The sequence below is a fragment of the Ictalurus furcatus genome, chromosome 17 (genome assembly GCF_023375685.1).
Source record: "Ictalurus furcatus strain D&B chromosome 17, Billie_1.0, whole genome shotgun sequence".
Classification (NCBI taxonomy): domain Eukaryota; kingdom Metazoa; phylum Chordata; class Actinopteri; order Siluriformes; family Ictaluridae; genus Ictalurus; species Ictalurus furcatus.
In genome coordinates, this window is record NC_071271.1 from 9,295,358 (window position 1) to 9,574,835 (window position 279,478).

The 279,478-nt window shown below is 38.4% G+C and overlaps 16 protein-coding genes, 1 long non-coding RNA gene and 1 pseudogene across 39 annotated transcripts; 7 read left to right on the top strand and 11 right to left on the bottom strand.

Moving 5' to 3' along the window:
* Nucleotides 1–4,480: 4,480 nt before the first annotated feature.
* drd2a (dopamine receptor D2a) lies at nt 4,481–29,464 on the bottom strand. The gene is made up of 8 exons (XM_053647310.1): nt 28,536–29,464; nt 23,425–23,735; nt 17,023–17,132; nt 11,644–11,780; nt 11,307–11,503; nt 9,872–9,952; nt 7,263–7,602; nt 4,481–5,910 (listed from the first exon to the last, which is right to left on the bottom strand). The coding sequence occupies exons 2-8, from the start codon at nt 23,701–23,703 to the stop codon at nt 5,723–5,725; spliced, it is 1,332 nt and encodes a 443-aa protein (XP_053503285.1). The 5' UTR covers nt 23,704–23,735; nt 28,536–29,464; the 3' UTR covers nt 4,481–5,722.
* Nucleotides 29,465–32,500: 3,036 nt separating this feature from the next.
* Nucleotides 32,501–32,669, bottom strand: LOC128621900 (uncharacterized; annotated as a pseudogene).
* A 23,042-nt stretch (nt 32,670–55,711) lies between these two features.
* scn3b (sodium channel, voltage-gated, type III, beta) lies at nt 55,712–82,408 on the bottom strand. 3 transcript variants are annotated; one of them, XM_053647182.1, is made up of 7 exons: nt 82,302–82,408; nt 73,426–73,505; nt 71,751–71,917; nt 62,993–63,218; nt 59,779–59,917; nt 57,884–57,975; nt 55,712–57,025 (listed from the first exon to the last, which is right to left on the bottom strand). In XM_053647182.1, the coding sequence occupies exons 2-6, from the start codon at nt 73,478–73,480 to the stop codon at nt 57,909–57,911; spliced, it is 654 nt and encodes a 217-aa protein (XP_053503157.1). In that variant the 5' UTR covers nt 73,481–73,505; nt 82,302–82,408; the 3' UTR covers nt 55,712–57,025; nt 57,884–57,908. The 3 variants fall into 3 exon arrangements, with proteins under 3 accessions (XP_053503157.1, XP_053503156.1, XP_053503155.1); XM_053647181.1 differs by lacking the exon at nt 82,302–82,408 and adding an exon at nt 73,879–74,681; XM_053647180.1 differs by lacking the exon at nt 82,302–82,408 and having other exon boundaries at nt 73,426–74,681.
* Nucleotides 78,024–81,794, top strand: LOC128621427 (uncharacterized protein CXorf65-like). 2 transcript variants are annotated; one of them, XM_053647185.1, is made up of 6 exons: nt 78,024–78,189; nt 78,282–78,368; nt 78,615–78,668; nt 79,752–79,826; nt 79,907–80,002; nt 80,138–81,794. In XM_053647185.1, exons 1-6 carry the CDS (start codon nt 78,165–78,167, stop codon nt 80,203–80,205), a joined length of 405 nt encoding a protein of 134 aa, XP_053503160.1. In that variant the 5' UTR covers nt 78,024–78,164; the 3' UTR covers nt 80,206–81,794. The 2 variants fall into 2 exon arrangements, with proteins under 2 accessions (XP_053503160.1, XP_053503159.1); XM_053647184.1 differs by having other exon boundaries at nt 78,039–78,189; nt 78,552–78,668.
* A 1,957-nt stretch (nt 82,409–84,365) lies between the features above and the next one.
* On the bottom strand, nt 84,366–87,743 carry LOC128621370 (uncharacterized). Its single transcript, XM_053647090.1, has 7 exons — nt 87,613–87,743; nt 87,329–87,440; nt 86,232–86,335; nt 86,048–86,154; nt 85,876–85,955; nt 85,752–85,786; nt 84,366–85,245 (listed from the first exon to the last, which is right to left on the bottom strand). Exons 2-7 carry the CDS (start codon nt 87,396–87,398, stop codon nt 84,973–84,975), a joined length of 669 nt encoding a protein of 222 aa, XP_053503065.1. The 5' UTR covers nt 87,399–87,440; nt 87,613–87,743; the 3' UTR covers nt 84,366–84,972.
* A 485-nt stretch (nt 87,744–88,228) lies between these two features.
* LOC128621708 (uncharacterized) lies at nt 88,229–96,712 on the bottom strand. Its single transcript, XM_053647664.1, has 20 exons — nt 96,655–96,712; nt 96,449–96,574; nt 96,158–96,337; nt 95,162–95,386; nt 94,943–95,069; nt 94,668–94,867; nt 94,316–94,528; nt 94,046–94,191; nt 92,205–92,332; nt 91,844–91,991; nt 91,583–91,715; nt 91,237–91,392; nt 91,015–91,141; nt 90,346–90,557; nt 89,473–89,635; nt 89,309–89,382; nt 89,032–89,192; nt 88,838–88,928; nt 88,614–88,753; nt 88,229–88,522 (listed from the first exon to the last, which is right to left on the bottom strand). Exons 1-20 carry the CDS (start codon nt 96,710–96,712, stop codon nt 88,277–88,279), a joined length of 3,054 nt encoding a protein of 1,017 aa, XP_053503639.1. The 3' UTR covers nt 88,229–88,276.
* Nucleotides 96,713–99,861: 3,149 nt separating this feature from the next.
* LOC128621368 (uncharacterized) lies at nt 99,862–101,662 on the bottom strand. Its single transcript, XM_053647088.1, has 5 exons — nt 101,569–101,662; nt 101,339–101,488; nt 101,142–101,245; nt 100,731–100,933; nt 99,862–100,241 (listed from the first exon to the last, which is right to left on the bottom strand). Exons 1-5 carry the CDS (start codon nt 101,624–101,626, stop codon nt 99,980–99,982), a joined length of 777 nt encoding a protein of 258 aa, XP_053503063.1. The 5' UTR covers nt 101,627–101,662; the 3' UTR covers nt 99,862–99,979.
* Nucleotides 101,663–101,708: 46 nt separating this feature from the next.
* LOC128621371 (signal peptide, CUB and EGF-like domain-containing protein 1) lies at nt 101,709–105,774 on the bottom strand. Of its 2 annotated transcripts, XM_053647091.1 has the most exons (4): nt 105,696–105,774; nt 103,679–104,045; nt 103,315–103,518; nt 101,709–102,069 (listed from the first exon to the last, which is right to left on the bottom strand). In XM_053647091.1, exons 2-4 carry the CDS (start codon nt 103,878–103,880, stop codon nt 101,822–101,824), a joined length of 654 nt encoding a protein of 217 aa, XP_053503066.1. In that variant the 5' UTR covers nt 103,881–104,045; nt 105,696–105,774; the 3' UTR covers nt 101,709–101,821. The 2 variants fall into 2 exon arrangements, with proteins under 2 accessions (XP_053503066.1, XP_053503067.1); XM_053647092.1 differs by lacking the exon at nt 105,696–105,774 and having other exon boundaries at nt 103,679–104,185.
* Nucleotides 105,555–109,337, bottom strand: LOC128621709 (signal peptide, CUB and EGF-like domain-containing protein 3). The gene is made up of 6 exons (XM_053647665.1): nt 108,976–109,337; nt 108,371–108,549; nt 108,187–108,289; nt 105,948–106,106; nt 105,696–105,858; nt 105,555–105,621 (listed from the first exon to the last, which is right to left on the bottom strand). Exons 1-6 carry the CDS (start codon nt 109,202–109,204, stop codon nt 105,555–105,557), a joined length of 900 nt encoding a protein of 299 aa, XP_053503640.1. The 5' UTR covers nt 109,205–109,337.
* A 6,863-nt stretch (nt 109,338–116,200) lies between these two features.
* On the bottom strand, nt 116,201–116,926 carry LOC128621372 (uncharacterized). The gene is made up of 3 exons (XR_008388266.1): nt 116,845–116,926; nt 116,364–116,484; nt 116,201–116,287 (listed from the first exon to the last, which is right to left on the bottom strand). It is a non-coding gene; the product is annotated as an uncharacterized LOC128621372 (long non-coding RNA).
* A 2,328-nt stretch (nt 116,927–119,254) lies between these two features.
* LOC128621369 (signal peptide, CUB and EGF-like domain-containing protein 1) lies at nt 119,255–122,262 on the bottom strand. Its single transcript, XM_053647089.1, has 5 exons — nt 122,035–122,262; nt 121,558–121,664; nt 121,132–121,285; nt 120,934–121,033; nt 119,255–119,442 (listed from the first exon to the last, which is right to left on the bottom strand). Exons 1-5 carry the CDS (start codon nt 122,156–122,158, stop codon nt 119,256–119,258), a joined length of 672 nt encoding a protein of 223 aa, XP_053503064.1. The 5' UTR covers nt 122,159–122,262; the 3' UTR covers nt 119,255.
* A 399-nt stretch (nt 122,263–122,661) lies between these two features.
* On the bottom strand, nt 122,662–133,771 carry LOC128621710 (sushi, von Willebrand factor type A, EGF and pentraxin domain-containing protein 1-like). The gene is made up of 13 exons (XM_053647666.1): nt 133,706–133,771; nt 133,437–133,563; nt 133,232–133,365; nt 132,918–133,121; nt 132,650–132,799; nt 130,306–130,485; nt 128,584–128,700; nt 128,351–128,500; nt 127,757–127,909; nt 127,426–127,641; nt 127,224–127,328; nt 123,008–123,152; nt 122,662–122,878 (listed from the first exon to the last, which is right to left on the bottom strand). The coding sequence occupies exons 4-13, from the start codon at nt 133,060–133,062 to the stop codon at nt 122,662–122,664; spliced, it is 1,578 nt and encodes a 525-aa protein (XP_053503641.1). The 5' UTR covers nt 133,063–133,121; nt 133,232–133,365; nt 133,437–133,563; nt 133,706–133,771.
* A 17,283-nt stretch (nt 133,772–151,054) lies between these two features.
* LOC128621458 (uncharacterized) lies at nt 151,055–154,167 on the top strand. The gene is made up of 8 exons (XM_053647244.1): nt 151,055–151,220; nt 151,326–151,646; nt 151,748–151,789; nt 151,880–152,182; nt 152,268–152,412; nt 153,555–153,601; nt 153,730–153,842; nt 153,947–154,167. The coding sequence occupies exons 1-8, from the start codon at nt 151,169–151,171 to the stop codon at nt 154,094–154,096; spliced, it is 1,173 nt and encodes a 390-aa protein (XP_053503219.1). The 5' UTR covers nt 151,055–151,168; the 3' UTR covers nt 154,097–154,167.
* A 1,594-nt stretch (nt 154,168–155,761) lies between these two features.
* spa17 (sperm autoantigenic protein 17) lies at nt 155,762–172,658 on the top strand. Of its 17 annotated transcripts, none has more exons than XR_008388270.1 (8): nt 156,796–157,059; nt 157,167–157,269; nt 159,353–159,423; nt 159,523–159,581; nt 160,011–161,517; nt 167,602–167,754; nt 171,734–171,849; nt 172,005–172,658. XR_008388270.1 is itself a non-coding variant. In XM_053647146.1 (7 exons), the coding sequence occupies exons 2-7, from the start codon at nt 156,589–156,591 to the stop codon at nt 171,784–171,786; spliced, it is 2,043 nt and encodes a 680-aa protein (XP_053503121.1). In that variant the 5' UTR covers nt 155,762–155,932; nt 156,574–156,588; the 3' UTR covers nt 171,787–172,658. The 17 variants fall into 17 exon arrangements, 12 of the variants coding, with proteins under 12 accessions (XP_053503121.1, XP_053503124.1, XP_053503122.1 ...); XR_008388272.1 differs by lacking the exons at nt 167,602–167,754; nt 171,734–171,849; nt 172,005–172,658 and adding exons at nt 161,678–161,871; nt 162,168–162,221; nt 162,336–162,830; XR_008388269.1 differs by having other exon boundaries at nt 156,798–157,059; nt 167,602–167,800.
* A 3,775-nt stretch (nt 172,659–176,433) lies between these two features.
* hepacama (hepatic and glial cell adhesion molecule a) lies at nt 176,434–191,003 on the top strand. The gene is made up of 7 exons (XM_053647156.1): nt 176,434–177,187; nt 180,469–180,807; nt 182,388–182,669; nt 184,896–184,989; nt 185,147–185,211; nt 187,553–187,629; nt 187,753–191,003. Exons 1-7 carry the CDS (start codon nt 177,100–177,102, stop codon nt 188,053–188,055), a joined length of 1,248 nt encoding a protein of 415 aa, XP_053503131.1. The 5' UTR covers nt 176,434–177,099; the 3' UTR covers nt 188,056–191,003.
* Nucleotides 191,004–198,084: 7,081 nt separating this feature from the next.
* pde9ac (phosphodiesterase 9ac) lies at nt 198,085–211,112 on the top strand. Its single transcript, XM_053647592.1, has 19 exons — nt 198,085–198,153; nt 201,084–201,154; nt 202,552–202,629; nt 203,449–203,492; nt 203,651–203,705; nt 203,823–203,893; nt 203,997–204,084; nt 204,209–204,290; nt 204,373–204,447; nt 204,565–204,651; nt 204,775–204,879; nt 205,010–205,092; nt 205,191–205,347; nt 205,751–205,864; nt 207,658–207,762; nt 207,855–207,983; nt 208,188–208,283; nt 209,516–209,593; nt 210,080–211,112. The coding sequence occupies exons 1-18, from the start codon at nt 198,085–198,087 to the stop codon at nt 209,564–209,566; spliced, it is 1,560 nt and encodes a 519-aa protein (XP_053503567.1). The 3' UTR covers nt 209,567–209,593; nt 210,080–211,112.
* Nucleotides 211,113–228,779: 17,667 nt separating this feature from the next.
* On the top strand, nt 228,780–255,848 carry oafa (OAF homolog a (Drosophila)). 2 transcript variants are annotated; one of them, XM_053646870.1, is made up of 4 exons: nt 228,780–229,644; nt 247,728–247,862; nt 251,092–251,239; nt 253,495–255,848. In XM_053646870.1, the coding sequence occupies exons 1-4, from the start codon at nt 229,420–229,422 to the stop codon at nt 253,767–253,769; spliced, it is 783 nt and encodes a 260-aa protein (XP_053502845.1). In that variant the 5' UTR covers nt 228,780–229,419; the 3' UTR covers nt 253,770–255,848. The 2 variants fall into 2 exon arrangements, with proteins under 2 accessions (XP_053502845.1, XP_053502844.1); XM_053646869.1 differs by having other exon boundaries at nt 228,784–229,644; nt 251,092–251,272.
* Nucleotides 255,849–257,155: 1,307 nt separating this feature from the next.
* tlcd5a (TLC domain containing 5a) lies at nt 257,156–261,481 on the top strand. Of its 2 annotated transcripts, XM_053646872.1 has the most exons (4): nt 257,157–258,087; nt 258,574–258,824; nt 258,903–259,112; nt 259,814–261,480. In XM_053646872.1, the coding sequence occupies exons 3-4, from the start codon at nt 258,917–258,919 to the stop codon at nt 260,347–260,349; spliced, it is 732 nt and encodes a 243-aa protein (XP_053502847.1). In that variant the 5' UTR covers nt 257,157–258,087; nt 258,574–258,824; nt 258,903–258,916; the 3' UTR covers nt 260,350–261,480. The 2 variants fall into 2 exon arrangements, with proteins under 2 accessions (XP_053502848.1, XP_053502847.1); XM_053646873.1 differs by lacking the exon at nt 258,574–258,824 and having other exon boundaries at nt 257,156–258,087; nt 259,814–261,481.
* Nucleotides 261,482–279,478: the final 17,997 nt, after the last annotated feature.

Below are 279,478 nucleotides of genomic sequence, written 5' to 3' on the forward strand. Positions count from 1 at the left end.
CTTTAGACTTTGTAATACATGACTGTGTGTTCCACAGGAAAGTTTCAAACAGCCATTCAGTATTCAGTAAAAAGAAAATCATGATAAAAGAAACTCATGGTGTGTTTTATTATAGGACTCCCTAACGTGCTATATTTGAGAAATATCTCAATCATTCTGTCATATCACAGGTTGTTAGATGTTATTTTATTTAACACGGTTATATTATATGATGATGTTTCATGGTGTTTAAAAGTACTCTGAAATTTAGCCCACTGCTATCAAGCTCCCTGAGAATATCAGACAGCTTGATATTTTATTTCTGCACAGTAAAACTTTGTAACAGTTCTTTGGTGTTTATACACTACTACAACAACCCCAATTCCGAAAATGTTGGGACAGTATGGAAAATGCTAATATAAACAAAGAGGAGTGATTTGTAAATGTAGTTTGACTTGTACTTAAACAAAAAGAAACGTATAAAGATAGGGTATTTGATGTTTTACCTAATCAACTGCATAGTTTTTTGAAGGTAAACGTTTATTTGGAAATTGATGCATGCAACACGTTCCAGAAAAGGTGGGACGGGGCAATTTAGGACTAATAGCGATGTGAGAAGTCAGATACCAACGCCGCTGCATTCTCAGATATAGGTTAAGACTTTACTATGCAAAGCATCAACACTGTCCAGAAGTGCCACTGACTTCTCTGGGCTTGGTCTCATCTGAGATGGACAGTAGCACAGTGGAATCATGTTTTGTGGTCCGCGAGTTAACATTTCAAATAGTTTTTGGACAAAACAGCCATCGTGTTCTCCGGGTCAAAGAGGAAAAGGACCATGCAAGCTGTTATCAGCATCAGGTCCAAAAGCCAGCGTCTGTCATGGTATGTGGGTGTGTCTGTACCTATGGCATGGGTAACTTGCACATCTGGGAGGGTACCTTTAATGCAGAAAGATATGTACACATTTTGGAGCAACATATGCTGCCATTCAGAGCAGGACAAGGTTGTGTAAGTGCATGGTTGCGTAAGCAGAGAATGTGGGTGCTAGCATGGCCTGTCTGCAGTCCTGACTTGTCTCCGATTGAGAATGTGTGGTGCATTATGAAGCGCAAAATAAGGCAACGAAGACCTGTACAGTTGCACAGGTGAAAAAATGCATAATGGATGAATGGGAGAAAATTCCACTTGCTCAACTTAACCAACTGGTTTCTTCAGTGTGCAAACACTTAAGTGTTATTATAAGAAAAAGTGATGTTACACAGTGGTAAACAGTCAAATTTGCAAAACAGCTGGAGTGTGTTGCAGTCGTCAGATTTGAAATGAGTGTATATTTTCAAAAATAAATGAAATTCAAATTAAGTAAAACAACAAATAATGTTTTAATAATGTTGTGACAAACTTTAAAAGTCGGGCAAGCAGAAGGAAGAAGGAGGCAGGCTTGATGCAACTCAACTGTTTTATTTAGCTTTTTTTCCCCTTTCTGCTTTTCAGCGTTCGCTTTACTTTTATTTTGCTTAAGACACTTATGCACAGGGCCGTCGCTAGTGGGTGAAAGGTGGTGACAATTATAGGGGTTGGTTTGTATAACACACAGGAAATACTGGATATGCGTGTCACAAGGATTACAGACCTGCCGGCTGCTGATGTGAAATGTTTTATGATAACTGTGCTGTCAAGAAAACGTGAATACAACTAATTTCTCTATTATTTAATAATATATTGTGCAATAGCATATTATCTTCATCAAAAATGAACAAAACGAGTAAGTTAAGTGGTTTTATTGTGCATTTGACTGCATTCCTTTCAATTTCTGAATGTTAAATTAAGCTGTTAGACACCAAACTACTTACTGGTACTTTTATTTTATTATTTTATTCATTTCTTGTCTTTTGTTTTCATTTTATTATGACTTTAAACAATGTTTCATAAGAAGTTATTAATGGATTAACGCCATAGTTTTGATGTAATATTTATATAAACGTAAAATAAAAATGTTCACAAGTACATTACCAAACTGATACAATATTAAACTTTTAAAATAATATGTGGGCCTCCATGCCCATATCTTATACCGTATATGATATGGGTGGAGGGCGGTGGGGCCCCACATCAATATTTTTTCAGGGGGCCCAAAACTCCCTAGCTACAGCCCTGAGAATTCTGCTCCGCACCCCATTCACAAACCGGCGCTCATCCACGCCTCCGCCTACACAAATGTGTTTTCAGTATAGTACAGGTTGAATTGAGATTTCAAATGACTCTTTTTGTTTCTTTTTTTGTATTTTCCATACTGTCCCAACTTTTTCGGATTTGGGGTTGTACTACTACTCCTACTCCTACTCCTACTACAACTGTTTCTATGAAAGCATCAGTTTCTTCAAGGTGTCCAAACTAAGTTTGCTTAAACATAGTATTTGAGTGATGGTTTGGGAAAACCCACTGGCAGTCACTGTGGGTGAAGAAAAAAAAAAACAACCTGAAAATGTATTTTTCCATTCCTGGTTTTCTGCAGTGATCATGCTTGGTAAGGAGCCAGTTACGCTGGTAAAAAAACAGCCAGTCTGCCTAAAGATGTCTAAAACCTTGCTAGCTAAGTATGCTTTTCTCCCATACAGTGAATATCACAGTTTTACCAAGGTGTGAAAATGACATGCGCCTAATCCATTCCATTTGTAATCAGATACAGTCCTGTACCATCACATCATCAAAAGAGAGAAAAGTGATTACACACTCTCTACTGATAACAGTGGACAAAATTTTTAAAAATTTAACTGACGATAAAAATATGGGAAATTTAGAAGACAGAAGTTACTGAAGTGATTATTTCAGCAGCGATGTGAGAATGAACAGTGAACAATTTATATTCTGAGTGACTTTTACCTCAGGTGATGAGACAGAGACTGATGTGGATGATGCTGATGAATCTCATTTCCTATCATAAACTTTTATTCTTTGATAAAATTTCAACATACAGTATAAAATATAATAGTTTGGATATCTTATTTATTACATATTACAGGGAATGCACTCTGGATAGAACACCAGTCCATTGCAGAGCAGTGAAATGGTAATAAAATCAAATATACATTTCTGTATTATAAATTCTTTATTCTAATATTTTGAGAGATTGGATTTGTGATTTCCATGAGCTGTAAGCTATAAAGATGAAAAAAAAAAAAAAGAGGCTTGGAATATTTCACTTTTTGTGTAATGAATCTAGAGTATAGGAAAGATCCACTTTTTGAATTAAATTACGGGAAAAAATGAACTTTTCAACGATATTCTAATATTTTGAGATGCAGCTGTGTATTTAACAAATATATATTTTTTTATAAACTTGTGTTTTGTTTGCAATTGTTTGATATCCATGAGAGCAGAGTATTTTTGTAATTTTTGTGATTTTTTTAAACAAAAGATCGAAAGGTTAAACAATAAAGACAAATTTTCACAGCCTTCTTTGCTCATATTTACCAAGGGTGCCAATATTAGTGGATTGCACTGTATTTCTCCTCATTTTGTGAGCAGAACTCTGCCTCTCAAATTGTAATTGATTTGTGTCTTAGCTGCATGAGCAACTTTTGTTGAAAGTATGTTCCAACTAACTACGCACAACATACTGGATTCCCTTTCTTTGTGAAGAATGTTCCCCCATTGCAGTTTGGAGTGGTAAACTTCTTTGCAGAATTTATTCGGCTCATCTCCTGGTAGTGGATCAGAGACTGAATACAGTTTTTATCCTTGCTCTTACCTGTCTGTGGTTCATGCACAAAATCCTGTCTGTCATGTCGTTCTGACAAAACAACAACAACAACAACAACATAAGCCTCAAAACAAACAAACAACTAAAAAGATTTGTAATATCAAATTTCCTTTCTTTTCTCAAGGCCTCAGAAGGAAAAATGGATGGCTCTGGATTTGTTTTACAGCACAACAGAACTTCTTGCAGATGAGGAGAGGTCAGAAGTAAATGACCAAACTGGTTTGAACTGACAGGAAGGCTTTGGTAACCCAAATAACAACTTTTTACCACCATAGTGAGTAGAAAAGCATCTTAGAACACACATCAAACCTTGTGGTGGATGAGCTACAATAGCAGAAGACCACATTGGGTTCCACTCCAGGAATCTGAGGCTATAAAGGGTATAGGCTTTCCAAAACTAGACAGTTGTAGATTGGAAAAAGACCAGGCGATGTTTTTCCAATCTTCAACTGTTAGTTTTCCACAGCATTTCACGTAAAAGCTGGAGACTGTTGTATTTCCCTAGAGAAATTTCCTCGGAGATCAGCAGTTTCTGAAATATTCACCAGGCTCCCTGTAACAACAACCTTGCCATGGACAAAGTCACTGAGATCACTTTTTTCACCTTTATTCTGAAGTTGCTGTGAATATTAACTAAAACTCTGACTTGTATCTGCATGATTTTATGCATTGCGCTGCCGACACATGATTGCATGAGTGAGCAGGGGTAGAGGCCTTCCTAATAAAGTGGCTGGTAAGTGTGTAATGTGTGGGGAACTTTTTACAGTGCCAGTCTGACTGGTAGACCTTATATCTAGCTCTCAGCTGGTGTGTGCTAGTGCTGTAAGAAGGGTGCATTGCCTCAGGTCCCTAGCCGTCTCACTCCACAGATGGTTGCCATGAGGCTAATGACACTGTGGTATCCAAAGTGCACACATGCACGTCAAGCTGCTTCATGCCATGTTATTTAGAGAGTGCTCTCAGGCACCAGTCTAACTCAAGTAATCACTGTATATCGCTGACTCAAGAAACAGCTCATGTAAAGTTCATTTTTACCATATTTTATTATATTATTACATAGTATTGATTGATGCAATTTTTTGCAGACCGTAATTGTATCTGCTTTTGTCATAGTACAACATGTGAACATAACATGCTCGATTTTTTCAAAACAGGCTTTTCACATTGAATGGATGTTATTGAAAGCATAAACAGCTTACAGTAGATTTATATGTATGTGTGTATAAAAACAACACCTTACATTATTAATAATTGCACAGTCATTTTGTGACACAATTTTTGGGTTCACTGGCTTGAGTGGTATTTTCCTCTCACACTCCATACACCAAAGTTAGCTTTATGGTTACCATTTTCTTATAATTTCATTCATATGAAACTTAAACTCCAACCAAACTGCACTTAGTACAAATTTCTCATGAGATCAGTTTGACCCTAAAGACCAAATCATGAATCATCAAGATAAAGTGATTGCATCTTGATAGTGATAGCTGAGACCAAATGCACAGCATTAACATGTATATGAGGATTAATATTTCCTTAATATTATTTTTAAAAAAAATCACTTTTTTGTCCTTGTGCATATTCCTTTTATATGCACATGTATATATGTCATTTGTAGTCAGTTAAGCATCAACACTTGCATTAGTGTATTAAATTTTTCTTCCCCACTATGAAGACTGCAATATTATAACCTAAATGATGTTTAATTTACCGTCATTGTGTAATTATTAAACAAAAGTAATACTGTCAAGCTTATACTGAAAGACACCTCTGTTCTATAGCAATTATTCAGAAATGTCTTATTGTTGCATGAGATGACACTGGAAAAATTGCTTGCTTTTCTAATACATCCTTAACATCATATATACATTTATATCATTCCCAGTAATCTTCATGTTCAGTTTCCTTTTAAAACAGTCTTTAGGAACGAGTTTTATGCAGGCTGCATGTGTTTTTCTTCACTTATGGAGAAGTCTGCTCTCAACAGTGCAGGATCTTAATGAAAGCCTTGCGGAATTCAATATTGAAGGTGGTGTATATGATGGGGTTCACGGCGCTGTTGACGTAACCGAGCCAGGTAAAAGCTGTGTAGAGTTCTGCTGGGACATGGCAGTATGTGTTCACTATGTGTGTAATAAAGAATGGCAGCCAACATATAATGAACACACCTACAAACAAAAAGGAAGAGAAACAATAAAAAGGTGCACTTTATTGGATTTTTAGTTGCTTATCAAATTAGAAGCCTTTAACGTGATGCACTTTCTCAGGTTTGCGTGATAATGTTGAGAAAGAACTATACACAGTCAAGTCCATAAATATTTGGACAAGTTGTTATAATAATAATAATAATAATAATAATAATAATAATAATAATAATTATTATTATTATTATTAATTTATTTATTTATTTATTTTTTAGGTGTTTGCCACGGTATATTGAAGTGCTGACTCATCTTTCATTTGGAGAAAGCAGGCTTCTCAGCTATTCCGTGGACAGGTGTGTGTTATTCTCCTATTATTTTACTTACAATTAAGCAGATACAAGGTCTAAAGGCAGTTTCAGTTGTGGCATTTACTTTTGGAATGTGTTGCTGTTAACTCTCAATATGAATTCCAAAGAGCTGTTATTGTCAGTAAAGCAAGTCATAATTGGGCAAAAAAAAAAATCAAAACAAACCTATCAGAGTAATAGCAAAAACATTAGGTGTGGCCAAATCAACTATTTGGTACATGCTGGGCTCAGGAACCACAAAAGGCCTAGAAGACCATGGAAAACAATTGTGGTAGAGGACAGAGGAAGTCTTATCCTGGTGAAGAAAAGCCCCTTTACAACAGTTGGCCAGACCAAGAACGCCCTCCAAGAGGTAGTCGTATCTGTGTCAGCATCAACAATCAAGAGAAGATTTCACCAGAGTAAATACAGAGGGTTTACCATTGGTTAGTCTCAAAAGAGTAAGACCCATGCAGTTCTGGAACAACATTCTATGGACAGATGGGACAAAGATCAACTTGTACAATAATATCGGGAAGAGAAGAGTATGGAGAATGGAAGTAACTGCTCGTGATCTGAAGCAGACCACCTCATCTTATGGCATGAAAATGTATGACCCATGAATCCAATTGAGCATGGATTTCACTTGCTAAAGGCAACACTGAAGACAAAATGCCCCAAGAACAAGCACGAACTGCTGCAGTAAAGGCCTGGAAGAGCATCACATCAGCCAGTCATTGACTGCAAAGGATTTGCAACCAAGTATTAAAAATGACAATTTAATTTATTATTGTTAGTTTGTCCAATCATAATTCCTACACCATTGGATGTAAGTGCCCTCTGATTAAAGCTGAAAGTCTGCACTTTGAGTACATATTTAATTTCAACTCCAATATACTGTGGTAGACAGCTAAAATAACAATAACTTTGTCAGTGCCCAACTAGTTATGGAGCTGACTGCATGTTATTGCTAACTTTGTAGGTTGTTTTATTCTAAACATTGGCTGTGCAGATAAAACATTCACTTACCGAGCACAATAGCCAACATCTGAGTAGCTTTCTTCTCTTTCTGCTGAGAGATTTTGCGCTTGCTGATGGACTTCACTGACGTCTGCATTTTGCCACTGGGAGACACCTGAGTCTCAAATGCTTTAGCCATTTTGGAGGCTTCGTAGGTCTTTCCGTTCCTTGCAGGCTTGAGCTCGAGAGCAGAGGGTGCTATATCTATTTCAGTGTGTTTTGAACCAAGCAGAAGTCCATGCTGACTCTCACCTGTCTGCTCAAGTGTCCTCTTGTCTGGAGGATTAAGGTTTGTGATTTCATCCATTTGGCTTTCATTGTCATTGTTGGCCACCTCTTTTATGAAAATCTGTAGGAAAAAGAGAAGACTTGTGTTGGTGAAATGCTCTAACAATGTGCTGATATTCACTTTTTAAAGTAATTTGTCAAATCATACATGATCAATTAATATTCTGAAAGGTACTCAGTACTTTAATCAGTGTGGGGAGTCCATGAGTAAGAAGTAAATCTGTTAAATACTATTCCCAGTAGCTCTTAGAAGGTTAGATGTATATTGGTGTAAAATGGGTAACAAGCGAGCCTGCTCAAAACTGCTCTGTCTGGTTTAAATCAGGTGGCTCTTTAAATCTATTATTAAACAGGATCACAAGCATCCATCAGGATCACAAGCTTCAAAGCATGAACTTCCAAATTGCAGTTTACTATAAGGACCCTAAGCCTTAGAAGAAAGTGATAACACAGTTAATGATGCAATCATCGATAATTAATCCAATTACTTTACAAAAGTAGAGTGCAGTCTGTGAATAACTGGGCAATTTTCTTATTTAGTCTCTGAACTTCCAGCACATTGTTTTAAATCCATTAACGATTTAGTTAAAGTACAGAATGTTAACTTTAGTATCACCCTCCATGTTTGATGAACCATGTAGGAATCACAACCCTTTTTACACACTGTCCATTTTATGTGGCCATTTTAATTAAAAATGGTTTAAATATTTTTTCTTACACAGCTATTATTCAGTGCCAAAAAAAATCTCTAGAGTTGGCACTAGATACGGCACTGCTAGTAAAGAAAAAAGAAATATTTTTGATGTTATATTCAACTGTATTAATAAGCAAGAATGCACCACTGAGTTTAGTTACAGCAAACTGACATCCACAAAACATCACAGTAAAAGGTAGACAGAAGAAATTCCCACTTGATTAAAAAAAGCATGAATTGCGTTTTGGAACAAAGGAAATGAAGCGATGAGACAAATATTAACCCACAAGACAATGATGAAAGTCTGGAAGCAAAAGGAAATTGCTAATGAGCCTAAACACAATCACTGACAGCATGAGCATGTATGACTGCCAGAGAAACTATGTTCATCAATAAGAAATGGACGGAAGAATCCTAACTCTAAACCCAGTCCTTAAAGTGGGTCAGAACACACCGGTATGCAACACTTTAATGTTTTGCTTGTTTGAGCACTGGCACTTTTCATCAGCTTCCATTACTGTGGGAATACGAAAATTGTGTAATTGTATGATTTCAATGGCTTTCTATGGAGTTTACGCTTAACTTAAGCACACAAGTGAAGGGAAAAAAAATAGATCCAGCTTAAAAAGCAATGCAATTCAAAGGCTTGCATTTTACATGTGGATTATAATGGTTGTTAAAATGGAACCATCTGGTGTGAAATTTCCTGAATGAAACCCACTCACTCAGACACAGACAAACCAGATGAAAGAATGGAGCTCTCAGCTACACAGATGGCACATTAAACTAAATATTATGATTTAGAATCTTTTTTTAAATGATTTTAAAAATTCTGAATGATCCAATACAGTAATTTCTGTATTCTTAATTCTTTCTTCTTTATTGAAGTCATTTACTTGTGTGTTGCAAACACTGGTATTTCATTGTAGTATTATTTACTGCTGAGCTTCAATCTTACTTAATGGTTTATTAAAACCAGCGACACAAACACTAACATGGCAAAAAGGTGGCGTACCAGGACTTGTTTTTTTGCACTTTAAGCACTACTTATACCTCAGTGACTAAAGCCTTTCAGCAGGGAGGTGACATGGAGCATGCTAATAAAAAGTTCTTTTTCAGATTTAAAAAGTGACCCTGCATTTCACACTCTCTAGATGTAACAAAAAAAAAAAAGCAAAAGTAAGAGTATTAAGAATGAACTGAAAGTAGCTGCATCATGAGTGAAAAACATTCTGTGAAATGGGGGACATTTTACATCATTTTGCATGCACAGAGTGCCAATAATTCTGGAGCTGGCTGTATAAAATGAGTTATGATTTCAAATACAGTTCACCCAAAACAGATGCAAATAGTTTTGCATTAAAGCTGATATTCTCCTCTTGAGTTTTCAAAAAAATATTCTAATTACACTGTACTACACTACACTTTTAGTAGAGCATAGCTTCCCCTACACTTACTTTTTCACAAAGCAACATAATACACATATTACCCAAAACAACACAAAAAGGTTAATGACTTTACAATCTCAACTTCAAAAAAGCTAAAGTGATAGTGTCAGCTTCCTGATTAAAAAAAAAAAAACAAAGTCCCTTGGGGCATTTTTTTTTTTAAAGAAAATAAAAACCTGATATATCACATTTTTGTTATTAACAGGGAAATTCCCATTGGACTTCACAGCGACAGTGCACAGCTTCACATCATCAGGGTGAGTGCATTTCTGAAACAGAACACAGAAGAGCATTCAGTCACTAGGCACTGACTGATGTGTTCAAAAAAGTGGACAATGTCAAATACTTTCTCATGTAATACTTTCTTCATTACACAACTTAAAATCATGAATATTAAAGCTTATTATAAATATACTTTTATAGGAGGCACAGGAAGATTAGACATCAGTGATAATGATAAAAAAAAAATTGGTTTGCTAATGCTGGAAAAAAAGGAGAAACTTTGTTGCTTGCTCCTGGATTAATATGAAAACTGGGAATACAGGTACCAAAAGGTCAAAGTACATAAAAAGTAAATGGTAAATGTACTTTTACAAGGGCAGAATATTCCCCATAAAAAAAAAGATGTGTGAAAGCTGTAATGTTAAAAACAAACCACAGAATAAGCAGGTGTCCAGCTAATAGAGGTATGGGTCAGCTTTCATTTTCTGTAGTGCTTGTATTGATTTGTTTTATGCCCCTATAGGCCAGGTAAAAGAAATGGTCTAAAAGGCATCACCCAGGATTACCTGCTCATAGTGGTATATACACTGATCAGCCATAACCTTAACACCACTGAGAAGTGAAGTGAATATTATTGATTATCTCATTACACTGGCACCTGTCAAGGGGTGGGAAATATTAGGTAGCAAGTGAACAGTCAGTTCTTGAAGTTGAGGTGTTGGAAGCAGGAGAAAAATGGGCAAGCGTAAGGATCTGAATGACTTTGACGGGGGCTAGACGACTGGGTCAGTGCATCTAAAAAAAAAAAACGGCAGGTGTTGTGGGGTGTTCCCGATATGCAGTGGTTAGTACCTACCAAAAGTGGTCCAAGGATAATCGGTGAACCAGCGACAGGGTCATGGGTGCCCGAGGCTCATTGATGTGTGTGGGGAACGAAGGCTGGTACACTACAAAAAATATTCAGGAATGATTTGAGGAACCAGACAAAGTGTTCAATGTGTTGACTTGACCTCAGAGTTTGCCAAATCGTGATCCGATTGAGCATCAGTGGTATGTGCCGGACTAAAAAGTCTGATCCATGGAGGCCCCACCTCACAAGTGACAGGACTTAAAAGGATCTGCTGCTAACGTCTTGGTGCCAGATACCACAGCACACCATAAGAGGTCTTGTGGAGCTGTTCTGGTGGCACAGTGGGGACCTACACAATATTAGGCATGTGGTTTCAATGTTATGGCTGATCTGTGCATACATAGCACTTAGACGACAGTATATTTTGAAGTGCCTCTGAAGTGCTTCCTAATAAAATATACTGTAAATCATTTCTTTATTGTCATATCATCAGAGTGCAAGTCATCAGATGTGCGAGATACCTCTGTGTTTGTTTAAAATGATAGCATTACCTTCAATGTGCCCATGTCCATGTTGCTGCTTGGGTACGTGCGCTTTGTGCTGACGCGTTTCCGCCGTCTACGCAGCACTACATAGATCTGCACGTACACAAGCAGGGTGATGATGAAGGGTACATAGAAGGACACAACAGAAGAGTAGACTACAAAGGCAGGGTTCGTGATTACACACAGGGCTTCATCATGGCTCTCTGCAAATTTGGAGCAGAATTGAAATTCAGTAAAGAGCTGCTAGGAAGGAGTTTCTCTTCCTTTCCTTTTGTTTTGGAATCACAAAATAAACAAAGTGACATAGAATTTGAGATTTCAGTCTCTTGCAGCATAAATTTACCTGTGTTATTGAGTCCAAACAGCAGGGGGCATGAAATGGCAAAGGACAGGATCCACACTACTGAGATCATGACTGTGACTCTCCTCTTTGAGCTGTAGCGTGTATTATACAACATTGGCATAGCAACCGCTGTATACCTGGAGGAGGAATAGTTTGATCAAGCACAAAATTCCCACAAGGCCTTTACATTTTCCAAAATTCAATTTATATCATCATTTTATATATATATAAATTATATATATATATATATATATATATATATATATATATATATATATATATATATATATATATATATATAAATTATATATATATATATATATATATATATATATATATATATATGAGTCAAACTTCCTTTTTAAATGTTTTCTTTTCTGGGGACACATTTCATTGAGAATATTGATCTAACTATTAAGCAAAATAGTAAACAGATTAGAAAGAACACCAAGGCACACACTGTTTCCTACAGACCTGAAATTCTTTGAACGCTGTTTTAATAACATCAATATTGCAGTCAAGGCCATTTCTAGCTATAGACAGTATAAGCAATAAAGAATAACAAAATAAAGTTCAGAAACAGCTGTGATTGCAGTCATACGCTGTCTCTCATCACCTGCATCAGCTTGACTGTAATGGTGTCTGCTACATGTCACACTCTCACTCTAAGTCGGTTAGGCTTCTGGAACATTCATTCATTCATCCATTTGTCTTCAGTAATTTTTTTTTAATCTAGGTCAGGGTTGCAGTGGATCCTAAGTCTATCCAGAAAACAATGGGCATAAGGCAGGAATACAGCCTCAATGGAACACCAAGTAGGCACACATTCACACACTCATTCATACATTGGGGCAATTTTTCTTAGCAAATCCACCTGAAGATGGGAGGAAAACAAAGAACCTAGAAGAAACCCAAACATATATGGAGTGAACATAATGGAACTAATAATACCACTTAAATAGGTTTCCTTCTACATAACAATTCCTATTTATTTGCATTGTTGACTTAATTGTTGACTTAATTGTTGACTTGATAATTACTATCACATGGAACAAAATTCTAGTTTGATACAATATGATATGCTACATTTTCGATACATCACTAAGAAGCTTTGCCTGAATATGTGCCTGATAGGTTTCCAGTTTCAACTGATTAAAACAATGGGTTTGATCAAAGTAAAATAACTGAAACTTAATGACACTGTTTGTGTGATCCTTTCGGACTTGTAGCAGCATTATAATGAAAAAATCTGTACATTCTAATGTAAAAAAACAAAACAAAAAACACAACATTCACAGTTGCCATGTCTCCAAAAATTTTACACCCAAATTATATCTCAAATAACACATAAAAAGACCTGAAATACCAAAGGATTCAGTAGCAGAGGTTGAGCTGCTTTCCATTGTATGAGTGAATTCATTCAGGCCTTCCAAATTTGGAACATATGATGAATCAGTGTTACTATTTTATAAGCAATATGACCATATTCCAGCAGAACATCCTCTTTGGTGGTGATGGCAGGTCATGGTCATTTGCAGTAGGCTCAAAGTGTACTGAAAATTAGAGTGTGCTAATATTAGCTGCTCTGACAGATTGCATTGTTAACTTGCACAATATAACTACTAATGCAGCACAGCTCATTACAATTGGAAGTTAGTGGCTAACAACCAAACTCAAATAATAATGCTGTAGGAAGGGAAAATGTTTTACCAGCTCTGGCTCTTCTGTCTTATTAGTTGGTCATTGCATTTATTGCTCTCTGCTCTCTCTCTCTCTCTCTCTCTCGCTCATGTGCACGCATTCAAGCTGCGTTCATAATTGGAGGCAATTCATGCTGTTTTCACAGAGTGGATACATAAATAAAATGCATTTTTAATAGAAAGGAATATGCTTTGATGCTCATCAACATTATCTGGTCACAGCACCAAAGTATAACCTACGTGGGGAAAATGTTGGCACTTAAATAGCTAATAGTATGGATTTAAAGATGGACCCGAAGAAATCATAAATATATGGACACGCAGCAATTGAGGTGGTCAAATAATCGAATTTTTTCGATTTTGTCTTTCTAGATATACACTGCAAGTCAAAAGCTTTTAAACACGTATAATAAATTATCATTTGAAAAGCAAGGAATAAGGATAAGTGAATCAGGAAGTTGTTTCGTATTAATGTTAAATGAATTGAGAAATGTTAAAAATTTGTTTTGCATTGGAACAATTTAAATATAATCTAATCAAAAAATGCCCAATGGGTTTACCTTCTCAGCACTCCTGTCTTTAATTAAAAAACTAATTTAGAGTCCCATTAGGCAACCAGTTAATAAATCCCACTAAGTTGGGGCTTTCGTTATTTAATTGCTGTTCATTTTGTTTAGTTTGTGGCAAACTAAACAACTAAAACTGAACTAAAACTGAAAAAAAAAAAGAAAGAAACTCCAGGTGTTGAAAAACTTGACTCGCTGTCTATTAACAGAAGTCATGCTAGTAATTTAATATGTTCAAAATAAAAGGTATTGATTCCTTTTTGAGCTATTTTACAAAATGTAAATCATAGCAGTACATGTTCAAGTAGGATGTGGAACATTAATTCGAACCAAAATACTCTAAGGCCAAAAGTATGTGGACCCCTGAGCATCACACCCATATGTAGGTCTTCTCCGAACTGTTACCACAAAGTTGGAAACACAATTGTACAGAATGTCTGTGCGCTGTAGGATTACAATCTTCCTTCACTGGAACTAAGAGGCCCAAACCTCTTTCAGCATGACAATTCCCTTTTCACAACGTGAGCTCCATGAAAACATGGTTTGCCGATGGTGTGGAAGAACTCGAGTGTCCTGCACAGAGCCCCACTGAAGACCTTTGGGATGAACTGGAACACTGACTGCACCCCAGGCCTCCTCACCCAACATCAGTACCTTCCCTCACTAATGCTCTTGTTGCTGAATGAGGACAAATCCCGACAGCCACGCTCCAAAATCTAGTGGAAAGCCTTCCCAGAAGACTGGAGATTATTATAACAGAAAAGGGAGGACTAACTCTGGAATGGGATGTTCAACAACACATATGCGTGACAGTAAGGTGTCCAAAAACCTTTGGCCATATAGTGTATAAAGCATACTGAATTCTTCTGGGATTTATGAACCTACAGCAGGAAGATTTAATCCCTTATTGGTGAGTAAAAGTATGTTGCGCTAATAAATAGACAAAAAATGGACATACAGTATCTCACAAAAGTGAGTACACCCTCACATTTTTGTAAATATTTGATTAGCTGGTGGATGTTAGAGACCTTGTAGCTCCTCTATCCTTCCATTTGAGGATACCCCACAGATGCTCAATAGGGTTTAGGTCTGGAGACATGCTTGGCCAGTCCATCACCTTCACTCTCAGCTTCTTTAGCAAGGCAGTGGTCGTTATGCTGGAATACTGCCCTGCAGCCCAGTCTCCGAATGGAGGGGATCATGCTCTGCTTCAGTATGTCACAGTACATGTTGGCATTCATGGTTCCCTCAAGGAACTGTAGCTCCCCAGTGCCGGCAGCGCTCATGCAGCCCCAGACCATGACACTCCCACCACCATGCTTGACTGTAGGCAAGACACACTTGTCTTTGTACTCCTCACCTGGTCGCCGCCAAACACGCTTGACACCATCTGAACCAAATAAGTTTATCTTGGTCTCATCAGACCACAGGACGTGGCTCCAGTAATCCATGTCCTTAGTCTGCTTGTCTTCAGCAAACTGTTTGCGGGCTTTCTTGTGCATCATCTTTAGAAGAGGCTTCTTTCTGGGACGACAGCCATGCAGACAAATTTGATGCAGTGTGCAGCGTATGGTCTGAGCACTGACAGGCTGACCCCCCACCCCATCAACCTCTGCAGCAATGCTGGCAGCACTCATACATCTATTTCCCAAAGACAACCTCTGGATATGACGCTGAGCACGTGCACTCAACTTCTTTGGTCGACCATGGTGAGGCCTGCTCTGAGTGGAACCTGTCCTGTTAAACCGCTGTATGGTCTTGGCCACTGTGCTGCAGCTCAGGGTCAGGGTCTTGGCAATCTTCTTATAGCCTAGGCCATCTTTATGTAGAGCAACAATTCTTTTTTTCAGATCCTCAGAGAGTTCTTTGCCATGAGGTGCCATGTTGAACTTCCAGTGACCAGTATGAGGGAGTATGAGAGTGATGACACCAAATTTAACACACCTGCTCCCCATTCACACCTGAGACCTTGTAACACCAACAAGTCACATGACACCGTGGAGGGAAAACGGCTAACTGGGCCCAATTTGGACATTTTCACTTAGGGGTGTACTCACTTTTGTTGCCAGCGGTTTAGACATTAATGGCTGTGTGTTGAGTTATTTTGAGGGGACAGCAAATTTATACTGTTACACAAGCTGTACACTCACTACTTTACATTGCAGCAAAGTGTAATTTCTTCTGTGTTGTTAAAAGATGTAATCAAATATTTACAAAAATGTGAGGGGTGTACTCACTTTTGTGAGATACTGTATATCATGATTAATGATGGCAATCAAAGCAAAATAGACTGCAAACTGAAATCTATGAATTTTTTTTTTTTTTTTTTTTTTTTTTACACAATCAACCACTACACTATAGGTCCTTGATAATGAAGGATTATGATAAAATGAAGACAATGAAACGCGGTTAACTTGCAGCTGTACAGAAGTGCTTTTCCAAAATTCAAAGTGGAAAAAAAAACCCTTGCTCTCGTACTAGATGCAAAGTGAAGCTAGCTAATGCAATGGAGCTAGTTAATGCACTTCTTTTAAAATCAACTCGCTAATGTCATGAAGAATGAACCTAGAAGTATGTATGTATGCATGCACACGACAGTGTGTGCTTTTCATGGTTGCTATTTAAACAGAGGAAACATAATCAGAGCCAGTTTCATGATGCCCATGACTGATAAATATGCAAAGTACTGCATGAATTTAATGATACAAGTTGCAAACTGCAAGTACCAAACAATGGTATTGAGGCATCCCTAGTATTTATTGTTTCTTGATCAATTCAGTTTAATTGGTAAGTATTTACTACACTTAATGAGCTCATGACTATATACGGTTTATACAGTGTTAGACTGGATCTACAGTATCGGTATTAACAGTATAATAGTAATAGCAATGGTAATTTGCTATATATTTTCAGTTCCTTCATTCTTCTTAGATCTATACAAATATGTGCCAGCCAGCAAATCTGTGTCCTGCAAACGATATCTTACTTTACATCTCATGCTTGCATAAAATCCAGCAGTGTCTCCTGAAGCTTACTTGCATATCATTAAGACCTCCTGCCTTACAGAAGCTATGCTGGTAATGATAATGAGGTATATTATTAGATATACTTACCTATCAATGCTAATGGCACAAAGATTGAGGATGCTTGCTGTGCACATCATAACATCAAGAGTGACAAAGATGTCACAGTGGATTGTGCTAAATCTCCATTCTCCCACCACCTGAAAAAACAACAACTAAATCAGCTCTCTTAAACATTCAGTTACAGCTATGAGATTTATTTTTCTTGAAATTTCTGTCATTTCTATAATAAAACTCTGTGATTAAACCAGTTTAATGCTTAAAATGTGTTTTACAGTTAGATGGCAGCCTGACAGATAACCCATATAGCTTTCTTTACTTCTCTTTTTTATGCGATTTTATATATATTACACATATAGGCACACACATATATAGGTATGGTAGCTATGTAGATATATATACACATACATATATTCAGGACTAGGACCCACTGTTACTGTTCACATTGTATAACCTTTTATTTCAGAGGTTACTTGTAATTTAACAGCCTTTAATAATATTAGCAGTAAAATTATTTGTTTGTTTGTTTTAAAGATTCTTTTGCTAGGATTTTGGCCTCTTGGAAAGGTATTTAAGATGTATGTTCGGCAGTAAAAGTGTTAAGAGAGTAACTGTAAAATTTAAGTGGTCATTTTAATAATCATATACAAATAGTCATGGGTGTAGGAGCCAGTATACACGCCCCCCCCATTTCAAAATCTAGGTTTGCCCCCCCACTTTTTCCTAATCTCAAATTTTATTTCGCATTTCCTGCCTGTCTCCAAGGATTTCTACAGTGAGGGAAAGAAGTATTTGATCCCCTGCTGATTTTGTACGTTTGCACACTGACAAAGAAATGATCAGTCTATAATTTTAATGGTAGGTTTATTTGAACAGTGAGAGACAGAATAACAAGAAAATCCAGAAAAACGCATGTCAAAAATGTTATAAATTGATTTGCATTTTAATGAGGGAAATAAGTATTTGACCCCCTCTCTATCAGAAACATTTCTGGCTCCGAGGTGTCTTTTATACAGGTAACAAGCTGAGATTAGGAGCACACTCTTAAAGGGAGTGCTCCTAATCTCAGCTTGTTACCTGTATAAAAGCCACCTGTCCACAGAAGCAATCAATCAATCAGATTCCAAACTCTCCACCATGGCCAAGACCAAAGAGCTCTCCAAGGATGTCAGGGACAAGATTATAGACCTACACAAGTCTGGAATGGGCTACAAGACCATTGCCAAGCAGCTTGGTGAGAAGGTGACAACAGTTGGTGCGATTATTCACAAATGGAAGAAACACAAAAGAACTGTCAATCTCCCTCGGCCTGGGGCTCCATGCAAGATCTCACATCGTGGAGTTGCAATAATCATGAGAACAGTGAGGAATCAGCCCAGAACTACACGGGAGGATCTTGTCAATGATCTCAAGGCAGCTGGGACCATAGTCACCAAGAAAACAATTGGTAACACACTACACCGTGAAGGACTGAAATCCTGCAGCGCCCGCAAGGTCCCCCTGCTCAAGAAAGCACATATACATGCCCTTCTGAAGTTTGCCAATGAACATCTGAATGATTCAGAGGACAACTGGGTGAAAGTGTTGTGGTCAGATGAGACCAAAATAGAGCTCTTTGGCATCAACTCAACTCGCCGTGTTTGGAGGAGGAGGAATGCTGCCTATGACCCCAAGAACACCATCCCCACCGTCAAACATGGAGGTGGAAACATTATGCTTTGGGGGTGTTTTTCTGCTAAGGGGACAGGACAACTTCACCGCATCAAAGGGACGATGGACGGGGCCATGTACCGTCAAATCTTGGGTGAGAACTTCCTTCCCTCAGCCAGGGCATTGAAAATGGGTCGTGGTTGGGTAATCCAGCATGACAATGACCCAAAACACACGGCCAAGGCAACAAAGGAGTGGCTCAAGAAGAAGCACATTAAGGTCCTGGAGTGGCCTAGCCAGTCTCCAGACCTTAATCCCATAGAAAATCTGTGGAGGGAGCTGAAGGTTCGAGTTGCCAAACGTCAGCCTCGAAACCTTAATGACTTGGAGAAGATCTGCAAAGAGGAGTGGGACAAAATCCCTCCTGAGATGTGTGCAAACCTGGTGGCCAACTACAAGAAACGTCTGACCTCTGTGATTGCCAGCAAGGGTTTTGCCACCAAGTACTAAATCATGTTTTGCAGAGGGATCAAATACATTTTTCCCCTCATTAAAATGCAAATCAATTTATAACATTTTTGACATGTGTTTTTCTGGATTTTTTTGTTGTTATTCTTTCTCTCACTGTTCAAATAAATCTACCATTAAAATTATAGACTGATCATTTCTTTGTCAGTGGGCAAATGTACAAAATCAGCAGGGGATCAAATACTTTTTTCCCCCTCACTGTAAGTTGGACAGTCTCCAAATGAATCAATTCTGCAACTTTTAGAAACATAATTCAATAATAATAAAAAAGAACTTTCGCTATAATAAGCACAGGGGTCAGACTCGAGTAGCTAGGGATCGCTGAACCGTTTGCCTGTTGCCAAACTTAACAAAAGCAAAGTGTCTGTCACTGCAAGGAAGCAAGCAAAACCTCTTACTCTTACACAATGAAAGTGGGATGGACTCATTTGGAGATGACTCGAATATACAGTGACCATCCGTGGAAAAAAAAAACAAAAAAACTTGCGCCCTGAGGTGAGGGCGGATACGACACAGCATTCAGACACTCTTGAGCACACAAACGTATAGATGAAAGATTTACCACTTTGTATTTGAGGTAGGATATCGTAGCTATTTCAGCCCATGAAATAGCTGATTGTTTGCTGGTTTGATGGACAGTTTTGTCAAAATAATTATTTAGCCTATGAAATGTTGAGATGTATGAAAATATATGAAAGTTTTCTGTCCTGATTCTGGAAAGCGTCACCATGGTAGGGCAGTTACTGCTGCATCCAGAACTGCCATAGTCACACTGTCGTCCAGCGAGAAAACTGGACAATGGAGTGTTTTTTCTATAGCAAAATAGCCTCCATCTCATACTCATAGCTTCAACTCACCAACAGAAACAGCGATCCTCACAGGATGGCACTCACTTCTCAACATGGACTGTGGCTAGCTACATTCACTAGCAGCTGTTCTTAATGATTATAGTAGCTAGCATTTTAAATGAACAATTCTCTGTTTGGAGTAATATTAATGAATAAACTGAGCCTCATTCAGTGACATACATCAGAACTCGTATCTCCATATTTTGTCATTTTTATTTTAAATATAGTATATTACACAGTTTATGGTATGTGGTAGTTTTTTGTTCTAGTTATATTATAGTCTGTCTCTCTGACCATGCACCCAAGTCTTTATGATCTCCCTGCCCCCGTCTGAGTATTCTCAATCTTCCGTCACTGCAAATACAATCTTACAACCACACTAATTAGTACATTCTGTTCCCAAAGGTCATTAGAAATGAGCATTTAAGTGCTTAAAAATCTTTTCGGGGGAGCATGCCCCAGAACCCCCCTAGCTTTTCAGTGCCCCCCCCCGGTTCAAAATCGCCCCTACGCCCCTGCAAATAGTCCTGTAATAATATACTTTTGCAAACTATTTAAAATACCTTAAGCACACATTAGGGTAAGAATGCTATAAATTAATTACAGTAATGACCTGCCAACTCTGTGCCAGTAAGATATTGTACTGTATATTCACAGCTATTGTGACTGATACTGCAAACTGTCCCTTGGTGATTAACTAACTCAGAGTTTGGCTTTTTACATTGCTCAGATTATAAACCATGTGTATAAAATTCAGTGTATATGCATTATCATATAGTACTTGCCAAATGAATAAAAAAAAGACTATCATGTATTTTTTTTATCCACTGAAAATGTGAAAATAAACTGAGACACTGGATGTGGCAGGTTTAGTGAATTTGCACACAGTAAGTAGAAGAGAGTTTGGCTCCATTTCTGTAATGTGCCATATAAAAACCTGACAGAGAACTAATCTAACTCAGGTCAATCTCAGTTTCTGCTGAGCAGCCTGGCAGTGCTCTTCCCTCTTCCTGGCAGCTTCTGATTAATGTGTGTCTTCAGGCATGCTGCGGTGCTCACAACCTGCTTGATCGGCTTGCCTCTGGAGTTTGCATCTCTCCCATTGATTAAAGGATTATTTACCTCTAATGAAAGCCGCTGTGGGTAGTCTGGATCAGTTCATTAACAGTTTTTTCCCCCCAAATCTGTCTAATGATGGCCACTACTACGCAAGCATGACTGAAGAATACTGCACGTCCGACTGCACTTCAATCAAAAGACAAAAACTATGGTTAATGACTAAGTTCAGGAATCATAATGTAATTCAAAGTAATTTCAAACTCTTTGTATATTAATGAAATATACAGCATGTGAACAAAATGGATAAAAAAAATATTCATCCATCCAACCATTTTCCATACCGCTTATCCTACACAGGGTCATAGGGAGCAACTCCACACACACAGGGTGCACAGTGCGCGCACACACACACACACACACACACACATACACAGGGTGGAGGTGGGATTTGAACCCCCAACCCCAAAAGTGCGAGACAAACCTGCTAACCACTAAGTCACCGTGCCCCTGTTTAGCTAAATCATACTTGAAAAAATAAATAAATAAATTAAAAGCATTTCACAATCAAGTTGTGAATCTTAGTTGTGGAAGTTGTGATCATTTCACAATCACTCACATCTCAGTGACCCCCCCCACCCTGTTTTTTTTACTATTCATTTTGTTCATACTCATGCACAGATGTTTCTATCATACAAATTGGGTGCATGTCTTTGCAAATGAAGCGAACTACCTGTGACGGCAGTCTGTAATGTAATGGGTGATCCATGTGTGGATGAGGGACAGAAAGGTGTGGAAACTGTAACGGTCTGTTTATCCACCTGGGACATTTTCTTGTTTTAATGTTAAGTCTGACATTTTCTATATAATTAACAACTGGCAAAAGTGAGGTACAGTAATAAGAGTTTTCACCCAGGGTGGGAGGCCAGTCCATTGAAGGGCACCCTGCACACTTAGGAGCAATTTAGTTCAGCCAATCCACATACCTGCATGTGCTTGGACAGTAGGAGGAAGCCAACAAAATAACATTGATTATCTCGATACAATGACACTGGTCAACCGGTGGGATATATTAGGCAGCAAGTGAACAGTCAGTTCTCGAAGCGTAAGGATCTGAGCAACTTCGGCAAGGGCCAAATCGGGATGGCTAGACAACTGGGTCAGAGCATCTCCAAAATGGAAGGTCTTGTGGGGTGTTCCCGGTATGCAGTGGTTAGTACCTACCAAAAGTGGTCCAAGGAAGGACAACCGCTGAACCGGCGACAGGGTCATGGGTGCCCAAGGCTCACTGATGTGCGTGGGGAGCAAAGGCTAGCTCGTCTGTTCCAATCCTACAGGAGAGCTACTTGATCACAAATTTCTGAAAGAATGCTGGCTATGGTAGAGAGGTGTCAGAACGCAAAGTGCATCGCAAATTGCTGTATGTGTGGGGCTGAGTAGCTGCAGAGTGCCCATGCTCACCCTTGTCCACCACCAAAAGAACCTATAATGGGCAGACGAGCATCAGAACTGGACCATGGAGCAATGAAGAAGGTGGCCTGGTCTGATGAATCACATTTTCTTTTACCTCATGTGGAAGGCTCGGTACATGTGCATTGCTTACTTGGGGGAGATATGACACCAGGTTCACTATGACAAGATGGCATGCCGGCAGAGGCAGTGTGATGCTCTGGTCAATGTTCTGCTGTAAAACCTTGGGTCCTGGCATTCATGTGAATGTTACTTGACACATACTGTACCACCTACCTAATCGTTGCAGCCCAAGTATAACGATATTCCCTAATGGCAGTGGCCGCTTTCAGCAGGATAATAAACACTTCAAAAATTGCTCAGTAATGGTTTGAGGAACATGACAAGGTGTTCAATGTGTTGAATTGGCCTCCAAATTCCCCAGATCTCAGTACAATCAAGCATCTATAGGATGTGCCGGACAAACAAGGCCGATCCACGGAGGCCCCACCTCACAACTTACAGGACTTTAAAGGATCTGCTGCTAATGTCTTGGTGCCAGATACCACCGTCAGAGCTGTTTTGGTGGCACAAGGGGAACCTACACAATTTTAGGTTTTTAAATGCAGGTGGTTTTAATGTTATGGTTGATTGCTCTATACGCAATTAACACTTTTTCCACCACACAATATAGTTTGTTAACAGTAAGCCTTGGTCACTAAATAACACTGGCTTAACTGTAAGCATTTTATCGGTTTAAACTCTGGCACATTAATACAGAATTCAATTACTGTGATGCGGTCACAGAACGAGAACGTGGCTCAGCCAATCAGATTTTAGAACGATTTGTTTTAAATAGTTGCTGTAATTATTGTGAAATCAATTGTATTTCTTAACCTACCTCAAGATATACTACCCAAGGCATAACTAGGGTTGCCACCAGCAGGTCAGCAACAGCCAAGCTCACAATCAGGTAGTTGGTAGTGGTCTGTAGAGCTTTCTCTCTGGACACGGCCATGCACACGAGTACGTTTCCAAAGACGATGACGAAAATGAGCAGTGTGAGTAGCATGGCGTAATAATTGTACTGATGCCTTCTGCCGCCATCCGTAGTGTTGAGGCCATTGAAGCCATTTTTGAGGAAGCTTTCATTGTAAGCATACTCCTCCAAGACTTCCATCAGCTGTGAGGGTTCGAGGCCAAGAAGAGGCCCTACAAAACACAAACAGAAGAGAACCAGTTATAGTCAGATAGACAAAACATGGTCCATTTCATCCAGAATAGTTTAGCCAGGCACTTAATCTAATCGTTATCTTAATCGTCTGGTTGTCTTGAGTAGATTTTTACTCGCCATCAGAAAATCATTTCATGAGCCTGTACATATTGTTCTCATCATTGTCAATGGTCTCACATATTGTGTCTCATTCTTGAAAGCCATATATCTTTCCCCTACCTACTGTGCATTCTGGACAATGCAGGCAGAAACAAGACTTTCATGCATCAGCTAAATAATAGCACCAAGCATTGCAAGCTATGAGACAGCTCCATTAACCATCTCAACAAAGCACAAACATTCCCTATTGTTTTTTTTTTCCTAAACCACCTCATGTAATTGTTATTTAATACTGTGCAGTCAAGCAAAACCGTGTACCATTTGCAAGCTCTCCATGTACTATATTCATAATGAGAAAGCAGTAGAACAAGATGGATATTGGCCACAATAATATAAGCTTGTGCCAACTGAAAGATTTGTGCACATTTAAAATGTCAAATGAAGCATCCATCATTAAATCATTGCACCATCTGGAATCTCAAAGTGAGGAATTACAGTGATAGCTGCTTGTGATATTAGGCAAGAGAGCTAAAGTCTAATATCTATCCGTAGCTTGACAATTAAATTAACAGGGTTGAGCAATGAATTATCACAACGTCTCAATGACCGCATAATAAGGATGATATGAAAAATGCATTCAGCTGCAAACAGAAAAGTTGTACCCTTTTTGTTCAAACCAAAAACCTTTTGTGTCCGTCATCTGCCCTTTTGTGTAATTTCTTCTATGATTGGACAATGTGTGCTTAAGTCTAGCAAATTTCAATTTCTCCTCCAAATGCATTTTATGGAAAAAAAAGAAAAAAAAAAGAAGGATGCTAGTGTCCACCTCGTTCACGTTCATTACACCCACGACTGTATTTTACATGCCCCTTCTTAATCATGAGCCTTCTCAATGTTATGAATGTGTCAGTGAAGTGGGCTGAAAAATATCAAATGAAGATCAAATCTAGTGGGAGTTTCGCTCGTTTAATCGCTTAACACAACTTTCACTGAAAGCATCTACAGTATGGTATAGAAAGAAATCAGCCCCAGCCTCGCTTCTTCAGATCATATCTCTGGCTGCAACTAACGATTATTTTCATAATTGATTAGTTGGTCGACTAATTAATTTGTGTTCGATTAGTCGATTAATCGGGGGGGGGGCCTTTCGGTACCATTTTTTCATTTATTTTAAATAAAATCCACAAACTGAGTGTTACAAATATAAACTTCAGACTAAAACTTTACACAACTGTTTGTCCAATTATATAAGACTGAAAAGAACCCAATACACACAGACACACACAACAGAATACATTTTATTCATTTAGGACTGTAGTTTAATTCAGTGCTTTTTGTGCATCCATAAAAAAAAAATATATAAGTAAGTACACTGTAAACTGAAGTCATTCTCTGTGGGTACCTGTTAAAACTAGCGGTGTGACATTACGTGCGTATGACGTCATGCGCCGTCAACTAGGAAGCAGCTTATACTTCCGGGTAGTAAAAATTGATATATCGCTAGTGATATATTTGAGCCGATATTATCTTTCTAAAATTCATACACTAGATGGTAGAGTACACAGTGCCCAGTGTAAGTGTATAGTACGTCATTTGGGACACAACTTTAGTATTTACTCTCCGAAGTGGGTTTCGGAACAGAAGTAACACAGTGAGTAAACACACCTGGTGCTGCGCACAGACCTACTAATCGATAATGAGATTCGTTGACAACGATTTTCATAATCGATGATTATCGATTAGTTGTTGCAGCTTTAATCATGTCATTCTGAATTCATTCCTTTTGGCCATTGGCGGTGCTGTTGTGCTTTTTCCCCACATAAGTCCATAATAATTTACTTTTGTGGTCATAAGACAAGTTCTACCATGTGGAAACTGACTGGTTTAATTCACTTCCAGCTTATCACCAAAGATAAGAAATGGAAGCCCGGATTAGAATCAAATCTTTTGAAACAGAAACAATAGATGCAAATGGGTTTTGAAAGCATTATACTCATCAGATTTTTTCTTTCTTGCATGAGAGACATTTTATGGTCTGTAGACTCAATTATATGAATTTACTATAATACAAGTTGAAAAATAATGCATTCAGTCGCTCATATGATAAACACCCTGTGACCCATACTGTACATCATCCTGTCACAACGTCACAAATTTCTGCAAAACTTCTAAATTAAAAGTGTATACTCTGCTTGGAATGGTGTCTCCAAGTTAATGGAATATCTCTTGCCTCTAGGCAACATAATCTATAAATCATGAATTTATTTATTTGAACATGTCAACAACAATATTTATAAAAACTTGTTTTCTGCCTTTCTGTCACTGGGTTTATCCAGCTTCTTCTTCAGACTTCTTTTCAGACACAACTTCGATTTTGTGTTTGTAATGAAATCAAATAATATTGAAGCTGAGCAGAAATTTAATGATTAGGTTTGAGATTTTGATTAGGTTTGATTAGGTTTTGAGATGCCTTTTACAGACTCACGTCTATGAATGTACAAGTCTTTGAATGAAATATAAAATATGTATGTCTATTTAAATCATATATGAAATATAAAACCCTTTTATTAAACAAACATGCTTACACAACGATGTGTTAACACACTGCACACAGCATCAACCTTTAACTACAACTTCCCATTAAGATAAAAGTAAACGTAGATGCGCTTCCCAGAAAATACTAAGACAGAGCAAGCCGTGAAAACAAAGGTCAGCATAATCGAACATCATTTTCTATAGTGCTCTGTGTGACTGACATTGGGCTATTCAGTAATGAGTAGTAATATTAAGTGGTTATTGTAATGGGAGGAAGTAGAACAGAAGAAAACATGCCAACACTCATGCTCAAGAAAATTTCCACTAGTCAAATAAGATCAGCAATGTTTCAAATTTAATGAGGGTTAAAAAGCACAAGATGTAGATGTATAATTGATACCAAATCTTGTGAATTAATTATGACACTCCAGTCAATTAAAGGCCATGATGATAGCAAACCGAAGTATAATTTCGAGACTATTTTACATTGTGCTTTAAAAAGCTGGACTATGATGAGCAACTTTCTATCTGTCTTTGTACAAAAGAGATCTGTACAACAAGGTATTTAAAAATCCTTTGAAATCAAACGAAAATGAAAACAGAACACAGGCATGAATGAAATGAATTTAAATCACATTGTGTATTATTTACGGAAAGTGTCCCATGATGCACACACATCATTTAGACATCGAGATAGTGTTTCAGTAAACAATGTGGAGAGTCACGTACATGGTTTGTACTAATTGAGCAATTTTGCAATATTACACTTTTCATAACTGGCCTACAGTGAAAGATTTAGCTTTAAAATTACATTTACATTGGATCACAAAACAATGCACACAGCACACATTGTCTGGGCTGTATTGATCACATTATTACTCAATCGATATTTTTGCACAGCTCTAAACATCTTCCTCATGCAGGAGCGGTAGAATCATAACTGCAGCTGCAATGTACACCAGTGTAATAGAAACCCCATAGATACCTCTCTCTTTTTCTCTTCCCCCCCCCTGTTTGACAATTCAGCCCTTTTAGAGGCAGCTTTGCTCCTTGAAAGCCTGAATCACTGTCAGGTTACAGAGTTGTCACAAATCACTAATAGCCAGCATAAAAATTCTTGACACAGGTGCATTCAAATGATTTTCTAAATAATATATTCTAACACTCATGGCAATTCTATGCGCTTCAGAAAATAAAACCCATCTCCATGGATCAGCCATTTGAAAGCATTCTTTCAAACACAGGCATTTGGACCTTATTCTTTTGACACATATTGCAGTCAACAGCCTCTCAATGGCTGCATCTGTGTGTGTGTGTGTGGGTGGGTGTGTGTGTGTGTGTTTAGGGGAGGGAAGCGTGTTTTTATATCTTGGTCCCGATGATATCAAGATAATGATAGATACTATCTGAAAGTTTTGACCTTGTGAGGACATTTGCCTGGTCCACATAAGGAAAACTGCTTTTAATAAAAACAAACAAACAAACAAACAAACAAACAAAACTAATAGAATTAAAAGGGGTTCCTTTTTGTTACTGAGGTTAAGATTAGATTTAGGTATAGGCATAGCATTAATTAGCTGCATTAATAATTATGTTCTCAGAAGGATTGTGAAACAAACGTGTGTGTGTGTGTGTGTGTGTGTGTGTGTGTGTGTGCGCGTGCTATTATGCTTTATGGAAAAATCATCCACAGGGGTATTCATGATATCCTTCCGCCTTATGATGCCTTCTTAATCAGGATCATGGTTCATAATCACAGAACCTGCAACACAGTACTTGGTTTAGTGACAAACTGAACACTGCACGCAATCTCATTCATGAGCAAAACAGCAAGTGTTCAGAAGAAACTAAAACTGAATATATAGATTAAGATACAGGGTTGAAGCACGTGGTCTATCCTTGTCACTCTTGTTTTTTTTTCTTCTTCTCCATTTCTCTCTGAGTCTCTTTACCTGCACCATCTCCATCACATGCACAGTGCACGCGCACATACCGTGGTGCATGGGAGAGTAACCGGCTACTCTTTTTTAACTTACCGAACTCTCTGCCTGCATTCATGTCCAGATAGATGTGTTAAATAAATAAATAAATAAATAAATAAATAAATAAACACCCTGAGAGGCGGAAGAAAGACACTCGCTTACCTTCACGGCGTAAGTTTCATGAACAGAGAAGTGCAGAGCCGAAGGTGTTTTAACTCCACTTTTCTCCAGCGCATGCGCCTGTCCATGAGGAGAAGTCGGATAAATAACTCGCTTCGTTCAACAGGAAAACAAAACAAAACCAATAACCCGACTTCTTCCAACTTATTCTGATCCACAAATGTCCTGTGTTTCTGGTCTGTTTCTTCTCTGGAGATTTTGAGGGAAAGTGTGACGCTCACAGCGCCAAAGTCCTCGTGCGTAGCGTGCGGCAGGTGGAGTGAGTGAGAGCGCGCGCCTTTACGCCTTTTTTTTACGCACGCGCCAAGCTTCCGCGAACCTCTAACCACCACACAGTGGAGAGGCGGAACAAGAAGAGTAAGAGTGAGGGGCGTGCCGAGTGAAAAAAGAACATCGAAGAAAAAAAAACCCCACAAACAAACAAAAAAAACACAAAACAAAACAACAAAAACTCACTGTAAATGGTTTTACTCAAAAAATGGGATATTCTAAGTCACTGATTAATGTATAAAATGTAAAAGAAGTCGTGTTTCCTGTGTATAACCCCAGCTTTACACACACTGTAAACACTCAACACTGGACATTTAATAATATCTATCAACATTATACAATAAACAGACCCTATAGGCAGGAGGGGACACCAGCTGTTGGAGGGGCAGGGGTGACAATCTTAAAAAAATAATAATAATAATAAAGCATGGTGGCTTAGTGGTTAGCACCTCCAGGCTTGAGGGTTTGATTCTCTGTGTATAGAGTTTGCATGTTTTCCCAGTGCTGCAGGGGTTTCACCCGGGTACTCCGGTTTCCTCCCCCAGTCTAAAAACATGCATCGTAGGCTGATTGGCATTTCCAAAGTGTCCATAGTGTATGAATGGTGTGTGAATGTGTATGTGATTGTGCCGTGCGATGGATTGGCACCCCGTCCAGGGTGTACGCCTTGTGTTCCATGCTCCCTGGGATAGACTCCAGGTTCCCTGTGACCCTGTAGGATATGCAGTATAGAAGATGTATGGAAGGATGGAGCACTTGGAGGGCATTAATTCATGTTTTTTCTACTATTGAGGCATCCTACAGGGCACAGATTCTTGAAGGCACTTCACCCTATTTTTGCCTCATATGTAAGAAAGCCTATAGGGTACTTCATTGTATTTTCTCCACTGGAAGGGAACTTTATAGGACACATCATAATTTTTTGTATACATGGAGAACCCTAGAGGGAACTCCTTCACATTTTCTTGCATGTAAGGAAGCCTATAGGGTACTGCATCTTGTTTTCTCCACTGGAAAGGAACTCTATCGGGCACGTCATCATGTTTCCTCGCGGGATTTGGAACCCTATAGGGCACTTCATCATGTTTTTTTTTTGTTTTTTTTTGTAAACAGGGGAACCCTGTGGGGCATTTCTTCACATTTTATTGCATGTAGGGAAGCCAGAAGGGCAGTGCATCTCATTTTCTCCATTGGAAGGGCACTCCAGAGGGCAAGTCATCATGTTTTATCACATGTAAGGGCACCCTGTGAGGGCACTGCATCATATTGTCTCGCACATAGCAGCACCCTAGAGGACATTTCCTCTAGGGCACCTTTTCCCATTTGAAGGGCACATTAAAGGGCACTTTATAGTGTTTTGTCTACTGTAGGGGTTCCCTAGAGGGCATTTATCCTGCATTTTTTTGACCATGGGAATTCCTCAAAGGTTTTTTTTGGATGATAAAAGCCTCTTCTTGGAAACCTGGTTCTACCACACCTATATTTTGATCAACCATCCAGCCATTGGACCTGCATTATTCAATATTAGTACTGTACTATCAAGGGACAGAAGTAGTCCTACCAGGTAGTATCTCAGGCAGAGCAGGAAGAGAGGCAGGTCACAGATGAGGCCTAGGCTTGTAACAATGTGATTATAAGAGTAAAGGTAGGTATTTGTTTTGTATTATATTGAGGTTGCTACCAGGATCAGCTTCCAGGGGGGTGGATCTGCAGACTGCTTTTACGTCCCCACCAATGTCAAAATCAAATCTACGCCCTTGCTTATTTGAACGAATGGCTGAATATCCATTTCTTTCTGAGGTTAATTAATTAAAATATGTCATTTTTAGCTCAATCATGATCATAAAAGTACATGTTTAATTTCAAGATTCAGTACACAAAGAGCGATATCTAAAATGAAGGCCAGGCAAGAAAGTGAAAAAAAAGAGAAGCCATCAGAATTTTGATAAAACCTTTGGAGCAAAGATGGAGTTGGAGCAACCAAAATCTCCATGCCTCATTCATAAGATTTTTTTTTTCCCCATGCAGAATCCTTTAATGTAAATGCTGAAGGGGAATCTTTCAAGAGTTCAGTATGCAAAGTACTTCTTGTCTGTGAGCTGCCAGAATAGGACCATGGAAAAACATGGTTATATCAGGCTATCTTTATAGACACACAACATATATAATGTGAAAATGTGGGCCCTCTGTAAGACTTGCTGTTCAGAGGAACTGTTGTGTGTCTGTCTTGTGGACATGGCTATGCTGCAGTCTTGCAGTAAATAGGAAAATATGCTTAATCCCAGAATTGATGCTTTATTCATCATGATGAATCTCATAATGTAAAAGTATAAAACATTTTACGATGGAGTAACCTTAAGAGTCAAAAATGTGCAGCGTTATAGAACCACTATAACCCTATAACACCACCATGGGGATGAATTTCAGAAAAAAAATACCTTCTTTTACATTATAACAGTGATGCCTCCTATTTCATATCACTGGTCCTGGACATATGCTCAGTGAAAAACTGCCATGTAATGGCAGCACACTATTATAGCAAAATCCCAGTACATTGGCCTCTATTAACTCCAGATGATGAGGAAGCTTGTGTGGAATGCCAAACAAATCACAATTCTGAACTCAATTTCTTTTAGTAGCAATTGGTGAATGCTATCAAAAGTCTATCAGAATGGATATCAGGGAAGTGATGATGAATTCTATAATGAAATGATAGTACTCAATTAAAATAATATCATTATATTATAATTATTATTCATGTTAAACTATTAGCATTTGGGGTGTATTAATATAATACAGTGAGGTTATTTTTGTTTTTTTGTTTTTTTTTAAATACTAGTTTACTGAAGGAGAGGAGACTGAAAAGCCAGGGATCCATTAGGAGTACAGATGGAGAAGGGAGTTGCTTTTTCAAATCCAGAACAGGATGTAGAGAGTATAATAAAAATCTATGGTGCATAGGTGCAGACTAGCGGACAAAGCAACATGAAAGCTTTCAAATCAAGCTCTTCAAATTAAGCTTTCTAAACTTTTTTTTAACTTTAAACTCCACCTGCTGCTCTCCATATCCCAAAGGAGAAAATTTCTGCCCACCTTATCTGTGCTGTGGAGTTAAATAAACCGAGAGGTTCAGTCTCATAACAGATTGCTATTAATAACAGTAAACAATTCCTTTGATGTGCTCTGAGTTTGTAGGTTTTTTCTCCATTTATTTTGTTTTACCCTAATAACTAGGTTTTTTTTGTGTGACTTTTGACATTTTTTAATAAACCAATGAAAAAGTATATCACTTTGCTTTATATATATATATATATATATATATATATATATATATATATATATATATATATATATATATATTTTTTTTTTTTTTTTTTTTTTTAAAGAAAAAAAAAGGATATCGGGGTAGAGCTGGGGGGCTCAAGCCACCTTACACTGAGTCAGATTACTAGTTTCTAATCACTTATAGACATATAGCCTTTCCTTCCCCAGTCACTCCCTGTTCAAGTCGTCTTTGTATTGTCTGTGGGGCTTTGGTTACATCACTTAGGGGGTTACATCACTTACATCACATCATCTTTCTAGCCAATCCTATCCATTTGGTCTTTGTGATTTCATTTTGCTTCTGGAGGGAAAACATATTTATTTATTTATTTTCGTTTTTAGTTTACCTTTTGAAAAGGTGCACCAAGCCACTGCAATACTAGGTCGATGCGTGGAGTGGACAGAGCAAGCCCCTCTTCCAGCTCCCTTCTCTAAAAATCCACTTAATATAAAGTCCTTGATTGTAGGATGTATCAGATATTAAACGAATAAAAACAGATACTACTATCTTGATAAAACAATGAGCCAAATCTTTAGATTTAGTTTCAGATTTAGGATAATGTTATAACTTCCAAACCTAGACTTGCCAGACAGCCATAGACTGCACAGCATTTTGATGTCAATGGGATGCAAAGGACCTTCAGTTTAAGAAAATATCTGTGGTGTTGGTAGAATTGGTTGGTCTCATCTTTCTCCTAAGAACAGGCAAAACAGGTGTGTTTCAACAATGGGGAGTCAGTCAGTCAGCGAGAATGCCTTTTCAAGCCTGCTTGCTTGGTGTTTGGCAAAAACAGACATGAGAAAAGAATTTTTAAAAAAGTGGCTGTACAAATTATGTGGTGCTTAATATGAAAGCAGACGCAATATGAAACAGTTGCCCTTCACTGTTTTTTAATATTAGCATTATTAGATGTTTGATGGTTATAAGTGATGATCCAAGGTGCATATAATCAAAGAAGAAGTGCAGGACTATCAGAGCTTGTTGTCGTTGTGGACAACCAACTATCATTCTTTGCTCATGTTGCTGGGCCATGTAGGTTTTTCATTTACAACACTGAGGACAATTGTGTGCTTGTTCAGTTGCTTGTCATATTGAATCTGGACTGCAAGTCAGTCCTAGCAGTTCTTTCCATATCTGTCAAGAGATCCCTACAACTGATACAGACTCAAAGGCCCAAAGTATTCACACATCACCTAGTTGCTGTGTACTTTCCTAAACTTCAACGGTCATTTAGTTTAATGGTATTATTGGAGTCTGGCCTATTTGTACTAGAGTGAGGAAATATTTTCCATTTAGAGTACAAAGCACTTCTGTAAGTTGATCTGGATAAAAGCATCTGCCCAATGCAGTAAAAGTAAAAGCATATGTAAAATAATAAATTCACAGACAACATTATAGTATACGCCTGTAGGTTGTGGGATATGAGAGTATTTGACCTCAGAAAAGATAGTTTGCAGTCAGCAATTTGTGATTCTCTCTGTTATAAATCTGTGGTGTTGTAACACACACCTGCTAATGTGTCAGGTCTTATTTGTGAATTCTAATGATGTCATTCTCACCTCAAATATCAGTCAATATTACTGATTAGATTAATTTGGGACTACATGTTCTAAAGTGTATTCAGTGGTATCATGTGGTCACTCTGTTGCTCTGGGTAACTACAAAAACTCAGAGCAACAAAGTGACCACATGATTTGTGAAAATGTTCATAGTCCTGTTTTATCTGTAAGTGTTTGACAAAATAATAAAATAAAATCATTTGGAAAGTAAAATACTGGAAAGTAGGCTTTAAAAAACCTCTTTAAATGAACTTAATTTAATCAAGGACAATGGTTGAACACAACTAGAATATTGCTGTTAAACATTAAAATATATTTTTAAAACTACAGAAAAACATCATTTGTTGTAATGACACTATATATATATATATATATATATATATATATATATATATATATATATATATATATATATATATATATATATATAAACTTAGGAAAAGTACAAATGTTAAGTTAAACCAATGTATTTTAACTTAAATGAATTATGAATGTTTTATACAAAAAGAAATTGTGGACACAATCTAAATTGTGGTTCCATCCAATGTAATTAAGACTAAGCAAGATTTTGGTTCAGCCACATTCTAGTGACAATTCTAGTCAATAAAATCTGTTGTGTGATGGGGTTGTGCAATTTAAAAAAATGCAGACAAAGCATTTAACAAATAAACAGTAGCTGAACTTGAGCAATTGTAGAACAAGTGCAATATTTTCAAAGCCTGAAAACTCAGATTAATTAGCACTCTATACAAACACAGTCAAATCTGTGTATGCAAAACAAGTACAATAAAGTAGAGAGGGGATAACTTATGTAATAGTTGTAATTAAATAGTTCAGTTCAGATCAGGACTGACTAAGTATTGCTACCATGAATGTAGGACAGGTAAGAAAATAATTGTGAAACACTACACAAATCAGGGTGGTTGGTTTGAGCTTGCTTTTGTATGTGAAAATAGTGAACAATTTACATTAAATGCTTTAAAACTTCAGTATTTGGTCCCCTAACAGAATTGCTCCATTCATTCACATGGCAGTTGGGTGGAGCTGTCTTGAGCAATCAAACAAACACACTTCACAAACTCCTAACTCAAAGTAAAATTGCAATGTTATTAACATTATTGTATTGAAAGGCACACTCTGAAGTGTTATGCAAAAAAGTGCATTGCTTGGCATCTTTGGTAGCTGGCAAGGGTGTTCTTGATGGAACAGTGGCTTTCCAGTGAATAAAGGACAACTAATAAGGGAAAGAGAACTCTGGTGTCTTGATAAGGGTCTACCTTGATACAGGGTCAGGAATTTGAATATATACTGTATATGCTGGTGTGTCATTGCTTCTTTCCTAGATCATGTCAGTGGAGTAGATCTGTACAACCAAACAATCAGATGTGCCATACACAAGCAGTGAGCCATCATATATGCCAACGTTTTCACTAATCGAGCTCCATAAAGTTTTCTCATATTGGTGGTGTTTTCATGCCAATTGTTTTTACATTTGAAAAAAACAAAAACAAAAACATGGTCACGTTTTGGAGCTGCTGTCTATGCTTTAGAAAATGTAGACAGATAGAACAATAGAACAACATCAGTTGCAAGTACAGCAAAGTGTCTGAACTTTATATAGTTATTGAATGAGCTTACAAGGTCAGTCACTTTGCTGTGATCGCTGCCATGTTGAATCTCAAATGGCTGTTTAGATTAGTGCCATATTTCTCCCTAATGTATTAGTAGTTATTTCAGATATCAATAACTGTACTCATGTATGGAGAGTATAATGGAAAAAAAATGCAATTTCTATTTTGAAATATGTTCCATACATCATTTAAATGCTATTGAAAATAGATTCATGCTAAAAGGAATAAACATAATCCATCCATTTGTATGCAATCTAAGACATGCTGTGTAGTGTCATATCAATGATCAGTGCGATTTCCATTTGTTTCACAGGCACCAAGGTCATACTGCATTAGAGTAGGTTTGTGGTTTGAAAAATGACAGCTAGGTATATGTAAATCATATGCAATACCCTCAATATACAATACATAATAGCAGACAGAATGTCTTACCATATTTTCAAAACATATGATATTTTATATGCCTGTGGAAATTGTTAGGATGTTGTACAAACCTGCTGTTAGCACTATAGCCTGCAGTTTATTCATTGATTCAGAGATCTTCAGTAAATGCTTCATCCTGGACAGGACACCATGGATTCGAAGCCTATCCCGGGAACACAGGGTGCACCAAGTTGGGAATACACCCTTGGTGGGACAGATGAAAACCTTATACCAGGCCTTAATGCTATTTTTTATAGTGCAGTCTGCCTACACCTTGAGCAGATGAAGCAAACATTTTTCACATATAAAATTAAAGTTTTATATGGTTTTTTTTAATCCACAAGTTATTACTATGCCATAAAACAGAACCTTGAGAAAGCTGCTTAAAGCAGGACCTTGGGCAAAACTCTAATAAAAGTGAAGCTCATGTGGCAATGAACTATTTGCTTCAAAATGAAAAGTGAGAAATCTAGTAGAGGTAGATGTGAACTTGTGAAGCAGTTTTGGTTCTTACAGGGCGAACCACCAGATAATTAATGAACATAATGTAAATGGAGCCCAGCTGGCAAAAAGTATATATTTTTCATACATCTTAGTTGAAATGAGATCATCTATCATGATGGATTGTGCTGAACAGGGTTATTTGTGTATGGATATGTACAGCTTGTAAACACACAGAGCAAGTGCTGAAAAAGAGGGATCTCAGCAATTGATGTATATTTTATTCTTATGTTTTCTTATTTGCCCAGAATGTACATGCAGAAGCTATGACTTTGACTCTTAACTCAAATACTGAATTCTCTCTGGTTCACATCCTTATGAAATCCTACAACTTCCAGCCCACATGTATTCGCAAGGTCAGCCATGTATGACAGACAGGTGTGATCTCCTACCTACATGTCTAATTGACCTTGTAAGTTTGACTGACTGTTCATACAATCTGTCTAATGACAACCAGCAGAGCATTAAATGGTTTTTGGGTTCATAAGGAGCAGCAATGATACATCTATTAAGTCTGCTTTAAAGGTATAAAATGCACAGAGCAAACCTTTTAGTAAATTTTTCTCTGAACAAAACACGAGTATTCAGTTAATGAAGTCTGAGGAATAATCCATTAACAGTAATTTAGAAGAATGTCTCCAGTCCCAGGCTAATATAAATTATGCATATATGTATGTGATGGTATTGCTCGGCTGATTAACCTTTTATACATGATAGTTATATTATACATAAAGCAATAATCATTCAGGCAAATGGAGAGAAAGGGAAACATGACACTTAGCAGTAGTACAGCTGCAGCAGTGTTGCACTGGCCCTTTAATTTGGAGTCCGATGAAGAACTCCATGCTGGGATGTTGTGATCATTCAGTGACGCTGGAGGTGAATTGAAATTTAATGTGAACCCAGTAAGTAATGAATGCTTAGTAAGGGTGAGGTAAAGGAGGGCTATAAGCGTGATAGAGAGGGATGTACCAGTGAGAATATGCACAAAGGTTAAAAGTTAAAAGACTGAATTCAAACCAAAAACAGAGATACAGTACTTTGCAATGTCTTAAGTATCCTAATTATGTATATAAATGTATGTATTATTAAAAGATAGATTTTTATGAATTTTAATTTCATTTCAATTCCCCAACATTTAAAAAAAAAAAACCTTCCGTATACTGTAAACAAAAAAGGTTTTACATAACAGACCATCAAACAGATGAAAACATCATCAAGGCTGTCTGAAAAAGCCAGTGTCAACTGAATAACAGAAGCAAGCTGACTGATGCAGTCTTAAAGGAAAAGCACAGCTGCTTTTAAAGTTTTTCTTTAAAAATTTTTCTAAAAGCAGTTTTACATTTTCGTCTTTTTATTTGCCAGCACTTGTCATTGAAATGGACTTTGTTTCAATGTGCTTGATGAAGACACACACACATGCAGTGACAGACATACAATAAACCAGTTCTCAAGGACTCTGAGGCTATTAATCAAAATTCTCTATCAGTCTGAGGAAAATTATCAAATCAATTTAGCATTCAAAAAAGATTCACCCTCAGTTAATGTGTTCTCGATGCAAATGGTGGAATGGGCTAGCTGTTACAAGTATCTTGGGCTTGTCATTGATAATAAGATGCATTTCGATAGTCATGTTGTAACAGTATGCAAAAAAGGGCAACAATGGTTACACTGTCTTCAGAGGCTCTCTACTTCTAATATCAGTAGGACTCTTATGACCGGGTACTATAAATCTTATATTGAATCTGTACTTTCCTTCTCTATATGCTGTTCATATAGTAATGTAAATGTTAAACATCGAAACTCATCGAAATGGCACTGTCAATCAAGGTAGTAAGATTATTGGCATTAAGCAGACTGGTTTATCAAATAGCTTTGAACGGTTTGTCTTACAGAAAGCTAGAGCGATTCTTGCAGATTGTACTCGTCCACTGTTCCATGAATTTTAAATGCTTCCTTCTGGTATATGTTATAGTATGCCTAAACTTAAAAGCAATCGGTATGGACATTCTTTTGACTGCTTTTAAATTTGTCAGAATGTTGTGTTTGCTGTTTGTGTTTTGTTTATGTGTTTTGTATGATATGGTTACAAATTTTATGCTGCATCAAAAATTGCCCTTTGGGTTTATAATAAACTTTTAACTTGAACTTGAACTTAGTTTAGTTCTGCAAGATTTCTCCACGTAAAAGAGTACCAGCTTTTAATATTCGATATGAAAGAAAATACTGTTTTCTGTTGATATAACCAACCAAATAATTTATTCATATATAGACCAAATTGTCCTGAGAATCAAATTTCAGATAGAATCATGATGCTAATTTCAAATGTTACTGTGTAGTCCTATTAAGAGTGATTTCAATTTTAAAATGAAAGACACAGTATAATATCCCATTTATAATGTATAATGTATAATTATGTACACTCTGGAGACAGCCTTGGGGTAATCATTAGAGGTCAAGAACAAAGGGTCCAACCCTTAGAGATGACAGTGTTTTTTCTTAAACATAAAGAGAAATAAAGAAAAGATCAAATGTACCTTTTACGCCCAAGCAACTCAAGCCTCAGGCTCTCCAACCACGTTCCTCTCCAACTCAAGAGCCAGAGAGCCTGTTTTTATGGAGGCTGTTGGCTCTCCATTAACAAACCGCACTTGGCTCTCTATCAAGGAGGAGGGATAATTGGATTGTAGGAGGTGTGACAACAGATCTGTCTCTCTATTGCGCACAACATTTCTGTAGTTTGTAAGCACTGAAAGCCAGCTTGGAATCCCAAATACAGAGATGGAGGTATTCCTGGATCAAAGCCATCTTATTCAAAGCACTAGTTGTGTTAAACAGTACTTTGACCCTCTGGTACTGGAATTGGGCACCCAGGTAAATCAATCCTGGTTCATACAGTACATGTGATCCAATAGGCACAGAAATTATGACAGATTTTGATTTGGTCTGCCTGTAGCTTGTTATGAGTTGCATGGTAACATGAACAATATGTGATCACGTGTAAATAAATGAATCCTGTGTAAAATAAAAAATTTAATTAATTGGGTGAAAAAAAAATCACATGAACATAAATGATTTGAACATGGAATATAAATGAATTGTTTGTAAAAACAACAACAACAACAACAACAAAAAACCCAAAAGGTTACATGTGAAAAGAAATTAATATTGTGAAAAAGAACACATGAAAATATACACTTGAAGATAAATTAATCATGTGTGAAAAAAAATCAACAGGAAAAAAATAATTCATGGTAAAAAAAAAAAAGAAACATGATTCACATAATGAATCATGCCCATCCCTCCATTTCCTGTACCACTTATCCTACACAGGGTCACAGGGGAGCCTGTAGTCTATCCTAGGGGACTCTGGGCACAAGGCGGGGCACAATCACACACACACTATGGACAATTTAGAGATGCCATGTCTGCCAAGCCTACAATGCTTGTCTTTGGTCTGGGGAAGGAAAGTGGAGCACCTGGAGGAAACCCCAGAAGCACAGGGAGAACATGAAAGCTTCGCGCACACAGGGCGAAGGCAGGAATCAAACGCCCAACCATGGAGGTGTGAGGCAAATGTGCTAACCACTAAGGCACCACTGTTTTTCCCCCTGGAGAAGGGACATGAACTGATGCAATCTGACTGCAATCTGAGTACAGAATTGATGTTCTCTTCTGAGGTTCTATTTAAATGAAACCTAAGTCACTGACTATGATGTTCACTTTGCAGAGGCTTCTCCTGCCATAAATACCAAAGCAAATGATACAAGACCCCTTACCTGGATTTAATGAGACAGGCTTTGTACAAAACTTTGCTCTAATTACAGGTAACTGATTGCAGCGTGATTTTAAATATTGGGAGGAAGTAAAGATCTAATCTTCTAGCAGAATTTGATAATACCTTAGCACAGCAATTACAGGAGGTAGGTTTCATAACAAGCATAACCTTTTCTATAGAGAGCACTTTTTTGAGTTCTGCTGTAAAATAAGAAAACTTAAAGGCACACGTCTCGATGCAAATAGCAGAATTACACTTCGCTGAAGCATGAAAGTTATAATTTGATGAATTATATGAGCTACAAGTCAATTATATGGTTAACAAACAATGTCATCATGGTTATATTGAAGAGAAACATTGTGAGGTGCTGGAAAACTACTTTTTCTCCTAGTTTTCAAACCTGCCGTTAGATTGTCTCTTTCTTCGGGTTTAAAATAATATCTTTTTCAAAGATGATAATTTTAACAGAAGTTGAATCAGGTGAAGTCATTTACTTTGTATTTTTTATATATTTGTATCCATCCCATTTCAACCATGCACATTAGTTACCACAAGCATGTGCTCTAGGATGTTTTGTGACCCTTCCAGAAAAATCGTACCCTATATGACCAAAAGTTTTTGGACACCTGACCATAAAATTCATATTTGGTTTTTTGTAAATCCCATTCAAGATTTAGTATCCACTTTGCTGTTATAATAACATCCACTCTTCACGTTTCTTGTAAGGGTTTCCACTAGATTGTGGAGCATGGCTGTAGGGATTTGTCCAGTCAATCACAAGAGCATTAGTGAGGTCAGGTACTGATGTCGGGCGAGGAGGCCTGAGGTGCAGTTGGCATTCCAATTCAAACCAAATGGTGTTCAGTGGGGTTGAGGTCAGGGCTCTGTGCATGTTACTCATATTCTTCCACTTCAGCCTTTACAACTCATGTCTTTGTGGAGCTTGCTTTGTGCACAGGAGCATTGTCATGTTGTAACAGGTTTGAGTGAAGTTAATCTGTAATGGTCCGGCATACAAAGACGTCCCATACAATTGTGTGCAAACGTCCACAAGATTTTGGCCAAATAGTGTAAGCTCTTTGTATGTGATTATGCATGTAATATTTATTGGGTGGAAAACTGTGAAATTGCATTTCAACATGCTATGTCCTGAAATGCCATTCACATTTTTATTTTGAAATTGTTGTGACACAAACTCGGCGCAGGATACAAGTACAGGTACAGTGGCAGTTTATTAGGAACACAGACAAATCCAAAAACAAAAGGCAAAAATTAGCATGAATAAACAGTCCAGGGTCGAGCGATCAGCAAACAGATTCTGAGGCAAAGACAATAATCAGAAAAAAGGGCAAAGGCAAAGATGAATACTGATTCCTGGTTAACAATAACAACGGCTTGGTAATCACAGAACACCAGGGAAACTATGCAATTACTTCACAATGAATGAGTGCCAGTGTATGTGTGTAGTGGGAAGTGGAGTCTGTGGCGGCCATGTTTGTAGGCCGCTGTGTATGCTGGCAAATGGAGTCCAAATTGTGCTTTAACCTGACAGAGCCACCCACCTCAAAGGAGTTCAGGATGTTTTTTACAATGTAGGACGGTTGGCCTTCAATTTCGGGGAGGGGGGGGGGGGGGATCAGGGTTGTATGGTCTGTGGTGAGGGGACCTGTCACTACTTGAGGAGGGACACATGAAATGTGGGGACTATACACCTGTGTTGGGGAAGGTCCACCTTGTATGTGATGTCGTTGACTTGTTTTAGTAACTTGAAGGGACCAGTGTATCAGGGACTTAGTTTAATACAAGCTTGGGGTTGTCCCTGGTGGAAAGCCACACCCTGTCTCCTGGCTGATAGCGATCAGCTTGTTCTTTGGAGGTTTGAGCCGCTCGCTGCAGTCTTTGGTGGGTGTTTGCCCACATCTGCTCCCGACGCTGGAACCGCTGGTAAGTCAGTGAGAGTGGTGTTGCAGGGAAACAGGAGTGGCTGATAACCCAGGGTGCACTGAAAGGGAGTCAACTGTGTTGCTGAGTGACACAGGGAGTTCTGCACATACTTTGCTCCGGGTAGGGACTGTGACCAATCTGTTGGATTTTGGCTACAGAAAATGCGGAGCATGCAGTATTTCTAGGTTGGCCCTTTCTATCTGCCCATTGGACTACGGGTGGTACCCAGAGGTGAGGCTAACTGTTACTCCTAGTTTTTCAATGAAGCCGGCCCCCATCCTGGAGGAAAACTGGGGACCCGTTCACTCACAATATCTTCAGGAATGACAAAGTACTGGAATACATAGGTGAACATTAGTTCTGCAGTGGTAAAAGGCTGAGGGTAGGCTGGGAAGGTGGATGAAGCGCAGTGACTTGGAGAACTGATCTATGACTACTAGGATGGTGCTGTTACCAGAGGAGATAGGTAGGTCTGTGATGAATTCTAATGAAATGTGTGATCAGGGTCGCTGGGGTGTGGGCAACGGCATAAGTTTGCCTGCTGTCAGGGTTCTGGGAACTTTGTCCTGGGCACAGGTGTTGCATGAGGTCACCGCTTGGTGGATATCATGGAACATACGGGGCCACCAGTACTTGCCCCTCATCAGGTGGTAGTTGTGATGGACCCCTGGGTGCCCCGTGCCTGTGGAAGTGTGACACCACGTGATTAGCTGGGTCTGTCCTGAGCTTGGGACAAAGAGTTTGTCTGGCTGCAAGGAACCCGAGCCAGAACCTGGTCCAACTGCCACTGGCCATGGTGAAGGCTGCTTTCAGCTGGGACATGGCTTGTGCTGCATCAGGAATCCATTTCAGGCTTCTGGGACCTCCTTGTAGGAGGGACATGAGGAGGAGAGCAATGGAGCTGAAGCCACAAATGAAGCACCAATAGAAATTGGTGAAACCAAGGAAACGTTGTAACTCCTTGACAAAAGAAGGAGTGGGCCATTATGCCACTGCTGCTACCTTGGTCTCATCCATAGACACCCCTTCAGGACTGATAATGTATCCCAGAAATGAGATGGTTCACTGGTGGAACTCACACTTCTCCCCCTTGAGGTAGAGCTGGTGGTCCAGAAGCCTTTTCAGAACTTGAAAAACGTGGTCAACATGGGTCTCAGAGGTAGGAGAGTAAATGAGAATGCCATCAATGTATGCAATCACGGAATATCCCAGCATGTCTCTCAGCACATCATTTATGAGACACTGGAAGACTGAGGGGGCATTAGAGAGCCCATATGGCATGACAAGATACTCATAGTCGCCGGTAGCAGTACTGAACGCGGTACTCATCTCCTTCCTGTGTCCTCACCAAGTTGTATGTACTACGAAGATCCAACTTATTTGGTGAAGTATTTGGCGTTTCTTAGCTGTTCCAGGGCTGAGGGGACTAGTGGAAGGGGATATGGGTACTTGACAGAAGCCTGGTTGAGGCCCCGATAGTCAATACATGGTCTGAGGTCCTCGCCTTCTTGGGCACAAAGAAAAATCTTGCTGCTGCAGGTGACCCGCAGTGGAGTGGAGTTCGGGGCGGCCATGTTTGTAGGCTGCTATGTATCCTGGGAAATGGAGTCCGAGTTGAAGTTTAACCTAACATAAATATTAGCACTCTTGGAACGTCCCTCGACCAATCAAATTAGAAGACCAGAACTAACTGTTGTACATGTTTAATAAAGTTTAAGAGAGCTTCTACTTTAAAGAGTGTTGTTGTTACTCTGCACTTCATCATTTTCAGAGAAAATGATAGCACTCTCTCGCTGTCACCTGGTTGTCAAAATAAATTATTGTCAGTCTTCCTATTTCCACATCATTATAAGAAACCATTTCTAGGGTGTGGATTATGATGAATAATTCAACCAAATCTACTGTAGAAAAGTATTCGATACACTCTTATCTGTTTTCGCTGCTTTACACAGTATATGCAGATGAGCACAGACTGAGAGTCTTGGGACAGTGCTGCTAGACAGTGACTGCATTAAACCATTAATAGGCTTAATGTTTTCATTTGATGTAAAAAGTTGCTTAGGTTGCACAAGTGTAATAATTAAATATGTAAATATCCCTGCGAGAAGGCAGAAGCAACGAAAGGTGAACAAATTTTGTGGTTTTCTATAGGTGAACTTTTTTATTTGTCAGGTACACACCCACCTACACACACACACACACACACACACACACACACAATAAATAACCCACAAACCTGACACACAACCGTTATATAACATTAACAGTTTGCAGAAGTCCCTCAAACTATCACATCTCAAGCCTCTCCTTCATGAAATTATATTGGTAAATGCAAGTCTATGGCATAAGAATCCTTGGTTGTTATTGATTTAAGGTTATTCACAACTTCTTCAAATGTTGCATCGCTCCTTTGATACTGACCTCACTTCAAAGGATTCATTCAGGTAGAGCTTTTGCCTCCCTGAGGTCCCTTGGCTGCCTCATTTAGGAAATATTTAAGAATGCAGGGAGGCAGAGTAACCAAGTCCCTTCTATGCTTATATACTGTAGAGAGCACTTGAAACTGAAATTGAATACAAGCCCTCCGACAGTGCAGCAGTATATAGATCTTTCAATACCATCAGACATTGACATGCCATCCCCCAGAACCTTTCTCCCTTTTTTAGGACTCATGGCAAAACTTACTTTATCTCCCAAGATTTTCAACTTCCTTAGTGTAAAACCTATTTTTACCCAATTGTAATTTGAAAGTGCCATTGTTTTTTTTTGTTGTTGTTTTTTTGTTTAAAAAATAAATAAATAAAAGCACTATACAGAGCCCTCCACTAATATTGGTACCCTTGGTAAATATGAACAAAGAAGGCTGTGAACAATTGTCTTTATTGTTTAACCCTTTGATATTTTGTTTAAAAAAAAAATCACAAAAATTCTCTGCTTTCATGGATATCAAACAATTGCAAACACAACACATGTTTATAAAAAATATATCTTTGTTAAATATAGGTGTGCAACAATTATTGGACCCCTATGAATTCATATTAGAAAAACATATTTGAAGTATATTCCCACTGCTATTTCACTTTTTTTGTTGTACACCTGTGTGACTAGGAACAGGTATTTGTTCAACCATGACTTCCCGTTTCACAGGGTACACGTAAGCCAAAAATCCCATAGTCATTCATAAAAATGGGTAAGACCAAGGAATATAGCTGTGATGTGCAGCAAAAGGTTGTGGAGTTTCACAAACTGGGAAGTGGCTATAAGAAAATAGCACAAGCATTGAAAATACCCATTTCCACCATCAGGGCATTACACGGGTCAGTGTGGGTGCAGGTTTTCATTCGGATCAAGCAGGAGCCACACATCTATTGAGTGGTGGTTATCAACTTTTCACTGATGGAGACTTAAGTGCAAAAGTGTTTGTGGCAATTGCAGTCCTAAAGCTATCATAGCAACTGTAGTCCTAAGCCATAGTAGCAAAACTGTTCATATCAATTGCAGTCCAAAGGCATCTTCATGGTTTTTAAGTGGTACCATCCTCAGTAATCTCATGTATCTTTAGGCTGTACGTGTGATTGATTTCCAACTGATGAGAACTCCAACCAGATGTAGGGCATCAGGATGGATCAGGCAGGTCCAAAGGGCAGAAGGGGTCATGATCACTGGTATCTCAGGAGTAGCATGTGTAGCTCAACAGAGAGAGCGCGAATGAGTGAGAGAGAGAGAGAGATATTGTTAAGTATGCTAATTTGATCATGATGATGATGAATATTATCCATCCTTCCATCCATCCATCCATCCATCCATCTTCTATACCGCTTATCCCTCCTTCAGGGTCATGGGAAACCTGGAGCCTATCCCAGGGAGCATCGGGCACAAGGCGGGGTACACCCTGGACAGGGTGCCAATCCATCGCAGGGCACACTCACATACACATTCACACACCCATTCATACACTACGGACACTTTGGACATAGCAATCAACCTACCATGCATGTCTTTGGACTGGAGGAGGAAACCGAAGTATTATCATTATTATTATTATTTTTATTACTACTACTACTACTACAATTAGTATTTTCTTCTTCTTCTTCTTCTTCCTCTTCTTCTTCTTATTATTTCATCATCTTCTGTAAGTTCTTTTTCCTGGTTAGGGTTGTGGTGGTTCCAGCGACTATCCCAGAAACATTGATATGAGTCAGGAACACACATAGGGGGCAATTTAAAGCTAGATACAAACATGTTTTTGGAGGAAACTGGAACATCCATGTGGACACAAGGAGAAAACCAGCGGAAAGCCACATGTGCATGAAGAAGAATTACTGTACCAATACTACTTCTGCTACTACTATTACAACTACTACTACTACTACTACTACTACTGCTACTACTACTACTATTAATAATAATAATAATAATAATAATAATAATAATTATTATTATTATTATTATTATTATTATTATTATTATTATTGTTATTTTATTGTCTCCTATAAGTCTCCTTTTCAAAGGTTTCCGCATTCATCAAATAAAATTTTGCTTTAAATCTTCCTGTCTTCCCAAAGAAACAGCTGTAGGTGTGTTGGATGTGTCAACGCTGCAGTCCTGACCTGTTGCAGCAGTACCGTGACTGATTTAGCACTGTACTGATGACCAGGTGTTCATTACACTAATAATAGAGCAAAGACGTCAGTGCGTGCTTCAGTCCGCGCTGCTCCTTCAACATTCATTACCAATGCTGCTGACAAGCCTGTTGTGTTAATGTTCTTTTTGTTTAAAGCATACTCTAATCAGAGCTAGCCTGGATTTTAAATACACATGAATGAGATTATCGATATGAGTAAATGAGCTTGAGTGGGAAACTCAGGGGTTTGAATTGTTACGCTTGTCAGTGGCATGCATGTGTATGTATGAGTGCTTTTCCTAATATATGTTGATATTACATGTCTTATTGTTTGTACAACACAAGCATTGCTACTTTAATACTACTAAAATGTTACCTAGGCAACTGTGAGAGATGTTACTGTGGTTGTAATATTTTTACACTTGCAATGAGCCAAAGATTACAAAATGGCACACATGCACCAGGAGATCAAAGTGCTTAGACATAGCTCTCATACTGGAAAATATAAATATATATTTTTTTAATAATTAATAATCACATCTGCCAAATGGCACATGAAGGGAATTACAGAACATTCTTTAAGCCAATTCAGCCACTGACACTTGTGAAAGAAGCTGAAATAATGGAAATATTGCTGTGTCCCTTAATTTCAATCATCTGAGCAGTCATCCATCATGCTTAATGACTACCTGATAGTGAGAGGTAAAGAACAAAAAAACACCCTGTGCTGCTATACATCTGTCCTTCTAAAACTTTAACACAGCAGTTTAATGGGAAAAACAGTTTTCCACAGCAAGGTGGCAGGAACAGCAGGAGATTGTGGATCTCTGTTAGACTGCGTTCACATATCAGATATCACACACACACCCTCCAGCCCCAACCCCAGCCTTCGCAGTTTAAAAATATTGAGTCAAGGATACTGGAATTCAGGGGACGTTCACCAGTTAAGGCCTGTACTCTTCAGATGACAGCTAACTCATCTGGATTCATCCCTTGTCTCGTAACTCCAATGCTGTCACTAAGGCTGTGCTGCTTTCTTTATTTTTACTGAGGGTTTGACTGAGAGGTTTGAAGAGAATTGTTCTGACACTCAAAAATACTTGGACTCATGGGAGCACAGAAAACACAGCTGAAAATAAAATTCAATTTACTCTGTCTATAGCTCATCATCATCATCATCATCATCACACACACACACACACACACACACACACACAAACACACACAGAATGCACCTGGGATTGGTTACAAAATGCGTGAGGTGTAAATCGTGGTTTAAAAGCCGGTGTGAAGTTGTGGATATGGTCAACCAAAAAACGTCAAAGAGCTCAGAACTAAAGAGGAAAAGCTCAGGAGAAGTTCAATAACAAAGAACATCTGTTAGGAAATGAAACCCTGAATAAAGCCTCTTATGTAAGAACAAGAAACAGCGTGGTGGGTATTAAAAAATGAATATGCTTTGATTACTAATTGGTGTTAATGAATATACTAATTTGTACTAAGTGCTTAAATTAAACAGAATGGCATAAAAGTCCTGTTTAATGTCTTATGTGAGAAAAGCCACTATGTTCATGATGTACCTGTACAGTATAGCCTAAGACCAGGGTTGCCACTTCTGTTTTTCACCTAGGGGAACTTTAGCATAGCTAATCCATTCACTAGCATGTTTTTAAGGGGTGGGATGAAACTGGAGTACCTGGAGGAAACCCATGCAGAACATGTGAAAAACGAGTGGCATTACTGACTCTTTCAAATATCAACAGATATCAAATGAAAACCTGACTTCCTCTGCCAGAAAGCTTGAAATGGGCAGTGGTTGGATCTTCCAGCAGGACAATGAAAAACTATTGAAGTTTCAACATACACACAAAAACTGCTATCACATGTCTGTTATCCTGGATTACTGTTATCAGACTCCACAAAATGAAGGGTGAGTAAAAACGCAGCTGTTTTCACCGTATGGTTCCTCAGCTTAGATTTCAGACCAATTATAGGACGCACTGTTTTCAATTATTGCCGTTTAAAGTTGCCAGTTCCTATAATTCCTCCTTTGCTGAAAAAGTATTAGCAATAAGTCAATATTTCCATCTGATACGGCCATAAAAAATGCTATTAAAGATGAGTGAGCAAACAGTGTAATAAACACATCATTTCTGCCTTTGAATGATTCTATTTGCATTTTTTACTCTTTCTTCGTTTTACCACCTCCTATCCACACTTATATCACTTGTCAGGTCTAGTTTTTGACATTTGCACTTTTTTTAACAGTGTCGTACATTCTCATTTGCATCGATCCCAATTTTCCTCTATGTTTCAGCCATGTTTCTGATTCTACTTCTCCTGCAATGTTGCCTGGTTTATTATCCTCAGCCCTGCAGTGTAATTACTGGCTTTGACCATTTCCTGCATAGTGAGTTTAGAATTGCCTGCGTTAACTTCAGGATATTGAGTTAGATTTTTTGGAAAACGCAAAATAAAACACTTTATAATGATAATTACCTCCTGGTAATGGTAATTCACATGAATAAAGCAAGTCTCCTCCAGCAGCAGAATGACTCAGAGTCTAAAACAACTGAATCCATTGTATCCCTCACCCTCTCTTTCAGCTTCAGTGGACTCTTCAAAATCCCAAAGATATCCCGTGTTTAAACTTGCTATCCATGGCTTTCTGGAAACCCAGGTTTGTCTATGTTCTGAGCCATAAAGCCATCTTAGCATCCAACAATGTGGAGTGACAAGTCTTAAAGTCCCTGATTTTGTCACTACTTTAGCCTGTACACTGTTATTAACCCTACTGAAGTCTCTTTGTCTATCAGCTACTTTATTTGAGCTGATGTCCTTGCTTCCTTATCCAGCTCTAACAGATTAACAAGAGACCATCAGCACAATGATCTAAATGGATATAATGTTTTTCATAACTGTTTGCATGGGTCTTAAACTCATATTTATGTATTTCAAATCCCTGTCTGAGTTGTATGTTGATTTAGATAAACGCATCAGCAAAAATGAGCAAAATGCAAATGTGTAACTCTGCATAATACACTAAACAATCATCTTCTTTCGCTAGGTCTCTTGCTGCAGTTAGCCATCAACAGTTACTTTTTGAAGGCTTAGGAAAAGCTATTTATCACAATTAGACAATAATAACACTTTTCTATTGGTGATTTTGAAGAAAAAAAGATTATTCAGGTTTAATATTTAGAGCAATATTTTAATTAATAGTATAACAGAAAGAAAAACAACAAAATAAAGCCCTCACTCAAGCACACCCCTTACAGAAAGCTCACAAGAACTTCACATAGGACAAATGGGACATAGACACATTTTTATGCACGATTCACTTAATTTTTCACATGTAGGTTTTTTTTTTAAATCACAGATTATTCACATGATCTCACAGGCATTTACTTTTCGGAAAATTTCACTCCAAGTCATCCTTTTAAAAAATATATTTTTGTAAATAAAATGCTAGTTTTCGAATGAAAGAAATGAATATGTTGGCATGATTATATTTTTTGTCTACAACACCGATTTCAAACATTTAATCATACACCTTCAGATCAAAAGCTTTTTAAGATCATGAGAGACATTTCAGTCAAGTGTCTCCAAACTTTTGACCGGTAGTGTACACTCACTGCCAACTTTATTAGGAACACCTGTACACCCGCATATTTATGCAGTTATCTAATCAGCCAATCATGTGGCAGCAGCGCAATGCAAAATCATACAGATACAGGTCAAGAGCGTCAGTTAATGTTCACATCGAACATCAGAATGAAGAAAAAGTGTGAGTTAAGTGACTTTAACTGTGGCATGGTTGTTGTACATCATGTATGGTGAGGGTCTGTGGGCTGAAACACCTTGTTGATGAAAAAGATCAGAGTAGAATGACTATAGTGGTTTGAGCTGCAGGAAGTCTATAGTAACTCAAATAATCACGCTTTACAACCGCGGTGAACAGAAAGGCATCTCAGACCGCACAACACATCAAACCTTGATTTGGATGGGATACAACAGTAGAAGACCCCATCAGGTTCAACTCCTGTCAGCAAAGAACAAGAGTCTGAGGCTGTCATGTGCACAGACTCACCGAAACTGGACAGTTGAAGATTAGAAAAACATCAGATCTTTTTCCAATCATATTTTTCAATTATAAAAATAATAATTAATAATAGTACAAGTCTTCTCAGAGGTGCGTACTGCAATATTTTGATCCTCACAGACAAATATAGAACATCCTCCTGAGACAAAAAGCGTAATTTGACCAAATACTTTGAGCATAATCACTTTAGTTCCCTGGTAGGTGAAAACCACAGGGTTGCCAGACACGTGCTGTTAAAAATGACCTGATATGAAAAAATGCTTTAAAATCAATATTATGCTTAACTTCCATGCACTGTAACATTCATATTTGCACACTTTCCCATGATTAATTCACTTCAGACTTTCACAAATCCCTTGCACAGAGCATTGACCACATACATCAAGCCTCACGGAATGTCATGCATACACAGTTTTCAGCTCTTTTTTTTGACAGTGGATTGGCTACTGGTAATGTCTGATAATTGGAGATTTTCAGCCAGCACGCTGTGCAACGGATATGAAAGCATCCATTTCCCTTCTCTTATCGGCCACAAACACTACAGATTATTTACTTTGGCTGCTATTCACCGGAGGGGAATGATTGTGTGTATAATTATTATATGTGTGCCACCCAAACAAATGAAGGTAATAGTGCGGCTAGAACCACCAAGCCTTTATTTCAGGCAAATGGTGCAACGAATTCAATTATAGAATTTTTAAGTAAGTTTCATTCTTACATGAAAAAGGTCTCAAGGATCCTTAATATAATAATCTGCATTCATCATTTTTTGTGTAGACTATAAAATCAAACTATATGTGTGCTTCTATTTTTTCCACGGTCAAAAAAACTCATTAATTTTAAGCAAAAGGGGCAGCAGCATGTAGTTATGATTCTGCAATGCCTGATTTATGGTTAGGTTTTTGGATTCAGCTCATTATTAGTATTATATTTGAGTAAGCTATTTGAATTCTTTTAGGCTATATTAGTTTCCACAACCTGCATGTGTACCGCATGTGTATGTGTGTGTAATTAATTAATTACAGACATATTTTGTAAATTAAGCAATATCACACGAGGAAGAGTGCTGTTAAACTGAATATCAGCACAGCTGTGATTTGGCCATAGGCACGAGCCCACAGACCACCATAGCTAATCACATCCCTGCCAATATTCAGTATAACCGCACAATTGTGAGCGTGATATTGCTTTTATAGAACAGTTCTACAAACAAGAAATTAATATAGAGTATGGCCAAAAGTTCTGTTTATTTTTGCTCCGGAAGTGGAAATAGATCCCGAAGAAGCCACACTCACTTTACAGCACGTCAGCTTGCTAGTTAACTAGCTCACAGTGATTTGTGCATTTGCGTTAAAGGCGCCCTTGGTAAAATTGGTCTCCCTTCTTCCTTTTCATTTTCATCTGACATGCTTTCATATTTGAACTTTTCAGGAAAAATTCTTTTCCTGAAAAGTATCACTTGCCATGTGCACTGATGACGTCACTAACACTACTGTAGTAACGGTTTCAAACTAGGAAGTGCAATTTTATGTGGTATTGCACAGAGGAGCGGAGTGATACAAATGGTGAAATGTCCCAGTGCAGTTATACTAAATATAAACACTCTTGGAAAGCCTCTCATCCAATCAAATTAGTGGACCGAAACTAACTGTTGTGTTATATCTAATATCTATGAACAGTTTGACAGTGAAACTATTCAGGGTTGAGCCATGCAGTATATCACAAGGTCCTGGTTGTGTAATAAGAATGATGTGAGGCGCACACACACACACACACACACACACACACACACACACACACACACACACACAGATAAGCAGCTGTGTTTGTGATTTCTAATTTCTTTTAAGTCTTTCAAGTCTGTAATGTCCTTCTGGGTTCATGCTGTGTTTCCTCTGAAAGCAAAAAAACAAACAAACAAAAAAAAAACACTTAACCTACGGTTCAGTTATCTGTCCTTAAATGTGTAATTTGTACTTGGACAATGTGTGCTTCGTCTGTCTACTTTCAGTTTCTCCTCCAAATGGATTTTTAGGGGTAAAAAGGATGATTGAGTAAACAATCCACCACATTCATGTTCATTACACCTGCGACTGTACTTCACATGCAACTTCTCAATCACTACTAATGATGTGTTAGTGAATAAAACAATAAAACAGCCCAAATGGTGTTCAAATCTAGGGGGAGTTTCACTCTATGTAATCACCACACACAACAGTCACGAATAGGCTTCATGAATCTACAGTGTGGGCTGGAAAGAAATCAGTCTCAGCCTTGCTTCATCATATCGCTCTGTGTATTTTCCTTATGATCATCGGTGGTGTTGCACTTTGTTCCGTTAAAGTCCAAAGTAATCCACCTGTGTTAACAACAAAACCTTTTAAAAAAAACAAAACAAAATATTTTAACCTGTTTATGTAAGCATCTTATACTGCTCTCATTATAACACCGTTACGATGTATTCAAACCAAGTCCTTGAGTTCCTCAGGTTTCAGTTGCTCTGAAAATGTCTCTAGCGGATTGTCAGCAGAGAGATGAAAAGCTGTTAATGAATGGAACACTGTCCCTATCGTGCTGTTTTCATTATCACTTGGACATGTGATAAAGTGAGCTGACTGAGACTGTCTAAGGATTAAAAAAAAGTTTTGAAGAGAGTGCACTATGCACCTTGAAGATTAGTACCAACATTCCCCCTAAGCAGTAGCTAATCTTTGTTTAGCTTCTCCACCTGCATTTATTTCCACCCTTGAGCTGGCAATGTGTCAATGCAGGAAACGTCACCACAGTCATGCTGTCTTATCAGAAAACTGCAACATTGCATTCATGTGTTTTGTATTTACTGTTATGATCCCATTATTCCTCAGTAGGCTATGCTCTTCAGGGCTGAAGCATTATTTAGTGGTCTACTTTGATATACTGTAATTGACATAACTATGCAGCATTTATTCAAAAGAGACAATGGTTTCTGAGGAAATTAATTAAGTACTCTTTCTACAAAAAGATCTTATGAGAAAAAAAAAAAAAAAAACAGCCACCAAATAGATCACTTCTGTCTGAAAGGGACTACTGCCATCTAGTGGTTTGCAGTAATGTTCTGATACAGGAGGTACCAGAATCATTTAAAATATGTCCTAAAGGATGCCACAAGCCCTGCAGCCCTACAACTGGAGTTTCTTATCAATTCAATACTAAGAATATGATCCTGATACCAATGTGGACACTTTTAACAGTTTTTTTTTTTTTTTTTGCGTAAAAGAGTCAATTTATATCATTTATACAATGAGATATTGCAAACATATCTCATCCCACAGATCATCATTAAATCCATTACTGAAACATATGCACAACTGCGACTCTGGCTAGTGGACGTTAGTCAGAGAAGCAATTAAGCTGCCAAGAGCAACATTCAACACAAAGCTCCACCACCATGCTTCACTTTAGAGATGGTGTTCTTACATCGATTAGCTGTTTTGAGTTTCCACTAATTGTAGACAAATATTTTGTTTCCACTTTGTGCCGAGGTAAAAAAGTTACATTTTGCCTTCATCAGACTAGAGAGCCTTGTTCCATCTGTTCGTGGAGTTTCCAACATGCCTTTTGGCACACACACTTTAAACAGGATTTTATATGACTTGTCACTCTATTGTAAAGCCCAGAATTGTGAAGTGACTGTGCCCTGTGAATAGCTTTAATGCTGCAATACACTGCCTTTCTATATTTCTATCCTTGCCAGCATGAACCTTTTTCAGCAATTTGTGCTACAGTAGCTCTTCTATGTGATCAGACCAGCCATCGCTCCCCATGTGCATCAATGAGCCTTGGGGTTCCTTGAACCTGTCGCGATTCATGAGCGGTCCTTCCTTGGGCCTCTTTTGGTAGGTAATAACCACTGCATACTGGGAACACTCCACAAGACCTGCTGTTTTGGAGATGCTTTCACACATCACAATTTGACCCTGGTCAAAGTCCCTCAGATCCTTACTCTTGCCCATTTTTCCTGCTTCCAACACATCAACTCTGAGAACTGACTGTTCACTTGCTGCCGAATATACTGTATCCCACCCCTTGACAGGCACCATTGTAATAAGATAATCAATGTTATTCACTTCACCTGTCAGTTGTTTTAATGTTATAGCTAATTGGTGTGTGTGTGTGTGTGTGTGTGTGTGTGTGTGTATTCCTTCCATGTTATGCACTTGCAATAAACTAGCAATTAAACCTATAAAAAATATATCGAACTTTAATTCCACTCAAGTGGAATTCTAATTTTGCTAACTAAGTTGATGGTTTTCATCTACTTTCATTCATGATATATAATCCCAAATAAATACATTTCGTTTCCAGACTTTAATAATATAAACTATGGAAATGTTCAAGGGGTGTAAAGTCTACAATATGTAGCTTGCAGTAGCATTTTTCTACACAAATCTTACAGCCAGAGGGTTTAAATAACTTGTGACGGTTACTTCATTGTATTTATTTCTGAAGTTCCCAGGAATCTATCTTTAAATAAGAATCACTTCCATAATGATTATATTGGCACATACCTGTTGCATAGGTTCTTCACTAATGTAAAACAAACAAACAAACAAACAAGCAAAAAAAAAAAGAAAAAAAAGGCTTGCGATTGACTTTAAATTCCTCCAGAGAATTAGTCTGTGTGTATTATGAGCAGTAGATGGCACATCTACACAGCACTATGAACTGAGCAGGCGAGTATGTCAATTCTGTTTACAAACTGAGCATGTGGATTGATTAGACATTATGGGATTATGGGATAGAGTAAAATTTATGGGATTCTGAATAGGCTCAAACATTAATATAAGTGTAATATGACTGGTTACATCACACACTAGATGAGTTCAATTATCAAATGTGAGTGATTTATTGGCCGTGTCAGGTATTTGACCTACTGTTCTGAACTTCTCTGATGTAACCTTAATGGCTTTAACTTTAATATTTTACTTCTCTGTTTACATTTTTAAAATACATAATCATCAAAGTAATCACACTGGAGGGCCAAGATCTTTCAGAATACACAGTTTCGCTTTAATAATAAATGGCAAGCTTTCACAAGAGATATACAGCTCTTCCTGGAAAGGGCAAGAAAACATGTCACATTTGTCTTCTTGTACTGACAGTGTATTAATATAAAAGACAGTAAAAAGCATTAACAGTTCCAGAGGAGATAAAGTGCAGATACACAGTCATTTTCACATTGCCATAATTGTAAAATTAGTCTATAGGAACCAGTGTTGCATTCACTAGTTAATTACAGCATGTTATGTTCGGACAGCCACACTGATTGGTATTCATGTCTAGAGAGATTGTTAATAGTTTATGCGAATAGTTCGTGAGTCCTCTTGTAAACATTTGATTGAAAAAAACCCAAACTGCTCATAATCTAGAGAGAAACACAGTACAACACACAACTTGTCCACAGTAACTGTAAGATTAGCAGTGATTACAGAGTAAAGGTTCCTGAAGTCACTACAGTGTTTTACTGAGCAATAATCACTAAAAGTGACTTCAACATGCTTACAGTAAACATTACCATTGTTGATATAAAGGCTCTAAAGGGACTTATGCAGTTTGTCACATACGTCACGTTATATGTACACAATCTCAATTTCAGAATCTCATGACCAGAAAAATAATTCTTTGAGAGGCATGATCCACATGTAGGGTGTAAACACAGGTCAGTTAATTCGCACACAAAAGCATAATGTTATGTATAAGCTATCATATGAGCTGAGATGACTACAACAATTATCTCAGACACTCTCAGAGACTCAGTTTTGAACCTGACAGAGCAAAAATAGCCTGCTCTAACGCAACCCTGAAAGCTAAGATGTAATGCAATCCTTTTTTAAAAGAACAGATTAAAAGATGTTGGAGTACATTTTCAAAAATCGATTTTGTTCTATCAAAACGGTAAGAACACGACTCTATCAAATAACATGAAAGGTTTTCTGAGTATGTTGAACATCAAGCAAATACATTTGTAAATAGGCAGTGTACTAGCTTTTTATTTCTGGTTGCTGCTCAGAATGTTGAATCTTCTCTAAGGCAAAAATAGTGAAAACACGAACATGACCCCGTTTTGCTCTAGTGTTACTCTCTAGTGTAATTGTCAAGTTCACTGAGAGAAAGACAGGGGCGATAATTAAGCAGTGGAGAATTTGCTTCTTGTTACTAGAGCAAGATGACAGGGATTTGTTTCGTCAGGTTTCGTGTAATGTCAGTGCTTCTCGCACGCTGGCAATGTCCCTGCAAAGATCAGCCTCTTTTTAAGCCATAAGGATTCGTCAGAACCTGAAAGAGAAAAACATTAGGATTACTGTGCATTAATAATTCATTTGATATAATGCACTAGAGAATATATTATCCATGTAACTAAAAGCCATCAGAGGAAAGGATAACTCCAGAGTTACAATCAATAATGTTATGTTCCACTGAGTTAAATGAATTCCCCACAGAGCAAAATGGACACTGTTCAGGGACCCATTCCATGTTTCTAGACTGTTCCAGGGTAGGCATATCTAATCACTCGGCTACAAATCTGATTAACAAATCTCATGTCACTAACACAACTAAGCCAGACCACCATGTGTCACTATTGAGTCTCTCAGTTTGAAACGGTCAAATATCCTGTTTGGCTCCTCCAGCTCCTCCAAATGTCCAGGGCATGGAGACAACTCAGTGTGTTTTAGATTGGATAAGTGTGTTTGTTCTGTGTAGTACACCATCTTTTGGGTTACGGGTTAGGCTTATAGGAGGAGTTGGATCATTTCCAGCTTCACCCCCTGGATGATTCTGCAGCAAGGACTATCTCATTCCCACATAGCAACTGATAGCAACATTCCATACACAAACATCTGGCATCCTATGGTCTCTACAATCTTGAGTGCTGTTATTGGACAGTGCTTCACCTAACATCTAGTGCCTGAAAGAAATGATTAGTATGTAGTTTAAAGGAATAGGTTTTAGAGAGAAAGTAGAAATCCTTTGAGTGGACAGATATGAGAAGATACGGATGGTTTTCAGGACAAGAACTTGTCAGAACAGATCAGACTGATAGAGGGACAAGAAAGAGCTGGGGAGGGTGAGCCACACACGATGAGTAGATGAGGGTTAGATGACATGACTGAGCGAGAGGTAAATTTAAAATACCGTATTGTGTGTGAGACAACCAGTTTTATTCCGTTACTGCAGGACCCGGCGGGTTCTCTTTATTTTCAGAGGGAATGGCTAGGTAGTCTGTCCTGTAGACAAATGGGTACAAAAAAAGAAGCAAAATCTAAGAGGGTGCAGCTTTACTGCACCGTCAAATGTAGGATTTTCTAAAGAGCTACACATCAGTGCAAATATTCAATCAAAAAATGGTGGACATTTTTAGGATCCTGTTTCTCCTTTCTTTCACCTCCAGCATCCATGGATAGAAAAGAGGAATAGAAAACAGTTATAGAAACACAAACATCAGGCAATGACAGTTGAAACCTCTCAATAATGGAACGAAAAGTGTTATAAGGGTTTACAATGGTCTTGGACTGTGTCAAATGGCAATAGGGGAGGGATAAATATCACAATCTGATTATAAGAGATCAGCCTGGAGAGGGTCCAGCAATTTCCTGCCTGCACTACAAAGCTGATTTGATTAGGGTTCACTAATGCACCTATAGACCACCGTGGATGGATGCATTAGCTCTGTGTGTGTGTGGGTTTGTTTATGTGCGTCCATTAAGCGGTTGTCCATGGATTGAAACAGCTCATTACAGAGAATACACTAGAAAGCCATCACTAATGTCTGAATATAATAACTAGTTGATTATTAAGGCCATTTGCTTTGGTCTTTACTGCTGATTGTATATATTCCATCCATGTTGTGCACTTGCAATAAACTAACAATTAAACCTATATTTCTGATAACATGTCCACTATATGGGTTGCATGACTATTCATTTGCATGACCAGAATTTAAAAAAAAAGTAGTTGACTAGTCAACTAGTTGTCTTTTACATAGTTGAAGCAAAAAGTATATTACACTATATAAGGATGTACACAATTCTTTAAAAAATGTTTAACCTGGTGGTTCAGATGAATTTGCTGATTCTGGAACGGAGACTGTGCAGCATGGAAGCTCCTGTCCATCAACAAAGCCCTATTTAAAGGATGGAGGATGCTATGTCTCCAGACGCATCTGGGACTTTTTTTTTTCTTTAAAATGTCCAACTCCAGCCTCAGTAGCATCCAAAAATAAGTCTGGATTGACTGTCAGCTAGCATACATCACTCTAAAATATCTGAGTGGATAGTGTCATGCAACCTGCGGCACTGAATGTACTCTTTTGCTTAAGGCTGGTCATGACATAATTCCTTCGGTAATCATTATTTAAATTATTTTTAGCTTAAAAGGGCAAGAGAAATAACTGGGGTGGAATTTTTCCAGGAGTGGGTGGGAATGAGATTAAAAAAAAGCCCTGTACAATCCTCTCTTTAAAAAAAAAAAATCTTGCACAATCCTCTATACTCTAAACTTGATCAAATAATATCAAAGTGATGATGTTCAATTGAATCAAAAGAAGAAGAAGAAGAAGAAAAACCCAGACCATTCCCAGCATAGTCTTGTACAATGTGCAGTTTACTATAAAACTGGTTTCATTGACTGTGAAACATATGGTCTGCTTTCTTTAATATCTCTCTGCATTTCTGTATCATCTGCCACCGCCCAACTAGTCTACAGCTTCCCACAGCAGCAACTAGTGATGAATGAGCCAATTAAACTATGCAATCATTAGTCTACAGTGTGGTATAAGTGAGCCACTTGTACTCAGCCTATTGGTGACTGGTAGAAAGTTACCTGAAAATGGTATTCAAATGGGTAAGATGTGACAGTAAAAACTTAACGACACACACCCAACGTGAAATGTAGCATAAATATCTGTACTTTACTATCTTACCATGTGATCCTGATTTAAAATCAGGGTTAGGATCTGAATGTACTAGCTAATGTTTTCCGATACACATACAGAAATTTGGAAAGAAATCCTGCCTTCTTTGGATACTCACACACTGTCCTGCACTTGCTCGTCTGATTTGGAGATCTTTCTGTAGCAGTATATCATCTCAACCAGCAGCCAGAAGGTGAGGAACACCAGCAAAACGTACATCATGATCTCTGAGTACAGTGCTGTGGGATCGTCACTTGCTAACATGCACACAACATAAATTAATACCAGATTAGTGACTTAATAATACAGTGATTGGATAGCTGATTATAAGCTATAGGGTTCAATTAAAGAGTGGCATGTTTGCCATCAATTCTTTACCGAAGCCCTAAATGGCCATGCATTACAAATTTTTTTCTTTGTTGTTTTCTCGAGATCACGGCTTAATTTTCTCATGATCTCGATATGAGAAAAGTTGTTTTCTTGTGAACTTATTTTTTTCATGGTCTTGACATAACCAAAAGTTTTCTCATGACGTAATTTTATCCAGAGAAAATCTTGCGCCTTGTGAATAGAACATGTACATTGGCATCTTTGCCATCATAAATTTAATAACTCCCTGCTGTACAGATGCACTTTATCTCCACATTGAGAGAGGGGTGCCCCCTCTCAAGTGTCGGACACTAATGTGGAAGTCGTCAATCCTGCAGGGATGGCATATTTTTGTAGGCCACCCCAGAAGTTTGCATCACCCTGGTTCTGTTGACAAAAAGCCAATAGGATTTTTCCATTGGCATTTGGATTATTGCAGAAAATAAGCTTTGTGACCAACAAATGTTTATGATTCTTACATGTGATGCTAATCAAGATAATCTTCACAAAAGAACAAAACTTTATGAATTTTGAGGCCTAAATACTATCAAAGAAGTAAAAAGTTAATGTTGCATGACTTCAACGTCACCACCACTACGCTTCCGACAACTCTTTCAATCTTTACTTTTAAAAACACTACAATTGCAAAATACTATAAACTGATAAATCTACAAGTTTGAGTTGGAATAGTTTGCAAGAGTGTGAGTACAAACACAACAATGCTGTAGCAGATGACATTTCCTGTTGTCATGATGTTTAATGTCCCCGACAACCTCTGTAGTCCCATTTACCCACTTGGAAGCAACTGTCTTTTTCAAGACATGTAAAAGCTTAACAAAATCACAAGTGGAGTATTAATGATATATTTTATGTCGTAGTATAAAACATGAACATTTCATGAGATTGTGTTAACCACAGACCTTATTTCAGGCATTTAACCAAAAACCCATTCAAAAACCCCACTGACTTCGGGACGATGTCGAGGACACAGAAAAAAAAAAGTCGAGATCACAAGAAAACAACTTTTGTTATCTCGAGATCACGAGAAAATTAAGTCGAGATCATGAGAAAACAAGAAAGAAAGAAATAATAATGCATGGCCACTTAGGGTTCCATACTTCCTTTAGGTAGTGTGTTGCATGAATTTTTGTCTTCAACTTTAAAAAGAGGAAAGGAAGTGAGGGAACGACTATTTAAATGATAACAAGAACTAAATTGTTTCGTGGACAAGCCACAACATTAAATGTACGGTAACTATTTATGTATAAAATGTATGATGAGGAAACTGCTTTAGTATAAGAAGAATTAAACACTTTGTAATATGCTGTCATTCGAAAATAATCAACTTCAGGGTGGTAACAGCAACTCTGCTTTACATCTGGCCACATCATACCACCCGATCATTGATTATTTACCTATAACTGCACACTCTGTCATGTTGTATTCCTCATTTAATGCCTTGAAGAAAGACAAATAAGCCTGTAAGAGCTACTTTAATACTTAAGGCAGATGGTTGAATACCAATTTGAGTAAACAGAAATGATCAGAAGTTATTCATTTTATATGAGGAACTAACTTTAATTGAATTTAATTGAACTTATTTGATAAATTTCATTGAACTGAACATTTTCTTTTATACTACATGTCCACAGTAATTTGAACAAAATGTATTAATTAAATGGCATGCAAGATATAATGTTAAAGACTTATACATATCTATGTATGGTATATGTAGAAGTGAGCAAATATTGTCAAGGAATCATACTATTGCAAATTTTTTTCTGTCAATTGATTTTAAGCGATAGCAGTTGTTTAGTTGGGAAGATGCAATCACAGGTAACATTACTTGTTTCTATATTGTGTTGGCTTTAACTCAGGATGTACACTAATACATATTGTGATTCACATGCACACAATCCATGCTCAAATATGCTGTAGAAAATCTCTTTGAAACACAGAGATCAATGATATGACAAATTCATCTCAGTCAGAATGAGCAAGAATTAGGTGCAGAGAGTGGAATAATATGACACCAGACTTCTCAGCTTTATCGTCTTCAGCAGAACAGCAAAGATGTGCAACAGACATCAAACACAATTTATATATATCGAATTACATTAATCAGACAGTAGAAGTTTAGCTTGGAGACAAAAAGTTGAGAACTGTTGGTTTAATGATGCATCACAAGCAGTGCAGTGCATCTGGAAAAGAAAACACTTGCGATATTGACCAATAGCTAATCAATATTTATATATTTAATATTTAATATGCTGTCATCCTTTTTAAGACTTATATGTGATGGCCATCTTGGCTTGTGCACTGCATGAAATGACATGGCATGCATGAAATGTGAAAGCTTCGTAGAGTTGTACAGTGTGTATGTTATGTTATTAACTAGTGTACAAAATACAAACAATCCACCACTTAAATACAACATTGTGGATTTCTATCTGTGTTTAAAAACCTGTGATCAAGACACAGATAGAGATAATGCAACTGTGGTGGCATGAGTCAATAGAAACAAATATACATTGTGTAAAGTATATTCGAAGTGTCAGATGTTGTGCATTTAGCAATCTCAAGGCAGGCATCCACAGAATAGTATACAAGGCAGAGTCTGTACATTACCCCTTAAAATAGAAAGAGTAGTAACAGCTTGGTTAGATAAAACTCATCCTCTGAAAATAACTGCCTTCCAATAAGCAGTAGGCAGTAAGTAGTAACAAAAACAGAACAAAAACATACTATTATTTGAACAAACACAAAGACACAAAAGGGCAAAAGTGAAGCCATATTTAATGAAATATCTAATCTTACATGGTGACATTAAAATCTGAAATATTATTTTGGGGACAAAAACTAAATAATCAGATTGTTATCATCAGATGGTCAACACCACAGTGGTCAAAAAATGGTCATTCTACTCATAAAACTAGACTACAATAGTGCGTGCTCTTCCTTACCTTTCTCCCGCACCACCAGTTCAATCTCAAAGGTCTTCTCCGTGGAAGGGCTGTATGAGTTGAAGGAAAATTGGCGGTGCACCTCACACTCGTACAGGCCACTGTCATTCAGTGAGACATTGGAAATGCTGATGGAGACGTCCTGCAGGTCTTTGCTGCCATTCCACAACAGACGACCCTTCCACGGCCCCTCTACCTCCTGTGGCTTACCATCATATAGGTAGATCTAATGGATGGAGAAAAGTCATGCAAAGACAATGAATTAATTATTGCAAATTTTGTGAAGGTCCAGCTACATAAAAATTCTTATTTAAAAAGGTCTGTTTAAGCAACTAATGTTGCTGAATGGCAACAGCTAGGCTTGTGTGATATAAGGATTTAATCATCTCTACATGATATTACACTGCCACGATTCTGAGTGATGCTTACTCTGATTATGCTATATTACCAGACCTGTCAACCTCTACATAAATTTGTGTTATTACTAAAAATATGCCAAATGAGCAGTCTTTTTCTCCCCAATAAAATGGAAGGTGAGCCAATCAACATACTATGAATCGTCTGGGTTAAGCATGTAACCCTGTTCCCTAAGATGTTGCGTTAGCTTCATGCTGTGGGAAGCATTCTCACGCATGGCCGGTATCTGAAGTCTGTGTAAAAATCATGCTTATTTATAGCCCTGCCGTGTTCAGGTGACGTGGCATAATGCGCGTTATGTGACTATAAAACGGTGCCTGTAAACCACGTCCTCAGCTTCTCTTTGTCTGAAGCGCAAACGCAATTTACAGGCATACCCCAGTATGACAAAGCTACGCAACGTCTCATTCCCTTCTCAGGGAACAGGGTTACAGACGTTCCCTTTCAAAGGAACTCAACGTTGAGTGAGCTTCACGCTGTGGGAATGAGTATACCCACTCCATCATACTAAGGGTATGGCCTGTCACAGAGGCTCCATAAATAGGGTCGTGGCTAGCCGAAATGGCCACGTAGACCCTAATTGTAGATGAAGCCAATCTTGCCAAGAAACATTCCTGTAAGATCTGCAGAGCTGCAGCCATTGCGCAGTTTACTGGGTCTCACTGATGTTCCTAGCATTTAACATGGTCTCTTCAACCTTGAGCCGGTGCCCCTCAGGGGCTAGACCCACAGTTTCCAAAGTTCCGGCCGAAGGTAAAAAATCAACCCTCTGGCTTGAGACAATATATCCATGTGAACAGCAATCTTCGAGGGAATGCTGTCCCGCAGAGATACAATCTCTGAGAACCATATACGAGCTGGCCAATAAGGCCAAACTATACATCACTCCCCTGGCCTCAAGAGACGCACTAGCGACCTATGGTATGCTGTACACTTTCAAAAATAAGATAATTCATTTATCATAAGAGCTAACAATATTCGTTCAATGTTCTGAATATGTTCCAATTAAAACAGATGATGATATTTATGATAATTAATTATAGCCACATAAGAGAGGGAGCAATCCTTACATGAGATTCAGTTTGGCACTGAGGTCCATATGCGGGAGCACTTGAGTCCATGTGCCACCTGGTGGATATTCTGGGAAGTGTAACAAATGTATTTAATTCTAAGAAACTGGCCTTGCGGCATTCTGTGTGATAGGCTTCCTGATCCTGCATGAAGAATGCACATTTTTAAGGACAAATCTGTGATACATAATGAATGTGTGCGGTGTAGACCACCCTGCTGCAGCACACACATCCAGTAAGTGTACCAGTTAGATAAAGCCTTTGAGGAGGCAACCCCCCTAGTGGAATGAGCCCCTATGCCCAGAGGCGAAGCGAGACAGCATGACTCATAAGCAATAGAGACTGCTTCCACTCTTCAAATAGAGATGCGCTGCTTTGATGCAACATCACCTCTACTGTCACTGCCAAGTAGACCAGCAACTGCTCCAGCTTACGCCACTGGCTGGAACACTGGACGTAAGTAAAAGGAGCCCTCACTGGACACAGTAGGTGCAATCTTCCCGGTTCCGGTGTGAGGAATGGAGGAGGAGAGAAAACCTGCAAGACTACCAGCTGGGCAGCAGACATAGGCACTTAGGAATTATCCAGCCTAGGATATTAAGGAGGCCTTGGCTAATCCAGGGGCAAAATCAAGGCAGGAAGTGGCAACAGAGATGTCAGGGTCAGTCAAAAGTGCAACATTTAGGGTCAAAGCTTCACTGAAGCTGACTCTAAGCACTGAAATGGGGCACCTGACAGACCTTACAAGACCACAGAAGGTCCTAGGAAGGTATGCATGGTCTGCAGATGGACCTCAGCCATCTGACACCATGCATAAGCCTCGAAGTTAGAGGATGTTGCCCCACAGAGGCTTCATCAATAGGGGTGTGGCTGGCCGAAATGGCAGCCACATAGACCTTAATTGTAGAAGGAGCCAATCATTCCTGTAAGAACTCCAGGACTGAAGCTATTGCGCAGTTACTGGGTCTCATTGATGTTCCTCACACCACAATAAAAGCACCATCCTCGTGGATGGTGCTCTAGCGTTTAACATGGTCTCTACAACCTCAGTTGAGAGATCAGAATCTATGAGCTGGTGCCCCTCAGGGGCCAGACTCACAGTTTCCATAGTTCCAACCGAGGGTGATAAATCAACCTTCTGGCTTGAGACAATAGATCCCTGTGAATGGGAATCTCCCAGGGAGTGCCATCCAGAAGAGATATTACCTCCAAGTACCAAATTCAAGCAGGCCAATTCGTGCTGTGTCTGCTACTAGCAGCAAACATAGCACGATCTTCGCAAACTCTCGCTAGAACCTGTGGGATCAGAACAATCAGGGAAAAGGCATGCAGACATGACCTCTGCCATGTGTGTACCATGGTATCCAGCCCTGACCCTTTTTTTGGTGCGGGAGGAGTGAGGGAAAATCATAGCGGGCAGCATGTTGTCTCCTTGGAGGCGAACATGTCCACTTCCGCTTGGCCGAACCTCCACCATATGGACTCACCCACTTGTGGATGGAGCCTCCAATCACCGGGCCTCATCCCCTGCCTCCAGTTGCCCGGAATGTACATTGCATTCACTGACAAAACTTCTTCCTCATCAGAGAAGAATTAGTTGAACCTGCTTAAACCAGGGGCACCAACATAATCCTCCCTGGTGGTTGATATATGAGACCACCGCTGTATTGTCCAACACATGATGACCTCTCAACTGAGGAGAAGAATTCCAGTGCTAAGAGTATGGCCCACATTCTAGGTGATTTTTATACCCCACTCGATGAGGGCCACTCCAGAGACCGTGAGGGAGGCATCTGATGATAAGAGATGCCCCTACTGTGTGACCCGAGGCTAGAAAATATGGCTTGGATGGCAAAGCGAGCCCCCCTGATTTTGTCATGTGGTCCTGAAATCCATCTCACTTCAGCTGAGAAGTGAGAGAGCCGGAAGTGAAGTCACGACACAGCAAGCTTTTTTTCCTCACTCCCATACCAAACAAAGTACTCTGTAATACTTCACACAAAAAATGTCTCTCCCCCTTTGTAATAACATGAGAGCAGGGAGTAACCCACTTTTTGAACTCTCTAAAGCTCATTCTGTTTGCACAGGATAGCCACAGAAGAAAAAACAAATATATATATATATATATATACATATATATATATATATATATATATATATATATATATATATATATATATATATATATATATTTTATTTATTTTTTTTTCTTTTGAAAATTGAGAGCATTGAAGAGTTTTAGGCATGTCCACACAGACAATCACTACGCTGCAGACAAAAGAACTGAGGACGTGGTTTACAGGCACTGTTTTTAGTCACGTGGCACACGTAATGCCACGTCATCTGACCACAGCAGGCCTATAAATAGGCATGATTTTACACAGAATTCAGATACTGGCCAAGCGCGAGGTTGCTTCCCACAGCATGAAGCTCATGCAATGTTGAGTTTCCTTTGAAAGGGAAGTGGAATGATGTGTGCATGCGTTTTGAACTCTGCAATATTAGCTGATGCCAGCTGGAAGCCCTGTTGCCTTTCTCCCATCGCAAATGATCTTAGCTCTCTTCCCAGACTCTTAAAGCTTGTGTTCATTAACATGATATGATGAAAATCAATGTATATACAACCTAGATAACTTTAGACAAGTATACAGCTAAATATTATTATTAGATATGTCACTGAAATATTTCAAGCAAAAACTGTCAAAAACTTTCAACCAAAAGAGAAAAAAACATTTTGACCTAAAAAGATTACCACAATGCTAAATTTAACACTTTACACATTAACTACAAAATAATCTTAATGTTGATGATATTTACAAAATATACCAACAGAGAAAACTGTTGGTCATATGAACATTAGACATAAGGATAAGGATTTAACCAAAAATTTTTTTTTACATTAAAAAAAAAAAAAGTGTTTCTTTAATTGTTTCTGGTATGGCAAAGTATGGGTTCTTGATGATTAAATAGTTTATTGCCATTTTTGTAATGGTTAATGGCGAGCAGGGAAAAATCACCATGTCACACAAGCCAAGCAACGACAGATATTTTTTAATGCTCAACCATTAATGACTAGTTCATGGCTATAAATAAGACACATCAACTGGAAGTGGTTGTTTTGTTCCACACTGGTGCTTTACATTACCACTTTTAACTACAGCCATGGACTTTAACAGCTGAACTAACAGCAGAGAATAAACACATATTTTTCTGTCCAATCATCTTTCAACATTGTAAAAAGATGATTGGACAGAACATCTCTGACTATTTTTTTAATAGGGGGTATGGTGGCTTAGTGGTTAGCATGTTTGCTTTGCACCTCCAGGGTTGGGGGTTCAATTCTCGCCCTGCTCTGTGCATGGAGTTTGCAAGTTCTCCCCAGGGGTGCTTCAGGAGTTTCATCTAGGTACTCCAGTTTCCTCCCCCAGTCCAAAAAACATGTCCTGTAGGCTGATTGGCATTTCCAAATTGTCCACTGTGTGTGAATGTGTGTGCAATTGTGCCCTGCAATAGGTGGGCACCCCATCCAGGGTGTCTCGTGCCCCGAGTGCCTTGGGATATGATCCAGGCTCCCAGCAACACTGTGTAGGATAAGTGGTACAGAAAATGGATGAATGATGTTACTTCATTAATAAGAACAGCATGGGTAAATGAGATTTAAAAATATCTATGAAAGTCTGAAAGCTCTTCCTTTTCTCAATAAGCTCCCTTCAGGTAAATAATTTACATAAATGCTTGTGACTTGTTTTAGAAACAAAGGATCTGATACAGAAGTCACAGTGGTTCATGTCAAAAAAAATGTGATGGCTAGTTGACAGGATCAGAGCATCTCCAAAACGGCAGGGCTCATCTCTGAATTTCTTTGCCAATTCCAATCTGCCTTTCTGTAACCCAGTTCCATTGTCCTACACCATGGCACTGCCTCCACAGGTTTGACAGAAGATGTGGTATGCTTAGAAACATGAGCCCTTCCTTTCCTTCTCCATACTCTTCTCTTCCCAACATTCTGGTACAAGTTAATCTTGCATCAGAACTGGTCAGGCTTTTTTAAAGCAAAGTCTTATCTGGCCTTTCTGTTCCTGAGTGTTACCAGTGGTTTCCATCTTGAGGTAAAGCGTCTGTATTTACATTCATGAAGGTGTCTCTTGATTGTAGACTTTGACAATCATAAGTCTACCTTTTCCAGTGTTCTTGACATGGCTAGTTGTTGTGAAGGGGTTTTTCTTTAACAATGAATTCTGCATTCATCCACGTCAGTTGTATTTGTGATCTTCCAGGACTTTGGGTGTTGCTGGTTGACTTTGGGTGTTGGGTGTTGTTTTTTTGTTTTTTTTAAAGAATGTACCAAATTGTTGATTTGGCCACACCTAAAGGTTCTGCTGTCTCTCTGGTAGGTCTGTTTTGTTTTTTCAGCCTAATGATGGCCTTCTTCACTTGCATCAACTCCTCTTTGGACTGCATATTGAGAGTTCCCATGAATAGCTACCTAATGTAAATTCACTTGGGATCAACTTCAGACCTTTTATCTCCTTAACTTGTCGTGAAACAGTGAGGAAACAGGCTACAAATGGCCATGAAACTGCTTATCAGTCAATTGTCCAATTACTTTTCAGCAAGTGAAAATAGAGGTACTCTATAAAAAATAAATAAATGGCTGTAATTCCTAAACGGTTAATGCAATATTTTTGTTTAAGCCCTTGAATTAAAGCTGAAAGTGTACACTTCAGTCACGTCTTGATTGCTTCATTTCAAATCCATTGTGGTGGTGACAAAAATTGTGTTACAGCCCAGTGGAATTATTTCATATTCTGTCTGGATCTGGTACAGTATTGTCTAGTTTAAGCTGCTAAACTACTTTGCTAGGTCCACATCTGGACTGTAGTCCTCCAGTTGATGACCCCTGCTATAGGGTGTCTATGTAACCATCTTCAATTACCACACTAAAAATCACTGTATATTTCTGTGCAACAGAATGTGAAAATCTTTTCACTGTGAATTTTTTATGGAAATCTTAAGTCCTTTGAATCACACGTGAGGCTTGAAATTAACAAATGCAGGTCAATTCTGGCACCAGCAGGAATCTCTATTACTTTACTAGCCATTTTGCTGAGTAACCTTTCAAAACTGCACATAAAAAGGAACTTGTTACATAGTCTATTTTAGTACTGCTTTTTTTTTTTTTTATCTGTCCTTATCTCACAGTAGCTTATCAAGGCCAAACGTAGAGTTGTATAGTTGGTGTGAAAAGATGGGACAAATAAGAATGGAACAGGTAGCACTGCAATATGAAAAGAGTAAAATTATGAAAGGAAAGGAGGAAAATTGATTCTTTAATGAGAACAGGCTTGAGTATAATGATTGGTTTACAAGCGAACATTTGTTTTTGGCAAGACAAAGTTGAGGTCAAAAACACATAATTTATAACTGCAGGCAGTCATCTGTTTTATGCATTTAGTATACCTTTAGTTATGTTAACATCTGGTTAACATAAAATCAAGCAGGATTAAAAAAAAATGCACCCACTGTTTTACAGTGAATTGTGAAACACAATTAATCACACAAAGTAGAAGACAAAATTATACATTTGTATTTATAATTGTAAGATGTATATAGTTACATTTGTATGAAAGCTCATTTCTGCCACGTATGAGAAGATATTACACAGATTTATGTAATCGAGTTAACATGGCTCAGTTGTGACTTGTTTTAATCTCGTAATTGTGAGTTCAAATGTCACATAATCACAGCTTAGTGCTTCCAATAATCAAATCACAACAAAACCAAGCTTATGTAGCAGTGTGGTTTTGGTGTGACTTGGATAGGGGTAGAGTAGAGGTTAGCCAATTAAGCGGAAGCACAAACTGAGAATTGCAAGATAAAAAGTAGCAACTGTAAGATATTAACTTACAATTTTGAGATGAAACACGTATTGAAAATATAGAATATTATATATTTATATTTACATATTGAAACTCCATGTTTTGGAAATACCCTCTGTACAGCGTTAGCAAGTGACTCGCAAGTCTAATTGTGTACACAAACTCTATCCATGGAGTGGGATACGCTCAATATGTTAAAAAAAAAAAGAGGTCAATTTTTACTGTCAAAATTATTCAACTCCCATTGCAAATCAGGTTTATTGTCAAAATTTACAGACTTTCAGCTGTTTACGATGAACAAATCAAACAAAAGCAATTGAAATAGTTTAACACAATGAATGCTTCAAGTGGTTTTCCCAAATTCAACAGAAAATGCAACTTATAATGACTTCTCCGGTTTTAAAATTATTCAACCCCTTCATGGCAAGCATCTTTAGTACTTAGTAGTTCTTTCTTCATTCTTCTTCCTCCAGACAGACCGCTGATCCATCGTGCTGAAAAGTTCCAGTTTTGTTTCGTCGCTCCACAGAACAGAATCCCAAAACTTCTGTGGCTTATTTATATGAATTTGAGCCGACTTTTCTTGTGCTTTTGGGTCAGGATTGGTGTACATCTTGGAGTTCTGGCATGGAAACCTTATGCATTTAGTACGCGCCATACTGTACTCTCTGAAACCTCAGTGCCTGTCACCAGCAAGTCTCGCTGCAGGTCTTTTGCAGTCACTCGAGGGTTTTTCACAACCTGCCTTCTCAGAAATCTGGTTGCAGCCATTGACAGCTTCCTTTTTCTGCCCTGTCCAGGTATTTCATGAATTTTCTGCCCCTAGCCAGTTCAGGTATTTCATGTGTTCCAGCTCAAGTACATCTGGTGCAATGAATGAAGCAATTGATTCTGCATATCAAGCATGGTTTTGCATATTTGTGCTGTTGTGAGGGATTCTATTCAGGGGGTTGAATAATTTTGTGAAAGTCATTATAAGTTGCATTTTCAATTGAATTTGGGGAAACCACTTAAAGCATTCGTTGTGTTGAACTATTTTGATTGCTTTTGTTTGATTTGTTCATTGCAAACTTTTGACAATAGATTTTATTTATTTATTTATTTATAAATTAATAATTTTTGACAATAAACCTGATTTGCAATGGGAGTTCAATCCTTTTGGTTGCAACTGTATATTGATCAAATTCAAATAGCATAGTGGTAAAGGTGGGCTTGGTTAATACGTGACATACAGAGCATTCGAATGAATGTTTGATACGTTGATATATAATGTATGCTCGTGACAGAACGTTGATATTCAACATATAGAAGGTGCTGCAGATAAGTGTCTGTAAATGTTGTTGTTTTTTTCTGTGAGACTGGGTTGCCCCTAAACATGCATGTTGTTCTTACCGTCTGACGGACGGCATCTTTGTCAGGTCTGTAATACCAGTAAACCTTAGTCTGAGCACTGATTTCCTCTCTCTTCATACATAAGATGCAGGTGAGCTTCATGGGGCTCCCCAGCACTGCTTCTGTGTCTGAGATTGCGTCCACGCACACTGGTCTGCATTCTTCTACTGTATGCAAGAACACAGAGTATTAGAAATGACTGGACTGCATTATCAGTGCAAGCTTTCTATCTATATTGTTAGACCACAGACTCGTGTTGTAAATTGTGCAATCCCAGATCATCATGCTGACACTACTGAGTATACCATGGCACACGTTTATTACATTTCTTCTCAGACAGTTTAACGTCACAGCACTAATGCAACTTATAACCATAATAAACTAGCCACTTAAGAATAGTTCATATTATTAGGCATGCTTTATTTCATTTCTAGAAAATGAATACATTTGTCTCTAGTTTCATCGAACAGATCAGATCTCATCTTGAGACCTAATTTTATTCTTTCCTTTGTCAAACTTCTAGCCTTGATCTGCTCATCTGAAAAGCAGGCCAATTAATTCAGATTCAGAGAGCTGCTAAGGGAGAACAGGGGCGTTCATTATTATTTTAAGTCTGTATCCCAGAAATAGTGAAACGTAATTGAGCTCATCGGCCTTCACAGTGTCTGACCCAAGTCAGACATGCATTTTACACTTGTACAGGACAGTGCACGCCCACATACATTAAAGCACGGCAGAGTACTGTACAAGTCACAGTGATGAGGAAATTAAAGCACTCTTTAGAGCACTGTGAACACAGTCTCTTGGTTCACTCTTTGAAATAGCAGCCATCTTACATAACCTACAGCCCCGAGCCCATGCTACCAACACAGATATTCTTGTTTGAGAAGTGTTAGACAGATGGAAAAAAAACAACAACAAAGTGGTCCAAGAGCTGAAGCATCACTATATTGCCCAAGAATTTGAAGCTGATAATGGCATTATGGATGGGTATTGGATCAGATTTAACATATTTTCCAATCGGATCCTCCATGACAGCTTTCCTAAATAGAAATTCATTAAAAATTTCAAGTAGTTTAGATGAAACAATTTCCATCTTAAGAACATTTAACAGATTTTAACCCCTTGAACTCTCAGGATCTTGTTGCAAGATCTGGATTTACAGTTTTCACTCTCTAACAACATATGTTTCTTATTAGTTTCACTCTAGTTACTGAATCCTGAGTTTTAAGATGTATAACTGAATAATAATACAATAGTTTGAGGGGTTCAACGCTTTAGGAATTATTTATGGTGGGAAAAAAAAGTATGCATCAAATCAGTATCAGGTAATACTCAAAGCTCTATTAGTGATATCTTATTAAAGATAGAGAAAATAAGGATGGAGTTAAAGCAGATGTCCGGTAATGAGATAAGTGTTTAAGCCTATGCACAATATGCCTCGCTGTATCACAATACATTTACTCTTTGCAAAGGCTTTAATAATGTACTTTTAATGTTTCTTTATGAACAGTTAATGTGCATTTGAAGCTTAGTTTTCTAAGAAGCCATGGAAATGCAATATTTCATTACATGTTTCATAATGAAATGTTTATCCTAATTACAATTCACACTTAATACAATGTACTACAAAGATTACACGTGCTTTCATCTTAAATGCTCAAAAATGACTTACCAGCAAATATGAGGAGCAAGAGAAATTGCCAAAGAAGCTTCTTTTGAGTTGTCATGATGCTAATGGCAGGGCGGTGTCCCCTGTTCACCAGAAACACATCAATAAACATCAAACTGTTGCAACAAAAAAAATAAAAAAATAAAAAGGGGGCCAGATGACACATGAATCGAACTGGAATCAGGAAATCTGAGATTTGAAACCGAGTCAGTTTTACAGAAGACTCTAAAGCATAAATAAGGAGTTGGTCAGGACCATGGACAGCGACTTTCCACCCTCATGTTATTATAATGATAATAATAATAATGAGAGGCAAGGGCGCGTGCGTCACAAAAGCCTACACGAGCTAACAGGTTTTATTAGAATGTTAATGAATGTTACTAACTCATCTAACAGGTGTTAACTACTGAAGTAACGTTTAGCCTAACTGTTTTAAGGAGAAAGTTTAAATCGTACCGCGAGAGATACACATTACATCCACACTCTCTAAGACAAGCCCCTGAATTCGCTAGAACTGACGCTCCGTTTTTCCGCCAGGGTTTTTCATCATAATAATGTTCAGAAGCAAAGCAACATAGCCAAAAGACTGGTATTCGAAATTATTCTTCAAAGATAATCCCTCCTCCTCGGAAATAAAGCGCTCTAACGTTTCAGGAAGAGAGAGCAAGGACTTCTCTTTCCATTCAGTCGAGTATCACAAATTATCCGCTGCCACACTGACGCGCTACACCCTCTCTTTGTGGAAGAACCACCTGGCTTTGTGTTTTCCCTGCTGGTCATGATTCGCTTTTATCTCAACTGCGCATGCGCGACAGTCTCACACTCGAACAAGGCTGACTCTGTTCCCCGACAGAGGAGGATGCAGAGAGAGCTAAACATGTTAGTCAGTCGCTACAAGTGGATTGGCATCCATTTTGCCTCCATGAACACTTTTATATCGGACATTCCTGCTGAAAAAAAAGGAAAAGCAAACACTAGAAACCCTCACAGAATTTGTAATGGTTTTAATGGTTATAATGGGAATTGTATTGGTTTGAATGGAAGCTTGAATGGTTTGAATGGAGTCCCTATGGGTCTCTACTGGTAATTTGTTGCCTTCTCTTGGTGTCTTATTATGTCTAGTGGATGGTAATGGTAATGGTTTTAATGGTTAGCTGATGGTTTGAAATGGTATCTGTAGTTGAAAACATTAGAATTTCTGTGATGGTTTCTATTGTTTGGGTTTGTTTGGTTTTTTTTTTTAGCAGGAATGGAAATATTCAATTCAATTCAATTCAGTTTTATTTGTATACCGCTTTTAACAATGGGCATTGTCCCAAAGCAAGTTTACAGAAATACAGTATTCAGGATATAGATTTTAAATGTATGAATTTGTCCCTAATGAGCAAGCCAGAAGCGATGGTGGTAAAGAAAAACTCCCTGAGATGATATGAGGATGAAATATGACCTGATATGAACTGTGGGCTAAAATTGGAAATTTCCCCATCGCAGTGCCTAGTTTGTTTATATTTTGGTACATAGCACAAACTAAATCCATTAGTAAATATAAGTATATAAGTATATAAAAGTATATACTCAAATAATACTTAAGGAATAAAACTGGAAAGTTGCTATAGGACAATAATCAACGACGAGAGTGACTGTTATTTTCATATAACAGTGCATCCCAAATTGTTTTATTTATCATATACAATACCACAGCAATTTCCAACAATAATAATAATGTGTTAAAATTAGTGCATTAAGAGGTGCTGTTATCCCAAATTAATCAAATGTTTGACCAACCAGTTCTGCGCAAAAATATCAAAAATAACTGCAGGAGTGGGGTAAAAAAAAAAAAAAAAACAACAACAATGGATGCACTGATACTTTTTTTTTTCAGGCTGGATATGAATACATATATTTGGTACTCATCAGTACTGATACTGATACGGACATGAGCAACCTATTTAGTATTAAGCAAAACAGGGTCATCGTGGAACATTTTCTTGAAATTGTTTTTTGTTGATGTTAAAAATGAGTGCAAGGTGAGGTGAGCCAATTGTAAACCCTGGCAAGAGATGGGAAAGTAAGCATGTATGTCTTATTAGTAAGCAAGTCTTAGTGCTTAGTGCTCATGGAAGTGAAGTGCTCTCACATGCACACTTGCATTACTACTCCATGCTTGCAAATACCTTTCATGGGACTTTGTGCTCATTTGTAAGGACCATGTTCACTGATACTGCTGTTTGTGGGCAGGTCATCTGCTCTCATGCTCTCCAGTAAAGGTATTGTTTAAATGAAATGAAGATGTTTTATTAGGTTACTTGTATTGTAGGAGGTTGCTGTAATACCTATTGGTAACATGAACGTACACTTGGTTTACGTCATATAACAGCATGTTGGATCAAATGTTGGTATCAGAGCATTTTTTTACGAGTACTAGTAAATGAGCAATAGATGTACTACAATCAGTAAATGGATACCTAGAATGTGGCGTGTAAGATAAAACGAGGTGTTATCTGACTATGCTTTTCATTATAATGTCTAGATTCTCACAAAACACTCTTATATTAGATCTGAAATGTGTAGTCTTGGCTCCCTGGTTTCATAGGGATTACGCAACAGGGTAAATAGAGCATGCTGAGTCAGAGCACACACGTTAACCACAGATCAGTGAAGCACTCATGGGCATCTATAACTTTGCATGACAGTTTGCATACACTGGTGTAGAGATCAGTGAAGCACTCATGGGCATCTTTTGGTTTTGCATATCAGTTTGCATATTCGGCATCCACATCATCCATGCGCAGAATTTATGGCCAGGCTTCATTTTGTTTGTTCTAGAACAGAGGTTCATTTTTCCAGTGCTCAAAACCCACGCACACCTTTTAACCCAGGAGAGGGTGGAAAATCAGCTTCACTGCAATTACAGCAATTATTTTATGAGTCACACTGAGTGCAAACAGTATGTGCCTTGAAATAGTACCCAGACTGAGATTAGAGGATAAAAGAAGGGGGAAATGAATGAATTCTCAAATCTGATTGGGTAGAAGGTGTTGTTTTATTTTCTATAACAGCAGCTCTGACTGTAGTGCCTGCTGTAAGGCAAATATGAAGTTTATATTATATTAATTCCCTCTTTTTTTTTTTAATACATTAGCATTATCATAACGGCTAATTCATAAGGAATCGTATGGCGAATGTTCAACATAATTTAATAATAAGTCTAATAACAAATGGATTAAAAAAAACATGTTATTTAAAGTAAGGCCTATAACCTATAATTTTGATATGGTGAAGATGTTTGCTTAGCATTTAAAGAAAATTCTTTTATGTTTTCCATGACAGGTAAAGACAGAAGACGTGCTTAAGGTTTCTCAGTAACAAGCTGCAATTTTATATGAAATGTAATTATAATGGATAAAAAGTATGTCAATCTTCAATAAATGAAAAACTGTAATCATTGGGAAATTACTTTGGTATAAGATGAATTAAACACTTTGGGACATGCTGTTATTGGAAAATAATTAATTTCAGGGTGGTAACAGAAACTTTCATTCAGATCAGTCCAGATTGCTCTTCTTTCAATAGATAGATTTATCTTTATTTATTCTTATGGTGGTCTGGGTGATTGGACAGATCACTTTCCTCACAGGGATTACTTTTACAGTTAAAAGATATTTTGCTTGGTACTAACCTCATATGAATAAATAAATAGGTTCTGAGCTTAGACAAAGGTTTTATTGTTAATTTTACTACATATACAGCAAAACATATATTTTAACCAATGCTCATACCAGAATGTCGTAGTTTATTGCAGTATAAAATTGTTGTATTGAGAGATTGTATGTTGTCTAATGTAAAGTTTCCTGGTATAGCCATGGTTAATGTAGCATAATAGCATTAGGACTGGTGTGCTGCTGAGGGAGCAAATTGCTGGCAGCCTCCTGAGACTCAGCTCAGGCTAAAAATGGCAGTCCTGGTGGTTGCCATATCCACAAGATAGGGGAACCATGGTAACAGTGATGCAAAATGACAGCATGCTCTGAGCAGCCCAGAGTAGTGCACTCACATAGGAGTAAAGCATGGAACTCTGCTATTCTGGTTATTACCCTAAATGCTGTACAGGACAAAAAAAAAAAAAAAAACAACTACTTACAAGCAAACACTTTGATCAATGCAGGGAATGTGAATTTTCCATTATTATTAATATATCTACGCTTTTACTATCATAATATAAAAGCATATCATATATCATGTCAGTAATGCTTGTTGTATATACTGAAATTAAATAATATAACAATATGTATACATGTATATATTTAAATAAAATGTCCACATTTGCTAATAAATATAACCAGCCTTTATTTAATTTATTTTTTTCCCTACGTGAGTAGTCATGCATTCTGTTAGTTCCCTTAGGTCTATTGCTCAGCACACAAGAGCACAGCTCAGCTGTGTGTTTCAGCTGTCTGGCTAGTACTGACAAGCTCTCCCAATGAACCTAGGGTTATTTATTTGCAGTTAAAGCACACTGTCTCTCATTGAGTTGTGTGTAATCCTATTAAATTTTCATTATCCATATAACTTGAAATTACTCACGTGCTAAGATTCGGAATTGCCTTGTTTCCCCATTGGATAGCGGTCATGTGACTATAATAAACAATCACCTTGGCTCTCCATGCTTCCTTGCCTAACCTGCACTTTGGTCTTTTACTCATTAAATAGGTTGGCAAGGCAGCTTCTTTTGGGAGTCTGCAATGTTTATTACAGTGCTTCATGGTGGTAAGTGCTCTTCCATAAGCTCTAGGAAAAACATTTCATTTAGATTAAACGCAATATATGAATTGATTTATGATTTGATGCACAATTTACAGATGACCAAAGGAGTTTGTTCAACACTCAGTGTAAAACAGTGGTCCTTTTGGACTGGATCAAAGTGAAGTGTGGATGTAAAAATGAAGGTAGGTGTCATTGGCATGTTAAAGTTCTCTTAATGGTGTTAGAATAAACCTATTTCCCCCTAACAGTGTGTTTATCCTTATTTACCTGTTATTGGTCTGTATTGGCTATGTAGGCTAATGACATGCTGTATATGAGATTTGTATTTTATCACACTGTCTTGATATTGTTGTTATCTATGCCAGCTGAGATTGATTTGGCAAATTTGAATGGTCAGCTGATGAATCTGCCTCATCACCAATTTGCAGTTGCTTCAGATGTTCTAGCCCAGAGGGAGGAATACATTCTCATCAGCATAAGCCGTAAGGAAATGGAAAATCTTTACTATAAGACATGACCATGTACTTCATTCACACTCACGTCTGTTCTCTGTTAGTCTTGCGGAGCCAGACGTAATCTATACAGAGAAAGCATGTCTGGAGACACAATTCCTAGTGAAGGTGGAGGTCAAAGTAGGGACAGCAGTTTAAAAAAGCACCCTTGTCAACATTGTCTAACCAGCAGCAAGTATACCGTATGGATATAAACCAGGATATCTGAAAAGATGCCACCATTTAAACATGCATCAGTGTGCTGTGTGTGTGGAGAACGAATTACATGTAATGCAACAGTGCTGGGGAAGCTACACTGCAGTTGTACAAGTGACTCATGATTTAAAATAACAACAATACAGCCAGACTATTGATAAAGTAGCTAGCTACACTACAAGCTACTAAAGAAAAACTAACTAACTACACTGAAGCTACTTTGTCATACAGAAAAATCAACTGACATTTTCGTTTTATTGTGAAGTTAATTTATTACCCCAAAAAAATCATGCTTCTTATAGAATCTGCCATAAAGAGATTTTGTTGCTATTTATAAACTACTCTTAGTAAAAACAAGCATTACATAAATCGCTTAAAATAACAACCAGAGAGGATCCACTCCATTAATTGAGGTTCAGGTTATGTCAGGAAATGTCTAGCTAGCTAGTTTTGTCCTGCCATGCTGCAACCAAGGGAAGATAGTACCTTGTTACTGGAAAAGCACCAATATTTAGAAAACATTTCTATTACTGCTATGCAACTAAAATATTCAGCTAAGCTAGTAGCATCATTACTTGGAGCTAGCTACTCCCCAACACTGTACTGCAGACACATATTAGCTTTTTCATGGCAAAAATGGTACAATTAAACATAATTTTTGAAGATTTCACTTGCACTAGATGATATTAAATTTGCATGAACTACAGGAAAAGCCTGTGGGTGCAGCTTTGTTTTCACCACAAATCACTTTTGTGTCCAGAAGTTTATTCTTCGTAGAGATCACATGTGGCCCCACAAGACATGGTCTTTGTTAATAAGTATGGGTAGTTAATATATTAATTTGCTCTCTCTCTCAAGGGACCAGTGATCCATCAAATCCAGTACACACTTCATTGCTTCATAACTATGACCTGCATGATCCTCAGTGCCTAGGTAAGTTATACAGTGGATTTAATGATTCAGTATTGTCTCAGGACATCGATTCCTATTTTGACTGTGTTTTGTACCTATAGCTAAATTACGAGAGGAAAAAACTGAAAAGAAACCATGTGCATCTGAGGAAGCAAACGGCTTGAGCAGAAGGTTGCCCTCATCACTATCCACTGAGAGTAAGTCTTCACTCTAATGCTCGTAGTTCCACCAATTCAAATGAAACTTCTACAAACATTACTTACACTCAGCTTGTGTACATACTGTTATCATAGGCTGTACTATAAAATGTGCTATATTTTTCTCTGTTTTAGGCCAATCAAGACCCTACAAACAAATACGCTTCTCAAGTTCACCAACTTTTCAGACATACTCTGAGTAATAAACATTTTGTACTATTCTTGCTAGAATTGTTTCTTAGGCCAGTACATGAGCCGCAGAATGTAAATTCATATTTCTTATTCATATTCATATTTATAGTTAATACTAATAATTTTCTAGTTAATACCAGCCAGTTAGGAAGAAAGAAAGAAATACAGAAAACAGAGTTGCTGTTCATGCCAATCACAAAAACAGGAATAATAAAGAATCTAGTGCTTGGATGTGCTTCACATGATTTGTTTTTGAAGTGCAACGAATGTACACTCACCATCCACTTTATTAGGAACACCTGTACACCTGCACATTCATGCAGTTATCTAATCAGCCAACACATTGGCCGCACATTGGCTGATTAGTTCATAATGTTGCAGTAGCGCAAAGCAAAAAATCATGTAGATACAGGTCAAGAGCAGCAGTCCATGTTCACATCAAACTTCAAAACAAAGAAAAAATGTGAATTCTGTGTGACTTTAACCAAATGGGCTGGTTTGAGCTTTTCAGAAACTGATCTCCTGGGATTTTTTACACACAACAGTCTCTAGAGTTTACACAGAATGGTGTGCAAAACCAAAAAAATATCCTGTGAGCAGAGGGTGTTGATGAGAGAGATCAAAGGACAATCACCAGACTGGTTTGAGCTGACAGGAAGTCTATAGTAATTTAAATAAGCACACTTTACAGCCGTGGTGAGCAGAAAAGTATCTCAAAATGCAAAACACATTAAATCTTGAGGTGGATGGTCTGAAACAGCGAAGAAGAGCAGTTTCTGAAATACTCGAACCAGCCCATCTGGTATCAACATCCATGCCTCGATCAAAGTCCCAGAGGACAGACGTTTTCTTTCTTCTGATGTTTGATGTGTACATATGTACCTGAAGCTCTTGACCTGCATCTGCATAATTCTTTGCATTGTGCTGCTGCCAACACATGATTGGCTGATTAGATAATTGCATGAATGTACAGATGTTCCTAATAAAGTGGATGGTGAGTGTAGTTTATTGCAAAAATTTGGCACAGGACTAGTAGTGTGTTTCATTTTAAGCAGTGAAAGCAAGCATGTAGTGCAAAGCAAGTGATTTCAAGGGATTTGGTATGATTTCAAGATTGCTACATGATTACAATAAGACACCTCAGCCAAGCCTCTTTAATTCATGATCCTCCATAACTTTATCTTTATCTCACTATGTCATATCACAGCAAACCAGTGTCTACCTTACCCATCCTGCACTGCGGCCTACAAACATGGCCACCATTGACTACAATTCCCAGAGCACTCATTCATTCTAATCACGCACACCTGCATCCAATCTCACACACAATCACACCACAGTTTAAAAGGATTTTCGAGGCATTCACTCTTTGCAAAGTATTGTGTGTTATCACCATACCATACCATAAGCTTTTGTACCCTGTTCCTCGTTTTGATTCATGTTCTTTGATCTTGTTTCTGGTTTCTCGTTCTCGATTCTTTCCTTGCCCAGTTTATGCCTGTTTGCCGATCACCTGACCCATTGCCAGTTTCTTGACCTCGCTATTGTCTCATGTTTTGGATTTGTCTGCCTGTCTCTCTCTAATAAACTCTTATCTGCATTTGTATCCTAATCTTCATTACATGAACACACTAGGTTTAGAGCAAGGGTTTATCTTTATCTCTTTATCTTAAAAGAAAGGGTTCTCAAACTTTGTACAGCCAGTGACACTCTAAAAAATTCCATCTCACTCAGCACAGATTTAAAATATTTAAAATGATCTGAAAAGCCTAATATTCAAATATTAGGTTTATTATTTAAAAATGATGCACAATAATATTTTGGCTATTTGTTAGAATCAGAGAGATTTTTGTTCCTGAAATGATACATTCACAGAAAATGGATTCACTTCAGTTTGACTTTACTTTGAGAACCAGGGCTATTAAAATTATTGGCGCAAGAACAAATACATAAGAATTACAGTCGTAAGATTTATCTTTTAAGGAACTTTGACATCACATTCACTGTATTTTCTTTTTGCATTTCGATTCAGGTATTACTTGTACACTCAATGCCTCAAAGTCAATGCAATTCATGTACATTATGAATAATAAATTATCACACTTACGGGAAAATGGCTCCTCCTAACTGAGATATTACTCTTCCATCTCGTCTACTAGTTTAAAATTCATGCAGCAGAACACTAGACTTTAATAAACCATTAACTTCCACAGCAAACACAGTTCCCTGGCAGAACGGGATCAGCGTGTTTAAGGTTATTCAAACCCCCTCTGTCAGGTATTGCAGCTGTCCATGTGTAATAGAGAGAGCCAGGACAGAAATAGGTATAATAACAAGAGGCCCTCCACCCCTGCTCTAGAAATACAGCCTGACAACCTGATGACAAAATTGTAAACAACTCCATATCAATAAAGCGAGAACAAAGGCACAACACCAGGCATGACATCCGCTGCTGCCGCAGTAAGAGCGGTTGAAAGGTACGCCAAGTGTCACAGTCACACTTCTCTGAATTAATCTAAGCGATAGGAATGAGACAGAATGCAGCCAGGACAACTTAGCAGTGTATCAGCACTGATGGGGAACGAGAGAATACTCCAGCTGGCCCTTCCCAATCTGTTCACAGTCTGTCGTTGAGGAATACTTGCATTGCTGTGCCAGGCTCCGGGGATGAGCTTAGTGAGTGCATTGATGACATGACACAGATAAAGCATCAATCTGCAGTCTGTGTCCTGTCAATCCTAAACTTTTAAAATAAACCTTATCATTCTGAACTAATACACTGTTGGTTTGAATACTAGGTCGTTAGATATAAGACAAACATCATCTGTTCTCTTATTTCACATGAGCGTGTTGATTAAATGCAACACAAGAACCACAGGGGATTGGACGCTGACCCACAAACAAAATCAGAAGCATGTTTTGATTTGTCAGGCCTCGTTTTCCCCGAGAGACAGCCCCAAGTTTTCATTATTAATAATGAGACCTAATTAAATAAATAAAACATTTTGATTGTGGGCAATTTTGGATCAGGTCATCTGTGGAATTAAAAGGAATTAAACATAAAGCCAGGAAATCAGTAAATATGTTCTCTATTCATAGAAGTTCTGTTCATATAAGTAGAAAAGCTACATTTACACTAAAATCCAGTTAACTACAGTTTTTTCCCCCAAGTACTTTAATGTGGATTAATCATTATTCAATTGTGCATTTCTATATAGTGAAGCTTTGATATTATATGTAAATATTAAATATTACAACTTATAAAAATACCCAAATGTATTAATTTCCAGAAATCACAAACAAATAACAGAAACACATCTTCAGTCTGAGAAACACTCAAATGCATAAATATTTATTTAAGTACCAGTTATTACTACATTTATTCAATGACCTAAATGTCAGTTTGAAGCTTGCATTCCTCACTCTTATAACTACATATCTGTTCCTATGGGTTCGTTTTTTCTGCCAGTAACAAACTTTGTCACCTCAACTTTAATCATTATTTAATATACAGTATTCCACCAACATTATGTGGAAATATTTTTATTTATTTATAATCATGCTTTGGCTTATTGTCTGCAAAGATCATGTTGGGTAAAAGTAGTCAGTCTACTCAAAGATCTTTTCCTCACACAGTGATTGTCACACTTTGATCAAGATGCTGGAGAGTTTAAGCTTAAGTTCACTTTATTTTCAAATGTTTCCAGAATACAGAGTACAGAAGAAATAATACAATGCTTGTGCTACAGTGGCAGCAACCGTACAGTTAAAATAAAGTGCATAAACAAATGAACAGAGACATCATGCATAACCACAACATAGGGAGAGAGTTCACGGAGTTGGGAGAAAAGGAAATACACAAGTCAAACTGCATGTGGAATGAAATGTGCAAATTGAGTAATACAGTACAAAAAAACAATGTAGTGCTAGTGATGACAACAGTGTGAGGATTATTGTGAAAACACTGAACTGTGCAAAAAAGATGCACAATTATATACTCTAGTGAAATCAGATTTCAGCTGTGGAAGATGTCCTTAATGCACCTGCACTCACTCAAATGCAATCTTTAAAAGTTATTTTCTCCCTTTTCAGTTTTGAAGGTAACCAGATGGTAAAAAACCTTGACAACGTGCAAAAGAGAAACATAGTTCAGGAAACGCTATAGTTTTTAGAATTATATGTAGTAGAAAATGTCCAAAATTCACCAGGTCAAGATTTTTCCAATGCCACCACATACACAGTACAGTGGGGTCCAAAAGTCTGAGACCAAAGTTGAAACCCTGAGATTTATTTATTTATTTATTTTAATTTAAAACTGGAAATTTAGAATTTGGGGGAAAAAATTTCAAACAAAGGAAATGTTCAATTTCTAAATTTGTGATATTGATCATGTTAACTCCCCTCTGAGTTTAAATTCTTTACATTAAAGTACATCATCCGGATCATCTGGTTTTACACAAACTTGTGGAGTCTATGACAGCTTGAGTGCATAAGAGCTTGAGAAGCAATAGGGAACATACCAAATACTAGAGAATTCTGAAATTCATGTCAATATTCTAATATTCTACTATTCACTCAAGTTGTTTCTGATAAACTGTATGACTGAGTGTTTATGGGATTACAGTAAAAATGTATTTACAGCTAATAGTTTTGAAATTTCAGAATAGAGATAGAAAGTAATATAGAAAATTAAGTCAACATAACAATCTAGAATATGTAACACTGTAGTACTGTAGTTACTGGGGTTTTTAAAAAAAATACAAAACCACTTTAAGCCATCATGTCCTTTTCCCAGAAGCTTCATCCATGTGTTTGCTGTGTTGTTTATTTCTGGGGAACTGCTCAGTGACCTCTCCCTGGTTGTCACCTGGCTTGATTGTGTGTTCGCTCATGGACTGGCTGTCTGGATGTGTTTGTTCTGTAGTTTGGGATGGGCTTTCTTCCTGACACACAGTTCTCTGTGCTGCACTAGAGTTAGACAGCCTGTCTCTCATCTCCTTCAATCTCTGCTCTACTGTGTCCTGCTGACACTTTAACATCAATGCTTGCTCCTGCAATGAGAGACAACGACTCACTAAGACAGAGTGAGCAAAGGGCAGACTTTGGATGGATGCCAAGAGAAAGGGTGAAGCTGAATGACAAAACAGATGCAAGTCAGAAGAAAGTAAAAGAGAGAACAAATGCGAATACAAAGACTGTGAGAGACAGTAGCTTGCCAATCATCAAAGCCCACTAGACGTTGGAGCCAAAAATAGCAAAGCACAGCTGAAAGCCTGTAAAGAACTTGAACATTAACTGGGTGACTCAGCGTAGGGTCACACACAATGCACATGAACTCAAGGTGAATCTGAATCATTCTGGAAAGAGGCAGACTGTATATTTTGCTTTTGTGAACTGAGTTGCCCAGAAATTTCACTAAGCTGTTCTATAAAACCAATAAACAGCCGTATCTGGAAGGAGGAGCTCAATGAGGAGATCATATCATTATAAAAGTACCTGTATATCCAGTACATCAAGTATTAATCAACAACAACAACAACAACAACAAATACCTCACCTTCTCTAGACCTTTACAGCTCATTTGACCAGCATCTGGAACAAAAAAGAACTAATATTAAACCTGATTTTGATTTAATTTGGTATCTGATTTGAGCTTTAATCAGAGCTTTAATCAGATTTACGTTCTGCGGATCTGTTTGCTGGAGGGGGGTTTTGTTCACAAAGGAAATGCTCCAGTTTGAAGTACTTATACTTCTGCAATCTATGTTTGGATAGAAAACATGAATATACAGTATATAGACACACGTTCATTTTAATTTAGTAGATATTATAGAAATAAATTTGAGAACAAACCTTTCTGCCAATAGATTCTGGGAGAACTGAGTTTCTGGTGGAACTTTAACACTGAGGAAGTCCTCCACTATTGTTCCAAAGGCAACATGTGGAATCTCCTCCTTAATCTGTAAGCATGCCCAGAATCATTATAAAGGTGTAGAGGTGAGTTTACAGTGTTGACAAATGTGTCAGGTGAAGTTACCTTGCATTCCAGCTGCTCCTGAGTGAAGGTGAGCTGGAATAACTGCATACTTAGGGCAGATATCGCTGAGTGGAGAGCACCCATGAAGTCTCGAGATGCAGAGCCTGGAAGTAAAAAGTGCTTAAACCTCCAGTGTGGTCATTTAAATTATTATTATTATTATTATTATTATTTTACTGAAATTGGAACAATACTAAAAATATATTTTCCAACATGAAACTGTTTAGAAAAAATATTTTATTAAATTGTAATGTCTCATATTTTGTAATATTTTGTCACTGTCACATGGCCTCTGTCTCTTATTAGCATCTCTGTATCTTATATGTCTTAATTGCATACATTTTAATTATATTGTTAATAACTGAGATTTTAAAATACATTCATATGTGTACCAAAAAAATACCATGCAAATGATTTATCAGATTTTGGAGAAATAAAGAATGAATTTGATCCAATTCTGTAACAAAATGGAAAATTGGATTTAGAAAAGATTTTTTTTTTTTTTTTTTTGGAACCAGAAATGTTTACATTGTGTGTAATGCGATTTTTATTATATGAATTATTTATACTTTATTTTATTATTATTTTTGCAGTGTAAGTTATTTTTGTGTGAAACAGATTAACTTAATAAAAAAGCTGTGGTGTAGTGTAAGTCTTATGCAAGTGTAAGTTTTTTTTACATGTATTTTCCACTGTATTTCTTTAGAAATAAATAATTTTAAAGATAAGTAGTTTTATTGGATGGGTATCGATATCAGCTGATTCAGTATAAGTATTGCTATTGGTAGAGAAAAAGTGCCAATGTGCCATCTCTAATTTGTATATTTATATAGTAAAAAATGATGACCGGGGTCAGTGAGACATCTGGTAACATTTATACTACATGGTTCAAGTGACCCAATTCCGATTTTTTTCCTCCTATATGGCACAGATCAGATATGCCTCATGAACGTGTAAGCAGGAAAAAAAGCGTATGGATTCCAATATTCTCAGATCAGTTTCAGGCCTCACAGCAGTGATCACTGCTGCATTCGCCCAGGCTGCAACAAGGGCTCTATTGTTTTTTCTCCACCTTAAGAGGCCGGTGTTTTGCTTACCTTTAAATATGGTGCGGAAAGCAAAAGTTTCTATTATATTTTCTTCTGTGTCCATTACAAATTGAGCCATTTTTACTTCCTTTTTGGCTTAAGCTTTTCCGGTGACATCTACCTGGGGTTGTTTCACAAAGTGTATAGTGTAAATGCAGATATCAGATATGAGCCACTTTTAAAAGAAGATGTAAGCTTGTCATTAAAAAAAAAATCTGATATAGTCAATGAATCGGAATTGGACATCAAGACCTGCAGTGTAAATGCCGCCTTAGTGACCTCTATGTACACACCTGAGCTAATGTAGGCCATGGAGTGTAAGAGAACTGAGACAAATTGGCCAGCATTTTGAAGCTTGCTCTCAAGGATATACAGGATCTGGTTGGATGTGTCGTAGTAAAACTCTTTGTAGCAGTAAACCAACAGAGTATCAGTGCACGTGACTGGAAGAGTCTTAGCCAGTAGCAGCATGACAGGAGGGAACGAGCAGACTCGGCTCAGCAGCTGTACAACATGGCAGCCAAACAGGAACACTGCAAAGCACCTTGGAGAGAGGTTATCAAGGGCAACAGGGATCAACTTTGCTGATGCCCATTCTACTGGGTCGTTGGGAATTGCCAAAGGAGTGCCTGGAAGATATGGATTAACTGCAAGTTTTACACTCTCCAGAACATGTCAACAGTGCAATAATATTTTGTTTGTTTTAGTTCCAGTTTTGTTGTTAAATAAGTGTCTAAATAAACTGTTACCCACTTATCCTTGTCCATATGTAATGTTCTAAAATAGCAGAAAACTTTAAGAATAAAAAAAACTCTTCTCCGAGTAGATGTGACCAAACCTTTTTTTTTTTTTTTTTTTTTACCTATGAAACAAAATTTTACTAATTAATTAGAATATAGGATCTTTTTAAGAGTTTAACAATCTAATATGTAATTAAGTGATGAGTTTGAAGAAAAACTAAAAAGTCTTACTCTTATCTTCCTGTGCTCTGGGCCTGTGGCTGAGTTCCTGCAGAGACTGCTGTATGTCCTGCAGAGTTCTGGTGAGAGGTGTGAGCGCCACCAGCTTGGCCAGATCCTCTTCACTGACACAGGGTGCTGTGCTCAAAGGGGGCACTGAGAGATATTTCCTCCCACCCTGGCCAGAAGAAGCTGCTTCTGTATCCGGCCGTGCTTTCAGTTCACTCGTGTCAGTTGAAGAAATCTGCAATGTGTCACAGACAGCCTGATCAGAATTTGAAGCAAATCATATTGAATGGAAAATATGCTACGGTCCATGTTTCACTGTGACTGACCTGGGTGTTTCTGATGTGGATTTCACTCTCTCTGCTGTCTCTGTGCTGCTGCTGTTGCTGCCAGGCCTCTCCATTCAATCTAAACAACACGGCCTCTAAAGACTTCAGCACAGCCTCCATCAAGCCCATCGATGACTCCACTGTGACATGCACATGGACACATATACTGACTACTGACCTCTTACCAGCTCACACATATCAGTCATTAATCTTCAAAGTCATACCATAAATTGATTCCTTCTTGGCTTGTGCCTTACTATCTATAATCTTCTTCCACTGGATCAGTTTTGAGGGCTCCATGTTTTCCAAAACATCCTAAAAAATAAAAGCACAATGCCATTAAAAAGCCATTGCACTGAGAAAGAGAATGTTGCAAATACTTTCATGTGGTTTAACAGAATGAACCCATGTCTCTCACCCGCAGCATATCAGTCTGCTGACAGATATTCCTGTAGAACTCCTGTGTATCTTTGCGGTGCTTAGCCAGCTGTGATGCCAGATGCAAATTCTGGTCCTCTAATTTGTCGTACAGTGTTTTGACATTGAATCCTTCCAGCTCCATGAATATATTCTTGAATCCTTGAGGTGTTGTTTTAATACAGGTTTTGAATAACATATTTTAAAAAGTCATAAGACTTATATCTTATTTGGATAATGGACGGTGGTTAATTAATTGAGTGGTGTAAGTATGTCACCTTTGCACACAGCAGGTTCTTCTTCTTCCGCACCCTCACCGACTCCCCTGAGTCCCAGTAGAGCGCTATCCATACTGTTGGACAAGAACAACAACAAAAAAAATGCATCATCTAGTGTTCACAAATCAGTCAGGGCCATAGAGTTACCTTAACTGCTGACTCACCACTCTTCATTGTAAACATATGCTACAGGAACAGTAGGTTCTCCCAAGCTGCGCCATTTAGGCTTTGGTCTGCCTTTAGCAATGAGGTTGGCATGATTTGGTCTCAGAAGCAGGGCAGTCAGAGTCAACACGACTATTAGTAACACCATCAGCACCAAGACCCCTGTAGATAATAATACCCAACAAAGTCCATTCAGGATTATGTCACTATGTTGATAATACATACATTAGGAGGTTTTGATCCACACTTGATCAATTTTTCATGTTGATGGTGAAGCTAGTTTTTTGGGAAAATATTTTGGGTTGGGGCAAAATACACCATGTAGCCAAAAATGTGGCAGTGGAAGGTCAGTGGATAAGATGTTAGGCTGCTTTAAATGCCATGAGTTCAAACCCCCACAATGTCAAGCTACCACTGCTGGGCATTTGAGCAAGGCCCTTAACCCTCGACTGTGCAATTGTATAAATGAGATAAATGTAAGTCACGCTGGATAAGGGCATCTGTTTAATCAGTTTATCCTGCTTGTTTGCCCTGTTGTTTGCCCTTTATGGATAAGATTGGACACCCCTGTTCTAGACAATTGTGTGCTTCAATCTTTGTGGAAACAGTCTGTGGAAGGCCCACATATGGTTGTGAAGGTCAGGTATACACATACTTTTGGCCATATAGTGTACCAGTGGAGAAGTTTGGTCTTGCCCATTCAAAACCTCAACATCAAAACCTCAACTGGCCTGAAGAAACACTCATTAAGGAACATATGAAGCAGGACTGCAAAGTTGAAGCCATTGCTGACCATATAACAAGCTAAATTTGGAGTCTTCATATACCATGGCTATGACTCTAAATGTAATTGTAATGAACTATGCACACACCTCCAATGGTGCCCCAGTCAGGCAACAGGTTGAGTCGCTGTTGTTTGACAATCCCGTGTCGCACCAGCTGTGTTGGAGAGGTGGGCTGGAAGGCAGCTGCAGTAGGATCACACTCAGTGCCTTCCTCTTTCACCACAACTATCAGGCTCCAATCCGGCACTGCATTGTCCAGGAACACATACTTCCCTGGCTCCATGAATACATGTGCAAATCTGGAAAAAAAAAAAAAAAAAAGATTGTGTGTTATTTAAAACTGTTTAGGTCTAGATGACCTGTTTTAAACTTGGAAGGAAAGTTGACTCTTTATGATTACAGCAGAAGTTGTTAGAACGTGTAAATCTACAATATCCAGGTGAGATTATCCACTAAATCAAAGATTGAGATTTGGGAGTTTTGAGAAGTGCACATTTTTAGGCTATCCATGTGGGACTATCTACAGCATAAGAAGGTTTAAATGCAGAAATATCCAATAGACATAGACCAGGATCCTTAAGCATGTGAAACGATTCTGTATTCGTAAATCTATTTCAATAAATATTGTTTATCTTGTGAATAATTGACATGAAGGTGTTATAAAATCAAAAGAGGTGCCCTTGATCGTTGGGACAGCAACTAAGCCATGAATAAAACAAGACAGTTAAATGTATGCATATAAATTAGTGATCATACCTGGTGGAATTAAATCGGGAATGTTTGACAAGGCCTTCCAGTTGTCTGAATGCACCAAAGTCCCAGGTAGGGTTACTGCTGAACAAATGGTTCTTTTGATAGACTGGAAAGTGGCTGAGGAGACGGTCTGGATTCACAATCAATAGAGTGATTTTACATACTGTACTATAAACAGTCCTTCATAAATACTTAAGAAGAAATTGTTTGTAAAAAATAATTTACCTGTGTAGTTGATGGTAAGCTGAAAGATGAGCATGTCATTGGTGGAAAGGCAGGCTATGGGGTTGGGAATGCGAGGGAGAGGCCCTGAGATCAGTAATCCTAGCTCATGGGTGTGTCTTCGCTTCCTTGGATGTCCATCCAGAATTTCAAATGGCTCTGTGGAGATATGATTAAATATCAGACTATGGATATCACTTAAGCCTCCAAATAGATGAATGCATTTTTACTAGTCCACAGTACTATATTTCCCTCTTTTACATTCAAGAAAACAAAGAATAAATGTTTAAGATGCAAATATGTTACTAGGAAATAATAAACTGGGCCATGCAATGTCTATTTGAGGTACCAGACAAAAAGATGTCAATAAGCACAGGGTCCTTTAAAATCCAACCAAACACTCCATCTGGAGAAAACTGGACAAAGTGGATCTTTCCGAAGCTGCTGATATGACTGTCAGGCCCCAGGACATTCATCATATTCTAAAAAGACAAACGAGTTGCTCAGTACATCTCACAAAGTGGACAGAAACAATTTTGCCTATCAATATCTATTAGTAAGAAAAAAAGAACATACACAAAAAATATACACACATACACACAGTACTCACCCTGCTCCAGATCCTGCTTTCATCCATCACTTTGATCCTGAGCACCAGCTGTCCATTTGGAGCCAGTCTGGCAGATAGCACAGGCAGTGCAGACAAGCATGAGGAGTTACACAACTCCTCCACAGAGACATACATCTCACAGTGACAACTGCAAGGAAGCAGACAACTCTCTCTCTTATAATCCTCCACATAAACTAGAGTTAATTATCAAATACTATAAAATCATAAACCCCACAGCTCTTGCAAATCCTGCAAGCTGAATCACTTGTTCTGTAAAGATGATCATGTAAGGTTTGTTTGCTGTATTGTATTGTGCTGTATTTACTCTAACATGAATCTAGATCCTCTTGAGTGAACTCACATGCCCAAGCTTACATCCAGACTCCCACCATGAGGTCCACAAGTAATGGTGCATGAGTGTTTAGAGGGACTGACACAGTCTTGTGATGAAGCCAGTCTCACTTGTCCAGTTCCACAGCGTTTGCTCACCTTAAAGGACCACAAATGTTCATCATGCCTTTTATTATTGATTTATAAGATAATGCAGACATTCAGATGAATATTTTATAGCTCCACGCCAATCTACATTGCATTTCTATAGCTCTGTTCTGTAGGCAAGTCACATGGTATATATGGACTTACACTTTAACCAGCATTGCAATCCACAACAACCACACCATAGAGATGCAACTTATGTACAGTGTATAAATGTGAGATCATATTATTTCCTGCTCACATACAGTATCTCACAAAAGTGAGTACACCCCTCACATTTTTGTAAATATTTGATTATATCTTTTCATGTGACAACACTGAAGAAATGACACTTTGCTACAACGTAAAGTAGTGAGTATACAGCTTGTGTAACAGTATAAATTTGCTGTCCCCTCAAAATAACTCAACACACAGCCATTAATGTCTAAACCGCTGGCAACAAAAGTGAGTACACCCCTAAGTGAAAATGTCCAAACTGAGCCCAATTAGCCATTTTCCCTCCCCAGTGTCATGTGACTTGTTAGTGTTACAAGGTCTCAGGTGTGTATGGGGAGCAGATGTGTTAAATTTGGTGTCATCGCTCTCACACTCCCTCATACTGGTCACTGGAAGTTCAACATGGAATCTCATGGCAAAGAACTCTCTGAGGATCTGAAAAAAAGAATTGCTGCTCTACATAAAGATGGCCTAGGCTATAAGAAGATTGCCAAGACCCTGACACTGAGCTGCAGCAAGGTGGCCAAGACCATACAGCAGTTTAACAGGACAGGTTCCACTCAGAACAGGCCTCGCCATGGTCGACCAAAGAAGTTGAGTGCACATGCTCAGCGTCATATCCAGAGGTTGTCTTTGGGAAATACACATATGAGTGCTGCCAGCACTGCTGCAGAGGTTGAAGGGGTGGGGGTCAGCCTGTCAGTGCTCAGACCATACGCCGCACACTGCATCAAATTGGTCTGCATGGCTGTCGTCCCAGAAGGAAGCCTCTTCTAAAGATGATGCACAAGAAAGCCCGCAAATAGTTTGCTGAAGACAAGCAGACTAAGGACATGGATTACTTGAACCATGTCCTGTGGTCTGATGAGACCAAGATAAACTTATTTGGTTCAGATGGTGTCAAGCGTGTGTGGCGGCAACCAGGTGAGGAGTACAAAGACAAGTGTGTCTTGCCTACAGTCAAGCATGGTGGTGGGAGTGTCATGGTCTGGGGCTGCATGAGTGCTGCCGGCACTGGGGAGCTACAGTTCATTGAGGGAACCATGAATGCCAACATGTACTGTGACATACTGAAACAGAGCATGATCCCCTCCCTTCAGAGACTGGGCCGCAGGGCAGTATTCCAGCATGATAACGACCCCAAACACACCTCCAAGACGACCACTGCCTTGCTAAAGAAGCTGAGGGTGAAGGTGATGGTCTAAACCCTATTGACCATCTGTGGGGCATCCTCAAATGGAAGGTTCTTATGGGCATTTGTTTTCTTGTTAAAATTGAATTGTTTCAGTAGTACACACACAAGGTATCCGGTGTGTATTAGAGGGAAAGTGGCTAAGCAATCCTTACTGAACACATCCAGTCTGAATTCTAGGTAAGTGAGTCAGTTCTCCTACCTCAAGGTATCCGGTGTGTATTAGAGGGAAAGTGGCTAAGCAATGCTTACTGAACACATCCAGTCTGAATTCTAGGTAAGTGAGTCAGTTCTCCTACCTCAGGTTGACAGTCTAGATCACTATCACCACTGGAACTTTTGAAGTCCAATTCATTGTAGAAGACATAACCAGCTTTACACACACAGGAGCCATCAGAGTGCTGGAATGCCCGGTTTTTGCCTATGCACATGCATGAGGATGCCCCTAGACATAAAGACCATAGTAAGTCACCATATAATGTTGTGGATTTCACTTAACGGGACTCGCTGTATGCAGTAGAGTCGGTGTTGATGACACTGTTCTAGTATGTTAATGTTAATGAGGAGACCTTGTGATGAAATGGAAGAGCTGCCACAGGGGAAACAGGCTCTCTGGGCGTACAGGTGGTTGAATGTGCCTGGAGGGCAAGGGTGGCATTCCTCAAGTAACTCAGCCTTGGTGCTGTTGCCATAGCTGCCAGGTGGGCATGCAACTGGATTGGCTGAGCCCCGTGGACAAAAATATCCAACTGGACAAGGCTGACTACTGTGGTCATCAGTGCCTGACGGACAGGTCATTATTATTTATGATGCTTGCTGTCTTTTTGGTTTCATCATAGTTTTTTAAAAAAATCTTTAATAGAATTGTCAAAAATGCAATTCACACCTGTAGACTACTGGTTTCCCAATTAGAAGACTTACCTGGAGGGCAGTGGTAGCCTGGGGGGCATGCAAGGCAGCGTAGGTGAGGAGACCCACTGGGTCGGTAAGTCCCTGCCTCACACCTTAAGCAGCTGCTCTCCTGAGACACTCTTAGGCCACTGGCATTACGGGGCATAAAGCCACCACCACATGACAGCATGGTTGAGGTGTTAGCTGGGCAGTAATATGGGTATGGACACCTGTCAAAGGAAATTAATACAAAATGTGAACTTAATAATTTTTCCATTTTCTTAAAGCATATTAAGTTTACATACATTTGCTGTGGTGTGTTGTAGGTGTGTGAGCCTTCAGGGCAGTGATATCCTGCAGGGCATGGAGTGGGTTCTCCAGTTTGTGGCCTACAATATGAGCCTGCTCTACACAAGTCCTCCACAACTGATCCTATTAGAAGACTTAGTGTAAACCATTACTATATACAAATTGTATATAAAGATTTTATATACAAATATAAAATAAAGCATCTCTGTACCCACCTATGGGGCACTGGTAAGAGGCTCTGCAAGGAATTCCCACAGTGTTAGGCTGACCTGTGAGACGAGGGTCAGGGCAATAGGTACCAGCACCACAGAGTTGGCACTGGCTAGAAGCATTTGCCCCTGGTTGAGTTCTGAAGGTGCCTGCAGGGCAAAGAACTGGCAAACCTGTACCACTACACCAATACCCAGGGGGGCAGGGGAAACTGGAGAAATCAGTCAGACCTGAAAAACAATGGTCCATTGAGTTCTGAGCAAGAAATTAGAATTTAATTCCAAATTTGAGCAAATTGTTACTCAGGTCTCAGATTTAACCAATCTTAACACATGTTTTTTTTTTTTATTATATTAATTCAAAATAGACAATGTAATGCATAATAAAATAGCCCAGACCCCATGCAGACATTATGATTTCATGACCTTAATTTCAAGGTTTCATGCACAACTAACTGTAAGAGCACAGTATAAAAATATATATTGCAAAATAGGATATGCTGGATCAAGTGCTATTTTATGAGCTACTGAATACTACTAATAGAAGCCATATTGTTAAATTGAATTTGGACCCATTTGCAGCAATTAAAGTGATGATTACAGTGTGAATTTAAGAGACAGAAATATAGTGGAAAGTGAAACTTCTAATTGTATTTCAATTGTGCATAAATCAGACTTTAATCTTCTATACAGTGTGTGGAATGAGTTATACAGAACTAATTGTACAGTGGATATAAAAAATCTACACACCCCTTTTTAATTGGCAAGTTTATAAAAAGGTGTGAACATTTATGCAACCAGGTTATTGTTAGTTTTTAATGTTTATTTTTTCCCTTTAAATGTATAAATGATTGTTTTTCACTTATTTTTTATACGTTGTAATTTCATATTGAGGGTGGAAAAGGTTCTGACACTTTATCTTAGGTTCACTGTTTTTACTTCACAAAAACTTGCCATTTTAACAGGGGTGTGTAGACTTTTTATATCCACTGTATATCTGACCTATAGCATTGCAGAAAGTTCCAGCCGGACACTGAAGACAGTCTCCTTTGCTTCCTGCACCAGAAGTAGGTCTATAAGTAAACCGAGGACACTTTCTTGGTCCAGGTCTTCCCTCAGACTCATAATCAATTATACCATCACAGTAATGACCCTCAGGACACATGTAGAGCTCAGGATCACCTGCATGTTGGGTTGAGGTAAAGTGATTGAGGATTTATTCATATACAAAATATATATCGCTCATGTTTAACTAACTAGAGAATGTTAAACATTTTGAGGTGTTCTTTTTACCCTCTTTGCACCAGTGTCTGGGTGGGCAGGGGAGACAGTCATGTATGCTGCTTCCTCCAGGGATTTCCTTTATGGAATTAACAGGGCAGGCTTGAGGTTTCTCTGTGCCCTTTGGACAGTAGAAACCTGCCAATACAATTATGGTTACATGGTGACATATACTGAGTGCTTTTACTTTAATTTGCACTGTGTCCTGAATGACCTACCAGCAGGACAGGGTCCGGCACACTGCACTCCCCATTCACAGTGAGTTGTGTTAGTCATAACTGGGCCACGTGGGGTGAAATCTGAGCTGCCTGAGATACAAACATACCCAGCTGCACACAGGCCTCTTATCTGACCACCCCTAAAAACAAAAGGCTTTAACCTTATATTCACCTAAAAAACGCTGCACGAAAAGACACATTTTAATATGTGAACAGACTGCTGTTAGGTGAATTAGATAACCTGCAAAATTTTCCTGGGGGGCAGGCCAAGCACTCTCTCTCATTCTGTAGACCTTCGACACCAGGAAGAGTGTAGGTGCCATTGGGGCATGGCTGAGGAACCATAGTGCCTGCATATATACATAATATTAAAGCAAAAATGTAACCATTACTATATCACATTCATATAATCTGATTATGTAATCTGATCCAGTAGCTATACATTTGAGAGTCTTTTAACGGATATGTGCCAAATCATTTTTTAAGATAATCTGGTATAAGACTTGTCCAATGTCTAATAAAGGCGGTATAAAAGTAAGGCTACTTTCTGTGTTTACTCTCCAAAGTGGTGAAAGTCTGTGGCACTGGACATTCATCGGGTAATCTCTACTAAAGTGCTAAAGTTTGTATTCAAAATAGAGTCTGGCTGAAAAAGTAAAATATACTTCTATTTTTCTATTTATCTCTAAAAATAGAATTCAAAGCTAAAGTTAAAAATGAAATTTAGCCATAATCTGAAACAATGCCAGAAATCTACAACATAAAACAAACAACAACAACAAAAAACCTTGTAATGACCCTCTGAGTCTCCAGATCTGAAGTAAAGAAAGCAATGCCCAACATTTAGAGCATTATAACAGATGTCAATAACAATAAACAAAGGCTGGTAAAGCAAAGTAGCAGAGTTCAAACAGACTTATTTGGATATTTGGAAAATGACTACAATTGAGAGGAACCAAAAGCTGTTCAGTGGATATGCTATAAGGTTGGATGTAGTATTAAATAAAGGGTGAGTAAACAAGTTTTTAAAAAATACTTAAATCACATTCAGAAAGGTAAATGCTAACATTTGAACTGATACCGTATATAAGGTTTTCCCTATTTGACTATTTTTGTTTCTTGCAATAATGAAAGAATGTCAGTGAAACATAATACTCTAAATATTTTGTTGTTGCTACTATAAATAAAATACTCTCCTTTTTCTCCTATACTATTGTAAATCAAATTGAGCTGAACACCATGTATGGAAGGTATTAGTATTATTTATATTGTCTGTGTCTCTACTGCATACCTGCTGGGCAATAAGAGTGAGAGGGACATGGGGAGGGGTCTCCTGCAATGGACTCCTCACAGTAGAAGCCTGGGCGGCACGGGATGCAGTTCTCTGAGCCTGGGTTGGGCTGATATTGTCCTGTGGGACATGGCAAGGCCACAGGAGAGCCCAGGGGACAGTAGTGACCCTGAAATGATGCAGCTTGTCAGTCTATTTATTAAGCTCTGATTGATATGAGAGAGGAACAGGATGAAAACGCAGGTATAACCTTGGGGCAGAGGAAGGCATGGGGAGTAGTAGAGGAGAAATCAGCAGGGCAGTAGAAGCCTGCGGAACAGGGGCCACTGGGAGCATTAAGGCCCTCACTGGCACAGTAGTACCCTGCTGGACAGGGTAGACAGCTGTCTATGGAATAACCACCTGTTGAAGGAAATATTTTCTTTAATTGTTTTGTTTTTGACTATTTGCATAGTTACTCCAATTGTTCATTTATGTTTATCATGGACTTTCTAACTTTATAGTAAGGGTGAATTGTGTTCTTCACATTCCTCCTTTTACACACATTTATGGTATAGATTGATTAAAACTCGTGAATTTTTTTTTTTTTTTTACATTTTTTCCTCTTACATATACTAGATCTGTTTAAACTATAGACTTATCTATAGTCTATAGGAGCTGGTGAAACCTTCTGAAGTTATGCCTCTGATGGTAAAAAGCAGATCTGAATATTCTTTAAATCATGTGCATAAACATCAAGAGTCTGAAATTCAACACCGGTCTCTGGTTTCTTTCTGGTGTTACACCACTGTTTACAAACCTAACAAAAAGTTGGTTGAGTTCTTTCCCAGATGGAGCCAGTATTTTTTTTGTTGCATTTTTGCAGCTTGTAGCCAGGTTTGTTCATCAATGCAAATCCTCAGTTGTTGACTTTAACCTTTACTGAATTTTGAGGTAAAAATGATCTAGTGCTATTTTTTTCTGGCAAACTATATGTGTTGCATGACAGTTTCTCTAATAAACGTGAATAATAAAGATTATATTCTGGACTACAGCACAGCTGAATTAGGATAATCTTAAGCGGAAGAGGGAGTGTGCAATGTGACATTCATTGTATCATTTAAAGATGAGCTTTGTGTTTATGCTTTTGGAAATCTCACCCTGATCACTGTAAACTGTAAATATGGCAAAATAGCTGATCTTAGTCCATCATATGGCCTCTATCTCTTATTAGTCTATTTCTGTAAAAGTTCATATTGCTCATAATAGAGATGAATATGAACAGTTCTGCAATTTGTAGAATAAAACTGCTATAAAAATCAAATGAGAATTTGGTCAATGGAGAAAGGAGAAAAATTCACTAATGACTTGCTGGCTAGTGATGTGCATTTACACACCAGTGAGATTGCGAATGCTGCCTGCAGGGCAAGGCAGAGGTGTGAGGGTTCCTGAGGGGCAGAAGTGGCCTTGTGGGCAGGGACCATTCCTCATGAAACTGGAGGTGTTATGGGGGGCAGGGTATGCAGAACCACTCTGGCAAAAATATCCTGCCTGGCATTGGCCTAATACAAACAGAAACAAATATCTTAAAATAACATTTGGGTAATTTAATTCATTATACTATACTATATTATACTAATATTGTCTGAATACAGCATACTAAGATGTCTTTGGCAACAAGTGGTGAGAAATCTGGAAGTGTATGAGCGTAAGCAGACCTTGTGGCTGAGAGGCTCCAGGTTTGTTGCAGTAGAGGCCAGGTGGACAGGGTACACAGGCAGACTCTGATTGAGCCCTGGTAAACTGGCCCAGAGTGCCTAAAGGGCATGGCAGTGCCAAAGCAGTGCCAGAAGGACAGAAATGTCCTGATGTAAAAATAAATTAATTAATTAATAATAATTAAGAAGAAAACAAAAAATGATGAAACAGTATGAACATGCTCAATAATAACACATAGAATGTTTTGCCCGAATAACAAATACAGAGTTTGATTTTTGTAGGTTTGGTTAATTTTGTCCTTGGATATTTACGAACATAATACAATAATAACAATAGTCAAGTTGATGTTTCACAATACAGGAGAGAACTCAAGATACCTTTAGGACATGGGGAGGGCTCTTGAGTGGCTGAGGAAGGGCACATGGTACCTGATGGACAGGAAAGACAATGAGCAGCTCCACGGGCACTGCTATAAGTGCCAGGCTCACATGGCATTTCCACTGGGGTACCAATGGGGCAACTGTAGCCACTGGGACAAATATAACCCTCCAGTCCATCAACTGGGCGAGAACTGCGACTACCTCCAAGGCATACATACCTGAGCAAGAAAAAGCATCTCTTACAGAATGCCCCTGGCAATATGGTGCATGACTTGACAATTAATTATAAGGACACAATTCTATCAAATACACTAGGAAAATGCAATGACTTTTGCTCTGCTCTACAATTTTAGAAAAATGTCCCCCTTTAGAATTCATAAATTTATGTCAAGTTTCATACCATCTATCATCAAGCAAAAATGCAGAGCCTGTTTTGCTACAAAATGCACTGCATTATGAAACAAAATGCATTATCGCTTGGCATATGTATGTCTCTCTCAATTATTTGCATTGCTGTTCATCTTTAAACTCTATAGACAGCTTCCATTTCAAACTATAGTATCAAAGCAAAATAATGGCTGGAGCACTAAAGCGTAACCCCCATCCATTAGTAGCAGAAAAGTGCATAGGGAATGTCAAACTCAAATGGATTTGGGTGTATTTTGGTCAGACATCCATTCACAGCTCATAGTATACTTGAATATTACCCAGCATCACAGAGCAAAGCATCAGAGGCGCTGACCATTGCAGGCTGCTCACAGAAGTAGCCTGGTGGGCAGGACTGGCACTTCTCTACAATGCTTAACCCTGGAGAGCTTGAGAATGATCCAGGTGGGCATGGTAGAGGGTAGCTAGTGCCAGCGGGGCAGTAGTGACCAGGAGGGCACATGTTATTTCCAGTAGAGTTCATCTGGCAATGAGAGAAACATGGAGTGAGTGAGAAAACTAATTAAAACTGACTATCTATTTTGTATGCTTAGTACTATTCACAACCCTAACATGGTCACATTTAGTATCTCTTATTATTACTCATTTTCTCTTAAATGAGAAATTAAGACATAACCTATTACACAACCATAAGCTTAATTTAATGTGCATATACATCATATAAAATCTACCTTGTATCCAGTAGCATTAGGGTTGATAGCTCCCAGAGGACAATAATAGCCCTCCTGGCAGTGCCCCGTAGGCTCAGAAAGCCCAGGCAGGGCACAGAACATACCTATATATGCATAATAAGAGAGCCTTGTTTACACACTTATCTCTAAAATACATGTTACATGAGCTACTAGAATAGATGTGGTAGACATGTAACCTGAAGGGCATGGTAAGCAATCCCCTTCAGTAGAGGCTCCAATTTGTGGTTGCACTGTCCCTTGAGGGCAGGGGAACTCTGTGCCCATCACAGTTCCAAGGGGGCAATAAAACCCCTGGGGACAAGCAACCGGTACCACCACTCCATCCCCTACATTGTAAATACATATTTACTGATGCTATAAAAGTACTACTGTAACATTAATATTACATAGAAAATGGAAAACTCACCCTGACAGAAGTAGCCTGCTGGGCATGGTTCACAGTTTTCTCTGTCACTGTTCCCCATGACTGAGCTGAATGTCCCTGGGCCACAGCCAATGGGTTTGTCTGTGCCAGCTAGGCAATAAAAACCTGCTGGGCAGAGTCTCTCTTCTGGGCTACTAGATCCCCAGTCACAGTAGTAGCCTGGAGAACAGTCACCTGGAAGGCACAACAATGAAATTAGTGTATGTTCAAGTCATTCTGCCATTACAAAATCTCTTCAGAATGTTGATTTCTGTACAGTGTTATCATTGTTATGTAGAATGTTTTGGAAGCTCTGTCCAGTACCAGTTCTGACTCCCAGCTGGCAGTATGCCCCTGGTGGACAAAGAGCTCCTGTTTTGTTGTCATTGGGGTTGGGAACTGTGGCACGCAAAAAGCAGAGGAATCCAGGGTCACACGGCCCAGATGGCTGGACAAGTGCATGTGCACCACAGAAATAGCCCACTGGACAGACCACGCACTCATCTAATCACAAAAACAGACAAATGCCAAAGCCAATGCCAAACCTGAATGTCATGATTTTTCAAAATAAAGGATCCATTTTCTTCTATGCACAAGCATAATCTGCTCATAAAGCAGTGGCATTTTGCTAATTTGTTTAGACATTTTTTGTTAGAAATAAGAAGAGTTCAAATTGAAACTCAAGTACAACTTTGATTAAGACATAAAAAAGCTGCTCAAAATATGATATTAATGTAAAACAAGAGTCCACATGTGCATTGTGATAAGGTATAAGGCTTTTCACAGGCTCTCAGTGGGAATGTATGGTGAATGTAAAATAAAGCCAACTTTACTGCAGTAACAATAAGTCATCTGTGAATATTTTATATAGCGTCATTTTTCATTATTAAGGATTTGTAAATGGTTTTATTTTGACTTAAACTAACAGAAATGGGCTTTCACAAATTTAATACCTAACCTTTGGTCGTGTTCGTTTGAGCATGCACTCTCTGTTCCCAAGGTCACTTTAAGACTGCAGTAAGAAACATTTTACATGTAAAATAATTATAATAATCTACATTGACACCATCATGCATTTTGCACTTTTAGGTAGAAATGGCCCAACTGCAAAACCTTATTAAATAAATCATTGTTTGAGGTACAGCCTCAACCTTCTACAGGCACAAACCCAAAATAGTATTTTCCTGAATTCAAGTGCAGATTTAAAGTCCTATCCCAACCCAAGTTTATGAATTTAGACTATTTCTGTCACACTGTTTCAACATGAATAGGCATCTTCACCCAAATTATTAACTAAATACAACAGACATAATTATTTTATCTGTAAAAAAAAAAAAAAAAAAGAAAAGAAAAGAAAAGAAAAGAATGACATGTAGGGACTGAATGTCAGTTAGGCAGCCAATGGACTATTATATCGAGCATTCTATAATTATTATAATCAAAAATGTCCTCACAGAGACATGAAATTAAAGTGTATGTCCTCGCTCATGTAAGTGAGCCCCCATATGCACTGTCCTAAATTATATCAGCCAGGTGTTTTTTTTTTCTACCATTAAAATGTCAAACCAGTTAAATGAAATCTTTACCAAAAAAGTCAGTGCAATTAACTGCTCTTGTTTAAGGGGAATATTATAAATATATAATAGCAATATAATATATTCCTTTTATTTACACTTGTGTCATAAGCACAAAAATAGGGGTCTAATAATCACCCTTATTCTATATATATTACTTTAAATAATGTATTACCTGCTGAAAGGCCTCGGGTATTACTGTATGTGCCTCTGGGGCAAGGGACAGGCCTGCCTAGCCGTGTTTCATTAGGACAATAATAGCCCTCTGGACAGATCAATGGAGTGCTGCTGACATTAGATTTCTGGGTGGATGTGGGGCAGTAGAATCCAGGAGGACAAGGTTTACACTCTCTTTGGCCTTTCAGATCCTGGAACATCCCTGTGGATGAATCACATGCAGAAATGAAGAAAGTCTGCACACAAAAAAATAGGAAGTGTGAGAATAATTAATGCCTGTGACCCTTTTTACAACTCCATTAGATGATTTATATAGCAGTGAGGTCTTGAGGTCAGCCTGCAAAGTTCTAATAAGGCATTACCATCAGGGCAAGGCATGCAGTCCTCTGCACCCTTTCCACCACTCTCAGAAAGGTGAGTGCCCACCGGGCAGGGCGTGGGCACAGCGCTGCCACTCTCACAGTAATAACCTGGAGGACAAACATCACCAAACACAGCAGACACAGGGGCTGCGCTAGGCGATCCCTCACTGCAGTAAAAACCTGCCAGAATCAACAGGGTCATATTTAAAGACTGCAGTATAATAAAAGTTAGAAAAATAAAGGATATGTTTCACAAATCTAACCTGGCAGGCAAGGTCCGCTAACTGCAGTCAGGCCTACTACTGAACAATAAAACCCTGGGGAGCAACTCTGGCACTGCCCTAGTTCTGTCAATCCACGTTGCACGCTACAGGAAAAATCACATAATTATGGTTACAGAATCAAAACTGTTTCTGCATTTAACATACTTAAGCATAAAGCAGGAGGTTTTTATTTTTTGTTAACATGAGTGAGTGGTCAGATTAGAAGCTCATGGGACAAACTAAGACCCCGTTTTTTAACAATAAGCCGATAGTAAACCGATTAAGACAATAGTCTGATTAAGAATGTAAACAGTGATTATTGATTACCTTAATCCTGCTAAAGTCATACTCGAATTGAATTAAGACGTGTCGAGTATTGCTATTTTAGTCACATTATCGAAGTGCATTACAGAACTTAATCACACTATTAACGTCATGTGGGAGTTTTCACCGCATTTTGCGACAGGACAAGTACACACATGGCAGTGCTCAACCGTTTGACAACAAAAAAGAGAGCACGGCTGCGTCCGAAATCGCGTACTTACCTGCTATATAGTAGGTTAAATACATGTATTTCAGCTACTATATAGTAGGTAAGTATGCAGTTTCGGATGCAGCCCACAGCTTCAAGCAGTCGTCTGTTTGCACGTATAGCATGACAAATAATTAACTGCACTTGAAGCTTTCATAAAATTAAAAATAAAACACCCAAAACTGTATACGGTACCATAACGAAACCAACTGTATGTTGATACGTGAAATTCTGAAGGGAACGTCGGACGGCGTGGTGTGGGGACGTAATGACGTGTGTCGTTAATCAATCTATGTTCTATAACATGTAAAACAGGAACATGAAAGGAATATTCTAAAAGCGACTCATGTAAACAACTTTATCACAATATTGTCTTATTCAGAATAAGGTCAATAATTAGAGTATTGCTGTCCATGTAAACGTAATCACTGCAATGGCCTGATCAGGGTCATGATGTTTTAAATTAGGCTAAACGTTTGTTTATATTTTGGGAAATAGAACCATCTTCATTTGAACATACTGAGGGCAAACAAAAATAAGAACTATTTACATTTCTACTTGAGACCATTTATGAACTTGAGTGATGTAGCTGAGGTTGAGGGAGAATTCAAAATGTCCAGGTTTTTCCCAGTGCTTTCCAATGTTTCAAGATTGGTAGGGTTAAATAAATAAATATCTGATTATTAAACAAAAAACAATCATGCAAACAAACAGAAACCTTCAAGTTTAGGCCACACCCACTTTAAAATCCGAATACAGATACAGATATGGATATTTGGAGCAATAAACAGATACAGATATTAATAAAAAAAAATTATGTCACTACAGTTGAGTGCAAAAGTTTCAACACCCTTAGGACAAAATGAAGAAAACAAAGAATATTTCACTTATTAAGCTTCAAAGATGTTCCTTAATTAAGTAAAAGAAATAGCCAAATGCTAGTATAATACTATTAATAATAATAGTAAAGTACTTTTCTTATCTAAATGTGTGAATTTACCTTTATAACTTATCCTAACCTTTTTAAATATCCTCTAAGGAGCTTTAGGATCATCTCATGTGTTATATTTTCTTCCAATGTTTATCTGTATTCTCTGTCAAATTGTTTGGCCAGTCTTTGTCCATTCAAAATCTTTAACTTTAAACTTCTAAAAAGGGATGAAAACATTTACACACAACTGTGTATATAATTTTCTGTCATTTTATACAAAGCCATGTGTACCTGAAAGTGCCTTTGGGGCAGGGTGTTGCAGTAAAGCTCCCAGTGAGACAGTAGAATCCAGGTGGACATTGCATTCCTGTCACATTGTCTACAGGAGATGGCAGAGAAGCTCCTCCAACACACAAGAAGCCGGCCATACACAGACCAGTGGGTGAAACGTTACCTAAGCAGACACAAATGTGTAAAATCCTCTAACAGAGGACTCTGATGACCTTTACATGCTTGCCTTAGAGAACATACAGTATTCTCTACCTGCTCCTGCACAGTATGAGCCTGGATCACACAAAGTGCACTCGGATAGTTCAGTTAACCCAGACTGGTTTCCATAAGTCCCCGCTGGACATGGCTTGTCAATAGCAGACCATGCTGGACAATAAAACCCCGGCTTGCATGGGACTGTGTGTGTCATACCTACGGTAAAAATAATATCTAAGCAAAAGGACTAGAAAAATGGAACATTAAATAGTTACAGTAAATCTAAACACACAATCTGACCACACAATCTGACCACTAGACATTATGTTATATCTGATAACAGCTCTTTTTCCCCACACAGTCTGTATTATTCTGCTGATCACACTTTTAACAAAACTAATTCTATAATGTTTGGATCAGAGATGTCAAATGATGAATGTCTGGATCAGAGATTGACAAACTACTGTATAGTCTATAGCAGTTTTAACCATCAGCTGAGAAGAAAAAACAAAATACAAGCTAATATAAATGCTGCATTTAATTTTCACTATTTTGCTCATATGGTGGACAAACATACAGTCATGTGAAAAAACAAGTACACCATTGTGTTATTTATTAATTTATTAATTTATTTATTAATATTTGGACAAGCAAGCATTTGATCCTCTTTGAAACAGTACCTATTAATAAAGGTGATACACTATCAAATGACACATATAAAATTGACATTTTAAATCAATTTTGACCATTTAAACTAAAACAAAACAACCAGATCAGTCACATGGAAAAAGTAAGTACACCACTACATTTATCACACCTTCAAATCCATAAAATTTGAATCAGGTGTTCAAGATTGGGTGCCAGTGATTAGAAGCTGCTTAGGGAGTGCAGGTGGGACCTGTCTTATTTATACCCCTCTCATATCTAGTGTCTGGTGTTCCCTTTGCTATTGAGGTGTGTGGTGTCATCATGCCAAAACCTAAAGAGTTCTGTAAGGCCTTCAGAAAAAAGGTTGTGGATGCCTATGAGTCTGGCAAGGGACTTAAAAAAGATCTCCAAATTATTTGAAATACATCATTCCACTGTAAGGAAAATAATTTACAAATGGCGCAGATTTCAAACGGCTGCCAATTTGTCCAGGACTGGTCGTCCCAACAAATTCAGCCCAGCAAATTCATACCAGCAAATTCAGCCCATGACGCAAAAACAAATCTCCAAGAACCCCAGAATTTCATCACAGGATCTGCTAATAAGTCTGTTTGTGTCAAAGTGCATGCTTCTACAATCAGAAAGAGATTGCACAAATTTGACCTGCATGGGAGGCGTGCCAGGAAAAAGCCTTTGCAAGACTACAGTTTGCCAATGAGCATATACACAAAGATTTTGGAATAAAGTGCTCTGGACAGACGAATCAAAGATAGACTTGTTTGGCCACAGTAACAGCAGACATGTCTGGCACAGACCAAAGACAACTTTTCAGGAGATGCACCTCATACCAACTGTGAAGTACGGTGGTGGAAATGTTATGGTTTGGGGTTGCTTTACTGCCTCAGGGACTGGACAGCTTGCATTCATTGATTCAATTATGAATTCTGCATCATATCAAAGAGCTTTAAGTTGATGTGAGATCATCTGCTTGAAAGTTGAAGTTAAACTGAAAGTGGACCTTTCAACAGGATAATGATCCTAAGCACACTAGCATATCCATCAAGGAATAGCTCAAACAGAAGAAATGGAGGGTTATGGAATGGCCTAGTCAAAGCCTGGATATGAATCCCAGTAAATGGCTGTACATGCAAGAAAACCATCAAACATCCAAAAATCAAAAATTCCAGCAAGCCTGATGGACAATTGTGAAAAACGTCTAAAAGAAGTTATTTCTGCTAAAGGGGGCAATACTAACTCACTATTTCCACAGTAGAATACCACATCTATTGATATTTCTGTTGAATAAATGATCGGAAAATCTTTTTTGATAAGTTTCCTTATCGTTTTGTTCAAGTATATCAACTTCATTAACAGGCAGTTTAAAAGATGATCAAATGTTTGCTTGTCCAAACATGTCAAAAAAGCAAACAATTTCCATGAAGTGTACAGTACTTATTTTTTTTACATGACTGTATGGCAAGTTTATACTGAAGGATGAGTAAAAGATTGGTCTGCAATATTTTTTTTTCCACAGACACAGGAACAACAACTATATTAAAATAACAGCTGTGGTGTTATTTGAGAGAACACACTCCCTCTTGTGTTATATTGCCTGAAAATGTTCTTCTGTTAAAGGAACACCGCTTACCTTCATGAGGGCAGGAGAAACCAGCAGGGCACATCTCGCATCTCTGTTGTCCTTTCCTGGGCTGGTAGCTGCCCAAAGGGCATGCTCTGCCACTCATACTTCCCTATAAAATTGGTAACTTACTAATGGTAACAAATACATTTTTTAATGTGCTGTACCAATTTAGACAGTGTAATGTTTTCACCTCTTCGCAGTAGTGACCTGCTCTACATTTATGCTCTGGAGGCTGAGATGAGTTCTGCCCTACAGGACAGTAATATCCCTCAGAGCACAGGCCACTGGGCTCTGTTAGACCTTTCTGGTCACAAAAATATCCAGATGGGCAGAACAAACAGTCCTCTATGCTCACTGCTCCAGCAGAGCCTAAGATACATATAGAAACAGAATTTATGAAGCACAAACCACAAAGAGGTCTGTTAAATAACACAAGACTACATCAACTGTTTTAGGAGATATTACATCTTTAATTTGCCACCAAAATAATATAATAAGGAATCACTTTGTCTTACAGTCTATCAATATGATAACATTAAGCATACTTTTTTTTCCAGTTTCATTTTTATTGAACATTTCTGCTGTACATTTCTGCTGAATTCTTCTGCTGAACTAAACATTTCTGCTGAACATTTCTGCTGAACTAAACATTTCTGCTGAACATTTCTCATTAAGCGTTCTTTAAATTAAGTGATTATATTTCAGTGACTACACTTACTATATACTTTGAGTGTTTATAAATATTGATTTGGAATATCCCTAAAGATCACAGCTAGAATCACAGCTTTATCTTACTTCTCAATGTGCCTGGCAGGCAGGGCAGGGGTAAGACCGTGCCTCTGGGACAGTAATGTCCAGGAGGACAGGGTGTAGCATAAGGATCCGAGGAGCCTTTAGGGCAGTAGAAACCATCAGGGCAAAAACCAACAGGTGCATGAAGGCCAGTCTGATTACAGTGAGAGCCTGCATTACAGAGCTGAGGCAAAGATGAGCCCACAGGGCAGTAAAAACCTGCACAGGACATTTACTACAATTTACCAGAGGTAATAAAATCAGTGATGTCATACATGAATCCATTCACATCTAGTGCAGTGTTACACAGAGCCATAACCACACACACTAAGTCACTTTCCAATTACTTATAGACTTCACTGCATATACAGTAATTCATGATCACCAGCTATATAAAGGATACACAGTACATTGCATAAATACATATATAAAAAGGCAGATTATTTACCTACAGGGCAAATGTCTCCTGTGAAGTCATTGCATAGAGCTTGCGTGACTTCCAGAGCTATTTTTGAATTAGGTGTAGTCAGTGCTAAATCTGAGGAAAGCCTGGAGTTCTCACTCATGCTGTTTCTTATTCCACTTTCTGTATAATGAAACAAATAAATTGGTTGAACTTGAACTACCACACATGCTTTTGATTGTTTCAGGCACAATAATACAGTATACCTGTGCTATGAGCTGTGCAGGTGGTACTGTATCTCTGAGCACACAGATAATACTCTCTGTGTCTGGACTCTGGCAAGAGGTCACAGAAGCATGTCAACTGAACAGCTTTGGCTTTTGGTGCTGCAGTATCTGCACCGCCTGTGCAGTAGTGTCCAGGAGAGCAAAAACCTGGAAGCAAAAAGTAATTTGATTCTTATCTTATTCTTATTTGGTAAGATGGATGTAATTCACCTCCAGGGTTGGGTGTTCGATTCTGTGTGTGCGGAGTTTGCATGTCCTCCCCGTGCTGCGGGGTTTCCTCCGGGTACTCCGGTTTCCTCCCCCAGTCCAAAACCATGCATGGTAGGCTGATTGGCGTGTCAAAAGTGTCTGTAGTGTATGAATGGGTGTGTGAATGTGAATATGTATGTGATTGTGCCTTGCAATGGATTGGCACCCCGTCCAGGGTGTACCCCGCCTTGTGCCCCATGCTCCCTGGGTTAGGCTCCAGGTTCCCCGCGACCCAGTAGGATAAGCGGTATAGAAAATAGATGTATAGATGGATGGATGTAATTCAAGCAATAGAACTCTTTCCATATGTTTAAATTTTCAATAGACATTCTATAGGGTGTCAATAATTTGCGCTGCATATATTTCTGAGAAAAAAATACTGTTATTAAAATAAAAATGGCCAATATTAAATTTTGTTAGAAGAAACGTTTATTGGTTTCTCCAATAGTTTGAGTGGGAATTTGTAATTATTGTATGCAATGTTTATTTTATACAAATATATTTGCCTCTTTTCATGAAGGGTGCTGTTAAATCTTAAACGGACAGTATAAAGATCCCAATTCCAAAAAATTTTCAAAACTTCGAGGAAAACCTGCAATTCATAATAATGCCAGAAAAATTTTAGGCTAGTTTCTTTATTTCAGCCTTCTGTCTCTTTTTTTCAGCCCTGAAATTAGCTCTACTCCCAGCTGTAATAGAGCTGTTCCTTTTCCTTACAGAGCTAAATCTAAAAAGCATACATAGTTTCAATAAATGTAGAGGTCTGGGATTGGTTGAAATCTGCCTACCCGATGGTTGGGAGGAGCCAAATGCAAGGCAGTACCTGCCCGGAGGGCATGTGGAGCATGCAGTATAAGAAGAGGCTCCCTTATTTTGCAGGAAGTGGCCAACAGGACAGGGTAAAGGAGCACTGCTCTGTTTGGGGCAGTAATACCCTGCTGGGCAGATGTCTCCATATGTCTGAGAGACTGGTCTAGGTTCTGTGGCTCCAGATGAACAGAAGTGGCCTTTGGGAAAATGGATCAGAATGCAATTTGTGACAACAAGCCCTGACAGAGAAAAACAATAAAACTAACACCAAGAGACACTGACCAGCAGAACAAGGTCCTGAGGGAGAGGTGAGAGCACTAATATTGCAGTAAAAGCCTGGGGGGCAGGGGGGGCAGTCCAACAAGGACTGCAATCCTTCAACTTGACTCACTGTTCCAGCTGGGCAGGGCGTAGGAGAAGATGCACCTTCCAGACAGTAAAAACCTGGAGCAGGACAGGACAGATCTTTAGAATGCTATCTATGGGTGTATAGATGTTTCTAATATATCTTAACATTGAGTCACCTGTTGGACATGTCTGGCAGGATGGCTGAGCTGGTTGAGACTGATAGGTACCAGGGGGACAGATGGCAGGCTCAGTACTACCATATGGACATGAATGACCTAGTGGGCACTGTTGACCTGACCACACAACATAGTAAATAGCAGGCCTAAGCCTTCCCTCTCTTTTAGGAAGAAAGACATTAAAATAAGGGTCAGATCTGACATCCACATTTTTGCACTGTTGACAATGGCTTAAAGCGACTTAATATTTCCCTTTTGTGCAACCAAGAACAACAGCACCAGAGTACAAATACACAGAATGGTATTAATTAGAGGCTGAGGCTAATTTCTTTCCAGCTCAGACTACAGATTTAGTCTTCAGCGATAGTCCTGTTTCATGTGACTTGTTGAAAAAACCCTGCAGATTTAGTGCATTTATTTAAACCCACATGAATCACATATCATCAGCAGTGATTGAGAAGGTTTCACGAGAAATACAAAAATAGATGCAGTAAACATGAACAACGTGGATTACTTTCTCAATCAATGATTTTTTTTTTTTAAAAAAAGCATTTGGTGTAAATAGACTGTGTTGTCTATCTTTCTAGGATGTCACAAAAATTTCCCAGACATTTTACCCATTTTCTCATTTCCCAGAGGTCTTTTCTATGACTGGAAAACTAGCCTACGCGTTTTCATAACCATGTGAGACTAATATTCTATATATCATTGCCACTACAGCCTACCAGGCTCATGTTCAGTCGCAGAGCCTGCAGGGCAGAACCAACCCTCTGGGCAGAGGAGCTCTACAGCGCTCTGGCCCCAATCGGGACAGACAAATCCAGGCACACATGGGTTACAGTCAGACTCGGACACAGCACCATATCGGCCCAGGAATGTTCCTATAAAGAAGCATTTGCAAAATTAATGCCATCACAGTCAAAAAGAAAATCAGCAAAAACATTCTGTATTTAAGCATCATAATGTATAAGCAACATTCAGTCATGTGACTGTGTGAAACTGTGTATATGACTGTGTATATAGTATGTGTGTTTGACTGCTTATTATTTCCTGTCCATTTTGTTTAATCCCATTTTATTTTTCATCCTAGGGTACTGTTAATGTATGTAATATATTCCCTAGACAGGTTAGGCACATTAGGAAACAATGAAACAAACAACTACAGTGAGAGGAAATAAGTATTTGAACACTTTGGTTTTTGTTATTTAAAATACTTCCAGTGCATATGTCCACTTCAAATTTACAAACACTACAAAAATGAGTTTTGACTGATAAATATGAAACAAAATGTATGCATTCATAACACACACACACACACACACACACACACACATATATATATATATATATATATATATATATATATATATATATATATATATATATATATATATATATATTCAGTCAGTGCAAAATAACAACATTAGTACTTTTGTTGCAAAGCTGTTGTTAGCCTTTAGAGCTTTAAGACATCTACATAATTAGCTTTTTGCAGCATTGTGGTTACGTTTATGCCCATTCCTTCTGGCAAATCGTCTTCAATTCCCCAAAAGTCCTTCTGATGGACTCACAAAATCCTCCATAAATTCTCAGTGGGATTCAAGTCCAGGCCATGCAAGAACTTCTTAAGATATTTTGGCCATATGTTGCTGTCTTGTTAAAACATCCATCTTCTCCTCACATTCATTTTTTGGCCTATGAGTTTAAATTCTCCTCTAACATGTCCCAGTACATTGCTCCATTCATATTTCCTTCGATGACATGTAATGCCCCAGTACCATTTGCAGAGAAGCAACTCCATATCATTATATTCCCACCTTCATACTTCACTGTGGGTATGGTGTTCTTGGGATCATACGCGGAACCCTTTTTTCTGCAGACATGATGAGCTTAATTATGTTTGAATGGGGTGTAGGAACAGAGATGATTGTGGTGCAGTTCATTGCTTATTGTTCTCTGTGTAACTGTTGTTTCTGCTGCTTTCGGGTCTTAGAGCGTGTCATGAAATGTTGCGTGCTGCACCTGTCCAGGGATCAGTTTCAATTTTCATCTGCATTTCTTGATATTTCCCTAAAGGGGATCAATAAAGGTACATCTTATCTTATCTTATTAAAGCTCCATCTTATTAAATCAATTGTCATGACAGGAATGTTTAAGGTCTTTGTTATGGATCTGTAGCTTTTTCCTTTCGAATGTTATTTAATATTGTTGTCCCTGAGAAATTTAAGAAGCTCCTTCACCTTCACCATGACTGCTACTTGTTGCAAGAAATCTTCCCAACCAATAGCAACATCTGTTTTTATATCACCAGGTGCAATTTTTTGTAGCATTTATCTAGAACTTTTTCCCCTACCAACTTTGTTCATTTTTGAACATATTATTTATTTATGCTTATGAATGCTTACCTTATTGCTCATATTTTTGTGTACAAAATAAAAAAAAACTTGCATGTATGTAAGTAAATTTGTGGTGGATATTCACAATATTGTCACGCAAAACTGATTGAGACGGATGCAAATGCAGGCAGGCAAAGCCAAAACATTAGACATAGTCGTGGTTAAACAGGCAAATGTCCAAGCGATTGGTAAACGGGCATAAACGAGGCAAGCCAGAATCGGAAAACAAGGACGAGAACAGGATCAAAACTATGGCATGTAAACGAGGAACAAAGGCTTGGTACGTTGATAACACTCACGCAATACTTCGCTACGTACAACGAGACACAGGGGGTTTAAATGACAAACGTAATCATGTGTGAACACAAAACATCTCAGACTAATGATGACACATACAGGAAACAACCAATGACAATACAGGGGCGGAGACAAGGCATAAACCATAACAAAACACTTGTCATGTCACTGAAACCCGGAAGCACGTGCTCGCACTTCAAGCTTGGGGAGCACTGCGTACTCCAGCGCTTAACACGAGGGAAAATCGCGACAAATAGAAGTATATTAAATAATAAAAACACATATTCCTGTGTTTATATGTTTCTCTAAAGCTGCTTTGAGACAATGTCCATTGTTAAAAGCGCTATACAAATAACATTGTATTGAATTGAATTGAATACACACAAAAGTGTTTGAATACTTATTTCTCCTCACTTTAATCTAATGCCTGTTTGTGATTTTAATTATCATCCAAAAATAGCCTAAGTATATGTTCTGCTCCACATGCTGCTTAAGAAGTGGGCTTGTTAAAGTTGTATCTATGTTTTAAAACAAATTAAACAAAAATTTATTCAGATTAATTTACTTTCATGGCAGCATATGGACCAGGTGTAAGTGTTAAGTGTGGGCCAGGAATAATTGATCATTTATTATCTTTTTTGTGTGGTTACATCACTACCTGGTGGGCATTTTAATGGCTGGACACTTCCAATGGGGCAGTAGTGCCCCTGAGGACAGATATTCCCAGTGATCTGATCCAAATCAAAGAGTTTATCTTCTGCATTTGTCCCATGCACCTTATCCTCTGAAAGGAAGAAAATAAAATGCTAATGTTATATTGTTATATAATATTTCATGTACTGTAAAAAGAATACTCCAGTTAACTTAAACTTAATATCTATCTACGGCATTTGAGCATGTACGATTGATTAGAATTTCTTTATATTGAGGGGGAAAATGCAAACTCATTATCTGAAACTCACTTATAATGATAGTCCAATGGCAGTTGTTTGGGCAGTCAATAAACAATACAGTATATTTAGCTAAATGAGTTTTTTGTAGAAAAATCTTTCATCTTTTCAGAGATGGAACTACTTTTTCCAGAGGGAAGAATATGTGCTTATGTGGTACCACTGTGCCCCAGTTTCAGCCTGAATGTGCTTGGAGACCAGAAAACCTTAGAGAAATAGTTTGAAACTAGATAAAACTCCACTTTTTAAGACACTCTATGATTTTTGTCTCATCCTAAGACATTTATTATTAGAGTGTAGTTGTTGTAAAGTTGTATAGTAGTTTTGAACTCACGTTAGGGAAACATGTTGAAATTCTTGATGTGAGCAACTGCACATCTACTACAGATGCAGTAGATAGTGTTTAGGTTTTTTTTTTAAATGCTAAAGGGTTCCTGAGTGGCACTGAAAAGCATTTGGGAGATTGCGATTTCAAATCCTGAGCTACAGCAGTCTGTTGCTGGGAGCCAAGGGAGCTAAACTGGCCATACCCTCTGGGTGGGAGGGATGACATACCCCCAGTGAGCTGTCAATCACAGTGAAACTAGCCAATTGCTGGCTTTTGTATGCAGAAGAGGGCAGATAGCACTTTCTTCCTAGTGTGTTATGCTGCCCTGTGGGGTAGGCAAAAAAAGAAAAATACTAGAGTATTCCTTCAACCATTCATTACATTTGAGAGCACAATTGTTTACCATGACTTCTGTTATGATGCGGTGTAGAGGACACTGATCGGAGACTGCAGTAATATCCTGGCTTGCAGAGGCCAGAGGGTGAACTCAACCCATAGTCTGCACAGTACTGACCAGGTGGACATGGCTGGCAATCCAAAATAGATGTTGCCCCTATTGGAACATATATTTCAGTGCAATATGAAGTACACATTGCATGTCTAAGTAAACTCAGAAACATACATTATTTTTCAATTGCTATAATACGAATAGAGAATGAGCTTTATGTAAAAATGGATGTGACCTTTTAATGAACTGAATGTTCCTGGAGGGCAGGAATGCATATGACTGGTGCCTGCTGGGCAATAGAAGCCTGCTGGGCATTTACTTCCTGTGGCATCTCCAGGTGGCTGTGATTGAGAAGCACCCTGGATACACACATACCTACCAAAAAAAAGGTTAGTAGACAGTCATTTATGCAACGTGTTATAGTGCTGTGATGAAATGATGTGTGTTATGGAATGTGGATGTGGTCACTCACCCTGGAGAGCAGTCTCCAGTGGGTGTGGACAGGCCAGAGGAGCCACAGTACAGTCCACTGGGGCAGAGAATACAATGTCCCACAATGGACATACCTAACTCATTGCTGTAAGTACCAGCTGGACAGGGGAACTCACGCCCAGATTTTGTACCTGATGGAAATAGAACTTCTATAATGTGAAAAAACTGCAAATTTCTTTGTTAGCATATTCCAAGAAGTGTGTTTACCTGCTGGACAGTAATGCCCCACAGGACACGGGACAGGTGTGGTGGTCCCTCTCATAATCCCTGTTTCAGCATCCACTGAGCCTGCACAGAAAAAACCAGGCAGACAGAGCAAACACTCTGCCTGCAGAACAAATCAATCACTGTATCGTCAGTTCAACCAGACATGGTCTTATTATGTGTATAATAATGCTAAAGGTTGATGTATATAGATTTCCTGAAAGTTGCTAGAAATAACTTATAAAAAATGAACACAATAAAATCATTTTATTAAATCATCCCGAAATGAAAGCATCAACTCCACCTAGGGAACACACTTAAATATCTTTTTAGGGAAAGGCATAATCAATATTAACAATATTAAGTAATTAATATAATTAATATTGATTATGTAGACTGGTGAGCTTGAGCAGGGGAAACTTGAAACTTGAGCCAGAGTTGAGAGTTCCTGCTGTAGCGTTAACCCATAAATCTCTATGCTAACCTGTGTGTGTAGGCTTTGATAGCTCCCAGGAGCACAGGAAATCTGTGTAGCACTGCCTGGGGGGCACATATGGCCAGGGGAACACATATATTGAGCAGGCTGACTGGAGTTCTGGCCTTGGGGGCAGTAATAGCCAGCATGGCAAACATGAGAAGGAGCAGAGAGCCCCCTGCTGGAGCAAGCAAATCCTACAAGAGAGAAAATATCCAGCAAATATAAAGAAACAGTGCAAGTAATGGTCTATAAAAATGTCACAAAATCAGATTTAGACAACATTCACTGCAATATATTTTTAAGAGCTGATTTGTTCTACATCTTGGGCGGATCTGCGCTCTCACCAGCAGGGCAGGCCAGACAGGCAGAGAGCTCTGTGTTCTTGCTGCTGTTGCTATAGTGGCCAGGTGGACAGGGCAGTGGAAATGAGGAGCCCACAGGACAATAATGACCAGGAGGACATTGGTCCCCAGTCACACCATCCTCAGGTTTTGGGGACACAGCCCCAGAGAGGCAGAAGTGTCCTGCTACACATGGTCCAAATGGGGCACTCTGACCAGGAGCCTTGCAGAAAAACCCTGCAAAAGAGGGAGTGTTTCAAGTAGTTCAAATTTTTATTACAGTTATCTGGCTCATTTTAAAGATATATTTCAGTGCTTTCAAACTAATTTCTATCAACCACATGTAGAGTATTATCATTTTCCCTGTATAACACAAATTCAAAACTATTACCCTTATACTCGACTAGAAGAGGCTGTGTTATCCACCAGTCATTTACTGAATTTTAAAAGCACTGACAGAAAATTGCGACAGATATAAAATAAGGCATTCAATTCATTCTAGCAGTGTTTTACTGGCAGAAAATCCCTGTGCATGTACTCATTCAGCACCATCGACAGAACATGGAAGAACCATGCACTTCTGTGTTTACGAATGCTGAAGTGTATGTAGTAGCATTTCAAAACTTCAGGCGAGATAGTGAACAATGGCAGCAAATACATCTCACAGTCACTGTAGAGTCCAAAAACGCACACAAATACGACATGCAAACGTTTGTACTTGAGGTTTCACTCATTTCCCAGCGCTTTCACAGGCGCTTGTGAGAAAAAAATGGCTTTGTGCTATTCGGGACAGGAACAGCTGTATATCTACTCATTTATGCAGTTATCCAATCAGCCAATCATGTGGCAGCAGCACAATGCATAAAATCATGCAGATACAGGTCAAGAGCATTCAGTTACTAGCAAACACCAGAATGGGGGGGGGGGGGGGTGAGGTGATCTCTGTGATTTTAACCATGGCATTACATACATTACATACTCTACAGACTGTTGTGTGTGAAAATCCCAGGAGATTAGCAGTTTCTGAAATACTCAAACCAGCCCATACCAACATCCATGCCACAATCAAAGTCACAGAGATCACACATATTTTCTTTATTCTGATGTTTGATGTGTATATAACCTAAAACTCTTGACCTGTATCTGCATGATTTTTTATTCATTTTTTTTTTTTTTGCATTGTACTGCTGCCACATGATTGGCTGATTAAACAACTGCATGAATTTGCAGGTGTTCAGGTGTTCCTAATAAAGTGGACAGAGAAAGTATATACATTAAGATATTAGAAAAACACTTTTCATTGTGCCCTGCACCTGCCCTGATTGTTGCCAACACTAGCTAATTTTGTGGTGCTTTATCCAGAATATACTGTTAATAAACGGTTCACATTCATTGTCACTCATACAGTTCAGTGCAAAGTGGTACCCAGAAAGTTACTTTTCACTGTGAGATATATCAACACAGTGAGTTGCAAGAAAAGGTCTCAATCATTCAACTAGCAAATGAAAAAAAAAATTGGACAAAAATTTGGACAAAAAAATATTTTTTACAACCCTGTCCATCAGTGTGATGGATAATGATTTACTGTAATGCAACCTCTATCTATTAATATAGGTATAAGGGTTAGACAGACATGAAAGCATCCTATCAAAGCTATTATGTAGTTTTATCTTTCCAACCTGGAGCAATACAGTAAAATGTAATCTCCATTATTTACTTGCATTCTCTAAGGTTTTGTGGTAACTACATCAGGTGAAAACTGAGGCACTTTCTTGTTTATTTTGAGTTATTTTAACTATGTTGGTAATACAGCCACAAATATTTCCCTTTGAAAAGAGAGTTCGTTTTATCTCTGAAAAGATGGATTATACAGATTTATAACTAATGTACCTAATATATCTTTAAGAATTCATGAAAGTGTTTAAAAAATATATGTTTAGATTTCAGTTAATTTTTTTTTAATAAAGTGAAACATAATGATATTGTAATTATTGTCCATGCTAACATCACATGCATTACAGATGCAATAGATAGAGATTATGTTGCAGTATTTCTTTTAATTAGGAAAAAAAAAAATCACGCTTGAAGTATTGTACCTGGTGTGCATGGTAAACAGTCGTCTGCACTGCCCATTCTTGTATAGGGATTAATCGTCCCTGCAGGACAGGGATACTGATTTTTCAGGGATGTGCCTGTGGGACAGTAATGACCCACTGGACAGTCTCTGCCTTCAGTGATAGAGCTGTAGGCCAGACAGTAGTAACTATATTGAAGAGAAAAATAGAAAATATCCTGAAATTCAATTATCCAGAGTATTGTCCATATGTTATGACCAAACACATCTTTACTTCTGAAAGACTTCTGCTTCTCTAAGGTACTCTTTTTTATACCCAATCATGTTACTGACCTGTTGCCTTAACCAACAGCTGTTCCTTTAAGTAACACTTACTTTTCCAGCTTTCTGTTGCCCCTGTCCCAACTTTTTTCAGACGCGTTGAGGCCATCAAATTCAAAATTACCTTTTTTTTCCCCATTTTTTTTAATGGTACATTTCCTCAGTTTAAACATTTGATATGTTTTCTGTGCTCTATTGTGAATAACATATGGGTTTATGAGATTTGCAACTCATTGTGTTCTGTTTTATTTACATTTCACACAGTGTCCCAAATTTTTTGGAATTGGGGTTGTACAATTTAATTAGGAAACAGGTAGGTGATGAAAGGAAAATGAGCTTTAGAATGAATAGGAGACACTGTGAATATATAGTGATGCCGTATGGGTTCACCATTGCCTCCAAGTCTTCTTAGAATGTCAACTCATTCAAACTGAGATGCACAACAGCCCCTATCCTTTAACACTTGGATCTTTATCTTTGTTGAGGTCGATGGTCAGAAATAGGAGATGGAGAAATATTTCCTATGATCTATAGGATAATTATGATTTTATCAAAATGTTTCCATGTACTTTCTGCTCGAGACACCCTGCTGAACAAAATTATGATGTCAGAAATAGCAAACTGTTGACAATGAAATTCCCCCCACAGGATAGAGTGCATAACACACTGATTCTTGACCATTAAAAAAATAAAATAAAAAATATTTCAGGTTTACTATTACTTGCCTCCCAGAATTACCTTTTAAGTTTATGAACCAGAACTCAAAACAATGGAACCTGAACCCACTATTTTCACTTAACTACTTGGGCTTATTATTCTTGTTTCTAGCACTTTTTAAAGCAACGTTATACCCATGCTAAGGAACAATCATGGGTCAAGCCCAAGACATATTGCCCCTAAAGTAATAGTCAAATTTTGGATTTCCTTGCACCTAAACCCCTGTGTTCTATATACATGCATGGAGCTGTCCCTCTAGTGTTGGGTACAATAATAGTCACTACTCACACATCTATTTCAGACCACTAGAGGTCACCATCACCAGTGTTCTGAAATGTTTGCACCCTTATTGTTGTCTCTAATTAAACTTCCTGTTAAAGACCTTGGCAAAGTCTTGCCAAGGTTTCTGTGCATTTCTGTGAGCTTTCATTATTGCTTGTTTTGCTATGTATAATCTGTGGATAATTATTTTTAAATCTACTTGAAAATCTGTCCACAAATACCTAAGCTGCATCTATGCTCCGTCTGTCCCAGATTTTGCATTTGTTTTAAACCATGCTATTGGATCTATCCCTGTTTTTTTTATTCTATTCAGCCAAGACAGCCTGTATATTAACTCAGAATTGTCTCTCAGAATTGTACCCGCGGGGACAGGGGCTGCAGCTGGCTTGGCCCTCATTGTTGCTGATGGATCCGTGTGGACAGGACTGAGGCACACTGGACCCTCTAGGACAAAAATAACCTGTGGTATGACACAGAGATCATAAATATTAGAAGTCAGGGTTTTGAAGGGAAGAAAGTTAGGTTCAATTCAACCTGAACAAGGTAAGCCTGAGCGACCTGCAGGACATGGCCCTCCTCTGTGGTCCCTGATTAAAGAATTGGGCAGCAAAGCTCCTTGGCTGCAGTAGAAACCCTCCCAACATTCCCCTTTGGGAGCAGTCAGCCCAGGTGTGTCACAGTAATGACCAGGAGAACAGGGAACACACTTGTCCTTAAAGAGAGAGGTGTCTCTTTACAACACTACTACAACTTTACTATAATATTGGTAAAACAGGACTCTCTCATACTCAAGGACATACCAAAGTGTTATAAATCACACATCATACCAGTAGACATGGGTAAATGTACACATACTGTAGCATGCAGTTGATGCAAACACAATAGTTATGAACACACAATGTGATCATTCAATAAGAACATAACTATTGAGTGATGATTACAACACATTTGGCTTTATGTTTCAGGAATGTACTGAACTCATACCTCTGAAGTTAATTTGGTCCTATTACTAAACGTCCCCGCTGGACAAGGCTGGGGGTCCCTGGTGCCTTCTAGACAGAAATGACCTGCAGGACAAGGTCCACCATCTCCTAAGAAAACAATAGCTCCTTAGTTTTGATTACAAAGCAGAACTAGAACTTCTAGTTTCTGAGTAACTCTTGAAGACAAGACCCTTATAATAGGAACTGAAAGAGCAATACATATTGCACATTGTACATATTGCATTATATAGCCCAAAAATGGTTATTATTTTCTCCCTAGAAAGTTTTCGGTGCTGTATTTTGTAATACCTTTTTATTTTCATTTTATTTTTAATCAAAGAATATGAGCAATTCCTAAACAACCACACTTGCTCAATTAGCAAAAGCAGCTCAGCTTTTCTGTTTAATTAAGACAGGCAATCAACTAATCACACTTATATAACTGCATCACTCATTTTCATTGTGATTTTCGTTGTACCTGTGGACAAGGTGAGTGGCTGCGGTGAGGTGTTTCCACGTATGCAGTAATATCCTGCAGAGCACAATCCAGAGACAGATGTAGCATTCTGGTAAGCGCAGTAGTGTCCTCCATCACACTCCATGCACTGGGAGAGCTCACTCAGGCCAGAGTCTGGGCTATAAGTGCCTGGTGGACAAGCTTTCCACTCATAAGCCGTCCCCTCTGGACAGTAAAAACCTACAGGTAAATCAGCAGATCTCAGACACCAGTTTGGAACCAAGTCAAATACAATTTGTCTACACAGTGTGGCGCTGTTTGCTTTCTAATTGTATATTTTTTTGTCCCAGTTCTTTATCCTGTGCAGAAGGTACTTAGAAACAGAACAGAATTCATTTCACTTTTATGACAGCACCATGTTCCTGAAGAAGATGGACAAATGTCCATAGCTTCTCCATGTCAGACTATTCTTTTGTATCAGTTGCATTGTGTATAACTGTGCCATATGTGTGTCGTTTGTCTTGTCATGTCGCTGGTGCTTTCCTTCAGTATTATAGCAAATCAAATGGATGTATCCTAGTCTATCCATTAAGCACATAAACTGTTAATAGACATCTATGAGGCGTGTAAGAAACAGAAAAAATTACCCTAACCTTGTGGACATGGTAAGCGAGCCCCATCCACACAGTACCAGCCAGCTGTGCAGGGCCAGCACTGAGAGGCCTGTGTGGCAGACATAAATGTCCCCAGATCACATGGCAGAGGTTGAGTGCTTCCATTCGGACAGTAATGACCATGTGGGCACATGTTTCCTGAGGTTCCATCAGTAGGCATGGGGGTTGCTGCTTTCTCAATGCAATAAAATCTTTCAGAAAGAAAAAATGCAAATAAATTGGTTACCTTAATTAATGTTTTCCTGATTAAGTATTACATAAGAGCTGGTTTAATAGGTTTAATAGTTTTAATGGTTTAATAGGTTTACTTTTGCACACACCCTTCAGAGCAGAGTCCAGTTGGCAGAGAGAGGGCAGTGCTAGCACAGTAGAATCCTCCAGGGCACGGCTGGCAGTCGTCTTCACTCCTCTGGCCTGTGCTGTTTGACAAGGTGCCTAATGGACATGCCAAGGGGCTGGTAGTGCCTTTAATGTAAAAATAAATTCATAGTTAGAGGTATAAGAGCATGAAAAAAAATCATGGTATGACCACCATATAACCCAGAACCACAGTTTTAGCTCTACACTCTTAGAAGTGTTCTTTGGATAGTTTAGGGTTCTTTGCTTCCAAAAGGAGCAATACATGGAACCTTTGAGGTATGGAAACACACTCTTTTTCACTGCACATAGAAGAGTCAAACAGAGTCTTAGAGGTTCTCCTCTTAAATCGAAGAACACTGCAAAAATTTTATATCTAAGCGATAAGTGTAAGATTTCTCATTATGAGTATCTTACACAACAAATATTTTTATTTCAGTGATTATCACACGGCCAATTCCCACCCATCAGGCATCTCTCTCTACCAACCAGCGAGGTCGAAGGCTAACGTGCTTCCTCCGAGACACATGAAGCCAGCCGACTGCATCTTTTTGATCAGGAGGCAGCATAACACACTCGGAGGAAAGCGCTATCCACCCACTTACGCATGTGTGAGTTCACAGACACCCATGATTGGCTAGCGTCACTGTAATTGATCTCTCTTTGACTCCCAGCCACGGATGGCATCATCCAGATTTGAACTGAAGGTCACCAGATGATGGGGGCGAATTGTTTTCTGTTCCACCACTCTGAAGCCCCTTATTTCTGGACGTTTTGTATTAATTTCAAACTTCCAATTATTTTGTTCTAATGACAGATAATGTTGCTTCCTTCTAATAATTAAATATATGCAAAATAATAAATTTTTGTTATGCTTGAAATTAGTCAAGTTAACAAATAGTATTAATAATCATATTTGTTTTATAATATTCTAATAATGAATACTATTCGATAAATTCAAGATGATTCAAGATTATATTTGAGATATTTTTTGCTTGCCAAGATATTAGCTCTTGCAGTAAACCCTTAAAGGATTCTAGATTTAGCCTGTACCCTACTGGTATTTGTCTACAGCTTAGCATTTTCCAAGAGTTAATTATTAAATATAACACCACAGCAGCTTGGCGTAAACATTGAATTATTGTTCAATTATTCTAAGAGAAAATTACTAGAATATGTTTTAAAAATCATTATACATAATAGTATAGCACTACATTAATGGTATACACCTACGTTAGATTATTTTATCATATCATATAATAAGACTTGTGCTTCATGTTTAAACACCATCTGCGCATTTAATACATTGACAACACGGTTTATTAAACACAAAATTCATTAATTGTTTATCAAGTACCAGTGTCAGTGCGATAAAGAAAAACACGTTTATCTCCATTTATACCGCAGTGCTGTTAAATTCTCAAATCTGATTGGTCAGAATGGGTGAATAATTTTCTATAACAGCATGGCTCTGACATTAGTTCTGGCTGCAAGTCACAGATTTATATTAATGTGCTCGTTCTAATACATTGTTGTTTCTATAATAACACCTCAATCACATGGACTTGTGGGATGGACTCTCCACATAATCTAAGCTTAATTATATACTGTTACAAATGTGTTATTAATTAGTAAAGAAAAAATATATATAATAGTTGACATGGTGAAGCCTTCTGTAAGTAGACCTTTATTTAACATTTATAGAAGAAGCCTTGGGTGTTAGTTTGGTGACAGAAGACTTTAGGCTTTGCAGTTTCTAAGGAACATGACAAGCTGCTTTTTTGTCTTATTAACAGAGCTGGGTATAACGTGTTAGTAATGATAACATAGTAATGTAATGCATTATATTTTAAACGTATATAATTTGATTGCAGTTACTGTTGTCAATAAAATTACATTAATTGCATTACAAATTTATTGTTAAGTAAACAATACTAAGTAAAATGCATTTTTTAAATAAATCACGTTTTATAACCTGACCTGGGAATTCGGGAGATTTTTTCTTTAACCCCGAATAATTCTCCACTTAGTTTTCAGTTTGGATATGTGCCGGTATTTTTTAAACCAATAAATGGGTTGAAACTGAAACAGTATGATCCTCTGATGCTGAGCAGGAAAACAATTTGTTTTAATGTCTATATGAATTCCAGTTTACGTGAACATGATATGAGCAGAGCATCAGGAAAATAATGTATTTTGCATGGCACTATAGCAGCTAAACCCACACAATGATAGATTAGCTGTGCCTACCCTTGGCTAGCCACACCAACTAGCCTAGTTAGTAAAGTTTTATATTTTATCAGTCTGTTAGTCCTACAAACAGTGACAACATCAGAGGCAGGTTTTATGATAAATCCAACTTTTCCTGATTATGTCATACACTGACACATGCTAAAATTATTGAAAGAACTGTGAGTTCACTTTGTAGTGTATTTTTGTAGGTTTGATAGGTTTTGAAAGTAACGTGAAAGTAAAGTAATTTGTAATCTGATTACTTTTTACATGCAGTAATCAGTAATGTAATCAGAATACAATTTTAAAGTTGTAATTAGTAATCTGTAGTGAATTACTTTTTTGAGTAACCTACCCAACACTGCTTATTAACATCAAGAATGAGAAAAGAGAGGCTGGTGAGGGTCAACTATTCACCCAAATCCTATGAAAGTTTGTGAACCCTTAAGAATTTTCTATATTTATGCATAAATATGACCTAAAACAATATCAGATTTTCATACAAGTCCTAAAAGTGGGTAAAGAGAACTCATTTATTTAGTGAGGAAAATGATCCAATATTACATTTCTGTGAGTGGAAAAAGTATGTGAATCTTGTTTTCAGTATCTGGTGTGATGCCCTTGTGCAGAAATAACTGCAACTAAACGTTTCCGGTAACTGTTGATCAGTCCTGCACGTCGGCTTGGAGGAATTTTAGCCCATTCCTCAGTACAGAACAGCTTCAACTCTGGGATGTTGATGGATTTCCTCACATGAACTGATTGCTTCAGGTCCTTCAACAACAGTTCTATTGGATTAAGGTCAGGACTTTGACTTGGCCGTTCCAAAACATTAATTTTATTCTTCTTTAACTGCTCTTTGATAGAACGGCTTGTGTGCTTAGGGTCGTTGTCTTAAGAATTCACTGCTATAATTCAGAACTCAATGTTCGATCAATGATGGCAAATGCTGTCCCAACTGCAGTAAAACAGGCTCAAACCATAATTCTACCACCACCAAGTTTCACAGATGGGATAAGGTTCTTATGCTGGAATGCAGTGTTTTCCTTTCTCCAAACATAACACTTCTCATTTATAGTAAACCAAAAAGTTCTGTTTTGGTCTTAGCTGTCCACAAAACATATTCCCGATAGCCTTCTGGCTTGTCCGCATGATCTTTAGCAAACTTCAGATGGCAGCAGTATTCTTTTTGTATAGCAGTAGCTTTCTCCTTGCACCCCTGCCATGCACTCCATTGTTGTTCAGTGTTCTCCTGATGGTGGACTCATGAACATTAATGTTAGCCATTGTGAGAGAGGCCTTTAGTTGCTTAGAAGTTACCCTGGGTTCCTTTGTGACCTCGCGGACTATTACACGTCTTGCTCTTGGAGTGATCTTTGTTGGTCAACCACTCCTGGGGAGAGTAACAATGGCCTTGAATTTCCTCCACTTGTACACAATCTGTCTGACTGTGGATTGGTGGAGTCCAAACTCTTTAGAGATAGTTTTGTAACCTTTTTGAGCTTGATGAGCATCAACAACTCTTTTTCTGAAGTGCTCAGAAATCTCATTTGTCCGTTGCCAAGATACACTTCCATAAACATGTGTTGTGAAGATCAGACTCTGATAGATTCCTGTTAATAATGTAAATAAAACAGGGTGCTCACTCACTCACACCAATGTCATCCCATTGTAACCATCCCATTGATTGAATGTCACCTTTAAATTAACTGCTAATCCTAGAGGTTCATATACTTTTGCCACTCACGAATATGTAATATTGGATCATTTTCCTCAATAAATAAATAACCAAGTATAATATTTTTGTCTCATTTGTTTAATTGGGTTCTCTTGATCTACTTTTTCTGTTGATTAATTACTATGTATGAATTCATGCTGTTTTTTGCTAATGTGTGTTGATTGTGACTATATGTATAACTGTGACTGATGAAAATGTTGTTGTATCACCTTTAGGGCAGTAGTGTCCGACTGGACAAAGTGATCCTGTGGATCCAGCAGAAGGACTGGCTGAGTGGGAGCCCTCTCTGCACCAGTACCCAGGCATGCATAAGCCTATAATTCAGATTCATTTCTAAGTCACAATCTGAACAATAAACATGTGCTAAGGTAAATCCATAACAGACTTATATATCTGCCCCCGTAGTTTTACCTGCAGGCTCTGCTAAGCCTGCAAATGGGCAAAAGTGTCCTACTGGACACAGAAGGCAGCTGTTTAGGCTGACCATGCCCTCTTTTTGGTTGTAGCTTCCAACGGGACAAGGAAACTGAGTGGCATAGCGGGTTCCTTTAGGGCAGTAATATCCTTTAGGACATGACTGCAGGACAGATACATTATTGATGCCAAAGCTCTCGTCACAGTAAAAACCTGACAGAGAGAAAAGAACATAATGACAATAAATTAATAAATGAAATGAAATTGCAGCTTGTGTTCAGCACTTAATTTACTGGTTTCTAACAAGATGTTTATAACTATATCTTGCCCTCTTCACAGACTGTGCAGTTGGCCTGCTTCTGCTTGTCCTGGTAAGTCCCAGAGGGGCAGAGAACTGGGGCAGGGCTTCCTAGGGGACATTGATGACCGAGCGGACAAGGTAGAGCTAGGTCGTCAGTCTGACCAGGGGGACACCAATAACCTGTCGTACAGAGGACAAGGACAGATAGATGTAGCCTCAAAACATGAGAATTGTGAGGTTCTATAAATAGACAGAAGTTTTAACTTGAATTCTGTTCTATTTTTGTGAGCTTTATAGACGATGTGTGTAAAATAGAGGCATCCAGTCCTGAGCTCAGTTTGAGGGATGTTCATAGAGTTCTGGGCAAGTATACAAATCTTTCCTCATTCAGTATGTGCTCACACATTAATCAACTTGTCTAATTAGCTGCACAGGCATTAGCATTATTAAAATCCAGTACATGTTCCCCCAAGATAGTAATCCCTTCTAAATGAAACATCAATGGTGATAATAATTACTGATGTCAAAAGTAATTACTGGGAAAACCAGTGATTTAATCCCACATGAACAAGACTTTACTTTCAGTGCTGTGTGATACAGAGAGTACTCTGCTATATTTACCCTGACTGCAAGGCGCAGTAGGAGCTCTTAGGCCTCTCGTGCTGCAGTAGTGACCGGCTCTGCATGACTGACACTGAGATCGATGCTTCAGACCTGCTACTGCAGAGAATGTTCCCACTGGACAGGGCTCCGGCTCGCTAGAGCCTTCAGCTGATTAAGCAGAACAGAATAAGGACTAATCTGATTTCTTGTCATCTATAGATACATTAGGTTGACCAGTGAGCAGTAGTTACCACAATAGGAGCCAGGAGGACAAATATCACCAGTGATGCCATCTGTTGGTTTAGACTGAGTTGCTTCCCCAGTGCAGTAATAACCTGCAGCACAGGGACCACTTGGCAAAGCCAGACCTGTTAGATAAAAAACACTTTTTTTAAAAAAAATATCACTGTTAACTAAAAGAGTGTTTAGCTTTTGGAACGAAAAAAATCTGCTCCATAAACATCATTTTTATTTAGTGTTTAGTCAAGCATGTGTCTCACAACTGCTACAACTACCAAGGGAAAAGAAGGCAAATATTCAATCTGCTGTACAGGTGCATCTCAAAAAATTTTAATATTGTGGATAAGTAAATTTTTTCTGTAATTTAATTCAAAATGTGGAACTTTCATTTATTCTGGATTCATTACACATAAAGTGAAATGTTTTTGTCTTTTTTAATCTTGATGTTTATGGCTTATATCTCATGGAAATCAAAAATCCAGTACCTCAAAATATTAGAATAAAGAATTTATAGTACAGAAATGTCGACTTGAGAAGAGCTCTAATCAGATAATTAACTCAAAACACCTGCAAAGGTTTCCTGAGCCTTTAATCTCTCAGTCTGGTTCAGTACACACAACCACAATTATGGGGAAGATGAAAGTAAATGTTGCATTTCATTTAGAAATCAAGGTCCCAGAGTCTGGAGGAAGAGTGGAGAGGAACAGAATCCAGGTTGCTTGAAGTCCAGTGTGAAGTTTCCACAGTCAGTGATGATTTGGGGTGCTGCTGGTGTTGGTCCACTGTGTTTTCTCAAGTCGAGAGTCAATGCAGTGTCTATCAGGAGATTTTGGAGCACTTCATGCTTCCATCTGCTGACAAGCTTTATGGAGATGCTGATTTCCTTTTCCAGCAGGACTCTGCACCTGCCCACAGTGCCAAAACTTCTAGTAACTGGTTTGCTGACCATGGTATTACTGTGCTTGATTGGCCAGCCAACTCGCCTGACTTGAACCCATAGAGAATCTATGAGAGACACCAGACCCAACAATACAGACAAGCTGAAGACCGCGATCAAAGCAACCTGGGCTTCCAGAACACCTCAGCAGTCCCACAGGCTGATTGCTTCCATGCAACGCTGCACTGATGCAGTAATTCGTGCAAAAGGAACTCCAACCAAGTATTGAGTGCATAAATTAACATACTTTTCAGAAGGCCGACATTTCTGTATTATAAATCCTTTATTCTAATATTTTGAGATACTATATTTTTTATTTCTATAAGCTGTAAGCCATAAACAGCAAGATTAAAACAAAAAAGGTTTGAAATATTTCATTTATTTCACTTGTGTAATGAATCTAGAATAAATGAAAGTTTATTTTTTTATGATTTTTTAAATGTTTTATTTATTTATTTTTAATTATGGGAAAAAAAATTACTTTTTTACACAAATTTTTGAGATGCACCTGTATATGCAAAATCATGGATTTTGCCTCAAGAAAGAAAAAAAAAAAAAAAACATTTTTGCCAATGCGTCCTACAAGAGATTCTCCTTTTCAAATTAAATGTAGACAGGAATGTATCAATATGTCCCATCCATTAAGAGCACAGCTAATTACATACATGTGAATCCTCTTACACCACATGAGTAGCAAAGCAAAACTCTACTTGGGTTACTCAGGGACTAATGATTAATCTCTTCAATAACTTCTCTTCACTTTTTGTATAGAAGCTAAAAATAAATTCAAATATACCTATGGCATTGCAGAAGGCTCCAGGAAGGCAAGGTATAGGCTCAGAGCTGCCTGCTGGGCAGAAGTACCCTGCCTGACATCGTCCTCCAGTGGAGGAGGCTGGACACAGACAATTAGCACTTGTGTAGTTGTCCAGATCGAAGGGTTGAGGGTTCCAGGCTGCAGAGACACAAAACCAGCCTGGAAGAGAGAGAGAGAGAAATTATTCACCAAAGCTGTGTAGAAACAAGTGCAGGTCTGAGCACAGTAGAATGATCTGTGTTCGATTCATGAAACATGTCTTGTGACATGCAAATGATGAATAGCCTTTGACTTCACCACCCACTAGTCTCTTATGTATATGTCATATGTATACAACAAATTTTGTTTGTTTGGTTGTTTTGTTTTAATATCATTAATGTCAAAATCACCTGAAGGGTGAAATTGGAGAGAACTACTAAAAAATATAAAAACTAGAACATATATGGTGTGTTCTAGTGTTGAAATGAAATTATTTTATAGCCTCAAAAAATGTGTGATGATATCCATTTGAATAGTCTGGGCGTGTGGCTCTTGGTTCCACTTGCATGCATTTCTAAGGTGAGGAACTAACGAGCGAATAAACATCTGGTTCACATTTTCAGAGTGAAACTAAACACTATTACATATATTTTGACATGAGGTTCATTCATTCACTAATAGCTCATCATTTTGTATTATTACTGTTATTATTTATACTACTCTGCTTCCTATATTTGCTATTAATTGTTGATGACATTGATATTGCATAGATTGTACAGCAAATCAATCAGTTTTTCATTCTTTAAATGTTAGGCACAAATTTACACACACTCCGACCAGAAGTGATTTTGATCTCGGAGACACATCAAAGCTGAAACTGATAAATAGCAAAACTGTCTGTGGAATTTGCTTATACTCATCTCATGAGCACAGTTCTTCACTGAAATACACTACACCAGGGGTATCCAATCTTATCCAGATATGGCTTTTGTGTGTGCAGGTTTTCATTTCAACCAAAGTAGAAGCCATGCCTGAGTCTATTGATAGCCAAGCTCAACTGATTAAACAGGTGGAATCATGTGTGGCTCCTGCTTGATTGGAAGGAAAACCTGCACCCACACCGGCCCTTTGCAGCTAAGATTGGACACCCCTGCACTACATTTACTGAGTACAGTAGTAGGAACACTACTGTATGCTAATACTAGGTAGGGCCTGCCTGTGCTCCCAAAATGGATTCCACAAGATGTTAGAAACATTCCTTGGAGATTCTGGTCCATGATTGCATCATGCAATTCCTGCAGATTTTTCAGGTGCACTTTCATGCTGCGAATTTCCCGTTCTACCACATCCCAAAAGTGTTCTATTGGGTTCAGATCCAATCACTGGGAAGGTCACTGAAGAACATTGAACTCATTGTCATGTTCATGAAACCAGTTTGAGACAACTTTTGCTTAGTGACATGATGCATTATCATGCTGGAAGTAGGCATTAGAAGATAATAAATTGTGGCCATGAAGGCATACACATGGTCAGCAACAATACTCAAATAGACTGTGGCGTTCAAGTGATGATTGGTTTGTATTACACCATTACACCACCTCCAGCATGGAATGTTGACACAAGTCAGGTTGGGTCCATGCTATTGGAACCAAATTCTGACGCTACCATCTATGTGCTTGAGCAGAAATTGATTCATCAGACCAGGCTACATTTTTCCAGTCTTCAACTGTCCAGTGGTGTTGAGGCTGTAGCCTCAGATTTCTGTTCTTGGCTGACAGAAGTGGAACCCGAATGTGGTCTTTTGTTGTAGATCATGGTTTGACAGGTTGTGCATTCTGAGATGCTTTTCTGCTCACCACAATTGTTCAGCGTGGTTATCTGAGTTACTGTTGCCTTTCTGTCAGCTTGAACCAGTCTGTCCATTCTCTGTTGACCTCTCTCATCAACAAGGGGTTTCTGTCCGCAGAACATCCACCATAGGAGGTTTTTTCTTCATTGCATCATTCTGAAAAAACTCTACAGTAGAGACTGTTGTGTGTGAAAATCCTAGGAGATCAGCAGTTACAGAAATACTCAAATCAGCCCATCAGGCAGCAACAATCATACCATGGTCAAAATCACTGAGATCACATTTATGTGAACATTACCCAAACTGCTGACCCGTATCTGCATGATTTTAGGCATTGCACTGCTGCCACTAGATTAGCTGATTAGATAATTGCATGAATGAGTAGGTATTCAGAGTTTCCTAATAAAGTTTTCAGTGAGTGTATATTGAACCCCAAATAACATCACTAGACCTTTGCAAATACTGCATGCTGTATATTATAACTGAGCAACTAACCAGCTTTGCATTTCCCAGACACGGCTGTCAGTCTTTCCTTCTCACAGTAGTGGCCTGGCAGGCATGGAAGGCAGCTGTCCAGGCTTTGGGTCATAGGCTCAGGGTTATAGTAGCCTCTTGGGCATGGGAACTGTGTGGCATGTCTTGTACCTGTATAAAATTTTCATTGCATTATGCCACTGAGCACTTTTGCATGATAAACAAGGGAAAGAGCTAAAAAAACAAACAAACAAACAAACAAAACATATCACTGCATTTCATGCCATACCATCAGGGCAGTAGAATCCAGGAGGGCATGGAAACTTTGTATAGTTGCTGGTGCTCTCTGGGCAGTAGTATCCAGCATGGCAGAGGGTACATTTTATTTGGCCGGTAAGGTTTGTGTAGGTACCGGCTGGACAGGAAAAAGGCATGACACTGCCTAGTGGGCAGTAGTGTGCTTGGGGACAGAGCCCACCCTCTGTGCCAGCACCTGCAGACATGTTAATTAGCCACATTAGCAAGTCTTAGTTCATTAGTAACATTAATGAGATCAATATGCTTGCTGAAGGATATTATAACAAGTGATTTATAGGCTCATACCTGTGGCGGAAATGGCACCACCAGGACAATAGAATCCTTCATGGCATGGTCCAGACGGCCTGCTTAGGCCAACAGATCCACAGAACTGCCCCGGTGGACACAAACTGCAGCCTGAGCTCTCTGTGATATAAAGGCTGTGAGCAGAAAGACCGTTAGTTATCCCTCTCACTTTTTGACTAAACATATTGAGGGTTGTGAGGTTTACCTGCTTGAAAAGGTTCCGAGTGGGCAGGGAAGAGGTTGGCTAGTGCCTTCAGGACAGTAATGGCCTGGAGGACATGCTCCCCCTACCCCTGTGCTAAAGTTCCCATCAGGGTTCCTAAAATTTATGCCTGGAAGAGTGAGGGTCATATATGAAGACTTGACTAGTGTATAACCTCCTTCTGATAATACAATCAAGGAGCAGACTCTAATAGAATGATGTGGGGAAATACAAGCTTTTATAAAGAGACAGATGAAACTAACTTGGCATACCTGCTAGACAAAAATACCCTGACTGGCAGGGACCAGTTGGTTCCACTAGTCCCCATTCCTCACAGTACATTCCTTAAAATGATAGGTGGGTGTGATAAATACAATACCCGATGAATGCAATTAACACTGCCAAAGAAGTAAGCATAGCAGGGGCACTGTTCTCACCAGCTGAGCACAGTGAACACTGCTCTACTTGTCTCTGTCCTGCTTTGGGGTTGTATGTGCCTGGAGGGCATGGGAGGACATCCTCCACTGTGCCCCCCAGGCAGTAATGTCCTTCTGGACACATCTGGGCCTCCTCGCCTTCCAGACAGAGCCATCCAGGAGGACAGTCACTGCACTCGGCAGCACCTGTACATACAGCACACATCTTAATAATAATAATAATAATAACAATAATAATAATAATAATAATAATAATAATAATAATAATAATAATAAGCTGTTACAGAAATTACCAAAAAAATAACATAGTGACAGAATAAATTGGAGAAATCATACAATTGTGAGAAAAAACACAAGTTGTATTATTTGCACCTAATGGAGATGCACAGTGGTACAGCTGGAGGGTATGAAAAAATGAGTGCAATAAAATTCCATGACAATCATTAGGATGAATTCATATATTTTACATGGTGTGTGAGTCAGAATTTCTTTTATTATCCACAGTTTTTTTTCACTTATTACATTTTTTCCTGTGTGTTCTTACACTCCATTACATTAAAAATATATAAAATATGTAGATACTGTAGATTAAATAACAGCAAGGGTAGAAGCTAAATTCTAATGGTTACATTCATTTCTAAAATAATGACGCTGGAGCAGACTAATGCTATTTAGTAACTTAAATGAAAGTGCAGTAAAAAGCAGTCACCATTCGACACCTAATATAGTAGTGTGTGTTTAAATTAAAAACTGTGCATACCTGTAGTATTGGAGAATGTCCCATCAGGGCAGTGTTGAGGTGAAGTGCACCCTTGTGGGCAGTAATATCCTGCTGGGCATCTGTTTCCAGTAACTCCGTCTTCAGGCGAGGAAGACTTAGCACCACTAATACAAAAAAATCCTGTATGGGGAAATGTAGTGGACGAATCACTAACCTGGTAGATTACATTTTTTATGAAGTAATTTGTAACTGTAACTGAATATATTTTTAAAGTAACCCTCCCAAACCCTGCATATGACAGACTATCTTTGCTGAATCAGGAACATGCAGTTATGTGTAAACACTGACAAAACTAAGCAAAATAAAGTGCAGTATTAGAAGACGATAATGATCATAAACTCATTCAGTACTTAGTCTGTATTAATGCACTTAAATAGCAAACTAGCTTTCCACACAATACTTTACTTCCTTCCAGCACAGATCACAGTCATCTTGAGAGAAAATAGACACTAGCGAAATTCAAATAAGATCTTTTACATGTGATATGAGGACTAACGCTTACAGCTCATAGCTGAAACTCTTCCAACGACTTACTGTCATTATGCCCGAAAACATGATATGCTACATTAGAAACTTTGTTAGAAGAGAACAATAATCATATCTTCATTTGTTACTCTTAATAATGAACTAAACTACACTGGGGGGGGAAGCTCACTGAATTCACTAAATTCAACTGTGCACATTGGTTCCATGTGATTCAACTGAGTCACATTAACACAGTTTGATTTCTTACATCCAACACAATTTGACTGTGTATACTCAAAGCTGAGGATCGAACCCAGGTTGATGGCATTCAGCAATAGCCACATTACTGCTGAGCTATTCTATCACTTCCCTTCAGTGCCAACATCCTCACAAGATTTCATACTGTAATTAATTGGTTTACGTTAAATGTATTGATTGCACTCACTTTACATATTTCAGTCTACTCATTAGAAACCTGTTTAAATTGAGTTTAGTATAAGCAAGGAAATCATGTTTTGCAAAGAAATGTAATAGTTTTACGTGCACTATAAGTAATAATATGACCAACCACATGCTTGCTTTTTTCAGTATAGATCATCATATGTTATGATATTGTTACACCAATCAGCCAAAACATTAAAACCCACTGACAGGTGACGTAAATAACATTCATTATCTCATTACAATGAATAGTCAAGGAATGGGATATATTAGGCAGCAAGTGAACAGACAGTTCTCGAAGCTGATGTGTTGGAAGCAGGGAAAATGGGCAAGCGTAAAGATCAGAGCAACTCTGACAAGGGCCAAATGGTGATGGCTGGACGACTGGGTCAGAGCATCTCCAAAACAGGTCTTGTGGAGTGTTCCCAGTATGCAGTCGGTAGTACCTACCAAAAATGGTCTAAGGAAGGACAACTGGTGAACTGTGCGCCAAAGGGTCATTTATGTGCATGGGGAGTGAAGACTAGCCAGTCTGGTTCAACCCACAGAAGAGCTACTGTAATACAAATAGCTGAAAAAGTTAATTCTGGATATGACAGAAAGGTATCAGAACACACAGTGCATCGCATCGTGCTGCATAGACAGACACCACAGCACATTTTCAGGCGTCTTGTGGAGTCCATGGCTAGGCGGGTCAGAACCATTTTTGGCAGTACAAGGAGGACCTACACAATATTAGGCAGGTGATTTTAATGTTATGGCTGATCTGTGAATATTAGCTATGATTTGCCCACCCCTGTATTCACTTTATCAGAGCTGTACCTGCAGCACACACTCCTGTGGGCTGAGTGAGTCCAGTCTTGTTACAGAAAAACCCTGCAGGACAAGGTGAGCAGGAGGACAGGTTCTGAGCTCCCAACACACTGCTCCATGTTCCAGCGGGACACGGGTACTGATGTGGGTGTCTGGTGCCTTTAGGGCAGTAATATCCCGCAGGGCAAACATCTCCAGACCTGAAGTTCACCTGATGAAATTTACATTCTGCTTGAGCTCATTTGGAATGAATAAAGACAATTTATTTCTTAATTTATTCTCATTTGTCTGTGCATATTCCTGATGGCATTCTTTTCCTCATCCTGCCTCTGTCAGTAAAAACAAAATGATACCCAAACAGATTTTGTTTTGTTTATCTGTGCATGGTGGGTGTAATCACTCATACTGTATGTGTCATTGCCAAAGGGCCTCTATCTGGCCTTGATTTACGCAATCACACATTTTATGCACAGTCAATCAACACATATATGTGAGGGGGTGAGCAGGGACATTCAGAAAGTAGGTCAATAAAATTAGCTAGCCACATTACTGTGTCTTTTACTCCAATTCCAAAGAAGTTGGGATGCTGTGTAAAATCTAAATAAAAACACAATGCAATGATTTGCAAATCGCATAAACCCATATGTTATTCACAATAGAACATAGAAAACATATCAAATGTTTAAACTGAGGAAATGTACCATTTTAAGGAAAAAATAAGGTAATTTTGGATTTGATGGCTGCAACACGTCTCAAAAAAGTTGGGATGGGGCAGCAAAAGGCTGGAAAAGTAAGTGTTACTAAAAAGAAATAGCTGGAGGAAAATTTTGCAACAAATTAGGTCAATTGGCAAGAGGTCAGTAACATGATTGGGTGTAAAAAGAATATCTTACAGAGGCAGAATCTCTCAGAAGTAAAGATCGGTTGGAATCTGGATGGAAGCGTATATTGCTCTAAAACCTGTATACACCTTTTAGCATTGATGGTGCCTTTCCAGATGTGCAAGCTGCCCATTCCATAGGTACTAATGCACTCCCATATCATCAGAGATGCAGAGTTTTGAACTGAGCGCTGATAAAAAGCCGGATGGTCCCTCTCCTCTTTAGTCCTCTTTAGTTTAGAGGACGCGGTGTCCATGGTTTCCAAAAAGAATTTCAAATTTCGATTTGTCTGACCACAGAACAGTTTTCCACTTTGTCTCAGTCCATCTAATGAGCTTTGTCCCAGAGAAGACGACTGCGTTTCTGCATCATGTTCACATATGGCTTATTCTCTGCATGATAGAGCTTTAACCAGCACTTGTGGATGGCACGGCGAACTGTGTTTACAGACAGTGAGTTCTGGAGTGAGCTGGGGTGTTTCTGAGCCCATGCAGTGATTTCCATTATAGAATCATGCGTATTTTTAATGCAGTGCTGCCTGAGAGCCCGAAGATCACAGGCATGCAATGTTGATTTTCACCCTTGTCCCTTGTGCACAGAGATTTCTCCAATATCTCTGAATCTTTTCATGATATTATGTACTGTAGATGATGAGATATTCATAGACCACAATTTTATGTTGAGGAACATTATTCTGAAATGGTTCCACAAATTGTAGATTCGTGAACCTCTGCCCATCTTTACTTCTGAAAGACTCAGCCTCTCTAAGATACTCTTTTTATATGCAGTCATGTTACTGACCTGTTGCCAATTAACCTCCAGCTGTTTCTTTTTAGTAACACTTACACTTCCAGCCTTTTGTTTCCCCGTCCCAACATTTTTGAGACCTGTTGCGGCCATCAAATTCAAAATTACCTTATTTTTACCATAAAATGGTACATTTCCTCAGTTTAAACAGTTGATATATTTATGAGATTTGCAAATGATTGCATTCTGTTTTCATTTACATTTTACACAGCGTCCCAACTTTTTTGGAATTGGGGCTGTAGTTTTGTTGTCAAGTTATGGATGCATATTAGATTTTAGCCCTCCCATCTAATATCATGACCAGCTATCACTGAACCTTATTGTATCCAAAACTGAATACAGAACTCCATTCATTACTCTATAACAATGAATGTATTAAAGTAGTTCTATGTTGAATTATACAGATTTAAAGTGTTACTGATTAATATCTTTGAAGAATTCATGAACGTGTTCTACAAAAACTGTCTATAATCTTGACTTAGTCTTGCTGATATGCTACAGATGCGGTAGATATAGTGATTCCTCACTGAAAAAGTACTTTTAACAGTAGACGTTGTCATAAAGCAGCTTTTCAGAAATACATTTGTACAGTAGATTAGATCCCATAATATGTAAGCCAGAGGTGACAGAGACAAGGTAAAACTCCCTGAGACAACATCTTGAGAGGAACCAGACTCAAAAGGGAACCCGTCCTTTTCTGAGTGTCATGGATTTCCCCTCTCACTGAGTGCCGGAGCATTCAGTGCGCGTGAACCGACCGAAACATGACAGTGCATGCTTCCGGGTTGTCATTACTGTGTTTATTTTTGACACGTGTTTTTTTGTGGTTTCTGTCCTGTCTCCACCTCTGTTATGTTACTGGTTGTTCCTAATGTCTCAGCTGTTCTGTGTTTTACCCTTAGATTACGTGTGTATTTAAAACCCTCATGTTTCATTGTCAGGTTGTGAAGTATTGTGTGCTTCTGTGTGTTTATCGCCAGACCCATACCGAACCTTTGATCCTTGTTCCGTGTTTCATGGTTTTGATCCTGTTTTGTTTCACGATTCTCGTCTAAGCCCTGCTTGGCCTGTTTGCCGATCGCCTGACCCCTCGCCTGTTTTGTGACAGTGATATTGCCCTACATTTTGGATTTGTCTGCCTGTCTCTTTAATAAAAGCTATAACTGAATTTGCATCCATCTCCAACCCCGTTACATCACACTGAGTGACATCATTACAACTGTATAGTGTATACTTTATAGTGTAAAGTCAAACAGTACTTGTTTTAAATTGTTTTCTTACTGGCATAAACTACTTCAAAAGCCTAGACATTGTATGTAGGCAATTATAAGTACTCCAGTGATTATATTGTGTAATGCATGCTATAGTTACTGGAGTGGCAGTGTTGGCTCCTCCACTGCAGTAGAACCCAGGCTCACATGGACCCTGAGGGCTTGATAGACCAGGAGCGTGGCAGTACTGACCAGCATCACATGGACCACAGTGCTGCACTTTTTCTGCTCCTGGATTAGCCAAGTAGGTTCCCTTTGTAGGGAGAGGAATGTATACATAGCAGTATAAGGAAAAGTTATAAGTCAGTTATGTAATCTTAAGTCAGTTAAAAGTGTTATAAAAACTGACTGGGGGACATGGATGTGCAGTTGACGTTCCAGCTGTACAGTAGTGTCCTGGAGGGCAAAGAGGCTGATGGGACAGGCCTGTCAGGTTACACAATCTACCTGGCTTGCACTGAACGCATGCACTTTGTCCTCTTTCCTAAGTCAGATAACGAGAAATGAGAGTCAGAAACAAAGTGCTTGGTTTCTAATTAGTATTCTGCAAAGGATTTGACTTACCGGTTGAAAAGTGCCCAAAGAGCAGGGCTCAGGCTTCACAGCTCCCTCAACAGAGTACTGGCCTTCTTCGACTTGATGCTGAACAGCAGATGCAGAACCACCACTGCAGTAATATCCCGCAGCACATAGGCCAGTTGGAGAGCTGGAGCCTAAACCTAAACAGTAATAACTAACAAGACAAAATGTCAATATATATATATATATATATATATATATATATATATATATATATATATATACATACATACATACATACATACATACATACATATTATTTGTCAATGCATTTAGCAAACAAAGTGATTTGTTATTTCATGTCCTTAGTATTATAAGGTTCTCTCTAGGTGTGGCATCATTAAGCAATCCCTCAGTTTCAATAAGTGACTAATAAATGGTCTTATATTATTATTTAATAAAGGACATTTAATACACTACACACTTTAGGGGCATGTCTCCTAAATTCCCCTGAATCTGACCTTCATGATGGTCTGGTTAACTCATTTTCAACTAAAATACTAGATAGAACCTTACAATACTAAGGTCATGCTTTGTGAAAGAGATTACAATATGTTGTACCCTGCAGGACACTTGATACACTGCTGGACATGTTTTAGGCCAGTGCTGTTGCTGAATGTGCCTGAAGGACAGGGCTGTGGGTGAGCTGAGCCTGGAGAACAGAAACTGCCAGCTGGACACAGGCCTCCAGTCAGTCCATCAAAAGGAGTCTGTGTTGGGATAGTAAAAAAAACACGTCTGTGCACCTGATCTTGATAAGTGCTCTGAATAAATGTCCAGATTCACCAACAGCTCTTACTGCACTTATAGATTGTTGTCTACAGTAGAATCCTCCCTCACAGTTTCCTGAAGGTTTTATCTTGCCAACGCCAGTGCAGTATTTGCCCCCATCGCAAAGCGTGCACTCTGACGCCTCACGTAAACCTGGCCGAGAGCTATAAGTGCCTTCCTCACATGGCTCTGGAGCAGAACTCCCCTCAGGACAGAAAAAGCCCTGATATAAAGCAGAGTCAGAGGTTTCTTCATCCCAATGCATTTCATACTTTTAAGCCATGACTCAAACTGTGCTTTTAATGTTTTACCTCTGGGCAGACTGATGGTGTGTGTGTCGCAACACTCGTACAATAATATCTTGCTGGGCATTTCACACAGGCACCTCCACCATGTCCATGAGATTCATTCCTGAAGAATCCTGATTTACATGGGAATGAAAGAGGATGTCCAGTGCCCAAAGGGCAGTAATATCCATCAGGACAGCCTCCTGTCTGAAAGCAAAATGATTTAAGAGGGTCAAGCAATATACTGTAGGTAAGTTACAGTTAGTAAATCTTAAATATGTTTCTAGATCTGTCTATAGTTTACTTTTTCAAATCATATAATAATATTTCAGAGGTATTTAGGAAATGCTATGATTCACAATGTTGTCATGCAATTTATCTGGCTAGCTTCTTCATATCATGACTTCTGTTTCCATTTTTCTGGTCCAATAAAATTAGCTCCGCCCCTGCCGGAACAGAGCTGCTATTCCTTAAAGAGCAACTCCAGAGAAGTCCATGAAAAATGTAACAGAAACATAAACTGCATTATGTATTATTTTAATTATTTCTGACCTTAAATAAAAGAACTGTTCCATCATTCCTACAAAGGAGGGGGCTGGCCTAAGGCACAAATAATGCATAGTGAGGTCTACTTGTACTGGGGGCAGGGCTTATTTAAGTTCCATGCTGTTTATCAGCAGGGCATAAATGAGAAATTTGAGAAACCAATGGAGATTTTTAAATTCACTGTTTACCATGGCAATAATTAAAACTCCATAAGATTATTAAAAAATTGTTGTTGTTTTTTTCTTTTTTGTTGGCTGTGTGTTAATTTATTTTCCCTAAATGCACAGAAAAACATCTCAGCAACCATGCAACAAAAGATTAATACTTCCAGAAATTAATGTTTTTTACTGTGCACTTCAGGCTTTTCAATTCACATTTCCTTCAGTACATTAATTTATTTCACACTGCCTGCAGTGTCATTCATTGGAGCTTCAGCGCTTCATTTTGGTGCTTTCTCAACCAAAGTTAAAAAAAAAAAAATATATATATATATATATATATATATATATATATATATATATATATATATATTGTGAAAATGATCTATGGACTGTCAGAACATTGTAAACATGCATTTCTATTGCATATGATAAATTAAGATCATTAACTTGACAATATAATCTTAGTGCATGCAAAGCATTCATGAAGGTGCAGTTATTAAACCATTTATTCACAGAGAAATTCAGTGCTTCATGGCCTCGCATATAAACACTGCATGTAGAGCAAAAACTCTACAGACGCAAGAAAGATAACAGATAACTGCCAAAGATTTGTTGCTCTTAAGTTTTGTTGAGGGCAGAAACACAATATTCTTTATAAAGTCGAGCTGAGTTCTTGGGAATTAAAGGACACTCATTTCTGTCGAGTCACTGAGCTGTGAAAATAACCAAAATAACATCAAGTAAATAATATGTAGCATCTTTCTATGATTCAATGCCCTTCTCAGTTATTACATAAGCTTGTTTAGTGGCCAGTGACAACGAAGGTTTTTGAACACAAGGGCATGATGATTGGAAAAAAGTGGCTACTGGAGACTTTTTAAAAGGCAGCTCAAATGGCATACCTAACAGGGATGGGGGGGTTAGTTGGGGGAAAAGAGGAAGCTCGTCAATGTTGCATAGTAATTGCAACTGAAGAGGGATCAAAATATTAGAACTGCTTCTTTAATGGTAAATCTAGTTACAAGAAAGATTAAAAGGAGAAAAATGACTGACTGGTTCAGTAATTGGATGTTCCTGGGGTTGCTGAGAGAAGCAGTACATTCCCACCGGACACACAATGCAGTCTGAAGGGTCCCTCAGTCCTGGTTTCCGACTGTAGGTGCCATTGGGACATGGTATGGGATTTGGATTCTGCACAAAGCAGAAATGTAGAGAATGCAATGACTGATGAAACACACAATGCCCTCCAGAATTATTGCCACCCTTCATGAAAATAGACAAAAAAAAAATTATATATAAAAATAACACACAGGTTATATTTTATTATTATTACAAGAAGTTCTATTTTGGGCTCAAATATAAGCATAGATAGATTTAAACTGTGCAGTTCAAGAAATATGCTGTGTCTTCTTTTGGTTTGCATCAAAGTAGTAGATAACAGGAATTTTACATGCGTGTAACCTCAGATTTATACCCCGGGGATACAAAACATGGTAATAAGAAAGAGGAGCGGTCCTGGGGACTGGGAGGAAATGACAACTTTTTGCATTTATATGATTTTTGTTAAGCAAAGATAAATTGTTTCTCTATTGCTTGAAATGAGAATTTAAATGATTGTTTATAATCTTTACTTTGTACAACCATTTTTTAAAGAGGGTGCCAATATTTTTGGACGGCACTGATTTGTTATTATTTATTTATTTATGTTTTTGCATTGCACTTGGGTGATCACTTACAACACCACCCCCAGGGCAGTAGAAGCCAATAGGGCAAAGAACGGCTGAGCGCTGGGGATCCCGATCCAAGCCTTTAGAGCACAGGAAACCAGGTGGACACACCATCACTCTGAGCATGGCCTCCTCACTGGTGGTCTCATCACTACAGTAGTGACCAGGTAAACATGGAAAGCACTCCTCTGAACCCTCGTCCTGAGAGTGTAGAATGGCAAATTGAGGTGCATAAAGTAAATAGCAGTAACATGTAACATTTTGACTAGGCCACAGTAAATGTATGTACCAGCCCACAAAATATATATGTACTTTAAAAACTGTGCTTACAGAGTAACTGCCTGTCCCACACACTCTGGGGTGGACTGTGGCTGAGTGGGGACAGAAGTAGCCAGCCGGACACACAGCACAGTCCTCTGGCCTTTGGCCTCCTTTAAACTGCCGAAATGTTGTTCTAGACACAGAGACAACCAAATTCAACTTGTCTCAGCCCACTTCAGTCATAATATATACAGCAAGATTACTAGGGCTTTTATTTTACTTACGGAGGGCAAGGTATGGGTTTGGACGAACCCTCCTGGCAGTAATACCCTTCAGGACATACCACACAATCCTCTTTTCCACCATTGCCCATTTTTATGCTGTATGTGCCTCTAGGGCAAGGAAACTGGGTGCCATACATTGTTCCTGATAAGAAGAATTTCATAGTATTGTTTCAGTTCAAGTCAATAAAGAAATAAGTGGAATTTATTGTATCGATGTATATTTGCTGCAAGTTAATTTTTATTTTGATGTGAGCAAAGGGAAAAAATAAGCTTATAATAAGGATTGTGAGCCACGTGCTACCTTCTGGGCAATAGTATCCCGAGCTGCACCTTCCAGAAGGAACGCCTACACCAGCCAGACAATACCAGCCTCGTGGGCATGGCCGGCACTCGCTCTCAGACTCCAGCCCACTGCGATCATTCCAGGTGCCTGCTGGACACTTGTGTTGGGTGGGGAACATGGTGCCAACCGGGCAGTAATGACCAGCAAAGCAGGAGAGTGGAGGTCTCTGGATGCCACCAGTGCCTGTGTTGGAGAGTGAGCAGTGGAATCAGAATACATTACAGATACAGTGCAGATAAAAAAAATTGGATCATGACTATTATAAAATGCATAAGCCCAGAGGGTAGACTGGCACCTCGCAGACAGGCATAGCGTGCTGGACACAGCTGGCACTGAGAGCGGTCAGTCAGATCTGTCCTGTTGCTCAGGGTTCCAGGTGGGCAAGAGTTGGCAGGGTCATTGGGTCGTGCTGAGCCAGGTGGGCATACAAAGCTGAAATAAAGAAAAATTAGTTTCATCTGCATTTCATAACTGAAATATGTTTACAGGCCTTAAAACACAAATTAAAATTGTAAAGAGCTCACTAAAGGACCTACCCTGGCATACATTCAACATCTGGAGCCTTCAGGGCTACCTGTGTACAGGCCTTGCCCGGGTAACACAACCTACAGTCTGTCAATGCATCCTGCCCCTCCAATGGGTTAAAAGTGCCAGGCTGACAAGGCAAAGGATCACTTGTTCCCTCTGGGCAGTAGAAACCTCCCGGACACTTCAGACAGTCCTTCACACCTGCACAATTTATAAAATGCACACGTTTGGATGATAAATAAAGCCACTTTCCATCAGTTTAAGAGGTATAAAATTTCAAATTACAAATGCTATTACTTAGAGCGCCTTGATGTGGGGTGAAGGTGCCTCTTGGACATGTAACTTCTATGACTGTGCCTGCTGGGCAGTATCTCCCACGGGCACAGAGCAAACCTGGACCTGCAGAGCCTTATTCATCCAGCAAAGGCAGAGAAACTCTTCAAATTAGACACTGAGCTTTAAAACAGCAAGTAAAACTAATTACAAGAACACCATATGAATTCAAGTCAACTGGTTCAAAATAATAAATATGCATATACTAAAATTAAACTAATGGAAAGAAAAGTGACAGTTGAAACAGGAACAGTAACATATGAAGGTAGATCTGGGAAGTTTTCCATCCCCTCAGCAGCCTGACCCACATCACACACAAGACTACAGATAAGAGGCAAGGAAACAGTTGAGGGCAGGAAATATGAGCTCCTATAAATATAGTTCATGTGGGTTTAAAAGTAAGTCATTTTAGACTGCAGTTGATGCAACAATTTATACTCCAGAAGAACAAAGGATATTTACTAAACATTGTTCATGAAATTAAAGTATGTATGTATGTGGATGTGTGTATAAATGCATGTATTAGTATGTGACTTTACCTGTGGGACAGTAGCGACCCTCTGCACACCTCTTGCAGGCTGCCCTACTTGTCTGACCCAGTTGTCCTCCTGCGGTACCAGCTGGGCAAGGTGACCCATGTGGCACAGCAGTGCCCTCCTCACAGTAATAACCTTGGGGGCATAGAAACTGAGAACCGGGCCTCCGGGAAGTGCCCTCCAAGCAGTAAAACCCTGGAGACAATCACATTCATTTCAGCAGTGAAATTGCGTTTTACACCATTTCTTCTTACATCACATTTAATTGTGCATCCCATTCTGATTTAAGAATCCAGTTCACAAAACATTTCCAGTTATACAAATATGAATATATATATATATATATATATAGAGAGAGAGAGAGAGAGAGAGAGAGAGAGAGAGAATGTATTTATTTATTTATTTATTTATTTATTTTATTGTGACATAAAGGTTAATACTTTTGCAATTACAGATACATAGCTTCTGGGATTTGAACATATGAATCCGGATATTTTTGCCCATTTTTCTTAGCAAAATTGCTCATGCTCTGTCAAATTGGATGGAGAACATTGGTGAATAACAATGTTCAAGTTTCGCCACAGATTCTCAAACAGATTGAGGTCTGGATTTTGACGGAGTCATTCTAACATATTCAGGTTCTTGGTTTTGAACCAGTACAAATTAGCTTTGGCAGTATGTTCAGGGTCATGCTGTCTTGCTGCTAGGTGAACCCCCACATCATTCTCAAGTCTCTTTCCTTAACCCTGGCCAGTTTACCAGTCCCTATAGATGTAAAGCATTGTGATTACATGATGCTACCACCACCATGCTTCACGTTGAGGATGGTGTTCTCAGGATGATACACTGTGTTGGGTTTCTACCAAATGTAGCACTTTGTGCCAAGGTGAAACATATCACTTTTGGTCTTGTTAGACCAGAGATAATTTTTTCCCCTGCATGATCACAGGGTTTCCAAATTGGATTTCATCTGGATTTTCTTTCCAATAATGGCTTTCATAGTTTGGGCTATTTTGTAATACTGAACCTTGTCCTGGATTTGCTTTACTGCTTGGTCTTCATAACTTGTTTAGGTATGTTCTTTAACAAAATCTGGGCTTTCCAGGAACAGGAACAGGAACTTGCACACAGATGGACTTTGTTCAACTAATGAAGTTGCTTTCTGATAGCAAATGGTTAAAAATTAATGTTTATTTTGTGTAGATTTATGATATATGGTCCTAATAAAGTCACTTTCAGTTCCAGGTTGTAACACTACAAAATGTGGAAAAGATCAAGGGGGAAAATACTTTTGCAGTACAATTTTATGTGATTTATTAAATATGTATTATTAATTTTATTTTATTTATCTTGTATTTTTTTCTAGGGATATTTTGATCAAACACCTTCAATCTGATATCTGGTTATTTTATGTACCATTTGGAAACATTCCTTAAGTGTTTTTGGAACATTGTTAGACAATACTGACCCCAACATTTTTGTCTAACTGGGATCTCTGTGTTTTAATAATATTGTGAATGAAATTTCATTATTTTTGTAATGTTACAGCCTAACCTTCTTAGAACCTGTCAAATTCTTTACTAAATGTTCTTATAATATATTCTCTGTTAGCTTAGAATCTACCTGCAGGGCAAGTAGTACAGTCTCTCTCTCTCTGCAGACCTTCTTTTGGTCCATATGTTCCGGCTGGACATTGTATAGCAACACTTCCTACACAATAATGTCCTAAAAGAAAGCAGAATGGGGCCATTAAAGTGATTTTTAACAATTATACATTAATTATAAGGGCTAACAAGTGTGAAGTGATATATTTTAGAATTTTAAAAACCTACCAAGAGGACAGACAGTGCAGCCAGGTCCCTCTCCATCTCTGTGTGTGCCAGGTGGACAGGAGACGGGCATTCTGTTTCTCTGGCTAGGCTGCAGTTCAGTCCTGGCCATGGATTCACAGGCTACACTACTATTGCAGATTTTACATGAGGTCTGGCCTGCTACATCTGTGTACTGTCCCATCGGACATGGCAGCGGCTGAGACATACCACTGTGAGGACAATAACTGCCTATGGGGGAGAAATAAATAAAACATTTTGTACAGAATGACATTTCTGGGTTGGGTGAAATCAGGTGAAAGTGGGTGATCAAATGCACTAAAGTGATCGGATGCACAGGTTTTTCTATTAGGTGAAACCAGGTGAAAGTGATAGAATGGACCTAAATTAATGATAAAGCAAAGATCTTCCAGTTTTACCAGCTGGGCACAGCTCACACTGGGCACTGCACAGAGTGGAGTAGTAGCCTTTAAGACATTCGGTGCACTCAGTTCGGTTTAGGTCAGGCTCCTTTCCAGGCCCACACTGAAAAAGTACACCCACAAACACATTCATACAGTTATTCCTTATTGATCCATGTGGAGTGCCAGAGGTAAGAAACACCAATGTTGTCTTGTGAAGCAACCAGGTTTAGTAGTTCATGATTTAAACATACCTTCTTTTGAAATCCATCCTTGCAAACAAAACCAAAGGGACAGGGAAGGCACTGGGTGTGGCCCTCTGGTGAATACTGTCCATTCTGGCATGCTGAGAGAGTGCCCGTTGCTCTGTCACAGGAGTATCCAGCAGGGCAGAGCCTGCAATCTACACCATCCTCTGTACTAATCAAACCTGGAGCACAGGGCTGTAATGGACAGATAATTAAGATTTCAGAACATTAGTGCGTCAGCACAGGTACAAATTAGCCTGAATGCTCAAGGCAAGCTGATGTCATGTCTGGGCTGTTGGTTTATTATTTGTAGTTCCTGTCAGACAAGTAGGCTCAACAGCCAGAAAAAACCCCATTCCAAGTTTTATGTATGCAAACACGATGGGCTACATTAAAAACTGTGTCAAAAGAGGATAATAATCATAGTCTCATTCATTACATCTATATTAATGCACGTAACTAACTAATCAGCACTCTTACATTGCATTACATTAGTTACCACTTTGCTGTGTAGTCATTTATGTTTCCAGGCAACCAAAACATAGAAGTGGGCAGCACACTGGAGCTTTAGCTAAAGACCATGATTTGTTGACCCATGAAGCAATATAAATATATATAGTACAATTAACAAATATAGGGTTTGATGCTATCGAAACTGGAGCTACTACATATTTTGATTGACTAGACATTTTATAGTTTGATTGATACCTGACACTCCTGAATGCTGCTTCTCCCAGGGTGGAGATTATGTGTGCCTGGTGGGCATTTTCTAGGTGCAGATACATTGCCAAAGCAGCTAAGATAGAATAGATGACAGTCTTAACATAAATCAACATATAACAACATAAAAAATATCATCCAAATCAATTTCCTACTTACTATTGCCCTGCAGGACATTCAAAGCAAATCCCTGATGAAAAGTAGGATCCCTCAGGACACGGTGTGACTTTAGTTAGATTACAGTGGCACTCAAGAGTATCAGCCCTTATGTCTGCTCCTGTACCATAAAAATAATCATACATTGTTGGAACATCTAGTATGCATCCTAAATATTAAACAACTCTGTTTAAGAATTGTTTAATACCATGCTGCTAGTGCCTACCTGACACAAGGATATTGTGTATCCTCAGGTGTTTGTTCCACACTTGGCAGATGAGAAGGAGAGCAAACCATCGGTACATGGTGAACAGCATCCAAACACCTTGTTCACCACTTGTACCATCTGGACAGTTTCTGCTGCATGAACCAGTAGACCCACTGGGTTTATCAGAAAACACAGAGGCCTCAATAATTGAAAGTGAAATCCAAACCATGTAACTCGATTCCTCCAGCAGCCATTCAGGCACTCGCTGGGTGTGGAGGTGGACAAGGGCACATCTAGAATGACTGCCATTTCAATTTCAGAGGATGGATGCTAGAGGATGTAATCTATTTTGTTTATAATAATAGCAAGGTTTTATATTTCTACAGATTCAAATGGATGCTACAGTCCTAGCATATGCTACAACATGGCAATATAACATTTACAATAAAACAGTGAGTCAGAAAAAACTGTGGATACTGGAAATGATTTCAGTTGATTGTTCTGTTAATGCACAAAAGACACAGAAATGAAAAGAAACAATGAGAAGGAGCAGAGATGAGTTACACTGGGAGCTTGTTTTGTGGTAAAGTATAGGTAGGTTTCCTGTTTTCTTTCTTTTTTTTACTCACCCACTAACAGATGGCAATGCAAGGTATCGTGGTGCAACTTGGCTCGTTTGTGCTTCTGCAAACTGCACCAACCCGAGTTTCTACTCCAATGACCATATACAGTCAGGAAAATAATTATCAAACTGCAAAGGAAGACATGTTGATTAATTATGAAGAGGACAGCTGAATATCCTTATGTAGGGGAAATAAAAAAAAACTTTAATGGCTTGCTCTGTATATATTTTTAGTATTATGTATTTATTTGTTGGTTGGTTGGTTAGAACTGAAGACCATATATGATATACAGAATCACATGACCAAAAAAGAGAAATGGGCGATGTATATATAAAATACTACTGTATTATTTTGAACTATAATAGAGGATTATTTTAGGACTATAATCATCATCATCATCATCATCATCATCATTTGGTACTGTAATATTTGGACGAAATGTGAAATTAAATGAAAAACAAATGTTAAAACAAATGTTTATTTTACTCAAATAAAACTGCAATTACACTTCTAAATAAATACTCTGGTAAAGGTCGAAGTACAGCTTCATCTTCTTCGCTCAGTTTACTTTACGCATGAAAGTAAAAGTACAGGAATGACTTACAAAAGATGTCTGCTTCAAATCATATGCTAATTATAGTTACTGATGCAGAATTAACGCCCCTTTCACCTAGGAACCTGGGGAAACATAAGCTAAAGCTAATTAAAAACAGCTTTATTCCTAATCTCTCAAATGTTAGCTAGCATGATAATAGCTCTGATGATACAAACTAGTATATAGTGATATAGTGTTCTCGTTCTTGCTGTAATATTTAGAGTCGTTAAGAGTTTAGATCAAATGCTTGAAGATGTCTGATGCTAAAAGGTCATTTCCAAAAAATTTATAATTATAGAAAAATATAGTTGTCTACAATCGTGTTTGAATATGATAACGAATAGCAAAGAGACAGTAGAAGGGTTTTTGTATTATAGTAAGTGTAAGTGTAAAAATACTTAATAAATTGTGTTAAGTAAAAATCAAAAGTATTAGTTGAAAAAAAAGCCCCTCAAGCACAGATATTTACACACCAGACTTAAATATAGTAACAAAGTTACTTGTTATTTTCTTTTCTTCCCACCTCTGTAAACCGCAGTTCTTCAGCTGCTGTCATTTCCTGGAGGCAGGAGTTTTAACGAAATTGTTCAACCTCAAAAGGAGGAGTACAACAAAGCATTCACATGTTCCATTATTTCTTTTTTTCACAAAGAGTTTTGAGCTTTTACAGAGACAGGAAATATCAAATTCTTGCATTTGTACCATGTTGTTGTTTCTGCTTCATGTGGCTCTGCTCCTTCATTTTGGAATCAAAGGTATTGTCTTATTGCCCTCTTCTAGTGAGTAGTCAATAGTGGTACAGTATAATTATCCCACTGTATTGCTCACTGCCTGCTAATGAATTTATCTTTCTTTCTCAGATGCTGCATGTGGAAAAACTACCGAAACCCCTGAAGTTATTAAAGCTACATTAGGAGAGCAGCTTACTTTAGACTGCACCTACAACTGCTCCTCTGGTTTCATTCGTGGTAGCTGGAAATGGGAAGACACGCCAACATGTGCCACCTGTTTGTGGCATACAATAGAAAAAAACATGAGCGAAGACATCTGCATTGTGAGCTTGCGAACTCTTAATCTGACCCTGGAACAGACCCTGTATAACTACTCGTGTTTTTCTGTGAAGAGCGATCATCAAGATCTCCCTCAGAACCTTGAGCGGCTCATATCACTTCAAATTCCAGGTAGGAAATAGTACGTTTAGGTAAAGACCACTGTTCTAGTCAGTAAGCAGATTTATCTGTGGTGTTAATTTGGTGTTCATTCATGATCATGTTTGTGGTAGATAAGACTGCATTACCAGTTGTTCCTCCTAAAGTCACTCAAGGTAGGTCAAGAAAAATGCATTACTCACGTCATGTAGACTCGCACATTGTACATTGTACAAATGACTCAAATCCGCTTTCTTCCGTTTCAGATGTAGCCATGAAAGTGGCGATTTACCAAAATGAGAATGAGTTAAACCTATTAGACAGAGGCCAATCATCGCACTCCATCCAATTGGCTGTGGGAGACCAACTAAAACTGGAATGTCTTTCTACCAACCAACATTGTAAAGGCCAGTGGATGAGGGATGATGCAAATGTCACAGAAATTATCAGTGGCACACTGGTAGAATGGAGTAGGATTACAGAAGAAGATGAAGGAATATACACATGCCACACTAACCAGCATTGTACCAGCCAGAAAATTACTATTGTGATTGATGTCATTAAAAATGGTGAGTTGTTATCATTCTAACTAATGGACGACAAAAACAGAACAGACTCTATAAAAATAACTGATGTGACACAATTTTCAAACAGATGAAATTGTATGGATCAGGCCATTAGCAGCAATTGCTCTGTCTGTAGCAGCCGCGCTACTGTTTCTGCTGATATATATATGCTACAGAAAGAGGGGAAAGAATTTGATGGATGCTGAGGATTCATCAGCTGTAATCTATGAAAAGTAAGGCAAACATTTAAAAACTTTTAATGCATTTAATTGTGCTCTCTCTCTCTCTCTCTCTCTTTCTCTTTCTCCCTTGCTCATTTTGTCTCAACAGTCTTGTTACTCTGAAAATTAAAACGTGACGTAGTGTACCACCAAATCTTTTCACTATCTACCAATTACCTATCACCCATATATACGAGGCAGTCAGGGGAAAACCCATGAGTTGCTGTAGCCAAGTTCTGAAAAATAGTCAAAAAAGCAGAAAAATCTGGCTTTGAGACATCTCATACATACAGACATCATACAGATATCGCTAATATTTTTATTTAGTCTACTTTCTAACCTTGCCTTGGTATCTACTTGAAAAGATCGTGTTGGATAAGTAGTCAGTTTAACATACATTCTGCTAAAAAAATAATAATAATAATAAAATAATAATAATAATAATAATAATAACAATAATAATAATAATAACAGTCAGCCCAGACATGTCTATACATGCCTAGAACCTAAAGTTTGTTTTCCTCAAATGGTGAATTATTTGAAGTCTAATTCACATTAAATGGTGAAGGCCATTTGTAATCTGATAATGACTTTTAAAATGTCTGTAATGCTCCTGCACCATCACATCATCATCATCAAAACTGAGAAGAGCGCTTACACACTCTGTACAGATTTACATCTTTTTTTTTTTACTGATCTAATAAAAAGAAATTTAGCCAACAGAACAGAAATTTTATTTTAGCACAAACAGAGATCAGTCTAGATGGCAAAATGTTTAAATCCGAGTGACTTTGACCTCAGTTGTCCTCAGTCGTTTTCCATTCTAACCTTATGGTTAATGTGACTATGGTCAAGTTGGGCAGTAATGGTGTTTTTCTTGTTTTTATAAATAAATTAAATTATAAATGTAGAGGTAGATGTGGCATCTTTCAGTGGAATTGAAATCAAATCTTTACATGCGAAATTCTCACGTTTCACATTTGAAGTTAGCCAGATTTTAAACTAATATAACTATAACTTCATTCACATTAGGAAATTTTGTAGTTTTCAAAACTTTATATAGTAGAAAAATGTCCAAATTTGACCATTTGAAAAGTTTTCCCAGACCACCACACATTTACCTACTAACTCTGTATATTTTAACTTTTTCAAAGCACAAGATCAAAAAATGATGGAACGATCCACAAACCCATAGTACAAGGTGAGGTTTATTTGAAATTGGCATTAAAATCTTGTATTTTAAGAAGTGAACACTTAGTCATGAAACAAATCATCTATAAGATTGCATCCAAGATACAAGATACAAGATACAAGTTGTTTTTCTTTTAGACTGCCAGAGTGATCATGAAGTCCCTTACGCCGACATTGTGATCTCTGTGCGAAACTCCAGCATTCCAGAGCTCACAGGACTCCATGGCCAAACTCCACGCGATAACAGACTTGTAATAACAGCTTCATTACTTGTAGTATGGACTCAGTAACATGAAATATGACTCACCACATGCTTTACATAAAGTAACAAGCTTCTGTGTTCCTGTGTGTGCAGAGATGGAGGGAAGAGGCCACGGGTGCATCTCACCTACAAGCTTGTCGCTCCGCTGACAGACTACATGTTCACCCCAGAGAGGTCAGCAGGAAATTAAGCACGACCTCTGAATATGCCATCATCACATACTCCACAGATGCACTTAATTAGTCTATTTAAATATATAAGTAATTAAAATAATGTAAATGTTATGGCAACCATGAGAAGTGTGTGACAGGTTTTTGTAGTGCTTATATATATATATATATATATATATATATATATATATATATATATATATATATATATATATATATATATAGTGTGCTCTTTTTTAAGTTTGAGTTTATTTCCTGTCTTTTTAGCTTTTGAAAATGTATATGTTTCTACATTTGTAAAGAAATATGCAGAAATTTTGATTTTTTATCAGTAATGTATTCAATAAAATATATAGTACTTATTATATTTCATTTTTATATTATTATTTTAAAAATGGGTTTCATTAATACAATTTATTTTGCATTATATTAAGCAGTATACTCTATGTGACCAAATGTTTGTGGACACCTGATCATCACACCCATATGTGCTTGTGGAACATCCTGCTCAATATTTAGTGCCCTTTGCTGTTATACTAACCTTCATTGTTCTTGGAAGGCTTTCCACTAGAATTTGGAGCATGGCTGTGAGGATTTGCCCATTCAGCCACAAGAGCATTAGTGATGTCAGGTAAGGAGGACTGGGGTGCAGTCTGTGTTTCCGTTCATCCCAAAAATGTTCAGTGGGATTAATGTCAGGGCTTTGTGCAGGCCACTCAAATTCTTCCACACCAAACTTGGCAACCCATGTCTTCCTTGAGCTCTTACATTGTGCCCAGAGGCATTGTCATGCTGGAACAGGTTTGGGCTCCTTAGTTCCACTGAAGGGAAATTGTAATGCTACAGCATACAAAGACAATATATCCTATACAATTCTGTATTTCCAACTTTGTGGAAACAGTCTGGGGAAGAACCACATATGGGTGTGATGGTCAGGTGTCTACAAACGTTTGGTCATATAGTGTACAAAGCAATTCTCCTACCACAGTGGGTATGTTAGTCCTTTTGTCCTATTATAATTTAAGAAAGAAAGAAAGAAACAAACAAACAAACATACTATATATAAATACTAGACTCTTTGATTATCTGGTCATTTGAATTAAATGGTTTTAATCCAGAATTGAATTAAATGGTTTAAATCCATTATTATTAATAATAATAATAATATCAACATCATCCTAATGTGGGTGCACAGTGGCTTAGTGGTTAGCATGTTCCCTTCACACTGCCAGGGTTGGGGGTTTGATTCCCACCGCTGCCCTGCATGTGCAGCGTTTACATGTTCTCCCCATGCTCCAGGTACACCGGTTTCCTCCCTAGTCCAAAGACATGCATGGTAGGCTGATTGGCATGTCCGTAGTGTATGAATGGGTGTGTGAATGTGATTGTGCCCTGCTTGTGCCCGATACTCCCTGGGATAGGCTCCAGGTTCCCCGTGACCCTGAAGGATAAGCAGTATAGAAGATTTATGGATGAATCATCCTAATGTATCTTGTGGAAGCTTCTGGAATAAAAAGATGTATGACCCCAATCAACAGCTATAATATTATTGTAAACATTTATATAAAGAGTTTAAATAAGGATTCTGTGTACTGGGGAGGTCTGTGGTATTTATTCATTTTAGGGGGTCACAAAATGTTGAGAATCAGTGCAACAGAAAATAAGTAAACTGAAATAAGTAAGCACAAACGCATAAAAGTAAGCATAGAAATATTCGTTAGCGCCTAGAGTTTAACACAGAGCTCAGGAAAGACTCTGAACCCCGAAATCCCAAATTGTAAACATCCGTAATGACCAGTTTAAATTTAGTCACACGCTTTCTTTTAGACCCTCGTTGCTTTCCGTAGTTTCAGTCGGTTGCGTAGCAATGCTTGTAAACCAAACAAGTAGACGTTTTGGAAACGGAACGGTAAGACTTGAAAAATGAATATGGTATTAGCTGGGCGTTATGACATGCTGTAAAACGTTTCAAAAAACAATAATAAATTAAATAGTAACGATTACGTTTGCAAACTATTTTAATGATATCATCTCTGGATTGAATGTCAAACTGCAAAATTGTAAACACTTCTAGCTATCAAGCGAAATAAGCTGAAAGAAGTCTAGACAGCTGTGTCAAAGTACTTCTACATCATTATGGGTCGTATCTTATTTACTACATATAGGACTCAGTGACACTATCGTTCTGATATATATATATATATATATATATATATATATATATATATATATATATATATATATATATATATATATATATACACACACACACACACACACACTATAACAATACTGTAGTGTGATGGTCTACTCTAGCCTGAATGTTCCCCAAGCATCACAGCATAAAGATCATCACTACTTATAGATTGAACTCTCTCTTTACTAGTTAAGATCATGTTAACTTTACAGTGAAACTGGGCCCCAAGTTGTTGCAGGGATCTCACAAATAATCCAGCTAATAAGCAATTTTATTTTTATTTTAAAGTTAGCTGTACAGTACCATATGTGTTTCATGGTTGTTTTCACACTGTTCCTATCTTATGTTGGAAGCTGATTATTTGAGAAATGGCCGTGCCTTTCTCGAACACCGCCCTGAGAGTTCCTCGTGGGTTTGGGAACATTCTAGAGGGACTCGCCAGAGAGGTACTGAGAGATCAACCTGAAGACATCCCCACCTTCGCTGCACAATACTTTACAGCACTTCTCCAGAAAAGAGAGGGTAATTTCCTTCAGTAGTGTGTAGAGTGGCTGTTCAGCATGTTTTGATAATAGATGACTATTTAATAGCTTTATTACAAGGCCACCTCATAGCTCCAGAGTCACCAGTTCAATTCTGAGCTTGGGTTTTGTATGTTCTCCCTATTTCCTTATGGGATTTCTGTCCAGGGTGCCCCTTGCCTTGTACCCCGAGTTCCCTGGGTTAGGCTCCAGGGGGTGTATTACAGAAAGAGCCTAATTATAGAATCCTATCTTATCTGTTTGGTAACCATGGTGATTTTAGTTAGGACCTCACTGACTACGTTTACATGGACAGCAGTAATCTAATTATTGACCTTATTCTGAATGACAATATTCTGATTAAGATTGTTTACATTAGTCACTTTTAGGATATTCCTTTCATGTTCATGTTTTACATGTTATAGAACATAGATCGATTAATGGCACTCGTCATTACGTCCCCACGCCACGCCGTCCGACGTTCCTTCCAGAAATTCATGTATCAACATACAGTTCGTCTTCATTATGGTACTGTATACAGTTTTGAGTGTTTCATTTTTAATTTTACAAAAGCTTCAAGTGCAGTTCATTATTTGCCATGCTATACGTGTAAATAGACACCAGTGGATACAAATTCTCATTTCATTCACACCACCACGACAAACTCAGAGGTACTGGATGAGAGCACAAAGTAAGGACTGGTGGGAAAGAGTTGTTTTAATGGAATTTGATGAAGCTGAATGGAAAGAAAATTTTTGTGTACGTGTCCTGTCGCAAAATGTGGTGAAAATTCCCATAGAACGTTAATAGTGTGATTAAGGTGTGTACATGTCTATAATGCACTTCGATAATGCGACTAAAATAGGAATACTCCACATGTCTTAATTCGATTTGTGTTTACTTCGAATATGACTTTAGCCAGATTAAGGTCATCAATTATCGCTGTTTACATGGTAGTTTCTTAATCAGAGTATTTTCTTAATCGGGTTAATATTGGTATATTATTGTCCATGTAAACGTACTGATTTAGGACAAAAGCACTTAGGAATAACATGTCCAAAGTACATTATCTTACCTTAGCTACAGATAGGAAAAGGGTATTACAGAAGCATCCTAACATGACAAAAAATCCTAAAAAGTGTCTTAACTTTAGGACAACCCCACTGGTTTCCTAACTTAAAGCCAACAATAACAGTCACATTACAATCATCATGTCTGAGAATGGCATTGCATTTATTATATATTGATACAAGATGAAGAACTGTGATGTTTGATGGTGGAAAGACTTTTGGAGTACCCAGATGATGTACTATGCTTTCACAACAAAAAATAATTACAGACTTCCATGAAATATTATAATACAGTTTGCACAAGAATTGCGACCAACATTTCAGAAGCCAACGAACTGTCACGGAGCGTTACCAGTCATAGTGCAAGTGATTTTACTATTCAACATACTCCATTTTATTCAAAAGTGTACTTCACAGTTGTTGGTTGTAGTTGGTTGCTTGGTAACAGACCTGAGAGTTGATTATTGAACTTGATGGAGCAGTTTAAGATTTCTTAACTAGAGATATGATAAGATTTTGTAAGATAAGATAAGAATCCGGGCTCACGGTCGGTTAGTGGTTATCGGTCGGTTAGGGGTTCGATTCCCGCCTCTGCCCTGTGTGTGCGGAGTTTGCATGTTCTCCCCGTGTTGTGGGGGTTTCCTCTGGGTACTCCGGTTTCCTCCCCCAGTCCAAAGACATGCATGGTAGGCTGATTGGCATGTCCAAAGTGTCCGTAGTGTATGAATTGGTGTCCAGGTTGTACCCCACCTTGTGTCCCTGCTCCCTGTGATAGGCTCCAGGTTTCCTGTGACCCTGTAGGATAAGCGATATAGAAAATGAATGGATAAGAAGAAGATAAGAATCCTAAATCAAGTTAAGATTTGCTTCTGTAATACGAATTTGTGAAAAATCCTAATTCAATTTATCAGATCTTAACTTAAGATTTAAGATAGAACGTTTCTGTAATATGCCCCCAGGTTCCCCCGCGACCCTGTGTAGGATGAAGGGTATGGAAAATGGATGGATGTAGATTTTATTGACGTGTTTAATATAACATTTTTGCATACAGAATTTCTGAAATACTGAAAATATCGTAGGTGAAAACTAATCATATTAGAAATATTTAGTGTCAACCTTTACTTAAATGAAGGCTTGGTTGCCTTAATTAGTGCATCTTCCCCAAAGTTTAAATGAAAGCTTCATCTGTAAGTGAGAAGACCATGTTTTGCACTATAGCATATTCTCCTAAATGATTTTAAGTTTACTGATAATGCACTATAAACCCAACATATAGAACTATACTAAAAATTATATTTTTACATGTTTTTTTATTCATCATTTATTCATTAAATGGGGGGGGGGGGGGGGCGCGGGGTGGGGCATGTGAAACTCCACCAGAAACTATACTCTACTTGTATTCTGGGAAAATAGTTTAACAGGTCATTTGAATCATAATTTGCACTATTTAATCATTTGTGTTTAGATTTAGATTGTGCCCTACTGACAATATCCTTCAGTTTATATAGCCTTTTATGTAGTTTGCAAATTATTTTCTCCAGAAGGTGGCCTTGATCCAGCTAAATGGGGTGGACTGATCGAGCACAGGATCTCCAACAATGATGACTTCAGCGTGGGTTTGAACAGATTTTGCAGTATCCTCAAGCAAGTATTTATTTATCATTATTTAGCACTGTTCTAGGTTTGTCTTTTTATTTGTATTTTTTTTCAGGATGCAGTAAACCAGGAAATGTGCAGTCCAGACGAAGAAACTGGAAGCTCTGTAAATGAGTGAGTCTGATTTCTCCATGACTTGACAGGAGAGGCAGCATCATTCAGTTCAGATCCAGTTTCTCTTGATTAAAAATGATGGACAGAATGTAGGAAATAAAATGTGAAATGACTTCAGTTTTTACTTTCTTGAGAGTTTCCATATTTCATGGCTTTACCTGAAGTGTAGTATATTTAACTTTGAGAGCATTATGAACCACAACAGTGAATTGTACCTTAATCAAGATAGATTTTCAGTCGCACACTAGTAAAGTCACTGGTTCAAAAGACTAATTACAGTACCAGTTTAGACATCCACACCTGCTGTACAGGATCAGTAATGAATTATCATTGTGATGCTTGTTTGGGCTCCTGCATTAACTGAGCCTCCATTATGAATCACACTTAATTGCTACTTAATTGTCCTTATATTTAAATGTCACCTTTCAGAGAAAGAGATTTTCAATCTGATTTGTATGAAAATAATGAAGACGAAATTACCCAGTCAAGTCAGAACTCCTCCCCTTCACCTGAGACCCTTGATGCCCCTAAAGACATTGTAGAGTGGGAACCACAGGCAAACAATGAGCTAAATAAATCAGAGGACGAATCAGGAGAGTCTGATTCTGAACTTAATCCGGAGTTAAATTCATACAGAGGAACTGCAGATGTTGACATATGTGCTGAAGAACTGAATAAAATGGAAAAGGTTGAAAAGCAAATGCTAGAAAATGTGCCGGAGCATGCCAGTGTCGATGACGAAAATGAGACAGCAGAAAAAGAGCTCGATCCCGTAACCCTGTCATCATATCGTGGTCTCGCAGATGTAGATGTGTGCTCTGAAGAACTGCAGTCTACTTTGCAGGAAGAGGAGCACACTGAGGGCAGTGGAGACGTGACTGGAGCTGATGCAGGTTTTATTCCACCCTCAGAAAGCCCAGACCCTGTCCTAGTTGAGCAAGATGTCCTAGATTCCCATGATGAATTCACTCTGACTGGTACTGAGACTTCAGTATATGTTGAACAGGATGTTGATAAAGAATTAAATGACATTTCTTGTAATGAAAAAACAATTGCATCCCCTGTTAAAGAGGACGAAATTGATGAAACTGGTCATCTTCCTGACGATGTCAGAGAAATGACTAATATTTTATTTGATGATGCTGGGCCAGAAATTCATCATGTTGAGCAGCTACATCTAAACGAAGGAGCAGAAAGTATCAGTGTGTCAGAAGAGGCACAAACTTTTGATGAAACAAATACAGATGAAATACCATTGGGGGTTGAAAACCAGCAAGCAAGTGTCATTTTGGCAGCTGAAGCTATGAGTGAATCATCGTTCATTCTGGAAAAAGACAGTCTAACAGACAGGAGAAACAAAGATAAGCCAGGAATTGAGGATTTTGTGAATGTAGCATCTGAACTTCAGGAGGAACATAATGATTTTGAAAGTGTCAGTGATATCATTGCTGCCACTGATGAAAGAGATTCTCAGACTGATATGCAGGAAGATGAGACAAATGATGATAAACAGACTGACCCAAAAGATATATTTGAAACAATCCCTGTGGAGAATATGGAAGGCCTGGTGGACAATCCCACTGGCTTTTCAGATGAGGACATGAACAAGGATGACACTAGAACATCTCAAAATGTAGATGAAGTTGAGGATACCAGTGAAATTGATGAAGGAAGTAATGGTGTGAATGCACCTGAGACACAGGAAGACAATTTGTTTTACAGTACATTCACTCATGAATCTAAAGCAACGCTTCCTGTTCCTACATCTGAGGAAACTGAGCAGGACATGGAGGTCAACTATAAACAATCTGCTACAGATTCACAAGAGCACACAGAGGAAACGGAAACAGCTACAGATTACGAAGAGTCTGAACATCAAGAGGACATGGTCTATGAGCCCATACTTGAAAGTGAGAACAAGGAGGTGGACCAACAGGTAAGATGTAGAAATAGTGTTTTATCTGAATTTGGAACATTTTTTGGCAAACAGAGAATCCAGGATAAGTGATGACCTTATCCTGGATTTAGGCTGTTCCAATTTTTGTCCCGAGCTGATATTTAAAAATAAAAACCTCAAGGACACGTCTGATCAACAGCGAGGTGCCTCTATTCTGGTCTCGAGAGATAGGTGATTGAAGATGCCCCTGAAATAGTTCCGTTTCTGGGTAACAGACTGCATCATATCGACACACAGGTCCAGTCACTCAGTGCTACAATGCTATCAGTAGAGATATGAGTCACAATGGAGAGTCTCATCTCAGTGATTTCAGAAAATACTGAAAAATGTAAGGTAAATTTCTATATGATTCTTGGAAGTTTGGTGGAGGATTTATAAGTGTTGCCACGGAGACATGATACCAGCCATTTCTTCTGTAACTCGATATATATATATATATATATATATATATATATATATATATATATATATATATATATATATATATATATAATTTTTTTTCAAGAAAGCAACTAGGTAAACTAGTGTGTGATCTACAGGGAGCAATTAGATCTGTGCAGTGTGTTCTCTTTCTGTCTCATTCCTTCTTTACAATGTAGGTCATCTAATCTTATATATATCACTTTCAGCAACTTTTACATTTCAGGCACAGTACTTATGGTTATCTTCATCCTGCCATTGATGTAAAGTTCTTCTCGTCTTTGACATTCCAGAAATCTGGATGAAATTCAATATTTAACAAATAGCAAAACACTGAGATATTTTTTGTCTCCATGGTGTTTTTTTTTTCCCACAAGTTAATCTGGTTAGAGAAAGGCAGTAGGGGAAATATGTAATGCTCCAGTGTGTTGAGACTGGAAGGATGGATGGATGGATTTGGTGCTGCGTTTTGGCAGAATGCAAACAGGTCAGAGGAGAAATATCTTTTGAGCGTCTAGACATGCAGGCCAGGTTTTCAGCATGTTTTTTTAGCACACGGTAGGAGCTTTTTTTAAAATGAGAAGCACCACATGGTCCTGGCAGAAGCAAAGCTGGATAATAAGCAATTTCTTAGTGCCTCTAGGCAAGGGACAGTACGCCTAGTATGTTGTCTGGGAATTAAGTTCATTTGTGTAGGCTGTGTTAATGGATGAAGCCACACTGATGCTGACATAGGAACTATAGTAATGTTTTCCCGTCCTGTTTTGCAGTGCTAAAACTATAATTTGTCAATGTTACCAATGCCTCCTTAGAGGAATGTTTCTAAGCATCACCATGGCACGTCACGTGTCTCTGATTTTCACAGCTGGTCCCGACTCCTGATTTTGAACAACGCCCTGCCTACAGTTCTGTACAGTACAATTTGCTATAAAAATATTATTACTATATGTACAATAAAATATACGGTATAAGGATAAGGAACGGTATAGACCAAAAGTGGGAGGTGTTTTTTGTTTTTTGTGGGTCCAAAGAGAGCTTTTTCTGGCATAAACCTGCACCATCAGAATCTAACAAACACACCATATGGAAAAGCAGCATACATCTAATTTTGCTGCCATTGAGCTCCATTTGGACTGATATTTCTCAGTCTGCTTCACTGACACATCTGTAACGCATCATTAGTGCTGATTGAGAAGATGCATATAAAATACCTTTGCGGTTGCAATGAACACACCAAATTGATTTTGGATTATATACAAGTCCAAGTACAGTCGACGGACTAAGCACACATTGTTCAGCCCTAATCGTATTACTGTTGAGTTATTTATAGATATTACATTTAATCCCTCCTATCTAATATCACAACCAGCTATCACAAGCAGTCAGAGCAGCATAATGATAAAATCATTCCTTTGCTACCTTTTGCATGAATATAGCAGACATTTATTTTCAAAGCTTCAAAGTTATCTTCAATAACCAAATTGCTAAGATAGTTTCTTATATGTTACTAATACAGAGCTATCAAGCTATAAACCGAAAAATTTCAGACCATTCTTTGTTGTAAACACTTCACTTACATTTACATGCGAAAAGCCAAAAAACATTTACATTTACATTAAAACACACTACAGGCATCTGTCTAATCTTATCAACCCAACCCCCAGCCGCAATATTCATCCCAGACGTACATACTCTACAGTGCGCGATGAGTGCAGACAAAAAATAAAATAAAATAAAAACACTCCAGGGGTTTGATGTAGATTAGTGCTTTGCATCAGTGACACTCTATCCTTTTCATTCATTCATTCATTCATTTCCATTCCGAGGGTCTATGCCATCTAAGACTGTCCATCGCATCCCAACCACCCTGGCATTGCACTTGACCCCCACCCTTCATCTTGATTGGTCGATTCTCAAGATGACTCCATGATTCAGACTGAGCCTGACTGGGTGGCCCGGTCACTAGATGCGTATTTCCGGACATCACTCCCAGGTTTGGCACCAGGGGTGGATCCTGGTAATCCTAATCCCAGCAGAGTACAATTAGGTGGTTTGTCACACTTGGCACGTTTTCTGCGATTATGCCCGGCGCCCTTCATAGCGTTGGTCTGGTTTCAGACTCACTTGATTCTATCGAACCCCGGTGCGTTTGTGTTCATCTTACGTCATTACAAACGCTCCTGGAGAACACAAGGCGACTCACCATATTTTCAGGGTTTTTATTTATTTATTTATTTTGGTGCTATTATACATAGCAGATCATTTGTGCAGCAGTTGACCTCTTCTGTGTCCCACAACGTTCCCCTGCCCCTCATGGTACACTTGTGTTGTGGAAACTACCCCATGCGCAGGTTACTTTACTTCATGAACTGAGTACGAGTTGCGTTCACATTCATGGGAATCGGTTCAGTTCCAGTTTAAACGAACTCAGACCACCTCCTACAGGTAGTCTCGGATTTAGTACCACGGTGCGGTTCCCGGTCCGCGTGACAACTTTCTCATGACCAATTTTTCATGCAGACTCATTACAATTGGTCCTTCAGATGTGTTCACCCAAGGTGGCCCTACTGGCTGGATTAACCTCCCGGTGACATAACACTGAAGTTCACCGAAGTCTATAATTGTATTTATTTATTTATTTATTTTTATATCACACGTAAGGCATTTTTATGTGTAGTGTTTTGTTATTTCTATGTTAGGTTTGGCTATACAGTTTTCCCCCATGTAACAACGATCATTTTACACTGAAAAGTCATGTCAGTTGAGAGAGAGTGATAATAGAAGGGACAATATAGTGATAGTGAGAGATAAATATATTTTAGAAGTGCTCTCTCGTTCTCTCTCTCTCTCTCTCTCTCTCTCTCCTTTATTCCCTCCCTCCCTCTCTCTCCCCCGCTCCTCCTTTCCACCCACCTCAGCTCGAGAATAATAAGCAGAGCTGGGTGAGAGGCGCGCGCGCTCCAATCTCTCTGGCATCACCTTTCTCGTATATTAGTCCAGTAAAGAACATATTTATCAGCATGGACTGCCACTGCGTAAGTACACGTCTGCCTTTTATGGATAACTATTCGCGGGTGATCTGTAACACCGCATGACTATAACTTATTTAAGGTTTCTACGACAAGCGAGACTAAGGAGACAACCGTGATCGCGTGCACTTGCACATAATTTTGTATAACTTCTCAGCTTTTCAATGCTAAATGCATTGGCATCCTACTCGTGACCGTGTGCGCGTCATACGACAAGATATTATATATATCATGAGAAATGGCGCAATAGAAAGCGCTACTTTTGCATATTCTGTAATGTTTGAAAACAAATGTATTTTTCTTTTTTTTTTTTACTTTAATATGATTTTCCTGAGTTCACCTCCACAGTCGTCCTCTAGAGGGCGCTGCAGAACGCTGTTATTGCACATCGGCTTTTCAGTTCGAAATCCAAATCTTTTTTGCCCTCTTTTTGAAGGGTTTTTGTGTAGATAGAACCAAATAACTAGCAAATTGACGTCTTGAAGGATTTACACAAGTTTTAATGTTTCGAAATGTTGCATTTTAGTGACCTCTGGTAGTAAGATAAGTACTGGATAAGTGATATCATACCACATATTCAGAAATGTTTGTGAGATGATGCGTGATAATAAAAAATAATAATTAAATAAATAAATTCAGTTTGCCATTAGGGAATCAGTTATCTTGAATTATTATTATTAACCATGATCTTTGTGATATCTGGTATTCCTAAATTTGCAAATGAGGAGTCATACTTGATTTTTGTTAAAACATTTTTTGCTGTGGGTGTTTTGATAAATCATGTCATTAGCATAATGAATGAATGAATGGATGGATGGATGGATGGATGGATGAGAAAGAAAGAACCACAATAACTAATTGTGACGGAATAGGTTCACGGGTTTACACCTTGTGAGACATACTCCAATAGTAATTTTAAGGTGTTATTTCGTGTTCAAAGTGTCCAGCCCTAGCCCCTATGAAAAAAAAGGTCATCTGGGTGAAAATGTTCAGAACACAGATCAACAGCTAGTATACTTAATTATTTGAGGGATTCAGACTTTTTTTTTTTAATGAAATGTTATCTGACAAGAAAAAAAAAATGGAGATTGTCCCTATTAGGAATTCACAGTGTTGGTTACCTTGAGTTATTTTTAATATTGGCCTCATAACAAACCTTATTTTGCCTTTTGTGTTTTCTGAACACTGACCTTTCTAAATAAGTTACAAACAAGGTTGCTGTGGGTGTTAAATCATGGCATTAGCATAACAAATGAATGAATAAATGGAAAAAAAAAATAAGGTCAAATTAATGCAGTCACTAGCTGTGATTGCAGGTTCCTAGGTTTACATCATGATGTAGTAATGTGTATTGTAATTGTATCAGGGATTTGTGAGGATTTTAGACCTTTAAAGTAAATGTGGGTGAAAATGTTCAGAATCCAGATCACGAACATGAGGGAAAATTGTATGACTTAAGAATGACGCAATCTGGATGGTCCGTTGATTTTGTCTTTTCGGTAAAGACTTTGAAACTTTGAAGTGTTTCGATTCTGATCATTTAAATAATTAAATATTTTAAGTCTAGCATCTCTAGTTTGTGCAAAATAGCACAAAGAATTATATTTGACAAAGAGAGTGATATTGTGATGTACCTCATTATTTTTAGTTGCCAGTAATACATGATAATGTTTGAAAGCAGTTCGCTTAGCACTTACTATTTGTTGCCACAGTGGAATTTGCTTTGAAGAGAATGTGTCTTTTATTTATTTATTTATTTATTTTTTAAAAAGAAAAGCTGCTTGTTTTATGAAAGTTCAGCTCTAGACTTGCAAACAGGGGCATATCCATGCATTATTTTGGTTATCTCTAGTCACACTATAACTTAAATAAATCATTTGGAAAGGCTGAGGAAGATTACATGATCACTGGCAGAAAACATGAATGCTTATTTAAGAATCCAAGAATGCATAACACCCCTGCCTTTGTCCATGAGGTGGGATAAAAAATGTCAGAATGTTCAACAAAATGAAAAGGAGCTGATTAATTTTTAGTTCAGTGGGTGGCTCCATGCTTCACCCACCCAGAGGCTGTTTCAGCCCTGTCACTCATCCTCTGCTCACCGCCTTTACAGATGCTTGGTGGGAGAATGCATGGGCTCACAAATGCAAGCCTCATAAACACTTAGTTCAGTATAGCCAAATCCCACCAACACAAACCCGGAAGAAAAGGATAGCTGCATGTCCTCGTTTTCAGAAAATTATATCGTGTGTAACATGTTTTTAGCTCTGGAAAGGTTAGGTAATTATAATCCTCTTTCTGTAAATGATTAAATGTTTGGGGCCTTAATTACTTTTCTGAGTTCTTTTTATAGTTCCAAAATTAGAGCTTCCTTTTACTGTGTACTGATGTCTTTTTCTGCAACTGAAAAGTGAGACTGTTATAAATTTGCACTATATAGTGCTCTGTACACACTGGGTAGGGCATGGAGTAATTTTGAAGAGGGTTAAGATAGTTGGTGAGCAGACTAAGCCCACTACACTGTGGTGGAAACATTTCTAGAGATTTCTAGAATAAACAGCAATGGAAATGTCTTGGTTACTTAACTTGTCCTGCTTGGTTATTGTGGTCAAAGGAGGAGAGCAGCCAGCCTCAGGAAGAAGAGGACATCATGGACATCCCCCTGGATGACCCAGAGGCCAACAAGGCAGCTGCCAAGATCCAGGCAGGTTTCCGTGGCCACATGACCCGGAAGAAGTTGAAACCCGGTGATAAACCCGGGGAGGAGGTGAGCAGCACTGGTGAGACGCTCAACGGCAGCCAGGGGGACGCAGGTCAGTGACTGCCCCCAGTTTCTGTAGACTATAGACTGAGGCCCAGGATTAGTTCTGTAGTTCACACACTTCAAAGTATTCTTCTTTCTCCAAAGATACATTCCAGCACTTAAAATAAGCTTGTCTTTCATATTTGAAGTAATGTTAGAAGTCAACTGAAGCCTCATGTTGACTTGTGAAATATATACAGTTCTATTTCACTTGTACTAACTGCCACAGCTTACACATCTGTATACATGCTTGCTTACACATGCAAAAACCTTCAACAAAGTCAAGTTGTGGTGTAACACAGTATTTGCAATAAATACCATCTTTCTTCTTCTCATATGTGTGCATGTCGGACACGTACACATAGTACACGATATAGGACTATCTGCTTAGTGACCAATGTCAGTAACCTGTTCTCCAAAACTATGGATGGCCTCCACTCATTCTCTTCTACAAGTTGGTGAGTGTATGCTGCCATAGGGACACAAGGGATACAACCACTAGCCAGCTAGAATTGATGGCAATCAACTGGCCCTGAAGTTTTTCTTGCTTCTGTGACATCACATCTTGTTCCACTCAGACAATGTCAACCTGGTCAGTTATATCAACCATCTGGGTGACATGAGGTCAAGAACCTATCTCTGCCTTGCACAGAATCTCCTATGTGGGCTCACCAATGACTGGCCTCACTGAGGACAACTCATCTGCTGGGGTACGATGGTTCAGCAGATGCACTGTCAAACCTCTGCACTCAAATATTTTAGCATATCTGTGAAAGGTTTCACAAGGTACAGGTGGACCTCTTTGTAGGTCAGCACATGCACAGTTATGGTTTCTACTGGCAGAGCCAGACAGCCTGCTAGGACAATACCCTGTACTGCAATTGGCCTCAATTATACACCTTTTCCACAAACACAGATTCTTTCCACATTGTGCAGAATTCAGTAACTAGGCTACAGTGTCCTGCTTGTGGCCCTGAGATGGTTGGCAAACCCTTAGTTTCCACTGTTGCTTTCACCAGTTTTTTGTTTGTTTGTTTGTTTGTTTGTTTGTTAAGGAGTTTTTTTTCTGCCCCAAGTGGACAGTGGTATTTGGCACTATCCACCTGGTCAATTATATTGTATCTGATGGTTTGGCCCCTCAGACTGAATCGCTAACCAAAGACAGTGACCCTGCAGTCCAGGGGACACTTCTGAAAGCAAAAGCCCCTAGCATACAGTATAGGCCTTTTATGACCTGAAGTGGAAGCTGTTTTGTGTATTACATAGAATTCAATCAGGTAGACCCAGTGCATTGTCTGATTCCCAGTATCCTGACTTGACTTTTTTCAAGGACTGCTATAAAATGTCTTGCATGTAGGATGACAGTGGGTGACATAGTGGTTGAATCTGCTTGTCCAGTGTTATATCAGCCAACTTTGTGAATCAGTCAATTGACCTTACAGCCTTCACTGAAGCTGATCTGGCAGAGTATTCCTTGCTGTTCCTGCTACATGCCCTGTGGTGTTATTTAGACCAGATGGCAGCCATCCATTCCTCCGACCAACTGTTCATTTGCCACTGAGGAAAGACATTTGGTATTCCTTGTCTACTAGGGTTTCTAGATGTACTAGGTGCCCAGCCAATACTTCGACATTCCACTATATGAAGATTGTCTCCTTTTCATGGACATTACTTAGAAGAATAGTGTTCAAGGAAGTTGCTGATACTTGGATGTCACCATGCCATTTCTCTAGATTCCAAAAGGTTCACATTGGACCTCAAAGTAATATACGTGTGGAGGTCATGTCAGAACATCAGTTTTACCATGTCATTTTACCGTGTCACATTCTAGGCATACATCCAGGTATTTCACTCTGCTCCTGGCAGTTACTGTTTAAGGGGTGAAATAGAACTCTAGTTACATATGTAAGTATAGTTTTATGAAACCTGAATAACCACCAAGGTTCCTTGTCATTTGGCACTGGCTCGGCAAGATAGGTAAAGATGGTTGTAGGATGGGGGTATTTATTGTGTCACATATCACAACATGACTTTGTTGGAAGGTCTTGGCATGTATGCACACATGCCCTAGCAGTTATGCAGAGATCGTAGTACCACAGGTACCTGAAACTAGTATTATTTTCTATTCATATTAAATCATATTACTCAGTAACTACAAAGAATTATTCAGTAACTACTGTGACACAGTTATGTTGATATGAGAGCAAGGAATCAAATACTGGGCACACCAGCAATTTCTTGAAGTTTCTGGGAATAATAAACACTTTGTGATTATTAAAAATAGTTGCACTTGCAAATGGTCTTCACTACCACAGTTAGAAAGTTAATACTTCTGAGTGGAGGAGCAGGAAGGTGTTTACCCTATCATTGGGAGACTGGAAGTTTGAATTCTGTCAATTGTCAATCAAAGTAACACTAGCCAATTGTGGGTGTCTCTGAGCTCTTGTATTTGGAAGTGGGTAGATAGTGCTTTTCTCAGGTAGCGCTTGCCTTCACGCTCTCTGGAGCATGTCATGTGATAGGGGAGAACTTGTTTGTGGGTGGGAATTGGCAGGAGACCAAATTAGGGTGAAAATGGAGGGAAAAAAACAAAAAAAAATGCAATGGATTGACAGAGAGACACCTCACTTTTGCAGTGTGGTAATCTTGTCTCAGTTATAGAGACATAAATCTAATTGGGATTGTGGGTGGCTGAAAGCTCTGCAGTTTTCCCATAACTGTGTATGAAAATATCTCAAACAAATTTTCTCTTTTCTTAACCAATGTTGCATTTTCGGTGATCTTATTTGCCATAGAATCAGAGATTTAAAACAATGGCACAGCCTTATTAATTCATCCAAGGCTCTATTGTACCCCCAACTGTCCCTCAATTGTCCCTCAACTCTTCCTACACTGTCCACTTAGGGTACTAACATCGTCCATAACCCATCTTCACATACGTCAACACTGTCCCCAATTCAGCCCAATGTGCCTTGAATAGAAATGCAGAAATCAAAGTTAATTTCAGTAGTAAAGACAGCACAGATAAAAAGTTCAAAACTAATACTGCATATTCTACAAAATTGAGTTTTTCTGCATTTATGAAGTACCTGGTGTGCTTTATTAAACCTGAGAAGAAACTAAGGAAAGCTGGTCATTCGAGGTGGAAATTGGGGCAGGTGACGAGTGTGAGCGTGTCCTTCTCACATCACCAGGCCTAGATTTGTCTCCTTCAGCTATGCTGGTCTGCTGTACCCCACCTCTGAAGAGGACTGGGGGAATTTAGGCCTTTTTATGTCAAGCAACATCAACCCAGTCCTTGGTTGCTAAGCATTTTATAAATGGAGCTGTTATTTTTATCCTCAGGTGCATCTGCACCACTGAGATCGAGCTGAGAAACTGGGTTCTGTCTTAACTGTGGTGTGAACCAAAAAAAAAAGACCGGCATCTGGCTAAGTGTGGAAGTTATGCCCTAAAAATTATAGATGATCAAGACATAAAAGTGGTAATACTTTGAAACCATACTGTGTAAAATATCCAAACGTCATGATAGAGAGATTGTTTATAATGTAGTTGTGTCTGTCATGTACATTAATACATAATAAAGACAGGACAAGACCAATGCTGGTATGGATATCATTTTAGACATCGCTGTTGACTATATAGTTCAAATACATGAGAATATACATTTCCAGAATGAATCATTTATATATCGATCCACCCTATTAGTAGCAAGAATGTTATTGGAGATTTTAAGCAGGTTATAGTAATGAACACATTGAAAAAAAAAAAACAATACACTGTTAAATCTGTTGCATTAGTAGCAGTATTTGAGCTGATTGCTACTAAGTGTGAAAACAATATCTCACACTTTTTTCACGGTTAAGTGTTGGCAATGTAACTGTCTGCAATATTGTCAGCAGAACATGCTAAACCTGTTAAATCCGTTGTGTGTTTTGGACAGCAGGGGGATCAGAAGGAGTAGAGACAGATGAGACATCCGTGCCAGAGCAGTGAGGATTCTTCTCTCTGGGGACAGCAGTTCCTGGAGACCTTTTTATGTAGAGACAAGCCGTAAATGTATGTTGGATCTCTCATCTGAAATATGATCGCACATTCTTTATAATTCAGTCTCTCTTTCTCTCTCTCTCTCTCTCTCTCTCTCTCTCTCTCTCTCTCTCTCTCTCTATCTATTTTTCTTTTTCTTTATCTTTTTTTTTCTGCTTCTTATCCAGTCTAAGGGGAATAACTGTCCCAAACCAGCATGCATTTGCATCTCACTGGGCATGAACTTGGTGCACTTGTACTCTTCCTGATTGTGTGCTAGTCCAAATGTTGGTGTGAAAGCGACAAGGAATGCCCGTAAGGGTTTTAATATGTACTGCTCGTCTCTGATATATTTTAGACTTGAAATTATGTATCACAGCTGTCTTTTGTATTTTCAATTTGCTTGAAAGTTTGCCTCATAGTGGTGGTTATTATGTAGTATACATTATGTTTAAGTACTTTAATCTTTCATTTGTGTGTGTGTGTGTGTGTGTATAATTTATTGAATGCTATTCTATGTTTATTGCTCTTATGAATCTGCTTTAACTTATGATAATGTGTTAAATGTTTGCTTTGCTCCCTTTAATATTTATCCTCTCAGTCTGTAGAATCAGAAAAAAAAAAATCAGAGCTTCCAACTCAGCATTTAGCATGGCTGGCCTTCTGTTCTTTCTTCATTTTTTTTTTTTTTTAAATAATCAAAGTTGCTGTATTTCAAGGAGTTTAAGAATTTTGATTTGACTAGGAATGTATGTTTTATTAATGGTTATAAAGATCACCTTGCATGTACACAATGGAATGACGCATTAGCAGTAAACTGAATAAAAAGCTCTGAAAATGTAGTTTCCTGTGTAGATGATTTTGTGCTGTTTGCAGAAGATCATTAGTCTTTTGATGGCCTTTTATGAGAGATGCTGAAGCTCTGATTGCAAAGGCAGCATATTAGGCATGAGGCAGTAGCTGAAATATTAACCACTCCCTCATCATGATCTCTTTGGGTTCTCCCAGTAGGAAACTAATCCAATAAGCATGGCCAACCATTTATTATGACCAAATGAACCCTTAACACCTGGCTTCACTTCCTCTGCTTACGTAATACTGCCCCAGGAGGAAGTAGTAAGAAATATAATTTACCAGATGTCAGAGATTACTTCCATCAATGGTAAATACATCAAAGTCCAATGTAAACATTGTTCCACATTTGTTGCGTCTAGGGAACCTGAAGGAGCTTATATGTAGGTGCAGTAAACATGCAGTTAAGTAGTGGTGATGGTGGAACCTGTGGCTATAGATATTTAATATTTAATAATTTGTTTGAATCTAAAGCATTGTAATAAATGGCACACCAGGTTCACTGAAACTGGACAGTCGAAGATTCTGTGCAATATCCTAGAAGACAGATGAAGATCCTGTGCCCAGCGTAGCCTCAGATTCCTGTTCTTGGCTGACAGGAGCGAAATGTGGTCTTTTGTTGTTGGAGCCGATCTGCCTCAAGATTCAGCATGGTGTACATTCTGTGATGCTTTTCTGCTCACCACAGCTGTAAAGAGTGGTTATTTGAGTTACCTAGCCTTCTTGTCAGGTCAAACCAGTATGGTCATTCTTCACTGATCTCTCTCATCAACAGGGTGTTTCTGCCTGGAGAACTTTTGTCCACTTGATGTTTTGTTTTATTTTTCCTAGAGACTGTTCAAACCAGCTCATTTGGTATGGTCAAAGTCACTGAGATAACTTTCTTGCCCATTCTAATGTTTGATGTAAACATTAACTGAAGCCTTTACCCATTGTGCTTACCCAGCTTTCACACATACTTTTAAGTAGATCATGATAAAAACCAAGGCATATAGCACTTCATTCATTCATTCATTCATCCATTTTTACTAACTGTTTTATCCTGGTCTGGCTGCTGTGGTTTTGTAGAACACTGTACCAAGGAACACTATGCACAAGGCAGGAATCACCAGTGCATATCAGGACACCATACACACACGTATTCACTCCTTGGGGCAATTTAGAGCACCGAGACCACCTGCATGTTTTTGGAAGGTGGTAAGAAACTGGATAACTTTTGACAAAACTCACATGGACATGGAGAGAACATGCGAAACTCTACACTGACAGAAACCTGAGCTGTGAGGTAAATATGGATCAGCAGGTGTACTGTATACACACACACAGCAGTCCTGTCACATTGCACCAGGCTCATCTGAATCACACTTCCTGAAATAATAAATCCTGCTTTGTGGTGGCTTCCGAGCTGTTTGTGATCAGGTCTGACTCTGGAGTGTGGTTTCAACTTTACAGTACAAACTTGTCTAGAGTAGGGGTGTGAATGTACATCAATGGGGTAGTACGCTGTGATAACCTGAATTATTTATACCACTATAGTGATATTCATGTGCACATCATGCACTAGTCTAAAATATCTCACAATAAATAACCTTTCTCAAGACAACCCATGAGAGACCCTCACAGTGATTGTCATGTTTGTCATGTCTATGGCTGAAGCTGGTTTCTTCCCAAGGTGCAGAAATGAGCAGTGGAGCTAGCCGGCCGCCCACACTGCCTCCCACACGCATGGGGCCCAGGCAGATAGCAGCGTCTCCTCACAATGAATCCTGTCACCGGCTACAGGAGTTAGAGCCTGCCATCAGCATTATCGCTGGTTGCCAATGGCAACCCAAAGCCTGTAAGACAGCTCTTTCTTCTCTTGTTCTTTCACTCTTTCTGATGCTGTTATGGGTCCTGTGCTGCTCCCCACGACTGCTGTTGACACCTCTGTCTGACACTGAACCTATTCAGCTCAGAAACACGTTGTATTTATAGATGCTGAGATCACATGTAATCCCTGCAGAGAACATATTCATGATGCACAGCATGGGCTGCAAGGCAATCAATAGTGAATCAGGTTTTAATTGATAAGCATTGTATTAACTCTTCACATCTTGTACGTTTTATATTTATGTTGTCAGTGGAACAGCACTGCCTGTGTAACATGAGTCATTTCAGAATATGACCTCTTTTAATTTAGTCTTTCACCCTCTAGTGGACATCACGGTGACTAGCAAACTCTAGACAAAACTAGTGTATGTAGATGATGAGGAAGCTTGGTACAAAATTGTCAGCTCAGATGTGAAAAGGTTTTGGCAACACTTTACTATAAGGTCCAGACATAATCATATAAAGATACATAAGTACTGCTTTCATAATGATAAATTAATACATGTACTGCTTCTTAAGAGAGTCAGGAGCTGATGAATAGTTGCAGTATATTAATTAACAGAATGAGTTAGCAGAATGAGCAAGATATCATTATTGACTATTATTATTATTATTATTATTATCATCATCATCATCATCATCATCACATTATCATTGTGTCTATTCATATATCACTCAGAGGATCTTATCCTATACACGTCATTATTTCCTGATATGCTTTGGATTAGGGCATGTGTTAATGCATCATTACAGAAGTGTTAATATATTTTTGTTTGATGGAATGATAGTGAAGAGATTACTAGGCTTTCTTTTTTATATATCTCAGGAGATTTTACACTTAGAATTCTCACTTGCATATTTTTAATTTCATTATCAACTTTGTCACATGTTTCTCCTAAAAGTCATATCGAATGAGATGGAAAAGAGATTTGAGATTTTTTTTTTTTCTGAAACAGACTCTGTTAGTTAGTTTACAGCGACAAATTTACTTTTTAAGTATTGGCCAGAGTTTCTCCAAATACAATTTAAAATCCTCGATAAAATATATTCTGATCATATTTTATATTTGATTATTAAACTTTCCCATACAAAAAAACAACATAATACAGAATTTAGTATATCAATATATATATTGATTAAAACAAATAATGTAGATAAAATGACTAATTTCCATAAACATCTTGAATAGCATATATTACTGACTATAATTTTACAAGGTGGTAGTTTTACATGTTCCAGGAAGCCCCTGCACTCTTCTCATGCTCCACTGACCTTCTTTCCTACGCATTCTTATGATTTTAATTGATTGAGATCTTCAGAGGATGAGCATCCCAGTGGGGCTTTTATCCTTCTGAGAAGGCTACAAAAGCCAAAGCCTGTCTGTAATAGGGTATTAAAGAGCACTCTTGGATCCCCATAAAAGCTTTGATTAGATCAAACAGAGGAGATGTGCAACCGAAAAGGGGGATTTCTGGCTTTGCTCTTTGTCTGTCTAACTCTCATTCTTTCTAAAATACACATCCATGTATTCACAGAGGAGCCTAAATTTCATTACATGACATGCTGCAAATTTCCAGAGGTGTTATTCAAATTCTATCCCACTCTCTAACCAAGCAATATTTCGTAGACTCCATGTCAGAGACAATGATTGCAGCACAATGACATCATTTTCAGTTGATGCTGCTCGGAGTGTTAGTCACATGTTGTCATGTGAACATTAAAATTGGAGCATTATGCTTCATCCAGACCTTGGAATGTTCTAAAATGTTCTAGTCTTACCAAATTTTTTATCTCTTCCACCCCTAACATTGAAGCTCCAAGGGGATAGACATGTAATGCTCATTAACGAAAATCCAATGTGCTCTGTTCCCGTTTTAAAGGGTTTGGGCAGTGTTTCGGTAGACTGGCGAGGATGGGGCTTTATTGGAGGGTGAATGTTTTTCAGCAACAGCAGGTCTATTCATTCTGTGCTCTTGTTCAGACGAGCTCACATGTGACCCCAAGAGCTTTCTTTTATGTAGTCTTTATGTTCTGCAAGAGGGGACTAAGCTGCTGACCTGCAGAATCTCATCAAGGACTTTATTTACAAGAAAGATTGTAAATCAGTTTCATGTTCTTTATTTCAGGCTTTCTGTAAGACACTAAAAAATATCAGTTATAGCAGTACTATGAACTGAATTTAGAACTACCGTGGAAAGTCAGAAAAATGACAGCAATGTAATCGAAGTCTGTTTCAGGGAGAAAATACAGTGATGATAGTTCAACCTGTCACAGACTTATGGGGAAAAGACAAACACCACCACGCACAATACACACCACTGGATAATGACACATACAGAGGCGCCCCTGAAAATAGATGTGCACTGGGCAGAAACTTAAGCAGAGAGAGAGAGAGAGAGAGAGAGAGAGAAACAGAGAGCTGTTCAGTGAGGGGTCCTGGGAGTGGGGTTCAGAGCAGGCAGCGTCCAGTCTGGCAGGAAGAGTTGTGTGTTCTCGGAGACGTGCCTGGAGTGGCCAAACCATGCTGAGTGTGGGGGAGAGAACCCCAACGCTGCTCCCAAGATGAAGGTGGAGAGGCAGGCTTCCTCCAAAGAGGCAGGAGTTTTTTCACTTTTCCAGAAACTGTGCATCCTCAACTTTTTCCTGGCAGGTAAGTACAGAAATACCTGCTCTGTCATATGAACCGGGGTCAAAACTTCAGCAGAGAAAAGGCAAAAAAAGACATAAAAAAGCTGCAAGTTGCTTTACAATTGGTGTGTGATGCCGCTTGCTTAATTTACGTATTTTAAACTACACAGATGATTTAACAACTTAACAGATGAAAACTTTTAGGTCATGAATTTGCTATGCATTCCTTGGCATAAGCTGAATAATGTCTCGTTTCAGAACAAAAGTTTGCACTTCAGCCAAAACACTTCAGCATCAAAACAATGTTATATAATTATTTATATAATTCCATCCATAATTAAATCAGCTGAAGAATTGTTTTTTGTAGATGCTGAATGTGTTATTTTTAGTGTTCTTGAGCAAGGTCAGCATGCTGAGACTCTGTAAGTTATGCTGTGTTTTGTGGACTAGATGGAGAAAGACATTAGGGGAAAGGAGGCTGTTTCATGCAGGAGAACATGTAGCAGTCGAAGCCTGGCTCCAAGCACTACTTTTGTGTCATTGTACTGTGTGTTGATTAGCAAAATCACTGAGCTGCTACTGTCTGCTAACCACCAATCACACAAGAGCATGGCTCTCACCCAGCTGGCCCTCACTGGACGAGGACAGGCCTACAATCCTGGCCTTTGTTAGCTCGCCTTGGCAAACTGTGAAAATCGAGGCCAGTTACCAAGGCAATGAAGACATGCCATGCTGACTCGCACTGCATAGTCGTTCTATGGCGGAGTAGAGGAACAGCCTTTGAACCTGCTGGAACATTCAGATGGCTTTGCTGCAATAAAATAATGGTTCAGCAGCTCTGTAAGCCTGGAGAGTATTTAGCCAACATGGCAGATCTGAAATTTGGCCCTGAATTATCTCTGTTTATTCAATCCAATTTGTACAAAGTTGCTGAGGTGACAGGAAGAGTGTTTTTTTTTTAATAAGGCGTGGCCATAAATTAATATATGAAGGTAATATTTTGAGGCTGTAAACTAAGAATGAAATTTCAAATTCAAATTGTATTGGTCTCACACACAAGCATACACAGTATGACGTGCAGTGAAATGTTTTTTACGACTGTACATGATATAAAAATGAAATTTACATAAACCAGAATTAGTTGTAGAAAAAGTAGAAAAAGGAAAAATAAAAAAATATATAATATAAAGGATAATAAGGATAGCCTGCGGCATCAGTATGGACTAAATCTGGAATAAAGTATGCAGTGCAATGCTGTGCAACGTCAGGCTGAGGTATTATATATATATATATATATATATATATATATATATATATATATATATATATATATATATATCCTTATATTCCTTGGTCTTACGCATTGTTATGAATGACTAAAAGAATTTGGCCTAAGTGTTACTTCATATTTATACCCCTGTGAAGCAGGAAGTCATGGTTGAACAATTTCCTCTTCCTAGTCATCCAGGTGTACTAATAAAATGTAAAATATTAATAGGAATATACATCAAATATATTTTTCCCATATGAATTCATAGGGGTGCCAATAATTGTTGCACACCTATATTTACCAAAGATATATTTTTTTGCATAAACCTGTGTTTTGTTTGCAATTGTTTGATATCCATGAGAGCAGAGTATTTTTGTGATTTTTTTAAACAAAAGATCAAATGGTTAAACAATAAAGACAAATTTTCACAGCTTTCTTTGCTCATATTTACAAGGTGTGATATTTAAGTGTAATATTATCAGTATTTTTTATCTTTAGTTTCCTGTGGCTAATTCAATTGATTTCTCTGTTTCACTCATTTTAAAATAAAATAGTTGCCAGAAGTTATGTACTTAGTTGCCATAGAAACCTCGATACATGAATTCATGACCACACCTTATCCTTAAAGGCATGTGTAGCGATTATCTTTTTCACATTATGAAACAGTATATATTACAGTGTTAAAGTGCTACAGTGACACCTAGCTGCTTGAGTTTACTGGAGCTCCTGTATCACCACCCGTGGGTATGGAGATGCAGTTGCTGTGTTTTGATGCTGTAAAGTCAGTAACTGACCTGGCTGTAGTTATAGCTAGTTTACACTATATGTATTTGTGGCAATCTTTTGAATCAGTTGACGTAAGAAATGTGGTGAGCTTTACTTAATACATAGTGAGTTCTGTATTCTTTCTTGTACTACATCCAGCTGTAAATCTTTATAAAGCTACATTGTATCCCTGCTGATTTAAGATTTACTGAGTTACACTTGTTAATTGTTTTACAGACCTCAGTTGTATTTAGAAATAAATACGTATAGGATGTAAGTGCAAGCAGACTATTTTTTTGATGATGGCAAACCACACATTTATTTGCCAACAGAAATAGATTAACATTTACGGTATTTGGCAGACGCCCTTATCCAGAGTGACTTGCAATTGTCTCATTTATACAACTGAGCAGTTGAGGGTTAAGGATCTTGCTCAGGGGCCCAGCAGTGGCAGCTTGGCAGTCACTGACCTTCTGAGCAGAAGTCCAATGTCTTAACCACTGAGCTACCAATTCCAATAGATATAAAGTAGAAATTCTTCTATTCTTCATCAGAGCTTTCCATCCAAAAGCACTATAGGAACGTTCACTGTAAAATTTACTCATTTTACATGGCCAAAATGTAATTGCTTCAGAGTCTCAGATGTGTTTGTCTGTAATGTGTACTGATGATTTGCACATTTTTTTAATGTAGGTTTTGCCCCAAACCAAACATTAAAACTTATTGCATTTCACTTGCATCAGATTGTTGCAGGTGTGCCACACTGAAATGCAATTACTGTACCTTTTACTTTTCAACTAATAATGAGTAGCCTGCCACAGACAAACCCTCTGTAAACGTAATAATTTTTTCCCTATTCAGGCCATTTTTCTTTTCTTATTTTCATTCTTCTCATCATAAAAGTGTTTTGTTGGAGAAGTTCTTTGAATGAAACATTTTCGAACTGATTTACTTTTAATAGTCTAATAATCCTTTTGAGCAAAGCAGCAGTACAGTTTTCAGAGCATGCTTGTTTGGGTATGCTTTTTTGACTTAAAGAACAACATGTGTCAGTATGTGCATTATTATGTGCATATTATTATAATTATTATGTGCATTATTATTCTATAAAGGATTATGGAGCTATTGGTGGAGCTGGCATGAATTTTCTGCTTATACAGTACATGTAGGAGCTGTTTGACTCTTATGCGGCAGGATATCATCTGTACAGTACATAGATTATAATTCATTACTGTCACCCATGTGTCTTGTTTTGTGCTTGCATTAAGTCGTCAATGGAGTGAACATCACCTGCCCATCCTCTATCATAAGAGGCACCCTAGGTGGCTCAGCCATGCTCTCCGTCAGCTACACCAGCACCAGCTCAGACAGGCCCGTCATCAAGTGGCAGCTGAAGAGGGACAAACCCATCACTGTGGTGCAGTCTATCGGCACTGACATCATTGGGAACTTGCGGAGTGAGTACCGTGGCCGCATCATGCTCTTCGACAACGGATCACTGCTGCTCAACTACCTGCAGTTGTCAGATGAGGGCGCCTACGAAGTGGAGATCTCCATCACTGATGACACCTTTACCGGAGAGAAACACATGAACCTCACTGTAGACGGTAAGCAGGGGTAGGAAGGGTTCCTTTCAGCATGTAGCTTTGCACTTACAGCTCCAACACAAACACACTGGTGCATATTTCAGGTCAGTTATCAGAAACTGCTGAAACAGCAGATGGTTAGCTCTGATTTTCTAAGAGTTGTATGCTGTTACTTGGTCAAAGTCAGAAAAGGCTTTCAAAACAGCAAAATAATAATAAATAAAATAAAATGTAATATGAATTAATGTTGCTTTGTGATAGGATATTTGGATGATTCCTTTACATTTGAATTTCATGAAAGTCATTCCACTTGTTGAAGTTGAAGATTGCAAAAAAAAAAAAACAAGTAGTGTTTTCCCAATTTTTAACTGCCCAATTTCGGTGAGCCTCTGCACACTGCAGCTTCAGATTCCTGTTCTTGGCTGACAGCAATGAAACCCATGTGGCTGTTGCTTATCCACCTCAAGTTTTGATGTGTTGCACATGCTTAGTGAGGTGCAAACATCTGAAACCACGCTGAAAATCTGGGATTTCTTTTTGACACTCTGATACTCCGATGTATTCGATCTAAAATGGATCATATTTTGCACAAACTCGTGGAGTCCATGCCAGATCGAATACACACTGTCATTAAAGTTCATAAGAAACTCTGAAATTCATGTAAATATTTCAAAGATTCTATTTTTCACTCAAGTTGTAATGCAAATTGTTACACACTCACCGTCCACGTTATTAGGAACACATGTACACCTGCATGTTTATGCAGATATCTAATCAGCCAATCATGTGGCAGCGAAGCAACAAAAAAAAATCATGCAGATACTAGCTAAGATGAGAGATTCAGGTAATGTTCATATTAAACATCAGAATGAAGAAAATGTGTGATCTCTGTGACTTTGATCATGACGTGGATGTTGGTACCAGATGGGCTGGTTTGAGTATTTCCGAAACTGCTGATCTCCTGGAAGTTTCACACACAACAGTCTTTACCTTTTAGACAGAATGGTGCAGAAAACAAAACACCTTGAGTGAGAGAGAGACAGTTCTGTGGGTGGAAATGCCTTGTCAATAAGAGAGGTCAGAGGAAAATGGCCAGATTGGTTCAAGCTGCTATAGTAACTCAAACTGAAAAGCATCTTAAAATGCATATGAACATCGAACATTGAGGTGGATGGGCTACAACAATAGGAGACTACATTGGGTTCCACTCCTGTATGCCAAGAACAGGAATCTGAGTTTATCATGGGTACAGGCTCACCAAAACTGGATAGTTGAAGACTGGAAAAAGACCAGCCTTCAATTGTATGTATATATGTGTGTATATATATATATATATATATATATATATATATATATATATATACACCCACACACAATAATAATATTGCATTGTCATGTAGTGTTTATCCTTGAGTTCACTATATGTACAAGACAAAAATTATATATCACTTGTTATGGAAACTGAAATAAACTGCTCAAAATTATTCCTGCTTACAAATTTTACGCAATGGATCAACCATGTTAAATATAATATTATACAACACAGCCACTGCAAAAATTTAAGTTCTCAGCATGAATATATTTGTGTCTTTCCTTGTCAGTTCCTTTGTCCAGGCCATTCGTGCACATGGTGGCTTCCTCTGTGCTGGAGCTTACTGAGCACTTTACATTGAACTGCACTCATGAAAGGGGCACAAAGCCTATTTATGGCTGGCTGAAGGGTGGGAAACCCCTGATCAATGACTCACGTCTGCTACTGTCACATGACCAGAAAGTTCTGACTATCTCCAGGGTGGTGATGTCAGACGATGATATCTACACCTGCACTGTGGAGAACCCCATCAGCAACATGAAGAGCATGCCTGTCAGACTCACAGTCTACAGTAGGTGCAGGGATTTGTTCTCGCTCCATAGTACATTTGAGTAATGAGATACTTGAAGGAAAATTGTATCCTTTTTTCCAATCTAATGTCTGTCTAACCTGTGTATCTTACCAAGGAGATTAGTTCTGATATATTTCCCAATGTGTTTTCTTCTCCAATGTAAGAAAACACATTGACTCAAAACATATTTTTAATGGAAGCCTAAGTTTAGCTGTTGAATGCTGTTAAACTTTTCAGTAAAGATTCTAGTATTTCTTATCAACCTCGTTCAATATAACACTCTAGTTCTGAATAACTTTCAAAGCAATACAGTATAAAGCCTATTTATAGTTTCTTTTTTCTAGTTGCTTTTCCCCCAAAAGTTCTGCGGTATCTATGCAATCAGGTACAAACTGTGGCACTTCTATTTGTATTTTGACCCAAGTATATTAGCTGTTTGCTAGCATTGTTCTTGTTTAGGTTAGCTGGGTTAGCCGATGCTGCCTTTCAGTTAAAGTTTCTTAACTGAGGCCTTTACATCTGTATGGAGCGCCTAACCTCAAATGTAGATGATGATTATGATGATTTCAATTATTTTAGTCATCGTAAGTGTGCAGTATAGAAATGCTCAAGCACACATTAGTTCAGCAAGTGCTAGTGAATTGGCTACAGTTTGCATGTCTATTGGTAACCATGTGCTTCTGTTTTTGATCTGTGATTATGAATGTCTAAAAATCTCCCCTCCAAAAGAGAAGCTTGAACCCTGAAAGCAAGAATTATACAAAGTTAGAGGTTAATCATGTGTAAATACTTTTGAACAAGGATTTTTTTTAAGTGCTATGCTCCTGAGTGGTGCAACTGAAAAGCGTCCACCTTATTTGTTGTGTCCTACCTCAAAACATAACATTATTGTCCAGAGATTGTGAGTTCAAATCCTAAAAATGCCAAGTCGGGTCCAAAAGAGCTAAAGTAGCCATGATCGATGGGTGGGAAGGATAGCATTCTCTCACTCCTCCATCAATCACAATGACACTAGCCAATCATGGGCACCTGTGAGATCATGTATGTGTAAGAGGATAGACAGCGCTTTCCTCTGTATGTTTTACACTGCCCTGCAATGCTTTGTGCGTCTCAGTGGAAGCATGTGTTAGCCTTAATGCATCCTGTTTGGTAGTTGTTTTATGATAGTGGAGAGCTGGCTGTTGGGTGTGAATTTGCCAAGTCCAAACTAGGAAGGAAATGGGGAGAAAATGTGTTTTGAATAAATGTTTATGGAAAGCAGACAAATCCAAAAGGCCAGAGTCAAAATCAAAGTCAAAAACATGCCAGGGTTCAGACGATCAGCAAACGGCCTAGTCTACACAAAGCAAACTATATAATAAACTCAGTCAAAACAATAATGGCATGCACACACATATAAAGACTTAGTAAAATCACTATTGATTAGCTGTAAGCTATGAGCAATACTTCAGAGCAGAGTTTTGATGTGTTAAACCTGTATGAGGAGAAGTCCAGGGAGTGAGAATGAAGTAACAAGTCATGTAATGGTTCAGATGATAGATGGGGATGATAAATGTGTGAAAATTATCCATGATAACTGTCTATACACCACTGATGGGATGGATAAAGTTTAGGTTGAAGTAAATCAAATTCAGTATATACAGTGCTAGTTCACAATTGCTTCACACTGTTATAGTATATGTTCACTATTGTGCACTCCATCAAGCATTGGTGACCTCAAAACCCAAACCTAATCTCATTTAAACTAGCTGCTATTGTCCGTGGATCCTAATACGGCTTGCTGAAAGTTCCTAGTGATGATTTTTGTCCCAGTGAAGCTTGGCTTACCAACTATTGCCTCTCCTTCCACCACTACCTCCTCCTCCTCATACACTACTACACAGTTAAGACACAGCAATAACCCAGTGGGGTTCTGCATTCTCTCTGCACCCACTGCCCTTTAAAAAACCCCAAGCACCACTATTCATTCCAGCTTTAACAAAACCTGTAAACAAACCCAGGCCGTCATCTCAGTTTGAGCTCTCAGCCTCATCTACACTCTTGTTTCTTTGGAGCACAATTTAAAGAGTTCACACTTTGTTTCATTTGAGAGGTATAATCGCTTTACTGTAGTGCTTCATACATGTATGTAGAGAGAGATGGATGAACAATGGCACATGTTTTTCAGCACGGGAGAACAGCACCATGACAACAGTGACCTTCCTGGTGTTTTATTTTTTTCTGTAGGACGGAGTTCTCTCTATATCATCCTTTCAACTGGTGGAATTTTCTTGCTCATAACCCTGGTGACGGTGTGTGCCTGCTGGAAGCCCTCCAAAAAGTAATCTCACGTTCTGAGTCACATTAAAGTAAAGTGTTGACAACAAACCTGCTAAAATGCTGAAACGTTACTGGCTTTATTTCACTGCTGCAGCAAATATGTGCTCTGTTTGCTTATTTGATATTAATAAAGCTCATCTTTTGATCTGTTTTTGTAGAAAAAGGCAACAGTCTGTCATGCAGAACAGGCAAAATGTGGAGCAGAGCAATGGCAATCATGAAGGTAACAGCTCAAGATTTCAATCTTTTTAAACAATTCTATTTCATGGGAAAATTAATTCTAAACATTCACGCATCCTGTAATGGTGGTGTAAAATATTTTATTTCAGTAACAATGCATTTATTTGTATATGCATTCATTTAAAAGAATGAAAACTTCATAAAAATAGTGTTTATAGGGTTACATGTCCCCTACACAGATCCTTCAAGACAACTCACATAAACCTACATTAATAAATGCTAATTCTAACAGGCTTCGGCTGTCATAAGTATTCCCTTTTACATATTTACATAATGGTAATAGGCTATAAATGTCTCACATAGCAAAATAAAAAAATAACTGTACTCAAGGATCAATGAAAATATACTTAACTCATTCATTACCCTAACATAAATATGAAATAAATAGTAATTATACAACAGTTTGGTCTGGTTTACTAATTTGATTTTACTGGGATGTTTCACTGTGTGTGTATCACTCCGCTCGTCTGTATTCGCCACGTAAACTTCCTCTTCCTAGTTCAAAACAGTTTCTACACTAGTGATAGTGACATCATCATGACAAACATGAAAACAATACTTTTCAGAAATGTAACTTTTGACTTTTAAAATATGAAGACTCATCAGATGAAGATGAAAAGGAAGAAGGGATGGCAATTTTAACAGAAGCACTTTCAGTGGGAATGTACAAATCAACATGAACTAGCTAGCCAGTTAGCTGATGTGTTATAAAGTGTGGCTTTTTTTGGGATCTATTTTCACTAACGGAGCAAAAATAAACCGAACACTCGGCCATATTGTGTCTGAAATGTCACTTACTCCATATTAATTTCTTGTTTAAAGAACTGATGTATAAAAGTAATATCGCACTCACAATTGTGTGGTTATACCGAATATCGGCAGGGCTGTGATTCAGTCGTAGGCACAAGCGACTCTACGGGTTCGTGCATATGACCAAATCACAGCCGTGCCGATATTCAGTATAACCGCACTCTTGCCTTTGTAATATTGCTTAAATGTACTTTACTTAGAACCATGTTTTACAGTGTAATTGTCAATGATACTTTCACTATACAGTATATCAGGTTTACGTGTTATTACACATACAGGGAACACTTCAGAGAATGTTTAGGAAGCACTCACTTTTCTTCATTTTTCTAAATTACAAATTATACCCAGAAGTAGGAAGTACAAATACTCTGCTACTGTACTTAAGATTTTAATGTTTTAAAATAACTGTCCTTTATGTACTTCATTTCAAAACAAAACTCTCTACTTCATACTCGCTGCCTATCTCTATAATCATAAATTTGTAAAGTCATAGTGTCTTTATATTACCAGATGGTTCAAGCTTCAATGATTCGATGTAAATTCCTAAAAAAAAAAAAACTTTGTTATGACTGCTACAATGAGAACTCATACCCATCACTGTAATCTTTCTATTACTATGTACAGTTTGCATTTTTCAATGCAGTTTGCATTGTGACAGATAGCTATTAGCATTCAGCTAGTTTGTATGGTCAGACTGTTCCTTCAAATCCTCCTGGGAAGTCCATATTTACGAGTGGGGAAGTCGTAATTACAATGTCAGGTGCGTTCCAGTCACTTTGCAAGATGGCGGTGTACATACTCTTAATTAACTAAAAGAACATACAGCAAGTTTTTTAACTTTACTTCTAGAAAATAAAGAACAACTAATGCGCATTTGCTTTGCTTTTTTTATGTTTTGGATCAATTTATGAAGCCACTGTAAATTTATTGTTACATATTATATAGTAATTGTACAACGCTATCATATGTTGTGCAGGCAATTAGCTTGTTTTATTGTAAATTAAAAAGCCTGACAATGACATGTCACTGCTAAATACTCATAAGTAGTATGGTTTATATTTTACTTGTATTATCTCTCTTTCTTTAAACAAAATGCCTGTGCAACACTGCAAATCCAACCATTTCTCTCCTATAGGTGCTTAAATGTAAACCAATTTGCTTGTATTTCAAAAACTTGCTGCATATACAAAACATAATAACTGAAATCAGCTTCTGAGACGAATAAACATTCAATTTAAAAAATTTACCATCAACTACAAACGGTGCATCCACTGATTCCACCATGTTTTCTTCCTGACATGCCCCCAACTCGGAAACTCTGAGCTCAAAGAAAATCCAGGGTTTCCCCACTCATAATTATGACTTTGTGACGGCTTTCAGGTGCATTCAACTCGTAAATACTATGTTTCACTTCAGCCTGGTTCGTGTTACTTAATACAGGTCAGGTTTTATGTCATCCTGACATTAAAACTATTACCAAATAAGCATTAACAATACATATCCTTACTTTTTAGTTGCAGTTGATATTGTGCCAGGAAGGAGCTACCATACTCGTAAAGGCCCAGGTGGCTTATATGTTCTGAAGGAAACAGTAAGTAAAAATGTCTTCCAGAATCGTTAGAGCCGAATTGCTTTACATTTTAAGAGTAAGGATGTAAGTGTAACTACACCACTTCCTTTAGGTTGGTTGTTTGTACTCTAATATTTTCTGTAGGACTTTTCAGAAGAACAAGACGAGGAGCCATGTAACTACATCCACCCTTTGGATCCACAAAGTCCACCTTGCTATCCCAGCACATTCTCCTCTCCAGATGCATATACCTACTCAGGAAGAAGATACCCTCGCACCCCTGTTCCCTCTCCTCCCACAACCCCGACTGCCACCATGGCCACCACATCTTCACAACATATGCGAAGCTTAACGCGAAAGCCCCACCCTTCGGCTGCAAGCCCCACCCCCTCAAACACGGAGGAGCAGTCGACTGTACACGAGACTAGCATTCACAGCCGCATTTAACCACCGAATCAAAGCACATAGTTAGAGATAGAAAGAGAGAGAGAGAGAGAGAGAGAGAGAGAGAGAGAGAGAGAGAGAGAGATGATATGTCTGAATGTGCATGTTAATGGGTAGCGGGCTTGGAAAACACACTGTGGCATTTCTGAAAACTACAGACTTTTCTGGGCTGAAATACTGTACATTTCCCGTTGGTATGTGTCTCTACCAAAAGTGGAGTTTTAACCTTTTAAATATGGCTACTCCTCAAAAGTGAAAACAAAGAAAATCACATTTAATTATTCTAATCTGACTCCAAGCAGACATTTTCTCAATCAGTATCTGAATTTATTAGGCTTATACTTAAGTCACTATAGTATGTAACTATCCAACAATTTGATAAAAGTGGGACAGTCACTACGGACCATATTCAGAGTTGAGTTTTGCACACATGCTGTAGTAAGGATTTGTTTAATAATGCCTTTGGATAACGGATTTCAGTAATGCAGACTTAAACCCATTTTTCTTGCATGACATGGAGTAATACAAAGAGGAGTAAATCCAGCACCACTGTCTGACCATTTGTTATAATTACAGTCATGTTGTGTTGGAATGTACACTACCGGTCAAAAGTTTGGAGATACTTGACTGAAATGTTTCTCATGATCTTAAAAACCATTTGATCTGAAGGTGTATGATTAAATGTATGAAATCGGTGTACAAAAATATAATCATGCCGACATATTCATTTCTTTCGTTAGAAAACTAACATTTTATTTACAAAAAAAGAATTATCTTTAAATGGATGACTTGGAGTGAAATATTCTGAAAAGCAGCCAATAAGAGTCCAGCGTAGGTGGGAACTCCTTTAATACTGTTTAAAAAGCATCTCAGGGTGATTGGTAGAAATCGGTTGAGAAAATGCCAAGAATACATTTCTGTAAATTGTAGGCGAAAAGGGGGTCTACTCTGAAGATGCTAAGATCAATTATTTTGATTTATTTTGGATTTTTTATCACAACATAATTCCCATAGTTCCATTTGTGTTACTCCAGAGTTTTGATGACTTTATTATTATTATAAAATGTGGGGGGAAAATAATAAAAATAAAGAATGAGCGTTTATAAACTTTTGACCAGTAGCGTATGTCTTGCACTGTAAATACACTCAAAAAACTATGGAATGCCATTTGAGACCAATATTAAATGCATAAATATGACACTATTAATTAATTAATGATGTTATCCCATTAAAATCTTTTAAAACTTTTTTTATATGGAGGAGAATGGAGTACACAGCATCTTTAATTAAAAAAAAACCCTACCCTCTCTTAGAAACGTCTACTACTTGATAAATCTGGCAACCTTGGAGATGTGAACTACTCTATATGGACACATGGCCCTCAGACCCATATGTGCTTTTTGAAGATCTTGTTCCAGATTTAGTCCCCACCTTGCTGTTATAATAACCTCCACAGTTCAGGGAAGGCCTTCCACAAGATTTTGAAGGGTTGAGGAAAGGTTTCTATGCTGGTCACTCAAGTTCTTCCACTCCAATCTTGACAAACCATATGTTCATGGAGCTTGCTTTGCCCAGGCACCTTTGTTATGCTGAAAGGTTTGGGCTCCTTTCCAGTGAAGGGAAATTGTAATGCTACAGAATACAGATATTCTGTACAATTGTGTGCTTCCAACTTTGTGGCAACAGTTTGGAGAAGATACACATATTGGTGTGATGGTCAGGTGCCCACATACGTTTGGCCATATAGTGTATAAGCAGATGATTTGTATAACCTGAATGCCACACCCAGAAAAAGCAGCTGTGTAAACTGTCTCAGAAAAATGTACAACGTCTCCCTTATAAATATCTACTCGCCAAATTTTGAATACAGCCCTGTGTGAGGATATCATACTTAGCTGATAAGTTTAGGCAGACTGACTGTTTTTATAGCTGTGTTTATAAAATTAGCTCCTTGCCAATGTGATGAAAAATTTTTTAATGATGACACAAAACGCAATTTTGCAAGAATTCAGCCACAGGTTTTCCCAGGCCGCCACACATACTGTATATCACTGGGAATATAAGGAAATAAATGTCTCACTGAAATCAAAAATATCCTATTACATATGGAAGTACCAGATAAAAGTGGGGGTTATGTTGTGAATTGGCTTCTGGTTCATTTATTGCTATGTTTCTAATTGTTTAAGAGCATGTTAATTGGAGCACATTCACTTTTCAATTCTTAAAGCAATATCAGACACCTAACATAGCAATAAACATTGAATAGTGGAATGGACAGTCGTTAAATAAATAAAACATGAGATGTTTGTGATATTTTATTAAGTGTCTGCTCAATACAAATGATGACCATCCCTTTACGAGCCACAAAACTCAGCTCAGCTATTTCTTTACCACACTTTGAAACCAACTTCTAACTAAAACCCAGCCTTATATAATGGCTACAAACTTGGTAAAGGAAAGTAATATTGTCTGGTGAGTCATCTTGTTTCTGGACGGCTTTCACTTTTTACAGTGTGGTTATTTAATCACTAGAAATCACAAATGGCAGCCCAATTCTCACTTATCATCATATTGTCTGCCACCTGAAATCCAATATTGGCATCGGGCCTCATTTATCATCACAGCACAGTTGTATAAATGTTTTCATAGGACAAACAAAAAATTCCTGCCAGATTTACAGAAAACGTACATATGTTGAAAAATGCCAATCACGCATAAACTACCAAGAATGTTCACGGCAGTTGATTTACATTTGTCATGACCACAATGCTCCAGAAAAGCTTTTAAAGAGCTGAAAATGACAAAATGACGATTAAGTGGCGAATGAGTACCTCTTAAACACAGCATTTGTTAAATCTCCAGTAATGCAGCTCGGCCACTGCAGCTACCACAGATATATTAATTCTTCCAACTTTAATAGGGTGACAGTACTTTTGTCCTAATTGAAAGGTTAGTCAAATTTGTTATTATTTTATGGATTTGTTTCATTTTACAGTCATTTCATAAAATTTTCAATAAGTTTGTGTGTAATTGAAATAAATTTGCTATTAGATTTTAAGCCTATCAGTTTACATCACATTAGTAAGTCTGCTTACACATAAATTTACACAACTCATGAACTGTCATAGGATACAAATGTTTTTAAGTAACTAGATTCTCATGAATACCAAATTTCTGGTGTAAATGTTCCTGTGAATTATTTACAAATACATTTGTTCATATCCAGCTAGATAAATGAGACCCATTTTAAATGAGACCCTTAGCCTATATTACTAAAATTATTTATCTATCTATCTATCTATCTATCTATAGATAGATAGATAGAAAGATAGACAGAAAGATAGGCAGACAGACAGACTGTAGCCATACATCAGTTTTGCTTTTAGGTGAGGTGCATCTCATTGTGATCATGCTACAGTGAGCAAGTGAGTACAGTGGTCCACTTAAACAAGTATACAGAGTAGGTATACAAACACATAAACACACACAGTGCTTGCGTGTGCATGTGTGTGTGTGTGTTTTAAACGACAGTGTGTGTGTGTGTATATATGTATATATATATATATATATATATATATATATATATATATATATATATATATATATATATATATATATATATATATATACACACCTGTGTCATAAACCATGCGAAAATGAACACCAGGTCATATACTCAATATTAAACACTAGAGGGCACCATTTTGTAAACAACAAAGTCTTTCTGTGTGAAAAGTTCGTTCTAGCTGGTCAGTTTTAACGGTTTCAGAGATATTTTGGACTCTCCTCTATTTATTGGAGAAAAAGTACTCTACACCACCAAAAGCCGCAGTTATCACTAACAGACTAATATCACAAAGTTTCACACTGCACAGAGGCACTAGACAAGGATGCCCATTCGCTCCATCCCTATTTGCCATTTTTATAGAACCATTAGTCGCAGAAATAAGACAAAATGTAAATATGAATGGGATCCAGACAGCAAACATAGAACACAAAATCAGCTTATATACTGATTATCATACCCTTCTTCCAAAAACCTAGAGAATCAATACAAGAACCTATTCACAAAGTCAAAAATTATTCCAAACGTTCCATTTACTCAGTTAACTGGAACAAATCATGTTCCATCTCAACTCCCCAAAACTACAGTACAATATCTACCTATCCCCATAAGCACTGACTACATCACTTATTATGTGTCAAAATCTCCACCAAGCTGTCAGATCTGCATAAACTCAATTTTAACCCTATCCAACGCTGGATAAACCTCCCCCTCTCTCTCTTTGGCAGAAGAATGACGATACTACCCAAAATTAATGACTTATTTTCAATGACTACGTTTACATGGACAGCAGTAATCTAATTACTGACCTTAATCTGAGTAAGATAATAATGTGATTAAGGTGTTTACATGAGTCGCTTTTAGAATACTCCTGTCATGTTCCCGTTTTACATGTTTTAGAACATAATTAGATTAACAGCCCGCGTCATTACGTCACCGCACCACGCCGTCCAACGTACCTCCAGAATTTCACGTATCAACATACAGTTCGTCTTCGTTATGGTGCCATATACAGTTTTGGGTGTTTTTATTTATTTTTTTTTACAAACGCTTTAAGTGCAGTTAATTATTTGTCATGCTGTACGTGCAAATAGACGACTGCTTGAAGTGGTGGGTGTGTCCCAAATCGCGTAGTTACCGTCTATATAGTAGCCGAGATACATGTATTTTCCCCACTACAGGCCTATAGTAGGAAAGTATGCGATTTGGGACACAGCCGAACTCTCTTGTTCGCCGTAAAACGTAAAACTGCCATGTGTGATTGTGTCCTGTCACAAATTGCGGTGAAAACTCTCACACGACGTTCATAATGTGATTAAGGTGTTTACATGTCACTACTACACGTCCATAATGCGACTAAAACAGGAGTACTCCACCTGTCTTAATTAGATTATTGCTTACTTCGATTATGACCTTAATTAGATTAAGCTAAGTAAAAATTGCTGTTTACATGGTAGTTTCTTAATTAGAGTATGGTCTTAATCGGATTAAGAGTGGATTATTGTTGTCCATGTAAACGCAGCTAATGATCCCAGTTCAACCTCCCTCTTCTTGGTTCAAATCACTCAACTCCTGTATCACTAAATTTTATTGGGAAAAACAAACCTCCAAGAATCAAACTAACCACTTTACAAAGACCCAAATATCAGACAGGACTTGATGTGCTGAACTTTCAACAATATTACCTCACTAACCAACTCCAATATATAATCAAATGGATGAAGCCCAGCCAGATAAATCAGATTTGGCTAGATACGGAAAAGGCACTATGCAATAAAATCAGTATCTCAGACTTACCCTTCATCAGTACAGATATCAAATGCCACCCCTGCTTCAAAAGTCAAACAATTGCAGCAACTTTAACAGCTTGGTGGAAATTTTATAAAACGATTAATTCGACACTCCAACTAACTGAACACACTCCCATATGGCATAACCCCGACTTCACAAACACAGTGAAGATAACAAACATCAACTCATAGGTAGAAAAGGGCATTAGGCACCTTAAAAACATATGTCAAAACAACATCTTTTCATCACTCCTGTATCTAGCTGAAAAGCATGGACTAGAAAACAAACATTTCCTTGAATTTCTACAACTTAAATCCATTATATGCTATGAAATCAACCTGAAAGACAACACATTAGACATCCAGCCATTAGTATCAACTACTAAATATATCACCACCAACTAAAGTCTTATCCAAAATATATTAAATAATATCCAAATCCAACTCCTCAATTACCATACCTTGATGACTTATCTATCACACCCAGAGAAGACCTTTAGTGACAGATATTACAGAACATGTCCGTTATAGCTAACAACACTAGTCCGCACCTGATACAATACAAAATAATCCATCGAACTCATTACACAGTTCATAGGCTGTATAGAATGTGCTTTGGAGAATCAGAAATCTACACACAGTGCACCCAAAATAAACCAGACGATTACATACATGCCATACGGGACTGCACACCAGTTAAGCACTTCTGGAAAGAAATTACTGAGGACATATCTTGTTTTCTAAATACCACCATCCCACCTTCCCCTCCACTTTGCCTACTTGCAATACATCTGGGATCAACATTACAAAGGAAAACACAATATTCCTCCTCATAGAGCTGACCAGTGGCAAGAAAAGCATACTAATAAATTGGAAATCAAAGAACAACAGTAATATCACACATTGGAAAAACCTTATAATTGACTACATAACAATGGAAAAACTCTAAAAACTCTCAAATTTCACTCTACTTGGACACCACTGATCACCTACATACACCAGGGAATCACCTTACTATAGTCAATAATACAGCTTCTACAGACCGACCACATAATCAAAGCCATACCACACATCTCAAACAGAATGCTCACATAAATTACACACACATGCATACAACCTTCACAGAATCCAAAGTCGGTGTTCCATCCATCTTCTACCGCTTACTCCTTTTCAGGGTCACGGGGAACCTGGAGCCTATCCCAGGGAGCATGGGGCACAAGGTGGGGTACACCCTGGACAGGGTGCCAATCCATTACAGGGCACAATCACACACACACACACACACACACACACACCCATTCATACACTACGGACACTTTGGACATGCGAATCAGCCTACCATGCATGCCTTTGGACTGGGGGAGGAAACCGGAGTACCTGGAGGAAACCCCGGCAGCACGGGGAGAACATGCAAACTCCGCACACACAGGGCCACGGTGGGAATCGAACCCCCAACCCTGGAGGTGTGAGGCGAACATGCGCCCCAAAGTCGGTGTTATACATGTTAATTAACTCAACTGACATTTCAAATATTACTCTTTGCACACTCTTCCCATACTTCCCCGCATTCCCCCCTAACCCATCGATTTGATAAGTACCATATCCCAATCGCATCTACTGTCTTGTCTTGTCTTCTGCTCCATCTTAATATGTATGTATGTATGTATGTATGTAATGCAGTATCTACTCAGGTGTATGGGGTATTAGGTTATATTTCAGTTCAGCCAAAGCTAACATATTCCAGTAAAGACTAGGAAAGGATTTATTTTTCCTAAATGCTTAATCTGTGATACTTATCTCTACTCTCTAATAATAATAATACTGGTTGTATGCTGACATTTATCATGTAGGTTTTTTTCTGAAAATGCCACCACAAAATGATATTGCTACATAAATTATGGTGTGCTTTATTGGTGAGTAGTCCATATAAATGAATTCAGTTCCATTCAGTTCAGTTGTCCTCCTGTTCGTTTGCATTACTGCCACATTTACCTTTATTGAAGCACTTGCTTTGCAAGTAACAATACTTTTCCTTCAGTGTACTTTCAGACTATATCCATCTATGATTATACTTAACTATGATGGGTCCCATAAGGCTCAAAGTTGTTATTTATGGGTTAAGAACTCTTCATAGGAGCGTTGTTAAGCTTAATGAGTGCTTTTGCATGGCCCTAAATCCTGCTTTAGAGTGTTGCTAATAGCTCTAATCAGGCTCCATGGAAGGAAATTAGATAATTTAGTCAAATCCAGGGGTTTTCAGAGTATTCCAGCATAAATATAGAGCCAAATCAAGTCTCATCAGCTATGCAGCCTGTTCATGTGACTAATTTTACTGAATGGATTTCTGATTATTTTTAAATAGCTTTAATTAAGTGGGCTTTTTATTAAAGTGTTAATAATGAATGAATTGCTTCCGGTTCCAGTTAATCAGTTTTTGATATGTATGACTATGACGTCTTTTGGATTCTGCTTCATCAGACGTATATATGATCATTTTAAACTTGACCTTAATGGAAATAAATGTGACAAGTAAAAGCTTCATCTAAATCAAGAAGCACCTTGATTCCTCTTCTTTGCTAATGAGATCACAAGAGCACTCGAATATCTACAGTACAAAGCCACGTCTGTTGACAAGCTACGTTTAGTCAATAAATCTTTGGTCAAGGCTTTCAAGCTCTACACATGGGGTGAAGATTTTAAAAAGGAATAGGGATATAGATCAGAGATAAGAGAAGATAAAAGGAGCCCATGAGAGGAGTTTTCCATATTACTGGCTTAATTTGAGTCACACACAGCCAGTCTAGCTGAGTCTCCATTATCAGGACAATGTCTTTCTCTCAGATCTCCACCTGAACACCTCTTATCATTCAAATGTGACTGGATGCCTCGCCTTTGTCTCCTGATTAATTGCAGCCTCTCGCATCCTTGATTACTCAAAGTGTGAATGTCTAATATGGTGGATTGTGTAAGCATTCCCGGCTTATCTATATTGTGTGTCTTCTGCATAATACTGCAGGGTTTGAGATACAAAAAGAGACATATGGTTTTTAAAAAAAATACTTTGGTCCACTTTGGTTTCTGGTCCCCTATGCCTATCTTGATTGGTTTCCTCTCCCAGTGCGACTGATCTATATGTGTGTGCTCTGCGTGGTTTAGGGAGGAGCAAAAGTAGATTTGATGAATGGAGGTGTGAGAAGCGTGATTGCATCCCCCCAACCCCCACCCCCCAACCCCCAGGGAGGAGGCAAATTAGATGAGGGCTGTTGAGCAGGCTCACTCTTGCCTTTACTGCTGACACTCTGATTATATTCTCACAAGGGTGTTAATGACTCGGCCATACTGTATACACCTACAGCTTTATTCTCCCATATATGTTGTTTTTAGAGGCATATCTGATTGATTCTGATTACAAAGTATGCTTTAAAGGAGCTAAAATGGTATCCTGTCTTGCTTACTGACATCTGACAAAAACGTCTGCCACTTGGGTTCTGGGGAATGGCTTTATGGAGTCCAGTCATTCAGTCCAGTCCAGAGTTCAGTCCAGTTGATTCTATAGTGCACTACATAGTGCATGAGTGATTCGTGATGTGCAGAATGAATGAAAATCCAAGGGACACATAAAGAATTAAATATATTGTGCAGATTGTAATCTAACAAGATGAAGAATAGCTTTTAGCAGACTATAAATATCCTTTGGATTGCTTTTAACCCTTTTTCTCTTCACCACAGTGAAATCATAGATACATCTTAGACATACTAATGTTAAAGACTTTATATGAAATGCTTATCTTTCAGTTTATCACAACTCTGATGCATGCATACAGCTATCGATGCTTTTCTATCCAAGCCAAAATACACACGTCCTGCATAATTGTTGAATCGGCTGACATCATACGCAGCTATATGTATAAAAAGCGATTGCAGGAGAAGAACTGAAGATATCTGAGAGAGACAAGAGCAGCCCACTTTCTCTGTGTTGTAACAGTCCCCTGGCAACGGTGGAGAGCTGCAATTACATTAAAAATCCTACAATCCCTCCACGTCTCCCCCTTTCACTTTCCCCTCCATGCGTAGCACCTGGAACAGTGAAGGGCTGCATACACCTCGGGAGAACGGTGTAGCTTGAACACATCAGGTAAGTTACAATATGGATGTTGTTTTGAAAGTATTTTAATCCTATTGTACACAGCGACAGGAAGATAGGATGATGATGTGAAGCATTTACTGTATGTTCAGCATTGAATAGTATATTGGAATTATTCAGATATTGTTGGTCTTACTCAGAATGACACGACGGAGACCATACATAAATTTAGCAGAATTATTTTGAATTTTTTACTGATCAATTTGCAAAATTATGCTTCATTCCTTCATGCACCAGCAAATGAGTAAGTGAGGCATTTCTTGTGATAGCATCAAATTCAGCTGCCACTATTATACAGATATATCAAAACCATCTGAGTTTTTATTCTCAGATTAATCTGATTAATCTCTGGTCAGTTTTTAATCTCAATTTAAGTGGAAAACTGATCTTCTAAGCCTGATCACTTTATTACATCCATAAGGTCTTCACTGGGTTCCTGTGTTGTTTCTCCGTGGTTCTGATCTTGGGGAAGGCTTAATCCAGAGGGGCTCTCAGAGTTCCTCTTGCTAGCTCGGTGAGCCTGCAGTGCCAGCATGGGATCAGGCTCTTCATCCTACGCCCCCAAAACCATCTACCTGGACGTGGATGGCAAAGTACAGAAGGTCAGTAGTGCATTCCTGTGTATGTTGTAGCTCAGATACCACTGATGCTGACATGGGTTTTTTTCAGCAGACACACAACTATACACAGTACGACATGCCATGAAATGCTATTTTACAACTGTTCGGTGACATTTAAAAAAAACTGAATTTACATAAAGCAGAATTTACTAAAAGTGAAGTAGAAAAAGAAAAATATCAAAATATAATATAAAGGATACGATTGTCAGTCCAGTATAAACTCAAGGTCATTTTATCAGATCATAAGGCTTTTAATTTCTTTACATTTTTGTCTGGGACTTATTGTGAAGACAATGTTCACAAAATAAATCATTTTAAATTTAGCTAGACTAAAACATTAGGATACATTATGATTAACACTGGTTATTAAAGAAATACAGATTTTTTAGGTACCTACACTGCAAAAAAATATATATCTTAGCACGTGAAGCTTTCTTCAATAAAGGAGATGTTATTTAATATTAATCTATTATGAGATTTTATTATATAACAAATTTAATACCATTACACCAATTTCTAAATATATTTACTCATTTCAGTCTTAAAATTGCTATATTCTATTGGCAGATCATTTTGTTTCTTTCTAGAAATAAATGCTTGAAGTAAAAATTATTTGCAAATAGAATAAGGCAATTTCAAGGTCGAAATGAGTAAAAACAATCTAGATATAGGCTTAATAAACTCAATAGGCTATTTTTGGTTGTTTTTAAACAATAAAGAGAAATAGTAATTTTTTTTATTATAATTTGCTTATATTCAAGATATTTTACTGGCTAGAATATATATATATATATATATATATATATATATATATATATATATATATATATATATATATTTTTTTTTTTTTTTTTTTTTTTTTTTTTTTCGCAGTGTATTTACCATACAACAATTCACTGATACTTATTTGAGGGCAGCTGGTAAAATTGAAGATGAATCAGAAAGATACAGTATGATCTTCCAAAATTTGGCTCACTTTTACAGTTAAAACTTCTCTAGTTAATTAATGGAAAATGGCAATGAATAACAGTAAGTTCTGTAGCACGACAAGCAAAAAAAAAATAGTTGGAAAAATATGAAGCATATCTAACATTTCACTAATTCCAGTCAACGTATCCATTGTTAACATTATTATTGACATTTATCAAGGACAAGTAACCATTTAAAATCAGGTTCTAATGTAGTCTGGCCTGGTTGATTAATGCTTTCCTTATCCCAGTATATAGATTTCAATATACATCCGGACTTCTTGAACGCTGCTTTGTGACAATATCTATTGTTAAAAATAATCTACAGTTAACATCAAGTCAAGTCACATTTATTTATATAGCAGAAGTGCTATAATAAAAGTACAATATAAAATACAAGTAGAATTAAATAAAACAAATTAAAGAATAACAAAGTCAATTAAAAATACATTTAAAAACAAAACCACATATGAAAAGGCAAGACAAACAGAATGCATGATACAGACTTTAAAAATAAATATAAAAAATAGGCTTTTAAAGTGGATTTAAAATGTCTGCCATGGCGGATGCCTTTAGACAAATGGGTAAGATGTTCTACAATCTCAGAACTGCAACAACAACAAAAAAAAACTAGGTCACTTTTTTAAACTTCATCCAAGTCCACAGCGTAGTGGACTATAAAATTTGATTGAACTGAATATTCTGTGATGTTCAAAAAAATTGCCCAGAGTGTATGAATGGGTGTGTGAATGTGCGTGACTGTGCCCTGCGATGGACTGGCACCCCATCCAGGGTGTCTCCTGCCTTGGGCTAGGCTCCAAGTTCTCCGTGACCCAGTAAGGATAAGTGGTACAGAAAATGGAGATATAGATGGATGGATGAATATTCTGTGAATTGTTTGGCTGTGTGAGTGATAAACAGGTTGTGAGTTCAAATCTCAGGACTCCCTACCTGTATGTGAGTGTCCCTAAGCAAAGCATCTAACCCTCATCTAACCAATATAATTGCTGAGCATCCCACAATGTTTGCCCTGTTTAGATATCAATACATACAGTTAAATCATTGTGTCCCAAATATGATTGTTTTTAATAAATAGGTCACCAAGCAGATGATTAATCATCACCTATTTTTAATAAATAGGTCACCAAGCAGATGATTAATCATCACCTATTTTTAATAAATAGGTCACCAAGCAGATGATTAATCATCAGGTATAAGGGAAGGGGAGTAGTAGTCAAGAGCATGTGCAGGAATAGTAGTGAGCTGAGGTTAAAAATAAAGCTGAAGATGGCCTGATTTACAGGTGTCAGTGGCATAATAGGCTGCAGTAACACCTGCTACTAGCATGCTCAACCTGCACCACCACTGTCAGCACTTCTCAGGTGCATTTCCCTGAGGAGAAATCTTAAGAGATGTAAATGATTGTAATGAAAAGAGGGGACAATTTACACTACTAATCCATGGGGACATCTCACTCTCTTCATTTCATGCTCTATATGGGAGAGTCGTTGCATGACACTAAAATACATGCATTTGTAATTGTTTTCACATTTTACTGTCATTTTTGTTCATATAATTGATAGAAATGTTGTGCTCACTGCTTAGTTCACTGTGAAATGCATGCTGCAGAAGGGCCAAGTGGGAGCTGGACGTGACATGTGTCCACTCTAGATTAGGAAGTGCCGGAGACTGGAGCTGAGTGAGCTGTCTCGTACACCTGTAGGCCATTACTCCAAGCTGGTGCAACTAATCAAAATGAAATGGCCTGTTTATCTTCCCTAATATATCTACACAATCTCATCAGCATAATCAAGCGTATTTTATTTGTCTAATTATCCTACGCCTATCTACATAATATAAGCTAATGTGTATGAATTGATATTTGCATGAATATTTCGTGAGGGTTTAGCACTGTAAATACTGAATCACAGCTTTGTTTTCTAGGTGTTGTTCAGTCGTCACTGCAGTCCATGTGACATTAAAGAGCTCTTGTGTTCCTCTTCCAACATCTCCAGGTTAGTAGATGTGAGTGTGTTAGTATCACATTGACATAGCATTTAGACCGCTGCTGTAAGTCTAAGCTAGAATCAGTAACACTTTACAATAACAGTACATGAATAATCATGCACTAATACCGGAAATAAAGCTTACTTGAATATGAACTGATGATGAGTGTACTAATCACTGTACTAATCACAAACTAATGAAGAGCTGACCTTAACTATGACGAGAGTGTTATGAATTAATGCATGAATAATGACCACCTTAAGTACACGTTAGTGCATGTTTGTTAGTTAATTTATAAATTAACACATAGGGAAAAACTAAATCAAACATGCTCTGTAAGAAAGAATATGAATTAAAAGTGCATAATTTCTACTTGTTTATATGATTTGCCATATGAAGTGGTGTATACAAACATCATTGAATGGCGCTGGATTACTTTCATAATTTACATTGATCCTTATCGAGCGTAGAAAGACGCACTAATAATAAACACAAATTATTTCATCTCAACCTGTTTTGCATCATCCTCCATCCATTTCTCATCAAATCCCACTGTAGTACCAGTACGTGTTCTGGGTGGCAAGGGCCCGAGACACTGCTCCTTTGCCCACAAAGGTGAAATGAATACAGTAACCTTTATTCATTTAGCAGACGCTATTATCTATGAACATTTTACACCAGTGTTCTATAAGATTATTTTCAGGTGTTTTAGTCTAGGATGTCGCTGTGTTAATTAACAGCAAACATGTACTAACATGTATTTAAGGTGGTCATTATTCACGCATGAATTCATAAGACTCACAGTGTAGTTAAGATTAGCTTTTCATTAGTTCAAGATTAGTACATTAGTACACTCATCTTTAAGTATTAATTCAGGTATTAGTGCATGATTATTCATGTACTCTTATTGTAAAGTGTTACTGCAGAAACTTTTGGTTTAAGCTTTAAATGCGTTTGTGTTTCTTCATAACTCATATCTATCTATTATATAAGTTATATAACTTTTATCTAACCCTAATTCTTCTACATACATTGAATATTAAAATTACTTACAATTATTAACCTCAGTAAGACAATAGAGAATACTGGCCACAAATTATAATTCACAGTCTGAAGATGTAGGTAAATTATTGAAAGCAAAAAGTTTAAGGAATACTAGGGGTTAGGGGTTTAACTGAAAAAAGGTCAAAAGGGTGAATAAGGGCCCTGAGTGACATCCTATTTATTTAACTAAAAAAAACTGAATTCTTATGGAGCCCCCTGGTGGGTCAGGGGTGCTAATGTATGCTGTGTGCTAATGTATGCTATGTATACTGCTTTAATCAGTAGGATCAGTTTCTTATACGTAGAATCAGTTATAGGATTAGTTTCTATAACTACAAACTGATCCTATCGCTTTCCACAGGACCACAGCTATAATGTTGGTGGACCCTGAGGGAGCTCTAGTATCCATCGATCCAACAATGCCCACCAACTCGCCCAAGTAACTCAATTATTTACCACATTGACTATGTTTACATGGACAGCAGTATTCTAATTACTGACCTTATTCTGAATAAGACAATATTGTGATTAAGGTGTTTACATGAGTCGCTTTCAGAATATTCCTTTCATGTTCCTGTTGTACATGTTATAGAACATAGATCGATTAACGGCACATTACGGGGTCATTACCTCCCCACACCACAACGTCAATTCTGACGTTCCCTCCAGAATTTCATGTATCAACATACAGTTGGTCTTTGTTATGGTACCATATACAGTTTTGGGTGTTTCATTTAATTACGTGTCATGCTACATGTGCAAATAGGCGACTGCTTGAAGCCGTGGGCTGCGTCCGAAACCGCATACTTACCTACTATATAGTACCGAAATACATGTATCTTGCCTACTATATACCAGGTAAGTGCGTGGTTTCAGACGCAACATGTTCTCTCGTTTGCCGTCAAACGGTTGAGCACTGCCGTGTGTACATGTCGCAAAATGCGGTGAAAACTCCCACACAACGTTAATAGTGTGATTAAGGTGTAATGCACTTTCATAATGCGACTAAAACAGGAATACTCCACATGTATTAATTCGATTTGTGTTTACTTCGAGTATGATTTTATTCGGATTAAGGTCATCAATAATTGCTGTTTACATGGTAGTTTCTTAATCAGAGTATTGTCTTAATCGGGTTAATATCGGATTATTGTTGTCCATGTAAACATACTGACTCATACAGTACATCCTCATAACTTGTAATCCAACTATTTTCCTTTTGATAACTAATTATTTCACTAAATTTCTTCCCATCCAGTTCTCTATATAAAGTTGTTCCCCTATCCACGGGTCAGCTGGGAGGTAACACAGTAAAACACATTGTACTTCCCAACACTCTTATGACTCTTTCCATCTTTACTAGTGACATTTATAATGACTGATGACCATTTCCTCAGTCTGTATTTTGCAGATAATTTAGGTAAGCATGTGATTTACAGTCTGTATGCTTCCCTGCACAGAGAAAGAAGACATGTTTCAGAACGTGTTATCACAGGTGGCAGAGCAGTTCAGCAGGTAATGCCAGTGTTTGTTTTCCCAGAGACCGAAGCGGCACTCTATCGCATTTCAGATACAGTGCACATTTTGACATTTGCTTGGGCTATGTGTCTGAAAAGAGTTTTTCTATTTTAGGGCCTTCAAGATCAATGAACTGAAAACTGAAGTGACCAATAGGTTGGCTATGTTGGAGAAGAGAGTGGAGCGTATGTGTTCTATGCATACTTGATGTCTGTGTATGAGAATTAAGAGCATGATGTAGCTCTTTTTTATATTTATATACTGAGCTTTGCTCCTTTTTCTACCTAGTGGAGGGCCTGAAGGTTGTAGAGATTGAAAAGTGCAAGAACGACTTAAAGAAGCTGAGAGATGAGATGACTTCCAGAGGAGGAGGAAGGTAAGCAGTCGGAGAGCAAATCAAATTATTATGATCCAGAAATTCAGTTAACCCAAATGTTTGGTAAATCAATAGTCATGCATTGCATGAGTTGCTTATCTGACGCCACTGTTTTCTTCATTAGAGTGAATTGTCCGTGTAAGTATAACTTCTCGGATGATGGAAAGAAATTAACCCCTAGACGTGATGTGCCCAGCTATCCAAAGGTGCTTTTAACAAAATGTTTTGAATGAGTTTTAGAAGGAAAAATACATCCATCCTCACACCATTTATTTTCTTTCTCCTCAGTATACACTCTCTCAGGAGACTATTGAAGCTCTGAAGAAGCCGACCTTTGATGTCTGGCACTGGGAGCATAATGAAGTACGTGTGCTTCCGAGGAATGTAAATATTTACTGTGGATGTGACAAGATTTATTTGTCACGATGCATCTTTGCGTTTAGCAATTTGATAGTGCTTTGATTTTGCTTTGTGTTTCAGATGCTCAGTTGCTTGGAATACATGTACCATGACTTAGGCTTGGTAAAGGAGTTCAACATGAACCCCATTACACTCAAACGTTGGCTGGTATGCGGAAGATTTTGGAAGGCCATATTCTTTTACAATTCTGGTTATTGGGCTTATGAAAGTGAATTTATAGGCATATAAATATATAGACCCCATAATGAGTTTATGTTCATATTTTCCCAGCTTGCTATTCAAGAGAATTACCGTAGCAACCCATTCCACAACTTCCGCCATTGCTTCTGTGTGAGCCAGATGATGTATGGCATGATTCACCTCTGCAACCTTCAGGTGAGAACTTTCTTGCTTACTAAAGGCGTGACAGCTGCCTTGTGATAGAAGCACATAATCATGTTGTTTGTGTGTGGGTGTATGGGTGTGTGTGTGTGTGGGTGCATGCATGGGTGTTTTTGGTCAACAGGAAAAGCTCACACTGACAGACTTGGGCATTTTAATGACTGCTGCAGTATGCCATGACTTGGACCATCCAGGCTACAATAACACGTATTTCAATTCAAATTCATTTAAAACTCACAATTACTATATTATTAATAATGAAAACAGCAAGTTGGTGTTGTTTAAACAGTTCGATTTTCTTTCAGGTACCAGATAAATGCACGCACCGAGCTAGCCGTACGTTACAACGACATCTCTCCTTTGGAGAACCACCACTGTGCTGTGGCCTTTCAGATCCTCGCTTTGCCCGAGTGTAACATCTTTGCCAATGTGGACTCTGAAGCATTTAAACAGATCCGTCAGGTTGGTCTATGCAGGCTTCTTTTTTTTGTAACCTCTAAAACACTATAAGTGAGGAACCTTTAAATGATTGCTTTAACCCTACTATTATGTTATGTTTTGAGATGTCTGAAATACTGGTTAATCTCTTTTTTTCTCTTTGAATTTTTTTGACTTTCCTCATTTAGGGTCATTAACTTGTATGAAAATATTTCTTCTTATGGATTGTCCAAGACAAACCATAATAAAGGTTTACTGTTTTAAGCTGTTCTTTGCTGTTTTTGTGTGTATTTAAACTGTGGAAGTCATTTTGACCCATAACATAATGGATGTAACTTTTTTCCCAATATAATAGTAAGGTTAATAATAATCTAATGTACAATATACTTTTCAGTTGCAATATAACTCCTTAACCTTTCACCTACAGGCAATCATCACCCTGATTTTGGCTACTGACATGGCCAGGCATGGAGAGATCCTGGACTCTTTCAAGCACAAAGTGGACAATTTTGACTTCACCAATGAGGAACATGTAACCTGTGTATGTACTCAATTCCACAGAGTGTAAATTCACTCCAAGAACAAAGGGCTGCATTCAGAGTTGATGAGTTAAGTCAGACAAAGATACAGTTGATAGGCTGAAAAAATTAGCAATATTGAGCTAAACATCTTAACTTGATTGCTGGAAGGTCAATTCAGATAACAGAAATTATATATATTTTTTGTCATTTATGCCACATTTTGTCTTGTGCAGAAGATTCTTTTTTTCAGTTCTATATAGACAACAGTTTTGAAAACAATGGTGCAATAGAATATGCAACCTTTTCTATTATACCACAGCTCTGCTCAAATCTTGAATCTGATTGATCAGAAGGTGGTTAGCATGGCTCTGACAGTTGTGCTTGCTGTAAGGCGAATCGTTGGTTTATATTAATGCCCTTATTCTAATATGTTTTTGTTTCTATAGTAACAGCTCATTCACAGGGACTTGTATGGAGTATGGAGTGTATCCACATAAAACGATTTACAAAATGTATATAAAAAATGTGTCATTTTTGATAAGTTTTCTCTGAAGTGACATTTATCTTTGGAAGGAGTGTTCAGTGTCAAGTCACACTGAGTTTTTGGGGGCATATTAGACTCATCAGGATGTGCTGCTATTGTAAATAATCAACTTTGGGGTGGTAAGAGTAACTTTGCTTTACATCAGGCTGCATCACACCACCCTGTCGTTGATTATTTCCTATTAAAGCATATTCTGTCATGTTTTATTCATCATTTATGCTTTACTACATATGTTATACTTTACTATGATAAAGCTGATGGGTGAAACATGCTATTAGTTATGAAACAATTTAGCATTAATGCAAGAGACCAAAAAAAAACCCCAAAAACTGATGCCATCACATACAACACATTCAAATGAACATCTAATTGTATCCATGCACTGAAAATATACATGGTGTCCCAAAAGTCTCCATATATGTACCGTATGCCAGCACCACGTCGGTTGTGCCTTTGTCAGTGGATGTTCATGGACGTCCACTTCTCGGAAGGTCCGCAACACTTCCAGCCTTTTTGAATTTGCGACAGCTTCCCCATCCAGCCATTTTGTCAAAGGAATTCTTAAAGGCTATTTGAAATATATATATATATATATATATATATATATATATATATATAAACTAAATATGAAACACTTTGGAAGACATGTTGCTAAAAAGTTTTTGTTCCCCTATGAATGGAGACTTTTGCATCAAAATATATCAATTAGATAGTTGATATAATACAAGAATTTGTCAGACAGTGGTGCAAAACTTAATTTGGCTCCTCACGACCTACATTGGCCCCTCGTCTGAGTAGATTTCTGCAGGTTTTAATAGAGGATAACTAAGACATACCTGCTGTGGGTGAATTCTGTCTAGAATTCTGTCTAGAATTCACTGCTGGTAAAAGCATTGATTAGATAATAGACAATTCTGAATGGATTATTGAGCACACAATTTCAGTATTATTTTCTCACGATGCAGGCATAACTGAACTGCAAACATGGCTCAATGTGATGAGCGGCTTTTTTGTCTTTCTTGCTTGGCACCTGATGAAAGGCATAGATCTGATGGACAAAAGTCTTCTTTGTTTCTCTCTTGTGTGTGTGTGTGTATGTGTGTGTGGGTGTGTGTGTGTGTGTATGTGTGTGGGTGTGTGTGGGTGTGTGGGTGTGTGTGTGTGTGTGCGTGCATATGTGTGTGTGGGTGTGTGTGTGTGTATGTGTGTGGGTGTGTGTGGGTGTGTGTGTGTGTGTGTGTGTGTGCGTGCATGTGTGTGTGTGTGTAGCTGAAGATGGTCCTGATCAAATGTTGTGACATTTCCAATGAAGTCAGGCCGACAGAAGTTGCAGAGCCATGGGTAGACTGTCTTCTGGAGGAGTACTTCATGCAGGTCAGCACAATGTGCACTCCTGCACTCTGTGCTGATTTAATTGGTTGAGATGCTCTTCAGATAGAGTTACACACATGCATATTTCTACACAGAGTGACAGAGAGAAGTCTGAGGGTCTACCTGTTGCTCCGTTTATGGACAGAGACAAAGTGACCAAGCCCACAGCTCAGATTGGCTTCATTAAGTTTGTCCTCATCCCCATGTTTGAAACAGTGATGAAGGTGTGGACCAATTCCTTATTGCTGTATGTTAAACTCAGTTAAGGTACTCTGTAATATTGGTCATATTTAGCAGTCAGCATATATGGCACAACTGAATGTTTGATATTTTGATTCAAAATAAAGTGGTTTTATCCTTTAATTAAATACCAGCATTCTAGGAATGACAGTGTGGCAATCCTGACTCTATGTTTCATGTGTGTTTAGCTGTTCCCACAGATCGAGGAGATCATGGTACAACCTCTGAGAGACTCACGAGATCATTACGAGGAGCTCAAGCAGATTGATGATGCCATGACTGAGGTAGACTCTCCAATGCTCCATCCATTCAAATATAGTATCCATTTAGTTTATATTTTTAGTTTTAAGGTGCATACTCATGATGGTTTATGGTCTTCATCTTAAAATGATTCTGTACAGAATAATCACAAGTTCTATGTGATCTTGTGATATAACCAAAGATGTGTAAGAAAATGCTATTACATTTGTTCCATTTTGACTAGATACAGCATTACAGCATACAGGATGCAGCATTATGCACACATACCCTATGTTTATAATAGCAAGTGACAAAGCAACAAGTGACTTTTCATTTTCTATGGATGTGCATCACACTGAGCCACAGTAACAGCATCACACAACAAAGCAACTGTGCAAAAAGTCACATTTGAATTGTGATTGTCTCAATTCCATGCAAATTAAGTAGGACATTGTCAAACAACAAGTCCAAATGATTCCTTGGACTAGTCCTACAGTGCATCAAACAATAGAACAAACAATAGAAACCATTATAGAAATTCTAATGGTTTCCACTACAAATGCTATTACAAACCATCATCTAACCATTAAAACCACCAACATGCCAAATAAAAATGGCGTACTTGCAACAAAAAGCAACAAATTACCCACAGGGACCATCACAGTTTCCATTAAAACCAATACAATTGCCAATATAATCCTTAAAACCGTTACAAATTCTATGAAGCTTTCTAATGTTTCTTTCAGCAGGGATATCATGTGAGATTTTATTCAGTTCCCTCATGACTCACACCTTGAGTTCCTACCTGCAATTAGTTTCTATTTACTCTTAACCTCTCATTAAATGTATATAGAGAAAGGAAAGAAAACATTGGAAGGAAGTAGCAGACATTGTTGGTGCCTAGCTTGTACAGGTAGCTTGCTTTGCTAATCTGCCAACTGTGCTAGTACAAAGTCCTAGCATGTAACATGTAAACCAAACAACCAAATTTAACATTAATTAGTGCATTATTTAATTTGTGTTTAACTATTTAGCTGTAGAAGCTACTACCATTTCTTATAGGATTTTTTTTCATGCCAACAAGTGACAAATTACAGTGACACAAGCGGCTTGTCGCTTGCTAGCATGAACTTAGGGTTACACTGGAAATAACTTATATGTAACCTTTGTTTACAAGGCCATGATTTTGTGGCTGGTCCTCACTAGAAAGTGCTGGTTAGCTTCCTGGTGCTCAGCACGTGCTAACATAAAAGTGTTTTTTGTTTTGTTCAATGAGGCACAGAAGAAAAAAACAGAAAATATGTCATTAGGAGGAAAGAAGAAATAAACTTTGGGGCGAGCTCAGTGATACTATGTAAGTAGATTTGTGTGCTGAGTGCTTTTCACTTCCTCTCTAGCCAAGCTCTCAGGCAAGCAGCACCCAATATGCTCAGCATACGTATATATATAAATATAAATATATATGCTCAATAAAGCTTCACTTTGTGGCAGCATACTGCTTTTGAATACAACCTTTGCAAATAACGATATAAGGAAAAAGTATACATCATTCCTCTAATTATAAGCAACTTCCTGCTGTGACAAAGTGAATAAGCTTACTTATACTGATCTACTCTTTTGACGTTCCTGAATGCAATTACTCTGTGTACTTTTTCTCTATGTACGCTGAACTAGCTGGTTCCACTTCTCCGCTTCAGCTTCACTAACCCTTCACCAAGCTTGCCTCTTTTTCCTAAGGACTGGCTGTTGGCCATTGCACCAATTGTCAGAGCACTTTGCAGAGCTGAATATCCTGTGAGAAGAACATTGTTTTACTGTATATTTTTATTTTTTTCCCCAGGGATCTTGCTTTCTGGCCCGCTTCCACAGAGCGCCGGTCTAAGGCTTTGATAAGATTCTCCATTCAATGGTCTTCCCTGAAGCTGAAGTGGTGTTCAGTATGGTTTCTCAGTGCTAAATCCAAAGAGACATCAGAACTACTCAGGCTTGTGGAACCGTGACAAGGGTTCTCTCAACATAGCTGCGAACAGATAGACTGGTTGCCTGTTGGTCTGCTAGGTTTTTCTCTTCTTCCTTTTTTTTTTTGTGCTGTTTTAAGTTTTTTGTATTGCAGTGTTCCACTGGGAAGTCTGTTAGAGGATACAAATAGCATTTATTATATTGTATGAAGTCGATTAATGTTACAAATGAGGCCAGACTGAAGGCAAAAACATGACTACAGCTATGATGTATACCTATTGGAAAGTGCTTATTAATAGCTGCAGATTTGTTCACAATATAATATGTTTCATATTGATTGACTCCTATAAACTATGGAGCAGTGTAGAAACACCTAACAATATGTCTGGATTTCTTCTGTATTTTGACTTAATTTTAATAGTGATTGCAGAATAGAATCCATCATGGTGTTTCATATAAATTATCAATGAGTGTAAGAATTTTTAAAAATCAACAAAAAGGCATTGAGTCATGCATGAACTTTCTCAGTTTATGATATATGATATATGGGTTTGAAATCCGTGATTTACATTTTAGATTGTACTGCACTTGTTTTACATCCAAATAGTAATCTGTATTCAACACATATATATTTTTCTTATATTATTTGCTGTTGTCATTAACATTTTTTTAAGTGACTACTCTGGGCAGCACAATAAAGTCTCACTAATGAGTTCTTCCAGTTCTACTTGAGTAGTGGTTTTGTTTATATTCACTGATGAAGGCTCTTCCAAGAGAAAGCCGGCAAGCTATTCTCCACTGGACCAATAAGGGTACATCATAGGCTGGATCAAGGGCCCATTAAAATGCTTGGCCCTTCAGTGTTGGCCCTAACTCAGGACTAACTGCTGATGGGACAACTTTATGTGAGCTGCATTTACCAGGCCCATCATGGGCCAATCTCACTCCCTTCACTCTACTTCAATTCAAATACAGAATTAATACAGTAATTGAAATTTACTTATGAGTTCACATATTTATGAGACATAATTTAAAGCTACAGTGTGTACAGTATGTTTCCATGACAGTCCTGTACTAGTAATTCCCAGTCAGGTACTGAATCAGTGGTGTGTGGTAGGAATTGACAAGAACATTTGTATGTATGCGTCATATATCACCTCAGGTATGTCACACATCATCGCATCACAAGTTTAGGCACTAAACAAGTCTGACTGCACGGAGACTGGCAGGAGTTATTGCTAATCAGAAGAAGGAGAAGAGCATGAGAGTGAAACAGGGGTGAAAGAAAGAGTCTAATGTTATATTATAAAAGGAAAAAGGATTTAAGATCCTTTTGGAGTTTTAACATTTTCCCTGCTGTACAAGTAAGGCAATTATTTGTTCTCTAATTTGGTCAGAAGCTTTTGGTTTTTGATTTTGTTTCCAAAACCTCACTTTATTATCACTTGGATCTAGAGTTTACAATTTGTACTAATGATGATAAGTTAGCTACATTGTTTTGTTTAGCTTATTAAAAGCTAGTAAGAATGTGTATGTAACTTTTGAGGAATTGACATTAAATGCTAATTTTCCCAATATTCAGTGAAATACGTGTAATGTCTGACCACGTGTGTTCTCAGGTAAGAGGCTGACAGAACCTGTGCTGAAAATGATAACACTCACTTCTAAAAGTTGCAGAAGGTGAGCAGTATATTAAAATAGGCTAAACACTAGACATTTTGGTAACAGAATAGCCTCAAGCTCTATATACAAAAAATGTTTTTTTTTAAGCAAGGCTACCTTGTTGATTAAAGGCATAATGAGAAAAAAGATAAGATTTTTACATTGACACGTGCAGATATAGGAAACCGCTGTCTCTGTGACACTTTTCACAGACACATTCACAAGTTTTCTGTTTGTGCCAAAAGCAGCAACTATTACCACAGAAACAGTAAAAAAAAGGAACTTGGTATGGCATTGTTAAGCCTTTGCCCTGCTTGTTATGGAGAGAAATGCATTTGTAGTAACCAGAGCAATCTAAAATTTCTTCTGTGTGTGTGTGGGGGTGGGGGGGTTTATTCCTTGGTGGGTCAACCATAGGTGCCACCATACAGTATATCAGCTTTTTTAAACAAATGTTAATCTTCAGAACATTCCTAAATCACTGCCCCATACGTTTTAAATTCTGTTGAAATACTGGTTACCTTTTTTTGAGTGACCAACAATGCGAAAAAAAAGCTATTTGATAGATATAAGCCTTTCTAGATGTTGTGCAATCTTAGGGCTCTCTTACTGCATCATTTAGGTGTATACAGTTATTATAACACCTAGCGGTCAAAATGGGAACTGCAACAAGTGCTATTAGAGAATCACGCTGCCCCAGACTCACTCTATGAACATTTTCAGTGAAGGAGGAGCAGCAGACAGGATAGTTCATTAGGTATGTTCCCATCCACGTATTTCTATGTGCATTTTGGGCTGGATGGAAACACCAGATGTGAATAAAATCTCCAAAAATGCATATAAAACTGTATGCTCTCAATTGAGGCGGATCATTTTTTTTATCCGATAAGAAGACATGCACATAAGCTATGATGGAAACACATTTACCAAATAAATTCCTTGATGCACATCAAAAAATCATGTGACTTTGCCTCAACAAGTCATGTGATTGGATAATTGGCTCAGAAAAGTAAAAATGGCGGAGAGCAAGAGGTATGTTTGGAGAGACAACGAGGTCCAAACTGTGGTTTTGCTGACTCCAAATGTCTCCCCCACAACTCTGTATTCAGTTCATGTGGGCAACTTATACAGTGCAATAGCAATGTGTTTTTCTCTAGGAACCGGGGCATGGTAGGTCAGAATAACTGGACTATCCAGTGGACCAATCTTGTTGCACAGTATCGCAAATGTTGTTTTTGTCATTCTGAAATGCCTGAGCCAAAAGTCTGTCATCGAAATGATTTAGTATAATTACCTCCCAGAACTGTTTCATACGAGCCCGTTCCCAAATACCAGACATCCACCTCCGATCGCAAGATAACATGAGGTTTGTTATACCTTTGAAATAGGTTTTGTTTTGTCTGCGCATTCTAAAGTCATTTATTATATTGTAAAAAAGAGGCACAGTGACTTCCCCGGTTGCAACAACTTCCTTTTGCATTAATACTTTGCACCAGTTTCCATGGCAGTGACGATTTTGTTCTCTTGAACACATGGGATGGAAACAGTGCTTTATTCTCAAATGTTTTATGCAATATTCCAATTTTTTGCCTGAGTTAAATTCACAACTTGGATGGAAACATAGCTATTGTCAGGGCTGCAGTTTTACACTAAATTTGGCTAGTTTAATCTGTGCAAACTGTCTGTGTGCACCACTGATGCAAAAACTGAGGGCCTTTGAAATAACTGACCAGGAACGGCCGCCAAGATGGCCACCAAGTGAACTAGGACTTTTATTAACACTCAACTTATATGTAATTTAATGATAAACTGGTTATGAGTATATTCTTAAGCTCATAAACTGCCACACCCCTTTGCATCATATATTATAAGGAAAAATGTCAGTGGAATGAGGCAGTTGTGGTTCTATTTTGGCTAAGCTGTTATTTTGATCAGCCCCACCACCAAAGTCTTTAGTTACGTGCCAACATGCATTGCCAGCCACCTGAAGGCATGTTCACATAACATGCACTGTAATAAGTGCTTATATGTAATGTAGTGCTTATATATGTATGAGGTGATGAGAATAGGAAACCTCTGTTACAGAAAGCAAAATTACTGTTCCGTAATGGGAAGAGTGAAGGGCATAAATAAGTCTATTAAATAAGTTTGAGGGATGAACATCAGTAAATTGGATTGAGATTAGTGCTGGTGGATTGTTAAAGCTGTAATCTTATGTTCCACAGGGTGGCAACATTTCTCCAGAGCCACCACACATGGTGACTTCTGAATATGAGACACGTTTTTATAATTTATTCAGTTAAAACAGTACCTTCTGTGTTGTTTTATCACAGTGTCTATCATATCCTGATTTTCCCCTCCATTTGATATATTTGCCACATTAAGAACTATCATATTTGTTTTGAAAAGAGTCCAACGTATTTAGGACAGTGTAGTAACCACATATCAATTCAGATCTTGTTTGCTCTTGACTCATCAAAGGAGTCAATTAGTGTGTGTCTTTTAGTAGTAGGAGTAGGTGCTAACCGCAGTGTGTGGGAGATACAGACTGCTTGGTAATCTGATCCTGCTAAACTTTTCCCTATTCTCTTATCACAGCTTATCTGACCAACATCTTGCCTGTGAAAGTTCACTGTAAATCAAAACAGATCAAATCTGTAAATGTCACTGTAGTACAAATGGCAGAGTCAATTTGAAAGTAAGACTGGACTGTCTAAAAACAAAATCAACAAGTTGCTTTGCATTATTCTTATCAACAAAATGTCTGCCACATCTACCACAGCACTGACTGGTCAGAATAACAACACAACTCTAACATCCATCCATTTTCTATACCGCTTATCCTTCAGGGTTGTGGGTAACCCGGAGCCTATTCCAGGGAGCATCGGACACAAGGCGGGGTACACCCTGGACATAGTGAGCTCTGACATGTTCAACTCAAATGATTTTACATTTATATTTATATTTATGTTTATAGGGGACCACAGTGGCTTAGTAGTTTGCCTCACACCTCTGGGGTTGGGGGTTTAAATCCTGCCTCCACCCTGTGTGGGTGGAGTTTACATGTTCTCCCCATGCTTCAGGTTTCCTCCCCCAGTCCAATGACATGCGTTGTAGGTTGATTGGCATTTTCAAATTGTCCATAATGGGTGTGTGAATGTGTGTGCAATGTGCCGTGCGATGGATTGGCACCCCGTCCAGGGTGTCCCCTCGCCTTGTTCCCCTCAGATAGACTCCAAGCTCCCTAGCGACCCTGTATAGGATAAGTGGTATGTAAAATGGCTGGATGGATTTATGTTTATATTTGTATACTCATTCTAATATGATATCATTTCTATAGTAACACCTCATTCACAGAGACTTGTATGATGGACAATAATACATAATGTAAGGCTAATGATATATGGATTAAAACATGTGTTGTTACTTAATAAAGAAAAACTGTTGAAAAGGTGAAGTGTTCTGTAAGGATATTGGATTTATGGAAGAAGTCTCCAGTGTCAGTGCTTTGTCACAGTCACTAAGTTTTCCATGACGGGAGAGTCTTCAGGACAGAGGACTCTGGTAACATGAGGACACTTATTTTTATGTCTTATTAATTTCAAGAAAGAGGGGGAAAAGAGAGGCTGGTGAAGAGATGACTGTTTATAGCTGCTATAAAATAAATTATAACAGGAACTACTGTGTCTCATAGACATTCCACAGCATTAAATGTAACTATAAATGATTAAAAAGTAATATGTCATTTATTTATAAATAGTAATCATTGGTAAAAGGAAAATAATCCTCCATTTTGTGGTGGGCCATGGCATGTTTTTTCCTTACTTAATTAGGGACTTTTTCAATGATTCAGTTTGTTTGTAGACAAAAAAAAAAACCCTAAACATATTTTTTATGGAAATTTGTTTTCTCCACAGAACAGTTACTATAGCACAAATGGTCAAAACCTTGATACTGTTCTGGTTCTGAGAACTTTCTCAGTCTCGACAGAGTGTTTTCTAAGAGCAGGTCAGAGCTTGGGGTCACTGTGTGGGACGAACTCTGCTAAACTTCTCCCTAGATTCTCGGCCCTCCCTGGCTGGATGATTCATCTCGTCAAACCAAATATCCCTCTTTAACTTCCCTTTGTGAATGACGACTAATCTCTAAAACATTTCCCTTTTTTATTTTCTTACTTATTATTTCCAGCGGGGACATGGAAAATGATTTCTGCTTCACTGGTAATGACCCTGACCTTTCCTAGTACTTTTCATTCAAACACAAAGGTCCCTTTGCGTGTCAGTAGCATCATCTATGGTGGGTTTGCATTAAAAGAAGTCCTGTTCATTTAGAGATCTGGGAACAAAAGCTTGTTCATAGCGGGAACTTTGCACTCACACGCATGGCCCGCTCATCTGACATGCAAACAGACTGTGAGCGAGCAAATAAATACTCACACAAACAGTGCAACTCGAATCATCTTCCTGTGAGGTATAAAGGGAGGCTCGGGGGGCATTCTTCTCTTTGTGAGAAAGTAAAATCCCTTTGACTTTTTATAAGACAGGATTGTCTCACATCCTGAACAGACTCTTAAAACGAAACACCTGCAACAGGCTTCCACTCCCTGGAAATTGGAGCATATGCACTATTTCACAAGTGGGCCCATAGTGCTCAAAACTGACAGCAAAGGTCCAAAATGGCTGTGTGTCAAAAGTTTGAACAAATGTGCAAGTAATCCACTTGGGGTTGTGGGGGCATTTGGGGGGCAAAAGTTCTATGTTTGACCTCAGAAGACCTTGTCACACTGTGTCTTCTCATGTAGACAGAGTATGACCCTATGGTCTGCAACTTGTCATAACATCCCTCATGCTAGCCAAACATCTTGCTGGCCTGATTTATGAGAGGAAAGCTTATATCTTGGTCATAAATATCCTCAGATATTTGGCTTATCTCCTCTGCTTACTGTTACATTTTTTCTCCTCATTAGACTCTTTGTTGTTTGACGTCATTTAAACTCGCTTCAAGAAGTTAATCATTTTTAACTGCTGCATTCAGTTAAGTGACTCAATCTTTTTTTTAAATTAATAGATAAAGATAACTATTGGTATACTCTTATAAAATTGTTCCTTAAGGGTTCCTCAGATGGCTTCAAATGGTTACAGATGGAACCTTCCAATAAAACGTTTTAGGAAGCTAGATCACAATTAATATTTTTTTTAGAATGTTAGCCCTTAACCTTCTGAAGAACCCTTAAAGAAAACTCTTTGAAAGTGAATCCCTCTGTTGTAGGGTTCTACATAGAACCGTTGAGTGTTTTGCCAGTGAGATGAAACAAAGAGCCTTTTAGTGGGCTAGATGATACTTCAGTGTGTATCATATTGCATGTTATGAATTCTCAATTCTGATTGGTCAGAAGGTATTGATTCATTTTATTAATATGTTGTTGTTTCTAAAGTAATGACCTGTATGGTGGATGCTCTACAATAATCAATTATTGTACAAATTAATCAACCTGTACAAATTAAAAAACATGTATAATCATCACTGTGGCTTAGTGGTTAGAATGTTTGCCTCGCACCTCCGGGGTGGGGGGCTTGAATAGCGCTTTTGTGCACGGAGTTTGCATGTTCTCCCCGTGCTTTGGGGGTTTCCTTCAGGTACTCCAATTTCCTCCCCAGTCCAAAAACATGCGTTGAAGGCTGAGAGGTGTTTCCAAATTGTCCATAGTGTGTGAATATGTGTGCGATTGTGCCCTGGGATGGGTTGGCACCCTGTTGAGGGTGTCCCCTGCCTTGTTGCCCGAGCTCCCTGGGATATACTCCAGGCTCCCCCATGACCCTGTGTACTGTAGGTTAAGTGGTATGAGAAATGGATGGATGTATACAGTAATCATTGATATAGTGATGTTTTCTGTAAGAATTTGTTTATTTAACATTTATGGAAGGAGTCTCCAGTGTCAGTACATTTTCAGTCTTCAGAACAAAGTTTCTATGTGTTTTTTCTTCAAAAGTGAGAAAAAAGAGTAAAAAGAGGCTACTGTTTACATCTGCTAAGTGATAACAGGAACTAAACTGTGTTGCAGATGTTATACAGCTTTAAATGTAACTATAAGTGGTTAAATATATGATGTTTCAGCTATTGATTTTTACAATTAAATTAAGTAAAAAAAAACATTTTAAATGTAGTTGTTAGCAAATTGCTGTAATGGCTTTGTCACTTTGTGTCAGGCCACATTACAATACCTCACTGTTGATTATTTTCCTATAACCGCATGTTTCAGTATATTTTAGTCCTTTCTTGTGTTTGAATATTGCATGAATCTAATCAAAAGTTTCAAAAACAGCACACTTAATGTGAGTAACTGAAAATATCTTTTTTGCTGGAGTATATGACAACAGATATTTATGCAGTTAAGTGAGACAAAAATATACAGTTATACAGCAATGGTAAGACAGGCTTTCACATTTAATTGAGCATTTTATAAGACTGAGTATTTGATCTGATATAAAGGCTCTCACAGTTTGATGCAGTGAAAAATGTGAAAGTCCGATTTTTCATTGCACTTTGGCAGAAGATCAGCAGTGTATCTGTTGGGCTTGTCAGCCTCTGAGACTGCATTTTTTCTTTGAGAACAAGGTTTATGAGAAAAAAAATCTTGCTCTCAAACTCCAACTCTGGCCTGGGTAACTCCCACTGCCTGCAGGTTATCTGCAGTTATCTTGAGTGCACCAGAGATCCTCCACTTCCTGCCAGACACCGTACAGTAAAGTCTGCAGGACTTTATTTCTACTGGAGTCTGTTCTTTATAGTGCACTCATAAAATAGGGGATACAAAGAAGGCTGAAAGGTGTAATTATGTGCACGTTGGAATAATATGAGCACGGAAAGAGAACTCTGTTTTTGTTTGTGAAAATTGTCAAATCATTCAGCACTGTTTATGTCTCCAGGGGTGGATTTGCTAGGATTGCTGCTTAGAGGAGCAGAAGAGTAGAACCAGCCTTTGTAACTTTTTCCATGGAAGTTGACCAAATGCAGTGGTTCCTCCTCACATTAACAGCACATGGCCACTAATTATATCTCAAGGACTATCTGACTTTATCAGCTGCATCAACTGACTGTTGGTAATTTCTAGCAACCCTCTGCCATCCCAACCACACCACTACAAATGTGTCACATGTCTGCAAAACTGCAAATTGATGCCTGCAGCTAGGGCTTCACATGAAACTATACTAGTACTCATTTAGCTCCATTTGCTCCAGACTCTCCTGTCAGGAGATTATTTTAAGACTAACGGATTAAGCACTCTCAAGATACATACACGCAAGGCTTATGAAAGCTTGGCTCCAGTTCTGTAATTATGGAAAGATGCCGTTTTGCGCATGGCACCTTAAAGACAGACTAGAAAGGGAGCAACAGCCATTATGTTCTAAGTGCTTTGACCTTGCATAATATTGTAATAAATGATATGTCTGCCAGTAGTGGGTAAACGCGGATTTTCTTTCATCTTACATTTAAGGTATGACATTAGAGCTGCTTGTGAGGGGTTGAGCACTTTCCCAGGATACGTCCAAACATGTTTGTTTATTTTTGTAATCTAAATACCTGGGTTTTTTTTTTTTTTTTTTTTTGTCGTCCCCGACAATGGGAATTTCCATGGAGAAGAAATTCAGGAGTTTGCCTGGAAATCTTGTAGGCATCTCGTAGCAACAGATGAGTTAAATTAGCAACATTTCACATGGCTTCTCTTTAAACACAGCCTTTGGTTTAGTGTAACTCCATCCTTGTTGGAGCAGTCCCATCTGGAAGTCACTTGAAGAAGTTGGTGGGTAAATAAGAAGCAGAGCGAAAGCTGCAAAGCTAATAGAGTGATAGTTTCAACTACCTTTTTTTTCCATACTGCAAAGGAGACCTCTTGATCCATTCTTGATCTCTCTGGAGACTTTTCGTCCTTCTTTGTTTTTTTATAAAACTTCCCCAAGATAGGTGAGGAACGTGAGGTCTAATGTAGTCGTTATGGTTAGATGTAACGAGGAATCCGATGTATTGTACATGTGCAGTGCAGATGTGCTTGTATAAACAGAGACTGAGGCGACACTGGACTTTCAGTAAGTATGCCTGGTTTTGAATAGACTTATCAAGGCTATAATACTACCTAGTGTATCTAATACCTAGCCAATCTACTGTACATTTATTTAGTACATTGGATGTTATTTGTGCTCCACTGATATTACATTTCCAAAGATGTAAAACATGTATATAAAGCAAAGACAAAAAAGACATTTTAAACATTGGTAAAGTGTCCTTTGCAACAAGCTGTGTGCATATTTCAGATAAATAACTTAAAACTTTAATAAAAGCCTGTCTATACACTAAGAAAACATGTACTTTTTCTTTTGCCTGTTCCAGCCCTCTATAACTGCACTTTATCTTGAAATGTCATTAAATCATTCAAATATTTTTGGAATTAATGTGCAAATCTATTTAACATCTCATGCTTGAGACATCCTTGTTAATGGCCATTACAGGTTGTGAAAAACTTTCCCTCACCCTGTTACCTGAACCCATGTTCAGGAAGGAACATTATCTGAATTTCCTGAAGACCATGGGAAGAAGAAAAGTACGTTTCCTCATTACGCGTGATATTGTGACATCGATTGACAAAGCCACTTTGAACATCCTGTTTCTCAAATTATTGTAAAAAATATTTTAAGTAAATCATTAACATGTTTTAAAATCCTCATGTGTGTTAGGTAACTTTATTTTGTGTATTTGCCTATTCTATGTATAAATAGCCCCTGCTTCCTTCATTTCAAGAGTAAAATACAGCCAATATTAACAATGAAACCTTGTAAAAATTAGATAGTTCTTTAAGATGGGTCAAAACAAATTTGAATAGTTAAATGTGTGCTTTCTTATAATCAGTGTGTAAAAATGATGGGATCACCCAATCACCTAATCATGGAATCACCCGTAGGGCAAATATCTGGATGGAGTTTTAATGCTTCAATGTTTAGTCATCTCTGAATCCTGTCCTCCATTTGTGCCTGTGCTCCAGCAGGGTGAAGTGCTCTGACAGAAACACACGTGTAAGATGATGTTCCTCCCGCCAGGTTGGATACCACAGATTTGAGCAGCCTCTCAGAATTCACACTACAGATATTTCCATTACTTATACAGCACAAGCTTGGATCCATTTTTTAAATCTAAATATTGCACTCCCACTCTCACATTGTTTTTCCCCCCTTCTTTCTGGAAGAGTGATTAAAGCGCTTGCCTACAGAGCACATTGTTTGAGGTAAGAAGCCTCATGAAGTTTAAGCTAGATCATTCTTCCGGATGATCACAGTGTAGACGAATCATTTTTCCAGGCAGTTCTATATTTGACTGAACTATCCTACTGAACTGAGTCAATGGGAAGTTGCGTAAGACACAACCTGATTCATCGACATGCCATCACTATGTTGGTTTAGAAGTGCCATGTGTCTTTTTCTCACTGATGAAGACATTCTGTGGTCTCCATGTGGCATTGTGTACTATGTAAACATCTCTTCTGTAAGTCTGGTTAGTTGACTCTGTCCTGGGAGAAGCACACATTGAAAACAGACCGGTTCTTGAGACGTGCCTAATAAAAGTCTTCCCACTAAGACACTAAGATGACATTCTCAGGCTACATCTCAACCAACCCTCTGTGTGATTAAACGAAACTTTCATTTAAGTATTGAGTATTATAGGTCGATACGTAGGCCTAGTTTATACTTCTGCATTAATATGTATTTGCATATTTGTGTTTCATGCCTATCTATGGTGCTGTGGCGTTATTTGTGTTGTCAGCAGGCCTTCATGCAAATATTGATTGGTTGACAAGGATGTGTATTCAGTTGCATACCTGGAAATTTTGTGATAATACCTGGTGATATTTCTTCTGCAGGTTTTCTTAAAGCTTTCAGACAAATGTTTTTTCAATGTGTAATTGTTCAGATTGTTCAAGTGTAAACAATACAACTGTGAATAATAAAGTGTAAACAACAAAATTGTCCTTTGTCATATCCTAGGCTGGAGACGTTCTTGTGCTCCACATACCACTTTTTGAAAGTGGAGTCCATTAAAGATCTCATATACTATTAGATAATAGTTTGAGGTAGAAACTGATGAAAAAAGCTTTGTAAAAAATATCAGTTCAGAGCAACTCCATAAGTTTCCTAGGCTAGAGTCTTTAATACACCCCCTCCCCCATCCCCATGTTTCATATTTACATTACACATAGTGATATGATCACACCGTTTCATAATGGATTCGTTTACACAATACTGCAATCATGACATTGTGTACATAGTATATATAGTGGGATATAAGGTGCAAGGCTTTATACCGGCTCTTGCTCAATATAATGCCCAATTTAATCCATTAAGAACACACACTTTACTTTTCTTCTAACACACTCCTAATAAAGACACAATTTAGGTAATGTGAACCACAGCAACTCGGGGGAAAAAATCTAATGCTTAACATTGTGTGATTACTGGAACTATGGATTTAAACACAAATTATATTGAGTACTTCAATACAGGTGAGTGAAAACATTTCAGAAATGCTTTTAGTGAGAATTGACTTGGTTTTTAATTGATCACACAAGGTGTCTTTTTCTCACCCAGCACTTTACAAAACAAAGCTCGACCCATGTTGCATTCTATTTACTATTCCTACAGTGAAACACAGAACTCTCCTTTGTTTTTGGTTTCCGAGGCTTTCTCGCTGTCTCTTTTTCTGTCAATTCTGGTGCAGATACTGCGACACCAAGCCCTACTGGAAATGGCCACGTTACGTGCAAGTATGAAGACTTCACCTTATGTAAGCGTACAAGCATGACGCCCTGACATGCTCACAGAAATATGATTCAGCTCTTAATCTGTAAGTAAACTGGAACTGCCTTTGTAATACAATATGTTCGAATCTTGCATTAACACCTTTACACTCCAGTATCTGTCTGTAGCCCTGTTGTCACTATAAAATGCATCCATCTTTAGTAACTGCATTATTCTGGTCAGAGTTATGGTGGATCTACATTCTGAATGGGACACAAGTCCATTACAAGCTCGTTCACACCTCAGTGTATTGTATGTTGTTCGATAAATGTGGGCCTATGAAATGGTTGTGTAGGCAAGTAATGCTTTCAGGCTCTCAAGTGGTGCTACAGAAAAGCGTTTGCCCGACTGTTGGGAATTTGAGAGTTCAAAACCCAGCAATGCCATATCTGTGGCAGGGAGTCCAGAAGAGCAAAATTGTCCATGATCTCAGGATGGGAGGGATCATATTACTCTCTTCTCTTTCAGTCAGAGCAATGCTAGTTAATTGTGGTCCTCTGTGAGCTCATGAATGCCGAAGAATGCAGTTAGCACTTTCCTCCAAGTGTGTTTAAGTGCCTGGGGACAATTTCTGCATTTGCACTTACCTCTGAAATGGGAAGTGAAAGTTTGGAATGACTGCATTTTCAACCTCTGTGTGTTCAAGCTACAAAGTGGTAGAAAACCATGTACGCCAGCTAGCTAGAATAAGTTATGTATATGTTCCTCATCAAAACAGCAAACTGTGATATAGATCTGTGATATAGATTTAATAAGCGAATGTGTCTGTAGATTGATTGCTCAAAAGCAAATACTCATATATACAGCATTCAAAGGTAAGAGAGGTCCTACATTGTTTACTACTGATGCTGTGAGCAGCCATGTTGATTTGTTGTCACTTGCTGAGTTCGGAGACTTTCCTGAGTCGCAGAGTAGGAATTCCGCATTGAGGAGGTGTTTTCTTTCTTTCTTCCTACTTGGAAATGCTCACTAATGATCTTTAGTCGATTGTAGCAATAGCATACTGTAAGTAGAAGTTGGAAAAGACACGGTGGTGTCTTGGAGGAAGCATGTGTTAGACTTCACACTCCCAGTATGGTATCTGTCAAGTGTCAAACCTCTCACCCCCTCATTATTTGTTGAATGATTTGGTCAGCTAATTTATCATGGTAAGACATTCTAATGTTAGCTATGTTGGTTAATTTTTTTTCAGCAGTGCTTCATGCAGCAAAATATGACTTTTTTTGCCGAATGTTCTTAAAGTCATATTCATCACATTAAATCAATATTCACTGCTGCTTTTGAAAAGAGCCTCAGCCCTTTTGGAAGCACTGCCAGGCAAATATGCCAGAGATAAAAAGAAAAGAGCTTTTATAAAGCTATTACACTGCCACCTTTTTTCAAATAAATTGAAGCTCCACAAGCACTTAAGATTTCCTGCTGATTATTATGGAACGGAAACAGGGAAAGGGGACAAGACTTGTCACACTTAAACTATTACAATTATTATATTGTGCTTCAAAGCACATCATTTTCTTACACCAAACATTCATAACTTACTCATCCACTACATGCAAATAACATGCAAATGAAAACAGAACAGCATGCAGCCGTTAGTCTTTCTGGAATGATTAGCACTTCAGACTGTGCTACTTCCTCAGGAAAATGATCTTCTCAAAAATAACTAAAAACTGACTAAAAAGAAGTATTTAAGAAATACTGGAAAATGTAATTAAATCTGGAAACATCATTAAAAGGATAATGGCATAGCTTTGTTGTGTCTTGTGTAAATATTGTGTACGTATTCATCCCCCCCCCCCCCTTAACTTTTTCCACATTTTGTAGTGTTATAACCTGGAATTGAAATGTCACTTCTGATGGCACCAGAACAAATTTAGTGGTTTTCACAGTAACAGGTGTGACTACACATGCGATTTTTTTGTTTTTATATGTCAAAATAATCATGTTTGCCACACACCTCTAGGGTTGGGATTCTAATCCTGCCTCAACCCTCTGTGCTTCAGGGGTTTCCTAAGGGTTTCCTCTGTGCTTCAAGGGTTTCCCCATCTTGTGCCCCGAGTTCCCTAGGTTAGACTCCAGGCTCCCCACGACACTGTGTAGGATGGAAAATGGATGGATGGATGGATGGATGAATGGATGGATGAATGGTTGTAAAAATAATTTTGCATACTACACGCCAACCCCCCAACCTAATTTTTGGTACAGATCCATGAGCTACACTCCATGTTGTTTTAAACCGTGTAAGGCATATAATACATCGTAGATCCAAATACATCTTTATGTGCATCAGAAAAAATAAAACCTGCTCTGGTAATGACCCACACTGTACAGTCCTGTCCTTTATCTAGCCTTCAGTTGGAGCACTGATAAGGTCAGTGTTAAGTTAAAAAAAATGACAAAATAACTGAGACAGTTGCACATAATCAAGATCATCTGGCGTCTCTAGGAACACTTCAGGAATGAGTTAACAGCTTCACCACCAGTATCAAGAACAAACATGCAATATCAAGAGAAAATGTACTGAAGCTGAATCGTATGCAGTATGAATAATGCGTAATATCTGCATTTGGTGGCTTAACAAATGAGATATAACAATAAAAAAAATAAAAGAATGGACCATGGAATAGAAAAGCTTTCATGTGATTGTGCCCAGCAACTGCAGTAGAGAGACAGTTCTGGCACACAGATGGTGTCAGTGGGCCACTTTTTTAGTTCCACCACAGACCAATAACTTGGCTCTTTTATGGCTATGGAAGTGTTTTAGTGGTTTAAACACGCTGCTGCTATATAAGAAAGACGGCTTGAGGCTGTAAACTAACGTTGGTGGGTGTGTGTGTGTGTGTGAGTGTGTGTGTGTGTGTGTCTGTGTGTCTGTGTGAGTGGGTTTGTGTGTACAGTTCTGTTTTGAGCACCAGACATTCCAACAAGTATAGGAATATTTTCTTTTTTCTGTTTTTTATTTATATTTATTTTTCTGTTTTTTATATTTATACATAACGCATAATTCACTGCATTAATAATTATGTCAGTGGAACATCCTGACATGAATAAGTAGTATAGTAAGACAGTGAGTGTGTGTGTGTGTGTGTGTGTGTGTGTGTGTGTGTGTAAAATTCTCTGATGACTGTAGTACTTGAGTGCTTAGTTAATCATAATTATAATGTAAGCAATGTGACAAAACACTGACAGGACAGAATAAACTCTCCAGTGTACTATGGACATTGAGAACCATGCAATATAATAATATTATCAGTAATATTTAACATCCCTTTACTTGCTCATATAAAAAGGAAAACAGAAGAGGAAAAAGAAATAATCGTATGTCAAAAATGACCCTCTTGACGTGTCACTGAACTCACAGTTGCAACTTTATTGGCTTCAACACACCACAAAAGGAGAAATGTTTACCTGATGCTCTCCTCACCTACATTGACCAGAGTACTGGGTCCATATGATACTGCTCGATGACATTCAACGCCTGTGTGTTTGCTCTCTCTCTCACTCCTCCATCACAGCCCTCCTCCACACACTCCCACTCTTGAGCGGCCTTCTCCATGGTGGCCTATCCTACCTGGGCCACCCAGCGAGAAGCTCAGCACCTGGAAAGATGAGCATTTGGTTGCAATGACTGAAGTGTATCTTCTCATTCTGAAGCAATTCACTATTTTTAATGTGTCACTTTGATCACCGTAAACATTTCCAGATGTTGCGCTTGATGTGTGGGACTTCCTCCTTTTCCAGTGTTGTCAGATGCTCCCTTAGGGATGTAATAAAAAATAAAGCAGAGGAGACAATTTAATTACCAGTGTTGGCAGACAGCATGAATAGGCTATACCACATTGACTTTATAATTTACAAGCTAAAAATTTTTGTCACTCTGGTGCCATGAGTCCCAATGGTTTGGGAAAATGTTTCAAGAACCACAAGACCATTTTATTTATTTAGATACATATATATGAAGAAGCAGCTGTAGTGTACTTCAGAAACAAAAGAGTATGTAGTAAAAATTAAGCATAATACAAAATGTTTCCAGAGAAATATGCATTACACTTTTTTTTGCTCATTATACCACAGTACTGTTAAAGTTCCAAATCTGATTGGTTAATTTTCTATAACAGCATGGATCAGACAATAGTGCTGGCTACTTTTCAACCACAGGTAGGCTTCAGGGAAGAGGATTTTGCGCTTTCCGGTTTCTCGGTAACATGACCAGTGGTTTTTTTTGTGTGTTTTTGTTTGTTTGTTTGTTTGTTTTGTTTTTATTGAATAACGTAAATAACAACAGGAAAATTGTCTTGCAGATGTTCCACAACATTAAATGTAACTATAGACAGTAAAAAGCAAGAAGCATTGTTCATTGTTCAGCAAGTTGCTATAGTATAAAATGAATAATTGTAGCTCTTCAACTGGAAAGCATAAAATAGTTTCACGTTGTCATAATAGTAAATAAACTCTATGAAGAGATCGCTTGCATGCTAATGAGCTAGCTGCACACCTGGAAGCTGCAATAATCCTTTGTTTCTTTCCATGTCACGTCCTTTTTGTCCTGTCATGATATAACTGTGATGGGACATTATAGAAAATTCTGTCTGCTGCAATTCAACAAACTGCTCTTCTTGTAAATCCAATATGTTTTGTTTACATTTCGCCATCACCACTACCGTGTTTGTAACTGTCTCATGAATTTTGTGTAATTACATGCCATCTTCCTATTGGTGATGAGTGTCATAGCAGCACTCATACTGACATTTTAAGCGAACTTTTCTGACACTGCCAGAACTGTCTTCAGCCACAGCTGCACGAAATTGTCCACCAGTGAACTGGTCACATTATACGTTCTAAGCCCACCGATCTCAACTCATGACCAAAGATGATCCTTTGCGATGTGTGATTGTGCCTGCGATACCAAAATTGGTCTGAATACCATATGTTTTAAAGCCAGCTTTAGACCACGCTACCTTTGAACTCTTAATCATTTAGTAAATTGTTGTGGTATAAGAGGAATCAATAAAACATCTCTGGACACGCTGTTATAGGAAAAGAATCAACTTCGAGAGGGTAACAGTAACTCCGCGTTGCATGGCCCTGCATCACACTACCCTGACTTTGATTATTTTCCTGTAACAGCATGCTCCTAAGTGGTTTATTCCTTGTTTACTTCCTTATGTATGTTTTATTCGAGAATCAAGATTTTTATTTGTCACATACACAGTTATATACAGTATATAATTCACAGTGAACATGGCCTACTCCTCTTTAGAATGTACATTTAAATACTAAATTACAAATCAGAAATAATAAGAAATAAGAAACATATGTACAGGAATGTCCAAAAAAATGGATGTACAAAGCAAGCAAGGGATGTGCAAAAAATGGATGTAGAAAATATGAAAGTATGTTATGAAATTTTATGTATGTTATTGCAAATGTTAAGTATGTTATTGTGGGGGAGGCACGGTGGCTTAGTGGTTAGCACACCTTCCTCATCCTCTGGGGTTGGGGGTTCGAATCCTGCCTCTGCTCTGTGTGCACAGAGCTTGCATGTTCTACCTGTGCATTGGGGGTTTCCTCTGATTACTCCAGTTTCCTCCCCAAACCAAAAGCATTGGCTGCATCTGAAATCGTGTACTGTGACAGTACCAACTGCATTCGATTCAGTACCTACTTCGCAGCTGATCAGTATATGTGTGTACTATCAATACAATACATGCTACATCCACCATGGTGGATTGTCGTGGGACCCACAACATTTAAAGAGACGACGCGCTGCCTTCTGTCATTTTTCATTCTGACAGCTCTTGCTGTCTTATGGGATAGCGCATTGTTTCCATACTGCAGAATCTCGGCAGGAAGCAGTAGGTCATCAGGTATTTCTCGCCTACTGTCAATTCGGACATATTATTCCTTTGGGATACTGCTTTTTGCCTACTGTATAGTAGGATAGTAGGGATATCCCGACGCAGCCATGCACTGTAAACTGATTGGCGTTTCCAAATTGTCCCTAGCATGTGAATGCCTGCCACGTTGTGCCCCAAGTGTATACCCCAGGGTGCTCCCCTGTGTAGCGGTATGGAAAATAAATGGATGGATGGATGCATGTTTTATTGCTTGATGGACAGATTTCAATGCAAAGCTGTCATGCATAGCATGAGCTGAGTGAGGATTTGTCAGGGCACTGCGCCTTTAAGAGCTCACAGCTCTGGAACTTTGGAGGGCACTGGAGTGCGGAGTTGTACTTTGGCTTGCTGGAGGAAGTGGCGGCTCTCGGTCGGCGCGTTAAAAGTTAAAGACAGCGAGGAGGAGGAGGAGGAGAGGAAGGAGGAGGCAAAAACAGAAACTACAAGTGAAGTGAGCGTGAAGCGCAGTGAGTGTGGTTTGGCACTCGGCAAAGCAGCGTGTGTTTGACTTGAGCCACGTCCTTATTATTACAGCTCACTGAGTCAAACTCAGAGATTGTTCTCAGCGACGACTCACTTTACAACTTAGTTTGTTTGCTGAATGGGTTCTCTTATAAAGTTGACATTCTGTCGTGAGAATATGGACGAAGAGCTTTAAAACATACAAACAAACAAAAAACCCAGTGAGGTTTGTTAGTGTGTTGTGAGGGAACTCGGTGGAATGAGGCGAATCGGTTCACCGCCGCTTGACTCGGGGACGGTTCTGTGGCTCGTCTCTCTGCGCTTTGCGTTTTGAGTGCGCGTTTTCGCCACGTTTTGGGATGTTGGTTCGGTTCAGGTCTCCGGGGTCAGTCGGAGTCAGCTTGTTTTTCTGGGCTTTAGTGCTCAGTGCTGGTTTGTGCTCCGAGCTGAAAGTGAGGGTTCGACTCACTGATGGCCGGATCACTGAGGAGCTGCTGGAGGCGGACAGTGAGAGAGACTCCATCACACTGGAGTACAGGCAGGCTGACGGCACTCTCATCACTTTCCTGGCAGATTTTAAACAGGTGAGATTAGGATTACACTCTCTCTCTCTCTCTCTCTCTCACTCACACACACACACACACACACACACACACACTGCTCACTTCTATCATAGCTTGTTGTATTGAAATATGCCATGCTCTCAGGTAACTAGACCTGCATCACTTCCTCTATATCACGTGACCTGAGAATGCCTGGGAAAGATTGTAACTGAGCAAAATTATATAATACTGTTCAAAACTTTTTTTTTGAGTGAGAGGAAAAATGTACATGAAGTACTGTGCAAAAAGTCTTAGGCACGTGCAAAGAAATGCTGTAGAGCAAAGATGCCTTCAAAAATAATGAAATGAAATGTTTTTCCATTGAAAAAAAATACTATAAAGAGCAGTAAATGGTAATAAATGAATTATTTTAAAAAAAAATAAATGAAGTAGTCTCAGGTAGATTTAGTGCAGATTTATAAGGAAATTAGCTGTAAGTTTTATTGAGCATCTTGCAGAACTTGCCACGGTTCTTCTGGAGACTTTGACTGTCGCACTTATTTTTACATCAAAATACAGCAGCCTTCATTGTGTGTTTTTTGGACTTAAAAGTGTTTTCTTACCACCTAATATGTTGTTTTCTTTACTGACATACAAACGTTTTGATTTTGAGCTGGAAAACGTATGTTTGGAAATCTAAAATGGTTTTTGTCCTGACTCGATAATGTAGAAGTCATGAAATACAAATCTATAACAATAGAATAATAAAAGTTTGTACTCAAAAAATAGACTTTTGCACAGTACTGTGTATATGAATTAAGGAAAGTCAAAAGCACAATCTATTTAAGTCACAGAATAGTCATACAAGGACTCCACAGCCTAATTTTGATGTCTTGATCAGTAGACCTTAGCTGAGGTAATTATACCACAATTATACCACATATTTGCCTTGACTTGCTCTTACTATTAAGGGTGGTAGGGTTCACCCAGAAGGACACACTGTACAATGCTTTAGGGAGCTAGAAGAAGCCTCTATTTCTTAACAGTGGAGACATTTCAGAATGGCTGGGGCAACTGAAAACTGTCAGTGATGTAAACCTTGATTTATTTTATTAAGGCTGCACAGTCACCTCAGTTCGATCCTGAGCTTGGGTTACTGGCTATGGATGTTCTTCCCAAGTCCGTGGGGGTTTCCTCTGGGTTGTGTTTTCTTCCCACCTCGTGGAAACATGCCATTTGGTGAATTGGTTATGCTAAACTGTCCCTAGGTGTGAATGTGTGCATGTGCCTTGTACATGTGCATGTGCTTTGCGATGGACTGACGCCTCATTCAGGGTGTGTCCCCACCTCCAGATCCACCATGATCACGATCAAGTGGTTACTGAAGATGGATGGATGTATGAATGAATGATTGATTAAATGACTGAAGTAAATTAGCCTAAGGATTCCTAGACCAGGAAAATAAAACTAGTCATATACCCTGCATCCCAGTTATCCACCATGACAGCAAGTCTGGTTATCTGACATCCCACCTTCTGTTACTTTTTCCACTATGCGGCCAATATAGGATGTGTGTTTATGAAAGAAGCGGTGAATTGAATTACTTTTGGGAAGTCACAGACACCATTACATGGATTAAGTCATATCTGAACTTGTGGCAATAAGATATCCATGTTTCCAGCTTCACCCAAGGCTAGTGCTCACCAGACCTACCTCCTTCCTGCCGACTTTAGTTTCAACCCGCCTCTGCAGTGCCAGATTGGGTAACCTCTGCAAAACCCTCTGTTTTCTGAGGTGTGTTGGACCTTGTGCTGGACCAGAGTGTAATGTTATGGTTGGTGAGAACTGCTCTATCACTTGTCCATTTACAAACTTTCCTTTGGGAAAAAAAAAAAAAAGATGTCCGTGTGAAATTATTTTGTGATCTGTATTCAATAACCATTATAGATGCTGAGGGTACTTTTCATAAATGTGATGAATTTATGAACTTTAACCCTCATTTAAAAGTTTAGCACAGTTTATCTCCTGCAGTCGGAATGCTGTCAGAGTCTTTTTCTTCTTACTCAGCCTCTTTCTTTTTCCACTTTTCTTTTTTATCAGTTCCGCACAGAGAGCCGTCTCCTTTTCCCTCACATGTGTTTCTCATCTATGTCATCTGCAAGGATTTATGGAAACTTGAATTAACTCTGACTTGCAGCTGCCTTCTTGGATTTACTGTGTACTGGTTAGTGAGTAATTTTAAGGCAATGCCAAAAGATAGACTTTCATACAGTCAGACAATGCTGCGTGTCAAGTAGCTGTGTAGACACCAGGTCTCCAGGCACAGCTGGGGCTGCCGAATGAACTTTCATGCACTTTCATTTGAGTAAATCCAAATTTTCACTTGCTGTTATACCAAAATGACATTTACCTGATCAGTCCTTATCTGGGAGAACAAGTTGTTTTTTTTTCTCTGTTATTGCAACTATGCCAGTTAAAGCTGAGCATTGAAAGTGTTTGCCAAAATTACTTTACTGTAGAACTTTGCCTAGTTGAATTAAGTTGTAAAGTTGTGTGTGTATATAAAGGCTTATTCATTAACTACAGAATAACCATTGTACGCTTGGCATGATCAGTTTTGTCAAACACAAATATATTTCAAGGATGAACTTAAGAAGACTGGGAACCATTGAACTTTGCAATGTACAGGAATTGTGATTTGTCTTCTTGGCAGATACGTTTGGCTGAGAATCAAACAGGACACAGATAAATGCAACAAACTGGAATCCTGTGTATATTTATTAGGTCCTTGAACTTTTGTTCCATATAGGAGGGGTTTAGAAATTCAGGCATTTTTTCTGGTGCTAAACAGAAGGGCTTGGAAGAGATTAAATAAGGTCTTATGGCTGTGCAGTATTTCGCTTAATTGTTGTCTTAATATTACTTTCTGCAATATACATCACAATAATTTAACTGTTATTACTGGGTGTGTAATCCTGAGGAGGGTTTTGTGAGTGTCATACATTACTTCTTATAATATAATGCTTCTAAAAGTGATGAGGTATAAAGTATGTTTTAATGGAATTCATTTCACTATCAATATAAGCACAACATATGTAAGGAATAAAACATGATGGACTGTATTTTTATAGATATTGTTTCCACTCGGAAGTTGATTATTTTCTTATAACAGTGCAGCCTGAAATGTTTATTCCAATGATTCACCAATAATGACAATTTATCATCTATTAATGAACCAAACATCATGCATTTTTAACCTACTATAATGTACTAAATAAACTGTAATAGCGATAACCATATAATACTGCTTTTTATGCATTTATAGTTACATTTAATGTTATGGAAAGTTTGTGAGATAAGATAGTTCCTGTTATCACTTATGTTACTGGAGCTCGTTCCCTCACTAGCGCCCCACCCCGAAGCTGATAAGACAAAAAAATTCAGCTTGTGATGTCACCAAGAAAGTGCAAAGTCTTTCATCTTGAAGACTCTCCAATGGCAGAAAACTTACTAACCTTAACAAAGCACGGGCACCTGAGACACCTTCCATAAAACGTTCGTTTATTTAACATAAAACCTTGCGATATTAATGATTAGACGTTTTCTTTTGTTAAATACCAATACATTTTTAACACTCTAGTGTTAGAGTATGTGATGTGTTCACCATAGAAGTCCCTGTGAATGAATTGTTACTATAGAAACAATTAGCAATGAGAGAGAAAATCAGTCAGTACCTTCTGACCAATCATTACTCGTATAAATGATCTCAACACTTCTTAACATTGCTTTATGATTTTATATGTACGCAGAATATATTAGCGAGGTGTTCTAGTACATCTATTCTATGGGGTGATGACAATAAATAAACGTAATGTGGCTTAAGCCTCTTTTACACTATGCGATTCCAGCAATCTTTTTGATTATTACTTGTCAGACTGTACGAGATGATCCCAATAAGGTTTCTGTACCAGACTGTGCGATAATGTGTTCTTCATGTCGGATAATATGATAAAGATAGTAACCAAGTTCTACAGTTCTGGTACAGTACAGTACAGTTCTTAGCAACTCTGCACATGTTTGTAGCTCTTCACCTGGAAAGCATAAAAATAGGTTCACCTTTTCATAATAGTAAATATACTCTAGGAACAGAGCGATTGTGTGCTAACTAGTTAGGTACACAGTTGGAAGCTGTAATTAATACTCTTTCTTTCCATATCCTGTCCCTTTCTCAAGTCCCAGATCACATTATGCGTTCCAAGACCACGGATCTCAACTCCCGACCAAAGATTGTACTTTATGAAGTGCAAATTGTGTCTGCAACAGCAAAATCAGGCCAAATATTGTACAGTGTAAAGTCGGCTTTGGCTATAATCTCAGTGAGGTGAAAGAAAAGCGAGATAAAATAGGCTTAATATTAATATTAAGCACTAAAATCATAATGATCATTTCAGCCCTTATTGCACAACCCTAGTCTCCACCAGCCTGCACTGCTCCTGGATAATTGGGGTCCATCAAAACAATGAAGAGGTGTCTGGGGAAACAGGGCAGGAATGTCACAGAGTCACAAGAATGTGCTATAAAGATGTGAGTGTGAATGCTCACACTGGCATTGTCTTAAATCACTCTTTTAACTAGTTCTAGCTATATCATGGTTCTAGATTCCCTCCCTCTCTGTCCTTAGGCTGTTTAATATCTAGGCTGTCTTCAAAAGAAAGAGGTAGTTATGGAAAAAGCCCACACAGTAAGCGCTGATGAATGTGAATTGATTCATTTCACCTCACACCCACTGCTGAATGTAGTAGTTGGCCCTTTGTGCATCTCCACATTGGGGTATCCTTGAACTACTTGGCAGTAACCCATCCCTTCGTCTTCTTTTACTGAAGCTACAAACTCTATCTCGCAGTAACCTTGGCCATGGTGCTGGAAACTCACACATCATCTATACGAATGTAATAGATGTTTTTTTTTGTTTGTTTGTTTTTTTTCATTCAGTGTTTTACAACGTATTGCTGTTTTCCTGCTTTCCATTTCCACTCCTGAGACCTTGTAAGCCCAATAATCAATTAAGGCATTAACAAATGACTAACGTTTTCATTTATTCGTTTCGTAGTGCTTCTATCCACCCAGGCAGAACCCAGTGCAAATTTACAACTGTCAGGGGGCCGATACAGATAGTGCCCCAAGCAACAACTTTTAGAAGCATGTGTTAAGATGAGTTAAGATGGTAGTAGCTAAACACCAGCATTGGGTCAAGTGTTAGTACTCCGTAGTGCTATAAAACACTCTTCATAAAGCTGTCAAATTATGAAGGGTATAATCTCAATCTTACCTCCAGCAGAGCACTACTATGCAGCATGGTAAGTGACTACATAGGTGGTCAATAAAATCAGTGCATTATCTTGTAACTAGCAAATGACTCATCCAGTACCAAGGAAATGCATGTCGTTGCACTTTCCTCAGACTGTTTGGCACGACTTGGCCATATAGTTTCATTGCTGACTGTATAGTAAGGGTTTTATCTCTGTATGCTCATGTGCTAACATATCTATATGGGCTGCCTGCCATTATCCCACTCTTGCTTGGGAACAGGAAATGCAGGAAGTGGAGTAACAGTCGCATTCATTAGAGTAAACCCCCACACAAACATGTTTATTGCCTGAGCAGTTTGTAATCTCAGTCTGGATGGTGAAGTCTCCCAGGCTGTGGTGTCACTTGCAGGAACATGCCGTGGGTGTTTTGTTCCTGTGTCACTCTTTCCTGGCAGGGAGGGATGTGTCTTAGGTACCTTCCACTTAGGCAATATGAATGTAACTTCGTTCTGCTGAGTCACTCTATTGTCAGTTCCAGAAATCGAATGTGACTGTGACTTCATGTGAAGTTGTGGTGAATGGGAGTAATGTAACGGAATAGATATTGCAACATTTCTAGTAAACCCTTTTGTGGCCTTAGGTCGTTTATGTAAAATAGGCATTATTGGCACTTCCTCACCGGTTACTCTGTTTGCCTCGACTAAATCTTTTAATCTGGCTCAATTGTGTTTGACAATGCACAAACGATATAATTGGGCCAGAAACAAAACATTTGCTGAGGTACAGTATGTGTGGCTAGAAACAATAATGTATTGTTGTCAAACATTTTGCAAGTTTGGATAGAAATCATGGAACTCAACCAAACATGGAGATGGCGTTAAATAATAAGCTTCGATGTTCTTGGGATGGACAAATCACTTGCCTGGGAGATGCAGATTAAGTATCCGGGCTATTAGTTTTTCATTCACAGTTGCCCAGTGGACAAATGTTGATATAACAATCACCAGCAATTTTTTTTTCTTCTTTACTTCATTCGTCCAACAACCTGAGAGAGAAAATACTCTACTTTCTATTGGCTTTTGCAAAAGAACACATTTTATTTGATGTTTGTTTAAATGTCTGAGATGGGTTGGCACCCTGTCCAGTGTGTCATCCCGCCTTGTGCCTGGACTTCTCTGGGATAGACTCCAAGCTCCCCTGCAATCCTGTGTAAGATAAGCTGTAGGGAAAATGGATGGATGGATGGTTGAAGTGTAACACACTTCACATGGTTTATATGTACAGTATATATTTCTCTCTGGTGCAAAACCACAAGGCACTAGCTGTTGGTAGGAGCTATTCTTACTAGGCGTATTAATTTGCTTGAACAGACATTTAAACAATAAAACGTGGTATGTGGAAACAGTGACACAATTCAGCAAAATAAAGCAAAAAAAAAAAAAAAACTTTACATAGCTAGTGCTAAGACAGCATACAGTTGTCTTAAAATGAAGACCAGACTCATAACATCTTTGTTACATCACAGCACATAGCTGAAATGTTAATTAAAGACATTCTTGCTTTTTGTCGAGGACTCAAACAGGATATTCCAGGTACTGACTTATTTTCTATAGTTCCACATTGTTGCACTTAATTCAGCTTGTCATACCTTTCAGGTAAATTTCTTTTTTGTGCATGCATAACACGCGAGTCTCCTGACGGTACTGTGGTATTAATATAATTACATCCAGCAATATTTTTTATTCAGTTTTCATTCCCGAGTGACATGAATTTCATTTTCAGCCAAGAATTTTCATTTCACTGTATCACTGGTTCAATCGCATTCACATAGCAGTCTGACCGCAGACTCGCATGACCTCAGGAAATATTGGACCAGTCGGTTTACTTTCCCTGAGCTTGATTGCTATGCTCACAGCTGCCTAAACAAATCGAGTAGGTTTGATTCACACAGAAAGATCTCCACATTCTTCTAACTCGTTTGGTGAATTATTTTCCCATCCATTGTGTCAACTGAAGGCACTTTCCCCCGAGGACACTTCAGCGGCTCCGTTCACAATACGCTGATATCTTTATTCAGGTTAGAGCCAAGCCTTGTTGGCCTTTTGAGCGCTGCAGATAATGAAAGAGTCCTGATCCCAGAGAGAGGCATACGCAGCTAAGCGCACCAACTTCTCATGACCCAGTACTCTGAAACACATTCCACCAGTGACAGTGATTGAGTGTGTTGTGTTTAGGTTAGAGCTGTCATTCATGATACCGTGTTGTCACTCCTGAGCAGAGATTGTTGTAACCAAATCCTTTAATGTGCTGGTGGTCAGATGTACACTCCTGGGCAAAATGGTGTTAACAACAAGCCATTGGTCGGAAAATTAGCAAGAATAAAAAAAAATAAAAATAAAATGCTTGTTTACTTTTCCTGCAGTGAACTGTTTGTGGGGGAAAAGCTAGAAAAAGGGAAATTCACTTATATAGTTTTCTTATATGCAAAGGTGAAATCATAATCATGATTAAAATGTTAGATGTAAAATTCAAACTAACATGACTGGGTGTACAAAATTAAATTAAATTAAAATGAATAAAAAGCTGTCCAAGTTTACCCACAATGCTTCCACATTTAAAGTAATCAAAGTGAAAAGCTATCCCATACTAAGTTACTTTATCTGTTTGTTTAATTCTTGCTAATTTCCCAACTGATGATTTGTTGTCAAGACCATTAAAAGTTTAATATTTAGCCCTTTTGGGCTTGGCCTATTTTTTTTTTTAACCCAGGACTGTATATGAAACCCTGATCACCACACATTCTGCTACATTGCTCAACCACAAAAAGTGTTTTGCAAACACCAGCTTTTTGCCCAATGGTTTTATATTTGGTACTGCATTTCTACAAAGTGCCTTGGTAGAAATGAAAATGCTTCAGCAGGAAGACTGCGGTGTTCCTGAAGTTTAAAGACCTCATATGTATACCTCCTCCACTCTCTCTAGCATCACCCCCTCTTTCTCTTGTGCAACACTTTGGCATGATACACAATGTTGAAATATTGATCCGAGTGCACGGATATTATGAAACCTGTTTCATGAACTTGATTTATTATTGAGTGTGTGTGCAAAAACTATAGGAGAGTTTTCCTCCAGACAGGGGATGGGGGAGTTAATTAAGCGTACTACACCATGCCGTGCCAATTAGGTCCCGCTAGGTCACGCGTGTTTGCGGCTGTTTGCAGGCGGAAAGGCTTCACTAAAGCAGAACGGTTGATGTTCCGTTGAGCACAAACAGGCAGTTGGCTGAAAGCAAACACTGTTCTGTTAGCCACACAAGTAGAGGCCAAAGATCACATGGCACAAAGCGGATGCTACTGGAGTGTCCTTTTCTAATATCCCTTGTTAAACGTCAACTCGTTGAAGTGCTTCTATTGATACTTCCTCTTGTCATTTCTGCTTTTAGTGAAATGTTTTCAAAGCTCAGTCCTTCGAAGCTTGCGCATTGCTCAATGTTTTTTCACACCCGAGTCAGCTTTAACAATTACCGCCAAGTTGTAACGGGTAAAATACGGACTGAGAAACTCCAATTTGGTGTTGTTTAAGAAACCCCCAAATCTGTGTACCGCTTTGCTTTCATTTGTGTTTTGATGTTAAGCGGGATTATGCTTTAACGTGTTTCCTCCAAGCCGAGTGGTCCAGGTGTGAGGGCCTTGACATTCTTGGTGTAATTAGCCTCAACTTGAGCATTTCTCGCCAGCTTGACTTCCTCCCCCTTTACGTGCTATTGTGAGGAATCACTAGTCTTTTACAAGGAAGAGCTTAAAGGCCACCTTGCACCTGTGCCTTTTCACCGGGCCGCTTAGTCTGCCAGTGCAAATACCTCCGCTGCAGCCGAATGACTCATAATCCCCTGTGCTCCTGCGAGAGAAATGTCACACAATGCTATTTTTCCTAATTTCTCTTCGCAAGCATTAAACCACCCTAACCTTAAACATCTTAATCTCTACAGCTTTCTGCTTGCCTTGCAGTTTGTTTGCTTTTTTCTTTGGTGCCGTGCCACAGTTAAGTCTCAGACCTCTCTTGCTGTATGTATGCTTTCAAATGGCTCAACCTTTTTAACAGTCATGCAGAAAAGGAAGGCTTTGCTAGACTAACTAAATCTTAAGACAAAAGTCAAAAACCTGGTAGAACCCGATTGTGATTTTATTTTTCAACCAACAAACAGTTCAGCCTTGTAGCTCACTGGTTGAAGGTTTGATTAAGTAGGCGGTTCTGGGATGTCAGGTGAGCGGGCCTCATCAAACAGGTCTGCACTGTGAGGGGACTGGAAAACAGGAAGTGCGTGCAGCAAGTTCTCCTGGCATATCACAGAGAAAACTGCATTATATGTGATAAGGGGTGGCCGTGTGTCTACTGAGAGAGGTGTTCACACTTTTAAAACACTAGTACTTCACAGAACGAGTGGAAAGTCAGTTCCAGTGTGACCTGAAGGTGATCTGGGTTCAGTGCTTCTCTGTAATAATGTTTGCCTACATCTACTTGTGTGCGAGAGAAACCTCTGGCTATTTTAAGCAGCTCGTTTTTCCTCCATGTTCAAAGAGAACGTTTAACAAAGGCACTTAATATAACTTCCCAGTCTATTGTGTCGCGGGTTTTGTCATTTAATACAAGTACAAAGTCCTCAAACAACATTTTATATAACTATTTCCTAGTAAACAAGCTTCTTAATTCCATTGGACTCTAAAGCTGGGGGAAAAATTAAAACCCTGAAACGAGACTTTTGAAATGCAATAAAGAAATCTTCAAAGTGCATCTGTGTTTCTTTAATTAAACTACTGAGGGGTATACTGAATAACATGTGAAATGTGGGAAATGTCATGTCACAGTTCTGCAGTTGTGTAGTAGATTCCAGAACCAGTGCAATCCTTCAGACTGTATGTAATAAGAGTTAAAAAAAAATCTAATAAAATGAACAGCAGTCATCTGAAAGTAGTCTGTTCGGCTGTAGAATACAAGAAAGTACTTGTTGAGACCAAAATGCTAAGATCTTTGTGACATTAGGCTCTATTGATTCACTAATGACCAACAATTGGTCATTTACAACGCATTAGAAAGGACTCAAAACATCTAATATGTTATTGTTTCTAGAACGGCTAATTCATTGGAACGTGAATGGCAGACATGTCACATAATCTAAAGCTAATGCATCCAACCATTTTCTATATGTTTTCTATACATATTGTCACTACATGATGCGGAAATACTAGTTCATGCATTCGTCACCTCTAGATTAGATTACTGTAATGCCTTACTGTCTGGATGTTCCAGTAGGAATATAAATAAGCTCCAGTTAGTCCAGAATGCAGCTGCTAGAGTCCTAACTAGAACTAGAAGGTACGACCATATCACACCGATATTATCAATACTGCATTGGCTCCCAGTAAAATCTCGCATTAACTATAAAATACTTTTATTAACCTATAAAGCACTAAATGGTCTCGCGCCACAATATCTAAGCGACCTTTTGGTTTTATATAATCCGCCACGCCTACTTAGATCAAAAGATGCAGGCTATTTGACGGTACCTCGAATAGTGAAGGCTACAGCAGGGGGAAGAGCTTTCTCTTATAGAGCCCCACAGTTATGGAACAGTCTTCCTATTAGTGTTCGGGACTCAGACACAGTCTCAGTGTTTAAGTCTAGGCTTAAAACGTATTTGTTTACTCAAGCCTACCCTGACTAGATTCTGTTCTACTACTTCGCAGTCATAATAATCTTTTTTCTCCCTCTCTCCTTTCGCCGAGCCCCACATGAATTTATGGAGATACTAGAGATCCAGATCCTTTCTGCCTCTGGATGGAGCTCAAATCTTCTCTAATTCCAGACTGCTGGGACTACGGCTGCTCCTAAGGCCATACAGACTTCATATAAATCCATAATGAACTTTTTCACACTATCTGTTGTTACCCAGATGAGGATGGGTTCCCTTCTGAGTCGGGTTCCTCTCAAGGTTTCTTCCTCTTAAAACATCTTAGGGAGTTTTTCCTTGCCACCGTCGCCACTCAGTGGCTTGCTCAGTTGGGATAAATTTGCACCTTTAATATCTGTATACCATGTTGATATTTCTGTAAAGCTGCTTTGAGACAATGTCTATTGTAAAAAGCGCTATACAAATAAAATAAATAAATAAATAAATAAATAAATATGGTAGGGGGTTTAGGGACAGGGTGCCAACCCATCGCAGGGTGAAATTGCACACTGTGGACTTTTTGGAAATGCTAATCAGACGACAACACGTGTCTTTGAACTGGGAGAGGAAACCCTCTTCCTGAAGCACAGGGAGAACATACAAACCACACACACAGCGCAGAGGCGGGAATCGAAGCCCAAATGCTGAAAGTGCGAGGCAAACGTGCTAACCACTAAGCCACTGTCCATCCTTGGTTGTTTGTTTTTTAGTTTTTTTTTTGGTCTTATTAACTTAAAAAGAGGGAAAACACAGAGCTGGTGAGGGATAACGTGATCGAACTTGTCTCACAAACATTACACAACTTTTTAATGTAACTATAAATGATCAGAATGTATGATGGCATTCATCAGTGAATTAAAAATTGTAATCGATGGTAAATTTATATCAGTCCGTATAGGATTTCGTAGAGTTTTATTGTAGTTGTTATGGCCACAGTTGTTGCAGAAGTTGTTTTTTTTTTTTTTGTGCTTTTCTTGCTGAAAACTTTCGCAGTGTTTGTTCGACTTTTTAGCTGTACTTATGTGCGACGCTCATGAATCGAAGAGGGCTTTGGCTGAATGCGCTTTGTGATGACATCAAATGATGCCACTTGGCCCAAATCTGCAGAAAATCTGTGATCATTTTTAAAAATCGCAAGCTCCTCCAAAATTTGAAGTTTGCTTTGATTTTGCATTCATTTCTGCAATCGCAAAATTGCTAAATCCTGGAGGGACTAATATTATATGGTACACTAAGAATGAAACTGTGGATGTGAGAACTGTGGTGCTCATACTGGGCATCCTTTCAGCGCACGAAGAGTAAAGATTTACAATCTCACTATTACCCATTCATCCAGAAGAGGTTGGGTTCTGTAATGAGTCTGGTTTCTCTCAAAGTTTCTTCCTGGTGTCACCTCAGGGAGTTTTCTTTTTATTACCACTGTAACCTTTGCTTGTAAACTGAACTCTTAAAAAAAGATCTAAATCTGCATCCGGATTTCCGTAAAGCTGCCTTGTGACAGCGTCTATTGTTAAAAGCACTATACAAATAAAATTGAATGGAATTCAAATGAATGGATGCATTATACCATTTCGCTGTTGATTTATTTTCCTATAGCAACACCTCCTGTTGGGTTTTATTCCTCCGTTGCGTACACCACAATCCGGTTTTCAACAAGACTTTGTCCACTTTGTGCACAGTTGCTCATGATCTGATTTGGCTGTGCACACTTCCTTGTACACCTGCTTACATTCAGTGGATTCCAATGGGAACATTTGAACTCTGTGACAAAATAAACTTTGCGGCAGATCGGAAACGTTCACAGTAAACATAGTTTGTGGACACCTGACCGTTGAACATAGCTGTGCTCGTTGAACATCCCATTCCAGATTTAGTCTGCCTTTTGCTGTTATAACAACCTACACTCTTCTGGGAAGGACTTCCACAAGATTTGTACTTCAGTCAGCGACAAGAATATTAGTGAGGTTGTTCAGGTTAGGGGGTCTGTGCAGACCCCACGAGTTCTTCCACTCCAGCTCCAAATCACGTTTTCATCGAGCTCACATTGTCATGCTGGGACATGTTTGGGCCACTTAGTTCCAACGAAGGGAACAACTGGACATCCTGTAGAATTGTGTGCTTCCAACTTTGTGGAAACCGTTTGGGCAAGATCTACATATGGGTGTGACGGTCAGGTGTCCACATACTTTTGGCCATACAGTGTATTCGATCTTCTTGTCCAAAATGTTCTTGGAAACGGTATCAGACTCTAGTACCAGCCTCATGAGACTTGTGGTAGGCTGGTGCAAGTTTACATTGTCAAGCAGCAGGCCATGGTGTTAAAGCCAAAATGGTAAAAGTGTTCTTGCTAGTACAGCTAGCATAGTCTCGCTAATTGCTTGCTTAATGGTCATGTTGGTGACCCGGGATGCTCATATGAGCTGATTTTCAGCACCAGATGTAGTGGGTAAATATGGCTCAGTATGTGTTGGCTCATTAAAGTGATGGGAATGAGAAGAGGCTGTGCTCGCTGAAGGCTGCTGTGGCTTTGCAGGTGTGTGTGTGTGGAATGGGTATAGAGTGGGCTGCTGTGCGCTGGACCTATAAAGAAGCGCCAATTCAAACAGAAGTAGGAGAAACATTCACTGCCAACACGAGACGTAGCAGCATATGTGCGACAGTTCTTACTCCAGTAGTCTTATCAGAATGAGTCACTTCTTTGGATATGTTGTTAGGTTTGGTTCCTTGTCTTCTGTGTATCAGCTTTTTGAAATGTATAGAATTTTTTTGCGACGTTGATGTTATAGGTGTTATGTTACTGGTATTAAGTTTTAAAGTATTAATTGACGTTTATATTGTTCAGAATAGCCCACCGTTGTACTTGGCTTTGCACTACTCTTCTGTCTCTTTGTACTTGTTCCACAATCGATCCACAGTTTTATTTCAGGTTGAGGGATTGTGTGAGCATTTGGAGCTGTGGTGAGACACGCCAAGCTCTGCTGGTAGCTGGCACCCGACTGGCAGTTAGACAGATGCTGGCGTATTTCAAACGAACACTGCCTAGGCGCTAGCAGAGGAACAGGCCCCTGAAGTAAAACTTGCTTTCGGAGATGACACCCAAGCAGTGAATTCTGTGAAAATAAACCTGCTGTGCGTTATGGTTTGTGTTTAGTCTCGTGACCAGCCCCGCTGTGTTTGTTCGAGATGATGTTTAACAAAGGTGGAGCTGAGGGTGTCCATTGCAGAAGTATTTACTACTGTGTGTGTGTGTGTGTGTGTGTGTGTGTGTGTGTGTGTGTGTGTGTTTGTGTGTGTGAGAATCTCTTTGTGTGTTTGTGTGTGTCTGTTTGCGAGTGTGAGTCTGTGTGTGTATGTTTGTATATATGTGAATCTGTCTTTGTGTCTGTTTGCAATTGAGTCTCTTTGTGTCTCAGTATGTGAGTCTGTGTGTGTGTGTGTGTGTGTGAGAGAGGGAGAGAGTGTCTGTAGGTGTACCTGTATGTGAGTATTTGTGTGTGTGTGTATATGTGAATCTGTGTGTATGTAAGTCTCTTTGCATCTCTCTGTCTGTGTATGAGTGTGTATGTGAATCTGTGTGTGTGTGTGTGTGTGTGTGTGTGTGTGTGTGTGTGTGTGTATGTCTGTGTTTGAATCTGTCTTTGTGTGCGAGTGTGGAGAAAGAGAGATGGACAGAGAGGGAAAGGGAGGGAGGAGCTGAGAGAATGAGATATGGGGTGAGATATGGGGTGGTTAATATGAGGACCAGCAGGCTGTAGTGTTTATTCACCGGCTTTGACAGGGGACAGAAACTGGAGTCCACAGTGGAAACACGAACAAGACGTACAGTTTAAGATAAAAAAAATCTGTCAGCCAGTGACGATACTGAATAACAACAATGATGAAGACTCTGATATGAGTGTAGTGTAATAGAAGGCTAGACTGATGTGATGTCAGCATTCACACACAGAGCAGAGTAATAACGGGTCTGTTTTCTTCATTTGCATTTATGCCCACTGTCAGGGTAATTAGTGCCTTTCTCATTCCCTTCTTTGTGACTGGGAGGTCTTATTTCTTCTCTTGTGTTCCATTGATTGTTCTGTCATCTGAGACATGCGTCTCCATGAGTCGTGTCTCGTAATGCCACGGTCTCTTTACGGGTCAGTTCTTTCCTCCACCAACTTGAAGAATCTGGACGTTTTGATCAGCGCTCAAATGAAATGGCAGAAAAAGCTGAGGGTTTCTTGGCTGCCTGTGTGTCTGGACTGGAGGGAGATATCTGCTAACTGCATGCAGAGGTGTTTTGTTATTGTGCTGACATTGAAACGTTCTCTGCGGGAAGTTGGAGATGATTAAGTTCCAGAGCAAACAAACGTCAGCTGGTCTCTGTTAGTTTTGATTGTGCAGGAAGAACAAGGCCCTTGAAGCCACTCTTCTTCTGCTGGCCTTATGCTCTGAGACGTGTGTGTGTATGTGTGTATGTGTGTATGTGTGTGTGTGTGTGTGGGACAGACAAGACAGTTGATGAATGAATAGACAGGTCTATGCTCTCACTCTTGTTTGTGGTTTCCCATCATTCCCTCACATGGAACTCTTTATAGATACAGGATCCCTGCCAGGGTTCCGGTCGTGTTGCCAGTGGTAACCCTGTAATGTTCTGAAATATACAGCGCTTCTCCGCTGCTCCGGCTCAGATCTCTATAAATCTGTAATCCACACTAACTATAAATCTGTAATTCACGCTCTGAATCTAACTGCAGTCTCTTTGCTTAAAGGCAAGTTTAAAGGCAAGCCAGTGAAGGCAAACCTCACACTTTACCAAGAAGATTTAGTCAGTCAAAAGCCAGACACATTCACCATTTATATACCATATACTGTGTGTGTAAAGTGTATATATAATGAGGATTTGCTCTTTGGGTCCTTATCATGCTGGATGGTGAAGTTTTTCTTCATTTTCACCTGCCTAACAGTGGACTGCAGGTTTTGTGCCAAAATATATTTGGAGCTCTATATGATTCCCTCTATCCTGACTAGAGCCCCAGCCGAAGAGAAGCAGCTCCATAGCATGATGCTGCCACCACCATGCTTCACAAGGCAAGCGGTCTTGTTTTTGCACGAAACATATGTTTTAGAATTGTGCCTAGAAATTTCTACCTTGGTCTTATGAGACCATAACACGTGGTTTGGAGTGATTTAGATGGGCTTGGATGGGGTTTAATTTTTCATGAGAAAGGGCAGTAAAGGAATGGCTTCAGAAGAAGAAGACCATAGTTTTGGAATGGCCCAGTCAGAGCCTAGACTTAAACCCTATTCAAAACCTGTGGAATGACTCACAATGGTATCCCCTCACAATTTGGTAGATCTGGAGCATTTCTGCAAGGAAGAGTAGAATAAAATTGCCAAATCAAGATGTGCTTCACTGGTAGACTCTTCCTCAAAAAGACAGAGTGTTGTATTAGAAGCAAAAGGTGCTTTAACAAGATTTTTATTTAAGGGCTGTACACACTTGTGTAACCAGAATATTGTAAGTTTTGTTTTTCTTTTTTTCTGCCCTAACTGTTTCTATTTGTTTTCCACTTGTTGATTGCTATTTCACATTAAAGGTGGGGGGGAAAAAAGAAGATCTGACGATTTAATTTTGGTTTCATTTTTTTTTTACTTCACAAAAGCCTGCAATATTAGCAGGGGTGTGTAGAGTTTTTATATCCACTGTAGGCATTAGTCATATGTCTGTAAAAATAATGCGGTATAACACAAGTTATCATTTGTTCATCTGTGTATAATGACGTTATGTGGTATGACTGGATAATATATTTGTAACGGTCTGGGAAAACCCATCTGATGTCACTGCAGTGACATAAATTGGGGTTTTGACTGCCAGTAATTATATTTATGCTTTCTTAAAGTAGATATTTCAAAGTATATTTTACCAAAGTGGCATGGGAATGTTATTATTTAGGTTGAGTTCTAACCCTGTCATGGATTTCACAGTGGTAAAAGCACTCTGCCTAAAGTTGTCTAAAATCTTGCTAGCCATGTGTACACACATTTTGAGCTGCCAGATTTTGAACTGTATGCTATAGTGTAATCAATTTGGTGCAAGTCTGTAAACGTCCACAGAGCTCCTGCGTGGTCAGATCATCAAAACATAGAGCGCTTACCCACTCTGTACGAATGACAGTGGACAAAGTTTTAAAATGTTTAACATGTGGAACAAGACTGCCTGAATCGAGCAGATTTATTTCCCCAATGATGTTCGCGTGAACTGAGATTTCAGTGAAGAGACGAAGATGTATTTAAATGTCATGTTATTAAATTATCAGCATCATCCGTCCACGTCAGTTTCGGTGATCAAAATGATAACTCATTTCTGATTTTAAACTTAGATTACGTTAGAAGTGTAGAGGTAGGCGGGGGTGTCTTTCTGTGGAATCTTCATGGAATTTTTAAATGCAGCTTGTACTTCCCTTTTCAGTTCAGGGAAATCTGTAGAACTACACTATATAGCCAAATCTTGGTGGACACCTGACCTTCACAACCATATGTGGTCCTCCTCAAACTGTTGCCACAACGTTGGAATCAAACAATTGTCTAGAATGTCTGTAACATTACAGTTTCCCTTCATTGGAACTAAGGGGCCCAAAAATGTTCCAGCATGACTGTGCCACTCATAAAGATGTGGTTGGAGTGGAAGAACTTGAATGTCCCACACAGAGCCCTGACCTCAGCTCAACTGAACACCTTTGACTGAATGACTGCACCCCAGGCCTCCTCGCACAACATCAGTGTCTGACCTCACTAATGCTCTTGTGCCTCAATGCCACAAAATCCTTACAGCCACGCTCCAAAATCCAGTGGAAAGCCTTCCCAGAAGAGTGGAGGTTATTACAAATAAGAGCAAAGCTGGAATGAGATGTTCAACAAGCACATGTGGGTGTGATGGTCAGGTGTCCACAAACCTTTGGCCCAATTGTGTGTGTGTGTGTGTGTGTGTGTGTGTGTGTGTGTGTGTGTGTGTGTGTGTGTGTGTGTGTGTGTGTGTGTGTGTGTAGTGAAGGGTTTTCCAAGCCACAACATGCATATGCAAAATTGTTTCTCTCTATGTTGTTAAGGATGTGAAGATCTTCCGGGCATTGATTCTGGGAGAGTTGGAGAGAGGGCAGAGCCAGTACCAGGCACTGTGCTTCATCACACGCCTCAGCCACAATGAGATCATCTCCAGCGAGTCCATGGCCAGACTCCGGCAGGTCAGTGTCCTCCTCCAGATCCACACAGAGAGTGAGCTTGGATTAGTGCCTCAGAGAATCAGGGGTTTAAATAGACTAATATTGATATCTCAGTAGACTGAGAGAATAGTGTGGAGATAAATCAACATAAATAAATATCCACCCACCCAGCAGCATTTCTTCATTTCATAAATTAGCCATTGACTGGAATGAAAAAGTTCAATAACAATTTGTGTTACCTAAGTTTTCTTGGTCATGAAGACAATGAAATGAGAAGCAAGGCTACAGATGAAATTCTACCACTAAAATCTGCATGTCACAATGACCGCAGGATGTGCAGCTCCATAAATCGGCTCACTCAGCTGCAGAAATTTTGGCACCCTTCATAAAAATAAGCAATCGTGGAGGGAAAATGCACAGTGCTATATTTTGTGCTTAAACATACGAGTAGATATAGTCTTCTTTTAACACAGTACTTTTTTTTTCCAGAGAAAGGTTTTCTTAAGTAGTGTTTCACAAAACATTTGTTTCAAAATTACTGGCACCATCCAGGGGTATGAGTGAGTGCACTTTTTTTTTTTTAATGAACCCACCACCAGAAACACTGAAAAGCAATACAAAAACCCCAAAGGTAGAAATGCCAGCAAAGGCAAAATCTCATAAATAAATGCTGTAAGTACATCGAACAACGTGGCCTTTGTTTGTCCCATGAAATTTGTATCTGAGTACCCACAAGAGAATAAAAATCTCCCACTCATACAACTTCTTTTTGCTGTATCTCGCAGGACATCTGTCGTAAATAGTGCACTACCTATTCGCATCTGTATTTCTGTTCAGGAGAGGATTTGTTAGTTATGGGAGTTATGAGTAAAGAAATATTATAGTAATGGAATAATGTACTAAGGGAATAGTTTTCCAATAGTGATTACAGGATTCTTTTTTAAATTACATTTTATTTTTGTTTGTCTGTGTTCCTTTTAGTTGAAATACTAGAAAAAGCTAGAAATTCAATTTAAATCCTGTAATGTAATGTAATTTGATGCTAGAGTCAACACATGGCCTAATAAAATAAATCTGGTGGTGTACTTTTTTTTTTTTTTTTTTTTCGATGGCCAGGCTTAATACGGGGGAGAGCAAAGCTTAAACTAAAGAACCCGTCTCCAAAAAAAAGTTGGTGGGAGCAGATATAATGATCGACATTGACAGCATGATGCATGCTAATGCTAGTGCTAATGCATGGAGCATGCTAGTGTAGCTCTATAGTATAGCAGCTCCCTGGGTGTATGTGTGCTGTTATATTATGTGGGGATTGTGTAGGCCAGTGGTTCTCAAACTTTTTGACAGCCATGGACCCCTAGCACATTCTGACTGATCTTCGCGGACCCACGATGTAATATGTGCACTCACCGAGCACTTTATTAGGAACACTATACTAATACTGGGTAGGGCCTGCCTTTGCTCTCAGAACAGCATTGATTCTCCATGGCATGGATTCCACAAGATTTTGGAAACATTCTGGTTCCTGTAGATTTTTCAGGTGCACTTTCATGCTGAGAATCTCCTGTTCTACCACATGCCAATGGTGTTTTATTGGCTTCAGATCTGGTGACTGGGAAGGTCACTGAAGAACATTTGAACTTGTCAAGTTCCTGAAACCAGTTGGAGACAACGTTTGCTTTGTGACATGGTGTATTATCATGCTGGAAGTAGCCATTAGAAGATGGGTAAATTGTGGCCATGAAGGGATGCACATGGTCAGAAATAATAGTCAAATAGGCTGTGGACTGTTGACACAAGTCAGTTTGGGTCCATGGATTCATGCTGTTGGCACCACATTCTGACCCTACCATCTGTGTACCTCAACAGAAATTGAGATTTATGAGACCAGGCTACATTTTTTTCCAGTCTTCAACTGTCCAGTTTTGGTGAGTCTGTGCCCACTGCAGTCTCAGCTTTCTGTTCTTGGCTGACAGAAGTGGAACCTGACATGGTCTTCTGCTGTTGTACTCCCTGAGATAAAAATCATTTTTCATTCTGCTGGTGAACATTATCCGAAGCTGCTGGCTCGTATCTGCATGATTTTATGCATTGCACTGCTGCCACACGATTGGCTGATTTAGATAATTGTGTGAATGAGTAGGTGTACAGTAAAGTGCTCAGTGAGTGTGTGTGTGTGTGTGTGTGTGTGTGTGTGTGTGTGTGTGTGCGTGTATGAATATGTTCTCAGCAAAAAAAGAGAAATGTCCTCTCACATTCAACTGCTTTTATTTCCAGCTAATTTTTTTAACATGTGTAAATATTTGTATTAACATAAACATTCAACAACTGAAACATAAACTGAACAAGTTTCACAGACATTTAACAAACAGTAATGGAATAATGAGTCCCTGAACAAAGTGGGGGTCAATATCAAAAGTAACAGTCCTCCTTCAATTCTATGTTTTTTATTTATTAGGGCCTGAATAACAATTGTGTGGTCCTTGTGTACCAACTTCTTTAAACAAACAAATATCCTCGGGTGACAACAAAAAACACGAGATTTCAATGTGCGGTAAACCAATATTCAGAATCCAGGTGGGGGAACAAGTATGTTCTATAATTACACATTGACATATACATTTCTTTATACCCATCAATGTTAAACTTAAAATGAAAGTTTTTGCCAGCCAGGTGAACAGTAAACTGTTTTAAATGCATTTTATTGCCAACATTACACTTAATCTGAATTTTCATTTATTTATAACTTATAAATTTATTTAACTTGAACTAATAACAACACCGTGAACATGGGTTGAGGGTTCTCCAGAATGAGCACACTAAGCTACGTTCGTGAGAAAGTTGTGAATGTGAATGACTAAGCTTAAAGGTTCATTTAAAAACCAATGATTCTGCAGCTTTTCTGAAATGTAATGGGCCTTGAAATGTCAAATATATTTTGAAATATTTAATAAATATATACCACTTATTTCAAATATTTTTACTTTAGAAACAATCCCATGGGCCTGCTGTAATTATGCCATAGTCCCCTGGTTGAGAAACACTGTATAAACATAGGCTGTATGTAGGTGGGGATTGGGTGTGTGTGTGGATTTTATGTATTTTATGTGTGGATGGCTGTTACACGATGCAAAGCGCAGACTATAATGATGGGTCTTAGATTCATAACTTAAAATGTGTAGCCAAAATGAAGGATTTGTGTTAGTTTGAGCTTGCAAGTTTAGTAACTGAATTCAAATTGGACTGTGTGCAGAAAAACCCACACACCATAAGGACGGCGGAGGAGAAGAGGCCGACGGAGACGCTCAGCATGAACGTGGCGGTTAACGTGACGCTGGCATGGCAGCTGAGCACCCTCATCTACAACACATGCAGTTTGGCGCACGACGGCGTGTACACGCGTGAGGCCGACATGCGCCACTGGCTGGACACGGGCATGTGCTTCTAATTACAGCCTGCCAAAAACACACACTTTGAGTCCTAAACTGCTGCCATTTTCCTCTTAAAGGCTCTGGCCAAGTCATTTTCATTCTTTAGTGTCAGCACAACTGCAAATAGCAAATGTACATGTACAGTGAAATAGCCTACTTTATTTCCAGTGCACACAGATGTGGAGTGTTTCTTGACTTGAAATGCTAGTGTTTGAAACCAGGGCTCTTTTGAGAAATCATTCTAACAGGAACCAGCTCTGAGAAAGTGTAGAAGAATGTATTGTTTGACCTTTAACCTCCATGGTACAGATAACACAGCTGATTTTTTTATTTTTTATTTCCTCACACACTTACCTTAATGTGAATTATATACATTTCTATTTTTTGAATCCATACTCATTTAAAGAGCATTTTACAGTTCAGCTTTCAATAAGTATGATTTTATATTATAGTGTTCTATTGTATATTAGAGCTCGTTGAATTTTGATCTGTTTCTTATCGTTATAGTTGCTGACCAATGATGGACACTAAGCTAATAATTAATGTGTTGGTTTAAATAACTGAGTCCATGACATCTGTAGTATGTGCAAAATTATCATGAGCAATCATTTGACACATTTCTCTATACGGATTATGGGGAAAAACCTGTTTGGGGCAGTTGTTGAGGCATGAATAAACATTTAACATGCAGCATTATATGACGCAACACAGAACTCCAACGATTAAGCATATCTTAGGAGGAGACGTGTACGAGAGAATTTCATACCAAAGCTGTTCAACTGTAATTTTATTCATAAACTATTGGCGCCCTACGCGGGTAGCTCTCAAAAGTATTGGCGCCCGATCCAAATTTTGCCACGGCAAGCGCCACTCTCATTTTCTTCAGGAAATGTACCGGTCTAGTTTTATTCTGAATTTCAACAATGTAGTAGGAGAGTAAGACATTTCAGGTGCTTACATGTTCTTGGAGGTTTTGTAGTCTCCATGCATGATCAGGTATTCTTCCATCTTATGAGGACATTTTCATTAACTCGTAGGAATTCAGGATGGGTGAGTAAAGAGGGTGGGTGTTCTACATGGATGTCTTATTTTTATTTATTTATTTTTTATAGTAGTGTGATGTCAGCTTATATACTGTATAAATGCGCCACTTCACAATAAATTATACAATAATTGATTCATTCATCTTCAGTAACTGCTTTATCCTGGGCAGGGTCACTGAGGATCTGGAGCTTGTCCCGGGAACACTGGGTGTGAGGTGGCAACAGGCACCATAGCAGGGCACCTTTCACACACATTAACACACTCATTCACGTTAGCATAGCCAGTTCACCTACAGGCATTTTTTTTGCAGTTGGGAGAAAGCCTGGGAACCTAGAGGAAACCCATGTGAACACGAATAGAGCCTGTGACACCCCATACAGACAGTAACCTGAGCTCAGGACCGAACCAGCCAACGCTACGTGCTGTACCAGAGTGCCTGAATAACTTTAATTTAAATATCTGGCTTAAAAAATGAGAAGCTGAGCAGAATCTTGTACTAAAACATCAACATTTAGTCAAAGGATGTGATGGTAAAGGAAACAACGAATACATCATAAAGCATAAGCACAAATTCTTACCCGAGGTTTGGAGCAAATACTTGAGGACATTTCTACAATACACAATGTGTTTCATGTTTTACAATTTAGCTAACAAACTGTAGTAAAATAAACAAAAAAAATAAACTGAGTTTGATAATAATTTTCTTTATTGCCTACAAAGAAGATTAAGTTGTTGTTGATTTGAAGTAATTTAAAGAAACGTCATCCATTCAGTACCATTTCATTTGTAATTATTAAAAATGTAAAAAAATAAAAATACATCACCACACCAACGATATCTCAGAAAAGTATCATGATCTCAGTATTATATCGATAGATCACCCAGCCCTACACAACCTTGAAAGGACAAATTATAGTTTTACTTCCAAATGCTTTTGAATACAGAAGGTATAAAGGCTCTTTACAGAAATATATTTTGTGTAAACATTTATTTACTGATTTCTTGGCAGCAACTGCCCTTAGATTTCGATTAGTACTACATTTTGAATAAGCATCTGTTCTTTTGTCAGTGCAGTGAAATGTGTCAACTATTGTTTGTAGTAATCTCACATCTGCTACAGTATCCCTTTAAGTACACATTGTTCTAATGGTCTGTGCTAAAAACAACATTCTTGTTTGCAGGTATCGAGGGCTCCGTGTTTGAGACCCTACCGCAGGCTGTGGAGGTTCCTGGGCTGCAGAGCTGTCGCTTAGTGAAGGATCTTTGGCAGTCTTGCTCCTGCAGCTACAGCGTGAGGCTCGAGTGGTACCCGTGCCTGCTCAAGTACTGCCGCAACAAAGACTCTTTAGGCCACAGCGCCCCATACAAGTGCGGCATCAAGAGCTGCAGCAAAGGCTACGACTTCACGTACTACACACCTCATAAACAACTCTGTCTGTGGGAGGAGGAGGCCTAGCGATGTGTGCTCAGCTTCACTCGGCAGATCTCTTTTTGCGATCACTTTTTTGTTTGAGCCCTGAGCCATTTGAACTTGACTATCCATGCCTGAGAGTATGCATGGCATAATCTCACACAGAGTCGAGTGCCTGGGGCTCAAGATAAAATGAGGCAAGGCTTTGTGTGTGAGAGTTCTCATGGGTTTCCATGCAGCAGGCCACAGCGATGATTTCAGACGACGACTTTTTTTTTTTTTTTTTTTTTTTTATAAAGAAATATTTTCACTATTATTAGTGGACGTGGAATGAGTGTCTACAGAACCTGCAGATCCACTTCCTGTAGACCAAGCAACTGTGAATCAGTCGATAGTCTAACAAGCTATAATCTGTTGATTACCTAAAACTTGTTCAGTCAGGTTTCCAAGCTGTTTTCTGTTCACCACGTGCTCCAATTTATTGTTTGCTATGGGAAATTATTGAAAAAGCACATGACTAATGCACATGTTCGGAAAGAAACATTTCTCTTGCTTTTATTATTATTTTTTTCTTTTTTAAAAAAGTATTTTGTTGCCCTGAGGTATCATGATTAGTTTGAGGCTGTTATGGAGAACTGTGATGAGTTTTCTGCTGCTATTTCAGAGCAGTATGAAAAACTGTCTTACTGCCATGTTGTAACAGTTTGTTTCAGTCTGATTAAAGTTAACTTATTTAAAGGAAAAATCCACCCTGAACAACTTAACCTATTAATCTTTATAATTAACATGCAATCTTCTGAGTTTAATTTCTTCAGCTTAAAATTCCTTCCTCGAAAGGTTAGTCTGTTTTCACCATGTTCAACGGCTTCCTGCATTAACCACAATGCCGTTTGACTACGCTGATAGTGGCGCGAGTGGGATTTAGTCCTTGCTGGATCTCTACGTAAGGACAGCGATGCTTTAGTCCTTTTTAGTACGTCGAGCTGTCTCGCGTCCTCATCTGTAAACTTGGCTCAAACAGATCATCCAAATCATCCACTTTCACACTAATACCATCGTCATCTCGTAAATCACGAAGTATCCAAGCTGTGTTATTGCCGTAACTCGACACGAGTGTGTCGTATAGCTGCATTGTATTTTGGGCCTTTTGAGTCCAACGTTTGCTGTCTTCGCTATTGCTAGGTTGAATTTCTCATTAATATGCCATCACTGGAAAACGGTGAGTGAGAAAATACGCTCGTGCTCTTTTGTTTTTCTTTTGTCCCACTGTGAGGTCATAGCAGCAGACACCTGCTAATTTATCACTGAAATATAAAAAATAAACAATACTAATAAATTAGCACCAGAGTCATTTAACCCATCACGGAAATTTAAATATAAACATATTTCAGGGTGGACTTTTCCTTTACCACCACAATCACGGTTTCATATCTTATTGGCTTCTGTGATAAGGAACCACAAGTCACCAGTATTTTTATTTTCCTTTCTACACACATTTGGTTATCTACCGCATTTTTGCCCCCTAATTATGCATTTAGTAACTATTTTTTCAATGTAGAAGAAAAAAAAAAAAGTAATTTCCTCCATTGTTTGAAATACCAGAGCCCAATATTACTCAGTGCCATTTGAATTCAACACCGCCACCTCCTGGTCACAATTTAAAACCTGCCAAGTCTTCAACGGGACACATCAGTTCATCTCCAAGTTACCATGTGTTCTTGCCTAAAAGGTTTTAATCAAGCCAGGACATGTTTGACCTTTATCGAGCAGGGCCAAAAAAAATGCCATTGTCAAGCAAGGGAACTTTACCTAACAAGGAGTTAGTGCTTTTTTTTATTGCAACTGAACTTGTCTATTGTGATTTGTTGATTGTTTACTAAAACATACTGATTCAGCTAATATAATTTGTCACAAACAAATAAGGCAGTGATGAATGTTCAATGCCAAATTATACCTGCCCAAACTGAATTTTGGGCTTTTCAAGTGCCTTGATGCATCAGTGTTTACTGATTATTTTATAGGTAGATGTAATAGAGTTGTGTAAAAAAATAAAATAATATTTTTCTACGAAAATGTTAAATGGCTATGAAGTAATAATTTGAAATAAAATCTATGTTCCAGAAAGCCTTCAAAGTTGTCTTTTGTTGAATGCAAATTATGACAAATAGGAACTTTTAATAAATAATAAGTTCACAAGTTCACAACGATCCAAGACACAACTGGGAGAAAAATAGTGATCCTCTACTTCATGTTCCCTACAAATGGCAAAGTATTCTTGACCTGTTATGGTGCATTGTTTGTACACTAATCTGCTTGAACTTTTAGATGACTTGCTCTATGTTCTAAACAACAGATTTCAAAATATGTGATGACTTCATGGTGGCAGAGATCCAGGGTCTCCGGGTTTGGTGTTACTTGGGTTAATGTCTGTGTGGAGTTTCTCGGCATGTTTTATCTACATCTGTGCGAGTTTCCTCCGGGGTCTCTGTTTTCCTCCCACTTCTCAAAAACGTGAGGAGGTGGACTCACTAATCTAATTGCCTGTAGTGTGTGTGTGCCCTGCGATAAACAGGTGGCTCATTATTTACAGGAAATGCTTCACATCCACCATGACCAGGATAAAGTGGTTACTGAAAATGAGTGAATAGTTGGTATATTGCTGTGGAATAAGAGCAGGAATGGATTAGTAAATCCTGGGCCATTGGGCAGGAACCTAGGTAGAGCCCTCCTCCCCATCCTGCTATGCATGAACCACCTCATCCTCCAAATCATCATAGTGCAGCTCTTTAACAAGTTCATGATCAATGGCCAGTGGTGACAGCCTGTGAGTGTTACTTGTCTCATTTTAGTTTTTAAATCCGGTCCATTTAGGAAAACAAACATTCTCTTTACTCTTTTTTTTTTTTAATCTTTTAAATTTTCTTTTCTTCAACATGTTTTCTGTGGGCTCACACTTATCCATGCAGTTTTCATTCACTTTTCTAGCTCCAATGGGGAAAAAAACCCCCAAACAATTAGGACCTAACTGTCCATTTATTGGATACAAATTCAGACCCAGACACCAATAACATTTTTGAGTTAATTTCAGATTCTGTGACTCTACATTCATGGGCAGTTGTTGTATGTATTGTGTTGTAGTGGATCCCCTAATGGCCTGGGCCCCTGAACACATGCCCAGTAGACCCGACTGATAATCCAATCCCTTGCTATATAAAAGGGAATAAAACACCTTGGGGCATGGTGGCTTAGAGGATTGTACATTTACCATGTGCCTCCGGGGTTGCGGGTTTGAATCCCCCCTCTACCCTTTGTGCACGGAGTTTGCATGTTCTCCCATGCTTCAGTGGTTTCCTCTGGGTACTCTGGTTTTCTCCCCAGTCAACAAGATAGCTGGTAAGACCATATCTACATTTACATTTATTCATTTAGCAGACGCTTTTATCCAAAGCGACTTACAAATAAGAAAATACAAGCAAAGCGATATATCAAGCAGAGAACAATACAAGTAGTGCTACCATACAAGATCCATTAATTGAGTTCCAGAAGAAGCAAAGTGCACAGAGTAGAGGTGTAAGTGATAGTGTAAATTTTTTTTAATTTAATTTATGGGTTGGTTAGGTGTTCATGGAAGAGGTGGGTCTTTAGCTGTTTTTTGAAGATGGTGAGAGATTGTGCGGTCCGGATTGAGGTTGGAAGTTCATTCCACCACTGAGGAACAGTTAGTTTGAATGTAATTGAAATGGACCTTCAGCCATGCTGTGTAGGCACTACTAAGCGTCGGTCGTTGATTGATCGCAGATTACATGAGGGGACGTAAGCCTTCAGGAGAGTGTTGAGGTAGGAGGGTGCTGTTCCAGACAAGGTCTTGTAGGTGAGCATCAAGGCCTTGAATTTGATGCGGGCGGCTACAGGAAGCCAGTGGAGGGAGATGAAGAGGGGTGTGACATGGGTGACACATGCTGCTGCATTCTTATCTATATGTAATTCTTTCAACTTATTTCTATAAATGTTAGCCAGCCCCCATCTACGTGCTTTTTATTATTATTATTGTAGTTCTTGATGTCTTTGTTGTACTTTATTGAAACTCAGTTAACAAAAAAAGCAACAAAGAAAAGAATGAACAGTAGGAAGGTGCAGTAGAGTTTCCCAGCCACCAGGGGCCGCTGTTGTTTTCAGACGTGTGGGCGGGGCTTTAGGGCTCTTCAGGCTTCTCTGCTATGCACGAATGCGGCTTTTGTTTGGCGGTGACTCGCGCGCCGTCTCCATGGAGATGAGGGAGCGGAAGGCGGTGATAGATGATGAGGCCCGGACACAGGCGGACACGGCCATTACTGCGAAGCCACCGAGCTACAATGTGATTCAGGTGATTATTGCTTTTAAAGGATGGCTGTATTTATGTACAGGTTGGTGAGGGTTTCCAAAAAACAGGCCATCTGAATTTATTTCTTGAATGTTCTAGCAGTTAGAGGTGTAGATAATAGTAAAAGCGCACCCTCCATGTAAACTAGTACAAACTGGCTGTCAAGAGGACTGTTTACATCACTAGTTATATTGATAATGAATGTAAAAATATATAGGCTTGATAGATTTGTGTATTAATAGTACAATCTGAGAACAAATAAATCACTGTATGTAATTTCTGTGCAAATGGTTTCCTGACCTCATGACAGAGGATTAAAGAAGAAGCAGGTCTAATATTAATATAATAATAATATAATAATAATATAATATTAATATTATAATGATCATGAGTGTACTGTTTACAATTATGTTTATACTATTATAACATGCACATTTCTTTCTCTATAGCTAATATAATATAATGTTATTCAATTCTTGTGTCATTCAGACTGGGGCATGTAGCTGTTGGTATGTGAGACTCACTGCTGTCCTGCCATAGTTACTTTTGGTCTAAATGTCTTTGACACATGCTGAAATGAGCCAGAGCTTAAGCGTTTCTCAATCCCTGATGTGCAACAGTACTGTGTTCCTACACACATGCACACATGGGAGTGGTCTGAGTGGTCTGAGTAGGACTCTCCGGTATTTGTGAGATTGTATAAAGCTTTGACAGTTTAGAAGTCTCAAAAAAGTCTCTTGGTAAGTGTGTTTTGATGTTGACATTCTTGGATTTAGCAAGAAGAAATCTGAATGATATTTATTTATTAAAAATCTCAGCCCACAGCTCAAAGATGTCGCTGCTGGTTCTTGGAGTAGGTGTTTGCTTGGCTGGGTGGATCGCTCTTTATGTGCTGCTGTGTTACACAAACAGCTCTTGTGGCTATGAATGGAACTGTCGGCTGGTCACACTGTTTCATGGCATCCTAGCAGTGTGTATAACTGCATACATAGGCTACATAGATGGACCATGGCCTTTCACCTATCCAGGTAAAAACTCCAATACTTTATAGATTAACCTTGCATAACAACCGTACACGTGTAACCAAGACTGATTATTGGATTGACATTTGATTTTTCATGAGATTCTTTCTTCATTATATATATATATATATATATATATATATATATATATATATATATATATATATATATATATATATATATATTGCTTGTATTTTCTCATTTGTAAGTCGCTTTGGATAAAAGCGTCTGCGAAATGAATAAATGTAAATGAAAATATATAGGGTAGTAGAGATAGGCAGGCTTATAGGTGAACTTTTATGCTAAGTTTATAACATTAAATGGCTATGAAAAAAAAACTTACTTTCAGGAATTTGTATTGAAGGATTATATGACGTTTGCTTTACAGTCTTTTCCTCATTTCATTTATATAGAATGAGTTCAAGAATTGATCCTTACAGAACTCACGTTTACAGTTTAAAGAAACCGAGAATGGACATCTAGGTTGTGTTGACCGTGTTAAATGTTTTAAGGTTAATAAAAGAGAACGGCACAATACATTTTGAAATATATATGAGACATAGCGTGTGAGATTGCTTTACAGGAGAAGATTTTTGCAAATAGACTTCCACATTAACATGCATGAATTAGCGCAGGAAATGTAAAACATTAGGGTTACTTTTTTTTAATGTATTTTTTAAAATATTGTTTTGGAAAATAATTTCCAGGCACAAAGAACACCCCTGTCCAAATCACAGCAATGGTGCTCAGTCTAGGCTACTTCATCTTCGACATGGCCTGGTGCGTGTACTTCCAGACTGAGGGTCTGGTAATGCTTGCCCACCATACCATGAGCATTCTGGGTATTCTGCTGACTCTGTGGCTGGGTGAGTCGGGCATTGAGTCCTGCGCCGTGATCTTTGGCAGCGAGATCACCAACCCGCTGCTGCAGACTCGCTGGTTCCTGAAGCACTCTGGCCGCTACAACACTTTCCTGGGCGACTTGGTGGACATCCTGTTCGTATTCTTGTTTGTCATTATGCGAGTATTCGTGGGCGGCGCCATGCTGTACTGCGAGCTGATCTCACCCAGGCCAAAGTTCATTATCAAGTGTGGTGGCGTGGCCATGTATGTATTGTCGTGGGTGTTTGTAGCTGACATTTTCCGTTTTGCATACCGTAAAAGCAGCGTGAAATTCCAGCACTGGAAGAGTCCAGCTCAAGTACATGCTGATATCAACGGCCAAGAAATTAAGAGGGACTAATGGAGTTTCGGTTCTTTCCAATCTGGACATAATTTCTATCAGAATTTACAGAATATTATCTAACTTTGTTAACTATGTTTTTTATGAACATGACTGTAGAGGAATATGACAGACACTGGCTTTTAGAACTGATTTACACTTGAAATAGTAGTTATTTTTGATTAATTGTTTATGGAAATAATTGCTTTTACATTTTTTTTACTTCAGATTTTTAACTTTTCTAACAGAAATCTAACTTTGCCCAGTCTGTTTTAGTAGAAATTTCAAAAGCCCTTTGAGCCTGATCCTGTTGAGCGTCTACTAAATCACATCTCTCGCTGGGAACACTGAAGCAAGTCTGACCAGGAAAGGTGGATAATGGTTTTAAGGTTAAATGGTAATTATATTAAAGTACTTCAAATTAATTCTTGAAATAACCCATGGGCTTGGACGTTAAACTTAGAAGTCATTTTTTGTGTCATGTTTTCATTTTAGAAATCAGTATTTCAAAATAAATAAATAAATAAATAACACACTGTAATGACAAACAACACACTGTGAAGCATTCAGAAGTTTGGTTGCGTGAGAAAAATGTTGGACGTTTCCTTTAAACCACATTGAAGTTTTCACACATTTTAACTTGTGCAATATTGTGTACAATAGTATGTTTACTGTGGTTTTTACATTTTTGTAAAATTAAGGATTTCAACTAATTTTGACAGTGATAATAAATGAAACAAATATGAATCTATTATGTATTGATTTCATATTCTTTTTACACTCAAAATGTTTGCTTATTGTTTATTAAAAAAAGTTTTTATGGTCTGTGGCACTGAGTGAGATTAATAATAATAATTTTAAAAAGCTGAATGAAAATACAGTGTAGTACTGTAGATGACCACCAGCGTACAATGGCGTACAATGGAAACATTGTACGCATGTTCAGTGACTACGCCACGTCCCAAACAATAAATATTGTGTAACACAACTTGTACACAACCATGGCATAGTGTTCTGTACAGTTTGGACGTAGCAAATGTATAATAAGTACATTGTATATGTCTATATTGTAGGCTATATGTATTTACACTTTGTGTATACAATTTGCTAAACTGTATGTGTTTACAATATGATCGAGATGCTTTTTTTGTGTAGGATTATAATAAACATACAGAGTCTAATAAGTTATTTGCTCAACCAGAACAACATGAGCCAGATTATTCATATTTGGGTTTGAAGTAAATCTGGGATTTCAATATTGTTAGACATATTTCCAGATGTAGAAACTAGAATAATTTGGTTAGTGTAAAGTTTAGATTTGATCACTTTAAAGCCGACCATCACAAAACAACCTCTTTAACATTTCTCCACAAAATGCTAGCATGTGGTTCCCATTTGGCTATGTATACAGTTGAGGTCATAAGTTTACATACACCTTGCAGAATCTGCTAAATGTTAATCATTTTTTTAAAAAAAATAATAAGGATTATAAAAATTGTATTTTGTTGTTTATGTAGTACTGCCCTGAATAAGCTTTTTCACATAACAGATGCAGGGCGCACAGTGGCTTAGTGGTTAGCACGTTCGCCTCACACCTTCTACTCCGTAGTGTATGAATGGGTGTGTGAGTGGGTATGTGAGTGTGCCCTGTGATGGATTGGCACCCTGTAAAGGGTGTACCCGCCTTGTGCCCGATGCTCCCTGGGATAGGCTCCAGGTTTCCCCGTGACCCTGAAGGAAGGATAAGCGGTATAGAAGATGGATGGATGGACATAACAGATGTTTACATATAGTCCACAAGACACAATAATGACTGAATTTACACAAATGAACCAATTCAAAAGTTTACATACGCTTGATTCTTAATACTGTGTGTTGTTACCTGGATGTGCTGTTACCAAAATGTTTGTTTAGGTAACAGTCTACGACTGTTTTTATGTTTTGTGATAGTTGGTCATGAGTCCCTTGTTTGTTCTGAGCAGTTAAAACTGCCCAATGTTGTTCAGAAAAATTCTCCAGGTCCTGCACATTATTTCCTTTATAGCATCTTCTGCATATTTCACCCCTTTCCAACACTATATGATGTTGAAATCCATCTATTTACACTGAGGACAACTGAGGGACTCGTCCATACAAACATTTTGTTCTTAAACAAAATAATAATTTACACAGATCATCCTAGCTACATATAAAAAGACAGTATCTTGAACAGAGTTCAAAGCTCATCCATGAAAACAGATAAACTACATTCAGACATTGTATATTAGCCATGGACTGCTGTACTGCTGTGAAGATGTCTACAGATAGACTACTACAAATCATCTGTATCATTTATAATAATGGTACAATAAAACTATGAAGAAATTCCATTGAAGATGATCTGTTTCAAGATCTTGCCGTTTCACAGAGATGGCCTTCAATGCAATGCTTAAATTGAGTTTGGAGCATGTGTTGGGGAAAATTTGATTGAAAAAAAAAAAAAAAGTGTTAAGGAGTATTACACTTAGTGCCCTTTAAACAAGTAGGAAAGTTAAGAGATGTTTATTTTTTTCCTCCCACATGGACAATGTTAATCTGTAATGAAAGCCAGCCTTCATAGCATCCTTTATTGAGGATTCCAAGTATATCAAAATTACTAACAGTCCATGGGCATTACTTTTCTTATAAATTAGAGACCCACAGGGACCGTTACAGTTTACATTAAAACCAATACAAATTCTATGAGGGTTTCTATTGTTTGTTTGTTTGATTGTTTCAGCAGAGTACTGGGACTTTACACCAATACAGTAAGATATCTGCAACACTGTAGTGATACTTACCTAATACCACCTCCTAGTGTGTAGACCAGTCACTGCACCTATACAGGTACTTAGACTGGAAGTAGCACTTGGGAGTGTGTGTGTGTGTGTGTATATGTGTGTGCACCTTTGTGATTTATGAGGACAGTTCACATGAATACACGCCACACTACAGGGACATTTTGTAATATGAGGACAGGGTCAGTGTCCACATAATTCAGGCAACGTAGCAGTGCTTGTATATGTAGAGGGAACTGAAATCCAAAATTTCTATAGAAATCCCCATAATTAACAATGACCTGACTTTGTGTTAAGCGTATGTATGAGACAGTACCCCTGTAGTTGGGTCTGTGATACTGCACCTGCTCATGAGTATTCGGGTGCGTGTGTGGTATCACGGCTTTTGATTGGCTGACCACCAGATGTCCTCATAATTTTGGAAATGTCCTCATAATGTTGCATTTCGTCAAACCACTGTGTTAAGGCCTGTTCACACCGAGGTTAACTATAACGATAAAGATCTACGTCTAAAAATCATTCTAAATATAAGACAGTCCACACCACAACTTTAACCATAGTGGCACAGAGAAATGATATCGTTGGAATCACTTTCCAAATCATGTTTTTTTGAGCCAGTCAGAATAGTTCAAGCATTTAAAGCAGCAGACAACATAACTGCAGTGCATGATGTTACGGCCCAGTCTAGGTTAGGCCGCACAGAGTAACCAGCTCGCAATTCAAATTTAATTGTCCTTAAAAATGAGGGAGCCAGGAATAACAAACAATAGATTTGTTCAAAAAAGGTTGTGGTATATTGTGTGGTATATATAACACAAATACATATACATATAACTACAGAGCACCAACACCAACTTCAGGGTGGGCCAAGGCCAAAATAATAAACAAAAGAATTCTTTGTTAGGTTGCTAGCTTGCCTAAAAGGAAAATAACAAAGAAAATACAAGTATACTTCCCTAACTACCTAAGACAAAAACAGAGACAAAAGGACCCCTGTTCCAAAAGAAATGGCAGCCACACCCCTACTGCCGGTAAATCAAGTGAAACATATATACAGTGGTGAAGAGAATACACAGATACAAGGACAACCAAACTCACAGTCAAAACCAGAACAGCAGTCAGAACACAGAATTTATATAGCCACAAGGGCAAGCAACACAAACCCCTAACACCAGCTCACACATAACCACCTCCAACATCCCACGCCATTCTCACTCCTTTTCCTCTTTAAATATGGTCGTTAATCAGTGATGCCATCTTGGGAGGCGGGAGCAAGGCAGGCTAGGGCAGGCTGGAAACTCTGAGTTCGGACCTGCACACAAAATATGGCACAGCACACAAAAAACACAACTTCCCATCCCAAAGATTAGTGGGTTGTAACAAATAGCTTATGGAAGTGAGATTGCATTTTTGATGAACTGGTATAAGGCAAACAACCTGGAATTACATTTTTCCCAAACCAAGAAAACATTAGAAGACTTTTACAGGAGCTGTGGGGACCACCTACACTTGGTTATCAACAACACTGAAACTCGACAGACAGAGACTCCTGGGAGTGACAGTATCCTCCACATTCAGATGGGGGGAAAGCACCAATACTAAAGGACCCTTCTCATCCAGCTACTAACCTTTTAATGCCCTTCCTTTTCAAAAAAGTTTAAGAAGCATTGAAACTAGAACATCCACACTCTGGAACAACACACATCCTGAAGCTGTCGGTCTCCTTCACACTCAAAACTTAGCACTACAGGCCACTCAGTAGGGTTAAATAATTGTCTAATCAGTGAAATGTTTTTAATGCATTTGAATCAATCTATCAATGGATTGTTCTAATTTTAACCACTTGTAGTTGCTATTATTTTCCTTACAGCTTCTGGTGTTTTATCTATGGCCTTAATTTGTGTTTGATTTTATTCTACATATTTGCTTTTATTATTATTTTATGGGTTGGATCTGTTTCATACTTTTTAATGTATTGTGCTGAGTGGTTCTGTTATTTCTGTCCAAGTCTAATTGAACTCACAAACACAAATTTGCAATAGACGAAGACAAAAATTTAATACAAGCTTTTGTTTACCACACCATATTTAAAGGTAAACAAAACACCGGCCTCTTAAAGTGGAGAGAAAAAGAAGAGAGCCAATGTTGAGAGTTGTGTTTTCATGGTTGGTGTCCACCTGAGTTTGTCATTCACCATATCACTTTTTCAATGATGTATGACTCACATTGACAGGGGCATATCCAATCTGTCCGTTTACATAGCAGACACAAATGCACATATCTGATCCATATCAGATTTATTCCAACATATGAAGGAGGCCTGAAACAAATCTGAGAATATTGCAATCCATGTGCTTTTTCCTGTTTACACGCTCATGGGTCATATCTTATCTGTGCTACGTGGGAGGAAAACATCAGAATTGGGTCACTTGAGCCATGTAGTGTAAATGCAGCCTTAAACTCAGGCGGACTTGATACCGGGTCCAAATGACATCATTCCACATCCCCTTTTAATGTTTAAAGTCCAGAGCATACTCAGCTGATCATGTTTTATATTGTTGTAAAGCTTACAGTCTCTACTTTTCATAGAAGTGCTTTCACATTAATAATAACACAAAACAACATTTTAGGCTTATAAGCCTCACATCCACCTAAAATGACGGATATGTGAAGAGATATGATCATACAAACCATATATCTTTCAGTCGTTTTTTCCCTACAGAGTAGTAAACAGATGTTTTTTTATGCACATCATGAATCATCTATTTTACCATTCTGTGCAAAGACATTTTAAAATAAAAAATTAACATTGCTTGAAAAAGAAAAAAAAAATAAAGAGGATTTGATGACCCCTCTCCGACTCGACTCCACCCACTTCCTGCTGAGACAAACATTTGCTGGTAAAGCATCAAGGTGAAAAGAGTTCAGGTAAGATTAATGATAAAACTCAAAGCACGTGGCTACTCTTCAGGTATAGAAACTGTTTAAGCCAAGTTTAAAAAATATTTTGCAGTTAATTTGACGACATAATTAGCGCTAGAAGTTAATCAAGCTAGCTTTGGTAGCAGCAATTACGTAACGTGTCCTCACAGTGTGGAATTAACAATGTATTATAGAAGAAGGACTTTTTTATGCCATTATATAACAGTAAAGATAAGTAATAACTAAACAGCTTGTAGTGTGCTTATTTTGGGTGGAAAACTAACTGCTGATTACATAAAGTTATTGCCAGATTGAGATCACATTTATTTTGTGGAAAATTCGGGCAGTATAAATGTTCTTGTTCGTTAGTCTGATCTATCTTTTTTAGGCTGCTGTTAGTTATTAGTAATGTTGCTGTAGGTGTCTGTAGCTCTAGGTTTCACCTAATATAAATATATAATCTGTACATGTTAGCCATATCATAATGATTCTCTTTAGTGACAGTCGTAATGTGGGTGAGAGAAAGAGAGAAAAGCAACATGTTTCAAATCAATTATGTTAAAATACTAAACACAGATTTAAGGTCCAAAATATTTTTCCTGTTTCACTGGCACTGCTTACTCGCATGCAAATAGTACAAAATAATCACCATTGTTAATATTTTCACCCTCTGTAAAAAATGAAAATATAAACTCATAGTTGATAAAATCAGTAATGTCTAAAAATCATATGTTGTAAAGTGACTAAAAACATCATGGGGCCTTTGCAGCAGATGGCAGCAACAAGGTCCCGGAGGGCCAAACTATAACTGACGGATGAAGCTGCATATTTTTCATCCATGTTTAAAGATAAGGATGGATTTGACATAAAATACATCAATTCAGTTAAAGGTGAGTAACACAGACCTATGCTTAACTATTGATTTAACTTTGCAATGGTTTGTGTATTGTACGTCCCCATAATTACTGCTGGTGTATTGTGGTGGGATGGGCAGAAGTTCAGTGTTTCTCTTACTCCTGACTGATCTGTTCTTTGTTAGGTCAAGGAGTGTTCAGCTGTTGCCACTTTCAAAAGGGAGATGTTCTTGTTGAATATTGAGGAGAAGTCATAACTAAACAAGAATATGAAAGAAGGCACAGAGTATACCATTGTGCGCTCTAAGTATTTTTGTTTGAAGTTCGTTTTAATGGAAAACAGTTATGGTATGTATATCGCTATACTTAATTTACAATGTCTTGCAAATTTACAAAAGTTGTAGGTCACCCAAGATACAAATTCTGCTTTTTCTGACTCCATGTGAGTAAAACTAGCAGTAGTGATGAACTAGAATGAGAAGTCCATACAGAAACATGATTATTTAATTATTCAGTGAAACTTGCATTCAGTCAGTGTTATTACACCTTGTAGTTAGCATTATGGTCTTGTTGTTTCAGGGTTGATGCTGCCAGAGAAGATGGCTCTTTAGGGAGACTTGTCAACGATGATCTTATGAACCCCAACAGCAAAATGAAAACGATCACTGTGGATAGAAAGCCCCATCTGTGCTTATTTGCAATAAAGGATATCAGTCCCGGGGAAGAGATTAGCTATAACTATGGGGATTCTGACTGGCCATGGAGAAGCAAGGTATTTACGGATGGAACTTAATTTTCACAAGTGATTTGGAGCTGCATAATTTTCTGAGCAAAATTAAGCTTCAACATGTGGAGTGGTTTTGAATAATGTTCCAATTATATTCATACTTTTTCAAACATCATAATTTTATTCCACTCCAAACAGCCTTGTTGCATATGGAAACGTTATATGAACTTAAAGCTATTCAGGCTACTCTGAATGTTTGCTCTTTGTTGTTAAAGTGATGATCTGTGACGGAGATGGAAAGTGCATATTTTACTCAAAAGTTTTAACCTACTTGCAGTCATTTGAACACAGTTTACTGTTAAAACAGTTTGTCAATCATGTGGAGAACTTAAGGTGTTGGTCTTGAGAAATTATATCAGATAGAACAAAATATCATAAAAATAAATAATCAGTCACTGCTTAGTATTATTTATGTATTTGTTGTCATAAAAACTATATTTGATATTAAGACAGGCCAGTCATTTGTTGCTTTGTAATGGTCATGTTCACGTTAGCTAGACATGCACACATGCTAAGCAGTTAGCCCATATTTACCATGGTACAGAAGTATTTAGTGACACTGCAAGGCGACTGCCAGTTAAACAACCCCATTTGTATACTTTTCTAATTTCAATGTAATGCTAGCACTACAACAAATCTCTCTTCAATTCTGAATTAGCGACAGACAATTTGTATGTCCCCGTAATTACTGCTGGTGTCGTACTGTGTATTGTGGGAGATGGCCAGAAGTTCAGAGCTTCTCTTATGTACATGTGCTTTTTTGTTTGTTTGTTTTTTAAAATAAATTTGCAAAGATTTCAAACAAACTCCTTTCATGTTGTCATTATGGGGTATTGTTTGTAGAATTTTGAGGAATATAATGAATTTAATCCATTTTGGAATAAGACTGTAACATAACAAAATGTGGAAAAAGTGAAGCGCTGTGAATACTTTCCGGATGCACTGTACGTCCCCATAATTACTGTTGGTGTCATACTGTGTATGGTGGGGATTGAGAGAACTCAATGTAGGAACAGTTTGCGCATTTGTACCATAATTATTTTTATGCCTTACGATGTAATACATTAGTGATGCATACATTTTGTTATAATGGAACTATTAAAATGATTTATTTAAACCCCAACTCTCTAGTTAATCTCTTAACATCTATTTAGAGTTTTTCCACTTAAGATAGGATAAACGGACTTTTATTTTTTTTAAAACAGAATTGCAAACATGACGTAATCTCCTCAGTAGTATCAAGCTTGGGTAAATGTGACAGCTGTAGTGGACCCTTTTCTGCTTTTAAGTGACTTGGTGTGAGATGTAAGGGTAAGTATTTTGTTCTGACAAGTAAAAGATTTTTCTCGAAATGTTTTACCATAAAACCCTAAATTATTGTGTAACTGACAAAGCCTACATGCTTTTTTCCCCCCATTCTAAATGTATCATTAATTTCGCTTGAAAAAGTTGACATACTCTTCTGAGTTAAACGTATCCTTTGTATTCTTCTGTCCAGCCATCTCTCTATCAGTCGATCTCTTTATTAATCTGTCTTACTTCTCTCTCTCTTTTCTTTCTTGCTTCCCTCCTCCCTCTTTCTTTTTCTTCTTTCTTTTGATGACCAAACTCTCTGTCTACCTACATCACGCTATTCATATTTCTCATTCTCTTGTGTATTTGTTGGATACAGTCCTACTAGCAGTTATTCATTTTTATCTACCTGTCTATTTCTCTCTCTCTCTCTCTCTCTCTCCATATACCTCTCTTTAGTTCCCTCCCTTTTCTTTCTTTTATCTCCTTTCTCTTCCATCTTATAGTCAGACTTTCTTTCACACTGATTATCTATTGTTCTGTCATCTATCACTTTTGAAAGCATTTTTCTATCTGTCTGGACCCCCTTTTTTTTTAACCTCGATGTATCTGAATCACTGAATTTCTAGTAACACTCGTCTATTTCTCCATCTATGCTTTAATCAGAAATATTCTCATCTATCTTTTTACAAATGGTAATTACATTTTTCTTTTATTTCTCTCCTTTATTTTCTGTCTATCCATCTAGCACGACTACTGTAACACATTTTCTCTTCTGTATTTTCTCTTAGCAGTCTTCTATCTGTCTGTCCCTCAGTCATGTTTTCAGTAATTCTCTTTGCACCCATTGACCTGTATCACTTTCTTTCCAACTATCTCTCCTTTCTTTTTTCCTCTTTTCAATTATTGTCACATTCTATCCATCCATCACTTCCTTTTATAACTTTTTCTTCTCGCCTTTCTTTGTCTACAACAACTTTTAATTCTTTAAATACATATAGAGTGAATCATATGAACCAACCTTATTTTCATTATATCCTCTGTCTAGTTTGCTCCTGCTTCTGGCATAAAACCTGCTACAATAAAAAAAAAGAGAAGTGCAAACCTGACCCCTTAACATCGGTAAGCATATTTTATTGAATTACCTTTAAAGAGTAGCTCACCCAAAAATGAAAAATTTTCATTTTTCCCTCCTAGGTCATCAAAGCTGTATCTGGCTTTCTTTCTTCAACCAAAGAGAAACTAAGGTTTTGGCGAAAACATCCCAGGATTTTTCTCCATCTAATGCAAGTAAACGGGGATCATCGTAGACCATTTTTGACACTCCCAAATCCATATTTATGCAGCGTCAAAGTAATCCGCATGACTCCGGCCCACAAATAAGGATCTTCTCTCGTAAAACCATAACTCATTTTTCAGAAAAATTTATATACATACATACAGATTTTAACTACAAATTATCGCCTTGGGCCAGCTCTGTGATGCACATTCAGAAGACTGTTTAGTTCATGACTTCTCGCATGACGTATGCACGTTGGGAAGGTCACACGTGATGCATCCAGGATGCACACCTGAATGTTAACAATAACCTGACAAATACTAATATACAGTGATGAACATTAAACTTCTGGACAGTGTTCCTTCTCCACACTTGTAAACAATGGGGCGGTTCTTGCCTCTTGGGTGTGACCTTCCCAACGCGCATATGTCACGGAGAGGTTGCTGGACCAAGGCAAGCATTTGTAGTTAAAAAGTATATCTTTTATTTTATTATTATTTTTTCCTGAAAATAACATTGTTTCACCAAGCCCCTTATTTGTCAGCTGAAGTCATTAATTAAGTCGTGTGGATTACTTTAAAGCTACTAAATATGGATTTTGGTCCGTCAAAAATGGTCTACGCTGAGCCCCATTCACGTGCATTAAATGGGGAAAAATCCTGGAACGTTTTCCTCCAAAACTTTATTTTCTTTTCAGCTGAAGAAAGTCATATACATATTGGATGGCCTGGGGTTGAGTAAATAATCAGGAAATTTTTATTTTTGAGTAAACTATTCCTTTGAAATGCTTTTTTTAAAAAAAAAAAAAAAATACGGGAGAGTGTTTGTTTTTCCATTTCAGAATTCCGAAGAACAATTTTCCAGTGAGGACATGCCAGATGAGGACTATGTACCTGATACTTCTTCAGACAGTTCAGTGTCAGGTATCAGGGAAGAAACTCTGGACTTCAGTTCCCAGCAGCCACTGCACTGTACTCATCAGTCACATGAGCACCTGCACCTGAACTCACTTCCTGGTTAAGGAGCACCCCTATATATAGCCACTGTTTGCACAGTTTCCTTGTTTCATGTTGTCTTACTATGCTTTTGTCTGTGCTGCCATGTTTAGTCTTTGGCACTGTGTTTTGTATCTTAGTTGTAGAGTCTTTTGTATTTTGTTTGTTTATTATTAAATATTTAAAACTTCCGCACTAGCATCCGTATCCAACTTCGTATCGTGACATTCAGAAGGGAGCATGGTGTCTTTAGAACAACTCTCAAACTTTCAAAGTATTAAAGTGTCTAAAGAATCTACTGCAGAAATTCAAAAAGGCAGACAATGCCAAGAAAGCCTCATTAACTGCCAAGATTCACTGCCAAAAGATCCAGTCTGCACAGTTGAGGATGGCACAGGAACTGGGGAAGATCCATGTGTGCAGTCTTCAAATTTATCCTCATCAGTAAGCAAGAAGAATTACTCCTACATTTGTGGAAAACCACAGTCAAAATTTACACGTCACTTAAAAATCCATGAGAAAACAAATGTGGATGTTGCTCAAGTTTTGGCACTGCCAAACCATTCCAAACCACCTAAAAAAAAATGCTGGACAAACTGTGTAACAAAGGGAACTTTGAACACAATAAAGATGTTTTAGCAAGTGGGACCGGATTGTTAAGACTCAGTCCTTTGAACTATATTTTTTCTTTGGTTTGCTTCTATGTGCATTGTATGTATTGCAATGCAATGTTTCTCCGGAGAGATCTGTGGCAACACATTCGAAATTGTCTTTCAAAACCAGTGGAAGATCGGGCAGAGCCAGGAAGAACTAGGGTCTTGTCTTTGGCAACAATGTCTAATACATGTTTGGAAGCTATTAACTGTAATGAAAGATGATCTCTGCTGCTTTGAGGAGTGACTTCTGCATTATTCAGCTGGCCCGATCATTTTTCAATAAACACGGACAGGATCCCACCAAATATGACTATATTCAACAAAAGCTCCGGGAACTTGGAAGACTTCTGCTGATTCTGCAAAGAGAATTTTCGGTACAGACTCTTGAGGATGCTGTAAGAACTGTAAATTTTAAGGTGGTTATCCAAGCTGTCAAGATGATGTCTAGGTTTGATGACGAAAATAACTCCTACCAGACTCCAAGCTTTGCTCTTAAGTTGGGCCGCTCCTTGAAAAAGATGTGACATTATACATGGCAGAGCTCTAATGGCAGAAGACAGTGAGGGGATAAAGTCAACACAGACATTCAAAAGGCTATATAATGCAAAATGGTCTGAACTTGTTTCACACACAGCTTTGACCACCTTGAATGAGGGACACTTTAACAAGCCATCCCTCAACCCTCCCTTTCACAGAGGATGTACAATGTCTTCACTGGCATCTTGAAAAGATTGCTGGTTTAGCATCTGAGAACTTGAAAAAGATTCCATCAGCACAAGTCTGTGGGGAACTTTGCAGAGCAACTCTAGTTAAAATAATACTGTTCAACAGAAGATGTGGAGGAGAGGTTGCAAAGATGCAATTAAAAGGCTTCCTAGAAAGGGAAACAGCTGCCCTACATATTGAAGTTGCTGTTGGACTCACAAAGTTTGAACAAAAACTCTGCACATTTCAGTCGGGTGGAAATTAGTGGTAAAAGGGGCGAAAGGTTGCAGTGTTGCTATTGTCAGACATGGTTGATGCCTTAACATGCCTCATAAGCAGAAGAAAAGAGCATGGAGACACAGAAGAAAACATATTCCTGTTTGCAAGACCCAACTGTTTGACTCCTTAACGAGGACAAGACTGTCTGAGGATTTATGTAAATGAGTGTGGTGCGCAAAACCCTGAACTCCTCAAGTCAACAGAATTACGCAAACATGTTGCAACTTTGTCACAGGTCCTAAACCTCAAAAACCACGAGTTGGACCAAGTTGCTGACTTTTTGGGCCACGATATTCGTGTCCACAGAGAATATTACAAGCTTCCAGAGGCTACAACCCAGCTGGCCAAAATATCCAAACTACTACTTGCCATGGAGAAAGGTTCATTTACAAATCTTCAGGGCAAAACACTAGAAGAGACTGAAATTGAAGGTATTGCTATTAAAGTTGTTACAAATTATATTTTATAGTTTAGTATAAAGATTATCAAGTATTCCTAGCCTAAAGATAATCCCTTGCATACAGACCTTAAATCTTTATTATTCAATAATATTTAATATTCATCAAATTTCAGCATGATTATTGTTAATTTTTTTTACTCTAACATTTGCAATGTTAAACTTTTTCGATGGTCAAAATGTTTATATTTTGTTAGAGAACATAGACTTGACTGATTCTGAGCAAAGTGAAGACACTGATGATGAGACATATCCACAGACACCAACAGAAATGGGTAAAAGCACAAACATACAATCATCAATTCATTAGTCAACATGAGTGTACCATATGATGTACAAAAGAATTATACAATAGTTCAGATATACACACCTGTTACTGAAGCAATATGGTCATTGTTAAAGTAATATGGTCAATATGTACCAAGTAAATTTAAAGTATCTTGACTGTTAATAGGCTGAGGTTGATCTGCTTATTGCACTTGTCATAGACCTACCACAAAAATAAGCTGACTTATACTGTACCTTGACAACAAATTTCACAAAGTAAAGCATCAACCAAATCACTACCCAACAAAATAAAACCTTTCAGTTTTAACTGTTTTTGTTTGTGATGTGGAGGATATCTTGCTAGAGATTTACAGTTTCACCTAAAAGGTGTAGAACAGCTTGTGTATGAACATGTGACACCAGAACCTTTATACTGAGCTATACTATTCATACCACAGGAATGAACAGAGCTAGGCGACCTGTTGAGGAACCTCAAGGCACCCCAGAAAGTATGAGCATCTACCTCAGTCTACCAGTATGTCCATTGAGGTTTGATTCATTTCATGTAGACCAAGCACTACTACTGCTTGTTATAGTATTTTATTTTTCCGTTCACAGATGTTGACTCTACCCTAGGAGGCTCATCTCAAGGTAAGACAAGAATGAAAAGTTTTTAACTACTAATCCATTTTAAGGAGTACAAAGGTAAAAATTAAAATTAGTGTTTAGAACTATCTAGGGGAGGCCAAGACATTGTATAAAGGAACCTTATCTTTGGTAGAGGAGGAAAACATGGAAAACACACAGGGCAGGGTAACTGCAGGAGCAGTGAGAAGCACTGACACAGGTGATGAGGCAATACATGCTTATTAATTTTTATATTATATTATTGTTTTTTTTTTTTTTTTAAATCAGTTTCAGGTAAACTGGTTGGCGCTTATTAACGGGGCACATGTGCGCGACTGCATCTGGCGCATATTGAATAGGGTGATTGCCAACTCCCTGGCAAAGAACCTCAATTGGAGGGGAGTCAATGTAAAGACTTCACTGGCCACTCTCCAGCTCGCAGAGGTCGTAATTGGTAAGTATATCTGTTTACATACAGAGTTATCTGTCTCTCTCAGATGATATGTAAGGAGTAATCCACGGCTACGTGTGCATTAAACGATTTTAATGCATGATGTGGAGGCAAAGAACCACTTGTTCAAATCGTTTAATGCACACCTAGCCATGGATTATCCTGGTTTTACCATGGTCTTTCCACAATTAAAGTTAAAGCTGTCATTTGATTTTACATTACATTCAACTCCATAATATCAAGTTGTAAATAATGCAATGAAATTAAAAATCTGACTTTATGGTTGCTTGGTTCCTGATAAAGATTAGGTCATAACTGTTCCCTCATATCAAAGTGGTGTTGAATGTTGTGCTTTGAGTATGAGTGTCTCATTTTGAGAAAAAAGTAACGCTTTCAGTATCTGTGTAATTGTGCAAGCAATTGTTAAAGAAAGAAAAAAAAATTCTCACCAGTTTTTGCTTGTAATCTGGGCTCTGTTGCATCATTTGCTCCAGTCTACACAGTTGAGGAAGGTCTTGCAGGGGCAGTAATTCTTCATCAATATCCAAAGGCTGCACCTGACCTCCTGCAGTTGAAGCGATCTCAGTGGTTTGTTGTTCCAGCACCATCACTAATTTAGTCACTAATTTAACACCTCTCTCAGCAAGGCTATGATAAAGAAGTTAACAATATTTAAAAATGATACACACGACAAAACCATACAACTCCATCCTTAGTCTCATTCCTAACCTATACAAATTCCAGTAAGATGGCTGAGCAGAAATCACAGTTGGCCCAACCTGGTTCTGATGATTACTAGGAGCCCCCTCATAAAGTCTAACAGCCTGTCAGCACTACAAGAGAACACTGTGTTAAGGGAAGTGAGGAAAAATGTTCTACAAATTTAATACCTACAAAAGAAAGTCAATCAGAAAGCAGAAAAATACACTCACATGGCATATCGTCCATTGGCTGCCAGTTCTGCAGCATCTCTATGAACGAGCCATGTGCTGCTGGTGGTGGTGGTGGTGCTGCTGCTGGTGGGAACAGGGATGAAAATGGTGTTTGGAGTGACTGTGGGGAAGTTAACAGTGGGGGCAGGTGGAAGAATGTGTTTGGGTGGTGTGGCACACATCCTCTGAGTCAAACAATCGATGGTCCTGATCTCCAGGGGGTCCGGACACTCCTCCTAATAAAAAATGAAATTGATCAACACTAAAATATTGACTATATTGCTAAATTCTACAATGTTTCATGAAAAAATACCATTTTAAATACAGCCTCAAAGCATCAAGGAATAGTAATAGTGATGTGCTGAACAAATATCCATATGTTTTACACCTTGGTGGTCTTTTCCCAGACACTTCCGCGTCTGATTGGAGGTCTGACCTGGTCCTGCCCTCTTTGGCTTTCCTCCTGCCCTCTTTATAGCTGTCTGCAAAATACAATTGCATTTAAACATTATTCAATCGCTTCAGGATCACTCAATGAGAAAAAAATTAATAAAAAATAGTATGTTGCTAGGCTAAGAATTGCACAAATGCCGTAAGAAATCCATTGCTGAGCTGAACATGTCTGATATCATGACAAGTGGACAATATGATCTAATAACTGGACCACAGCATGCTGCAGGCGGTGAGGGTTTTCTGACAGAACATATTAAATTAGCATTAGCTCCATGTTCCAGAAAGTTCTAACCAAACATTCAGGAACAAAAAGTAAAATAAAGTAGTAAAAGAGGAAAGGGAAGGAATAAACGAGGAGTTTGTGTCTTAGTTGTAGAGCAATAATAATAATAATAATAATAATAATAATAATAAACTTTATTTTAAAAAAAAAAGTGTCGCGCTGTGAGAATCAGATTTTGTTATGACGATGCCAAACGCTCTGCGTCTCCCGGCTGCTGTTATCCCGAAGAACAACTGAGAGATCACGGGTCTTCAGCCAAGCTGAACCCCTCCCCTATTTCTGTCCGAGGATTAGCGTGTTAGCTATCCCGAGGTAGCTATTCAAATAAACAAACACATTAAATTAAAATAAAAAGCCATCAGGATCTACTGCATGAATGAATATACAATTTGGGCACTTTATCACATCCTCCTTCCTCTTATACACATCATTACCGTGAGCTAAATGAGCTATCCGGCTAGCTAGCTGCTAGCACACCATCTGGTGTTATGTTCTCTTCGCCACCGCACATTCCATTATAAAGATTTTTTTTTTTAAACATTTTCTTCCTGACATTTTAAATATCAAACAATATTGTAGACTGGAATTACTCAATTAAATTACTTATATTCTTCAGCTGAAACGATTCATCTTGAAAACGAAGAATGACCGCAGCCTCGAGTATCCGAACTGATTTAACCGCCAAAATTTTTTTTTCCCCAGGCGGCTGAGCTCCTTAATTCTAGCTGTGGCCCGACTGTGACTTAACGAACTGGGGCCGAAAGTAGATACACACAGCTACACCGAGTATGAACCTGCCGCAAATACACCCGGTTTCAGCCGAGATTGGCCCACATAACAAAACCCTTCTGTCCGCCAGAAGTGGTATGAACAGTCGGTAGGGCTCTGGGAAATTACCGTATCACCGACACCGCCATAGAGCCGACAGTGGCGCATTTCTACCGGAATCGGCCCAAATGTGATTTCTATCTGGTAAGCATACAATATTTTTTTTAAAAATATATATATATTAAACAATAAAAATTAAAAGTAGACTAAAACAGAAATTATTCATATTAGGAAAAAGAAGGTTAATAGCCTTCTAAGGAGATCGCAAACTAAGCTTAATGTCAAATTGATATTAAATGCAATCCATAATAATTAAACATTATATCATTTATCATTTTATTTATATTTTATGAAGTTGTTATTATAATATCTATTTTTATATTAAATGATTTATTTATAACTATTTTCTGTCTTTACATTTTAGTAGTTTTATTTTTGTTTGTTTCAGTTGTTCCTTTTAGATCGGTTCTCCAGTACAGTGTTGCCATGTCTGCTGATAATATTGTGTCTTTTGGGGGTTTGAATCAAAACATGTAAACTGGAGTTGACTTTTCTGGAGATATCTGGCAACCCTGAGTTTAAATGAAGTGAATGCACTGTCTATTAGAGTTGGTGAAGCGAGTGAAGGAAGAGCGGTAGTGTACTGTATGTTTACAGACTGAACAGTTGCTACTCTTGATTATGATTAGTGAGGAATTATTTAATAAATAAGTTTGAATTAAACCCACCTTGTAGCGTTAGCATTGTTATTAATTTACTCTACCCGACGCCGCTGTGTCTATACGAGCAGGTCACAGTCGCAGGTTCGGGTCATTTTGCGGGATCAATAAAAGATGGCGGTTGGTGATATCGGCAAGTTGAGAGACACAGATGATGTTCAGTGTTACTCTTCATCATAATGGCTTCTCTGCAGTATTTACACACTTGTTCGGTTGACTGAGGAGATGAAAAGCAGTGTGAAAGTAACTGTTGCGCGGTGTAGATGCATTTTAGACTTTCTGTAGTTTTTATTCCGATTGTATATACAACTCCGAACAGGTCACTCGCACCGGTGCGAATAAATATTTATTCAGTCACACAAAATACTTTTCAGTCGCAAATGCGAGTGAAATGGTCGCACTGTAGAGCCCCGAGTTTATCTGCAAAGTTTTTTCCTGTTCGGCGTGATGACGTTTAATGTCCCAGACAACCTCTGTAGTACCACTTAGCATCATGTTAGTGTCATGATTTCCCCTCGCGCAGCGAAGCTGGCCGCTCGAGCGCTAAAATGCGAACTCGTTTCCGGGTTTTGGCACTACAAAATGACGTCATCCCTGCGCAGTTTAAGGGTGATTGGCTGTAAGTTTAGGAAGCGCTTGATTTGATCTGCAGCGGAGTTTTCTATTAGCGGTGAGCAAACTTTAAAGGTCAATATCGCAGTCGATCATGTTCATTTAATCGTGAGCAGTCAAAATAGTAATTCCGATCGATATTCGATTAATTGTGCAGCCCTACGTTATAATAAACTATAATAAAAGTTACACTGCAAACGTGCAAATACAACATATAACGATAATAAACTGGAATTAAATTAAGCCCTTTAAGCAGCTTGCACCAGTTTCCCCTGCACTTGCACACAGTGGAATATTTTGGATATAAACATAAGTTTGTGCTCATGCATCACTGTTTGAGCTCCACGGTGTTTAATCTAAAATGCGCCCCTGCCTTAGAGGACTTTCTTCCTCAGTCACGTGACGATTTTGCCTCGTCTGATGGTCACTGAGGTCATATTGGGAATAAAAGGTAATGCTGGCATAAACAGTAAACTGAAGAAGGGTCATTGCGGTATTAGGCTAAAGCTAGCGGCGTCGCATTACGTATGATGTCATGTGCCGTCGACCAGGAAGCGGCTTATACTTCCGGTTAGTAAAAAAAAAAACACTAGTGTTATATTTAAGATGATATTAACTTTCTAAATTTCACACAGTAGATGGTAGAGTACACGGTGCATAGTGTAAGTGTTAAGTACTGCATTTGGGACACAACTTTAGTATTTACTCTCCGAAGCGTTTTTTCGGAACAGAGGTAACATAATGAGTAAATGTGCGCAGACCAACTAATCGATATTGAGATTCATTGACGACTATTTTCATAATCGATTATTGTCGATTTTATCGATTAGTTGTTGCAGCTCTAGTTTTGTTTTGTTCTTTATTAAACTTTAGTATCTGCACTTGCATCTGTCTCCACCTTGAATTCGTGACAGACGGTGAGACCTCAACATGGA

Bases quoted from the DNA above. Each gene is read 5' to 3' on its own strand.
- drd2a (XM_053647310.1), bottom strand. From the start codon at position 23,703: ATGGAAGTCTTGGAGGAGTATGCTTACAATGAAAGCTTCCTCAAAAAT. The intron at 11,504-11,643 runs GTAAATTTATGC...CCAAATTTGCAG, and splicing joins GTTTGGACTCAATAACACAG to AGAGCCATGATGAAGCCCTG. The intron at 5,911-7,262 runs GTAAGTGAATGT...TTTTGTTTGTAG, and splicing joins GATGTTGGCTATTGTGCTCG to GTGTGTTCATTATATGTTGG.
- scn3b (XM_053647180.1), bottom strand. From the start codon at position 73,588: ATGTGTCATCTGGCCCCCTTTTTATTTTTTTATTTTTTTTGTTGCAAC. The intron at 63,219-71,750 runs GTAAGAACAACA...TCCATCCATTAG, and splicing joins AAGATGCCGTCCGTCAGACG to ATCTACCTATATGATGGTAA. The intron at 59,918-62,992 runs GTAAGGAAGAGC...TGTGCATGTTAG, and splicing joins ACTGGTGGTGCGGGAGAAAG to CAAGTGACGATCCCACAGCA.
- LOC128621427 (XM_053647184.1), top strand. From the start codon at position 78,165: ATGTTTATTACAGTGCTTCATGGTG. The intron at 78,190-78,281 runs GTAAGTGCTCTT...CACAATTTACAG, and splicing joins TATTACAGTGCTTCATGGTG to ATGACCAAAGGAGTTTGTTC. The intron at 78,669-79,751 runs GTAAGGAAATGG...CTCTCTCTCAAG, and splicing joins CATTCTCATCAGCATAAGCC to GGACCAGTGATCCATCAAAT.
- LOC128621370 (XM_053647090.1), bottom strand. From the start codon at position 87,398: ATGGCTCAATTTGTAATGGACACAGAAGAAAATATAATAGAAACTTTT. The intron at 86,336-87,328 runs GTAAGCAAAACA...TTTTACTTCCAG, and splicing joins TTTCCGCACCATATTTAAAG to GCTCTGCATCTCGAGACTTC. The intron at 85,956-86,047 runs GTTTGTTCTCAA...ATCCAAACATAG, and splicing joins CAGAATCTATTGGCAGAAAG to ATTGCAGAAGTATAAGTACT.
- LOC128621708 (XM_053647664.1), bottom strand. From the start codon at position 96,712: ATGACTAACACAACTCACTGTGAATGGGGAGTGCAGTGTGCCGGACCC. The intron at 92,333-94,045 runs GTAGGAGAACTG...TGGTCCTTTAAG, and splicing joins ATCTAGACTGTCAACCTGAG to GTGAGCAAACGCTGTGGAAC. The intron at 88,523-88,613 runs GTCAGTCACAGT...GACACATTGCAG, and splicing joins TCCACATCAGAAACACCCAG to ATTTCTTCAACTGACACGAG.
- LOC128621368 (XM_053647088.1), bottom strand. From the start codon at position 101,626: ATGGGGAACAGTGACAGAGAAAACTGTGAACCATGCCCAGCAGGCTAC. The intron at 100,934-101,141 runs GTAGATTTTATA...TCTCATTGCCAG, and splicing joins CTAATGCTACTGGATACAAG to ATGAACTCTACTGGAAATAA. The intron at 100,242-100,730 runs GTAATATTCAAG...TTTCTTGCTCAG, and splicing joins GCTTTGCTCTGTGATGCTGG to GTATGTATGCCTTGGAGGTA.
- LOC128621371 (XM_053647091.1), bottom strand. From the start codon at position 103,880: ATGACCCTGTTGATTCTGGCAGGTTTTTACTGCAGTGAGGGATCGCCT. The intron at 103,519-103,678 runs GTAATGCCTTAT...ATTCATCCACAG, and splicing joins CTGCATGCCTTGCCCTGATG to GGATGTTCCAGGATCTGAAA. The intron at 102,070-103,314 runs GTAATACATTAT...TTTTGTGATTAG, and splicing joins TACCCGAGGCCTTTCAGCAG to ATGAGTGCGTGGTCTGTCCA.
- LOC128621709 (XM_053647665.1), bottom strand. From the start codon at position 109,204: ATGTCCTGTGCAGGTTTTTACTGCCCTGTGGGCTCATCTTTGCCTCAG. The intron at 108,290-108,370 runs GTGAAAACATTA...CCAATTTTATAG, and splicing joins CAGGTCACTACTGCGAAGAG to GGAAGTATGAGTGGCAGAGC. The intron at 105,859-105,947 runs GTAGAGAATACT...GTGTCTGCTTAG, and splicing joins CTCATACTGTGCAGGAGCAG to GTAACGTTTCACCCACTGGT.
- LOC128621369 (XM_053647089.1), bottom strand. From the start codon at position 122,158: ATGGAGTGTGATGGAGGACACTACTGCGCTTACCAGAATGCTACATCT. The intron at 121,286-121,557 runs GTATGAGTTCAG...TCTCTCTTTAAG, and splicing joins GGACCAAATTAACTTCAGAG to GACAAGTGTGTTCCCTGTTC. The intron at 121,034-121,131 runs GTCGCTCAGGCT...GTCATACCACAG, and splicing joins AGGAGGGCCATGTCCTGCAG to GTTATTTTTGTCCTAGAGGG.
- LOC128621710 (XM_053647666.1), bottom strand. From the start codon at position 133,062: ATGCCTTTTTCCTGTCCAGCCGGTACCTACACAAACCTTACCGGCCAA. The intron at 132,800-132,917 runs GTATGGCATGAA...AATTTTATACAG, and splicing joins TGGATTCTACTGCCCTGATG to GTACAAGACATGCCACACAG. The intron at 130,486-132,649 runs GTTAGTTGCTCA...TCTCTCTTCCAG, and splicing joins GTCTGGGAAATGCAAAGCTG to GCTGGTTTTGTGTCTCTGCA.
- LOC128621458 (XM_053647244.1), top strand. From the start codon at position 151,169: ATGTTGTTGTTTCTGCTTCATGTGGCTCTGCTCCTTCATTTTGGAATC. The intron at 151,647-151,747 runs GTAGGAAATAGT...TGTTTGTGGTAG, and splicing joins CATATCACTTCAAATTCCAG to ATAAGACTGCATTACCAGTT. The intron at 152,183-152,267 runs GTGAGTTGTTAT...ATTTTCAAACAG, and splicing joins GATTGATGTCATTAAAAATG to ATGAAATTGTATGGATCAGG.
- spa17 (XM_053647143.1), top strand. From the start codon at position 156,874: ATGTTCTCCCTATTTCCTTATGGGATTTCTGTCCAGGGTGCCCCTTGC. The intron at 157,270-159,352 runs GTACTGTATACA...TATTTTCTCCAG, and splicing joins TACAGTTCGTCTTCATTATG to AAGGTGGCCTTGATCCAGCT. The intron at 161,518-167,601 runs GTAAGATGTAGA...TTGTGGTCAAAG, and splicing joins ACAAGGAGGTGGACCAACAG to GAGGAGAGCAGCCAGCCTCA.
- hepacama (XM_053647156.1), top strand. From the start codon at position 177,100: ATGAAGGTGGAGAGGCAGGCTTCCTCCAAAGAGGCAGGAGTTTTTTCA. The intron at 177,188-180,468 runs GTAAGTACAGAA...GCTTGCATTAAG, and splicing joins CCTCAACTTTTTCCTGGCAG to TCGTCAATGGAGTGAACATC. The intron at 184,990-185,146 runs GTAATCTCACGT...CTGTTTTTGTAG, and splicing joins TGCTGGAAGCCCTCCAAAAA to AAAAAGGCAACAGTCTGTCA.
- pde9ac (XM_053647592.1), top strand. From the start codon at position 198,085: ATGGGATCAGGCTCTTCATCCTACGCCCCCAAAACCATCTACCTGGAC. The intron at 198,154-201,083 runs GTCAGTAGTGCA...TTTGTTTTCTAG, and splicing joins TGGATGGCAAAGTACAGAAG to GTGTTGTTCAGTCGTCACTG. The intron at 204,652-204,774 runs GTATGCGGAAGA...ATATTTTCCCAG, and splicing joins TTACACTCAAACGTTGGCTG to CTTGCTATTCAAGAGAATTA.
- oafa (XM_053646869.1), top strand. From the start codon at position 229,420: ATGTTGGTTCGGTTCAGGTCTCCGGGGTCAGTCGGAGTCAGCTTGTTT. The intron at 247,863-251,091 runs GTCAGTGTCCTC...GACTGTGTGCAG, and splicing joins CCATGGCCAGACTCCGGCAG to AAAAACCCACACACCATAAG. The intron at 251,273-253,494 runs GCATGTGCTTCT...TCTTGTTTGCAG, and splicing joins GCGCCACTGGCTGGACACGG to GTATCGAGGGCTCCGTGTTT.
- tlcd5a (XM_053646873.1), top strand. From the start codon at position 258,917: ATGTCGCTGCTGGTTCTTGGAGTAGGTGTTTGCTTGGCTGGGTGGATC. The intron at 259,113-259,813 runs GTAAAAACTCCA...AATAATTTCCAG, and splicing joins ATGGCCTTTCACCTATCCAG to GCACAAAGAACACCCCTGTC.